Genomic DNA, 288,358 nt, shown 5'->3' with positions numbered 1-288,358 from the left:
TTTGGGCAGTTCCTGGCACATGGTTGGGGCTCACAGATGAAATGCATACATGAATGAGTGAATCTAGGAAAAGGTGATTTAATCTAGATCTGGGTGGATGATCAGGAGTCCACCATGAGGCTGGAAAGAAGGATAGTCCAGAAATCAATGAACGTCGTGAATAACCTAGAGAAAGCACATTGGTACTTCACTGAAGGTCAAGGGTGAATACCAAGTGGTGGCAGTGGTGGCTGCAGATGAGTCTAGGCATCAACTGATACCTACTGTGAATGGCTCTGTATATCTTGTTAGAATATTGGGACTTTATTACAAGGACAGGACCACTAAAAGTTCCAAAGAAGCTAACATTACGAGGTTGGAGCTCAGCTTGTGTGATGATGTGGGATGATACAGATAGCTGGAAGCCCACTAAGGAAACAATTGCTTAAGTATAGGGGAGAGAAGATGGGCTTGGCCTAAGAGGTGACTGTGAGGATGCAGAAGAAATCAGGGAAGGCTCTTGGCTTGGCATTTAGCTGGGAACCGAGAAGAGGGAGCTGTAGTTGGATGGCAACTGCACTCTGAGGATAACTTGCACAGGGGAGTGGTCCTCTGCGAGGTCCCTTTCATGGGTTAGCATCAGAATGGGGAACAGAGTTAAGGATGTGGGAGACAGGCAGGAGGAGGAAGGGAAGGCAGAAAGGGGACATTGGAGAATGCTTTGTTAGAAGGAAAAGACACAAATACTAAAGGTCACAGTGGAGGTGGGCTGAGGGCTTCCTTTGCTGCCTGAAACACATAGATGTGTTTCAGGCTCTTGCTAGCCCAGAATGTCTCAGCTCCAAGGATTTTGGATTCCTGACTGCCCGTATTTGTTTCTGTTGCAGCCCAGCTCTCTCTTTGGCAAGTAATGGAGAGCTGCTCTGACTCTGCTGTGTCAAGAAGGCAAGATTTGTTGTGCCCAATAGCACATCCTGAATATTCTGATCAGCTTGATAATTTGACATGGTTGGTGCCAGATTATAGTTGAGATTTCTTTAGGAAGCACTTTAGGTAGTTCCGTTGCTCACTGGATATCTGAATTATGGTTAAAATCTGGAGGGGAGAAGGCAAGGAGAAATAATGACAGCATAGTACTATTCCAGCAGTTAATTTCAAACTCATCCAGAGAGTTTGAACCAAGGGAAAGGCTCTGCCCATAGTACTGAAACTCGCATAAGGGGTGTACAGATGTCTATGTAATTTAGGAAATATGTGATGGAATCCCAGAGATAGATCATAGACTAACTGCAGAAGACAAAGTCTTTTAAAGTCACAGAGATCTGAGCTATGATTCCGCCTTCAATTCTTAGGCTTCAAACTTCGTTAATTTTGCTTGTTTAGAGTTGTGTCATTAGTGCAAAATGTTTACACTAGGAATATCATGTGGGACTCCAATGTAAAAGCTAATACTAAGAATATCAACAAATAAGAATTATTTTAATGTTTTGGCATGACATGAAATCATAGGATAATGAATTTACATCTATGTGTTTTAAGTTAAACAAATGTTTAAAGTTTTAGCATATATGTTTCATTTCTTTGTAGCACCTTGGTTCAATGCATTTTGATCAACCAATCAAAGTCTGGTCCCGGTTGTATTCAATATTATTTATGGAAGTACCAAATGGAAAAAAAATGCATGCAAAACTAACCATCGAAATCAAACAGTGTAGGACACCCAGTTGACTGAAGTAATAGAATATTCTGTCCTTCTCTATTATGTTCATTCTAGAATTATGCTCATTGATTGGGTGGGATGATTTAAATTATGTTTTTTCTCTCTCTTGTGCTCATGCATACTCTTGCTGAGATCATAGAATCAAATTTGCATTAATTAAGTACACGTTTACACTTTATTGTTATCTCCTTTTCACAGATGAAGAATGAAGCTTATAGCAGTTGAGAAACTTGCCAGATTTCCCAAGCTTTTAAAACTGAGCATCTTGAAAGCAAGCCCTGGGGAATGTTCAGGCTCAGGAGCTGTCTTTCTGTTTCTTATCCATTACCACCCAACTTGAACTTGAATTATAGTAGTCATTTTTTATTTCCTCCTCTTTTGCACTCTCCATATAATAAATATTTAAAAGATATTAAGTTTCCTAGTTTAGGCCATTATCATCTTACACAGACATTAATAAGAATAAGAGCATGATAGCAACAAATGTATGCATGTGTGTGCATGTGTATACATGTAAAGCATTTACTAAGTGCCAGCTACTGTACCTAGCACCTTACCTACATTAATTTACCTATATTTACTTCTCACAATTACTCCTTGAGGTAATAGTACTCCTTACTATTGTGTTTCTCATTTTAAAGCAAGGAGGTTTACTTATATTAGAGACAAAAGATAATCAATAGCACCCTTCTTGATTTCATAGCCTTGCTGTTATCTTTTTCAACTTTCATTCCACAGTACTCTAGAATTTCACACACACACACACACACACACACACACACACACATGCATGCACACACGCACACACACACACAAACACACACATCTCACTATGTTGCTTAAGGAGAGATAAACTCTTGGTAATGGATAAGAAAATCCTCCTTCCTTCCTGGCATCTCACTGCCATGTTGGAAGCATATGCCATACATTTTTACCATAAGACTTTACCTCTGTAAGAGTAGGAAGTGACGGGAACTGAATGGTGGGTGCTGGCTCATGGAAGGGAGGCCACTTTCCACGGAACTTCTTGGTGCCTTTGGCACCGATATTAGCCCTCTCACATGCTCTGTGTACAGTGTGATACCTCAAGAGGATAGGGCTCTTTTTCCTTCTTTTGCATCTGGGTGGGCTCATGACTATGGCCATTTTGATGTTATGTGATTTCTAAGGCTAGATTGTAAGAGTTGATGTAGCCTTTTCACAGATCACTGGAATACTTGCTGTGGGCCCCTAATCAATTAATGTGCTGTGAGAAAACTCAACTTAGCCCTAGACCAGAGGCCACATGGAGAAGATCTGAGACTGCATGAGAACAAAGATGTCCACCTGCCTCCAGATACTTGGCCACCTCCAGTTGTGCCAGCTCTAGCTACCATCTGACTGTAATATCATGAGAATGTGTGAACCAGAAAGAGGCAGCCAAAGGCTGTCCAAATGATAATCCAGAGAAACTGAGAGATAATAAAGTAATTATTGTCTTTTAAACCACTAATACATAATTAAAGCCATGTATAGACCCACTGGGCTAGGACTATGCTTAAAGTATCAGGGGATGGAGAGAGATCTGGGGCGAGGCAGGGAACTCAGATATGTCAACAGAAGGAAGACATCACAATTGAGACCTGAAGATTAAAACGAAGTTTTCTTTCCAAAGAGGGAAAGGTAGAGAAGTGCTGACCTCTCACAGGCACTGAGAAACCACTCTGTGCTGCTGCTGGACATTTCCAGGGCTGGTGTCCCTGGTAGAGAGGAGACTTGGGAGGAAGAGAGGACAGTTTCTGGGAGAGGAGGAAGGGAAGCTGTTAGATGGGGCTAAAACTGGAGAGGCTGGGGTCCAGAAGGGCCTTGAAGCCACGCAGGACACTCTGACCTTGCTTCAGGGGCAAGAAAGAGCTGCTCATTGTTTTTGTTCAGAAGAAGGATAAGACTGTGGTGTAGAGGCCAGTGGATTGGAGAGGACAGCTGTGATCATCCAAATGGGGACAGTGGCACTGGAGATAGAAAAAGCAGACTCATTTAACATGCTTTCCATTACGAGTCTAGAATACTTTTCTCCCCACCTCCTCTGTTATTCTCAGTTCGCCCACATCAGACATGATGCTCCCATTCTGTTTGTTTTTAGAAAGGTCAGATTTTCAGCAGTGTTGGAGGTCTCAGCTTTCTTGTTCTTCCTATGCTAGGTCTACACTTTGAAAACTCCTGTTCATCTTTCAAGATCCACCCCTTCTTTCTCCCCTAAAGTTCTCAGGGAATATACTATCTCTTCCTTAACTCTTCAGTAAGTCTCTGGCCTCTTTCCCACTGTTGCCCATGCCGTGGTGCTGCTGTTAGCACCTCCAAGTCTACTCTCTCTCATCCTCTCCATTCTACTGTGTGCCTGAATGGGTCAGGTCTGTCTGAACAATACTAACGGACCTCTTGGCATCTGGCATCTGACTGGGTTTCACCATTGTCGAGAAAAGAGAGGGATTAAGGAGAGTAAATTTGGGATATTTAGTCTGGTTATTTCCTTCCTAGATGTTTCTAGTCTGTTCTTCAACAAAGTTTATACATACTATTATTATACTGAAAATGGTTGGTTAATAACTGCTTGAAGTTTGGAGAACCCTTGGTTTTGACTGATTCTGTGTTACAAATTCTCCTACCACAGCCAATTTGAAGCCACTAATATAATCAAAATGTGGAGTAGAGAGATGTGGAGTGCACGCTGTTAAGCTGGCATGCGTCAGCGTCAGCTCGCCACTGTCTCATCCCGACCTTCCTCGTACTGTATCTGCCCATCTCCTCCCCCATCACACCCATCTGTGTCACTGCTTTTTGCTCTGGGACATTGCACTATCTCCTGTGGCTTTCCTCACTGTCCCACACCTTTGTAAATAGTCCTTTTATTAGATCCTCCTCAAAATATCCAATTTGAGGCACCATCTGTTTCCTGATGAGATTCTAATTGTTTCACCAAGTCATACTATGTGAAAATTAGTCATTTAGAAATCTTTTCTCTTGCTGAATTGTAAACAACTACAGCACAGGGATTATGATCTATTAATTTAAATACTTGTACCGCATTAGCCAGTGGACAGGGCTGGAAAGAAAAGAAGGAAATAATTTTCAGTGAATTTCTGTTATGCACAAGATATTATATTAGATACATTTGAAATGTTCTCTCTTTAATTATAAAACCATAAAATTAATTCTAGGCACTCTTCCACTTCACAGGTAAAGAAATTGAGGTTCAAAATGGGGAAGCAACTTTCCCAAAGTGACATAATTAGGAAATGTCTTATTTAAGATTTGAGCCTATGTGTCCAGTTCTAGAATCTGATTATTTTTTGCCCTGTAGCCTCGGTAAATTTTTAGTGCAGAGACACTGGGACATTGTGCCATCAAGATGCCTAATAAAGGGAAGTTGAAATCAGGTTTCTTCTGTTCCCCAGAATGAAGTTTCTGTCATCTAGTAGTTTGTGAAATATAAACTATCCATGTACAAACATTCCTATTAAGTTGAGTACTTTAGATCGCATTAGGCAATGTATATATTAGTCATAAATCTAGCTGATCATTTTATTAGTATCTGGACACATTAATACCTTACAGCAGCACTGGGGAGCTTCTAATCTTCTTAAGGATTAAAAGTAGTGTAATATGCAGAGGTGAGGAAAAATCATATTTCTAAAGTTACACTAAATGATAGGAAAAACTGTTAACATATTTCATTACAGAAGAAATTATCTTTTTTCTTGCAAAATTTGGATTTATTGGTCTGTAACATACACTATAAGCACAGCAAAGAAAAACCCACAAAGCACAGAAAAATGATGTTTCAAAATGAACAAATTTTATAAAAAATATTTTAATCATGTTAACATTTCAGATTTTATGCTCTTAATTTTTTCATCTAGAAGATGGTAGTGATTCGAGTTAAAATTTGGAAGAATGTTCTTAGGCGATGCCCTAAGAAACATCTGTAATATATTTCTGCTCCTTCAAAAGATCTGAAAACAACTGGTATTTTGCTGTGATGATGACGAATAGTTGCTAGAAAAATTGATGCTTTTGCTTTGGCAATTTTATTCTGTTGAGGCACCACAGAAATGAGTAGAATCTGAGTCTAGTTCTTGCTCTGTGGCTTGCCTGGTTTCGTACTTATCAGTAAGCCAGTTAAATTTTCTGTGGATCTATCTTCTTCTGGTGAAATGGGAAGTTGGATTAGTTGTAGACTAAATTCCCTTCCTGTTTTTTTTTTTTCTTTTTTCTTTTTTTTCTTTTTATCAGTACCAGGGATCGAACTCATGACCGCCTGCTTGCAAGGCAGGTGTTTATGCCACTGAGCTAAATCCCCAGCTCCACCCCCTTCCTGGTTTTAACAAGTTTTAGGATTGCTGAAGAATTTTTTTCTTTTTAATAATGCTACTGGAAGTCTTCTACATTTGCTGTGATTGGATCTTAAATGTCTCTGAAAGGCTCGTGTGTTAAAATCTTCGTATACAGTTTGGTTCTTTTGGACGTGGTAGAATGTTCACGGGTAGGGCCTGGTGGGAGGTCTTTAGGTAATTGGGGGAGTACTCTTATAGGGGTAGTAGGAGGTTGGTCCCCACCTCAGGTCTCTTTTCACTGTGTTGGCCAAGAGGTGAGTGATTTTGCTCTTTGACATGGTTCCTTCCATTGCATGCTGCCAGAGACCTAAACAATGGGGTCAGTTGACCTTGGACCCTGTAATACTTTCATTCTCTTGAATGGTTTTATACTATTTTCTTATGTTTGGTACTACTGTATATGAAAGTATGCTCAACTATCTCAAAGAAAGAGATATTATGGTAGCTATTGTTATATCTGGTTGTCTTGTGGTGAAATACTGTGTTGCTTAAATTGTTCTGATCGGCTTTGTTATGTCCTCTTTTGTCTTAATCTCTCTAAAATAAAAAAAAAGAAAGCTCCAAAGCAGTCAGCCAAAATAAAACTTTTGTTTTCTTTACAAGTTGATTGTCTCAGGTATTCGTTATAGTGGCAGAAAGTGAACAACATTAATTAGCTAGTATGTCTTCCCATTCCAATTTTATTATTTTTCTTATAAGAATTTTGTTTTTAGTTTTAATACTTTCTTTTTTCATTATCTACAGTATCTTTCAAATATTTTTCCTCTATCAATTTATAGCTACTAAAGAAAAAGGCTGCCTAATGTTCAATGTAAGGATATAAAAATATAATTCCTACATTATATTTTCTTAGGCCTTTATTACTTAACATACTTTACCTGTACATATATATGCATATATTTGTTTTATACATAGATATTTATATACTTACTTTAATTACATATATTATACATTATGTAACTATTTATATTACATGTTATACATGTATATGTAATACAATGTATATTTTGTATATATCTATACACAAGCATATTATAGATATATACACATATATGTTTATATACATATGCTTTTATGTATTTATATATGCACTGAAATTTTTGTAAATGTTTACAAGGAAGTTATCTTATTTAAATAGGAAAGCTCTGATTATCACTTTGCAAATTTCTGTGGTGTAACTACTCAGCACGGCCAATTTCAAGTTACTCACGATAAGTAACTGAGCACAGAACTGAGAAAAATGCACAAAATTGGCTCTTCTAAACCAAGACAAGCTGATTCCAACATGCCCATTAATATAAGCAGCCTGGTGGGTGCTCAATTTTCTCTTTCCTTCTAGAATTCAGTACACATTTTAGGAATTTAATACTGAACATTAAAGATAAGATTATAATATATTTTTTCTATTCACTATCGTCTTTAACTTGAATTATTTTTAATAACTCGCTCCTTAAATACACAATACATAATAAGCATTTATATTTACCTACTCTACTTGAGTACTCTTCCTGTTAATGTTTTTGATGATGTCTATGTAGTATTTAATCATGTGTATTATTTAATTAGTGTAGATAACGCTAAAGTGTGGGCTCAGCCTTGCAATCCTGCTGCTTCAGTCTTCTCACAAAGCAATGGAATTGCAGGTATATGCCACCGGGCCCTGCTCAAATTATCTCTTTAATAAAAAATCTACTCTTTTAAATTTAAAGTGAGGAGGATTTTTTAAACATTTGTATTTCTTTTTAAAAACTTTTTATTGGTACACTTTCGACAGGTGTGGTGATCACATTCGTCATATGGATTTGTACCTGTGCCTTGCTTTTGCTTTTCTTCCCTTTTCTTGCCCCTCCCTTAGCGCCTCTTCCCCTTCTTATTTGAAAAGCTTTGTTTCCATTTTTCCTTCTATTCTTCTTTTTCTCCCCCTCCTTCTTCCCCCTTTTCATTTGTACATTTTCTTTCTAGTCCCTAATATCTATTGTACACTTTGGTCCTTATTTATGCTTTCAATTTCTCACATCAGAGAAACCATGCAATATTTATCTGCGTGTGTCCAGTTTATTTCACTTAAGAGTATAGTCTTAAGGTGCAACCATTTGTCTAGAAATATCTCAAGCTTATCCTTCTTTATAGTTTAGAAGTACTCCATTGTATAAAAACATCCCCAAATCTTCTTTATCCATTCATCAGTTGATGGGCATTTGAACTGTTTCCAAGATTTAGCTATTGCAAACTATGCCATTATAAACATGGGTGTGCGTGTAATGCTGTGGTATGATGCTTTTAATTTTTTCAGGAAGACACCAGCAAGAAAACATATAGGTCAAATGGATCTCTTACTTTAGTTTTTTTGAGGACTTTCCACACTGATTTCTACAGTGGTTGCACCAGTCTATACTCTTAACAGTGGAGAATGGTCCCCCACTCACAGTTCCACCAGCATTTGTTATTGGTTGATTTCTTGATAATAGATATTATTCTGGGGTGAGATGGAATCTCAGAATTGTTTTCATTTTCATCTCTCAAATAAGCAATGATGAACATTTTTTCACATATTTATTTCTCATTTCTATTACTTCATTTGAGAAGTGTGTATTCATTTCAGATGCCCATTTTTGGAGTGGGTCTTTAAAGTTGGAGGGTCTGATTTTCTTGAGTTCTTTATTTACTCTAGATATTAGTCTTTTATCTGAGGAAGAGCTGGGGATTTTTTTTTTTTTACCACACTGTGGGTTGTCTCTTTTCTCTGTTGGTGTTTTTTTTTCTGTGCAAAAGCCTTTTAATAAGATGAGACCTCAATTGTTGATTCTTTGTGATAGTTCTTGTGCCATAGAAGTTTGGTTCATAAAGTCTTTACACCAATATCTTCAAGAATTCTACCTTTTCTATCTTCTAGCACATTTAGTGTTTCTGTTTTAATATTTGGATCTCTGATCCATTTCAATCTTAGTTTAGTGTATGGGAATAGACATGGATCTAGTATCAATCTTCAGCATGTGAAAAGATGGTTTTTCTAGCACCATTTATTAAAGAGGCTGTCTTTCTTCCAGTGAAGGTGTTTGCCTCCTTTTTCAAACATACTGTGACCGAGTGTGTCTGGAGTTGTTTCTGCATCTTCTAATCCATTTCATTGATCCCCAGTCTGTTTATTTATTTTACTTTTTGCCAGTACTAAATATCTGTATTTATTAAGTGAGTTTAACTTTTAAGTCCTTCCCCTTGAGTGTGTATTTATATCCAATCTTTTCATTAATTGCTTATTTATCAAAGGACTTAGGGTTAAAAAATTAACCACATTATTATATTATCAAGTTTGGAAATGATAGAAATTCAGTGAACTCAGAAATCTAAAAAGCTGTACATAGCAATTTGGTATTTAGTCAATCACAGAAAGGCTACAATGTGTTAACTGTTGCTTGAATGAGAAGCATCAAACAGAGAGTGTAATTAACACAGACAGAAGCTTACTGCCTACCACAGTTTGAAACAATTTTAGCCCTTTATTTCCTGCCAACTTTGATATGCAAAGGCCCCTTCATTGCATGATTGAGAAAATTTGTTTTTGCTTGGGGAATTCAGCTTGTCCCCTAAGAGGCTCAGGCAGTGGTTCTCACAGGGTAGAAACTTAATGGATATTTGTTGGATTGAACCAAATCTACATTTCTAAAACTTGATCTTCAGATACCTCAATCCTGGTAAGTAAATTCTCATTGAATTTCTTGAACTGGGGGCAATCTGTAGCCTTATGTAATAAATGAGCTGTTGCTAGGTTAATGAGCACTTTCCAATAGAGAAAAGAAAATGATGAACACTCATTTTATTCAACCAAAGCAAAACTTTCACAAAAATTTGATGTATGTGCTAATACAATAATTGATTTGTGTTGATCAAAGGTGCAGGAAGGAACATCAACTTGAAATTATGCATTAATAGTTTTTCTACTATGACTGTAACATGTTTGCTGTGATACCTCACTGAGTCTTGGGCAATCAGCTTGAATTTGAGCTGACTGACAAAAGAACATGTGTCTGAATAAGCTGTAAAAAGGCCACATGTCTGAGTAAGCTGTAATAAGATATGTGTGAATGTCAGACATTAATACATGTGCATCATTCATTCACACTAATATACATAATTATCAGAACTAATTGTCTTAGTTACTTTTTACTCGTCGATGAGATCTGAAGCCCAAGTTGGGAAAGGAAAGGTTTATTTCTTACAGTTTTTGGAGGTTTCAGTCTACACTCAGTTGGCTCCAAGACAGGCAGGCATGGCTGGACCGTCGTTCATGGCGGCTGCAAACAGCAAGCTCAAACTAGCAAAGAGAAAGACATACCTTCTTCCTGCCATTACATCACATCCTGGCTCCACCCCTATGTGGGTGGAGCACTGACACCATCAATCCAAGCCCTAAACAATGGACCAATCACAAATACACAATGCAAACTCATGAGGCCTGGGGGCCACAGACATAAACCATGACAGTAATTGTTATCTGTGGCCCTTGAGGTGTACAACTTGAAGTCATGAACTGCTACTGTGTGTCTTTCTGGCTTCAGCTCTCACCACTTTCTTCTTTCTTTCCATGGACCAATATGTTGAATTGCTTTCAGTTCCTTGAAACAATTAGGTTTCCTTGTCCCTTCCAGCTGAGCTTCACAAGCTCCTCCTACTGCTTGGGATCACCCTCTGCCCACTGCAGCCTCACCTTATTTTGCTCACCATAACTCTTTCTAAACTCAGTTCAAATGTCTGTTTCTCAGGGCATCACACCAGTTTATAATGAGTGCCCATCTTGGGAGTGGCACACTGAGTGCCCATCTTGGGAGTGTATACACACTGGTGTCTTTATTCCACTGTAGTGTAGGTTTTGCTTATTTGCTTTTCTGTCTGTCCTGTAGGTTATAAGTGCCTTCAGGGAAAGATGGATTCTTATAGGAGAAATAGTTTCATTCCAGGATCTGGTATTATATTTGGAAGATGTTAGATAATTCATCATTTTTGGTACTTCAATATACAAATAACTGAAATTAATGAAAAAAATGATTTATCAGTTGAGTTTATATTCAACTTGGACCTGACTTTTATTAAATAGGGTATTTTGCTGTAACAAAGACAACTCAAATTCACTCTAGGAAAGACAGGAATTTCTTTAATGAAATAATTGAGAGTCCAAGGATGGTGCAAACTATGGGCATATTGGATCTAGGTCACAGATCATGACTTAGAAATCTCTCTCCCTACATCCATTTCTTTTCTCCTTTGAGGTGTTAATTCCCGGCTCTTCACGTGACTGCAAAAGGTAGTCTTCATAGCTCTAGTCTTACACAGTCTAGTTAGCTCATGATTTCAGAAAGATAGTGAATATTTGTACCAATTCACCCAAATGATTATGCTTGGCCCTACTTGAATTCCACACTCACTCTTGGACCTATAACTATGCTGGTGATGGGGCGTCCTAATTGGTCAGTTTGGGTGATGGGGCACTTTTGTCAGTTTGGGTCACTTTGCATTAGCACTGTGCAGAATAGGAGTTGTTAATTAAAAACTTGGGGATAATTTGGGAAAGGAAGTGATACAGGAAGTAAAAAAGTAGAAAAATTCTATATACTGTTGTTGACTTTGCAATACCATCAATCAAGATGTGTTTTTAAAGGCCTGCCATGTGTCCAGGACAATTGAACACCTTCGCGTATCTATTCCAGGCCCACTGAGATGCACCAAGACTGACATAATGTAACTAGCAGGTGGTCGATTTTCAGGTAGTTAGATGCTGACTGTAGCTGTTGACTCTGTGCTGAACATTGCTCCTTACTGCTTCCTTCTTATTGCTTTTGAAAACAATAACTTTTAATTCAAGAATAATTTTTGATTTATAGGTAAGTTGCAGAGATTATAGAGTCCTTAAATGGACCCCACCAACTTTTTTCTATCTTGACATTACTATGTCACATTTGTCACAACTGATGAATAAATATTAGTATGTTACTAGTTAATCCTTATAGTTTATTTGGATTTCAATAATTTTTTCCCTAATGTATTTTTTTTCTGTTCTAGGATCCTATTCAAATTCACACACTATTTAATTATCATGTTTTCTTCTCTTCTTTCTGTGTGATAGTTTCTCAGGATTTCCTTCATTTTGATGACCTTGAGAGTTTTGAGAAATGTTGGGCGAATATTTTGTGTTATGCTCCTCAATTTGGGTTGCCTGATGTCTGTCTTATGATGAGACTGAGGTTAGTTTTGGGGAAAACTTCAGAGGTACAATGCCTGTCTTATCACCTCATTATCAAGGGTATATCAATCAACATGATTTATCCATCCTGATGTTGACCTTGATCACCTGAGTGCAGCAATATTTGTCAGATGTCTCCACTGTTAAGTTTTCATTATTCTTTTCTCTTTGTAAATGAGTTACTAAACGCAGCTTATGCAAGAGGTGAAGATTTAAGCTTTAAGCTTTCCCTCCTGCAAGGTGGGTTATGTATTTGAATTACTAGGAATTCTTCAACACAAAACATTTTTTTAAATTTATTTATTTAAAGAGAAAGAAATAAAAAAAAAAAACCATGGAGGAAAAAAGGGTAGAAATAACACAGAATTACAGAAAAATAAACGGTAAGAAATCACCAGTTGATAAGTTACGTATTGTCATCTTAGAAATAGTAGTTCAGGTTACAAAATTAAAGTATATAAAGTGACATTCAAATAGTGACACTGCCAACAGTTCTACTCAATGATCTAACAAAAACTTAGTAATATGTTTATCAGTCCTACACACTTGCTTTTTATCTTAAAGAGGGTAAGATTAAACATATCAAAACAGAACAAAACAGTTCAAAAAGAAACAATTTAAAGAAATACAGATTTGAAAGCAAGTCTACTGGAGATCTTCTCTGTTTATCTAATTATCTGTAGTTTCTTCCAAATAGTTGTCCCCATCTTCACGCACATTAAATACATACTGCATAAAATAGAACTAATCAAATCATTACAGGATGATGAAAGCTTTTTAGGTCTTCAAGATCTGACATTGGGGAAGACAATAACTACCATAGTGCCTCTCATTCTCTTCGTAATAGCTGTCCTTATCTTTACATATGCTGAAGTTGAACTTAAGAGACTAGACTAATATCACTCTGAACAGTGAATAACAGTATTGCTAGATTTTATATCATAATGCTACAGAATTAGCATTGGATTTCTTAGTGTCTCTTCTTCTTCAGAGTATCTGTTCATTACATCTTGCATTATATAATCTGTTTCTATAAATAGTTTAAAAAAAATCTTTCCATGTGTGAATTTCTACATGTGTAGCTATCCTTTCTGTATTATAGAGAAAAACAAATCATAACAAAACAGCAAAACAAATTCCTAGAAAAACATGCAATGAAAACATTTTAGGACTTGAGAGCTGTTAATAATCAAAACCGGTATGGATTTCTTTTACATCTTGTCATCTTCAGAGTAGTTGCCTCTACTTTTAGGGTTGATACTATCAAGCATACCAAATTCAGATAAAATCAGTCAAGGCAAAACTGCAGTCTAACGAATCAGATTCAAATAAGATCAGTCATAGTAAGACAATGTAAGTAATACAGGGTTTCAGTTTAAGTTAATAAGAGATTAAGGATAGCTACCATGCTATAACCTGCTATTTTTGGGTCAGATGTCTATGCCCTCAAATCTGATATGAGTGGACAGACTGGAACAAAACAAATTCAAACTAAACAGACCAATAAGACTACTGTGACTTTTAAATTCTGATACACTATTAACACAAACTCTGCTTTTTTAAAAATAGTGTATCAAAGCTATTTATACTAAAGAACATAGCTTACCGTCTCTGCCTCATGTCTGCTACTCCACTTTACTGCTATAATTTGTCCACCTTACACCCTCATTCCACTGTCTGCCCCATTCATTGAGGCCTCTCTGCCACTGTTGCTGGAATCCTGGTATCCCTTCCTCTCTGTCTCTGGAATGTCCTTCAGCACTCTCTGTAGGGTTGGATTGGTGGCCACGAACTCCCACAGTTCCTCCTTGTCTTGGAAACACCTTACTTTTCCATTAATTTTGAGAGAGAGTTTTTCTGGGTATGTCAGTTTTGGTTGCAAATTATTTTCTTTTTTTTTTTTTATTTAAGAGGAAAAAGAGAAAAACACAAAACAAACCAAAGCAGCGTAAGGGTACACGCAATACAGAACTACAAAACAAAACAAAACAAAAAAACATAACAGTAAGAAATTACCTGCTAGTAGATTACACACTATCTTCTTGAAAATAGTTCCTCAAATCACAGTATCAAAGAACACAAGGTGGACATTCAAACAGGGAGACTGCAAACAGCTGTGTTCAATGTTCCAAAAACATTGATAAAGTCAGCTATTTAACACCCCCAAACACACTTGCTGTTATATCCGTTAGAGCTCTTTTTCTTTTTTTTTTCCCTCTCTTTTTTACAACAAAATTTACACATTTTGGATTTTATTACTCCTTAGTGCTTATTACTTTCTTTGGGGGGGGGGGAAGAATACAGTCAAATATGGCAAAACAAAGCTGTCAGTCAATACCAAGGATAGACATAGCACATGGTGTAGAACAGAGTACAAGTTTATCAACAATGGTTATCAACGTTGTCCCTTGTTTCCTTAAAAAGAATTGTCTATCTTATTAGATATTATAAAGTTGGACAAAACAGTAGAGAACAAGACCAATAAAACTTAGGCATTGTAAACATTACAGGACTTCCAAAGAAGACAATAGTCAAACCAGAATGGGTATCTTAGTGAATCTTATTGTCTTCAAAGTAGTTGCCTATGTCTTCAAACTTGATACTATCATATAGAATGGAACAGAGTCTAATCAGTCAAAACAAGATCATGGGAGTACTACAGGACTTCAAAACAAGTTAATAGGAAATCGAAAAGAGTTACTATTTATATATCCTAATTTTTTTGAATTTTTTCTTTAATTAAGACAAACATAAGAAATGACTAAATAATTTTTTTTGAAACAATAAGGGGGAGATTGAGATAAAACAGGACATAACAATATAACAATAGAGGTCACAGCATGACTGTTTCAACAACCTAGTACTTCACCACCTTATAACCTGACTTAATAGTAGTTACCATAGTGTCTTTTTCCTTGAAATATTTGGATAAAACTTCATATACTCTAGCTTCAAATATTTTCATATCAAGAAGCCCAGAATAAAGCCTTTCTAATTAATGAGTGAAAACTTTATAAGGCTTCAAGGCCACCTAATGGGGAATCATGATTACCACATATTTTTATATATTTGAATCATTATTTACATTAGGGAAACTATTCAGTATTCACACATGCGAGATTGATTTATTTCACTAATGAGTATGGTCTCAAGCTGCGCCCATTTATTGATAAATATCTCAATGTGATCCTTCTTTATAGCTGAATAATACTCCATTGTATAGAAATACCACAACTTTTTTATCCATTCCTCAGTTGATGGGCACTTGGGTTGTTTCCAAGATCTGGCGATTACAAATTGTGCTGCTATAAACATAGGTGCACAAATATCACTGTGGTATGATGCTTTCAGTTCTTCTGGGAATATGCCTAGAAGTGGAATAGCTGGAATAAATGGGATTTCCAGTCCCAACTTTTTGAGAAATCTCCAGACAGATCTCCACAAAGGCTGTACCAGTCTACACTCCCACCAGCAGTGCAGGAGAGTTCCTTTTTCCCCACAGCCTCTCCAGCATTTGTTGTCGGTTTTCTTGATCCTGGCCATTCTTTCAGGAGTGAGATGGTATCTCAGTGTGGTTTTAATTTGCATTTCTCTAATGACCAATGATGATGAGCATTTTTTCATGTATTTATTTGCCATTTGCATTTCTTCATCTGAGAATTGCATATTCATCTCATTTCATTGCATTCATCTCATGCCCATTTTTGGATTGGATCTTTGAATTTCAGAGGTCTGAGTTTCTTTAATTCTTTATATGTTTTAGACAAGAGGCCCTTGTCTGAGAGAGAGTTCACTAAAATCTTTTCCCAGTTTGTGGGTTTTCTTTTCACTATGCTGGAGATTTCTTTTGACATGCAGAAACTTTTTAATAAGAAGTGGTCCCAGTTATTGATTCTGGGAAGTATTTCCCGTGCGGTTTGAGTCCTGTTCATGAATTCTTTACCTACTCCTATGTCTCCAAGGTTTCTACCTATTTTGTCTTCCAATAGATTTAGTGTTTCTGTTTTAATATTCAGATCTTTGACCCATTTAGATTTTAATTTAGTACATGGTAATAGACATGGGTCTAGCTTTAGTTTTCGGCAAATGGAGAGCCAGTTTTTCCAGCACCATTTATTAAAGAGACTGTCGTTCTTCCAGTGAACCTGCTTGGCTCCTTTATCAAAAATAAGGTGGTTGAGTGTGTTCGTAGTTGTGGTTGTATCTTCTAATCTATTCCACTGATCTTCAGCTCTGTTTTGATTCCAATACCATGTTGATTTTACTACTGTTGCTTTGTAGTATAACTTCAAGTCAGGGATTGTGATGCCTCCTGCTTTGTCTTTGCTGCTTAGAATTGCCTTTGCGATTCTAGGTCTCTTCTGGTTCCAGATGAAATTTAGGAGTGATTTCTCTAGATCTATAAGGTATGTTGATGGTATTTCTATTGGGATTGCATTGAACCTGTATAACAGTTTTGGGAGAATGGCCATTTTCACAATGTTTGTTCTTCCTATCCATGAGCAAGGGATGTCTTTCCATTTTCTGAGATCATCTTCAATTTCCTTTTTCAGTGTATTATAATTTTCACTGTATAAGTCTTTCACTTCTTTCATAAGAGTAATTCCTAAATATTTCATTTTTTTGCTTGCTAATGTGAATAGTCCAGTTTCTCTTATTTCCCTCTCTGTAAATTTGTTGTTCGTGTATAGGAATGCTATTGATTTCTGAGTATTGATTTTGTATCCAGCCACATTACTGAATTTATTTATTGTATCTAAGAGTATTTCAATGGAGTTTAGGGGGTCTTCTATGTAGAGTATCATGTCATCTGCAAACAATGATAATTTAACTTCTTCTTTTCCTATCTTTACCCCTTTTATTTCTCTTTCTTGCCTAATTGCTCTGGCTAGTACTTCCAGTACTATATTAAATAGGAGTGGTGATAAAGGACATCCTTGTCTTTTACCCGATTTTAAAGTAAAGGCTTTCAATTTTTGGCCATTTAGTATGATGCTGGCTGTTGGTTTGTCATAAATGGCCTTTATTATATTGAGGTAAAGACCATTTATTCCAATTTTCTGTAAAGTTCTTATCATGAATAAGTGTTGGACCTTATCAAAAGCTTTTTCTGCATCTATAGAGATGATCATGTGATTCTTATTTTTGGCTTTATTGATATGGTGGATTACATTTATTGATTTGCGTATGTTGAACCATCCTTGCATTCCTGGGATGAATCCCACTTGGTCATGGTGTATAATCTTCTTGATGATTTGCTGGATCCTATTTGCCAATATTTTATTGAGGATTTTTGCATCTGTGTTCATTAGGGAGATCGGTCTATAGTTCTCTTTTATAGTTGGGTCTTTCTCAGGTTTTGGTACTAGAGTAATATTTGCTTCCAGGAATGACTTAGGAAGGATTGCTTCCCTTTCAATTTCATTGAATAGTTTGAGGAGTGTCGGCATTAGGTCTTCTTTATATTTCTTGTAGAATTCTGCAGTGAATCCATCTGGGCCTGGGCTCTTCTTGGTGGGCAAGGACCCAATTACATTCTCAATTTCATTAGCAGAGATTGGGTTATTCAACAGTTTTATATCCTCTTGATCTAGCTTTGGTACTTCATATGCTTCTAAGAATCTGTCTATTTCTTCTGTGTTATCAAACTTTTGAGAGTAGAGGTTTTCGAAATAGGTGTTGATGATCCTCTGTATTTCTATTGGGTCTGTAGTGATTTCTCCTTTTTCATTTCTTATTGCATGAATTTGAGCTTTTTCTTTCCTTTTTTTAATAAGGTTGGCTAGGGGCTTATCAATTTTATTTATTCTTTCAAAGAACCAACTCTTTGATTCGTTGATTCTTGAATTGTTTTCTTAGTCTCTATTGCATTGATTTCTGCTCTGATTTTTATAATTTCCTCTCTTCTTTTGGTTTTGGGCTTGACTTGCTCTTCTTTTTCTAGCTGTTTGAGGTGTAGCATCAAGTTATTTATTTGTATTCGTTCTGTTTTCCTGATGTGGGAACTCAGTGCAATAAATTTTCCTCTCAGAACGGCTTTCATTGCATCCCACAGATTCCGGTAAGTTGTATCTGCATTTTCATTTTCTTTTAGGTATTGTTTAATTTCTTCTTTAATTTCTTCTGTGACCCACTGATTACTCAAGAGTGTGTTATTTAGTTTCCATGTGTTTGCGGAATTTTTGCAGTATCCTTTGTCATTAATTTCTAATTTCAGAGCGCTATGATCCGATAATATGCAAGGGATGATTTCAACTCTTTTGCATTTGCTTAAATATGTTCTGTGAGCTAATATATGGTCTATTTTAGAAAATGATCCATGTACTGCTGAGAAGAATGTGTATTCTGATGTTGTTGGGTGGAACATTCTGTATATGTCTATCAAACCCATTTGTTCACAGGTGTGATTCAGTTCTGTTATTTCTTTGCTCATTTTCTGTCTGGTTGATCTGTCCCTTGGTGTCAGTGGTTTATTAAGGTCTCCTGTTACAATTGTGTTACTGATAATTTGAGTTTTCATTTCTGTTAATAATTGTTTTATATAACTGGGTGTTCTGGAGTTTGGTGCGTATATATTTAAGATAGTTATCTCTTCCTCTTGGAGTTTTCCCCTTACGAGTATGTAGTGACCTTCTTTGTCCTTTATGGTCATTGTTGGCTTAAAGTTCACGTTGTCTGCAAACAGAATGGCTACTCCTGCCTTTTTTTGGATTCCTGCTGCATGAAGAATTGTTTTCCATCCTTTGACTTTCAGTCTGTGAGTATCTTTCTGGGTTAGATGGGTTTCCTGTAAACAGCATATGGTTGGATTTTGTTTCTTGATCCATTCTGCTAGTCTGTTTCTTTTGATTGGTGCATTGAGACCATTTACATTAATGGTTATTACTGTTAAATGCTGGTTAATTGTAGGAATGTTATCTCTCTGCTGTTGCATCTTTATCTTTCGGTTCTGTTTAATTATTTGCTTTGCTTAGTGGTTTTTTCCTTTGTGTATCTAAACTGTCTTTCAATATTTTTTGCAGGGTTGGTTTGGTGCTCATGAAGTTCTTCAGCTGTTCTTTGTCATGGAAGTATCGTATTGCACCATCTATTTTGAATGATAGTTTTGCAGGATATATCAGTCTTGGTTGGAAATCATTTTGCTTTAGGATCTGGAATACTTCACTCCATGCTCTTCTTGACTTTATCGTTTGTGCTGAGAAGTCTGCTGTGATTCTGATAGGTTTTCCTTTATAAGTGATTTGTCTTTTCTCTCTGACAGCTTTTAATAATCTATTCTTGTGTTGGATTTCTGGGATGGTGATTATTATATGTCTGGGTGTAGTTTTATTTTGGTTATGACTGTTTGGAGTTCTATATGCTTCACTGATCCTGATGTCAGTTTCTGATCTCATGCTTGGGAAATTTTCAGCTATTACTTCTCTAAATATCCTCCTGACATCCTTCATGTTGTCTCCCTCTCTTTCATTAATCCCTATCATTCTTATGTTATTCTTCTTTGCATCGTCTTGCAGTTGTTGAATTGTTGTTTCCTGGTTCCTTGTTATTTTCAAAAGATCTTTCCTTTCCTGTTCACTAGCTGCAATCCTGTCTTCAAGGTCTGAAATTCTATCTTCACTTTCATTAAGGCGGTTTTTACAACTTTCAGTGGAGTTTTTTATTTCCTGTATATCTCTGTGCATCTGCATTATGTATTCTGTTTGTTTCTTATATTGCTCATCTAGGGATTCTATCTTTTTGTTTAGTTCCTCCAATTTTTTATCTGTGTTTTCTTTAGATATATTTAGAATCTCTTTCATTTCTTTTATCATTTCTTCTTTTATCTGGGATATTATTTCGAGTTTGAATTTCTTTAAAGCTTCCTGGAGTTGCTTGTCAATTTCAGTGGCTATTGTGTCCGATATATGAGGTGGATGGGATATATTTTCTTCTATATACATCGCTCCTAGGGTTTCTTGAGATGGGCTGGAGGTTTGAGGTTGTAATTTGGTCTTTTGTTTTGTCATTTTCCTATATTTCTGTGTTTCAAGTGTTATTTGAAAGCTTCCTCAGGATCTGTTGAAAATCCCCTTCTATGTTTGGAGCTACTGAGACTCTGGCGCCACGCTACCCCAAGCCATTAGGCCTACAGAACCAGTGGCCCTCCTCTGCCTGCTCAGAACTCCACAGTTCCAGACAAGCTGGGCCTCAGGGACACTGTGTGCCCACCTGCCCCTTGGAAGCTCCACAGTTCTTCAATCGCAGCCGGGTTAGGTACTCACCACAGGCCGCAGTGCTTCAGGAACCTGTGGACCCTCCCTGGTTGCAGAGATATCCACAGTCCTCCAGACACATGGAGAGGCCGATGCAGGCACCCCAAATCTGCCCAGCTCCTCCTCTGCAGACCAATGGCCAGGCGCGGTAGCTAAACAGGCTGGGCTAGGCTGGTAGTGTGGGCCAGCCCACCTATCGGGAGCTCAGCAGGTCTCCAAATGAAGCCAGGAATGGGGAGGCTGATGTGGAAGCCTCAAACCCACCTCTCTCCTTCACTTCACCTGGAAGCCTGAGGGAACTCCAGCAGTCTGGGCGCAGTTATCCAGAGTCCTCCAGACACGCAGAGAGGCCAGTGAGGGCACCCCAGATCTGCCCAGCTCCTCCTCTGCAGACCTATGGCCAGGCGCGGCAGCTAAACAGGTGGGGCTAGGCTGGTAGTGTGGGCCAGCCCACCTATCGGGAGCTCAGCAGGTCTCCAAATGAAGCCGGGAATGGGGAGGCTGATGTGGAAGCCTCAAACCCACCTCTCTCCTTCACTGCACCTGGAAGCCTGAGGGAACTCCAGCAGTCTGGGCGCAGATATCCAGAGTCCTCCAGACACGCAGAGAGGCCAGTGAGGGCACCCCAGATCTGCCCAGCTCCTCCTCTGCAGACCTATGGCCAGGCGCGGCAGCTAAACAGGCTGGGCTAGGCTGGTAGTGTGGGCCAGCCCACCTATGGGGAGCTCAGCAGGTCTCCAAATGAAGCCAGGAATGGGGAGGCTGATGTGGAAGCCTCAAACCCACCTCTCTCCTTCACTGCACCTGGAAGCCTGAGGGAACTCCAGCAGTCTGGGCGCAGATATCCAGAGTCCTCCAGACACGCAGAGAGGCCAGTGAGGGCACCCCAGATCTGCCCAGCTCCTCCTCTGCAGACCTATGGCCAGGCGCGGCAGCTAAACAGGCTGGGCTAGGCTGGTAGTGTGGGCACTTCACTCACTTTTTGAAAGTCACTGAGTTTGGGTTGACATTTCTTTAGCTGTAATTCTGAAAGTTCTAAAGCTCCACCGCGCCGCCATTACACTGGATGTACCGCAAATTATTTTCTTTCAGGGCTTGGAATATTTCCCCCCAGGCCCTTCTTGATTTGAGAGTTTGTGTTGATAAGTCTGTTGTTATTTTGATAATTTTCCTGTTGTAGGTTATCTGCTTCTTTTTCCTGGTTGCTTTTAGATTCTGTTCTTTTGGTGGATTTCTGGAATCTTGATTATTGTATGTCTGGGTGTAGATCTATTTTGGTTGTAGGTAGCTGGTGTTCTGTATGCCTCTTTTATCTGGGTATCATTTCTTTTTCCTATTCTTGGGAAGCTGTCCTTTAATAAATCTGTGAGTATTCTTTGTATTTAGTTTTTGGTTGTTTCTGCTTCCTCACTCACATGTTTTATTCTTAAGTTATGTATTCTTTTGTCATCTTCTAGCCTTTGAATTGTTTCTTTCTGGTTCCTTGTTATTTTTAAGAGGTCTTTTCTTTCACGATCATATATCATAAATCTCTCTTCAAGTTTCAAAAGGCTAACTAAACTAAAGTTCAAAACTTTAGTTTCTGTCAAGGCATTTTGCCAGTGTTCAATGGAGTTTTTAGTTTCCTGGTAATCTCTTTGGATCTGTTTCATGTCTTCTAGGTTATGTTTAAATTCTTCATCAGAGGGTTTCTCTTTCTTTTCTGATTTCCTCCATTCTTCCATCTGTGTTCTCTTGAGCGGAGCTTATCATTTCTTTAATTAATCTCTTTATATCTTGCCTCACTTGGATCAGAAGTACAGTTTTAAATTTGTCTATGAGGTCATGAAGGTATTTATTTTGGCTGATGCTGTGTCTAGTATTGGATGGTTACTGTGCTGGTTCTCTTCTGTGCTTACTTCTCCTGGGCTTATTTTCTCACTTTGGCAGCTGGAGATTTTTTTTATTTCTATCTCTTGTCATGTTTCTGGTTTCTTTCACACTTGTGCGTCCTGGGGGTCTCTGACCCTCTCTGTATTGGTTAGGGCCTTTCTGAAGCATGGTGACTTCAGTTTTTGATGCCCTCCCCAATTTGCTGTTATCTGAGGTAGGCAGGGATGCCAGGATGGTGCAGGGTAGCCTCCAACCTCTGTGTCAGTGAATCTGTAAGTTAGGCTGTACCTTGTGGATGTCACAGAGTCTTGACTATTTTGTATCTGCTTATTGGGTCCCAACCAGAGGTGTGGTTCAGCCCCAGCAGACCCTGCCAGTTCTTTCTGTGCCAGAAGTGGCTGACTGATATCACCATGGCTCAGGGCTCTGCCCAAATCCCAGCTGTGCTCTACCAGACCTCTCTGAGCCAGGGGCAACTATCTGTTGTCACCATGGTGCCATGTCTGCCCAATTCCAAGATGTCCTCCACCAGTCTTCTCTGTGTCACTGATGCCGCCGTGGTGGCAGGCTCTTCCCAATTCCAAGATGTCCTCCAGCCAGTGACAGCAACCACATGACCCAGTCCCTACTACTCACCGGGACTCAATGCAGATCTTTTTCTTGGGTCCACTGCACACTGCACCGCTTGTCTTCACTGCATTCTCAGCACAGCGCGACTCGGTCAGAAAACTGCACAGTGTCCGGCTTTGGAGCTCCGGAGCTTCTCACCATCTCCTCTGGTGCAGCTAGGTGGCTTTGGCTGCTTTGCGGGGTCCCAGGTCTCCAACACAAAACATTTGTCTCTATTCCATTTATTTATTTATTCAGTCATTTGTTTATGTTACTCTAGAAACAAGGACATTTGTTTTGTACTATGGGTTAGAAGCTGGTATGAAATTACTTATTTAGCTTCTCACATTGTCCCGGCTCTAGCAATTGTGGGTTCTTTCCATTGTCTGCTTTGGCATATCTCTTTGGCATGTTCTTACCCATTTGTATTCTGAAGGCTTCTTTACTTTCCATTCTCTAAGTCATTGTTATCTTGTGTATTGTCTGATGCAGCTCTGGAATTAGTTATTTCTTCAAAGATTCTTATTTCTTTATAGGAAAATGGTTTCAGAAACTAAAATCTGGGCACTGGATGTGCTCATTGATGCTGGGGTATCCTTACTTCTAGGTCCTCTCAGAGCCAGAGTGAGAAAATGCATGCATGTGCACTAAATCATTTCATTACCTCCTTTTCATTTCTTTTGTTACTAACCTTGCCCTCTATCTTTCATTTACTCATGACTTTGCCTACAATGATGTACACAATTTATTTGCCAGCTTCCAATTTTGACTCTTGGTTATGTTTTTATTGTATTTTCTCCTTGCCTCAGTAATTGTGATATGACAACTAATGTGCTCAGTTTGGCTCAGCTCTTGGGATGTCTACTTCTGTGATCTATCCTCAATGATAACATGCTTAATCCAGTGATAGTGATAGTCCATTGCTATAGAATATATACACAAGAGTTTCTTTCTAAATGCTATTTTTAAGATGAATATTATCTAATTATGTATTTCTTTCTGAATAAGTACATATTTTGTCTGAATACCCATTTTAACTGTGTGGTAATATAAGAAAACAAGTATTTTGTTCCAGAGATCTGAGTAAGAATATCTATAATTCTGCTTATGCACAAATAAAACATTCTTTGGAAAATATTCTGCTACTGGGAAAAAGAGGATGAGTTATTAGAAGGGTGTGATGGATTAAAAACTGGTGGTCAATTTAAACACTAGCTGAATTGAATTAGCGTGGTGCTGAGTGTAGATGGCCCACCTAAGGACTGTGCCAGCATTAAAAAGGAGACCTGGAGAGGAAGAGTGTTGTTGTTGTTGTTTGGAGCTGTTGGTTCTCCTGGAGGACATTGTCATGCTGGCTTCCCTGATATGAACTCAGTTGTTATCATCATCAGAGAAGCTTGGGACCATGTCACTGAGAATGGTTCTAGTTCACTTTGGGGGAGCTCTAGTCCTTATGTTGAGCATTGCTTCCTGGCTCCAGAGGGGAAGATGTGTGCTGTTCAATCTCCAGGAGAAGCTTGTCAGGCTGGCTTCCTGATATGAATTCAGCTGTTCTCATTGTCAGAGTATCTCGGTACCTCCTTGTCTCTGAGGATGGCTGTGATACTTTTCAGGGGAGCCCTGGTTCTTTGAGCACCACTTCTTGGTTCCAGTGAGGACCTTCAACCTACTGGTGCAGACCTGCACCCTTTTGGCACAGACTTTCTAGCTTCCACTGCTCACCTTTGGGCCTTTCTAGCACAGATCCATGAAACAGACTTGCATGAGTCATTGTCATGAGATCTAGGCCTGTAGTTGGACTCTTGGTGGGGCATTGTCATGGGTTCTAGGTGAACTCATGCAGGATATTGCCATGGGATCCAGACTTTCAGATGGATTCTGAAGGTCTTTTAGTGTGTGGACAGATTTCTTGCACTTTCTTTGTATTTGACTCTTTGGGTAATCATTGTAAATAATACTGTAAATTATGTGTCCTTTATGTAATTGTTCTCCTTGAAAACCTCTGATTACAACAAAGGGATATATGTAAAAGACCATGTCAGATTCAATCCCTGGTACTGATAAAAAGGAAAAAGACAAAAAAAAAAAAAAAAAAGACCATGTCAGAAATAGAAATAGACCTAGGAAACCTGCTTGCTTGCTTGCTTTCTTTCTTTCTTTCTTTCTTTCTTTCTTTCTTTCTTTCTTTCTTCCTTCTTCTTCATTTTCTTTTTTTAAAATAAAAATTTTCATTGTAAGTTTTTTGGAATCTAAAAGAGACTGATGTGTATGTAATAAGCAGTAATAAGTTATGGCAGGGGTTATGATAAGAGTTACGACAGAGGTAACATGAGGTACAATAAAGAAAAGGAGAATGACTTAGCAGTTCTATTTTTGTAGTTGCTCCCATAGCAGGGGCAGTGCTTCAGAAGGAAATAAAAAATTACTTTAGCAAATCCTGTAAACCAAATGTGTTAGTCACTTTCCTATTGCCAAAACAAAAAACCTGACAACTAGAACTTGAGGAGCAAAGGTTTGTTTTGGCTCACAGTTTCAATGAATTCAGTCCTTGTTAGGCTGGCTCCACAGCAGACACAGTGTAGCAGAAGGATTTGACAGAAAAAAGCTGCAGGACCCAGGGCAACCACGAAGTGGAAAAAGCAGGCACAGCCAGAGAAAGAGAGATACACTCCACACAGACACACCCATTTGTATCTTTCAAACAGGTTTTATTTACTAATAGCACATTGAACAATGAAGTCATCAATGGTTTAACTCACTGATGAGGGTTGTACAGTGTTTCCGTGATCCAGTTGCTTTCAGAAAGCTATCCATTTCTGAATGTATGGGACTTTGGATCCCATTAGATCTAAAACACAACTCTCTTCTTTGTCCTCTAAATGTTAGTTTTCATCTCATTATAAAAAAAAAAAACATGTTTAGTCCATCTCTAAGAGTTGCCAAAGTCTTAACAGTTTTAGCTTTGCACAGAAATCTAAATCCAAGGTTTCTTCTTGAGACTCAAGGCTAATTCCTTGCAAAGAGCCTCTATAAAAATCAGAAAAAACAAAACAATACAAAATATATAAAAGGGGATTGGGGATTTAGCTCAGTGGCATAAATGCCTGCCTGGCAAGTGCAAGGTCATGAGTTGGATCCTTAGTACAAAAAAAAAAAAATCAGGAAGATTAAATATTTTCAGTATATGAAACCAAATGAAAAACATTCCCATTTATCTTTTTTACTTTTCTCTTATTGCTGAGATAAAATACCTGATGCCCAAAATGAAGGAAAGGGCTGAGATCCATGCCATTTTGGAACTTAGGATGCCGGCAAGCCAAGCAAGCACCTCCCCTCCCTGGTAATCGGTGGCAGTGTGGCAGACTGCAGCCCTTCCAGGGGGAGAACCAACAGCAGCTCCTGAGATCCACACCATGTTGGAACTTAGGACGCTATGAAACCAAACAATCAGCCTGCCTCCTAAGTGATAGTGAACCCACTGATGCACGGCCTAGAGTCAAGTATCCCACTTACCCTACCCTCCTTCTTCTGTCCCCCCATTATCAAATGGGAACCAGAAATCTGAGCGTCTCCTGAGAGGTTGACCATAGCAAATAAGGGGGACTTCCTTCTACCATCTCTTTGAAGGCAAATATTTTTATTACTGTTTTGCTCTTTTCTGATTAATGGTACTGCTCTATTCAATATTATGCTTTGATAAGTTCTATATTTCATCTCATTTTGACATATGTGATTGAAAGAACAACTATTATAAAGATAACAAAATATACTGTGATACCTATTATTGTCATCCTGGTAACCTGCTGTGAAGTTCTGTACCAATTTCACTTTACGATCTTAGTTGGCTTTATTCTGTCTTGTTTTGTTGTATACTTTCAAAATAAAATAAAAAAAAAATGAAGGAAAGGTTTCTTTAGTTCACAGTTTGTGGAGGTTTCGGTCCATAATCAGCTGGCTCCAAGGCAAAGTGGCACATGGCAAAGGGAAACAGTTCATGGCAGCAGAAAATAGCACAAGCAACAAGAAGAAACATATGACAAGAAGACTCTAACCCTTTTGTTGTACGTAGGCCACACCCACTTGGTGTAGCACTCTCTCCCATAATCGCTGAATCAGACCATGAATCATTTACAAACTCTAGAATTCTACCACCATGACTGCATGGGGTTTTGAGAGGGAGGGAATCCAGTCTCAAACCATAACACCATCCAAAAGGGAAGAGAAATCATTAGGATCAAAGGAAGACTGAAATCCAACAGAGCAAATATTAAGTCTTGTAGCTGCACATCCAGCATCTATAATTAGTAAATAATAGTAAAATGTGAGTTCCAGAGGGCTCAATGAGCCCATCTCTATGACTTTGCTGGGTGCAGCCCATATGGCCTCTGCTGTTCTCTGGATCTGCTTGCTCCCTGCAGCTTTTCTCAGAAGACGTCTGTGTTCATCACATCTTCAACTTCCTGAAGTCTTCCTCTCCTTCTGGCCTCTCTCTCACAGCTTCATGCATTGTTCTCTTACAGACTCTTGGCAGGAACTTTGACCCTGTCATAGCACACTGCCTAGTCTCCCAGGCCTTCCTCTGAAATCAATGTGGAAACCTTCATGGCTCCACAACCCTTGCATTCTGCATGCTTGTAACACCAGCATCACCTGGATGCTGTCAAAGTTTATCACCAGCTCAAGGAGTAACTGACCTCCTTTGGGCTATGGCAGGCGTGTCCTCTAAATATCTACATAGCTAAAGTCAAAGATATGTTTCTCTAGGTTGCTGTAAATAAAGAGGGCAATTTGGGGTTCAAATTTTTCTCAGAGCAAAATATTTCAAATGAGTTCATCCTTTTATAGTTTTAAACCTGTAATGGGTGGAATCTGGCTTGATTTTTGAGATGCTCTCAAGGCATCTTTCCTGTTGTACCTGTACAAAGTACTTGACTTCCTTTACATGGTGCTAATCTCTTTAGCAACTGTACTCTCTTTGATTCCAGTTTTACATATGCTTTGTTTCTGGCTAATCTTCAAAATCTTCAAATCCTCAACTTGGCTTTTTGCTCCTAATTCTCACTGTAGGTCTGACTAAAATCAGCCAATAGTAGACATGTGTGACTGTCAATTGTGCTGTGTCAACTTGACATGAGTAAGAACCACTTAGCAGATTAGTAAATTCTGAATGATTGACATGTAGGCCAGCAAACTGAGGAAGACCTACTCCAGATTTGGGTGGATCAACCAATTGGTTTATAAATTGGACTGAATAAAAAGGGAAAGAAGAAGAAAGTGTTTTCTGTTTTATGAAAGAATTCCAGTTTTGAATTACCGCCTTTGGACTCTGTTCTCTAGTTCCTTCAGCTGGCTAGCACAGATTCTTCAAACTTCCAGTGCAGACTCTTTCGCCTGCCTACATATACTCAGACTGGTGACTCTACAGTGAGCTTACAGAACTTCAGCCTTCAACTGCTCCTGGATTCTCTGGCTTCACAGTGCAGAGATGGCCATTTTGTATTCATCTGCCTCTGACCCTCAGACAGTCATTGGGTCTCTTCTGCCTCTGATTCTGTAAGCCTATGTAATAATCTTTTGTGTAATCATACATATATTTGACATTTATTCTGTTCCTGTAGAGAACTCTAAGTAATAAGTATGCCACCACGTGAAGTCTACATTTCGTTGAAATCTCCTTCACCAGATTACTGTATCTACTACTTTTAAATTCAATCTCATATAAAGTCTTAGGTCATAGATAAAATGCAGGTAAGTTCTTTGCTAGTACATATATGCATGGCCTTTAGTTAATTTCCTAATGGAATCTTCACTTCTACCTGAAATCTCATGGACCTGGCCTTTATTGTCCCATTTCTATCAGTATTCTGCCCTTCTGAGCTCTCGTCAGTATTATATTTCATTAAACTGTACTTGTAACATTTTAGGGTTCCTACAATCAAAATCTCCAAAACTCCTCTAAACTCCTCCCACAAATCAGTTTTAAATGTTGCTCACTTGAGAGCCACAGAATTAAGTAGCTGCTCAGTCTAAGAGCAAGAGAAATCAAAGATGCAACACTAGTCCAAAATTGAAGGCTTGCAAATTCCCTGGAAACTCATCGAAATGAGTCTGTGTTAAAAGGCTGGAAAACCTGGAGTCTTTTGTCTAAAGGCAGAGGCAGTAACAAAAGACGCGCTTGCTCAAACAAAATGAAACTTAAAATTCAGGCTGACTTCTGCCTTCTTTCCCTGTGGGTTGAAAGCCTATTGGTTGGTGCCACTCACAACCAGGCTGGGCCTTCCCCTCACAGTTGACTGGCCTACATGCCAAACACCTCTGGAAACATCCCACAGGTGTTTATTAATTCAGTCAGGTTGACAATCATGATTAACAGTCACATCAAAGCCATAAAACAAGAGGAACAGGATGCCAGCATGCTCCCTGTCCCTTATTGTTTCCCTCTCATCATCTCTTCCCCAATCCCACTCTGCCTCCCATTGGCATGACAGAGCTCAGGGGCTTCAAAGTTTGAAGTACTAACCTAATTAAGCAGTTTAAAGTTCTCTTCAGGAAGGATATGTCTAGATTTCATGATTGGGGTAAAAACTGGCCAGGATTCTAGAACTTAAAGTGGGCTGGATGTCGGTGCTGGGGATGGTGAGACCTGCAGGAAAGGAGAAAACCAAGTGAGAAAACCATCCGAGTTACCCAGCCCGGTGAGCAGGGGTAAAAAATGCCAGGCTGAAAATACAATAACTGGCAGACCTAAGAGTTTAGTAATCATTCCACATAGGAGGCACACCACAGGGCATGGACTAAATTCCTGACCAGTTCCTTTTTTTTGGTACCTGGATTGAACTCAAGATCCCACCCTTGCCAGGCAGGCACTGCGCCGCTGAATTGTAGCCCCTACCTAGTTACTTATCTCTTTGGATTTCTATTTCTCTACTGTAAAACGGGAGGCTAAATGTAGCTTCTTCATGGGTGGACTATGTGAGTTAATGTATATAAAATCCACAGAACAGTGTTGAATGCATAGTCAGTGCTAAATGATTGCTGCAGTGTTGGTAATAATTATTTTTAGATATTGAACACCTTCAACATACAATGTGTTCTAATAAATACTAGAAACTGCAAAAGGTATTTTAGATGTGGTTCTTCCCACAATCTTTATGAGCAAGTGCTTGGAACTCTTCTCTTTTGGATTACTACTCTTCAGCAATCCCATATTTTGCATCCCTTTAAGGAAATAATTTCCTATATATCTCTTCTTGTAGGCCAGTCTTTTCTGTTAAGTACCATATCCGGGTGTTCATTAAGCTAGGAAACATATATAACTGTTTCTACTTGAAATAGAAATGTTTTCTAAGGTGATGGTACTTGGAAAATGATGACACTGGTTTATTTGCCCAGAGGAAATGAAGTATTTACATGTTATTTTCCAATAGCAGCACCTTCAGGTGCTCTGAGGCTCTCTAATTATGATTGCCAATTGTCACATAAAACCAACAAAAGCTTGCTACATAAATAAAAAGTCATCTAGAAAATAATGTGAACAGATTGGCTGTGATGTAGCATTTTAAAAAATGGAGCTATTTTAACTGGATATACCATTAAAAAATAACAAAAATGCTGACAATTTAATCCAAAAGGAGTGATTATTTATTATTTGCCTGAGTTTATAAACCAGGTTTCAAAGTCTAGGATTGTTGACAATCTTAAGATTCTAGTTATGAGTATGTTGCCCATCACTAAAATTTTTCCTAGTGGTAAAAGAGAAAAAATAAAATTGTTATAATTTACTCTTCAAAAATATCAGGAAGTTCAATGAGATAATCTTTTAGAGGTTCTTTCAGACCTCAGGTATCAAAAGATTTCTAAATAACACTTCAGTGTCTGAATCAGTAAACTAAATGTACACACAATTGTTATACTAAGTAGTGCATAATTAAGACCTATGTCTGGTAATGAAAAATCTAAAAGATAGCTTTTGTTTTCAGGTGAAAATTGGATATCATTTAATAGTTTAAAAATAGAGACAGTCATAATTTCAAAACACCAGATAAAGAGACATTTGAGAATCTAAAATACGGGAATGGTTTCATTTTCAAAGATTTTCGTGATACCAAGAGATTTTAAAAATAGAAATATTAACATAAAGTCTTCCCATAGTTCTCTCTGTCTTAGAAGCAGAAATGCAAAGTACAATATTACCTTTCATCAGGTTAATTTTGTGTGTGTACAATCTTTAGGAAACTTGATATTGCACCAGGAAATTTCACTGACTCCTCCTATGTGGAACTCTCCTGGTTTTTGACAAGAACTTTCAATGGCCTTAGTTTCCAAATGAATCCAGGCTTTTGAGGGCAGTTGGACCCTCTGTGCTTGAGTAATTAAGTGAATACTATTAAAAGAGGGCTACACATTAGTAACTTGGAGGAATCAAGGTGAATGAACCACTTTTCAGAACCTGCATGACAATCTTGAAAATTAAACCCAGTTAATAGAAAAAAATGCTAAATCAATGGCCATAAAATTTAATGGGTTTATAGCAGCCTTAACACAGTAGGACTGAATTATCATGTTAATTTAATTTCCATTTCTAAATGAACCAGAAGGCACAATAAAGGTCAATTAACCAGCTACCTTCCCTGTCTTCTTTTTCTTTTATTGCTGGTTTTAAATCACATTCAGCCCCAAAGCATTCACAGGGCTTCTGGAAACTCATTAGTTTTTCTTGAAATTAAAACAAAAAAAGTGGGTGGGGGAGAAGAAGATACAGAAACCGAAACTGACAGCTAACCATGTGCTGAAGGAGAACAACCACGGATTGCATTTCACCACTGTGGGGATATGTGTATTCAACGATAAAATCTTTACCCTTGTCGCAGTGAGGCTGTAATGTCAGTTACACCAAGCCTAAGGAAACACACAAGTTAAAGGTCTCAGTTATAGTGTGTGGTAAGTGTTCATCTACTGTGAAAAGGCTGTGTGTGCTACTCTTCACATTTAGGAGGCAGAGAGGGAGGAGAACTCCATCTGTGTAATGTGGGGCTGTTGTTAGTACAGTGAGAACCTTACACTTCACACAGTCTGCATTTTTAGAATTGAAATGTGTCACTTGATATTAATAGATTATTTTATTACTCTAAAAACTTGTTTAATAGAGGAAGAAAAGAAGTCGATTCTCTCTCTCTTACTGGCAACCAAACCCAGTTCTTAAAATGAGTTGACTGTAATTTAATGTAATGGGGATCAAAATTGTCAAATCTTCCACTGTATTTTGGTGATACAAACATCAGGAAGAGAGGGTCATGACTAAAATGTTTTATTTTACAAATTCTTGCAGAACTAATGAAAATTGATTTCTAATTTAATGTGCGCCATAATTTAAAAGTTATATGGAAATATTGCACAAATGATCAAACATTTTATTTCTATCACATGAGATTCCTCTAAAACCAAATATATAAGACATGCAAAGTATCAGAAGGAACTGGCAGCTTTAGATGAATGCTAACTTTTCTTTCTCCTTTTCAATGTAAAGTAGAAAATAAACTAAAATATTCATAATTTAAAGCTTACTCATTTGGAATTCTTTCATAAGATTATAGAACTTTAAGAGAATTATGACTTCAAACATTTTATTTATCCAGTCTAATAAAGATACGGAATTTAAGTATAATGTAGAATTAGTAATGTGAAGGTTTTACTATATGACTAAAATCTTTCTGTCAAATAAAAAAGTTCTTTCATTTAGTAAAATGAAATCTAATTCTTGCCTAACTTCTTTTTTATATAGGGATGATATAGAACCTTCAAGTAATTCAAATAATATAAGAGAAATATTATAACTCCCAACCTGTTAGATGTTCTATATGCTGAGTTCATGTTCCCCAAAATCAAAGAATGAATTCTAAGAAACAACAGAGTTTAAGAGCAGGAAATACTTATTGGAGAAGAGAAAGCTTTTCTCTGAGACAGAAGGGATTCCCCATGGGTGGCCAAGGTTCCCACTAATCAAAGGAAGTTTTTCAGAGCAAAAACATGAGGTAGGTACAAAATTACAAGGCAAATATATGATGGGACTAAACTATGACCAACTAATAAGATTATAAGTATAGCCACCTAGGTAATACTGACTTAGTGGAAAAGCAAATCACGTAGCAAGGACTTTGCTCGGAAGAGATGGGTCAGGGACTCTTGCTGTTCCCTTACCCAGGTGATTGATGTCTATTTAGAATATCAATTATCAGTGTTTATCAATAGTGGACGTGTGGAGGTATAGTCATTCTGCCTGCTTTCTTGAGTCTGGCCTCTAAGGACTGTGCCTCCATCTCCAGTTGCAATTATATTCTTAACTTCTGCACTGACTCCTGAGAGCTTAGCCCTGTCTGACTACCTACAATATTTTTAACAACTTAGCTATAATATTTTTGTACCTAAGCCAAGGATATAGCTCAGCAGCGCAAGTGCCTGCCTGGCAATGTGAGGTCATGAGTTCGATTCCCAGTATAAAAAACAAAACAAAACAAAACAAAACAAACAAACAATCATACTTAAGTCTATCTATCTATCCATCCATCTATCCATCTATCTGTTTGTCTCTATCATATCAATGAAACTTAATGGTTTCATGACATTTCTGGACTGAAGTGAAAAATATTGCATACAGAAACATAAGAACAAAAGCACATATTCACAATGATTTGGCAAATAAATGTACCTCAACCTTGTCTTTTATTTTGGAGGAGTTGTAAAGATGAGGGTTGAACGCAGGGTCTTTGCATCCTCAATCCTTTTTGTTTCTTATTTTGACAGAGTCTCACTGAGTCCTTGAATGGTCCAGGCTTGGCTTGAACTTGTGATCCTCTTGCCTCAGCCTCCCTGAGTGAGGGGTTCACAGGAGCCTGCCACCACACCTGACTGCTTCAGTGATTCTATAGATTGCAACATATTTGATTCACTTTAACAGTTCCTGTAACAGAAGAAAAAAATTAAAACTCTTTAAACATTAAAAATGTAACTGGTTTTACTGTGGACAGCTAAGTTAGTTATAAACATTAGACTGGGCTGGGCCCACAGCACAGAAGACAATTGTGACTGGACGCATAGTCACTGAAGGCCAGGCTTCAAGAAAGAAAGAAACTACTATATCCATATACTTTCCCTAATGATGAACAGCAGTTACTAATATTCTAAATAGGTATCAGTCCTGGGGTGAGGAGCCAAACCTCCCTAGCCCATTCTTTCCAGAAAATTCTCGTTCATCCATGTATGCTTGCTATGTGGCTTACTTCCCCATTTGATCTCCATATAATCAATACTGCCTGTGACTACATTTGTTGTAATCTTATTGGTTGACCATAGTTTTGTCCCACCTCCCACTTTGTGACTTCCCACTGGATCAATATTCTCTAAGCAACTATACTTGTGATCTTATTACTGAGTATAGTTTTGTCCCACCTTGGAATTGCCTCACCTCATGGCTTTGCTCAGAAACACCCTTGAGAAGGAGCATCTGCAGGCAACCCACTTTCCGCACCCTCTTCTGAGATAGAAGCTATCCTTCTCTCAGTAAATTCTTCCTACTCTTAACCTCATTGTTCCTAGAATTCATTATTTGATTTTAGAGAACATGAACTCAGCATTTCAGACATCTAGCAGGTTAGGAGTGATACTATTTTTCTTACAGTGTTTTCAGGTCATATCATATATCATCCCTGTACTGCATGCCCGGTATCAGTTTTGTCAGTGGGATGGGAATAAGGAGAAGTGATTTTCTGAGAGGGAAGAGATTTGCTGCACTACTGTGCTGTGGGACTCTTCAGATTGACCCCAACGTTTCCCATTTTAAGTGCCCGCTGGCAGACAGGTCTTCTGGGAAGGCTGACCTTTTCCCTTCCTCCCTCCTTGTCGCCTCTCTACCATGTGGGGGCTCCCTGAGTGCTCCAGAGTGGGAGCCTAGGGAAAGTGTGAGCCAAGTGCCCACTGTGGCCTCTTTGCACTTGGAACGGTTTTCTGCAATGACAGGTCACCCTGTCGCAATGGGTTCTCAATAATTATTGCTGATAAACGGAATGCTATGATATGATATGATGTAATGATTGTGTCCCTACCATTCCCCTTTCAGTTTCTCAACTAAAGAGGTTGTTTTTGAGCATCAGGTCATTGTGTCATGAATTATGATATTGAACTGTTGATCGGATTTGGCCATTAAAGTCACCGAAGTCACTGGACTGTGGCTGACCATCTGCAGACAGGGAATAAAGAAATAGTTTGGGTTCATGGGGAGTACCCACGAGGGGAAAAAGAAGAAAAATGTAGCCAAAGGAAAAAGGGAAGAAGAACGGGGGGAAAGCTGCTGCAATGCCTGTCCTTTGTGACTGCCCTTGTGAGGTGGAGGTGTCCACTCCCAAGTTTACAGAGCTCTGCCTGCAACACCCACCCAATGCGCTTCACTCACTGACCTCTTATTGTTGGTGCTACTTGCTGTGTATTGAACAGGGTTTGTCAGTATTGAACGTGTTTTGAGGAACTTGCTCTCAGATAAAGCAGCTAATTGGTATTTCTCCAACACCTCCTAAGCCCTGCCTCCCAGGGCTTGTTTGTTAGAACGCCGAGCGATACATTACAGCTCTTCTCCAATGGCTGTGGGCTTCAGGACCTCTCTCTCTTTTCTGCATCCTCTTTTTTCAAAGGTGAAAAGAGGAGTTTGACTTGACATTGAAGAAACTTTTAGTTCCAACCTTCTGTGGTTCTCTGATGCCCTGTTTCCAGCAAGATGCAAGATTAAGAAGCATAATCAAAGCCTCTCCTTTCCCCTGTAGTTTTGATCAAGTTAAAAAATGAGCCGATTTTTCCCAGGTAATTGGGTGTGTGCATATATATAATTTTATAGTAGCGTGCGGTGCATACTTTAGGTAATATTATATTATTTAGTGATTTAAAGGAAGAATGTGAATATTGTCTCAACAAAAGAAGAGTAGAAAGAGGAAAAGAGTTATTGTCCTGACCTCTGAAGTATTTGGACTCTCAGTTGCAGTTTTATTCAGATGAGTTTATTGTATGTTTCAATGTTGGCTTGTTTTTAGTCTCAGCCTGTCAGAAAACTGGGTAAAAATGGTACTCATTACCAACAAGCAAATATCTGCCCATGTTCATGGCTCAGTACGTATATATTTTTAGTGATAATATCTGATATTACCCTGATACTCCCCGTGAAGACATCACACTAAGGGAGGGAATATGGTGCTTTATATTTGAGCTGAACCACTGGCTGGCAGAAGAAAACAAGTTTGGTGCATTGGGGGCTTTGCTTTACCTTATTAAAACTGTTTGCTAAGAATGTGTATTGGCAGGAGATGTTTGGATTGCTTCCTTCTTTTTAATCATTTGGAATGAATAACAAGTATGTGATGCTGAAATAGCTTGTGTGGGTGTCTTTTGTCACATTGTAGAGCCACTGTCAGAAGAAGGCAACTGTGACTAAAAATGGGGTGAGGGGGAGTGGCAGCAGAAGGGCCTGTCTGTGGGGGCATGAGGTCTATTGGCTCCTTCTGGGCTCCCTCCCACCCACGTCCATCAGTAGCCAGAGAGAGACGCAGGTAACAGTCCTGGGCCTAATGGTCCTCTATTTTTATTTCTTAGCTGGGAGTTAAATATTCTTGTCTTAGAGTCCTTTGTTCTTTTCAACTCTGAGAAGTGAGATGGTTTCTCTCTCCCCCAAATATACTTCTGATCTATGTGTCTTCTTCTGTGTTCCAGAACGAAAAGAAAAACAAAGCCTTGAAATTATTTCTCTGAGAAGTTTCTTAATACAGAAAACTGTCTTGATTGTGGCTTAGCATTGGCCATGTGTGGCAGTGCCACCTGCCTACCTCCCACTCAGCATTTGGCGAACCTGCCCGGATGCCCACGGAGGGGTGACAGCATGTATGGGTGAGGTGGCTCAGGTAGGCATGGAAAGATGAGTGTGGGAGGCTGGAGAAACAATGCATAATCTGCAGCCTTTGCACACCACCCTTTTGTTCTCAGCAAAAGAGTAGTCAGTCCTCTCATTTATCCAAGCAGTAGCTTCTTTGTTCCTGAATCCAAAAGATCAATGTGTACTTGAGGTGTTGCTTCTTGGCAGCAGGCACAGATACTTGCTTGGTAAACTTGAATAAGTTTAAAAAGGAAAGCCACTAAGCACAATAAGAATTTCAATTTGTTAAAGTTTATGATTAGCCAGGTATTGTGCTTTTCTCATGCATCAATTCATTTAATCTTCTGAACCTGTTTTTCAGATTAGGAAACTCAGACTCTGAGACTCCCAAGGGGCACACTCAAGGTCACATAACTGGTCAGCATTAGAGATTTCACGTTGGGACCTTCTTACCCTGAAATGTTCCTCAAGGAGATCATGGCAGTAGACAATGTTAAATATTGCGGAGGTGTGTGTGGAGCTGCAGAATCGGAGAACAAAGGTTGGATCCACCTTTGGGTTTGAGTAAACCATTTTAGAGAAAGTGTTTCTTTTTTTATTTTATGGAAAAAAGTAAAACAAAATTTCGTAACAAAATTAAGAAGAATAACAATAGTATGTGGTATATTATTATCTTTAAAGTAATTACTCAGAGTGCAAGATATAGGCATAAAAATTCTCCAATTGATATTAACACAAGCCTTCTTTTTCTATGAATTGGCACTAATAGTATAACTAGCTTGTGTTTTTTCTTCTTTTTCCTTTCCTTCCTTGGCCCTTTCTTCCATCCTAATTCCTTTTCCGTCTTTTCAAGAATTTCTTCCCATTTCACAATATCTATTGTACATTTTATTTTTTAATTTTTATTTTGGGTACCAGGAACTCAGGACCTCAAGTCTGCCGGGCCTGTGCTACTGACCTAAATCCCTGGCCCTCCTATTGTACATGTTAGGCCTTATTTACTCTTCCAATTTCTCACACCAGGGAGACAATATGATGTTACACATGTAAGTTTGATTTATTTCACTTATGAGTATGGTCTTAAGTTACATCCATTTACCTATAAAAATCTCATGTTTACCCTTCTTTGTGACATAGTACTCCATTGTAGAAAAATACCATATCTTTTTAATCCACTCCTCAGTTGATGGGCATTTGGGTTGATTCCAAGATTTAGCTATTATAAACTGTGGTATGACGTTTTTAGTTCTTCTGAGAAGATACCAAAAGGAGAGTAGCTGGGTGAAATGGGACCTCTAATCCAAGCTTTTTGAGAAATATCCATTCAGATTTCCACAGTGCACTAGTCTGCACTATCACCAGTGCAGAAGTGTATCACAGTGGAAAAGTGTTTCTTTGCCCTCAAATTCTTGTTCCTTTAGCACTTTTTACTGGCTGATTTTTCAATGATAGCCATTCTTTCTAGGATGAGATGAATCTGAATATTGCTTTAATCGGCATCTCTCAAGTGACCAGTGATGTTGAATATTTCATATATTTATTTTCCATTTATATTTCTTCACCAAAAGTGTGTATTTATCTCAGATGCCCATTTTTGGATTGGGTTTTTGAATTTAGGGAATTTGATTTTTTAAAATTCTTTATATGTTTTAGATAGAAGTCCTTTGCCTATTGGATAATTGACTAAAATTTTTTCCCATTCTTTGGTTTGTCTTTTCACTCTGTTAATGATTTCTTTTGATGCACAAAACTTTTTTTTTGGTGTGTGTGTGTGTGTGTGTGTGTGTGTGTGTGTGTTTTTCCTTTTTATTGGTACCAGGGATCGAATTCACTACTGCCTGCTTGCAAGGCAGGCGCTTATGTTGCTGAGCTAAATCCCCAGCCCCACAAAATCTTTTTAATAGGATGAGATTCCAGTTTTTGAATCTTTGAAGTATTTCCTGTGCAATTTGGGTTCTGTTCATGAAGTCTCTGCCTACACATATGTATTCAAGATTTCTCCCTACTTTCTCTTCCAGTAGGTTTAATGTTTCTGTTTTAATATGTAGATTTTGATCCATTTTGACTTAGTTTAGCTCATGGTGAGAGACATGGGTCTAGTTTTAGTTTTCAGCATATTGAAAACTGTTTTATCCTGCACCATTTATTAAAGAGGCTGTCTTTCTTCCAGTGAAAATGTTTGGCTCCTTTGTCAAAGATAAGTTGGCTGAATATCTTTGGGGTTGCATCTGTGTCTTCTATTCTGTTCCACAAATCTTTAGGCCTGCTTTTTGCCAGTAACATGCTGTTTTTATCAGTAATTCTGTAGTAAAATTTCAAGTCAGGGATTGTGATGCCTCCTGCCTTGCCTCTGTTGCCCAGAATTACTTTTGCTATTCTAGATCTCTGTTGAATTTTAGGATTTTTTTCTCTAGTTCCATGAAGGATGTTAATGGTATTTTGATTGGAATTGCATTAAATTTGTATAATAATTTTGGGAGTATGGCCATTTTCACAATGTTGGTTCTTCCTATCCATGAACAAGGGATATCTTTCCATTTTCTGATATTCTCTTCAATCTCTCTTTACAGACCACTGTAATTTTTGGTGTATAGATCCCTTATTTACTTAGATTGATTCCTACATATTTTCTTTGGGGGGGATGTTTTTGTGAAGGGTGTGATTTCCCTAATTTCTCTCTCAGTGAGTTTGTTGTTTGTCTACAGGAATGCTATGGACTTTTGAGTATTGACATTGTTTCCAGCTATGCTACTGAATTTGATTATTAAGTCTAGGAGTCTTTTAGTGGAGTTTTTGGGATCTTCCATGTAGAGTATCATTTCATCTGCAAACAATGATATCTTCTTCCATGCCTATTATTATTGTTTTTATTTCTCTGCCTTGTTTAATTGCTCTTGCTAACATTTCCAGAACCACATTGAATAGGAGTGGTGATAGTGGACATCCTTGTCTTGCATCTGACTTTTGAGTGAAGGCTCATGGTTTTCGTCCTTTTAGTATGATATTGGCTTTTTTTTTTGTAGGTCACTTTTATCAGACTGAAGTAAAGACCATCTATTCTGGTTTTCTGTATGGCTTTTATCATGAATGAGGGTTGGATATTATCAAAAGCTTTCTCTGCATGTATTGAGATAATCATGTGACTTTTGACTGTGGTTTTGTTGATGTGGTGTATTACATTTATTGATTCGCGTATTTTGAACCATCTCTGCATTCCTGGATGAATCCCACTTGGTCATGATGGGATTCTTCTTCTTGATGATTTGCTGCATTCTGTTTGTTAGTATCTTATTGAGGATTTTTGCATCTATATTCATTTGGGATATTGGCCTGTAATTCTCTTTTTTCAGTTGGTTCATTGTCTGATTTTGGTATTAGGGTAATGCTTGCTGCCAGGAATGAGTTAGGGAGAATTGCTTCCCTTTTGATTTCATTAAAGAGTTTAAGGAACATGTTAACTCTTCTCTAAATTTCTTGCAGAATTCAGCTGTAAATCCACCAGAATCTGAGCTTTTCTTTGTTTGCAAGTTTTTAATTGCATTTCCAATTTCATTAACTGATACTGGTTTATTCAGAATTTTTATATCTTCTTGATTCAACTTTGGTAATTCACATGTATTGTCCATTTCTTCTGTATTTTCCAACCTATGAGAGGAAGGATTTTGAAGTAGATATTGATGATCTTCTGAATTTCCACAAGCTCTTTAGTGATTTCATCTTTTTCATTCCTCAATGCATGAATTTGAATCTTTTCTTTTCTTTGATAGGGTTGGCTAAGAGTGTACGAATTTTATTTATTCTTTCAAAGAACCAATTGATTCATTAATTCTGCTATTTGGTTCTGAAATACTGTAATACTTTCATTTTCTTTAATGGTTTTATATTATTTTGTTATGTTTGATACTATTGTGTATGAAGGTATGCTCAACTATTTCAAGTAAAGAGACATTATAGTAGCTACTGTTACATCGGGTTGTCTTGTGGTGAAATACTGTGTTGCTTAAATTGTTCTGTTCTGACCTGCTTTGTTATGTTCTCTTTAATCTTAATCTCTTTAAAATAAAAAATTAAAAAATTCTTTGTATTGTTTTCTTATTCTCAATTGTGTTAATTTTTGCTCTGATCTTTATAATTTCCTTCCTTGTACGGGCTCTTCTCTTTTTAGAAGCTTGAGATGCACATCTGGTTTTTTATTTTTTTAAAAGAAATAAAACAAAACAATAAAACTGAAACAAGCAAAACAATAAATGATCTTTCTCTTCTAACCAGACTCTACCTTCTATCAGCAAGTCAGCTACACTGGCTCTATAATCCAGTCACCTTTCAAAATCCCTGCTTATGAGTGCATAAGACCTTTGGGAGCATCTTTCATCTGAATCACAATAAAGTACCTCTCATAATTCTAGTTTGGTGTTTGAATAGATGAAAATGTCTACACAGTTGATATAGACGACCCAGGAAAAAATTAGATGAAGGATGCTGAACAGTTGTACTCTCTGTCACTCTATTATTATAACAACTTGAATTTTTATTTGTAAAGTATTTTTATTTATCAAAGAATAGTTCACATAGGAGGATCACCCACAAATAATTACACTACTTAATAATGCCCTTCTTTCTGATATGCAAGAAATAGTTTACATGCTATTCATGCCTTGATACTGCATGTTCAATAATAAAACCACGTTATTAAATTTTCTATTACAAGTCAGAAATGTAAAGTATAGATCTTATGCTTACTATGATTTGTAGTTAATTATTAACTTATAACTTTATAAATAAGAAACACCTTTCTTGCCTGAGGGTAATGAAACGGATTTGCTGTAATCTCAAAAACAAAATGTAAGCCATAATTTTATGAATGCTAATCATAATCACAGCCCCATACTGAGTACATACATAGTCTGGGTATTATTCTATGTACTTTCCTTATGTTAGTTCTATGTCCCTTTTGTCTCTGGGATAGTCTCTGGGATTTTGAAAGTCTAGGTGGAAGCCACCCTGGGGTTTATTCATGTCCCATTGTGAATGCAGGCTCAGTGGTATGGGCATGGCAGGATGAGTCTGGTGCAGCAGAACTCATGGCCAGATGGGCCATAAGGCCTGGTGACTGGAACCCAGAAAGATACCTGTGAAAATAAATTAGAGAAAGCTGCTTCCCTACAAGCTGCCCAAGGATGAAACTTGTCCTTTTTTTCAGAGTGTCTAGGTTTCTGTTTCAACAACACTATCTAGAAGCTGTGTGATCTGTAGTTGTTCATACCAGCGTCATTCAGAATAGTCAGAAACTGGAAACAAATGGCCATCCACTGGTGAGCAGATAGGTACATCTGGCAGACGTTTCATCAAATACCATTCGCACTCTAGAGGAGAAAACCACTACCCCAAGCTACTTTGTGAGTGAGACTCAAAAACATTATCCTAAGCAAAAGAAGCCTGACACAAGAGAAGCCACATATTTTATACCCATTTATAAGAAAAGCTCAGAAATGGAAAATTTATAGGAAAAGAAAGTAGATTAATGGTTTCCTAGGCTAAGAGAGGGAAGATGGTTTAGCTGTAAGTGGACACGGAGAATCTTTTTGGGAAAAAAGTTCTCACCTTGATATATAGTGACAGGTACAAGAATTTACACAGACTATTAAAAATCATTTACTCATGTACATAAAATGGATGGGATATGATATGCAAAATACATCTCAATAACTTTGCTTTTTTTAAAAAAGAAACTATGTGACCTTAGCCAAGCTCTTTTTGTTTTATCTTTCAGAGTGGTCAATTTTTAGTTTTTAAATTTTATTTATTCACCACTATGTAACACCTACTTCTCCCTTCCCTCCCGTTTACTTTTTAGGGAAACTTTCTTCATTTGATTTCCTTGGCACTGAGTTCTCCTGGTTTTCTTTACTACAAAGGCCAGAGTAGGGTTCTCGTTGTAGGTGGGAACTGGCTCAGTTGTTTCACTATGCAATGAATTATCCATCTCAAAACTTATGGCATCCTCTTCTTCTGGCCTCTGACGTTTCTGATGTGGGATTACTCAAGATTCTGAATATCAGAATCTGGGACTTGCTTGGACTACGTCTCTGGCACCTGCATATTGCATCAGGTTCCTTATCTCTATCCAACATCCTTATTGACAGTTTCCCATCAGCTGATTCCAGAAACTTTATCTTGTTCAATGTTGCTAGAATGGCTTTCCTGATTTTCTGGGAAAATTTATTTTTATTATTATATTTTATTTATTAGTTCGGTAGCATTTTGTGAGGAAAAATGTAGGGGATTGTGGCTTGTTATCTGGATACATTGGTGACTGAGGGATTATTGCTGCAGTCGCCCAAGGTTGGCTTCTTTTCTAGGACAGGCTTCATCTCTGAACTTATTGATTCAGGGCTTACCCTTATCACACAGCATGATACAGCTCTGAAAGACCGATCACCCAGCCTCGAAGCTTCCCTTGGGGTTAGCAGAGACCTTCACTGAGGATTCATCTGGCCTTGCTTCTCTTCTTGTCCATTTTTGTTTGCTTTGCTTCCTTTTCACAAGAACTACCTCCCAGAGTACTACTTTATAAAGTTTCTTCTCTCTGCACAGCCCAAACTGTGACAGAGGCCATGTGTATGTGTGTGTTCCTGTACAGGGAACAGCGTTTTGCACGCTTTTCTACACGGCTCATTTTGCTATCAGGGACTTTTTAGTAAGACGACAATGTGAAGTCAACTTCCTTCTCAAAAGCAGTTCCCTCCTTTTGGGTTTTGATCAGCGATATCAGGGTCAGTCTGGTTCCCAACTTCTCAGCTTCCTTTCCCTTCACTGGTACAATGTGACTCCTCTTGCAAGCTTATGAGCTTAGTCTCCCACTTTACACAGGCAAACCTGGCTCTAAGTGGAAAACTCTTGTCTGACTGGTTAACTTTAAGTTTTCCTAGAGTGCATCGTAAGATAAAGATTTGTGTTAAGTACTTTATTAACAGAAGTGTTCCTAGAGGCAGCAGAGAGAAAGGAGCAGGGCAGGGAAAAGGAGGAAGCCAGGCAATGATAAGATCTCAGGCAAAATCCCTCACAGATCACACAGCTTCTAGCTAGTGTTGTTGAAATAGAAACCTAGACAGTCTGAAAAAAAGCACAAGTTTTATCCTTGGGCAGCTTGTAGGAAAGCAGCGTTCTTTAATTTATATTCACAACGAGTTACTAAAGGAACATTCAGAAGCAGCAGGAAGAGTCTGAATGGGTGAAACAATGCCGCTGTCTATTGCTGAGCTCCCTCCCTTCACCCTGGAGAATCTAGTCTTGGTGCTGGTGTCCAATTTTGATACCAAGTGCTGACATGAGACTTTTAAAAACTGGTCTAACAAGCAGTTTGATGCTACCATACTAGAATTTGTAGGCTATTTAATTTTGTGTTGGACTGCATTCTAATGAGACTATTTGGATGGATTAGTTGCAAAATGTCCCATTAGATAATGAAATGAATTAATCTTTTTATGTAGTTGCTGAGTATTTGCTATCTAAATGCTGAAGGGTATTTGCCAAAAGAAGCAATCCTGGCACTGGTCTAATTGATATTGAGCTGTTCCTCAGGATAGTAATTGCTCAACAAGCTTAGCTGCTCCTTAAGGCCACTCTCAGAATGATAATAGGAATATGACATCAGCATAAACAAGAAGGCTATGACAGGAGGGCACGGACCCAGGTTATCAAAAGATGTTCACATGGTCTGGGAGGAAATTATAGAGTAGGTAGGCCAGGGCATTTGTACCATTTGAGATAGCAATCTGCTGTGTCAAGAGCCCATTTCCCATCCATTTTGAGCTCTTTTTGGAATTACAGTAAGGCTCCAAAGGACCATTAAAAGCCAGGGATCAATATCAAGATCATACAACTTGGCCCATAAATGGTTTCTGTCCATAAAATCAAAGGCTGACAATAGAGTAATAAATGCCACAAGCCTCAAATTATTTTTAACCATTTTCTCTAATAGAAGAAATAGAGTGTAGTAATAGTCCACAATAGAAAAGCTCTAAAGCATTTTGTACTCCTCCTGCAGAATTTTTTTTTTTTTTTTTTTTTTTTTAATTTTTATTTAAGGAGAAAAGAAAAGAAAAAAAAACAGTGAAGGGTACAAGTTATACAGATTTACAGAAGAAAAAAATGCGCAGTAGGAAATCACTAGTTAATAGATTACATATTGCCATCTTAGAAATAATTGTTCAAGTCACAGAATTAAAGTTTGTAGAGTGGACATTCCAGCAATGATACTGCAAACAGTTCTGTTCAATGATCCATTAGAACTCTGTGATATCATTTTCTGTCTTATACATTTAAATATACATGCAGTTATATAGTTTAGAGCATTTTCTTTTCCTCTCTTTTGTACAGTGACTATTACACATTTTGGGTTTCATTGCTCCCACTGTTCTTATTGCTTTTTTGGAAGAGAGTAAAACCAAATGTGACATAACAGAACAGAATCGGTCAAGTCAAAAGGGTGGATATAATAGATAATATAAAAACATAATACAAGGTGATCAACAATGGTTACCCTAATGCCTCCCGCTATTTCTAATAGAATTGCCTATATCATTAGTTGTAATACTATTGAACAAAACCATAAAGGATAAAACCGACAAAACCAAAACATTGGAGATATTGTAGGTCTTCAAAAGTAGATAGAAGTCAACGAGAATGGGCGTTATAATGAATCTCATTATCTTCTCAGCTGATGCCTAAACTTTCGAACCTGATACTATTCAGCAAAACAGAATAGAGGAACCTCAGTCAAAAACAAGATGGTGAGAGTAATACAGGGCTTCAAATCGAGAAAATAGAAAGTCAAAGTGGGTTACTATATTATATCCTGCTATATTTTTCCCTTTAATTAAATGGATAACAATAAAAAAGTATATAATGGAGTGGAGATTGAGAAAAAGAAAAAGAGGGCATAACAGCGAAACAGGGCAGATCAAGACATAACCTTTTAAGCAGAATAGTGTTTCACCACCAGATATTTCCGACTTAAAAATAGTTACCATATTGACTCCCTCCCTGAAGTCCTTGAGTACAACTTCATATACTGTAGCATTAAGTATATCAAAACAATGTAAAACCATTTAAGAGAATGACAGCATTATAGAGTATTTGGAATTGACTAACAGAAAATGAACAATGGTCTCTGTATAATCTCCTTGTCTTTAAAAGGTTTTTGCTTATACTAACATACATAACAAAATCCAATAAGATACAACCTGGTTAGACCATTGGAGACAGAAGAACAAAAGCTAGATGAGACTTCAAAACAAGATGGTACTGAATCAGCATTACCTATTAAGATGTCATTTTCTCAAAAATAGCTGTTCCTATCATCCAATCTTCTCTGTCTCATTTCTGTTGAGCTCTTTTTCTGTCAGTAGCTGTCAGTTTGTCTTCTTCATTTTGTTCTCTGCTCCATTCGTTGTGGCCTCCCTGCCACTATTTCTGGGTTCTTTGTATTTTTCTTTTTTTAGAATATCCTGCAATATTTTCTGTAGAGTTGAATTGGTGGTTGCAAATTCCCCCAGTTCCTCTTTATCCTGGAAGCACCTCGTTTTTCCATTAATTTCCAGGGACAGTTGTGCAGGATATCTCAATCTTGGCTGGAGATTATTATCTTTCAAAGCTTGAATTATTTCCCCCCATGCTCTTCGTGATTTGATGGTTTGTGAAGAGAAATCTGCTGTAATTCTGATGGGTGTTCCTTTGTAAGTGATCTGTTTCTTGTCTCTTACAGCTTTTAATATTCTGTTCTTGTATTGAATTTCTGGGATTTTTATTATTATATGCCTGGGTGTTTCTCTGTTAGGGTTGTAGGTAGCTGGGGTCCTGTATGCCTCATACAGCTGAGTATCTTTACCTTTTGCTAAATTAGGAAAATTCTCCTGGATTATTTCTGTGAGTAGCTTTTGTAATTCACTTGTTTGTGTCCCTACTTCTTCTTCTATGTTCTTAATCCTTAAGTGGTGGCTCCTCTTATCATCTTCTTGTCTTTGTATTATTGCTGTTTGTTTCTTTGTTATTTTTAAGAAGTTTTTCATTTCATTCTCCCATATTTCAAGTCTGCCCTCCAGTTCAGATAGTCTGTCCTTAGTTTCTTTCAAGCTGTTATGCCAGTCTTGTATAGACTTATTAATTTCTTGATAGTCCCTTTGAACCTGCTTCACATACTCAATGCTTTCTCTGTTTTCTCCATCAAGCAATTCTCCCCTCTTTTTCTGTTCTTCCATTCCACCATCTGTTTTTTCCTGGGTGGTGTTTAGCATTTCTCTAACTATTCTGCATACTTCTAGCTTCAGATCATTGATAACTTCATTCCTGAATTGGTCTATGAGGCTCTCAATATGGTGCTTAATGTATACTGGTGCGGCATCCATTATTGCCTGTTTCTCAGGATTGGGGGCCGAGGAGCTTTTTTTGTTGCTTCCCTTCCCCATATTTTTTGTTCCTTATAAAATGCAATCTTACAAAGGAGGCCCGGCTTCCCTGCCTGTCAGCCACAGCCTGATCAAATTGCGCTGGCTAGTTGTTCCCGCCCACCGCTGCGCACCAGGGAGTCGGAGGAGGCAGCCTACGCGGAAGTCAGTCGCTCCTCCGGGCCATCGTCCGGCTCTGGGATCTGGGTTAGGCTAGTCTAGCCTAGAGAGTCCGCCAGCAGCGTCACTCAGGCCAGGCACTTTTCTCCAATCCCGTCCGAGAGGGGAATGGCGCCCAGAGAGATCTCCGCTAGAGTCAAACTGTGGTGGGGGGTCAGATTCTCACTCACCTCGCCACCAGTCAGTTTTCGTGTACACCTCTGTCCGTCCTTTTTTTTTCCGACTCCGTTCTCCCGTTCCCAGAGCTCGGCACTCCCAGAGCTCGGCGCGTCTCTCCTTGCTGAGCCGCTGTGGAGATAGCCGGCCGCCGCACGGCGGGAAATCCAAACCGGTTTCCGATGGCGCGGAGTCGAGCCTCCACACCGAGATTTTTCTGTTCCTATTTTAGCGCCAGGACTGTATTCCAAGTTGGATTCTCTCAGCCCAGTTCGTTCCTGAGTCAGCAGAGCATATCTCTACTGATTCGTGTCTCCCTAGTCCGCATTATTTCTGGCCTCTGAGCCGAACCTTTCAGAGAGCCTCTGGTAGTTGCTGTTGTCTGTCCGCCATGTTCTCTGGTCTCCCTCCTGCAGAATTTTATGCTGAGAGATCCAAGTAGGCAGCTGTGGAACAGTGAACCAGTACAGATTTTTGAATGAATATTCTGAAAGTTGCTAGGTGGCAAGAAAGGACTGTTCTTTGCAGACTATTCTTTGTGTTGCAGACATTGTGTTGTAGCTGATTAATTCAATAATTTTGCATAGATTGGTACCTACCATTTAGAATTGGATTTGCGCTATACACTTTGGCAAAAATCCTTTTAGGGCATCAATGCAGCTTACTAACAACCAGGAGCTTGGAACACTTTCAGCAACTGCCAGTTGGTACCACAGTGTCTATGCGCTGTATCTCATTACCATTGAAATCTAATGAGTAGAGCCACTGGATTTGAGCTAGAAAAAGTTCTAGGATGCTTAAGGAATGAAGCAAATATAACAGAATTCTACTGTTTTTTTTTTTTTTTTAAGCAACAGCTACTGAATTCCTTTCTGCAAAAGCAGATACTGAATCTGTGTGCTGTGGATTATAGAAAGGTAACATGATGGTGGAAAAGGTGAGAAGGAAAGAGTAGTGAGAGGGAAAGAAAGGAGGAGGGGAGGAGAGAAAGGAAAAGAAGAGAAAGAAGGAGGGAAGGAGAGAGAGAGAGAGAGAGAGAGGAAGAAAGGGACACAGAAAGAGAAAGATTCTTAGAGAATGATCAGAATGAAATCAGAGTCTAAACTTAATCATCAAGTCTAAGGCAAGGAAAAAAGTACAAGATCAAAAGGAGTGGAGAAAAAAAGCAAGAACCAAAAGCCAGTCAGCTATGAACTGTAGTATAATTACAATAATATATCAAAAAACTAATAATGGACGCTGAGTAGCTATTTGAGTTTTTCCTAATATTTACTCTTATTACTTAACTATTAGTCCCATGTTTTCTTGACATGATAAAGAATGTCTGAAACCAATAGCTGAGCTTGTGCTGAAAGGAAAGCACCTGATGCATTCACATCAGATTTCAAAAGCCACAGAAAGATACTTGCTATAACCAGTGTTATAGATGACAGAAGTCAAGAATGAGAAAAGGAGATATGCTCAGATGGCGTGGCAACCATGTGCTGTTGGGGTTACCCCCAAAGAATGTGTTTAGCTGCAAGGAGTGAAGTGAACGGATATTAATTCTGGTACCTTCAGTTTTACCTTGGCTTTCTAGGTGGCCCCAACCAATAACTGACCATTTTTGCCAAATGCAGGGCTCCAGTAATGGACATCTGCCTGTCCCCTTTCCACTGCTCCTAATTGGATGGGCTTCTCACTGGATGGGCTAAGACAGTTAGTCTGCATTATAGACCCTCACATGCTCAGTTTTACTTTTTTCCTTTTACAGTTTCACAAGTTTACTCTCTCTCATACACTTGCATTTTAACTCTATTTCAGTATCTGCTTCCCAGAAGACACAACCAGCAGACAGGCTTGGATACTGGCTTGTTCTCTGTCTTCCTGGTAATGAGATACAGCGCATAGACACTATGGTACTAACTGGCAGTTCAGTTGCTGAAAGTGCTCCAAGCTCCTGGTTGTTAGTAAGCTGCATTGATGCCCTACAAAGGAATAATAAAATGAGGGCAATTAATAAACAATTGAATATTGACAGATTTGCTTTGTACTTTTCTGAGTCTCTTATTTCCTGCAGTGTGTGCACAAAATAGGCTGAAGACTAAACTCAATGTTTCATAGAGTTGTCAAGTTCGTAAGATGGTTAATTGTCAATGACAGGTTCACTATGATGAAACTGGGGTCCCGTTTGGGAAAATATGGGGCCCTGACACATGAGATGAATATATTGGGATTGATTCCCCCAAAGGTTTCAACTCCTCAGACTCTCTTGACCTTGTAGAGCTGCAGAGATTGCCCCCCCCCCCTCGCATCAAGTGGAAACACACCTCTGTTCAAGTCGGTCACACTCTTAAGGTCTGCCCTTACCTCCTATCCTGAGCTGCAGGTTGATTACTAGGACTAAGTTGTGGAAAAAACCAACTGGGGGAGTACTAGGCCTGATAAGGGAACAAGGAGAGCTACCAAACCTTAGCAACTAGCAGGAGCTGAGGGAACATACAGGGGATTGAAATTGAGGTTATTTGGACAAGAGTTCTAGAAAATGATACCAGGAAACACTGAGTTTATGAACTTTGGAATTTTATTTCACGATATGAGATTTAGTGTCTTGATAAAGACCCTGAAATTCTGCCGAAAAAAGTGGCCCACAGTTGAAAAGTCTGAATTATTGTGGCAGATAATGGAAGACAGGATGAGAAGGGTCACAAAGCTGGGCATTCTGGAGTTGATCAATTACGTAAGGTCAGAAAACTCATCTGAAGAGTATGCTTCATAGGAAAGTCCATGCAACACGTCAAGCTTGGGTGAGAGAAGCAATAATGTGACTAAGAAGTTCAGTAGTCGTTGAGAGGTTGAATAGACAAATGGACAATGACCACAAGTTCTGCAGCAAACAGCCTAGGAAGCCAAACCACAACCGCTGCCATAGCTTACACACAGTGGGTTCCTTCCTTTCTATTTTTACCTCTGACTCCAACTCAGGACCAATCACCAAAGCCAAACTGGTTCCTCAACCTATCTCTTAAGATGCCCCACTTCTGATGAGCTTGCCTCCAGCTCCCTTATCGTAGCAACCTCCAACCAGAAAATACTTGAAGCTTCCCCTTTTCACTATAGAGCTTTCTGTTACCCTGCCTTCCTTTGAGTCTATGCCAAAGGCAAGTTATAGTGACTGACTCCCAGCGGGAGTCTTCTGTTTATTTTCATTTGATTAGCCTCTGTTTATTATCATTTGATTAGCCTTCATCTATTTCTACATGGCTCTCCTCCAGGGGCAGATGTTGGTGTCGGAGACACTGTCACAGTCTTCACTGGTACTGATGAGGACTGCAGAGTGCCAAAGTTAAAGAGGTTAGATGGTGGCACTTAGCTGTCAGAATCCAGGAGGTTGCAACTTTTAGGAAAACTGCCAGGGCTGAGAGGCAGCCAAAGAGGCTAAATCTATAGACAGCCGTGGAGAGATACTTAGTAGAATACAAATAACATTGCTAAGTGTAAAATAGAGGAGTCAAAGAAAGTATCACCCAATGAATTGAATATATTTACTTAAATAAAATAATTATGGAAAAGTAGGAAATGGAAGTTAGATACCTTAATAAAATGTCGTGATTCTGTTTTTCTTCTTTTTAGTTCTTAAACCTGAGCTGGCTTTTAGGCCCAGAAATTGGTACCTAAAGAGATACCTCGGTTCCAGTGGGAAGAAGTTAGTATCACCATGATCAGTTTATAAAGTAATAAATCTTTCATCCCTTTGCCAACAGGGCTTATTGTTATTTACTTGAGTAATTGTGCAGTAGACTCACTGAACTTTTTGGATTCTTCTTTGGTCCCTCTGAGTAGTCTTTTTTCCAGTTCTTAAATATAAAATTGGAATCAACAGAGATGGAAATTGAGTTCTTAATCTACGAGGCAGAGCTATGACAATAAGGAGGACCAAAAAGAAGCTTTTGAAACTGCCTGCCCATATTCCTAGCTAAGATAATAAATAAAAAGCAATATTGCATCATAAGGGGAAGGTGAAGATTTGTGCTCTACTAAAGAATTTCAAGAATATAGGGATGGTGGTTCCTAGCATGTCTCCATATCATTGATGAACCTGATACCTGCAGAAACTGTATGTTTTCTGAAAGACTGGACTACCACAGACTCAATTGAGTAGTAGTATTGACTCAGTGGCTCTGGTAGAGTGGGCCTAGTTTGCTAGTGTACATTAATTTACCTTTTTAATACAATGTAGAGGCATTGATTTGGTGATTGGGATCTTTTATTGTCTTAATAGAGAATTTAGAAACAGTTTGCACATACAAACATGAATGGAAAAAATAGACTTTTACATGTTGCCCTTCGAGTATTTTAAGCCTCATACCCTGCACTGAGAAGATATAGGTTGTTTGGGTATGTCTTGCAGCATATTTCAGCTGACTACTTAGAATGATGACAGCATGCTGATCAAGTAGGATGGGTTAGTACACCAGCAGCCTTGGTGCTTAATCCTAAAGGTGGTAGATAAATTTCACAAAGACCTGAGAATCTGCAACTTTGGAAAGATTTTCAGGGGTCCAGTGATCCCAGAGGAATGCTGAGAATCTCCTCCAAAGCAGAAGGATAATTGTTCCATTTTTCATTCATGATCACAAAGGAGGAAGCACAACATCTTTTTGGGTGTTGGGGTAATAGAGCCCATATCTAGAATTAATGCTCTAGTTCACGTATCATGTGACCAAAGGCCATCAGTTTTGAGAGTACCTTGGAATAGAAAAGAGCTCTGCAGTAGCGGACTGAGGTGTAAGAAGCTGCTTTATGTGAGTATATGATCTACAGGTCTAGGTGTCCATGCATCTGGAACTGCCTGTTGAATTGGATTCTGTTGGACCCATTATATCATACAGCTTGTGTGTAAAGCATAATCCATTGTAAGATGAGAATGTACATCCAAAACTAAAACTGAGTAGGCATGAGTATCCTGATCTTCTGCTACTTACCATGCTTGTACCAGCACCTATCTACTCATGATTTCAAATTTAAAGCTATATGTTAAGATAATGAGGTATGGAGGAATACTGTTATTGTTCAGATCTAAAATATCCCCCCATGCTCATGTGTTCAGAGGTGGGACTTTTGGAATATGATTTGATCATAAAGGCACTAAATTCACCTGTGGATTAATGCATTAATAAGTTCATAGATACTATGCTGTTAAGGTGGTGGGGCCTGGTTGAATGAGAAAGTATATCACTGGGGATATGACTAGAAGGGTGCATTCTTGTCCTTGGCCCCTTCTCCACTCCCTTCTTTTAGCTTGGACAGTTTTCCTCTGCCACGCCCCTCCACCATGTTGCTTCTGCATTGGATCCAGCTGACCATGGACTGAAGCCTCAGAAGTGATGAGTGAAAATAAATCCTTTCTCCTTTAAGTTCCAGGCATTTTGCTCTAGCAGTTAAAAGCTGACTAACACAAATGTGCCTACAATCATTTGAAGGAGAAAGAAAAACTATGAAACTTGTCTGTGAACAGACTGCTTTGTACATGGATGTAAGCTGAAAGCAGCACGTACAGTAGGAAACGAGAGAGTCATACGCATACGAGGTTTTGAAAGATAGTGCAGAGAAAATCAAGTCCGGTCATGGCAGAACTCTGAGCAGTGTATCTGATATCCTGTTTGAGAGAAGAAATAACCTGAGGTGATGTACATAGGAGCTTCCAGGCAATGATGAATGACCTGGCCAGGTGGAAAGAAAAACATTTGAAGATCAGAGATAAAGTCTGGAGTAGAAGTATGTAGATAGACATATGGACATTACCACAAAGTGTGATTTTTGTATTATTCATGTGTTAATTAATGCTTACCTGAAAGCATGCACCATTAAAATGACACTAAAATAATTAAGTAGATAGAACAACTCACATAGTTGCCATTAGCCAGACTTTGTCACTGACCACTTCAGAACTGCACTCTGGGTACATGAATAAAGATGTTACAGAAGCAGAAACGAAGGCTCTACAAAGACCAAATAGCATGAAATCTCACTTAGAAGACAAATACTGCTGCTGTCGCTCTGAGTGTCCAGCCTTTCATCAACAGATGCCAGACTGAGTCCCAGACATTCCTCACACATGGCTGAGATGAATCAACTTCTTGGTTGCAAATTGACTTCATTGGGTCTTTTCTGTCTGGAAGCACCTGTGATTTTCTCTCTCAGGAATAAAACCCCATTCTGAACATGAATTTCTCTTTTCTTCCCACTGAACCTCCAGCCTCAAGCAGGAGGCTTCCTTGATCTTTAGCATTTGTACAATGAAGGAAATAAAAGAGCAGGCCCATTATCGTCTCTGCTGGTCATGTTGCAAGCTGAACCATCCACAACCTACCTCCCTAAGGAAGAGGCTGTTGAAGATATTGCTAAAGGGTCACCTTGGGAGCAATGCTCTGTGAGTATGGGTGCCCTTGATCAGCTTATCAGGGTGTGGGGAGTGGCTGAGCTGGAGACTGACCACACATTTGGGCTTGAGCAAGGCCAGCCCTGAGAACATGGAGCACCAGTGGTGAGCCGTGTAAATAAGTTATTGGAACTACAGCAAAGCCCTCCAGCCGGTGTCTGGTCTTGGTGTTCCTCCCTGTTAACTGCAGCACAAATAGCTCTGAGAATCTTGCATTTTCAGTGTTCTCAACAAAACACTGAGGCCTTGCACTTTGACTCTGCCGTGTACTTCCCCCACTTTATGGTGTATAAATAAAGACACAGACCGTGCTGGGTTGTTGCTTCTTCTCCATTAGAGAGGTCAGGTCCCACTCGGTCCCAGCTTTCCTTTAAGCATGTGTCTAGTTTTTTCTTAATTTCCTGTCACCCCCTCTCAGGACCATGCTGGCTACGTGGGTCATGGCATCAGGGAAGATTGTGAGATTGCGAGGTTGCTGTTTCATGGCAGACTGACATTCTCAAGGGCTAGAACCTCATTACTACTCTTCTGGAATATGGTTTCCTTAAAAAATGTAACTGTATACATCAAAATTAAATTATCTCTTTATATTCAAAGATACGAGAACAACAAACCTGAGTCATGCACCAATACCTGATGCCTGTTCAGAGCAATTGTCCATGCCACCTGATTCTTCAGACTCTGGTTATTGCTGCAGATGAGTTTATACAAGCACAGTTCAAATTAGCATGTTACAAATGATGACATGTTTTGGGACTTTAGAGTCACTCAGAAATACTCAAAGCCATAAACATATATGGCAAAGTTAGTCTTCCACTGTATTGAATTGTGATTGTAAATTATTTTGATTAAAATTTAGCTTCTCCAATCACTTAGCTTGTTGGTCCTTGAGGAGGACCAACTGGGTAACTTTGAAAGAAGAGAAATTACCTTCATTTTGGCTAAACCAGACCCTATTTCCATGGCTAGGATTTTTCCTTATCCCTTCAATTGGCTTTAAGCACTATAAATCGGTCTGGCAAAGGTGCTGGTGTGAAGTCTTTGAAGCAAGACTACAGGTCAGTGTTTCCCTGCTCCCGCATCTCCCAAAGAACATGTGAGAACTGTCAGGAAGCAGAGCCAGGTTCCATGCTACTAGCTGGGATCGAGCCTTGAAATAAGAGGCAGTGATTTCCCAGGGCGTAGAAGATTACACATCAGAGCTGAAGCACCAAACAACCCCAAAACATTAGATACTACCTGAAATTGTATTATGCAGATTACTCTTGCTGCATTTCCTTCTCTGTATATTAAAGAGGTGATCTCAGATCTGTTACCTAGCCGGGCTCACAGCTCTCATGTATTTCCTGCCATTCTCACAGTTACTCATCCTCAAGTCACTGCCTTCTTCATGAACTAATAAAATTTGAGTTTGGCCCTGGGTCAAGGCCTTCCTTCTGGTTAACCATCACCCTGGGTGGGCTCCCCACAACTATAAACATGCCTTGGTGTCTTTATTTTCACTGTGGGTTGCACTGGAAGTGGTAGATTGGAATCAACTCACTAGAATTCTAGTAACTTTTTCATGGGATTACAAATAAGAAATTCCTGGATTGCGCCAAAGTCCAGGAAGGGCTCTCTATAGTAGCTTTACCTGGAGTCATAGCCATCTCACAACTCAGATCTATGTATTCCACTGTGAAGAATCATTTCCCATCCTTGCCATAAGGTTTCTTGTAGTATTATGGTTCAAGGGGATAAAATAATTATAGGTGGTACAAATAATAGCAAGTGGAGACAGTGATTTAATACATATATGTATAAACTGAGATTGTAAAATTTATGTGTCTGAAGCATTCTTGGTCTGTCTTATTGGGGATCAGAAACATTCATAGTGTGATAAGAAGTTCCATATTCAGCATTCATTTGGTTTTTAAAATTGTTTGAAATACATTCTTCCGGAATGATTACCTATTTTGAACCCAGCTGGGGTGAGTTATTATTAATCCCCAACCCAGAAAGGAGTACTTACATATAAGCATATTTGGTTGGAAATAAAAATCAATAGATTCTGATAGAATCAATATTAGATGTTTTTTAAATTGGATAATTATTCTTAAAAGAACCTGGATGAGCATGACATTGCAAAGAGATACAAAGGAAAATGTTACGTTAACTACTATATTACAATTTAAAAGTAGATTCACAAGCTTGCCTCACCTTTTTCTTTCTGAAATGTATGCTTAATTCTGTAAGTTCTATTGAATAATTGTGACATATTTTATTGTTATTATTCAATACAGAGTCCTTTCATTTAGGTTCTTAAATTTAAAATTTTCCAATTTGTGCTTTACACACACACAAAAAAACGAAGGTCAGTGTTAGTGCAACAAACGATTCTATAAACAGATTTTCACATAAAGACGCAAAGGTGCATACCAAGAGGCAGAATTTGTTTTGGGGGCATTCACTGTTGAGTTGGAATGGGATGCTTGTTCAGAATGGTTTCAAAATCACCCATGAAATATAGAAAATGCTTCACTTAAGATTTAATGTCAAGGACCATCAAGGAGCCACAGTGCCTTAGCTTAAATAAAAGTCACGAAGCCTCACTTCCCAAGGAGACAGAAGAAAGGAGAGGGAGGTAATCTTAGCTAATGTCAGAGGAAGGCAGGCTTTTTCTAAGATGACAGAGTAATCCACAGCTGTATGTCTCCAGATACAAAAGATCAATTCTGTATCCAGGATTGCTGCCTTTGAAGGGCACTTTTGTGACAGAGGGATCCAGGTGGTCTAAAGGAACTGGGCAAGGCTCTGAGGAGTACAATTCACTTTCTCTAAGCGGATTAGCTAAGAAGCTACAATGAGCTAGGTATGCTGTGTGTGTTCTAGGGGTTATGAAGATAAGTAAAGAGCAAATAGCTTTTATTTTGCATTCCTATTTTATGCAAACATTTCATGGGGATTTTGTGAGATGAATATTATATTCACCATTTTTACACATAGAGAAATGGAGCGAGGGGAAGACTCCAAGTCACACACTAAGTCCTTAGTGCAAAGTAGAATCTCAAGATATTTTGCTTCTAGGAAGATTATCAGTCTGTATGGGGAGTTATTTTTATCTCAATACTATTTTAAAACTGTATTTTTTCAATTACCACCTGTTTATAAACCTTTAGCAATATTTTAGAAACTTTTATTATGCAGTTATGACAGTCTGTAAGCTTGTTTAGGATCACAATTTACAACAGCAAGGCAAACTTCACAGCCCCACAGTTTCCTCCCTGTTTTTGTGACACTGGCTAGAGAAGAGCTTGGTGCTATTCTTTTGCCAAAGTGCTCACCTTGCATTCGTTCACTCATCAATGGAAACCACAGCTGGCAGGAAGGATGAACGTAAAAATCCATGGTAAAGGATGAGGCATGTGGTAGGCAGTTTTTCACTGTGACAAAATATCTGAGAAAAACAATGTGAAAGAGGACAGAGCTGTTTTGGCTCACAGGTTCAGAAGTTCCCATTCATGGTCATTGGCATTTTTGTTTCTGGGCTTGTGGGGTGAGGCAGAGCTTCATCATATAAGGGGAGGGGAGAGAAGGGAGAGAGAGAGAGAGAGAGAGAGAGAGAGAGAGAGAGAGAGAGAGATTGTATATTGTGTTGGTTGGCTTCTTCCTTCTGTTTTTGTGTGATCCACGCCTCTAGCCCACTGGATGGTGCCACCCATTCGGGTCAGGAATTTCCCACCAGTGTGCTGTTCCACATGCCAATCCTCTCTGAAAACACCCTACTGACACAGCCAGAGTGTGCTTTATTACTTTCCAATTAAGTTGACCATCAAGATTAACCTTCTCGAAAACTTGCAAAAAATAAGAATTTTACTTTAGCTCAGTAAATATTAGATCAGTGGTTTTCAAATTTTTGGCTGAAATGTTCAGACACAATTTTCAGTGACCACAGAATCTGTATGCATGCTTACACTCCAGTCAAAGGTTTCATGAAACAATAGTGGCCTTATCATGAGTGATGGACTCTGATGTATCCTATCTAGTCTTCCATTTTATTCCATCTCCATTTCATTTAAAAATGCTTGTCCCAATCACTAATGCCTACTGATTTAATGAACTGTTAATGTGCTATCATCCATAGTTTGAAATTACATTGACATTACAGTGAACTATATGAACTTCAAATCTCTTACAATATCTAACATGGTACTAAACTAAGACTTGGGCAATCTCATAAGGTAGACTGAAAAAATTGCTTCAAATCTTTACTTCCCTCTCCATATCCATGTTCTTTGCCTTGCAACTTTGTAGTATACATCTTTGTGGTGTATTCCTGGGTCACATGACATGGCTGGTTGATGGAAAGTTGTTATACACAGACAATCAGAAACAGAAAGTGCATGTATCTTGGGTTTGATTGTTCTTATTCCTCTGTCTTGGTTGTTAGAAAAAATCCAAAAGATTTCTAGAGTAACATGGATCAGAGTTCTACCGCTCTAGGTGTCCCAGCTGAGGCAGCCAGTTTCATTGGCATGTGTTGAGACAAGCCAAAATAAACCGATGCACGTAGCCATTTAACTGCCTCAAACATGTGAAAAATAAACATATATTGTTAAATGCCACTAAGGAGTTAGGTTTGTTTCCTGTTGTTACAGTGGCATTAGGTAACAGACAAATGGCAACATTCAGTCATATACTGTTCATGTTTGAGTACATGATGTATACTTAAAGTCCAGTGGAATAAATTAAGGACTACTCATTCCTGGCTTATTCCTACTTAAGATCAAAATGTAGCCAGCTAGTTGATTAAGGTCAGCTGGATTCATGTATTTCAATTTGAAGAAATGAACAATGGTTCTCAGGTTTTAAGTGTCAATCAGATCACCTGATCTGATAATTTAGGACCTAAGCTAAAGTTTGAGAACTGCTGGCTTGGTAGGTTTCTTTACTTTTCTGGATTTGCAAGTAAGAGAATTAACTGATAAATATCAATGGGTAAAATATGTAATATTTTAATTCAATAAATAGATTGAGTATGTTCATCTTTTTTTGGTTGTGGTATTGGGAATTGAGCCCAAGGTCTTCACACTGAGCTATATATTCAGCCCATTTTTAATTTTTTATTTTGATACAGGGTCTAAGTTTCCCAGATTTGGTTCAAAATTGCCATCCTCCTGCTTCAGCCTCTCAGAGTGCTAGCTTACAGATGTGTGCTACTACACCCAGAAAGTATTTTTATCTTACAACAGCATATTGAATGACTAGAAATAAAAACTCAGTTTTGGTCTTTTTCTCTAGTGTTGTTTTTTCCAAAATTGCTACATGTTCTGAGAAAACAGAGTTGGCTGGGTTGTTGTCATATCCTTAAACCTGTATAGAAATCAGAGACTCCTTATATTCTTTTAAGAAAATTTACTTCTAGTGTGCAAAACCTTCTACCTTTGTTGCTATTTGTTCCTATTTTGCATTTTTCTTACGATTTCCCATTGTAAAATTTCAGTACCGTTTGCTGGGTTTGTTTTCTTGATGTTGTACAAATTCGGGGGCAACTTGAAAATCCACTATTCTCTCTGATCACTTAATCATAGGAATAGTCTTCATGTTGCCTGCCTTCCTCAGGAGACTTCCATGGCTCTGCGGATGTTTACAACTTCTAAACGACCTCACGTTGGCCTCTGGGTGTGAAGCCACTGATATCATTAACATTTAAGAAGATTACTGAGGATTAATGCTGAAATAGGATAGACTGCACTGTGTTGGGGTGTAGAAGTGCTTTGGCATGACATTGTTAAGAATTTAATGATTGTTTCAAGGCAGCATAGCATGGCTGCCTACCCTTTTCCCCTATTCTTTGACCCATTTTTTTTGTTTAAGAATATCTCTGCTCGTTATCCTTGTCTTTAGTCATTTTTTAACCCCACCCCAATTTATATTTTTTCATTCATTCCATGTAAAAGTTAAATAACTTGGGATATTCAAATGAAAGACACTGATAATTGTGGAAAATTTGAAGTCGATGGAAAGATTTGGATGTATTATTTGTTATGGACGTCATGAAGAAAGTACGACTGTCCAAAAGATGATTATTACAAAAGACAGCAACCGTCACCTCTCCCTCTGATATGAGAGAGATCTCCAAGGCTGAGGCAGAGCGTATTCCTTCTAAACAGCTGCACTGTCTCCTGCCTTCCACCACTGACACCATCACACAATAGCGTTCCTTACTATCAATCAGCCTGGGCTTTGCCTAAGTCAGCCTGAAACCCCAAAGAGGTCAAACGCCGCACAGTGAAAGACCCCAATATTCTCCCAGACATCCCTCACCGTACTGTGTTTTTAATTGTACCAACCTCGCTGTCATTACCAATCAGGCTCCAGTGACAGAAACAGGCTTGCTCTCTACTGCATATTTTCCTTGTTTTCTGACTTTTGGATATTAATGAGTCCTCTGGGCTGTAAACTGTGGAGCTCAGGAATCCCTTTTGCCCAATGGTTCTCAATCTTAGTCACACTTTGATATCACCTGTGGAGCTTTGAAGCGTCCAGATGCCCAGGTAACCCCTAGATCGATTATATCGAATCTCTTGGGGTGGGTCTCTGGCAGTAAAGTTCTTTGTGAGCTCTAGCATAGTTTCAGTGTCAGCAGAGTAGACAGTCATGGCTGTAGTTCATTTCTCATTCTAAGTTCTCTACTTTCAAAGTGGGGACAGACTAAGATTTATGTCTCTGACTTGAGGGTAGAAAAGACTTGATTATACACATTGTGCACATGAGAATACAGTCATCTCAAGCCTCTTTCTCTTCTCTGCTTTTCCTGTTCATGAAAGAAAAAAAACTCATCCCCCTATTGCTGCCAGTCAAATAATAAAATTGTTCTGTTTTAAATACAATATGTAGGCCCCATTTTCAAACCACTGCTATCCCAGCATGAAGTCTTGAAACCTGTATGAAATTTTAAAGTCTTTCAGACTTAGCATATGGCAAGAAGTAAATGGATAATTGTTAAACTAAACCAAACAGATAATTGTTAAACTAAATCAATTGGATGGAACTGTTGCATGTTTCCAGACGGTCTAGCTCCAAGTACTCACTGTCACCCTGTTTAATCTTTTGCGAACTGTTGAGCGCTAGGGATGTTTGCAAGATGAACACAATGCTCTTTTGGCAGGGAGTTGTGGGCATGTTTGTGGCTGTGGGAGAGGGTGTGATACATACCCATGTATATCTCTTTAACATGAAAGAATTTTGGTTTATTTTGTTCCAATTTTTTCCCTGCTTAGGATCCAGGAAAAATACTCAAGGAGAAAAAGAGTATTATTTTACTCTGAGGGCTAATCATGATGGAAACTTGGAAATGAAACAACTGTGTGCAGCTATGTTGGTCATGAATTCTAAAAGTCTGAAGGACCTCTGCTTTATTCATCTCCAATGAAAATATTCTTCAATTGTCAAAATTTTGTTTATGGCTTTTTTGGGAAAATTTATTTTAAAACCAGATATAGATTTTGGAAGAAAACCAGACTCCTGGACAGTTGAATTCACTAGGGGTCAAAGGCAAATTTGCTAGGAGATCCTGGTTTTACTTTTAAACCTGAAATATTCAGATCATTAAGGTATATTGTATAATACCTTCCTAGGAGTAACTGTATATCATCAACTTTAGATGAAAAAGCTAGGAACAGATTAATTTTTTTAAAAAATTAATTTTATCAGTACAGTTTAGGCATACACAATGATCACTTTCAGTAGAGGAAGTTTTTGCTTACACATGATATGTCTTGATTCTTCTCCTCTCTCCTCCCTTCAATCCCTCTTTTCCTCCTCATTTATGAGAGCTTTGTTTCCATTTTCTTTCTTCTATTCTCTTTTTCCTTTTATCTTCCTTCCTTTCCCTCTCCCTCATCCCCTGTCCCCTTCCATTTGAATGTTTTCTTCCTGTTTCCTGGATCAGTTACACAGTTTGGTCTTCATTTATCCTTTCATTTTTTCTCACTAGAGAAACAATATGATACTTAAATGTATGTGCCTAGTTTATTTCATTTAACAGTATGGACTCTTCCCCACCCCCTTCCTTCATTTCCGCTCTCCTGCCTCCTTAATTCCCTTCTTTTGAACAATTTCTTCCCATTTCACAATACCTTCCATACACTTCGCTTCTTATTTACACATTCGGTATCTCATACCAGAGGAACGATGTGATATTTACACATGTGAGGACTGGCTTCATTTGAAGGACTAATTATTCAGTTTTAATTATTATTCATTATTCAGTTAATTATTTCAAGGACCACATTTAGAGCTTATCTTACATGGTATTAAGTCCTTCAGGATTTAGGCAAAAAGAAATATTTATATTTCTTATTTATTCATTTGGTATGTGCCTGAGTCCCCATTATAAGCCAAGTTCTACTAGGTCCTGGGAATACATTGCTGGACAGGATGGTTTCTGTCTTCATGGAGCTTAGTGGTTAGCAAGAAAGACAAGCATTGGGAAAATAAGTGATTTATTTGTTGATTTAATTTCAGTTTTTATAAGTCCAACAAAAGAAAGTTTACGGTATGCAAAGGAAACCATTACTATAGGAAGTGACTGTTTTGGGGGTTTCTGATGAATGCCCCGAGGAGTGACATTTTGACTGGCATTAGATAGATTAGTAGGCATTAGCTCACATGTTATTTTGAAACGGTATATTTTATTCATGTCACTGAGAGCTGATATTGTGTGCCAGGTCCCCAGGATGCTTGTGTAAAATTTAATTTAGGAAATCAGTACCTGTATATTCATAAAATCCAAAGATAAGCTTCCAAAGTGACAAGAATGACCCAGAGTGTAGTGATTAACTCAAGAAATATCTAAACTGGGGATACAGCAGCAAACAAAACAGAAACCACTGTCTGCATGGAGCTTGCATTGTAATGGAGTAGATAGTCATAAGCAAGATAAATAAGTGACCTACAAAGCATTTTAGTTGTTTATAACTAATCTGGAGAAAAAAATGAAGCAGATAGGGAGTTAGGGAGTGTTGGTGATTGTAAACTTAGTATAGCTTATTTAGCACAATGATCTTGGAAGAAAATGTACCCTGATTCTATTCACAGACGAGCTACTCATATTGGCTAAGGGCTGTTCCATATTTGACTGCTCACTGGAATTCTTTAGAGTCATCATCCTTATATTATTGTGAAGAAGCACTAATGTCATTTTGCTCATGACTTAGGATTTGTAGATGTACAAAAGGAAAGTTTTGGGTAGAGAAGTCCCCAAATGCAAAAAAGCAAGGACAGGCTGAATGAACTTTGTCTTTCTCTGGAATCTAGGGAGGGTAATATGATGGGGACAGCTGGGGTGTGGCCTGATAGATCTCAAGCCAAACTCCAGTTCTGGATTTATAAGCTGTATGGTTCCTAGAAAATTTATACACCCCTCCAGTGCTTGGTTTGCTTTTAGTAAAATACATAGTCCAGACCAGATCTGCAAAACTCCTTCAGACCTGAGAATTTCTAAGCTGCAAGACACAAGGGTACCTATGAGGGTCTTTGGAAACAGCTCTACCCTCACAGTCCTTTACCTGTAATGGTTAGTGGCCTTTTTGCCAGTGGGCCAAGAATATACTGCATTTTCATTAACATCATTTAAATAAAAACAGCAAACCTTTACGTATGTTACTCGGTACATGGCAGGTGCATTTTTAATCTCTTATCTGAAATACTCAGAGCAGTCTTAAAATGTAAAAGTTATTCTCATTTCCACTTTAGAAATCAAAAATTCAAAGAGAATAAGGAATTTTCATGAGGTCACACACAGGGAAAAATTAGAGATTGATGTAGGAATCAGATCAAGGCAGTCTATGTTGTGGTCTCCAGACATTTTTTGAAAACATGTCCCATTAATAACATAATTTTGGGTACTCATTGCATTTAATGTATGTTTACTGATTTAAAAATCATATTAATGTGATAATGGTGTATACATTATAAAATATAGATAAATAGGAACTAAAAATGATAAGTTTAGGCTAACATTTTAAAAAATACTTGATAGTACAATAATGTTTGATATTTATAAATGGAAGTGAATGTGTTGTTATTTTTTGTTTTGAATCATGGTCTTCACCGTGTGATTTAGCAATTCAAAGTCTGCTTCTCAGTTCTTAGCTGAAAAAGATAACTCACAAAGATACTTGGATCCTTTTGGATGTTTCATCAGCTACCCTTATATGTGATATGGATTCGTCAGCCATTCTTTACAGAGGCTTTCAAAAATGTCCTTTAAAAAATTCTCATCAGCACTCTGAGTAGCTGAGGATCACAAATGCACAAAAGGCCAGGAGATGTAACTTAGTGATGTGTAACTGGGTTCAGTCTCCAGCACACAAAACAAAATTGAACAAAACAAAACAAATAGAAAATCTTCTTATCATTCCTGAGTCAATCACATGGCTCTACAAACTCATCACAAGGGGATGCATTATGAAATATTTATACATGAGATTAAAATAAATTGATGTTATCCAGAGGATGATGAAACTGTTTAAAATATTCTATTTTTTAGTAGACATGGATATGAGAGATTATAGCGCTCATATTCATTGTTTATTCATTGTTAAAGCATCACCTGTACCTACCTCAGTACAATACACTGCAGTGTGCTGCAATGTATCAATGATAAAAGAACAAAGTGGGAAAGAGGGCTGCCCAGGTGGGTGAACATGATTCTTCCCTCACATCGCTCATAGGCTGTATGCAAGAGGCCACCAAAAAGCCTCCTGTGCTGCGATTAACCTGAAAATTAAATATTAGCATAACAAGTACTTATTTTTGTTTGTTTAAAAATGAACAGAAAAAATTCTCCTAATGAGAGACAGACAGACAGACAGGCAGACAGACAGGCAGAAATGGAGAGGAATGGAAAGAGACAGAGAGAGAGAGAGAGAGACGCAGAGAAACACAAAGAGGACCATAGCTCCCAGGAGAAAGAGAGGATGCCTTCTTCTGATAGTTGGGTGCTGGGGAGTGGGTGTGGGGAGTTGTTGTATAGTTTTGACAGTGAATGAAGACTGGTCCTCTATCTCTGGGAATTAGGTGGATTCTGGCTGAGTTTTTTGATTTTGTCTCTGAAAACGGTTAACAGTATTTCCTTTTGAAAGTGTAAATGCACCATCCATCCATCCATCTATCTATCCCAAAAATTCAGAAAGCAGATTTCACAAGAAGCTTACATTAAAAGTCTTTAGATTTTATCATTTTTTGAAATATCTTTTATTCTTGGATTAGGACTACTGATGCCATAGCACTATTTTTTCTATCATGGCTTTATCACTCTTTATGTGGTTATTATATTAGCTGCCTTTGCTTTCAGCCTGTAAGCTGCTTGTTCACCAGCACGTAGCCAAGGAGCCACCACTGTGTTTGACCTTCAGTTTGCGTGTAGTTCTATGGCTGTATGTGAACAGAACTTTGTAAATATTTGCTGAATATTGAGAAAAATATTTGGTTTTATTTTTCAAAACATGTCTTAAAGAATGTTACTTTTATTTAATGGATCTGTAAGGATGTGCAAAAATATGTGGTCTACTTGGTTCCATCATGAATAGTTTTTACTTCTCTGACTGCTGTTCAAAGAAACATGATAAGAAAATACATTGTTTTTTACCTCTTTTGGGCTTCACCACACACATTTCCATATACTTTCATACATTAACAACTGAGGTGGGCACTGATACGGTAGTTTTGGGTGCTATGACAACAGCTTTGGTCTTCAAAGCTCATTCGTTTTAGAGCACACTATCTCAAGATGCAAGGCTGAGGTGCTTATTCCTAGAAGCATTCAAACACACTAAACATGTGTTTGGGTTTGCAGAGTTTGTGTATTTGGCTAATATTCTAGGCTGGTGCCTCAGCAGCAAAGAGGGCTGAATACAACTCTGAGGCAGATGTGGTGGAAGCGGGACACTCTCAAGAGGAGCACTGACATTTCTTATGAAGGAAAACAAACCACTCACACTTAGCAGCTCCTACCTGGAGACATCTTAGTGAGAGGCACAGAAAGAGTTGATGCTTGAAAGCCATGCTTGCCTACGTCTAGTGAGGCAAAGCCAATTGAGGTCTGGGATTATAAGCATGCACCACCACACCCAGCTAGGTTTGTTTTGTGGAAATAATTTTGAGGTGAAAAATTTTAATGTGTGTACCACTGGCATCTCTTGTCACGGATTGTCTTAGTCGTGTTGCCATCACTGGGGCAAAACACCAGACACTCACAATTTAAAGGAAGGGATGTTTACTTTGCTCACCATTTCAGAGGTTTGGTTTGTAGTTGTCTGGCTCCCAGAAGGCACATCATGGAAGAGAAAAGCCGGTTATCTCATAGCAGCAAAGAAGCAGAGAGAGGAGTCAGGGAGAGAGAAACATCCTTTAAAGGCCTGCCTGGAGCGGCATAACATTCCAACCAGGCCTACCTCTGAAGAGCACACTTAGCTATAAACTCATCAATGAATCAATCCACTGATGCGTATAGTTCCCCAAGATTCATTCATCTTCCAAAATCCCCACTACTGAATACATGAGACATTCAGGTAACATTCTAGATCTAAACAATAACATTCAACCCTTAGCCTCCAAAGGCTCATACCTATCTCTTTGTATAAAATGTATTTAATCCATCCGCTGCCAAAGTGTTAGCAGTTTCAGCAGAACTAAAAGTCTTAAGTACAAAGTCTCTTCTGATACTCAAGGCAAATTCTTAGTTGTGAGTCATTGTAAAAATAAAAAGTTACACAATCTTAAGGCACAATGGCACAGGGTAAACATGCCCATTCTAAAATGAAGGAACAAGAGATAGAAGAAAATCAGAGCAAATTAAGAGCATCCCAGCAGGGCACAAATTAAGTCCTGTAACTCCATCTTTGCCACTTGGGCACGTGATAGTGAGGTGTGATTTACAGATGGCTGGGGTGGCCTCATTCCTATGGCCTTGCTGCTTTCCGCCCACATGGCCTTTCTTGTATGGTGATTCTGCTCACAGACTGCAGTTTTTCTAGAGATCCATTGCACATTCTGGGTATCTCCGACTAGGGTCTCCCCTGTACCTTGGGCTTTATTATCATAGCTTTATGCGCTCCCCTTTCAGGGCCTCCTACACCTTATTTTGGAATCTGATTGGAAGCTTTTAGGACACAACAACTTCTGTATTCTGCATGCAAGTAAAATCAGTATCATGTAGATGGTAACAAAGTCTGCCGCTAGGTTGGGCAACGCCCTTCCCCTCCACCTTGGATCATGGCTGCAGAGGCTTCTGAATGCCTGGATGATTGAATGTGATAGAATGAATCTTGTACAGCCAATTACTTAGGTGATCTTTCTTCAGTTGTTCAAGAGGCTGTGTTCTCAAATAAAACCTTTACACTTCTGCCCCTCTGAGCCTGCCATTAGTGGGTCTTGACATTTACCAACATGTGGAAACCTCTTGATGGAAAGTACTTGGCTCCTTTATAAGATGCTAATCTGTTCAACAGCCAACCCTTTTGCCCCCAAATCTTCTGGGCCTAAATTTAAGTTTTTCAATTGTTTCCTTCTCTGCCTTCCCCCCAGATTATCCCTATAAATGTGTCTAAGAGCATCCAGCAATGCCCATTCTACAGCCTAAGTGTTAGATTGTTTTAAAATTTCCTCCACCATATTAATAGGTTCATTGCCCTTAATCTCAGTCTCTTGAAAGTTTCAGGGCAAATGTTGAAAAATTTTATGCCAGCATATAACACACGTGGTCTCTGGTCCAGTTGCCCATAGAGTCCTTCTTACCTGAAACTTTCTGAGCTTGATATTTACTGTTTATATCCATATCAGCAGTATAAGTGTATGCGTTCCAATGAACTCTTTATACAGTGCTCTAAGATTTCTCTAGCTTCTATCTTCAAAGCATTCCACATTGCTCCATTCAACCAGTTTCAAAGGCTTCTAAACAACATGTCAGGTAGTCACAGCAATGACTCCATTTCTCTTGTACTAATTCCCTGTATTATTCACTTGTTAGTAGGAAAAATACCCAATGTCTGCTATTTAAAGGAGGGCAATTTATTTTAGCTCATGACTTCAGAGTTTCAGCTCATAGTTGTCTAGCTTCAAAATAGAAACTTCATGGTGGAAGGGCCTGTTGGAGGAAAGCTATTTACCTCATGGCAGTCAGGAAGTAGAGAAGGGTGGAGCTGTAGAGGGAGATCGCCCTTCAAAGGCATTCCCTAAATGATATGCCTCTTCCAATGAGGCACTACCTCCTAACAGAACATTTAGCTATAATGTGATGAATCAGTCCACTGATGAGTACAGCACCCCCGTGAGATAAACAACTTCCCAAAACCCCACTTTTGAGTACATGACACTGCTGGGTGGCATTCTAGATCTAAGCCATACCATTGGCTAGGAGCTGATGACATAGGTTGTTGAAGTTTCTCTGCTTGAAGTCTTGCATGAAGGAGATGGTAGTGGAGGGACAGAGATGATACAGTTCTGTTGTTGTTTAATTATGAATTATCTACCAAAGACTCTTGTATTAAAGCCTTTGTCCCCAGTGAATCAAAGTTCAAAAATGGAGTTTAGATGAGGACTCTAACTTCATTGGTGGACTAATTCATTGACAGATTCATGAATGGAATGACTCATTATTCATTATTTGACATTATTGAGAGGTGATGGGAAAAGGAGTTTTGGTTTAGTTGAAAGAAGTATATCATTTGAAAAATTTATTATTATTATTTTTACTATTATTGTTATTATTATTATGGTGGTACTAGACATTGAACCTGGGGTGCTGTGCCACTGTGGTATATCCTCAGGCTTCATCTCCTTTTTAAAATTTTGAGACAGATTCTTGCTAAGTTGTCCTGGCTGGCCTCAGATTCTCCTGCATCAGCCTACTAAAGTTGGGAATATAAATGTGGGACATCACATCCACCCTCTCCCATCACTTTTAAAAGCCCTGCTTTGGTGGTACATGGGTAGATGCACTTTTTCTGGTATCTATTATACAGCAGGCACTAAACAATGTTGACTTAATAAAATGCAATACAGGCATTAGGAAGTTAATTCCATTCTAAAATCAGAATGAAGTAATAGACATAATGAAATAAATGCAACTGAAAAGAGCTGAACTTTATATTTATGATTTTGTGACCAGGGAAATTCGAGCTTTAGACTTTACCACAAACTGTTGTGCAAGCTATTTGAACTCTGGTACTGCACTCAGTCTATGTATCCACTGTCCTCTTAGTAAAACCAAGGGTTTGGGCTAAGAGACACGGTCCTTTTTGGTTCTCAAAGTCAGAATTTGGAGGCACAATTAGAAGGTCAAGCTGAAGAGATGGTATATTATTGAATGGAAGATTCCTGTCAGTTTTCACTGATATATTACCTTATAAAACATTGGGACATTAAATATGGAACTCTGGATATTGATTTTTTCCTGCCAGTCGTAAATGGCCTTTGCTTTTGAAGAATGGAAGGCATTGCAGAGTTGTTTATCCCAGTAGATTGCATCCCTGCACAAGGAATGTCAAACAGTGCATCTGGGTATTGTCTTGATAAATTACATGACTCAGTGATCATTGACCCACATTTTGTAATATGATTTTATAAAACCCGTGTGACAATGCTAATGGAGATAGATACACTGTAGTTCTTATACAGTAGACACCAACAGTGTTCCTGGAAAAAAAAAAGAAAATAGGAAATGTAGTTACAGATTTGCTTTTATACGATTTCATACAAAAGAAGAATGCTAGGTGGGTGGATATTTTACACAGGGAAGTTAAAATTTGAAGCAAACTTACAGAATGCCAACCAATAATACTGCTTTATCAAAATGACTGTTTGTTTTGGTGCTTCCCAAATCTCTACTGGCAGAGCACCAGGTGTGAAATAACAGGCTTGTACTCTGTACATATGCTGGGGTGCAAGAGACTTTGGCTTATGCGGGCCTGTTTGGGGATTTCTGTTTTATGACTTCATTTTAGTGGTGGCAGCCTACATCTGAGGATTCCCAGCAGCGAAAATACTTTGACCTTATCAGTGAAGACTTTAGCCTCACGCATGGAAAGGAGAAGGGTACCTCCAATTCACTTGTGTTTACAGAAAAAACAACTGGACAATTACAAAGTTTTTTTTTTTTTCTGTCAAAACGTAACATGGTATTTCAACATGTAATTTGCCGAGGCAAGAGGACTTCTGTAAATTTCAGAGTGCAAGATTTGCTCACAAAATTCCAATGAGAACATGATTAGATCCACCTTTCTAATTTATTTTTAAAATCGTACTTATATTAGAGCTTACTTTTAACTGACACATAATAATTTCATATACTTATGGGGTACAATGTGATGTTTCAATACATGTATGTTCTAAAATGATAAAATTATAGTAATTGGTAATCCTTAATTTCATTTTTGAAATAATGGCAGTAACCTAAAGAAACGCTAACCTGATTTTTGATCACTGTTTGAGAATGGGGTTTTAGTCTTACCTGCCAAGTGTGAACTAGATATTCTGTTATTTTGCATCAGAGTCTCATGTTATCAGAATCAAAGGGGAGGAAGAAAGAGCAGCCAAACAGGGAAACCAGATAATTGAGGCTCATAAAAGAAATTTTCTTCTCAAGTTTTTTGAGGCATCGAGGACAAGGAAAATGACAAGGCAAGTTAGGTTACTTTGAAGTTCTAAGATGGCAATGCCTGCAAGCAGAGATGTGAGCCTAGAGGTCAGAGGTCAGCACCCAAGTTAGCAGAAGTTTGTGTGGGATTGAGATTACTCAAGGGAGCCCTTGAAGAGTGAGATAAGTAAAGCCCCGAGAGTAAAATCTTGGTCAAGATCAATTTTTTTTTAGTGGCTGGTAGAGAGAGACAAGAAAAGTCAAAAGGAAGAATCAGTCATGAGGAAAATCTTGGAGCTCAAGGCTGAAGAGAATTTCAAAAAGAAGGAAATGTTCACGATGACAACTGCTGCAGGGAGATAAAGTAATAATTGAACTGGAATGTGTCCATTGTGTTTGCCAACTAGAAGGAAGTTACTGACTGTCTGGGATGCAGGTTAGTGAACAGTTGTGGCAGAAACCCAGATTATACTGAATTGCAGGCCAAATGGGAAAAGAACAAATAGAAAGAGCATATATCGTTCTTTTTTTCAAAGAAACTAGTTTTTCTTCGATAAAGTTGTAATATTGCAGGTTTATTTAGGGAACACTTGTAACTTAAGATTTCAAGGACATGGAAAGGCTTCAGAGTGTTGTCATGATGGAGAGAAGTTTGTTTCTATATGAGATGGAGACAGTTTCGGAGTTTCTCGAGACAATTTGTCGGAAAATGGTAGTGGGTAAATTAGATGCAGGATTATGTCGTTAAACTTCTTGGAAGACTATGGAAGGCAAGCAGGGAAACGGAAGGAGAAAGGCAAGGGACCAAGGGCTGGACTGAGGTCATTCAACAAAGCTCTTTAAGAACAATGACTGAAAATGGTAACACATGGAATAGTGGAATCCCAAGGTGGCAGGTGTGTGATGGTCATTCTCAGAGCCAAAAGTGAAACTTACGAGAGCTCTTGGCATTATTATTTTCTAAAGGAAGATGACCCTGGAGGCACAGGTCGTAGAAGTGCCACAGGAGTAGCGAGGGTGGATGTGAAGAAGAGAAGTGGCCTGGGCAAATGTACGGAGGATACCAGGACAGTGCTTGAACTTGTCTTCTATGTGGGAGGTCTGAGGTGCACAGAAGTACACTTTTAGACTTGTTTTTTGAGAAGTTATGATACAGTGACGATCATGAAGAGTAGGAGGCTGTGCATGGCTCATGACTAAAGATCAACAAAAATGGAACCACTGGGTCCTATGCCTGAATTCCTTAGGAAAACTCAACTAAAGAGCTTGACATCTTTATCTATGGCTATTTACGTCATGACGTTTGTCATATTAGAAGTGAGTGAAGTCCTAATAAAGTTAGACAAATATAAACATCTTTGAAATCTTTCAGAAGAATGGCCAATGGAAGGAGAAATCCATTCCCAAAACTTTACTGAATTAAAGAGGGCAAGGATGAAGCGCTTAGAAAATCGGGCATAGGGCCAAGCCATCCCTCTCTAGTCCTTCAGTGACACAGAGGTACCCATGGTTACGATTGGTTCTTTAATAAAAAGTGAAAGTGGGAAAATCCCATCTTGTCTTCCAATGTAAAAATTCCCTTTAGGGTCATCCCCACAAGAAGCTGGGTGCAGTAACATGCACACATAATCTTAGCAAGTCAGGAAGCTGAGGCAAGAAAATTTTGAGTTCAGGCCCACTCTAGACAATTGGGCAAAAACTTGTCTCAAAATAAAAAATAAAAAGGCTGTCTTGTTAGACATTTTATTCCAAGGCCTCTTATTGTATACATAGCAGGAACTCAACATGTTGTTTTATTTTCTTCGGAATCAATACTGCCTGGTATTCAAAGTTTGCCTGCAATGTAATTTTTGTCTACCTTCCTTCAAACATAATAACTACATGAAAAGGGTTGTCAGGAATTATTTTTGGCAACCTCATGTTGGCCTCTGCTATGTGGCTCTTTTTTTTACTAAATGCATACAAATAATTAAGCTAAGGATACATTTTACCTTGTTGTTAGATATGAAAATCAAACTCATCTGGGTCTAGATTATAAACTCCTCCTTTCTAAAATCTGAGCGATTTGCTTAGCTCTGATCTCCTGGCAATTTTCCCATTTCCTCTGATTTTTTTTCCCAGGACATGAGCAGCTGCAATAACAGCTGCAAATTGTTTTAATTGTCTTAGATGTAATGCATCTGGACTTGAACACATTTTAAAGCTGCTAGACACTCTTACTATCTCCCCTACTAAGATTTGTGTTCAATTTTTTGCAGTCTCAATATTATTCTCATTCATGGATAAATGGAAGCAAACCAGAAAATGAATTATTCTGTTTTTTTTCTTGATTTATACATCTTAGTAAAGCAGCTAACTCTCTCTTATTATCAAAAATGCAGCTTTAAAACACACAAAAAATAGTGTTCTCAGAAGTCTAGAAGGTTTTATCAGCAGAGTTGTTGAGGCAGGAAGAATCTAAATGGGTAGACCTGTGTGGATCCAGACATTAGAATGGCGGTGTTGCTACAGGTATCACTTATTCCTTAATGAGCTATGGCCAAATAGAGAGTGCTAGAAGTCACAATGATATATTTAAGTTAGCTGGATCATCCATGACTAAAAACAAGTTGATAAACAATTATCTATTTCATTTGAATTTTGACTATATTTCCATCACTCTCTCCATTCATATTATCTTTTGAGTCATGGTTCTTAACGTATGTGTATAATGAATTACTCAGAGATTCTGAAGTGGTAGTAATGAATTAAACACATTTATAACCATGCAGGAACTTTTATAACACAATGTTATCAGAACTCCAACGAATTTCTTGAGAGTTGAGGCTTTGGTAGCAATGTTAACTGGAAGCTTCCACAGATTCATATTGAAAGAGTTGAGACAACTTTTACTTTTACTATACACACTGAATAGAGTTGTTCCACAGGCCAAGGCAGATATATATCATCTTTTGTAACACAAAGTCTTTGCTTTACAAGAGAATATGCTATTTGAGTAGACAAGGCATCACACAGAAAAGTAGAAAGTAAAATTCAAAGGTAGTGTATTGGTCAATTAAGAGCTAAAGTGACAAGTGGGAGACAAAAGTGTCGTAGAAGTTATGGGGAAAATGTAATCAAAGACCAGAGCAGTGATAGTGAAACTTGTAGAGCTTTCAGGGATAACAAACAGCCCTCTGTGACACATGTGCCATGGGTTTGCCACCACTAGACTACAGCCATGAGAGAGGAGCTGGGCTTTGACGAATGCATAGGATTAGGTAGGTAGATGGGAAGGCACCCACAAGTCTAACAGGGAGCACATAAAGAAGCAAAATTCTGCTATTAGGAATGATTGAAATCTTCTGGGCTACTTGATCAGATTACCTGGAATAAAGTTTTATTTAGGGAACAGTCAGGCTAAAGTGGAACTAAAGCCCAACCATGGGAACATAGTGTGTTATTTTGAGATACTTTTACTGTAAAATTCTAGACGAGCCTGGTATGCTGGCACATGCCTGTATTTGCAGCACTTGGGAAGCTGAGGAAGGGGATCACTGCAAGTTTGAGTCCAGCCTGGACTGTCTCAGAAACAAAGAAACAAACAAACAACGAACACACATAAAAAACACCCTAAGCATATAATTTGTAAGCATGCCTAAATCTTTTCAAATGGAGTATGAATTTGGAAAAGGAGAGAGGAAGCTGATCATCAGCAAGTGAAAGTGCTTTCCAATGGTCAGATTCACTAGTCTCACTAAGAATATAATAATCAGCTCTCTCTTGGTAGTCTTTGCCAATTTCCATGATGTACATACTACCAGTATGAATAATTCCAAAGCCAACATCCCTGCCCCATCTATACTGTGACTGAATCCAGGACACCCTCCATACTAGGCAAGCTTTATCACTGAGTTATACCCCTGGTCCTTTTCTTGAGACAGGACCTAAGTTGTCCTAAGTTGTCCAGGCCAGCCTCAAATTTATAATCCTTCTGCCTGAGTCTCCCAAAGAATACTTGGCAGTACAGTACAGAAATGCATGCACCACTATGCTGGGCTTTGACAGCGACTCCTGCAAACCAGTATCGGTTGTCTCCAGCACACCAAGGCCTTTGTTTCCATCACCTCCATCGTAATAATAGCTGGTTTCAGGGAAGACTGACATTAGGCATGGAAGAACTGCTTTTGGAGGTCAATATTCACTTTTATCTAATTTTACCCAACGTATTAAAAGACGGAGGTTAAAAAATTCCTAACACTTGCAATGCAGAGAAATTGAAAGGTCCTTTGGACATCCTCATCCTAGCCAATAGTGTCTCCCTGGGGGTGGGGGTGGGGTGGGGTGGGGTGACGGTGGTGTCCGCCGGTGTTCAGCCAGCAGAGCCTTCTCACTAGCGTCTGCGGTCTTCAACAGTCAAAGAAAGTGAGAAAGAAACAAGTGCCCAAAGGAGATTTCCATTTCTGGACGCCACGCACTCCTGAGCAAGCTCGCTCCAGGCTCCGCGGCCCGCTGACCGCGCGCGCCCCTATCTCAGCTTTGGCCGGGTCGCACCCCTGGGTTCCCGGATGGAGCAGCCCGCGCCCCGCGCCGCCCGCAGACCCGTCAGGGTGCGCGCCCGCCGCCCGGCCCGCGCCCGCGTCCGCTTCCCGCGCTCGACGCCACCTGGGGCCGCGCGCCTAATGCAGCCTTCCAGGTGCCGCGCCGCCACAAAGCCCTTCCGCCCCACCCGCCTTCCCTTTTTCTTCCCCCTTTCAAGAACCACGGACGAGTGGGTAAGAAAGCCATTTAGCCGACATAAAGACTAAAACGTTTTCCCTTCCGATAATGCGCCCGGTTCCGTCCGCGGCATTGTGCGCCGCAATGCGCCGCGCGCAGCCATTTTGTCATCGCTTTGGGTCATCCTTGCTCACAATTGGTTATTTACTCAGGGGCTTTTGAAATTATTGAGTTGACACATCTGTCAGACGGCAAAAGCAGAAATGCTAAAAGGTCACTTGGAGAGAAACCAGCTGCTCCCGACGAACCTTTCCGCCTCCAAATAGCACAATCATTACAGCCTGACAGATGGGGCCTCGGCTCCTCGCGGGCGCTGCCCGGCCTTCAGGTATTTAGCTGCAGCACCTCATTGCCAGGTCAGCCGGGCCTGCTCGTCATTACCCGCACAATAGGCGGCTCTCTGCTGAAGGAGGACGGCTCCATTTTCTCTAAATAGGAAACCAGTCCCCCCAGATCGGAGCTACTGTGCGCCTCCACTAACTTTCCTATTAAGAGATTCGTTTTGACACGGGTATGCTTCTATTCCCTCTGCAGCCTTCATCAGACCCCGCAAGGGGAGGCTTTGGGGGAGTTGAAGGTTTGGAAAGGTTTTGAGGGTGTCAAGGGTGTCTGCACGGCCTCTAGGGAGTGGATTGAGCTCTTCATCTCCCCCACCTAAGTCTTCATCATCCCGTCACCTCGCCTGGCCTCTGTGTGTGTGTGTGTGTGTGTGTGTGTGTGTGTGTACAGCAGTAGGAAGTACATATAAAAATTAAACTTGGAGCAAGTTGGTATTGAACTTCAGCCATATAGGAAGCAAAAGAATATTCGTCTATAAATGAGGTGTCCCAAAATATGTTTGGGGACAGTTAATATGTCGGCCGCTGTAATAACAGCTTAATAACCTAGGAGTTAGAATAGAGAAATTTATTACCGTAAAACTGTGTCGCCGTCACTTGTGTAGCAGTGGAGTTTTAAGAAAACCAGCATGAAATATGGTTATCTCTGAAAGAGTATTACTAATGATATAGGGGAATGAAACTCCCAACCAACTAGATGTCCAGTACGAGTTCATGTTCTCTAAAATCGAAGAATGAATTTTAGGAACGACGCAGGTTAAGAGCAGAATATATTTACTGAGAGAAAGAAAACTTTTGTCTAAGAGAGAGAAGGGGTCTTGAGTGGGTTGCCATAGACACTGTCTTTTCTAGGGACTTTTCTAGAGTAAAACCACAAGATGAGCTGGGTCCAAGGTGAGGAAAACATGGGAACACAAGGTAGGCATAAGGTAGGATACAATTATGTTTAGCCAATAAGATTAACTGTTCAGGTAAAATTGATTAAGTCAGGACAAATGAGGAAGCGAGTCATGTAGCAAGCAGGCGTGCTTAAGCAGTGACTTTCTGTAGAGGGTTGAGATGGTGACTCCTGGCTTTCTCAGGGTGATAAAGACCTATTTAGAATTTCAGTTCTTAGGATGTGGGTTCATTTGTTTGGTCTTTTATCTTGAACCCTGGCCGGCAACAGGAGGTGTCTGACTCCCCCCACAGTTGCAAAGTATCTGAGCTTCTGTATTGGTCCTTCTAGGACCTAGCCCTGTCTGACTGCCTATAATAATTCTAACTCAGCTACCTGTAACATTACCATCAGTAAGGCAAAAGTTTGTTGTCTGTTATTAAAGATACCACAGTGGTAAGCTTTAAGAGCACTTTATGGGGTATAGGCATGAGGCTGAGAGTGCATGGTGGTGTGGGAATGGTCTCATAATTACTACCAGAATTCTAAAATCTCAATATCTTCTTTTGAGCTATTGGGAATTAATACATAAATGAGTGGGAACTTTGAGAGTTCATTTGGAAAATGTTATCAAAGAACTTGAAACAGAAAAACAATAATGACAAAATCTTTAACAACCTAAAACCATAATGGCCATGACTAATGTCCTAAAATTGATGATTTCTCTTTGTTTCTCCTGGATCTGCTGTCTTGTCCGTTAGTTTTCACTTTTCAACCTTGTATTCCATTCTGTTTTTCATTCTGGGAGTCAGTGATTTGCAGTTAGAGTTTGTGAGGTCGAAGACTAACTACTACTAGCAGCAAAAATAAGCCTGCATTGGACCTTCATTGTCCTATAATCATTCAGTAGAGTCCTATTATACACTTAACATGAGCTTAACTGTGAATCAAAAGTAGTGAGAAGTTGAGAACTGAGACACACATTGTCAATATTATCTTGGTTTTTTTGGGGGGGCGGGGGGGGGCTCTTTTTGATAAAGGGTTTCACTATGCAGTTCTGGTTGGCCTTGAACTTACTTTGTAGCCAAAACTGGTTTCAAACTCACAGGGATCTTTCTGCCTCAGCTTCCTAGGAACTGATAAGAAATAATTAAAACTTTAGACTAGTAAGTAATTTTGTTGCTTACTTCAGAAAATTTTTACAAAGTACTTTTTTTCTGGACAGAGTGTTTGCTGGAAAAGCTTTAACAAGATGATAGATTCCTTACCTAGACAGCATTTCACTTATCACACAATAGTTTATCAGAACTTGCTTCAAGACATGAATGTTGCTGTATTCACCAGTCCTAGACTGTTATGTCATAAAATGCCTAATCTCAACTGATTTTTTTACCCTTAAACCAGACCCCATAAACCTATAGATTTCCTCTTCTGAACTGGTTCCTCCAAGATTGCTAAATCTCTGTCATAGTGGTATTTGCTGCAGTAAGTCTAACAAAATTAGCTTGTTTTTTCAATCAGTATGCTTCTCTGGTGGTATTTTGGGGGAAGTTGAATGTTAACAAAGTGGACTGGTGTCTGGTCTTGGAATAAATTAGTACAAAATGAGGATGCCCTAAGGAGATCCTAGGGAAGGTCTGATGCAGTGGATTTCAGAACAGAGTGATGAGGAGATGTTACTGGATAGAGTTTTGAGCATGTGAGTATTCCACAGGGCTTTTCAGAAATTATACATGGAAGAAACCCTGTAGAAAAAAATAGACTTCCTGTGACTCATGGGACAGGATAATTTTAATAGTGTATCAAATAATATATTTTATTATTTTGTGATCATCAACTGTTAAGATGTGGGCATTCTCGATTCTTAGGCAGAAGGACATAATCTCAAACTTTCAGGAGAAGAAGAAATTATGGGAAGAGGGAATGAATCAAGAAAGATTTTTGAGGATGAGAATGACATGATCAGCATTATGCTGGCCACAGGATAAGTAAAATGGGAAAAAAGTCCACTAGTAGACTACAGACAGATGAATGAAGAATAAATCAAGGTAGCATTTCTAATATTAGAACAAAAGAAGAAATATAAAGGAGTGCATGGAAGTATTTTTAGGTTGAAATTTTATTCTTTCCAGTCAACTCATCAAATGAGTTTTAAAACACATCAAATGAATTTTAATTAAAACTTTAAAACTAGTTCATCATACATGTTGCAATTTGTGCTCTGCTTCTGTCTGACACTTGATCTTATCACCAGATTAGGTCTTATGAGGTCCCTGAAAGAGGAGACAGGGATCTCAACTCATCCTGCAGTGTCAGTGTTGAACTCTTCACTGAAGAAAAAGAATTCCAAGACAGATAGTAAGAGGAATGGGCAGATTTATTAGGTAGAGTCATGATGTAAGAAAAAATAAGGAAGGGACTTCAGTAGGAGGAGCTGAAGAGAGGACTGATGAAGAGGATTAGACTGGTCCATTAACCAAAGTAAGGAGACCAGTGTTTGTTGATTGATGAGGTGGGGGAGAGACTGGTTGACCATTATTTCAGCTGTGGTTTTGCAAGACGGGCCTGGGAGAAGTCCTATTGTTATAGGCGGCTGAGTTAGAAATATTATAGGCAGTCAGATTAGGCTGGGCCCTTGAAGGAGCCAGTGCAGAAGACCAGATAGCTTGCACCCTTGGAAGTGACAGACACCTCTGCTGAGGGCCAAAGACAAAAGGCAAAACAAATGAAACCGCACCTTAAGTACAAACTTTGGATTGATATTCTAAATAGGTATGGATCACCTTGGAGCCTGGAGTCATCATCTCAACCCTCTATTGGAAGAGTCACTGCTCTTTAGGCATGCCCACTTGCTACATGACTCACTTCCCCATTTGTCCGTGATTTAATCAGTTTTACCTGAACAATTAATCTTAATGGCTGACCATAGTTGTGTTCCACCTTATGCCTACCTTGGAGTTCCCATGTTTTCCTTACCTTGGACCCAGCTCACCTCATGGTTTTACTCTATAAATAAAGTCCCTAGAAAAGACAGTGTCTTAGGCAACTCAGTAGGGACCCCTTCTGTCTCTCAGACAAAAGCTTTCTTTCTCTTAATAAATATATTCTGCTCCTAATCTCTGTTGCTCCTAAAATTCTGTCTTCGATTTTAGAGAACATGAACTCATATTGGACATCTAGTAGGTTGGGAGTTTCATTCCCCTATATCACTATTCCTTGAGAGGGCAATTTTGACTCTCTGAGAAAATTTTTCTCCTTTGGAGCAGGCTCTGCTTTGTGGAGGCACTGCTGTAATCTAAGGTGACTGTTAGGGTTAGGGTAACAATGGGAGATTTATGAGTGCTCTTCAGTTGTTGAGTGTCCCTACGAATCTCTGTGTTTAGCCTTAAAAGGAGGTGAGACAGGTCATGTAAATTAAAAGCTAATCAAACTTTTATTTTGGGATTTTAGAAGACACTAAATGATTGACATTCCTATATGCAGAGCTGCGCAAAGACCTGACCCAGATTTTTATGGTAAAAAGGAGTTAGGTACAAAATGAAGGTCAAGCTTTGTTTTGCTTTCAGTTACCTGTTGAATCTGTGAGTCAAAGTGCAGTGTCATTTTTTTTTCTCAGCAAAAGTAGCTTTCAAGTCCCTGACTGCCTGAGAGGAAGACACAAATAATACTCTTAATAAGTAACAGATTAAGGTTTAGGAGTTTGTCTTCTGTTTCTCTGGTGGCGTCTGTCTCTCTCAATCCGAACAATTCTGGGAGTATATAATGAATATATAGAAAAAGCAATGACTGCATACCTTCAATTCTGGCTAGCTTGTGTTTCCACTGCCTAAGTGACCATGGGCCCTTACATAACCAGGTGAGCTGCTTAGTGTTACTATGGTTCTGCACATTGAACCCAGTGTAACTTTTTTTTTGGTACTGGGAATCAAACTCATGACCTTGCTCCTGCCAGGCAGGCGCTTATGTCACTGAGCTAAATCCCTGGCCCCTCCAGTGTAACATTTTATCATAGAAATAGGTAAATGTGTTGCCCTCCCCATCCATTCAAGAGTTCAAATATCAATTTGGCAAGGAAGCATTAACAAATCCAGTGAATATAGTTCCTTTTGTATTGGTTCTTACCATGCTTTATCTTACTGGCATTCAAATTTATTTAATTAGTAGACTTTAATTTGCACTAAACAGAAAAACCAGGATACAGAGCAAGCATCAGGTGACACTAACACTAGCCTAATTGGTCAGATCTGTGTTAATTATCAGGAACTTGGCTAAATAATACAGCCATTCACAGACAAGGACAAAGTGATTGTGAAAGTCTGTCTTAACAAGGTGTCACTTCTCTAGAACAGTCTAGCAGCCTTTAGAGCCACACCATGTCATTTATAGTGGCTTTTGTTAGAGATTCGATTTTTAGGTGGAGGGTGAGAAGGATCAGGATTTAAGGTCACAAAGTACAAATCACAGTTAAGTAGGAGAAATACAAAGGAGGAAGACCAGCTTCAAGGGCTAGGGGAAAGTTTAAAAAGGAAATGAAGAGCATAATGTGTTTTATTCTTAATAGAGCCTTTTAAAAAATGGAGAACAACCTAAATAAACCCTAAATTACCTTAAAAGGTTAGTTAATAAAAGGTAATACCTCTCCTTCTACAACTGATATTATATTGTACATAGGGTGGGATTTTTCTGATCCTTCTACCTAAAATCCAATGAGTGCTTTGGTAAAAATGGTATTAATTCTTCCTTGAAACCTCTTGTCTAATTGTACAATTAAGTTGGCTAAATCATAGGTTACTTTTTGACATTCTTATATGAGGAGGGAGTTATTAGTGAATAAGTTAGTAATTTAGTGAATAAGATCAAAGTGGGGAGTCACTTGTACAAGAGTCCAAAGGGTTGAGTAGGGATGCCCCATATATGGTAGACAGGAGGAAGGGGCCTATTTCTTTTCAGTTGGGGAGGCCAATATAAATCTATAGTAGAAGGCCAACATATGAAGTTATACTAAGTTAACTGTATTATACTTGAATTTTTACTCCAGGGTAGAACTCATTTGATAACTTTTCTCTGTTTAGATTTCAGTATCACTAGTAGGAAAATGTGGCCAGCATACTTGTTTTCATATAATCTGCAATGAGAGAATGTTTTTGATATTTTTAAATGATCAAAAATAGCAAAAGTAAAATAATACTTGTGATATATTAAGATTATATGGCATTTGAATTCAGTGTCTATAAGCAAAGTTTCCTTGGCATACTGCCATACCCCTTCATTTACATATTGTCTATGGCTGTTTTTGTATTACAATGGTAGAATTGGGTAATTGGAGTGGATAATTGATAGCCTGACAAGTCTAAATATTTTCTGTTAGGCCCTTTATAGCAAAAGTTTTTTCCACTCTTAGTATGAATTTTTCTTCTCATAAAATAAAATTTTATTCTCATGAAATTCATTCAAAAGATGAATTTTTATTCTTATATTCACTTGTCTTCTTGGAGTTCTAAAAGGAGTTCTATACTTTTGATAACAGCTTCCTGACCTCACAACTTTGGCGAGCAGCTGAGCATCCACTCATCACTAACATGCTTGTTTCAAGTAATTCATCATCGCTGAGAGTGGCATGGCAACTGGATTAACTTTGCATGGCAGAATAGTCTTCTGCCCCACTTCTAACTTGTCAGAGCCGTATCTTACCTCATAATTAGAATAATTAAGGAAAAAAGCTTTCATTGTATATTTTAGTAATTTCAGAAATAACTTTAAAATATGTCAACATGAAATAACATGATTTTAATGACTTTACACACACCTTGAGAGATCTTGGATGATCATGAGCACTACAAATGTAGTAGGTAAAACCTCTTGGTTGTTGTTTATTCTCATACAAATTGGAAGATACCTATTGTCTTACAGAGGGTGCTATTCTCTGTCTCTCTGTCGCTATCTCTCTCTTTCTCTCTCTCTCTCTCTCTCTCTCACACTCACACACACACACACACACACACACACACACACAAACACATCTTCCCTTAACTGAATAGTGACTCTGTAGACAGTAATCATTGTTATTCATGCAATGTATTTTCATAATACAAATCAGCTGAATTATGACTTCTATATCAATTCTTGTTTATATGATTAATTATTCATATGTGAGAATAACAATGTCATATGTAATATATAGCAAACACTTAATAGGTTCCATTTTATTATCTTCATTATATTCATCAGCCACTTTACTAACACATGCAGATACTAGTTGGGAGGCCAACTAATAGAATGCTACTTCTCATTCAGTGGCATAAAAGAAGAATCCTCTAGATGTTAGAATTCCAGTAGTGATGATATGTTTCTCCTAAAGTCTCATCATATACAAAAGCACAAGTCAGGTGTTTCATGGTACATTTAAAATAACTGAGCTAGTAGAAAAGTATATTGTGGTTCTAAAAGAGTCTTGACAGAGGTTGGTTGCAAAGATCACAGACTGGGACCCATAACTCAATGTAGGCAACAGATAACTAGCAAAAAACAGTATTGTTAAAAAATAAATTTGGTTATATTTTAGGCAGGGCATGTATATTTCAGGTTTGCCATAGTCTTTACTATACCCCATTTAGCATTTATTTGCTTTGTCAATAGAGGTCATTTGATTTTGTAACCCTTGTTTAGAATCATTGTTGAAAAATCCATTAGGAAGATGGTTGAAGGAATTTGGCTATGTGTATGTTTATATGTGTTACATGTACATGTAAGTAATATATTTTTGCTGCTGTGTTGTATAAATAATATAGATATAGATAAATAATATAGATAAATAAGTAGGCTAAGTAAAAAGAATTTAAGGCAAATTCTGTAGCACATCACTCTATGTCTGGATGTGAAAAATACAAAACAAAGCGAAACAAAACTTCCCCTGGCCCCTGTCTCTTTTTACAATGTAGTTTTCTTACCATTTACTGTGCTCAAAAAGCAAAAGTCGGAGTATTAGCCAACAGAAAGGTGGCATTCTTTGGAATATGTGTACTTTTTTGCTGTTTTAGTTTGCTCAGGCTCTGTAACAAAATATTTATGTACTGGGGAGCTTATAAATAACAAATTTATAGCTTACAGTTTTGGAGGCTGGGAAGTCTAACATCAGGGCACTGACAGATTTGTGGTCTCGTGGGTACCTCCTGGCACATAGATTGGGTTTTCTTACCATGTGTCACATGGTAAAAGGAGTGAACTTCACTCTCAGATCTCTGCTGTCCCTTTCATGAAAACTCTGCCCTCATAACCTAGTCACCCAAAAGGCCTCATTTCAATATTATCTCCTTAGGGACAGGATTGCAACAGATGAATTTAGGGGACACATAAACATTCAGACAGTATTCAGCACTTGGGATTCAGGAATTCATTCTTCTGATCTGAGGGATCATGCTCTTTATGGAAAGAGAAGAAAAATTTCCCATCTAGAGAATTTTGAACACTAGACAGGGGAAGTAAATGTCCTCTGCAAGAATGAGGAGGCTTAGATTTATTGTGTAGCCAGCTGTCTACTAAATACTTGTTAGACACAATCATTTTGCCCCACAGAGGCTATGAGTAAGTCTGATTTCTTTTCTGGTCATGTCTTATAGTATATTCTGAGAAAGTAGACAATCTTGCGGTTTCTAATGGTAAAGGAAGAAATTATTGAATAGAGCCAGTTACAGTAATAATTTTGGTAAGAGAAGTTTTATGAGTTTGTATCGTGGTTTCTGTAGCCAGAGACCACAGAAACTACTACTCAAGAAGGGAAAGAAGCTGTAAAATGAAATACAGATCGCAACTAGCAGGGAAATTCAGGAACACCTCTGAGCTTTGTGGGGACACAGGCCTGTTTAGACAATATGTTCCTGATCAGAAAATCAAATCCAATTATGACAAAGGATACAAACCAAAGTCAGTTAGCACCACTTGCCTTTGGGTGGGGCCCTTGTACTTTTGCTTCTGAACTTGGTTCAGCACCAGGTCCTTTGCCATCTTGTCTCCCACTGGTTTGGGCTTGCTAAACATGGGTCTTGCTGCTCTTTGGATTGCTTCCATGTTGTTACCCAGTTTGACCTTCTTCTCTCTTTATCGTGTATCACAGAGAACCATCTTTATTGTACACTAGGCAAAGTTTTGAGGTAGACAGTAAGATAGAAACACTTTTTTGAAGTTTATGACAACAGTAAAATATGTAGGTACTAAGAGCTAAGTGGCAAGTTAAGTGACAGTGGCACAGATTAGGGTGAGAATGGTTAGATGTGATAAAATTTAAGAACTGTTGTAAGGCAAAGTCAGTAAGATTTTCTGGTGGATTCGATATAGAATATGAGGGAGACAATGGAGGTAATTTCAAAGATTGAGACCTGAGCAACCTTTGAAAGATACTATGTACTGAGAAGAGGAAGGCTGCAAGTGAAGAGCATGTCTGGGGGAAAATCAGTTCAGTTTTGGACATACTGAGTTTGAGTTGTCTATTAGACATCCAAATGGCAGTGTTGAATGTAAATTGTATATATAAATCTGGAGTTCTGTAGAGAGGTCTGGATTTTAGTCATAAATTTGAATGTCATTAGCATAAAGATGGTGTCTTAGCCTGTGCTTCCCTGAGAGCACGGTTTGATGGTAGGAGGAGGAACAATCACAGAGCATGGAAATGAGGGCCAAGGGGAGTAGGGTGATGAGGAGACAGCAAAATGAAACATGTTACCAATTTTCCTGCCTGTAGATGGAACTGACTGCTTGGCTGTTTATAAGAGATTATTTGAGGTACGTTGTAGGACACTTTGCTTGAGGCTATTATAGTCATCTTGAGCTGCCATAACAAAATGCCATAGACTGGGTTATTAAACAATAGATATATGTTTCCCTTAGTTGTGGCAGCTGGAGGTCTGAGATGAGGTCCAGTATGATCTCAGGGCTCTTCCTGGCCTATCGATGATCAGTTTTTGATGTGTATGCACGTGGTGAGACAACTCTGGTATCTTTCTCATTTTGAGAGCAGCAGCTCTAGTGGAACACGACCCCTTTCTTAGGACTTGCTTTAACTCTTATCATCTCCACCCAGGCTGTACCTCCAAGTACAGTCAGAGTGGGAAGTTTTCAACATATGAGTTTTGGGAGGATACAATTCGGTTTTCATGGATACCTCAATTTTATATCTTTCTCACATACAAAATATATGCATTCCTCCCCTGTAACTCCAGAGTGTTAACTCATTCCACCATCAACTCTGAAGTCCAGACTCTAACATTTCATCTAAATAGCTCGTAAATCCACTACGGGCAAGACTCAAGGTATGATTCATGCTAAGGCAAAGTGCCATAGAAAGGGAAAAGGGGGAGAGGATTTATCCATAGGCTATAATCTCCTTTTGTGGAAAAGGTAACCTCAGGGTTTGCCCTCTTCCAAACTCTTGAGTTTCTGGGTACCCAGAAGCCCCCGGGTATGAGATGAGAGGCCCACAGGAACATGAGGTAAGGCTGTGTCACTTGGTGTCTCCATGAAACTTTTGGGAGCCTCAGGTTCAGGTAGCTGCCTGGGAGAAGGGATGGTGAGGGTAAACGGATCTGAAAGAGTCCTTTGTGGAGCAGGATTATGTAGGACAGAGAATTTCCTTGTCTTTTGGCAACCTACAATGTCTGTATTTCTGGTATCACCTTGATGCTGGAATTTACTTTAGTATGGACCAAAACCTTTCACTCCACAATAAAGAAGTTTGAGTGGTCAATGATGTTTGAGAAATATAATACATGGATCAAAATTCATTATGTTGAAGAGGACTCAAGCAGTCATGGCACAGTGACTTTAGAGCAGGTTCTCTCCTGATCTGATGGAAAGAAGGGGAAGTTACCAGACATGGACCTAGAAAGACGCAGGGATCTTTATTAAAGAAGGGGATGGGAGTAGAAAAAAGTGATGGCATGCAGTCAGCAAACATGGAGTACTCTGTTTGCCAGGTGTTATCCTAGACACTGGAGTACAACAGATTACAGAGCAGACCAATGCACTTTGCACCAGGGTCAGGGCTGGAGAAGGGATAAGACCTTAAGTGAACACTCATGACAGTATGTTAATGAAGTGAGTTTTTGCAGACATAGCAAACAGGATAAGGAGTAAAGATAAGCGAACATATCATCTTCAGGAGCAAGAGGAGCTCTTGGTAGAAAACACTTGAGGGAAGATGTTGTTGCATCTGAAGGATAACGGTTTTATGTAAAAAACAGCTTTTGCAAATGCCCCGAGTTAGGAACAGGCTGATTATCATCAAGGATCCACACAAAGTACAGTGTGTTTGGAATGGAGTGAACCACTCAATGACCCTGTGATGGAAGAAAAAGGAAGAAAGATTTTTAGGTTTACTTATTTATTTTCAAGGTTAATATATTTAGTAAGCCTCTTTATTTAACTTGGGCACAAATACATAGAAGATGCAAGGAAAGAGTATTGTACAAGGTTTCACACACTCCCCGTATAAAAGAGTATTGCCCCAAAGCACTGTGTGTTTCTTTAGTTATAGCATAGTATTTTCTGAAGCAGTGGCATTGCTAGATGTAGGTGGTAGCAACTTCTGTTCTAGAGAGAGGAGTCTGTCACGCAGCTATTTGCCAACCAGGACACACTGTGTTTGCTCTAAGGAATCTTTCTTCCTTAACACCTGTGGGCAAGATTTGTCCATGTTCTTGTCAGTTGGTGTGCTAGATCCCATCCTCAGAGTGTCTGTGCTCATACAATATCCACCCCACCTTTTTATTGTAAAGGTCCCTTCTTCCATTGATTCTTTTCTTTCAGGTTTTAGAAAGGCTTGAGCCTCACCTATCCTAAAACAATGATCTACACTTGATGACAAACTCTAGCCATTACCAGTATCTTCTTTTTCCTTCATAACCAGAGCCCAAATTTGTGTATAGCCATGTTCTATGCTATGCTATTCTATCACTGTATTCCCTTCGAAGTCTTGATTCCATTCCCTCTCACCACAAAGGTTCAATACTGGACATGTTAAGTTTGAGAATCATCCAAGGAAAGGTGTTCAGGGATGATTTTCTCTTTGTTAAAACTGGTTAATACCTTTTGGATTTCATTACATTCAACATTCTCTGAAACTCCTTTTACCAATTCTTCTTCTGCTTTCTGCGATGACACTTTCCAGGTGTCCTTCCTTTATGCTTACATCTAAGTTTTGTTTAGTATTTTCCAGCTGCCTGAATGTAGACATTCTATAGGACTGAGTTTCTAACTAGGAAGAAGTGATCCCTTAAGTTCTTGCCTGGCTTGTTGCTTGAAGACTTGAACTTTTTATCTGGTTATCCCAGTGGGCTGCATAAATACTATCCATGTCTGCCGACCTTGGCACGAAGAACTCTGGGAAACTGTCTTTGGATTTCACCCTCAGCCTTTCCGATTTGATATTCTAGATGCTTGTTAGTGATATCATTGAACTTTTCCCCATAGGGTGATTAATTCTAAATCTGTTGCTCTAGCTATCATTTTTTTCTGTTGAGCTCTAGATCAATACAGCCTCACCAAACACCTCTTCTTGGATGATTCTCAGACGTAACATGTCCAGTATTAGACCTTTTGTATCTAACCCTATTCTTGTGAGTGAATCATTAACCACTACATATGTGGAAGTGATCTTTTAACTCCATTATTCTGACATCTAATCATCTGTCAAGTCTTCTTGCTTTTGTTGTGTTCCAGCATGTCTAATTTAGTCTGTCATCATTCTGATGTCACTTTAGCATGTCTTTTTTTAATTCTTTACCTGAGCTACTACAGTAGATCTTATTGTTGTTCAAAATTCTTTCAACTTTTCCTTGCAATTCCCTTCCTTGTACTCCTTAGTGAGACCATATCTCAAGATAAAAATAATTTTAAAAAGTCTGGAGATATAACTCAGTGTGAAAACCCTGGTTTTAATCCCTGGTGTCCTCTACCCCCAATGAAAAACATTCAGGTGATGAGAAGGAGCAAAGAGCAAAGGCCAGATGTGGGTTTGTTTATAGTTGTGAACTTCCTTTGTCCTCAGAGTGTGTTGCCCACAGTCTATAACAGATAATATACATGGAATATTGCCAGCTAGGGAAGATTTCCTGAGCTTTTGTGTTCAGTTTTTATTAGCTATCCATTACACAGACTTGGTTGATTGATTGCACATGTGGTTGGTCCAAGGCACCTACCTCAAGTCACAAGGTTGGTCTTTTTGGCATGGCCATCCCATACCCATCCCCTAACACTTGTAGGTGTGTCTGGCCCCACCCCTGTATAGGACATTTCATTTTCTTTGTGTTTTTAGACAGGGTTTCATTATGTAATTATAACTGGCCTTGAACTCACTATGTAGTCCAGGCTGGCCTGGGAATCCCAGCAATCCTCTTTCCTCAGCCTCATTAGTGCTGGGGTTATGGACATGTGCCACTGAGCCTGGCTTACACAGAAGACATTTCTTTGAGGTAGCACATAGGTTACTTCCCGGAAGCTAGTAGCTAAGGCCAGATCTCCATGTACGCAAAGCCAATCTCTTTATTACACAGATGTGAGGTGGGTTATTTATGAACAGAAGCCTTCAATATCATGTTGGGAGATGGAATATTTTTCCTCCTCTGACCCCTGGGCAGCAAAATTCCAGGTAAAGAAGGCTGGTCCTGCAGTAAAGAGGGCATGAATGTGAGTTTCAGTTAATCCACTGTAACAGGATCAAGAAATAAACATGGTGTTTGTGAGCCTGTGAGATTTTGAGATTGTTACCATGGCATAACTTCTAGGATAGGATCAGTTAATAGATAAAGCATTTAGCCTCTACCTCTTGCTTTTACTTGCACTTTGATCTTCTGGACCTGCCTGAACCCAGGATGATGGAAGCCTGTGTTTTCAGTCTCCAGTGGGAGAAAACCAAGTGGCACACCTTTCTAACAGCCCTAGCCAGATCTCTGCCCACTGGCTGCCTTTTTCTCTACTGGTCACAAGTTACTTAAATTGGGAGTAGATAACACCTAATTTTCAGGAAGGGAAGGACAGAAGCCTTTCTACTCTAATCTTGTCTTTTGATCCTTCCCCTCTGCTTGCTCATGACTACCAATGTCTGTTCTCAAATAGTTAAGAACCCAGGATGGGAAAGGTGAATGCTTAACAATCTCCTGCATCAACACTGGGCTTCAGTACTTGCTAGTGGAGAGGACTGGAGAGAGCAGCTATTTATCATTCAAACAGATCTCATTGTCAGTCCATTTCATGCAGACTATTATTCTAAGAACACAAAATGGACAGCTATCTACTTGCTATTAAAGCGGGCAGGAAGCACTTAGTAGGGAAAGAATAAACATTTTACTTTAGTTTGCTAGGTCATTTTCTAGGATGGGCTTAGTTTGTAGATGAGGCAGTTGGCATTCGCAGTGGGTTTGAGTGAGACTCCCATGCGGTTGCACATGTGTGGTTGGTCCAAGGCACCTACCTCCATGCACACACAGGAAAGTCTGGAAGAAGCTGAGGTGCTGAGCATAGCGGGGCTGTCAAGAGAGTTAATAGAGGCCCCGAGAGGAGATAGAGTAGGTGGATGGCTTTGAAGAGAAGGCCAAAAGTCTATATTTGATCTCGGAGGTAAAAAGGACAAAGTGGTTAAAGCAGTTCACATAAGAATTAATTTCCAGGAGAGCAGGAAACTTAGCAACTTGTCTGTTTTCCTGAATGAACAGATATGAAAAGAACTTCAGTAATATATCTTAAAGGATGAGCAGTTTATTTCCAGGGGTATTTTATTTACTGAAAAGGAAATCTCACTGAGAACCCAGTTGGAAATATCTTTTCATTTGCTATGCTCTCTGCCTGCCTTGTCTTTAATAGAAAAGGAGCCAGGAATGTCTTCAAGTAAAGCTGAAGACCGTTCAAGTACTAGTAAATTATACAAGGATATTTATAATAGTAATTGCAGACAAAGGATTATTCTCCCACATTGTGGTTCGCAGGCCTCCTTGTTGAGGTAGAACAAAATAATCTTGAGTCTCATGTTTTCTATAAAGTATACAGATAGCCAAATGGGATGCAAGGTAAAGGAAATATGGACAGAAAGAAAATATTCAAGAATTTATTTTTAAGGGTAGGAAAATCTTAAAGGAAGCATGAAGAATTCACTAACTCCTGAATACCTACAATTTACTTCTTTACCTTTTCTTCTATGTCTCCATTGGCAGCAAACCTGCCTCCAGACCCCAGGAACCTATGCCTGGCAATTCTCCAAGACCAGAACTGCCTCTAAAATCATGTAATAGGGTTTCTTAAAATCAGTTGGTAATGAAAGTGTTGAAGGTGTGGTAGCCATTGTCTTAGTTGGTTTTTAGTTGCTAGAACAAAATGCCTGACACTGAGTAATAGTAAAGCTAAGAGATTTCTTTAACTCATAGTTATGGAGGTCCAAGAGCATGGCTCTGGCATCTGCTCAGCTCTGGTGAGGGCCTTTGTCTGCATGATAATGTGACAGATGGCATCATGGCTAGAGAGTGTGTGAGGAGGAGAGAACATATGGTTGGACAGGAAGCAGGAGCTGAAGCCAAGACAGTTGATCTTGCATTACAGTGACCCACTGTCTTGAGACCTAACTCACTCCGATCAGGCTTGATTCGTCCCAGTGAGACAGCTCAATTTACTCATGACCGTGGAGCCCCCATAACCTGATTCCTTCTACTGTGACCCACCTCTCAAAGGTTATACCACCTTACAGCGTTGCTGCACTAGGATCCAAGTTTCCAGTTATGTAGCAGTCAGGATGAAATGAACCCGTTTGTAGAATGAATGTCTTCCTTTCACACAGTTATCTTCATTTCATGTGCTAAGCTTAGCAAAGACCATAGATCTTTTCTTTTTTTTAATAGAAAGCAGGGTAGCTACTCACGTGTTGTGTGAATATCCCTTGCTTCAAAAATATTTTATTTCTTTGTTTCTTTTCAGGGCCTGAAAGATACTTTTCTTGGCATTAAAATTTGTTTCTTGGATAGCTAATAAATACAGGTACCTTGACTAAACCATGGTGAGTTATCTGGTTGTAATGAATGCTAATGTTAAATCAAATGAGGCTTAAAATACTTTAGTCTGTTCTTCAGCACTGTTAAAAAGGACCTTGGATTAGAGCATTGTAAGTTTTGATGGCTAAGCCAAGGTCTGGAATATTGATATACTGTATTTGTGAGGATCCAGTGAGGTTAATAAAAGGCCGGAGTCCATCCCAAGCTACAAGAGAACATTGAGTATGTATGAATATTTGTGAAGAATGCAGAAAGGTTAGGGAGGGTGATACATGGAGGAAGTGGTGTTGTGAGATTTGAAGACACATGTTTCTGTTTTATAATTTCTAAATTTCTCACCTAGCAATAGCATTTGTTTTTTAACTACACCATCTAAATTTATGAGATTTATCTTAAGAGATTCTTTCACAATTTGTATATTTTATACATATGTAATCTTAACTGTAAACTTTAACTTTATTTTTAGGATAATTTAGATTTATAGGAGCAGCCAGTAAAGATAGCTGTACTCACATTCCTGCTACTACCCCACTTTCCTCTCATGTTTGAAGTCTTTTTGTATTAACATGGTACACTTGTTACAATTAGTGAAGTAGTTCTGATGTATTATTATAAACCAGAGTATACCGTATACATTGTTTCACATTTTGTGTTGTACAGTCCTATGAGTTTTGGCAAGTGCATGATGTCATAGGTCAACTATTAAAATATAACACAGACTAGTTTCTCTGCCTTAGCAGTTTCTGTGCCTAACTTACTCATCCCTCATCCAGGATTCATTTTTAATTGAATTTAGTAGTTAATGGAAGAGATTATATGTGCATATGTATATGCGATACACGAATATGTACATCTACAATTATAAATGTGTATGTGTGTATTTATATTATATATATACACATAATTGTAATTAAGTGACATCAGTTCCTACTGGTTGCTTTTGAACTATGCCCAATAAAATAAGAGACTTCATATATGGAAAACCTTTGTGCTTTTACCTTATCTCTGAGATGTTTTCTTCGATAAGGAAATGTAATAGTATCATTAAACCTATCAGTGTCAAACTTATCACCTTGGCACTTTTATGATCCTTAAGATGCCCTTGATGTCACAGTAACTGGTCTTACATATCAGGGTGTAGCACTGCTGAACTTGTCTCCATAAATCAGGTATAATTGGCATATATGCATTAGAATGAATTGGAAGTTATTCAACTGGAATGATTTTATATCAAGCAGCATTAAGTAATTAAATTTGATCTTTCTTCAGTGAAGGTTGTATCCTTATTTTGCTTATAAAAATACCTATTCATATCTTGTTTTAAGAAGTAGCTATTTATGGGTAACATATCTTGAAGTAGTATTGGCTTTTGCCAGTTAAATTGAAATTCTGATAGGTTTAGGTCACAGAGGAGATGAATTGCAAGACTTTCTTTCCAGCATTCAGTGGACTGGAGGTGCTTGATGCACACATCAGTGTACCCAGCCACTGTGTGGTTGGTCGTGGAGCAAGTTGGCAATGTAGAAGGTAGTTGTGAAAGGCTAGAGTGCCTGTGCCAGAAATGGCACTGTCTTCTCATACTATCTTCTAGGTTGTCTCCAAACTTGGGTTGGAGCCAAGAAGAACTAATTATTCAAAGCCCAGAGGTAAAGGAGAATTAGGAAGGGAAGTTGGCAGGGTGCCATGCTTTTCAAAGCAATCAGAAGACTAGCAGATCCATCTTTTGGGATCTTGTTAGAAATTCAGAATCTCAGGCCTCTCCCCAGATTGACTGAATCTGGATATTTAAAGCTTGTGATCTTCAGATGAATAGTGTGTTCAGTATATTTTGAGAGCACTGGCTTAGTTAGTTATTGTAAAAGCTAATTTTCATGGGAATTAATCCAGACCCATGAGACCAACATTAATCCCCTCCAAGAGTAGAGCTATCATCCCCTAATTAATTCCCACAAAATCCTTCCTCTTAAAGATTCTACCACTTCAGTACCACCACACTGATGAAAGCCTCCAGTCAATGAAATTTTTGAGAACCACATCCAAGCCACCAGAAAATGATCAACAATCTTAAAAAGGTAAGAAGTTCTCAAAAAGCAGATACAGTCTAACCAAATTTCCTGTGTGATTGATAGGGCCAGAATTCACCCTACTGATACAATTTAGCCTTGATGGATTTAGATGTGTAAAACATCTTAGAGAATCAGGAATTCAGCATCACTGTCTCACAGGTACTTACATAGTAAGACTAAAGTCAGAGATGAGAGAAAAGCCCTCCCACATTGGAATCTTAGTAGGTCCTGTGTAGAAGAAATCTTGAAGATTATTTGCTATTGATATCCGTGAATTTAATGTCTCAAATTATTGTTTAGCTTTTGGCCAGCACCCTTTGTGACTGAACTCACAACTTGTATGGAATTAACTGAGAGGTGGTTGTTGCAAGTGGGCACAGAAGTGTTTTAGAGGATGGCTGACTCCAAAATTTAGTGTTTGAAACTCAGACAAAGCAATTCAAAATTTCAAACAAATTCTTCATATTAACAGTATTTACTGAAGTATCTGACATGTTCCAGAAAACAAGTTATATGCTGGGGACAAAAATATGAATAAAACATAAAGACCACACTTCTGTTGTGTTCATGGTCTAGATAAATAATGGACATATATATAGTAGTTATAACAATGTATTAAATGCAACAATAAAAGAAAGAACACATTGCAGGGGAGCAGAGAAATGTGTTATTCATTTTAAGGGCATTTTGGGGATTTGTTAAGAAGATGCTTCATGAACTGGGTCTCTCCTGATTATAGGACATTTGTGTTTGCTGAATGAATGCTCAGGTGTACCAATTTGTGTGTGTGTGTGTGTGTGTGTGTGTGCTTGAAAGTTTCTGTATTCCTGAAGGTAAGTGTGTTGGATTTCCATGGCTGTGACAAAATACTTGGGGAAGTCAATTGAAGGAAGAAAGGTTTATTTTGACTTACAGTTTGAGAGGTTTCAGTCCACAGTCTACAGTTCCATTGTTTCTGGGTCTGTGGTGAGGTAGTATATCATGGAAGAAGGTGTGACTAGGCAAAACTGCTCACCTCATGACAGCCAGGAAGCAGAGAGAGAGAGAGATGAGAGGGAGAGAGGGAGGGGAGAGGGGAGGGGGAGAGGGAGAGAGAGGGAGAAGAAGAAGAGGAGGAGGAGGAGAGGAAGAGAGAAACAGAAACAAGAGACAAGGGGGAGAGGGAAGAGAAGGGAGGGGAGGGGAGGCAAGAGAAAAGAAGAGAGGGTAGGGGAGGAGAAAAGAGAAGAGAGGCGAGGAGAGAAAAGAGAAAGGATCAGAGCAGAAGGGAGAGGGACAAAGTCATGCTCCCAGTGACTTTGTCTAATTTGTTCCCAACTCATAATAAGCCCATTGAGATATCAATACATCAATGGGTTAAAATTTCAGTGGCGATGAACCTGTAGCACACATGCTATAATGGGCTGTTTTTATTACTGAAAGCTCTAAAAGGTTTGCTGTCACCAGTTTAAATTGTTGAAAAAGTTAGAGCCCTCATGACCTAATCACTTTTCGAATCAAAAGTCTGAACACTACTGCACTGGAGATCAAACTCCCAAAACAGGGACCTTGGGGGACATGTATCCAAACTGTAACAGTAACGTAGTAGAAGTTTATTTCAATCCTGAGTGTGGCTGATAGTTCATCCTTTTGCTAGATGATGTTGGAAATACTGTTTCTTATCTATGAACCTCAGTCTAAACAAGGGTAGTTTTCAAATAAATAAAACTGCTTTGAAAATTTTGCTTTAGAAATTCAATGTGTCATAATAAAGATTCACAAAACACAAATAAGTTTGTTATTGTACACATAAAAATCATTCTTCATAGAATTTACTTTCAGGATGTTTATAGTTTCTCTTTAGTGTATTTCAAATGTAATTTGACTTGAAATTTTTCTTTTAGTTTGCTTTTATAGCAATATGTATCTCTATTTAAATAATCTGTGTGGCAAAATAGATGTTTGAAGTAAAAGAAAAAAAAATCTCTTGTGCTAAGAATGTATGAATCATAGAAGCAATGGAAATTTATATTAAAGTGTTTGCATTCTAATGGTATTACTTCTGTTGAGCCATCCACACATGCATGCATATATTGTAAGCCAAGAATAACTTATTTTGTTCTTAGCATTGTATTCACATTGAGCATAGATAACTAAAAATCTCAAGGGCTGAAAAGTCTATGATATTTTCTAGTTGTTTAGAGACAGTTTTTTTCCTCAAGAATAAAATTTGGATCACCTACATCTTTATGCCTTTAATAAATCATCTATTAACCCAAAGTTGCATCAATTAATTTTTAGATAGGAATTTGAATTTCACTGTTTCAAATGAAAAGAATGTTACTCTTTAATACATGAAATGTCCACAAATTACCATTTAATATGCCTCCTACTCAATTTTAAATAGTTTATAATTCATTTGATGCATTTCACCATGTTTAAGAAAAACTTCCAAATACCTGAATATATATAAGAATAATTTTGTCCTTTTGGACAACAAACCAGCTCAAAACAGCATTATCAGTGAATTAGAAACACATTTTATGGGGCTGGGGATTTAGCTCAGTGGCATAAGCGCCTGCCTTGCAAGCAGGCAGTCGTGAGTTCAATCCCTGGTACCGATAAAAACTAAAAAAAAAAAAAAAAAGATTTTATTTATAATTCATTTCTTGAGTAAATACAATTAAAAAATTTAAAGCCTGGAGAAAAATTTATGTGTTATACCAAATGGTATATCACAAAAAGTCTTGAAGGTCTGGCTAACTACAAATAGGTCAGGACCCATTCCTTTCCAAGTCCTCCTCAAAGTTTTTTCTTTTTTTAGTTATTCTTATCTGTGTAACCATGGATCTGTTTAGGAGTAATGACTACTTGGAACTCTCAGCCAGAGTCCATCCAGCGTATGTGTGAAGGGAATCTTACCAGAGGTCACACCATCAAGGCTTAGACCATTAGATAGGCAGCTAGTAATTCATTGTTTGTGGCTCCTGGTTCTGTTTCATGGGTCTACTTGTTGCTCCAATAATTGCTTTCGTTGCATCAGGAGTGGACATTATTGAGTTGTGTTCAGGGCTGGCTCATTCACGTAGGACCAAGAAGGAGAATTCACAAGCAGATCTGCTGTTTGATCTCCAGAAGAGGGCAGCAGGACACAGAGATTAAAACTCACTCATCCAGACACTGATAACAAAGGTTGCCAACTATTCAGTGTTAAATCAAAGGCTTCCTTCCTGTTTAGCATACCATGGACAGCATGGTGTAGTTTACAAAAGAACCTAACACTTTCTGAGCCCCTGCTACATGTTAAGTACGGACCAGATATTTTTCACCTATGTAATTGATGCAGTTCTGACCTATAGGTGTTATATTATTTCCAGTTGTATTAATGAGAGAAGACAATGTTTAGATCTTAAGCAGTTTACCCAAAGTCACACAGCAAGTAGAACCTACATTGAAATCTGAATTTGACATTAAGAATCTAATTACCTAATAGCTGATTACTGACTTACTGCTGCTCCTGAACTTGCTGGCTGTGAGGGAATAATTTAACAGTTTAGTACTCCAGCTTTTTCATCTTACACTGTACTCTTGTAGTCTTTTGAGAGTTCTAGGACATTTTGTCATGTTCAACTCTATTCAAGTGGATAGATTTTAAATGTGGATAGTATTTTAACTTAGAATAAAAACTACAGAACATTCAGTCTAGAAAGGGATACAAGAACTAATCCAACACTTTCATCTTAGACATGATGAAATCAATGGCCGGAGTATTCAAATGACTTGAAAGTGATGGTGATGGACCCTAGAACTCAGTGTGGACAACTTTTGGTCAGCTTTTTTTTTTCTTGTCTCTTTGTGTCATGTGTTTATGATGCAGACATGTAAATGTTGATGATACTGCTGTTAAAGAGGGGCCAGATTACAATTAATATGCCTGTGGAGATTGTACAAAAGTTCATTTCAAAAACAAGTTAGTTTATTAAGAGGTCCTGATTCCTTTGCTCCATTCAAGAGAGAAGCTAAAACCTTTGTCTAAGTTTGCCTGAGACTGCTGATTAGGGCTGGGGATATAACTCAGTGGCAGAGCACTTGTCTGGCAAGCCCAAAGTTCTGAGTTTGAGTCCTAGTACCAAAATTTAAAAAAAAAAAAAAGATTGCTGGTTGAAGGAGGGTAGGGAAGGCCAGGATATAGTTGTTTAAGATGCTTTTCAGATTAGCAAGGTTAAAACGCAGCCTCCCATGAATGCTAATCTTAGATTTGTATTACTCTTCTTACAAATCAATTAACTGGCTTTCCTAAGGATCCATGATGGGAAGACTTATTTAGTGTACCAATGGCTCTTTTGAGAGATGTTCTGTAACCTGCCATATTTTATTCTATCTATTCTAACTTGTTCATTTATGAACTTGCTATAACCCTTCTAGTTCTCAAAGTCTTGTACTCATTAGGAATTGAAAGAGAGGAAGAGGAAAGGGAGAAAGCAATAAAGAAAGAGAATAAGGGAGACATGCTTCAGTATATCACCAAGCAGTTGAGATACTATAGTACCTGATTACATATTTGGAGAATCCTCAGGTTCTATTATGCGTCATTGCTAGGAAAGCTGATAACCAATTAAGTGGTTGTAAAGAACTTTCTACTTATAAATGGTAATATTTTTAAATGAACTATAATTAGAATGACTGGTTTTCTAAATTCAGTTTTTGTGTTAAAAATTGTTCAAAATAGAAATTGCCTATCATTTAAGTGGTGCATCGTTTTGCTCACCTTGAATGAGTTTCTCAGACCCCATGCTTTTCTCTTCATCATTAAATACTTTGGACTTTGCCTTTCCCTTGGGAGGCTGGGACCAGAACTTCACAGGGTCCAGAGCATTTTGTGAGGTGAGCATGAACATGTGTTCAGTGTGCTTTCTCAAGACTGTCCTGGAGGCCAAGGAAAGGACAGGTGGAGACCAGAGGTGCTTCTGGAACACCTGGAGCCCTCATTGACAGTCATGAGTCAAATCCTGTTCCAGATTGTGTCATAACTGGCCGAGCTTTGTATTTTATTTGTGTTGTATTATTTAGAACCTTGTCTCTGTTGGAAGTGTGGCCAATCTAAATTCATATCTGGCACCTAGAACAGTGTTCTAAACACCAGGTTAAGGTAACACTTATTAATCCATTCAAATTGCCTTCTGAACAGGCAGAACTTCCAATCTGTGTGGGCTGATTTAGGATATTAAATGCAAAGAGGTAGGAGAGACAGCATTAGGGTGCCAGCAGAACCTTTGAATGCAGAATTTAGCATATTAACAATCTGATAATATTGCCTGTGAAAGGCTGAAATAATTCTTGGTGTGTGCCTGCTGGATAACAGAAAATTTGGTAAAGTGTTGCTAATGCTATAGATATGAGACATGATAGATTCTGGAGAACACAGCCTGTGCATTCTACATTGTATGCAGTACCTTCACTTTGGGACAGTATTTTTCTGGCATGATAAATGTATAATACAAGTTTTAATAATTTTATCTCCCACAGCATTCCTGGAAGGAAGTTAATAGGACACACACACACACACACACACACACACACACAATATTCATGGAGAAAAAAACCCCTGTGATTTATTGAGGTTGTATAATTTTAGATGTTAGAATGACCAGAGAAATAACAGACAACATCATTTGAGAATAAAATTATCATGTTAAGAATTAAATGCTTCCATTGTCTATGGTAGCAGGTGAGAGCAGTTGCTCCTTAAACCATGGTCAGTTGGATAAAAGGTTAACATGGTCAGTAGTGTTAATATACATTAGCAGTATGTTGAGTTATGAGAAGAACAAAGATCTGACTTTGCCATTTGTACAATAGATATAATGATGGATATTCAGAATATCTTGTATCCCACTACTCTGTAATGCCATTATCACTTTTATCATAAAAGAATTATGTTACTCCATAGATAAAAATGCATTCTTGAACCTCTGTGAATTAGTTTTTAATGTACTGTGACCTTGGACTGCCCTGGGATATTAATGCTAAATGATTACTTCTGAATGCTTTTTGAATAGCTGCATAGTGCAATTAAATGTGCAATACATCATGGATGACATAGCTAAACGCCTCTTCTGGTCAAGGAACTTAGAGAGGTCTTGGGAATGATGGTAATTCTGCATTGCTGAGAATGGGAGAGAAAAGAATCTCTTATTAGTAGTGAAATAAGTACAGACTAAAGTAGGCGATAACCTTTTCCTGGGGTTAGTCAATGGAAATAAATTTTTGATTAATAACTATAAAGGATGATGATTTTTGATCACTGCCATAATAATGTCCAATTATGTCTGCTAAATGCCTGAGGTGAATAATTGTCATTGGTTTTGCTGAGTGAGAAGTTGCCAAACAGTAGGTGTGGGTATGTGCATATATTCCTGTGTAGCAGAGTAGATAAAGGAATAAAGATTTTGGTTCATCTTTTATCCTCTTTTCCAGAATGGGCTTTTATTGAATTACAATTTGTCTCAAAGTGCAACCTCATAAATCTTGCACTTAATCGAATATCTTTTATCAAATTATTGGACCCCAGGAAATTATGACAGATGAGAGCATGACGAACCATGATAAAATGGAGAACATTTTACGTACTAGCCAATGGTCTAACCCCAATCTTGTTGGTTGATGACTGAAAGTGATAATTGGCTTGCTGGTTGTAGACAGGTAACTGGAGCCTCATTGTCAGCAGACTCCACAGTCTGCAAAAAAGCAGCTATGTGGTGGGTCCTCCATCAGAACTGGACCTAGCTGTTTCACAGGGTGGTTGTAAGAGCTACTCTTCGATGAAACTACTTCAACATGGCCCAACATTAGAGCTGTTACTTGAGGGATACAGGAATTTTAATTTTGGAACTATCATTTGGGAGGAATTTTTACCAATGCATAGCCTCCTTAGTTTTTCTTTAACAGATAACATTTTTAAAAAAAGTATTAATAAAAATTTTTGACTTAATGTCATAAAAATGAACTGTGATTTTGTAAATCAGTACAACTTCATAACTCAGCCTCAAGTCGATCAGTCTAACAATCCGGCCTCAAACCAGAGTGACTCACAGGCTAACTTGGTCCTGAGTGCTCTACTTAGCCTCTCCTCAAGATTCTTGGGAACTGTCACAGAGGCCACAATGGCAAACAAATTTCTCTGTTGTCTAGAGTCTAGAGTGCTCCATTCCCAGTCTGCCACTCCCTGCCTCTGGTAGGACTTGCTTGCTGTTTGCAGATGTGAATTGGCGTTTTTATCCTGATGTTTTTAAGTACTCCAATACTGCTTAGGTACTCCAATACTTTTCCTGAAAGAAACTGATGAGGTAGGTGTTCATATACTTGTACTTTTGACTCATCTGGCTGCTTCTCCTGGGTGAACCCTCAGGACATTTCTATGTGTGCACAAGCACTACTGCTATTCTAGAGGGCAGCATTCTGGTGCTGCTTATAGAAATTTTGTAATTATTTATTTGTTCCTGTATTTATCACATCTTCCATTAGACTGCCGGCTCTTTGAGGTGTGTCTATTCTTTTATTCGTCCTATCCATGGAGCACCTAACACAGTGCTTGCTGCACAATGGTATGGGGTAAATATTTCTGGAATGGGTGAATGATTAAGACACTTACTAGGACTATATCTACATGTTTGTGAATAAGAGAGAGGGACCTAGGGGAAAAAAGGGTTAGCCTAATTTTCCAGCTGACTAAGTTGAGTTTGGAATTTAATTATAAATAATACAAAATGAAAAAAAACCATTCAGAGCTCTCGAATGAGGCAAAGCAGAAACAGGAAAGCACCGGGTACTTCCTTGCTGGCTTTGCAGCTCACTAGCTATGAACTAATTCCCTTCCTAAATGATGTTGAGAAGCTCTGTTTCCCCCAGATTACAGAGCAGGAAATAGATTCTGTGAGTTCCAAATCCACAATTTCTGGTCAGAATTAGCACAAGAGCTTTTCAACTAACTTTTCTTGTTTGAGAGTAGCTAGCACCGTTCAGATCCCTCCTTCTTGGTGCTACTGAAGAAATGTTTCCAAAATGTCATTCTGACCATGCCACTTCTCAACTGAAAAGTGTTCAATGAAACCCAATTCCTTGTAAAATAAAATTTAAACTTCTTGGCATGCAGGCATCTCTACTCTCTGTGTGTCTCTGTGTCTGTCTGTCTGTCTCTCGGTCTCAACCCTGCATTTGCTGGGGACCCATCCCATGCTGGCCCTTCACTTTTCAATGTTTTTTTTAAGGCCCCTTACTTCCTGCTTCCTTTTTCAGCATCGAGTTCAGCTCCTCCTGACCCTGCCATCTCCACCTTCTCATCATCAGGCTCCTGTAGATCATTTTCCCTTTGTCCCCTGAACTGTATGGAAGACCCTATATGGTTGTGGTGTGTGACTCTGGCCTGTGCCTTCCCTAGAAACTGAGCCCCTTGAGAGAAGAATCTTCCTTCCACACCTGAGTCTTGGGCTCTATCGGCTGCTTATGGTGGTTGCTCAGTGAGCCTGTGTAAAGTAAGGGGCTTACTTCCTGGCCAGGCAGCGGATCAGCTGGCCCTCGACAACAGACCTTTAGAGCTAGTGAGGACTGAGAGTCTCATGCAAGGGAGGAAATGAGGTTTGGCTAATTAATTATCAGGTATTATTTAGCAGTGTTTTACTCACTGCTAAATCAGAAGTAAAAAAAAGCAAAACTGGAAAGAAAGGAGAACGTTTGGTGTCTGGGCAGATATGGTGTAATCTACACATAACTATTTTCTCCTTTGAAATCCTGTATTTCAGGACCAACTTGACCTTATAATATGGGTGTATATGCTTTCATCTTAGTTGGCTTTATCAGTCAGCTTAGGTCACAACCTCAGCACTGCCTCAGTACAGCCTGGTATGTCAGTGGCTTTACAGCAGCGAGGGTTTACTACTTACTCACATTACCCATTCTTCCTAAATTGCTTGTCTCTTAGCTCTCGGTCAGGACCTAAGCGAATGGACAGCAGCCACCCTTTCTCTGCTGGGCTCCTGTCAGAGGAAAAAGAGAAACCATGACAAAATACCCTCTGCCTTTAATGCTTTGGCTTACAAACATTGCTTCAACCTACATTTCATTAACAGAATGAGTCCTAAGTGGAGCTGTTTTGTTCTCCGGGAAGCAAACACTGAATGGTCATGTAGTTTGTCCCATTCCTTGACTGCAATATAAACTCCTGGAGGATAAGAGCTTTTCTGTCCTCTGACCCAACAGCCTGGAACTTTGTCAAAGAACATTATTTTTTGAATTAAAAAGCAGAAGTGTTATATTTCGGAAACAACAAAGACTTATTTAGAATAGTGTTGTGTTTGCCCATCTCATGTTTCATTTTATATATTATTTTAAAACTTTTTATGATTAAAATATTTAAAGTTTGTTAGTAATTTAAATATGTTAATGGGCTGCACATGAGTATTCTACATGTCAATATGTGCATGTTCTGCTTCCTCAGCTAGTCTGCAATCAGAGGTAGTTCTTTGATTTCTTTTTCTTATTTTAATACTCCATGAGAAAAACTGTTCAGGAAGTTAATAGATTGACCAATTCCTTGACAGTAACTCTCATTATTTCCTCCATAGGAAATCCCAAAGCTTAAGGCCCTATACAATTTGGTACCAATGACCGTTCCATCATTACCTCTTATTACTTGTGCTGACCCTTGCTTCCAGCCATGCTGAACCTCTGCCTTCCTCTACGAATGATCTGTGCTTTTCTGTCTTTTTATATTTGATTTGCTATCACAAAAGTAGTATAGACTGAGTATCTTAAACCATAAACACATATATTTTATAGCTCTGAAGGCTGAGAAGTCTAAGATAAGATGCCAAGAGGTTCAGTGTCTGATTAGGACCTGCTTCTGGCCTCAGAGACAGCCATCTCCCTGCTGTGTCCTCACATGGTGATAAAGAGTACTCTGGAGTCCCTTTTGCAAGGGCACTAATGCCATCCATGAGAGCTCTATCCTCACCTCCCAGGCTCCTACTCCTAATATCATTTTGGGAGCTAGCATTTCATGCATGGATTCTGAGGGGACACAAACGTAATACCACATTAATGCCTTTGAGTTGTTCTCTCTGCCTGGAATCATCCATAGGTCCCTCTGTAGGTGTCTGATTCCTTTCTTGTGCTCACAGCCTTTCTCCTTCTTCCTGTGGTCACCTAGGAAGTGTAATCAATATCTACATTTTTTATAGAAAGTCATTTCTTTAATTTTGTCAAGTAGTTTGAAACAGTAGACTCTGCATAGTTAAAACTGAGTTTGAATCCTAGCACTCTGAGAGGCAAAGGCAGGAGTATCTTAAGTTCAGACCTAACCTAGGCAGTTTGTCAACCCCCGCCCCAAAGCAAGAAGCAAACAAACAAAAAGAAAAGAAAAGGAAAGGCAAGGGCTAGGGATGTAGCTCAGTACAAAAGCCTTGTATTCAATTCCTAGTACTATACATGACAGACAAACAAAGAACAAAAACAATACAAAGAAAAAGTGCAAGTCCTTTGTATTAAGGATTTTCCAATGAACTACTTCTTAATCTCTGAGTTAGCTGACTTACTTGGATAGGAGGTGATAATACTTGTTTCATAGATGTGTTTTCATTTTTGTTTTTGTGACATGGTCTCAGTATCTGGTTCAGCCTAGCCTTGAACTCACTATATAGCCCAAGCTGGCCTCAGACTCATGGAAGTCTTCCTGCTTCAGCCACCTGAGTACTGGGATGATAGTCACGTGGCACCCCTCCTGACCTCTCATACAATGTTCGATAAATTATAAATTGATTTGTCCCTTGGGTAGTCATCTAATATAGCTGTGCATTTACTGGACAGAGTTTTTTAGTATTACCTTTCTGGACCACTCCATGACATTGCACAGCTTATATACTGCAAAGATATTTGTTGAGTGAATGATTAATTCATGCTTGCGAGATAAAGCTCGTCGTGCAGAGAAATTAGTGATGCCATACTGAGTCTTGATTATTTTCCATAAGACTGATTAGCTATTTTTAATTGCTAAAATTTAGTGGTGCCTGGTCTAAATCCAGTGATGGGGTAGAGATATAGTTACAAAAACTTTTGGATGGTGCCATGGCAGAAGGTCAAGGAAAGTGAAATGAAATATTCGCTAAACAAATTTGTAGTAAGAAATTACTATTCTGTGACCCCGGATGAAAGTATTATATGCATAATTTCCATAGTTAATTGGACTATGGGAGACTAAATAAAACATTATTTCAAAAACTGGTCTAAAATTTGCATTGTAAATCCTTGACTCATTGTGAGCATTCATTGAATGCCAAGTAGCAACTCCAGAGCAATCATTTACCAGGTCAAGAGATGTTATTTGGAAAAGTTACAAATTTTGCATTTTGGAACACTTGCAGTACATTAGTGTTTTTAAATAAATACAATTTCTCTTTTATAAGCCATAAATAAAATTGCAGCTAACTTTAAAGCATTACCTTCACTTAATAATCTAAAAAGTGACTCTTTTAAATCAATTTAAGCATTTACTCCTTTCTTAAATGGGCAGTGCTGTCAAATGTTTGGATTGCAATCCCTCAGCAAGGTCAGCATAGGAAATACCTCAGTACTGGGCAAGGAGGAGTCCAGGAATTCGAAGAGGTAGAAGCCTCAACTCAAAGCCAGAAACTTGACTCCTTGATTGGTTCTGCAAAGGAAGACAACTTGATCTTATGTCAAACTTTTTAATAAATCAAGTTGTTTCCCTTTACATTTGTGTTTATTTCATGTTACCACCCTAGTAAGGTGCCAGAAATTGAGCAAAACTGCATTTTTTTATAGTTCAGGAGGTCAGAAGTCTGAAAATGTCTTATGCCAGTATAGCTGGGTTCCTACTGGAGTCTCCAGGGGAGAATCTTCCACTTCTAGAGGGTACTGGAATTCCATCACTGTTGACTCCATCGCAGTCTGGTTCTGTAATAATATGCTGCTGTGGTCACATGGCCTTCTCGCCCCCTGCAATCAAAACTCTTTGCACCCTCCTCTTAAAAGACCATTTGTGATTATATCTGTGCTTTGCCATACAGATTCTCCTTGTCATTCTTTGTGTTTGTGTTTGCCTCTTCTATGTCCAAATCCAGATGGCATACATCCATGGATGTGATGTTATGGTAGGTGAGCCATCACAGGACCCACTTGCTTTTGTATAAAATGGATCTGCAGCCCCTTAGTGATATAATCAAGTATTTATTAGATCCTCCACCAAAAGCCCTATCAGCACTATGTGATCTTAAGGTACCATGGCTCCAAGGAAAACCCAATAAAGTACTATTTAAAGTGGAATTGATTCTCAGTCTGCTTGAAATTAGAACTGGAAAAAATCATCTCCACCTTCTCCTTATAACTCTAGGTAGAGAATAGTTTAAACCTTATTTCTGATGGTTCTTAATTTTATGAGTTACACTAAAACCCCTGAGAGTCATGTAATTTTATGGAGTTTAGTGCTAATAATCCAAAATGCATTTCTCTGAAATACATTTTTATCTTCTGAGGCTTGAGTTTTCAATTTTAACACATATTTTCTTAGTGTTTATGGTAATTTCAGTGCCTATTTTAAAATTGATGTATCATTGTTATTGTTATTATTGTTGTTGTTGTTGTTATTGTGTATTGACCAAGTTGAATGCCTCATTCTCCAGGGATTGATGTCAGAGTTATATAATTCAAGAACAATAGGTGAATGTTCTTCATTTTAAATGTGAAATTATAAATCAATTACAGTGGTGGCTAAAACCCCTTCATGACATGCCACAATTTACTTCCAATGACATTTAAGCCTATCTCACATGCTGAACAATCTGTAATAAATTATGATTTTTTTTTGCTTCTGAAATGAAGCTATAATTATGACAGTTGAATTCTTGTTCTGGGAAATAAGGTGGCATTTAATTCCTTGAGAACAAATGACACTCACAAAAGAACAGTTAATTATTCTCAGCTGCAAAGGAAGGGAGGAGGGAGAGAAAAATTATGAAAAAGAACATGGTAGTACTTTCTGTGAAGTATCTATTAACTAATCCTTAACTAAGGCTGAACTACAATTGAACTTTTGTGGTTGTCCTGAGCCCACATTATACCTTTTATGATTTCAGTTTTCAATATAAAACCCAAATAGGAGGAAAATAGTAACCTGAAACATTTTCTATTCTTTGCATATGAAATACAAATGTTCTCACAATCAGCCTTTGGTTCCAAGAATGCAAACTGACACTGTAACCTAGTTAAATCAGACTCAGGCAGAAGGAGGGGGGGTATATCATGGCATTCATTTTTAATTACAACTGTACTAATTCGGTTTTTTAACTGCTATAGTCATCTAATCCATACTTCAAATAAAAGGAGAGGGAAGCACCATGCCCCCAGAATTTGTTGTGTTGTTGTTGTTTATTTGTAGTTTACACAGCAGCTATGCTTCCATGCCTCTGCTCTGATAGCCCTTTCCTGTTCATTCTGGCAAGCAGCCCTGCCACAATTGAATATGCCAGCAAACAGTAGGCCACTCCTCAGAGCTAGCCCTGACACCATCAGCTGCATGTTAGCAGCCTGCTATTAGAGACGCCTCCTTCTTTGACTTCCCTTTCTTCCTTGGGAGGAACAGATACTCTAGAGAAGGGCCCTGCTGAGTGGAATTCCCCATTTTGACTGCAATTAGGGATTGTGACTTGATTGATTTGGGGGCTCTCTGAAATGTAGCAGGATCAACACAGTTGCACACAAAACAAGGCATAATCCACTGGGTTAAATTAATGTTAAATCAGAGATGATTGGATTAATTGCTATTACATTTTATCTTCTGTGCACATGTGCTGTTGGCAGGCTTTCAGAGCCTTTTTAAAATTAGCTTAGAACTGGGTGGAAATGGTACAGGTGCAAATGATTTGTGCACTGGGTCTTTCAAGTACACAGTGGGCTCATAAGAAGGTACATTTTTTGTCCAAATCATATTTTGGATGTGATTTACAAAAAACTGTGCTGAGAATAAACTTGGCACCAACTGTATAGAAGCTTTAGATGTGTTAAATGGCAAAAGGACTCTGTTGGCTAGAAGATAATTTGGAAAATGGATCTTCAAATTGGTGGCCTTGGCATTGTCCCCCTGTTCAGTTTGCTTGCCTGACGCAATTTTATGCCCTTGTGGGAGTCTTTAGGGTCCTGGAGACTGATGTATCCAGACACTTAGAGTAGTATCTGCTCTCCAGATATATCTTTCCAAAGATGGACCCCTTGAACAAATTTTAAAGGGAAAATGTTCATATGATGGCTGTTTAAAGGAAATGTGTGAGCTATGTGATTGAAACCTCCATGGAGTGATCAGATCAGGGACACAAAGAAAAGATAATCAAAGGCTGATACTCTTTTATGTACTCATTTCCCCATCAGCCAGTGGCTCTGGCCACCGAAGGGAGGACTGTGGAAACCTATTAAGTACCCAGGGGAAAGGTTATGTTTTTATGCTTCAGGAAGCTGGGGGTTGGAGGGGAATCAGCAGCTCCTTTTAAAGACCTTATGTACATACACTATAAATAGACGTTTTGGAGGAGACAAAGACTTCATTGTGGGCTCATCATATTTTGGATAAATACAAATAGACTGATAAGAACATGATGTCTTCTTGTCTTTGGTCCTTTAAACTCTACCAGCAGTATGAGGCTCATGAGAGCAGCGCTGCTCCTCTGGGTGGGTCCTTTGCATTTACTTTTCTCTTCTCCTGACCTTTGCTTTGTGGTTTCTTCTCTAGCCTCATCATCCCTGCTGCAGGTTCTGTTCAGCCTGGCGACCTTCGGTCGTCCTGCTCTATTCGTGGGACGTGTTTCTGCTCCTCTCTCAGTTCTCACCTGCCTTGGTACCGATCACGGCCACTTGTTTCACATTTCCATCTGAGACCTTGTCAGTTTCCAGTTCCCAAATGAAAGGTCATTTTGATGCACACATGTAAATCCCCAAAAGCAGCAAACAATTGGGAATTTACCTCAAAAAGTCATTTCGTGTTTTCTCCCTTTCAGGACTGCTTCACTAATACATAACCTTTGTGTTGATTTAATATTGCACATTAAGTTCTGCCCGCTTTTCTTTTTAAAGAAAAGACAAATGGAATGACAGTAGAAAAAAAGAAAAACCACTTCAATTTTTTTTGTATATATATATATATATATATATATATACCTTTTAATTTTAATTTATAGATCTGCAGGTAGCCCTGTATAGTATTCACATGATGCCAGTAAGTACAGGAAAAGAAAGCTTCCTTCCAGAAAACAAGCTAATGTCTTATTTTTTGGCTTTCCTCTTTAGAGATAACCACTGTTTCTGAGTTTTATTTTTCACCTTTCTTTCCAGAAACATAGCAGGCATCTATAAAACACATCTACAGATACCTTTTACTTTGTTTCTAAACAGATTAAAGGATAACATAGTTTTCATACTGTTGTACATCTCCTTTGATTGTTGATTTACTTGAATATAGATTGGAGACTATCCCACGTCAGGACACATGAAATTCTCTGTTCTTCTTTAACGTTTCCAGAGTATTCTTGGATGTTGTATTATTGATTGTGCTGCCATGCACACACTACAGGGCATTCAGGTTGTCTTCAGTTTCTTGCCTTCATAAGTAATGCTTAAACCTCAGTTTTATTATGGTTTTATAGCTAAGAATGAGAGTCTTAAAGATATTATTTCTGACTTAAGGATATTATTTAAAATTTTTAGTTTCTTTTAATGTGAAATAAACACTCCAAAGAACAAAAATATATGTGCAGCTCAGTGAGTCATGGCAAATGGAACACCTGTGTAACCCCTGCTTGGGTGGAGAAGAGGCTGGTGCCAGCAGCACCCTGGGGGCCTGTTCTGTGCTTTTCTGAGGCTCACCTGTTTTTCTCCTCTACTTCCTTGACTTTAATACCACCGTTTAGTTTTTCTTGCTTTTGGACATTTATAATTGATTTGCACAGTGTATATTTTTTTGTGTTTGGATTCTTTTGTGCTTTTAAGGGCTGACCATATTTTTTCATGAAAATGTAGATAGGGTCACTTGTAATATATTATTCCATTGGATGAAAATATCACAATTCATTTATCCAGTCATCTGGTCATGAGCATGTGGGTAATTTAAGCAATCAACTATTTTGAATAATATTGCTGTAAAAACACACTACTATTAGGTATATAGCCTAGGAGTGTGGTTGTTGGATCATAGGATCTATGTGTGTTCAATGTTAGCCAAACTGTTTCACATATTTTATACATGTTTTGTACCAACATACATAAAGTTTGCCATTGCTTTATAAATAGGTGGTAGTACCACTTTTTTTTGGAGCTTTAGGCTTTCTGGTTACCACATATTGGCATACATAGTTGGGGTTTTTTGTTTTGTTGTGTTTTAGTTTTGGTTTTTTGAGACAGGGTCTTGTCATGTAATTCAGGCTAGCCTTGAATTTGCAATTTAGTCCAGCCTGGCCTTGAACTCACAGAAATCCTCCTGCCTCAGCCTCCCGACTGCTGGGATTTCAGACCTGTGCCACCACACCCATCTAGAATCGAGATTTTAATTCAAATTTTGATTATCAATTAAGTTCAAGATATTGCCTTATTTTGGCATCTTCTGGGTGAAATACCTGTTGAAATCTTGTGTTCATTTTTCTGATAGATTGTAAGAACTGGAAGAGTATTTTTTATATTGTGAATAAAGCCCTTTGTTGACTTAGATTTAACAAAAATTTGAATCCCAATGAATCATTTACCCTTTCATGTCCTTAATGTTATTTTTTGATGAGAAAAGTTTCTAGTTATAATGTAGTCCAATTTACAGACTTTCTTTTTATAGTGATTTTTTTCTTGTGGCATGTGTGTTGCTTAAGTGTAACAAACCTATTCTCTTACATCATATTCCAAAAAGTGTCAATGTTTGCTTTTATTTATCTACAATTTATTGTTGTGCATGATGTTTCTCTTTTCTCATAAAAACTATTTATTGAAAAGATTATCTTTTATCTCTGAAATGCATTGTTATGTCTTTTCGAAGTGTGTATTTACTTGTGGTTCTACTTTGAAGACTTTCCCTTTTACTCCATTGGTAATTGATATCACATTTCCTAGTGACAGTAGCGTTGTGCAAATCTTTCTGTCAAGTAGGATAAATTCCTTCATCTTGTTCTTCAAGACAGCTTGCATATTCATGACCACTTGCATTATATAATTTTTAGAATAGGCTTCTCAATTTCCTTATCAACAAATTTTGGGTCTTTATTTATGACTTCTTTACATCTATAGAAAATCTAAAGGAGAACTGGTATCTTTGTAATACTAGAATGTTGCTATTCATTTGTATTACTGGAATCCTGTGTGTATTAGTGAGATTGGCTCATAATTCTCCTTTCTTATAGTAATTTTATCAGGTTTTGGCTAGTTTCATAAAAATGAACTGTTTTTTATTCTCTCAAGTGTCTGTGTAGAATCATACCTATTTCTTTACCAATAAAACCTGGTCCTGGAGTTTTCTTGACAGAAAGTTTTTTAATTTACAGGTTTAATAATAAGACTATTTTGGTTTTTATATTTCTTCTTAGTTTTATTAAAGGATTTGTGCATTTCATTACATTTTCAATACTGTCTTAAGATCATTGTTATGGCCGGGATTCAAAAGCCTCATTGGGCTGAAGACATTTGAGGAACTGAGTAGATCATGGGGTTCTAATTCCATCAAGGGGATTAATGCATTGATGAGTTCATAGATCAGTGGGCTTATTGGAAGGCGAGTCTAATTGGATGAAGTGGGTTATACCCAGGCCATGTCTTTGAAGGTCCCTGGTCCCTTTCCCCACCCTCTCTGGCTCTTTTGTTCTCACTGCACTTCCCAGTTTCCATTGCTTGAGCACAGTGTCCCTCTTTCATGATGTTTCTGCCTTGGAACTAGCTGATCATGAACCGGAACTTCTGCACTCATGAGCTAGAATAAATCTGTTCTCCTTTAAATTGTATTTGTCTGGTATTTTGCTCACAGTGACAAAAAGCTCACTAATCCAATATTTTTGAAATGAATTCTTATGATTTTTTGATAATATTGCCTTTTTCATATGTAATATTGGTTATTTGTGTTTCTTCTCCTTCCCTCCCCTCTCATCCTTCCTCCCTCTCTGTCTCTCTGTCTGTCTCTGTCTCTGTCTCTGTCTCTGGCTCTCTCTTTCTCCATCCCATGGAATGATTATCAGTTAATTGATTTTTATGATTTTTTTTGTCTTACCAATTTTCTCTATTGTATATTTGATCTCTAATTGATTAATTTCTATTCTTATCTTTCTAGTTCTTTCATTTCATTTCATTTATCTTTATACATTTTACTTTTTATTTCTAACTTTGTGAGAAGGTTACATAGCTTACTAACTTTCAGCTTTTCTTCTTTTGTAATGATGCTGCACATTTCCCTCTGAGAACGAACCTGGCAATATCCTATAGTATTTTGACAATCATAAATTAATCAAAATTAATGTATTAATTCATATAAGTATGGAGATATTCTAGTTATCTTTCTTATTAGTGATTTTAAATGTAATGGGACTATAGTCAAGAACATTTTGATGAATTAGATCCTTTGATATTTGTTGAACTTTCCTTGATGGCTCAGCATATGGTTGATTTTTGCCAATGCTCATTGTGTCCTTGGAAGGAAATTGTATTTTGAAGTTGTTGGATGCTGTTTTCTACAAGGCAATTAGTTTAAAATCTTTTAATTGTGATGTTCAAGTCTCCTAAATATTTACTGAGCTTTTTGGTACTTTTGTCATTTACTGAATGTTGTGTTTATGTCTCTGGTGACATTATGCGTATTGGCCTTTCTATTTCTCCTTGTATTTCTTTCAGTGTTTGCTTTCTGTATTTTTAGGATATGATATTAAGTAAAATAAATTAAGAATAAATTAAAATGGACTGATCATTTTCACAAGTACTGATGTCCAGTTTTTTTTTGTCTCTACTCATTTGGTTAATGTGCTTTGCCTCCAATGGTGCATTTGGTCTCCTTTACCTGTTACTAACAGCATTCTTTTGGTTAATGCTTGAATGCTATATCTTTTTCTACCTTTTTATTTCCTTATTTTGAGATACATTACTTAGAAACAGTACATATTGTATTTTAGAAGTTGAATATGACTATCTTTATCCTTTAATGGGAGCATACAATTCCTGGGTTTCAACCTCTCACTTTATGTTTGTTTTCAATTTACCCAACTTGCTTTAAGCTTCCCTTTTCCTTTCTTGGTTGGTTGTTTTTCATGGAAAGATTTTTTTTTAGTATTCTGTCTTTTCCCACTCCCATCCCCCATCCCTTAGATGAACTTGGGAGTTATATCATTACAGAGATATTTGAAGAACGGTCAGCAAGGAGGTTCATGTGGCTGGAATTATATAGGTGCACAAGAGTCACTGTGGATGATATCAGAAGGCCAGCAGGGCAGTGAGGCTGTGATAACGAGGGAGAAAGTTACAAGTAATGTCTCCAGTTCCTTGTAGAAGGGATTTTGCTTTAGTTTTTATCACAAAACCAATTTAAAACAAGCTACGGCAGTTGAACAGAAAACACAATTTTTTCTTTTAGCTTAAATTTTAGAAGGTTTAACATAGGCTAAGCACTTCATTAAGAATCTTACACAGAAGATTTTGTTTGATAATCAAAATACAAGAAGAATGTAGGTTTCACACAGGTAATTAACTTACCCAAAATCTCAGATTGTATATAGCAAAGCTCACAGTAAGTCCATGTTGTCTCTTACTCATAATTTCCTATTTTTTTGGTTCTCTTTATTATCAGTGATAGAAAATTTACCAGTTCATTGGAGAGATTTAGCTCTGAACTGTGTATAGGCTAATCTCCCTTCTTTTAGTATACACAGAACCACCAAAGGATCCAAGACATTTGGTTGTTTTATCACATGGATCATTAACCTGTTCTATGTTTTACATGAGACATTATGTGTACCTAATTCTGAACCATTGCTTTATTTTTTCCACAGGATGAAAAGGGGCATTATGGGTGGATTAATTCAAATTAGACATCATTATTGAAAAAAAAATCATGTTCCTCTGAGGATATTGGTATGTAATTAAGTGTACTATATGTTTTGTCTAAAGTCAGAGTGACCAATTATGCATTTCCCACTTTGTAAAATACAAAAATGAGTAGACTATGCAAGAAAGACATATCTAAAATAATCTGGTTATATTTATAATGTCACAAATGAATCACATTCACATTCCTTGATTTATCTCTTTTATAGTCATGTCTGATTAACCCTTCTCAGAAGGATGTTGGCTAACCTAAACTCTGTGAAACAGTCAGGAGGTTGAGTAATTCATTTTATTTTGTACACAATTTGTCTAGAAAACTGAAGATTTATTGATGCAATGTAGAGTATTAGCTGGCAGGTAAAAATAAGTCAGTTAATGAATATGATTAGACCAGCAGCTGGAATGAATTGCAGTGTTTGCAACATCAATGGAATTAATAGCCCTTAAAATAATCAGGGAATCAATTAAAAGTCCTCATTGGGATTCAGAAAACTGTGTGTTCATGTGTTTAACTTTAAAATGAGCACCGGGAGAAGAAATGGCCAAATCTTCAGTTGGAAAGTACTTAAAGATTCTAAGGGTGTCTGACTATTTCTGGGCCCAGCCAGCTATTGCAGGAAACCCTAGTGGTTACCCCAGCAGGTGGCATGGAACACAGGCTCCAAACTGTGCTTCCCAGAATGAAGCAACAGGAGCCCATGAGTGCAATTGGAAGGGGTGTACTGACCACACTCCCTGAAGGATTGCTACCTCGTTAACCTTTTGAGAGGAGTGCTGCTTCCCACCAGGATGACAGAAAAGAAGGTGATCATTCTGGAATTATGTTCTCCTCTAATGGTCACCCCAAAGACCTTGAAACGTTTCAAGTCTGAAGTTTTGAGCTGAATAGTCTTGCACAAAAGTCCTTAGGATGAATTAATTGAGCAGCATAATGTATAAGCTACTGAACACAGATATTATCTACCAGTCTCCAAACTAGATAATTAACCTCCATTCCCCCACTAATAAACAAATTAAACAGGCTTTATAAACAAGGCCTTTATGCTTTTACCTCCAGGGAAGAGCTAAGAGCAGTATCTAGTGTCCTCATAATTGTTCTATATGCAGACTTCAAAGGTTTCTCTTCAAGTCAGTAGGAAATAGAAACAAAATAATAGAGCTGGGAAATTTAGTTAGTTCCGTCTATACTTCTCAAAAAACCACTAAGGTGGGGAATAAATTCATGTCCTATTCCGTATCTAAGTCCAAAATACATTAGCTGGTTCACATGTTAACTATATCCTGTATAATTTTTGTGCTGCTTTTTCTCATCCTATTAGGAGGATGTCGGCCTGGGTTAGATCCTGCAGTTGGAACTATTTCCATGATGAATATCTGAGAAGTTTTGAATCTGTGAGATTTCCTACTGATTTCTTATTGCCCATAGACCTCCAAGCTGCAATGTCAGCCCTAGACCCAGGCAACCAGTGTCCTGGCTTTATCCTGTACCACTGAGGGGAATCTTCTGGTTGAACTTCTCAGGACAGCCCAGAGGATATACCCTTGTGGCACCTGGACTTCTCTTTTAGACCATGCTGTAGGAATCTGGGACCTTGAAAGTACTGCTCAGGTAGTTGTTAGTTGGCTCCCAAAGCTCCAGTTTGCTTCAAGAGGATGGACTGTAGTGCTCTGGGTATATGTACCCCTAGATCTACTGGAGGGCCATGTGTGGGGAAAATGAGCACTGGGGGCAAACAGAGCCTGGACATACGGGAAGCATTTCTAAAACATACACACAGGCCCTGCAGTTGGCCTGAGGATGGGCAAATGGGCTGGCCACACATTAGCGAGCCTCTGTGTGTACTTTTTCCTCAGATCTCAGTGTGCCTTGCCAAGCTGCCAAAGTTCAGCCCCTCCATGATCACTCCAGAAGTGTGATTCTTGGATTTCCAGCAATGTGCTGAAAACACCATTTGCCTGCTTATTAATTTTCTTTTTTTCCTCAGGTACTCTAAGGTACACTTGACATTTTACTGCTAAGATTATCAGAGGTGAAAAATGTAAATTCTACTGTGTATCCTGCCTTAGTTTAGACTCAGCATCTTTCTGTTCTAGAATCTTCTTGGCTCCTTATGTTTGGATTTACCTTTTGTGGGACTGATATTTCCCTGGAATATGTTTATCATGTGTCACTTCCTTTCTGCCAATGGCTCTCACTGTTTTATTTTGGTCTAACCCTCTAGTGCCATCACGTGTATGATATATGTGTTTTGTGTGAGCTGAGTAAGTTAGGAGGGAACTGTACACTCTGCAAAGCGTGCCATGAAACCTCAGAATCTAAAGGCCTAATATCCTTCTGGGATTTATGATGTTGATCAGTTAATCAATTTCAAAACCCTTAGAAAGAAAAATGTATTCCCTGTGAGGAACATTAAGGGGAACAAATTATTTTTTTCAGACAATAGCTGAAAAGTTAATACGTATACATCCTAGGCAGGAGGCAAGATTCTCTTTTCGGAACAAGAGAGGTAGGAAGGTAAAAGCTAGATGTAATTCCTTCTATTTCAGAAAATGTATCACCTTGATACCAAGAAGGTACATGCATGGTGAAAATAATGCCAAGAACTATCATGGCTAGCAGAATTTAATTCTATCTCTCATCACTAACCACCCTTGTGACCTTGGCAGTTTACCTAAGTACTTTAGGTCCCTCATTTATTTTTTATTTTTAAAAATTTTATTTAAAGAAAGACTAAACAAAACAGAAAATAAGTAGAAATAATACATACGTTCAGAGAAAAAAAGTAAACAGTAAGAAATTACTAGTTGATGTTTACATACTGTCCTTTTACAAATAGTTGTTCAAGGTACAAAAGTGGAACATATAAAGTGGGAATTCAAACAATGAGACTGCAAACAGTTCTGTTCAACTATCCAACAAAAACTTAGTAATATGGTTGTCAATCCTATACACTTAAACATACATGCAGTTATCCATATCTTCATTTATGGCGAGATCATTGTGAACAAAGAATTATAGTATTGCTTGATTTTACATCATGACACTCCGGGATCAGCACAGGATACTGTAGTCTTTATTTTTTAATTTTAATTAAAGAAAGACTAAACAAAACAGAAAATGGGTAGAAATAATGCATACTTTCAAAGAAAAAAATAAAAATAGTAAGAAATCACTAGTTGATGATTACAGATGGCCCTCTTACAAATAGTTATTTAAGATACTAAAGTGGAGCATATAAAGTGGGGATTCAAATAGTGAGACTGCAATCAGTTTTGTTCAACTATCCAACAAAAACTTAGAAATATGGTTATCAATCCTATACACTTAAACATACATGCAGTTATCCATATTGTCAATTATGTTGACATTGAACAAACCGAAGCAGGCTAATATCACTCTGAACAAAGAATATATTGTTGGGTGTCACATTATAACACTCCAGGATCAGCACTGGGTACTTTAGTGTCTCTTTTTCTTCAAAGTATCTGTTCATTTCATCATGTGTCATAAGATCAGTTCTCATAAACTGTTTATAGGTTCTACACATGCATGAGTCTTAAACATGTATTTCTATCCTTTCTACTTTAGAGGGAGAAATGAAACAAAGCAAGGCAAAACAAAACACATTCCTATAAACACATGAAACAAAAAAGACATAAGACCATTGTATAAGGAGTTCTACCATAGTTCCTGTGTTGTCTCTTGTTATCTTCAATAGAATTGGCTATATCATCAGACATAGTATAATTGAATATAGCAGTACATAACATTAATAAAAACACAACTATGTATATAGTATAAAAACAGGCAGTTATCAAACCAGAATGTGTATTGTAGTGAGTCTTGTCATCTTCAGTATAGTTGCCTGTATCTCAGACTTGATACTATCAATCATATCAGTTTTGAATAAAATCTGTTGATACCAAACAGCAATCAAACAAACCAGATTTAACTAAGATCAGTCATGATAAAACAGTGTAAGTCATACAGGACTCCAGAGTAAGATAAGAAATTAAAGACGATTACTGTGCTATATCCTGATGTTTTTCGGGTAGCTGTCTGTGCCCCCAAATCTAATGCAAGTAGACAAACTGGGACAGAATAAAATCTAAGCAGAGTGGTGCAAGTAATGTGGGGTTTAAATCCTGATACACTATTAACAATATCTTCTGCTATTTTTTAAAGACTCTCCTTCCCCTTTCACTTCCCCAGGGTATATTGTGCATTTTTGGGTCTGACCAAGACCTTTGGTTTTAAATTGGGTGTAGGGCGCAACCTGCTATTTACCTAAGTGATTCCAAACCTTCTCTTTCCTAGACTTGATCTCTAATTGTATTGCTTTACCGATTAAAGCCTGTCTTTCCAACCTATCCACAAATACTGGTCTAGTTGCCCCTTTTACTCTCTGGTTCTCTGTCACATAGAGCATTGTTTTAATTTAGTGTATCAAGGCCGTCTATATTAGAGATTATAACCAACCTTCTCTGCCTCATTTCTGTTCTTTTTTTGCCATCAGTTGTCTGCTTATCTTCTTCATTCTGTTCCTGGAATCCTAGTACTTTTCTCTCTCTCTAAAATGCCCTGCAGTATTCTCTGTAGAGTTGGATTGGTGGTTGCGAATTTCCCAAGTTCCTCTTTGTCTTGGAAGCATCTTGTTTCTCCATTAATTTCTAGAGACAGTTTATCAGGGTATATCAATCTGGGCTGGAGGTTATTTTCTTTCAGGGCTTGGAATATTTCACTCTAGGCTCTTCTTGACTTGATGGTTTGTGTCGAGAAGTCTGCTATTATTCTGATGGACCTTCCTTAATAGGTGATCTGTTTCTTGTCTCTAACAGCTTTTAATATTCTGTTCTTATATTAAATTTCTGGGATCTTGATTATTATATGCCTAGATGTAGCTCTGTTTTGGTTGTAGGTGGCTGGAGTTCCGTATGCCTCATACATCAGAATATCATTTCCTTTTCCTATGGTTGGGAAGTTTTCCTTAATTATTTCTGTGAATAGCCTTTGTAATTCCTTTGTTTGTACCCCTGCTTCTTCGTTCACATTCTTTATTCTTAAGTTATAGATCCTGTTGTTGTCTTCTAGCCTTTGTATTGTTTCTGCTTGTTTCCTTGTTATTTTAAAAAAGTTTTTCCTTCCATAATCCCACATTGCAAAACTGTCCTCCAGTTTGGATAATCCATCCTTAGTTTCTTTCAAGCAGATTTGCCATCTTTCCATAGAATTTTTAATTTCCTGGTAATCTTTTTGAATCTGATTCATGTATTCTATATTTCTTTATATTCTTCATCAAATGGTTCTGTCCTTTGTTTGAGTTCCTCCCTTCTTCTGTCTGTGTTTGCTTGAGGGGTGCTTCGCATCTCTTTTATTAATCTTCTTATATCTTGCTTTACTTGGCTAAATATTTCACTTTTGAACTTGTCTATGAGGTCCCGAAGATACCTCTTTATGTCCACTGGTGCCATGTCTGTTTGCTGTTCTCATTCTCCTTTGTATTTATCTGTCCTGGATCAGTGTTCTCAGGGCTGGCACCTGGGGACTTTTTGTTGTTGCTCTTTCTTCCTATCTTTTTTGTTTCTTCCAGGAGACCCCAGTTTCTTTCTTTGTGGATTACAATTCTTTTGAAGCATGCTGGCTAGGTACCCTTTCCACTGCAGTGTGTTAGTGAGTTGCAAACAGGGACAGCGTATGCTGGCCCCTCCCCTCTGGATGAGTCAAGCTGCTGAGGCCTACATTGTATTATTGTATGCAGCCTCCCCTCTGGGTCAGTCAAGCTTCTGAGGCTTCACTGCATTTGTGTGTGCCACCGCTGTGGGGAATTGATTTTGGATAACCTTTTGGGTCTCAGCTAGACCTACCTCCCTCCACCAATCCCGTTCAGGAAGGGAATAGCTGACTGAAGTCACTGCTGCCCCTTGTACTTTCCAGTCCTGCCCGGTCCCAGATTGTCGTCCGCCGGAGCCCCCCTTTCTGTGGAATGGCTCCACTCCCGTCACTCACCACAGGTCAATGCAGGCTCCCTGCCAGCTCAGCTCTCCATCTGGTTGGCTGACCCCCAACCTCAGTGTGACTGCGTCTCCAGTGAGTTGAAGCAGCGGGACCTTGGATGGCTCGGCAAGTTGCCCGCTGTGGCAAGAGCACTGAACTTTTAGCTGTTCCAATAATAGCACCGGGACTGTATGTTTGATTAGTTCTTCTCACCTTAGTTTCTTCTTTGGACGAGAGAATTCATATCCCTCTGTTTGGAACTCCCCATACTGTATTATGTTGAATTCTACGTTGATTATCTCAGGGAGCCTCTGTAGCCAGCTGTTATCTATCTGCCATCTTTGCTCTGCCCCAGAAGTCCAGGTCCCTCATTTATAAAATTAGCATATCTTCCCTGATACCTTATAATTGTGAAGATGAAGTACAACAGTGAACACGAAAATGCTTTGTGTACAGGAGGATGTTCTGTGTGCATGTTTGAGTGCCACCCCCCTTCTCTCCCAGGTTTCATTTTGTGTCTTAGACCCAGGCAGGCTCAGTAACCATGTGGGTAGTTTATGTGCAGTTTGTTCTACTTTTCTCACAAAGTATTGCCCCTGGGACACAAAACTATGTCACGCATATAATGTAAGAGAATATTCACCTACTTCCATCTTGCAGTTATTTATCTCATTTTTGTTTTTGTTTATTAGTTGAGATCTATCTGTGTTCTGGGGAGGCAGTAAGATCATATCAAGAGACCTTTTGTGGGCAAGTGTACGCTACTTTGTCTCCCATGTGGATTCCTGATTCTTTTTTTTTTTTTTTTTTTTTTGTCTTTTTCATTTTTATTGGTACCAGGGATCGAACTCACGACCACCTTCTTGCCAGGCAGGTGCTTATGCCACTGAGCTAAACACCAGCCCCTGGATTCCTGATTCTAAAGTACACCAGTGGTTTAAGGTTTAGGATGGCAGCATAGCCATTGGCTAGGAAGGTGGACTTTGGGTACCATATTAGCCTAATGGAACCTCCAGTTTCCTACAACATTTCCAAATTCCCTAATTTCCCTAGTTCTGCTATAAAACTGATACTTTGAATAAAGGAATTTTTAGGGTTCCTTCTAGCTTTAAAGTCTAGAATTCTGAATCTACTCTATGTATATTGTTAGCATTTCTTTTTTAAATAATGAATAAACAAAGGCAGAGTCAATTTGAACCTGATAATCAGAATAATTAATGGACTAATGGACTAATGGACTTCAGTGTTTTACTCACTGAGCAGTGGCTTTTTTGAACATTAGTGTTATGCCCCTTTAGGAATTAGGGAGTGTGGGGAAACAAGCGGATACACTCATTGAGAGATCTTGAACACCCATTGCTCAGCAGGAAAATGAGAATAAGAAAAATCCTGAATCCAGAGATGGTCTATAAAGTGGGAAATTTTAGGTTCATAGGATCAACCATGTTTCCCACTACTCTCTCCAAATCCCAAATTTCTGGTTAAGCTCATATTTTATGTAGGTTTACAGTGTGTATTTTGCTTGGAAGGAAATGAGTTAAAGAAAACAATTGAAAGAAACATAAAATTCTGGACTTTATTTTGAAATCATTAGTTCTTTCAATATTTTGGCAGGAAAAATACTAGACACAAAAATGAACAACTCTCACTCTTCAATGTAGCATTGAATATAAGAGGTTTGTTTATGGGGAAAACTGAATGATAGAGTCATCAATTTATAGTGGGTCACAATTTAGGCATTCATTTGCCTCTTGATCAAGAATATTGATACGAAAAAGTTTCTAAATGAGGTGGAACTAATTGGAAAGCTCACAAAGCCTTATTAGTGCAGTGAAACTAGTTACTATTTTAAATTAAAGAAAAATAGAGAGAAAACAATACTTGTGCAGTGTTAGTAATTAAAACAGAAAACTGAAAAATGAGCAAGTATTTTTGCATTTGATATTGGGTCTCAGTACTAGAAACAAATTAATCAACCAGAGCAGCATCTAATGCTAGGATAGAGGAGGGTGCTGTGGAATTTTAAAGAGGTGCCATGGTTCAGGAGCTGGCTCCTTATTTATGCTCTATTTCATTTGTAAACATGTGGCTGTTGTTCTTTCCCTTGATTTCACCGTATCAGGAATGCTACTCTTAGGCCTCTTGGCCGTGATTACAGTTATTTTGACTCAAAAACAGTACAGTGAATGTAAAAAGAGAATAAAAGGGCAGATACAGGTTTTACAGTAAAGCAGAAACAGTTGAAGGACCAGGAAGACTTCGGGATGGAAAGAGATAAGAGTGTGTGAATATTCAGAGAAGACCTAGTATTTACTAGTGGTGAGGAAAGAAAAAAAGGGAAGCCCAGAGGACTTTAGGGAAATAAGGTTATTTATCTGATGAGAGAAAGAAAAACACAGAATACTGCAGGGAGATTGGTGAAAATAATGTTGGGTGGCTTAATCGTTCTTGATGCTGGTGACAGATTGCAATCTATGATTTATATTTGGGAGTGTTTGTAAATTAGTTATTGGTGTGATAAAGTGTGCCTATTAAGCATTTGACTTGGTTCTACTAGTGTTGTTAGCTACATTGTATCTTTTTCAAGACAAGCTTAATGCTGTTTTTTGTCATTCAAAAAACCTACTGTCAGATGTGGATGTTTCACTGACATTTTAGCACCAACTACAATCTATTTTCTTCCCTAAATGCTGAATTAGGGACTTTATGCACATAATACGAATTTAAGGAATTTTCCTGCAGAGGTTAATGTGCTTAAAGGTCAATGGAATGGGGTGTGTTTTGGAAGACTGTAGTATAAAACAGTTAAAAAATATAGATCTGACAGGTCTTTTGCAAGCTTTATTGTCTAAAATGCAGTGCTTAGTTTCTATGAGATTAATATGTTCACAAAAGAAATCATTACTGGTACTTGAATGGATTGAATTGTTTCTGAAGCTATTGTAACACCAAATCCATATGGAGTACAATGTTCACAGGGCAGCGGTGAAGGCATAACTCAACCCTGTGTGATTATGATGTTTAAGTAGGAAGCAAGATTCAGGAAAACTGTTTTGCAACAATGTCCTTCCAAATAACAGAGTATTTACTGATTCACCAAGAAAACACCAGCATTCAAAAAGACTGCAAGTGTCACAAGCAATTAGTGTGTCTACCAAAGATCTCTTGCAATTCCCAGAGAAGACAGGAAAATGTTATATAGAATGTGAAATGTGGGGATCATTTCAAAAGTAATGGATACTGACACAGAGCTACAAACAATTTTAAGGTTTACACATCACTCAAAGAAATTGGATTAAAGCCAGAGGAAAAGATGTCTTATAGATTTAAAAAAATCTTAAGGTTATTTGGTACAAGAAAGGATAATATCTACATTCTTTTGAAATATAATGCACATGAAGGAAAAGGATTCTGTATCATTTCTAAAATGTTACCATTTTGAGCATACTTTGTTTCAAGAGATCACCTTCACAATAACCTAGACATATTAAAATAGTTAGCAAGTGGTATGCAAATAAAGTACTAAAATAGTCTAGACATATTAAGATAGTTAGCAAGTGGTATGTAAATAAAGTACTAAATTCTAGTGTTCAATAGTCTTTCTATTGCCTGCTGAGTGACTGCATAATGTTAAACATCCTTTAACTAAATTCTCGAACAAGATCATCAGCTTTCAGACAGATTGCCATTTGTATTCCTTGGAAATATATTTAATTAGCTTAGTGTTTGAGTCGGATTTGGACTGATACTGTGGGCAGCAGTCAGCTTGGAAGAACGGCTCTCTCTATGCATGTGGGCATCATAGTGTTTCAAATGGCGCTGCCCCCAAACATAGGTTCACATCCTAATTCCTGGAAGCAGTGAATATTAATTTACATGTATTTGGAAAAATGATCTTTACAGTTGTTAAGGATCTCAAAATAAAGAGATCTTGGATTATCTGCACAGGCTTTATATAAAATGACAAATGTCTTAGGAAAGGAAGATTTGAGACAGAAGAGAAAACACAGAGAATAAGGCCTGATGGAGACACTGAGGACACTGAAGAATGCAGCCATGAGCCTGGCAAGCCAGGAAATGCCCAGAGCCTCTGGAAGCTGGAAGGGGCAAGGCAGGAGGTGCCCACAGAACTCCCTGAGGAAGAGGCTGGCTTGCTGTCGACTTTGGACTTCTAGCCTTTAGAATCACAAGAGAATAAACTTTGATTGTTTTAAGCAACACAGTGTGTGGTAAATTGCTGCAGAAGTTACAGGAAACTAGTCCAGGAGACTTTTAACTCCCACAGTTTCTACATACTAAGCACAACTCCAGGCACCTTGTAGGACATGGGTAGAGTGCCCTTCAGTCATCTTGTTCTTACTCATGAGAGGTGAGAAAGCACACTTGGAGTTGACAACAGAGATGGGGACGACCACTGTAAGTTCTCAATGCCAGATGATGAAGGTGTCCATTTTGGCAGGAGGCAAATTTGGAACATTTCTGATTGGCGTATTCATCACACTAGCTCAATTTGCCTCCTTTTCAATTGCCTCCTTTGACCAGTTTGGTCCTGGGAAGAGGATTGTAGTTGACACATGGAAGAGAAGAGGATTAAAAGATAGTGAGGACTAAGGAAGAGGTAGTAACAACTATGAGAAATATTGCAAAGTATCAAACTAAGTAAATGCTGGAGGTATTCTGTATTTGGTGTTAAGGAGCTCACTAGTGGCCTTGTAGACTTAAGGTGTTTTGAAGGACTTAGGACCCATCAAGCACTCTCCCACACCCAGACACACACACACACACACACACACACACACACATGTATATAGGTAGGTATACATATGTACTGTCATCTGTTGCTTAATAATGAGAATATTTTCTGATGAATGCATCAGCAGATGATTCCATCATTGTGTGTTGGGGTCTTAAGTGCCCCCAGCTACTTTGATGCTACCCACTGTAGCACTGGGGTGAGTTTCTCAGAATCTGTTGAGGGTACTGAGTGGCCTTGATTTATAACTTGGGGGAAAGTAACTCCTTATGTGGCAAATGCAAGAGATAGGAGATGGGAAGGAATCATGCAGAGAAATCTCCTTTCTCTCTTTAAAGAAACTTTGAGCTGTTTCTCAGAACAGCCTGTCTGGAGCTATCCCAGGTGGCTGAGTAGCCGCACCTGCTGAGCACCAGCTGTGTGTCTTTGAGGCTTGTGGTGATGCAGTGGGCAGGATAATGACTCACTGTGGCTTTCCGCCTGGTCACACTTATCTTTTCACTAAGTCTCACTGCCTTGGGACTCCACCTTTCAACTAAAGCTGTTCCTGTCCAATCTCTGCTTTCGCCAAACTAGGCTGAGGTGTTTCTTTATCTTTTGTGTCTGTTTAACATGCTGATTGTTGTGGCAATACTGAGCCAAACTCAAGACATTTCTAGCCAGGAGCACATTCATCCTCCCTTTCCCAAGTTTGTGGTAATTGCTAGAACAAGGATGTCAGAAGTCTGAATGACACTAGTAACTATGATGTATTCTGACTGACATCCTTCCTGTCATGCAGAAGTTAGAAAATGACCTTGAATAAAGTATACACATTGTTTATTTTGCAAATATTAAAAGCTCCATGGACCACCTTACTACTGTGGCCTCAGGCTCTGACTCCTTGGCTGCCTATTGCTGAGGAAAGGCGCTATCTGACCAAACATCAGGATGGAGAAGGTGACTTTGTTAAGGCTTCATCAATCTGCAGGACCCTTCAGCACCAAGGATAAAGTTGTACTCCAACTGAAACAACCAACCTTTATATCAAGAGTAATAAACCTTATCTTCCTTGAAAGGTTGCTGGGATTGTTATTTAGCCTTTTGGCAAAGCTGCAAGAGGAAAACCAATCCACGTATTCTGGAGTAGAAGGAATGAGTTCAATTCTGGGCTCACCAGCAAATCCCTTAGCAGTTGGGCAGGAGTTGGAGGAACAGTAGAAGATTTGGTGGGCCCAAGATCCAGGGTGGAAAATGAAGTCAGCAAGTGTCAACTTCTATTCCTACAAGTTTGGGTATGAAAGGAAGGAAAGATAGGATGGTGGTTAGAGGCAGAGGGAGGTCAAGACTTTTTTCTTTCCAAACTTTTACAATAGTAGGTAGATTTTTGTTTATTTCCATGCTGTATCACTTTTAGCATTTCTAAGACAGATAAGGAAGAAACCACAATGAGTGGGAGGCTCTAGGCTTTGAAAACAAAGAGAACGATGTCAAACCTGTCTTTTTCATTTACTAGCTGTGGAAACTTTGTGAATTGTTTATTGTTTCAGTGGTTAGTTTTCTAATTGGAAAAAGAAGAACAATAATAACCACTTTGTGCCATGTTGGATAAATAGAGATGTTTGTAAGGTGTTGGACACCTAGTAGGCACTCAAGAATGGTAATTATTAGGGTGATTCTGAAAACATCCCCAAGTGCCTTTGGTACAGCAATTTTTTTTTTGTCTTTTTCATTTTTATCGGTACCAGGGATCGAACTCACGACTGCCTGCTTGCAAGGCAGGCGCTTATGCCGCTGAGCTAAACCTCCAGCCCCTGGTACAGAAATTTATAGGCATAGCACCTCCTCATCCATTCTGTTCATATCAAATAGTCAACATGGTTTCCAACACATTTACTTCTTTGAAAATAAAAATAATATTCAAGCTGAGATTATTTTTCTCTCCCACATGTGGTTTCTCATAGTTCTACATGTGTGGCTTGATTTTTGGATTCCACTCAGTTGTTATGCAACATCCTGATGTTCTAAAGATGCTGTACTGGAAAGAGAGGTACATTTAAAACAGACGCAGGCAACACAGAGTTAGACCCATGGTGATGGCAGGAGATGAACTTGACCAGATGTTTCCCAGCCTCCCACAGGCTGTGACTCACAGGTGGCTCCTGGTGCAGTGTGCAGTGGCTCAGGGGATAGCTGTTCTCCCAGCCGAGTTCTCCATCATGGTTAGGTCAGAGCCCTGGTGCAGCCCCAGATTTACGAGCTCCTGGCAAGGGTGAGTGCAGATGGAGAAATTTTCAACTTTAACTTTTGTGAGAGGATCAGAATTACCTTGAGGAATTGTTGCTGCCATGACTTATTAGACAGTTCTATACTTCTGAATCCTTTCTTCTGTGAATCTCCCTGTGCAGCTGACTTTTTCCCCTTTGTCCTCTTCCTGTTCCTCGATTCAATCTCTAATTATGCCTGCAGGTGGGACCTTTTTACTTGACATGTTCTTCTCTTGATATTTGTTAAAACTTTTTTCTTCTGCCTGCTATTCTGATGGATCTGCAGTTTCACATGGTTACCCGTATTCCCTTTTGAAGGAATAACTTTGAGAGCTTGCAAACTAAATTCGTTTAGTTTTTTTTTCTCTTGGTGGTATTGACCACCAACTTGTACCACATGAACTGCATTTCTTGGGTGTGTCTTTCAAGTTTATGACATGTCATGGTATCAAATAATATGTCTTGCCATGAGTTTCTTTCTTATTGATCAGAAAAAAAAGAAAGAAGGAAATGCTTAGTGTGAGTTACTCATCTTTAATAGAAAATATTCTAAATATTTAGAATGAATGAAAAAATGCTCAGATTGATTAGAAGTAACTCATTTACTACCACATTCAGACACATCCTCTAGAGATGGTCCTGTTTCACTGCTAGCCTTTTTGGTGTGTGACTCCTCAGCTGCTGTGCTAGCCAACAGCTGCTGGCAATTTAGTAATGATTCTTCCCTTTAATTAATCAATTGGAGTCCACATGGAGGAGGTCTGTACTTACTGTGTCAAAATTTTTACAAAAGCATGCATGCAAGGGAAGCAAGCATGCACAGAAAAACCAGTATCTTTCCAACAACATTCAAATAGTCAGAAATCTGCATACTGGAAGCATGCAAGTGTGTTTGCACAGATATTGTGTATGTCATTTTAAAAAAAGGGAGGTATGCTATGCTAGTGGAACAAACACAACATGATAAATGCCTAAGAACTGAATAATATGTTTAGAGAAGAAAAAGTTCACAAACTGAAGACTTGACATAATCAACGTTTGTTAGTAAATTGAGAACCGTGGAGGGAAGGGAGGTTTCCCACCTTACCCCAACATAAGCAGAAAACACATCTTGTTCTCGAAGCACTGTTAATAGGGGATGATTTTGCTGATAGAAGGTAAAGGAGAGTGGGAGACCAAGGAGGAGTGGAGCCCCAGTTTCCAACTTGCTGTAAGGCTGTTGGAAGCCTAAGGCTGTGAGAGTGAACACACTCATGTGAAAGGCGGCAGGAGATGGGTGAATCTGTAGGATATATGTATACATACATAGCCACATACACCATGTTCTTACCACTTTATCAAATTTGTGTTTTTATAAAATTAAATTGCCATGACCTCAAAACATTAGCAAAGGCTGGAAAATCCTTTTTGTCATGATGATTTCTTTGACTGCAAAATAGCTGAAGTATAACAAAATGAAAAAGAAAAGAACTGGGTACAATACAAAACACTTTCTGTACAAGTGATATATTTGTATGTTGTACCTGTGTATTTATATATTTGAAACTCCTGGACTAAATTGAAGCAGATGATCAGGAAGTTGATGGGATTGCGTAGCAGCCCTCTGGGGTTGCCAGGGTGTGACAATGCAGTTTCTACCTTTTCTAATCTGTGGTCATTACTGTCAAACAGTGCTAATATAAGGACACTTCTGAGACATCTTCCTTTCACAGAAAGTCAGAGTAGGGAAATGGATCAGAGTTCTACCAGGGTGTCTGGGGTTTTGTCTTTCTTTTGCTTCATTCTTTGCTTCCCTGTCTTAAACACTGCTGAAAGTATTCTTCTTTGGCAGTTCCATGCTACAGAATGAAACTCCCATGATCAGAGTAACCAGCCTTGCAGATGGCATCCCTGTGCACCTTCACTAAGCCCTGGCCCAACTCTTCCAGGGATCAGCCACGCACCGGTCAAAGCTTTCTCTTGGCCAGGGGCTGCTTACCTGGCTTGCATAGAAGGTGTGGCAAGGCTTGACCAGAAGGCAGAGGGCAGGCAGAGTCTTTGCTTACACAGTAATGTGGCCTAATGTACTGGCTCCTGGTAGTATGTAAAGGATTCTCACATGAAAAATAATGGGGCTGTCTTACCCAGTGGGCTGTGAGAACACAGAGATTGGCGTGCTAGCTGCAGCCAGAACTGGAGTCAACAGTATGAGGAAAGAAGCAATTTTGCATGCAAGACTAACAATTCTTTCTTAAGGAATGTTCCCAGGAGTGTACCCAAACATTTAGTCCAAACAGGGAGTGAAGTTATTGCCTGAAGCCCCGAGGCAGGCTAGGACATCTCACAAGTGGTTATTAACTGTGCTCAGTGCTCTCTGGCTCCATACTCCAGTAGGGGCAGGAACACCCAGGGAGAACCCAAAACTATCCATGGAGAACACCCAGATCCAAGCACTTAGTTTCTGTTGTAGAGAATTTGCATCCTGTGGTAAAATGAAGAGGAGGGTTTATTAACTGAGGGCTGGGACCTGGGAAAGATTCCTGAGTGGTATGTTTTGGATGCCAGATCTGGGAGGAAACATGGGATTTACTCAGGTGTAACAATGGAAAAACATGGAACAATGCATGGCTTTTTCCTTCTTCCAGGTCGTGTCCATTTTAGCTGTAATCATGAACCAGTGTTTAGTTGTATATTCTAAGTGTGAAGGCCGAGGGTGTCTTTCATGAAAATTCAAAGGAAAGTTGAGGACTGGGAGCTGCACTAGTGTCACCAGATAATGCGTTTCCCTCCGTGTCAGAAAGCAGGAACAAATATGGGACAATGTTCGGGGCGAGGGAGGAATAAAAGAGCAGCAGGAAGAGAAAGGAAACAGGAACGGTGCAGGGAGAAGAGAGACCCCGGGAAAGAGGTAAGGTGAGCTTTGGTGGTGGTAGTGTGATTATTCCAGAAAGGGGAAAGATACCTTGAGATTAGGAGTTGAGATATTGTTCTTAGAAGACTTAGGACAGCCTTAGTGCACAGTTGTGTAATTCTACTTGGTCAATAGCTGGAAGAGCCGTGCTGAAGGGTACCAAGGCCTTGCTAGGAGAAAGAAAAAGCCAGCATGAAGACCTTCACCTTTGTGTGGTGGCATCATGAGTCCTGTTTGGTTCTAGAACTCCATTTTTAAAAAACTATCTATGTATTATTGTATTATTTAGAATTTTAAAAAGTTATGCCATTTTTGGTGTGCTGTGCTAGTAGTAGTTTCCCGTACTTCGAATGTCTGTGAACAGACTGTGGTTACAGAAGTGCTGTTGTTCTGTTTGGGCAATTTACATCTCTAGGCCTCTGCTAAAGCAGTGGCACTTGTAATCGTTTGTGGCAGATGGGAAGGCATCTCCCCAACTCCCCCGTCTCCCAGCTGCCAAGTTTTACTTTTCTCCTCTCATTGCTCTGCATCTAATGAGCTGCCCTGCTTCACCTAGTCTCTTTCTGTCGTGTCTCACACCCTTCCACTCCTCTCCAAGCCTGTGGCGACTGTCCATACCAGAGTCCAACCTTTCTTTCACCTGGACATCAGCATGTCTTCCTCCTTCATTACAGACACTACCATGTGAGCTTTTAGGTAGAAGCTAGGGTTGCAGCTGTGTATGAGATACAGTCACTGCTTGTCAGTTGTCACTGTCTAGTCAAGAAAAGGACAGACGAGTTGACAGTGTGAGTCTTGTTTTGCCCCAAAGGAGCCAGGATGTTTCTAGCACACTGGAGAGCCATGCACACCAGGCACATGAATGGACCTGATTTTTTGGAGAAGAAAAGAAGGCTAAGCTCAGAAATTAGAGAAAATAGAGTGGGAAATAGTCACCTTGCAACAGTTTGGAGGTGTACATAAGCATGACATACTTAGGGGAATGCAGGATATTTTGAATGAGACAGAGCTAAACATGGTAAGGTTCACATGATGGATCTCTATGTCATTCACTCAGCATTTAGTTATTCATTTGATTATGGTTTAGGGTGTTTACCATGCACAAGGCAAGGGCATAAACAGTCTGTTTAAGGAACAAAATTTTTCAGAAATTAATGAAAATGATCATGGGAGAGGTGCAGTCAGAAGATAGATGCAGAAAGGAAAGGGACCAAATATCTGACTATTGTCCTGAGCAGAGTTGCCCTCAAACCCTGTTGGCTCCAGATATCACTGCAGACACAGCCATGGTGACCTTGGAAAACTAAATATCTAGTAACTGGACTCTTTCTTTAACTAAAATATGAATGGAGGGAAGATGATGGGGTATTCAGCAGTGAGGAAATGAGTCAGGGAATAAGTAGAAGCAAGCTAGATGGTTGAGCAATTTTCTTAAATGATATATGAAAGGAGAGTCTTGAAAACGAATGGGTTTTGACTCAGCTTTATATTCAGAACTTATAAAAATGCGGGACAGCATGCAGCCAGCAGAGCATTAGTGTATTAGGCGCCATAATCTAGTTGAGTTTCTACAAAGTAACTTCAACCAAGAAATGAAAAACGATTTCTGCAGAATCAATTTTTGAAAAAAATGTAGTGAATAATGGATGCAATAGAATGGAATATGTGAATAATACAATGGGAAGGTATTAGGAGCAAAATAGGGAACAGAAAGTACTTGGAGATAATCTGATCTATGGTAAAAGGTCATAAACTACTACTTAGCAATAAAGATACTTTTGGGCCAGGAGAAAGAATAAAAAAAAAATTAAAAATAATTTAAAATAGAATAGGAAGTGTGAAATATTAAACACTTGGGCCATGCAATATTAAAATAGCAAAATTAAAATAATTTATAAAATTTGACAGTTTCCACTTAAACACAAAATAATGTTCGCTTAGTCTGAGTCTCAAACTAGCAGGGTAGGTCTTGTTCAGAGCCTTTGGAGGCACTGAGGACTGGAAGCTCCTGTGTTGTCTTTCTCAGGCTCAGAGCTACCTGTCTTTCTGCTCCCAGTGCTCCAGCTGCAGGATGCAATGAGCTGCTGTCCATTTCAGGTATTGCTTCAGGTTTGGGAATTCTGGGTTAAGTACCTGTTGTTAAAACAGAATAACTGAGGTTCTGGAGAAAAGCTTGATGATGTGCATGAATGGCAGGTTAGCTCTCAAAAGAGATGTGAGCGTCTTGTTGGGACCTGTGTTCCAGGGCTTCTGTGCTCCGATGTCTTCTCTTTCAGGGGTCTTTGATGTGTGGTGCCTCAAGACACCTCAGTATTACTTTCAAGCACCATCCCAGGCCTACTGAATCAGAACCCATTCCCAGGTGAGGTTTAGGTATTCATGTTTCGGTGACCCCTGCAGCTGATTCTGATGTATGTTTTAGTTTGAAAGTCATTGTCTTGTCTTTTGTCTAGGCTTATCTTCAGGATATTGTAATCCAACTTTTATTTTATTTTGTTTTAAAGAGGATTAAACAATAAAATCAATCAACAAACCAGTGTAAGAGATACAGGACTTAAAACATTATGAAATCAACAATAGGTACCATAATGCTTTTTGGTATCTTCAAAATAGCTGCAGATAACTTCAGACATTATAAAAGTTGAACAGAGTAGAACAGAATAGAAACAAAAAAATAAAACAATGAATTCAATAAGGACTTCAAAACAAGCTTATAGTAAATCCAAAATTGCTACCATAATGTATCTTGCTATCTTTGAAATAACTGCTTATGCCATTCAATTTGACATAATCAAACAAAACAAAAGAGAATAAAACTCAACCCAACTAAACAATGGAAATGATATAGGACTTCCAAAACAAGACCATAGGGAATCAACAATGGCAGCAACCCTGAGAAAGAAAGAGATACCCCTAGATGCCACACTGCTACCAGACCAATGGCTGTAGACCTGCAATGTTAGTGAAACACCAGAGCACCACAGGCATCCAATTGCATTTCATCTTGACAGCTATCATCACAGGCTGTGTTTCTCCAGATAAAACAGTCGCTTATGGCGGGGAGTGGGGGGCCGGGATTGGTACTTCTTTCTAGCCTGTGTGTTGGAAGGGGCTGGGGTTTAGCTGTTCCAGTCTGGTGGTGGCCCATGTGTGATGCTGATTCTCAGACTGGGCTTGCTTCCTGGTGTGACCTTGCCTCTACCCCTGGTCTGCAAATGGTGTGTAATACAACTTTTTATACTTCCAGTCAATGAAAAAGTGAAAGGAGAGGAGAGGAAGAGAGGAGAGGAGAAAGAAGGGGAGAGGAGTAGGGAGGGGAGAGAGAGAGAAAGGGAGAAAAAAGAGGGAGAGGGAAAGGGAGAGGGAGAGAGAGAAGAAAATATCCTTTCAAGAATGCCCTTTCTAACCTGTGCCTTAATCATGACTCTGGGACTTCACTGTCTTTGTCCCCTACCTCTGCCATTTGCTATTCATTCTCTCATTTATTTTCTGTTTGTTAGACTTTCCAACCCTGTTTATTTCTTCCAAAACTTACTTATCTCTTATTTTTTCATATTTATTCATCAGACTTCATCTCATCTATTCCTAGTATTCTTTTTTGGATATATTTTAAACCTATATCTCTAGTCCCCTTCTCCTTTCTAAGCCTCTGACCCATTCTTTTTATTATTGTTAATAATAATAGACAGCATTTCACCACGCCATTCAGGCTGGCCTTGAACCCACTTTGTAGCCAACTTGCAATGATCCTCCTGCCTCAGTCTCCCAGGTGCTGGGATTACAGGCATGTGCTACCATGCCCAGCTCCCCAGACCCATACTTTAAACTTTTTTCTGGATGTCTCATTGGCTCAGCTTAGTGTCCCCAGAATAAAGCTGATGATCACCTTCCAAACTTGCTTCGTATGTAAATGATGGTGTATGTTTCCATTCAGAATGCTGAATGAGGAAACCTGGCACCTGTTCTGCTCTGCTCTTCCCTTCCCTTCCCTTCCCTTCCCTTCCCTTCCCTTCCCTTCCCTCCCCTCCCCTCCCCTCCCCTCCCCTCCCCTCCCCTCCTCTCCCCTTCCCTCTCTTCTGTTCTCTCCTCTTTCCAAGTAGTTCCTCTGACTGGATGATTTTTCTTTAATATATCCCCAGATCTGAATTTGGTTATGTTCCCCAATTAGAATACAGGCTCCTTGAGGGACAAGCATGATATTATTCCCCTAAAATCTCTACACTCAGCTTATTGCTTTACATATTGTAGGTGCTCAAAAAATGTTGTGAATATATATACGTATATATAAATATATAAATTATGGAGAATAAAAAGGTAAAAATCATTATTCTCTCAGGAAGAGAAAAGAAATAAAAGATACTTTAAAGGTAAGTTAAAATAATTTATTGACAGCCAGAATAACTATTAAAATGCTGGCTGAATTATTAGCCCCAGAGAAGCAAGAGGCTGGGGACCTGTAAGACTTATCAAATAATGAATCAAAGGATGGTCCCTGTAGCCTGCTGTTAAGAGGTAGAGATATTTCAACATCTCAAGTATCAAGTACCACAATCTTTTATGAGACTAGAAAATCACTGTAGGTCTCATAAATTTTCCTCTTCTCATTGTTCCAGAGGCTTAATTTAGGATGAGTCACTCCATAAATCTAGGCAAAGATGACTAATGATTATAATAACAATATCATAAATTATATAGTGCTTTTCCTCCAAAGCAAAACTGTACCTAATTTATCCTCACAGTATTCCTCATTGGTTGCTAGGGCCAGGGATTATTATCTCTGCTTTTCAGATATCAGAATAGGCATGGGAATGTGCCTATTCATTTATCCGCACTGCCATTCCAAATGCTATGGCTACATCTGCCTGTCCATGAACGCTTACTTCCAAGTGAACTCCTACTTTCTTCTCACCTTAGTGAGACCTTCTCCGGGCTTTGATTCGGTTGTCTTTTATCCTGTTTGTCACACCACATTCCCAATCTTATATGAAAAAATTTTGTAATTCCTTTATTGTCTAATTCATTGTTGTAGAAATTCAGGGAATTTATAGAGGAATTAAAAAAGTAGAAAACCATGAAAAAATAATTTTTGATCTATTTCCTATTAGTAATTTTAATGATAGTTTATTTATCTGTCTCAATGGATTTTTAAAATTACTGGAACTTTGTGTATTCTTTCAGATATTCTGTTTATTTGAGATCTTTTAGCCTGTTCTCGTCCATTGACAACTGCAATAAAATAGGAAGTATGAACTTTTAAAATCTGACTTAACCATTATTTATCAAATTGGATAAGATGAATATTTAAGGACACATTTTTAAGTAATTTGGCTATTGAATTAGATAAGTATTTAAGTTACTTTATTAAGTAACTTGGCTAAGGTTTTATGGTCAGTGATACTGTGATCATAGTGTTTGGGTCATAGAACACACATCTGTCTCTTTTAATAATAATTTTATTATTTGGCATATAAATCCATTGTGTTAAATTAGAGGTTGAATCTCAGAATATTTTCTCTAGTAGATCTTATAAATGAATTAATGTATGAATAATTACGAATATGATGGCAAAAAATAATGTCTTGGATTTAAAAATTATTACTGTATGAGTTCAAATTACATTGTATGTATCATTTAAAATGACCTTATAGAAAGGCTTAAAAAATAGCACTAATTTTTTTTTCAGACAAGGTCTCACTATGTAGTTCAAGCTGGTCTTGAACTTATTATTTAGCCCTGGCTTGCCTTGAACTAGCAGTGATCTCCCTACTTCGAAGAGCACTAATATTTTTGTGTATCCATTCATAGATGGAGTTGCTAATCATCTTCATTGATGCTTTCATTTATTTCACCAATATGTGTTGATTGCTAGCAATATGCCAGGAATTGTGTTGGCTGCTGAATATGTAATAATGAACAAATCAAATGGAAGTCTTGGCCTTGTACAGCGTTTTCTCTCTCTCTCTCTCTCTCTCTCTCTATATATATATATATGTATATATATATATATATATATACATATATATATATACACACACACATATATATATAAATTTATATAGATAAAAAAATTTATATACATATATATATAGAGAGAGAGAGAGAGAGAGAGAGAGAGATGTGAAACAGAGATGTACAAAGAGATGCATGCTTGCAGATGTTGAGAAGTGTTATGAAGTAAAAAGGTGGGAATAGCTGCAGTTTACAGTGAAGAATCCAACAAAGCTTCTTCGAGAAAGAGACCTTTGCTGTTTGGTTGCAGGGGAAGGTTAGACTTGAGTGGCATGTGCAGGAATCAACACTTGTGAAGAACCAGCGTGCACCCGAGAACCTGCACAGCAGAGAGTGTGGCCCACGGATGGAGGAGACAGTTTGCAAAATGAGGTAAAGAAAGGAGAAAAGAAGGGCCCTTACAGATGGAAAGTGTGTGGGGCATAGGTTGGAGAGGTATTAGAGTGATGAGTCAGGAAGCTCTTTAGTTAGTTCAGGTGAATAAATGGTGGGCACTGTAAAGTGGACAGATTTAAAATATAGTCTAGAGTCAGATGAGTAGGACTGAGTGGTGGATGGGATGGAGCCACAGTGGGAGTGAAAAGCAATATGTCCAGAGTCACTGAATCTCTGACTGTGTGAGCCAGAAGAAATTTTTTATTTTAATGATGCAAAAAGCAAATTTGTAAGAAATGAGTCACAACTCAGTTTGTATCGATGTGGTATATTCCATAAAAGTTCAATTATTTATAAAAAAATGATAATTTTAATCATTCTCTTTGGAGAATAAGGGTTATAGCAAATGGAAATGATAATAACTGTTTTAACAGTAATAGCTAATGCATACACAGCCATTTCCTATATTCCAGTCATCATACCAGAACTGTTAACATGTTTATTTGCCAAGTCAGGCAACTACGAGTGACAGAGTTGAAATTTAAGTCCAAGTTTGTTTGATTCCTGAGCTCACATTCAAAGCCATTCTCCTCCTCTCATTCAATAGGTATCAAATTCTTGTGTGCCAGGGCCTTCAACACTTTCCAGTTACTATGACAAAATACCTGATACCTGTAATTTTAAAGAGGAGAAGTTTATTCTAGTTCATGTTTTCAGTCCATGGTCAGCTGGCTCCAAGGCGGAAACAGGATGGCTGAGGGGCATGGCAGAGAAAAAGATCAATAATCCAAGGCAGCCAGGAAGCAGACAGAGAAGGGAGGACATGGGCACAAGTGTAACCCTTCTAGGACATCTTCCTAGTGATGTATCTGTGACCAGGCTCCATGTGCTAACATCATATTCAGCGACTGGACAAGTCCACTGATGAATACAACACCACCAGGACCCAGTCGCCTTCAACACAGATGAGAATTTTGGGGGTATTTTAGATCTAAACCATAACAGCCAGGAGTGTTTCCGAACCTGGGTCTGTGGCAGTAAACAAAGCAGACATTTGTACTTTCCTAACTTGCATTCTATTTTGCAGTAGGAAAGACTAAGATAATAAAACATAATAAATAAATGAATAATGTGCTAGAAAGTGATAAAAGCTGTGAAGAAAAAGAAATCTTGGTTACAAGGGGTTTGCATTTTACATAGACAGCAAATGTCACTGGGAAAGTAACATTTGACAAAAGATTTGGAGGACAGGAAAGACTGAGGTCTGAGGCCATTGAAGGGAAGAATGTTCCAGGAATAAGAGAGTGAAAGCGTGGCTCTCCTTCTTGGCTGCCATGTGTTTGGGGACAGGGAGAGGCTGGTGTGGTGAGACTGGTGGTAGGGAGTGGGGATGTGACTGAGGAAGCAGCAGAAGCCGGATTGTCCTTTGGCCCGTCAAAGTAAGGTTTTAAAATTGTATTTATTTATAAATTAATTTGTTCACTACTCGGTTATTTACTTGTAAGGTATACTGCCATAGTTGTTGTATGGGGTTGCTGCCTGTCACACTTTCCCGAGGTGAGCCTTATTCATACCTTGGTACCCATCAATCCCTAGAGGAGGAACGAAGGGCAGGGCTGCTGCTCTCTGAGGGCTCCTGCCCCGCTGAGGAAGCAGCGCTGACTCAGGAAGTCAGCGAGGTGGTTAAAATTTTCATAACCCACAGTGGTCCAGGTTTTATTCAGCTTTGCCACTGCTTCCTAAACCCATTTTCAGCGTGCTTCAGAGCAGTGGTTGTGAAACTTGAACATGTATTAAATTAAATACCTTGGAGATGGGTTCAAATGCAGCTCTGATTCAGTCGGTCTGAGGAGGGGCCAGAGCCCTGCCTCCTGCCATGTTTCTTGTTAAGTCAGAGCTACCAGCCTGGGTGCCACATCTTGGGCAGCAGGGCTTTAGAGTTGGCTGACAACTTTCCTCTCTGTCATCTCATTTTAATTTGGATCTTGATCAAAACCCTGAGTTATTTGGTTCATATATTATCATCTTCATTTACAAATGAAGAAACCAAATCCCCAGGGTGAAATGACCTGATCATATGGCCAAATAACAGCTATGACTTGAATTTAGTTCCTTGGCTGTGAGACAACAGCTGCCCTGATGGCTTTTAAGTTCTCATACATAAAAAGCACATGCTAATTAGTGTTTTTGGCTGGTGCACGTGTATACACACACACACACACACACACACACAAACTGTGGAGGAAGGGCTGCTGTGGAGCAGGGGTTGGGGAGGATGATAAAGCCCCCCTTCCCCTAAGCTGCAGCTGCCTGGAGGCCAGCCTTGGCACTGGTCTCTGGAAGTGATCCAGACATCACAACATGCCCTGGAAATGTGCCTATCTCACGTGCAATTCTGGCTCCACCTTCGATGTCAGCGTGTGCTTCACATTTGCTTTGCATGTGAGCTAAACTGCGTTTCATCCACCTCTGAGGCATTCTGCTTCCGAGTTCTTACCCAAGTCAGGGTATTTACTGTCAGGCTGCAAAAGATTGTTCTCCTCGCCCAAGGAGAGCTATGTTCTCAGAGAGGAAGCCCATCGCTTCCTACTGAGCCCCAGCTTTCTGGGAAAAGCAGAAATCTTTGAAGCATTTTCAACCAAATCCTTGGAGAGGTAAACATATTTTTCAGCTGCAGGATTCCAGGTTAGAGAAGTGTGTCCCCCACTTGTTTACAAAGCAGCACAGCAGCTGTTAGGAGGCCTCCGCCCCCACTGGACAGACAGAGGCATGTGGAAGATGTGCCGAGCCCCACACAGTCTGCTTGGCGCCCTTCCGGAGGAGCTCATCACCATCAGTCACCAGCAGTGTAGGGAGCTCAGGGGCACAGGGATAGCAGATGAGACATGCTTGGCTTCTCTGATTCCGTTTCGTTGTGCTTTTTTTTAAATTAATTTTTAAAAAAAAAATCTAGCTTTCTATAGATGATGGGTAAAGAAAACCTCTTATGTGCAACCCTCAGATACCATGCCCTGCTTCCTGTTCCAGAGTCAGAAACCAGGTTTTAGATACAGGTATTAGTTGCATGGATATGTGGTGAAAAGCATTGGTTAATTACTTCTCTCTGTTCATGCTTCAAAGGCTAGTTACTGTCCTGTATCCTCTTTTTTGTCCTGAAGTCCCCTTTGATCATACCAGGTTGCACCGATTGGTCCTTCTTCTAATTCCAGAACAGAAAGTGTTTTCACTGCTCATTAGTCATTTATCCCACACTGCTTTGTATGGTTAAGAATAAGAATAATGATAACAATAGCCGACATTTACACATTTACTTATGGGTTAGTATTACTATCCCTATTTTAAAATGAGAAAATTGGAGCTGGGATTATAGTTCAGTGACATTAGTGCCTGCCTGGCAAGCGTGAGGTCATGAGTTCAATTCCCAGTACAAAAAAAGAAAAAAAAAAAAAGGAGTGAATTGAGGCAGACAGAAATTAGGATTAGGGTTTCCCCAACGTTATATAGCTCAAAAACCAGACTCTACACTGGATGGAGGTGGATTTGAACCCTTTTAAGTATGTAACAATAATGCCTTTTCTATTATACTGGGATAGTCATTAGTAACAGTCTTTGATAAATAACAATATTTAATAAATATCCCCCATGTGGTTTTAGGTCAGGCCAATCTGACTTTGACATGGAAAGCTGAATTCAATATTGTAGGCACTAAGAACTATATAAGCCTGGGTCTACTTGGGGCTATCTTTGCCCTCAAGTATAGTATAGAGTCAGTCTAGTAACACAACATAGAAGAGGGTAGACAGATGGAGTTACATGTTTCTAAAGGCAGATTAGAATGCCTGAACTCAATTGGGCTTTATTTCTAGAATTTTCAATTATAAAAACAAACATATTCCCTACTTTTTCTTGTGATATTTTAAAGACTTTTCTTCATGCAATCAAATGGAGTCCTTGTAATATAACCTATTAAAACATGAAATTAAAAAAATAACTCAAATTGAAGCATATGACATCTCTTCCTTGAGATAATAGACCGGTTGCCCAGAAATGCTTTGCTCTTATTTTTTGTCTAGACTGGTATTGCCCAAAAGTACTTCCTGTGATGATTAGAATGTTCTAGAAATGGTGTAGCCCTACACTGGCCAGTATAGTAGCCATTAGCTCTGTATGTACTATTGAGTACTTTAAATGTGACTAGTATAACACAGGAACTATATTTTCAATTTGATTTACATTAATTAAACAGGTAAATATGGCTATTAGCTATCATATTAGACAGCATAAAACAATCCATCTTTGTACTTCAGCAAATACAGACCAGCCTGATGACTCTGATGCAGTAGGTGGCATGAATTACAGCCCATTTGGTTTTTGTTTCTGATGGTTCTCCAGAACCCATCTATGATTCTGATGGGCCCCAGAGGTTCATTTCTATGATGCCAAAGCCCATGAGTTCTCCATGTATGAGATTTAGGAGAGTAACTTGCCTAGGTCTTCTAATAGCAAATTCTTTATTGGCTCTGTTAGTATAACATCATTTAAGGGAAAGTTTTTTTTACTTTGTAAACATGGCTCTCCCATTCTGGTCTGTCTATCCTGCATGAGACTTGGTGTGAGAAAGGCCTGGGAGCCTCAGCTCCTCATGGTCTAGGTCATGTGACGCTTGTGGTAGAAATGTATGAAAAACAGACACATAAATATTCAGGTATGCTCCTATTTATCTTAAAATTACTCATCTAAATTTATGGGAAGGAGGCAGAGACAAATCATAAGATACTAATTTACCTAAAATTTACCTACTCATAAAGACCCTTTGGAATCTGAATTTAAATTCTGATTTCATCCATTAGCAGATGTAAGATACCTATTATTCATGCTTCTTAAATAGTGAATTATTAAAATTGAAAAATAGGAGTAGTGGTGTCTATGTCCATTCACTATGGTGTTATAGTGAGTAGTGAGTGAGACAGTACATGAAGACTTGGTGGAATGCCCAGGACCTTCTACCATGGTTACCCAGGGGTCAATATTGTAAACAATCCAGAACCCAAGCTGTGTTGATGGGTTCTGTAACAGCTTTGCACATTGTGAATCCTCAGTAGCCTGCAGCAAAATTTCAGTGTGATGTCTGGCTGAAAGTTTGAATGAAGTTCCTTTCCATACATTCCCTAGGCTCAAGTGAGACAAATAGAGACCTCAAGGGTCAGAGGAGAGTCTGCTTGGCACCATTACTGCTTTCCTTCACTATTCGGGAGCTTCTTTTTTGTCTTTCAAGTATGCCAAGGTTCTATCCAATAGGGTTTGAAAAAACTCCTTGCTTTTACAGTTTTGAGGACTGAAGTCCTAAACACCTTAACAATGAAATTAAGCAATAGTTCCCCTAAAATGCTGGGGTGGAGACCACATTTCCTATCTAGTATGCCTGGGTCGTGTTCAAAGTAGGCAGGAGTTCAGGAAGCATTTATTCTACAAATATTTACCAAGCCCATCCTACTTTTCAGATATTGTGTTGGCCACCAGGGACAGAGCAATGAAAAAAATAGGCAAGGTCTGTTCCACCCTTAAGGGAGACCATAGTCTACAGATGTCACCTTATCGCTAAGCATGGGAATTTCTAGGTGCTTTGTTTTCAGAATACTCACCTTCTCATCAACACAACTCCTGTGGTGAAGCCTATGATATGTAGACATAGTTTGAGAGAATATGATTCGATTAGGTACTGAAACTGTTGTTTAATTTTTTAATCTCTTTATGCAAAGGGAGTATTCATATGTTCAAGTAAAATAATTTAATGTCTGAACTCAGGTATAATGACCTACTTTTCATGAGAGGGAGAGGAACTTTAGGTCATATTTTCACATATTTGAGACCCATACTTTGTCAGCGGATTTTATCCACACTGGTCTATAACACTTCAAATGGGAATAGAAATGACTATCATATGTAACATTGGGAATCAGGTTTGTTGATATCAAGTATGTCACCAGTGAGAGCAGCCACTTAAAGTTTTTATTCTGCAAGCATCAGTGTGGTGCTCACCTTACACCAGACACATTTTCTGGATTTTGGAACCTTTGAGGTTGCTTGCTTCTTAGAAAAGAGGCTGTTTACAGTGATGTAAAAGCAGTAGACTTTTGTGAATTTGCATGCTATCAAAAAAATTCACATCTTATGGTCTGGTCAGGCTTAACTCCATCATAGGTGATTACAGTATGTAAATGAAGTCACTCAAAAGGGATGAAAACATGAAAGTAGAGATTTGTTTTATTTACTTTTACTGTAGCAAACATTCACGAAGTCACACGCACCTAAAACCTAAAGATGACATAGATAATGTACTTTTACCTGGATTCTCTTATTCCTCACTATTTTCCTGTGGCTTGTTGCCATTTTAAAGATGAGGATTTTATAGTGACCTGTCCAAGAAGACTGGGGCTGTGTTGCAGGTGTATTTGTCCCCAAACATATTCTTTAAACAATTCCACCTGACCGTGTGATCATATGGCCAACTTTCCGTATTGTCGCTGTTAATGTTTTGTCTAAGCTCTCAGTAAGTTTAAGGATCTGCTGTGGGGCAGGATGAGAATCCTAGATGCTAGCTTTAATTCAAATTTAAGCAATTTGTTTTCAGTGTCTTAACCCAACTGTTAGTTGCTTTTTCTCTTTACCTTTGAATTTCGGATAAACTGGGTTGAAATCACTAGCTTTTACATCTGGTTAATGTTCATCTTGGTTGATGTCCCTTATGATCCCAAACTTTCTTCTCTCACCTCTAATTTCCTTCCTTTGAAAGTTAGATGAATCAAATCCTCCACATTTTTATAGTAAGTGGTGGCTTAAGGTGTGATGGGTGATCTCATGTAGCCCTTAAGAACATTCTATGAGTTAGATGTTAGTGCCCCACTTTTATTATGAACAAACATCCCCAGAGCTGTTACTTATTGTGGACTTGTTTTGTGGACATATCCTGTACCAGGACCCTAATGCTTTCTCCAGTCCACCCTGCCCCTCAGTTTGACTGAGATATGCGGCTAGGAACAAAGGGGGTTCTTCTTCAGCTGGCCAGCTCTGTGGGTTCAGTGCTTTTGGGCAGGATAAATGCTGCAGGGAGCAGTCTTGGGCCTTCAGATTGTCTGGATCATTTGCTCCCACTTACTAGATGTTGGCAACGTCTGCTACTCATGGCAGCTGGAGAAATGCTTCTATGCGTGTGTGGAGGCCACCTTCTGGGATACTGTAGTCTATCCCTGTGAAGAAGATTAGGTTATCCCTAGAAATGGGGCCTCATTTTTAATCTAAACTGGTTCATAGAAAGGTGGTATGCACATAGCAGTTTCTACTAATGTTAAAATGGAACCATGAAATAAAATGTTTAGAAAAGAAGAGTGATTGTAGGGAACGTTAGCCCCCACCAGCCCGTTTAATAATGGGTCAGTGGAAAGCCAGGGTTCCAGAGTCATTCTCACTTCTGGAATTAGGCTGTAGTAGAATCTGAGACTACAGGGAAAACACAACAGGGAGTGGTGCTTTGGGAAACAGCAAGAGGGAGGGGCCAGCATTTGGTGAGGACATCATTGGGTGAGGCTCAGGGGGCTCTGAAGAGATCCTTGTCTTGGGGGCAAGTAACTGCATACTCTTGAACAGGGTCCCCTGAACATGCAGAATGGGGTGCTGGATCAGTGGATGGCTCACTCCTCTTGGCCCTGTTCTTTGGTTTAGGGGCCTTCAAGGTTCAGAAACGCTGCTTATTTTGTTTACTGATATTTCTTAATACTTTGGTTATTGTGTATAGTTTAGCCAGCTAATGATTTCCATATTTCTCAGCTGCTTCAGCCTGAGTCATCTTTATCCCTCAGGAGGAAGGGAAGTCAGCGCCCATGATTTGATTCTGTTTAGAAACCACAACCTTTGGGCCCATGCTCAAGGCCTGTGCTGGCCTGTTTATTCCTGCTGGCAAGTTTCAAGGCCTGGATGAGGAGGATACAGTCTTAAGTGTTAGTAGAGTCAGATGTGCTCAGTGGAAACAGTCTGGCTGACTCTCAACAGAATCCCAGCCCTCTTGGCTCTCCTCCAGAAATCATGTCTGCTAGGATTTCTTCAACAAATCTGATAGTTGCTGACTTAGAGGACTTGTAGGCTGCTTCTGAATTCATGGTGATGGTCCTAATTCCAGACACAAATTCCCATTGACAGTAAGTGACTAGAAATGTATTGAAAATGCACTTAAACCTTATTTGTAAACTCTGTATGTATGTGTGTGTGTGTGATATAGAAAGAAATAGAGGATAATAGAAATAGAGAAAGCATATATTGTATGAAAGTAATTTATTTTGTATTAAGTATTTATATTGGTAAAGGCTAGGTATCCGTCCATGATTGCTTTACTTTTAGCCATGAAGGTGCATCATGGTGTGAATGAGAAGAAAAGTAGAAAAGATGAAAACGAAGAGATTGGGGTCCAACTGTCCCTTCTGCGGGCGCAGCCCAGATGACTCAAGGATGTCCCACTAGGGGTCCGTCTTCTAAAGCTTCCACCACCTTCCAATACCATCAAGCTGGGGACCAACCTTTAATACATGGCATTTTGGGAAGAACATTTCAGACTCAAACTATTGCAAACGCCCAAATTTGAAGTCTTTGCCCAAGACTGATGATCCTTTATTCTGTTGCCCCCTTCCCCCAAGCTCTGCCAAGACCATGCTTCTGGTGACTGGCCTCATTTATGCCATGTACCTATGTACTCATGCCACGTACCTGTGGACTTTGTACTCACACCTGTCCCACACACCTGGATATTTTTGCCCCATGCCAGATCCTACCTGACTTTCCACAGCAAAGAAACTTGATCATTTCTCCTCTAACTAGTAAGACCTTTTTGTTCTGATCATATTGTGGATTCTTGCAGGTGCCTATTATTTTGGGTTACATTGTGTTTCTACCTCCTAATTTATATGTTTGAATTATAATCCCTAGTGCCTCAGGATACATCCTTTGCAGAGCTAGGATATTTGCAAAGATAACGAAAAAAAATTAGGATCAGGCCATTAGGGTGGGCTCTAATCCAATACAACAGGTGTCTGGATAAAGAAGGAAGATACGAAAATGGACTTGCATAGAGGGAGATCACCAGGTGAACATGAGGATGGCCAACTATGTGGCATGAAGGCAGGCCCGGGGCAGATGCCTCCTTCTCAGCCCTCAGAAAGAACCCATTGTGCTAACATTTTATTTTAGATTTGCAGCCCCCAGAGCTGTGAGACAATAACTACCTGGTGCTTATACCACTCAGTCTGTGGTACTTCGTTATGACAGCCCAAGTAAATGAATCGATGGTCCGTCTGGTAACCTGTCAGTTCCTTTTCTTGACCTTTTATGTAGGACTCTCAAAGATTTAAAGTTTAGGGGTGTGGTAGCATGAGGGTTTCAAGTTCATGTTCAGTTTTGGCAACTTAGCGAGACCCTATTAAGATAAAAAGTGAAAGACAGGGCTGAGGGGGTAGCTCATTGTGAAGACGTGAAGGCTCTGGCTTCATTCTCCAGTAACACCAAAAAATAAAGGTTCCAAGTGCACGTGCTGACAGTTACTCTTTCTGTACCTAACAGTGTGTTGCTACTAATATGGGAAACTTTACTTCCAGGTCCACACTGCACATAATTCTGCATCTTGCAGGTCTCTCTGCTTTTTTGGGACCCATGTTTCTGAAGAGTTCTTAGGCTGACGATGTCCACATCTCTAGTTATGGGTTCAGCCTGGTCTTTCCTTAGAGCGTAAAGCATTCAGTCACTCTCTTGAGACCATCTTTTCTTCGTCTCCGAGACTTCCTCCTACCTGGAGTGAGTGAAAGTTCGCTGTCCCTCAAATTCCCTCCAGCAGCAGCAGTTCCCAGTGAGTGGCCCTACAGCTGCATCCTGGAGGGTGACAGTAGGCCAGTCATGCCATCAGGGCCACAAATCAAATGTAGCTGATTCCTTGCAGTCAAATGCAATGTTGTTTCTTTTGCCCTCCTATGAGCAAGTGGTCAGAGCCACAATTACTCCTGATGGCAGGTGGCAGGTGTACATCACATCTTGACATTAGCTTTTAGCTATATTTTTTATAGCTGCCAGTGTGCTCAGTCAAATACCTGTCCGTCATCACAATCAGACAGGTCTTAATGTCTCTGCATTACAGAGGAGGACCTCGGCTCCCTTCCAGCCCGTTTATTATGGTCCCAGCGTAGCATTTTATCACACATTCCTTACACATAGCCTCCTCTCCACCACCACGGAAATCTTCCAAGTTGGCAGCTTTAGTGTCTACTGCCATTAATCTTCACTAGGCTGGGATCACGGGGCAAAGGATGATTTATTGCAATTACCTGTTACAGTGCAGAGCTCAGGTGAGCTCGGCTCAGATGCATTTACTGGGCTCTCTTCCATTCTCCCATAGCCAACGAGTAAAAAACAGGTCTGCTTTGTTTCCAGGTATATCTGCTTTCACTTAGCCCCTCAAATGTTAGTTAATTAACGGGGAAGTGGAGAAATAGATTTAGATAACATTAAGGTTATGTATAAACATGGCAAAGCCTGGCTGTTCAGAGCCAGAACTGACACTGACTTTTGACAGTCCATTTAATTTCTTTGTTGTTTCTGCATTTTAAGAAACATCCAGAGGAAATTCAAAATTGCACTTACCTGACACTTTCTGCACCATCTGTTCCAGGTGATTAAAACCAATCTGCATATAGTGGTGTGTTTCGTTTCCAATTTCTCGCTCCCTGGGATGGCAGGGGGCAGTCCGTGAAGTGGGAATAATGTGTGCTTGGGCTCTGCAAGTGAAGGAGAAAGAAAGCGGGTGGAGAGAAGGGGGCTAAGAAAGGAGGAAAAAGCTGCATGGTAAACTCTTTGCAGCAGAAATAAACGTGTTCCTGAAAGCGGCCCATTGTTTTCCCATTACCTGCTTTAATGGCAACTTCTTGTCTGCTGGAAGTTAAAAAGCCTCAATACTCTCATGTCCCTCGCCTGGTAGAAAAGTGGCAATTTTCTGGATAGATTAATGGAATTAAAAAGCTTTTTTGCTTTTGCATCCAGGATCTGATCACTCTCAAGTTTGACATAATCGGTAGAAGACACTATTTGGTGTCAGTTATAAATGATAAATCATTTGTACTCTACTGGGCAGAGTAGAGTTGGACTAAGTGATGAAAAATCCTTTCTGAGTCCTTGGGACACAGACAAAGCTAAGTCTGGGATTGTGCTCTCTTAAAGAGATGGTATTGTGAAGGAGAGGAAGGCTTTGCCCTGGATCCCAGGTGAGGTGGATATAACATTGGCTTCTAGTTCCATGTCTGCCTACTGTGGTTTGTTCTTCTAAAGTTTTGCCATTTAGTCTGCACATAGGGTTGCTAAGAACCACACGGACAATGGAATTCTGCATTGCCTCCACTATAGTACAGCTCCCTCAAGCATTGGTGAAGATTCATTTCCTTTGTGTTCTGCTGCCAATTTGGCATCTAGGACTTCATAGAAGATGGTGAGGTTACAAAGAGCCTGCAGCTTGCCAGTAAGACCTGGAGCTAGTGGACATTCCATTCTTCTGGGTGTTTACTGGCCTCATTTTCCCATATCAGTATTCCGATACAGAGAGTTATCCTTTGTGGTATATTTGAGAAAGAAGGAAGGGATGACTGCCTGGCACACTTGCATGTCCACACTTACTTTCATATGTTCTTGGGATATATGGTTGTGGGGAACAGCAAATTTCACTAGTTAGTGATTACTACTTAGATAGGGTTTCCTAATTTCCATTTTAGGGAAAAGGTAGTTGAGATAGGGAAATGTTTTTGTCTTAAGCATTGAAAGTGGAATCTGGGCAAAGTTCAGTGATTTCTTAAGGTTGTTGAGCTAATAAGTAAGAAGATGGGCACTGGACACTGACAGGTAGATCAGGCTGCTTCTAAAACAGCTTTGGTGATCACTGTCTCCTGAAATTTCCTTGTGTAACCCATTTGATTGTTGGCTGGACCTAGAGACCATTTTTTAATGACTAGAACATAGTCCAAGTGCTACAACTTCCTTCTAAGATCAGATTACACAAAGACTGAGCTTTCTGTCCCGTCCCCCCACCTCTGGCTCAGATGGTGCCAACTACCTTGTGATAAGCTGCCCTGTGGAGAGGCCCATGTGGCAAGGATCTCTGGCCAATATTCAAAGAAGCAAAACCCCTCTGAACAAAAACCTGGGAAGAAATTATTTTTGGCAACATTGTGGCTCTAGCTCAAGGTCAGAGCATCTCAGTAAGCTGGACACAGATCCCTGCCCCACAGAAACTAGAATGTCATAATTCCTGTTGTAAGCCATTATATTTTGGGAGCATTTTGTTACACATCAATAGATAGCTAATTCAGCAAGGAAACCATAAGCACACAGGAATCTTCCTAGAGTTCCGTTTGCTATAGAGAGGAATTTAGGCAAAGGTCCATTTGTCTTGGAATCTTATGAAGAGTTGTACATGAAGTCAATAAGAGGTAATAAAATTTTTATAAATATGAAAGGCAAAGATACCATCCAATGAGAGAGTGTCATCCATACTCTGGGTAGGATTCTAGTCCTTTAGTTACTGAATTACAGAAATTTCTATGCAGCTCAAGGACAACAGGTGGAGCAACATGTAATCACTTGGAAGACTAAAGGAAGAGAGTAACTCTGAACTGAATGTGTCCACATTTTAACAGTCAGAATGGCCATAGTGACTACTTCCTGGTCACTAGGAAGGCCTTGGCCAGTCTAAAGGAGTTGGTTTGGGTAGCATTATCTGAATCAGAAGGCAGAGGTCATGGAGAAAGGGAGAGGGTGAACCCTTTGTGTTCTTCCTTCAGACTTGCTTGGGAGACAGTCTTGGGCTCCAGGACTCCAAAAGGTCATAAGCAGCTGCCTTGTCTGTTGATCATTAGGAAGTGCTCTACTTCAAGTCCAGAAGGTTGGAGAAGAGCGAGTCCCGTAGCTGGAAGCCCAGGTTGTACTGTAACACCCTTTCCTCAGTTCTCATGCATTACTGTATATAGCTTCTCAGTGTGCAGGAGCATGGGCCAGGGGAAGTTTTGGAAACATTCACCTGCGTGCTTGAACTGGGGAAATCATAGCTGCTCCTTGCTTTTGATAGAGCTAGGAAAATTGGTAAATAACCACGGCCCAAAATTCCTTTACTAAATACCTTAAAAACGACGCGTAGGCAGTACATATCAGGCACATCAAAGGCAAATAAAAACATGTTTTAGTAATAACATGGTATCCTGAAGTTTCCTGCTTAACCTAAGTGTTAAGTTAAAAGAGGCAAATAGGGGTTTTGAAACACAATTTTATACTTAGCCTTCTTTTTCTTCTCCAACAGGCTCTTGGACCATTTCTTAGGTTAGCAGGATTGGCACAGTTTCCCTTTCAGTGAAAGGCGAAACTTTAAAAATAATTGTTAACAGTTGTCCTTTATTTGCCCATCAACTAGGGGGTTTCTCCACACATAGGACGTGTGCCATGTTGAAAGTGTAAATATTTGAAGGATTTTCAACCTGCCCCCTGTGGCAAGGATTGGTGCTCAGTTTGGGTGGGTGGGGAAGAAACGAGGTGAGAAGTGGCCTGAGAACACTGATTTACAAGGGGATAAAAGACCCAGGGTCACCTTCCAACCTACCTGCATGGGGACATGCAGAGCTCTGGCTAGGTGATCATATATCCACACAGAGATGGCAGTGGGAGCCCTGTGTCAGCATTCATCGCTTGCACCCTCAGCCTCTGAGTGCTGTGGCTCCCCATCACTTGGAACCCCTCCCTGTCCTCCAGCTACTCAACCCCCACTCTAGAGCTCCTGCAGCCCCACAGCTTCCTGGATGCATTGTACTTCCACTCCATGGGCTGAGGCCTCGTCTCTGTGCATCTGCTCCATTCTGTTCTGACTTCTCATGGCCCCCCTCCTGGTGCTTTTCATTTCCAGCTTATTGTTTAAAACTGCTCCCTCTACACCTACTCCCAACTAAAATGATGTCTTCCTGTTCACTGTGGCTTCACTGAATGCACCTGCCATGCAGAGATGTTTGGCTTGGGAACTGGTCAGCTGGCACTCAAATACCACCTTTTCTTCTTATTAGCTACATAGACAGGCACATCAGTTAAACTTGCTAAGCCTTGGCTTTCCAAGGTTAAACCGGAAACTTCTCTAGGTCTGACCTGTCTTTTCCTTAAAATGGGATTTGATAATCCCTCACTCACAGGGTTGTTCAAAGGATTAAATGACTTACACATATAAATCCCATGCTCCTTTGCCTTTATAATTGATGCATACAGGTGTGATTTATTACTGTGAGTTCTTTCAAATGTTAGAGAATTTTCTCTCCTGACCTCCCTACTAAATAAGTGCCACTAGTATTCTCTTTGCTTAAGTTACACAAGAAGTTTGGCTCTTCCCGGTTCATAGGTTCATATGTTGATTGAAGGAGATGTTGGATCTAGATTGGAATTCAGAACCTGCCTCGAAAATCCCTTTAGATGATGAATGATTTGTTCCTGCTCTCTTTCACTCTTTGCTCTGGCTGAGAGCTGATAAAATGGTTGTGTTTCAAATGGTTTATCTCTACCAAGAGGCAGGTGAAGTGGAAAAATCAATGTAATTGTATTTAGCAAGATCATCTGTTGTTAGTTTTGACTCTTCCAGATGTCAACAAAGCAGGCTTTTAAATACAATGGGTCCTAATAGTAAGTCTGAAAGCAAATCGTACCTTAGAAGAGATCAAGAATCATTGCTAGCAGAAGGATCGAAAGACTAAAAAAAAAGGATCAATAGTATAACTAATTCAACACACAAATAATAATTTATATTTCTTTTTAGAATCTATTTGATTCATACATTGGTTCACGTGAAGAAGTTAAGCTCCAACCATTTGAAGAGTGCATATTATCGTACTGCATCTGCGACAGGCACAAAACCATTCCCTACACTCATATTTCCTTTTCTCCATCTTCATGCCAGAAGTGATGTTACTTTTAGGAAGCTCCCCTATAAGTCTCATGTGCTTTAAATACTTTCTTGGTGATCTGAATACAAAAAAGAACATTCAGTGTCTTTTCTTATACTATATCTAAAATAATTGCTCAAGGAGTGTAACAGCATCCTTGGCTTGCTCTGCTATGCAGTGTAGTCGAGTGAGCACTGGAGATTACTTTGGGCAAGTTACTTTAGACCTCAGTTTATCAAAAAAAAATAAGAATTCATGAATTTACAATCTATAAATAATGCTGGGCTGCAGAAGGAAGGTATGAACCAACAGAAAATTAAGGAATAATAGAAAGAAAGACAACCTACCATAGAAAGTTCCTGAATAAAGAGGTCACTATTCAGAATTAAATAAAAATTGTTGCCACATTATAAATTGCCTTGCTATGTATGGGACTGGCAACCCAGAATTATGTAGATATTGCTTGGTCTTTGCTTGGCCCACTCAAGTTCATATGTTTAAGGTTAGAGGACTAAATCCATCTGAATCCAGAACCTGACTTGAGGGTCTCTGATGATGATGGAAAATTTAGAGTTTCAAATATACTTTGAACTTCTAGTATCTATAAATTAGAGAATTTTAGATGAAAATGAGATAGATATCTGCTTGTGCTTATAAAATAAGAAAATCTGGGAACATCGTGACTGCTTTTCCACCAGTAAAGATTAGTTGTTTCTGAGTAACAAGGAATGCCTTAGTCAGAAGCAAGAGTCTACAGTTGTACCCAGCCCCAGATAGAGCAATTTGTATCATCTCCTACCTCTGAGGACAAGTGCATTTTCCATCCATTTTACGACTCATTTTATTATTATTTTCCTTTACTTATATACATACTGTATGCTTGCTAATTCTCTGCTCTAGATGAATACCACATAGACATTATTTAGAAGCTTAGAACTAGCATACCCAACAAAGAAGAAGATCTATTTTGCAAATAAACCTATGAGAGATAACTTGTGATCTGCTAATAGAATTGGGACTTTAAATGCTATTTTTGGGTCTTGATACAATTTAGTTATTGCTCCTGAACACATGAAAGAGTTCTTATAACTCAAGACTTTTTAAGAACAATTATATATGTTTGGAGAATACCTTTTATGGTACATGAAATAGAATGCCTAGATAATTCACTTGACTCTCTGTAGTACCTAACAGTGCTTTGTGCTTGGTATTGGATAAGCACATCGTATCTCATTAGTGTCTCCTAATAGTCCTGTGATACTATTGTGATAAGCATAATAATATTAATATTGGGTAAGATCCAGTATTAACCCACATTTTATAGATGAGGGAGAAAATGGAACTAACAGCATAATTAATTGCCTGTATCACTCAGCTGACAAAAAGCAGAAATAGAATTCTCAGCAAGTGGTCAAACTCAAGATCTCCTTTCTTAACTATCACTTTCCGTGAGGTCGTACCTGCAGACAGGAAGAACTAGTATTTGCTCCATGGCGTTTCACGCAGTCTCCTTAGGTGGCCAACTTGTGAAGAGTGAAATGAATATGGAGTATAACCTCTCTTAGGGGATTCAGTGTACCACGTGAAACATGTCCATACAGATTTCCCCTGATACACAAAGCAGCGCAAGAGCTCATGTCCTGCTGACTCTGGCAGGAACAGGTAGAGGCACTGCCTGAGCTTCCAGCTGCTCCTCATTCATTGACAGTCATGGTAGACTAGCTTCTGGAGAGGACAGACAGAATAGATCTCTCGGTCCTAGGTGGGACTCTAATATCATGCATAGTATCTGGCAGCTGTTGGTGTTTCGTAGAGTAACAATTTGACCTCTTCTGCCATGAAATGTGCCAATAATCCTGGTGCTACTCATTAGGGAGAAGCCACTTTATGGTGGAGCGCACATTATCTCTGTCTGTTTTATTTACCTCATTCCACAGTGCTGACTGACTAATGGATAGCTTGCTACACAGAAATTTAAGCACTGCTGTTCTTAGTCTTGCTGTAAATGTGGGAAGACTCATGAGTTTTATTGCTAGATTAGAAACCAGGGTATCGTTGTGATTATGAACACAGTTTTAGGAGATGAATGGACCTGACTTTAAGTTCTGTCTTTGGTTTTAGTAGCTGCATGCCCTTGAGCTTGTTGATCAGTCTTTCTGGGTATCACTTTTACCATTTATAAAATAAATATAAGTACCCACTCCTTTAGTATTATTGAGACGATGATGATGATTAAATAAGATCCTTTAAAATTACTCTGTGGAGTAACTGGATATATGATAAATATTTTAAAAAATTTTAACTTTGAAATGTGATTGAAAATTTGTATGTCTCTTTCACCTGTTATCACAGGCTCTGGTAACCAGATGGCTTTGATTTCAAGTCATCCATAATAGTAACACTGTCAAATTAATAGCTTTGTAAAAACAAATATTAACATACTGAGCTACTTGTAAAGCACATCTTGATTTTAGCTATAAACTATGAAAAGATTATATTTTAGAATCATAGGTACATTATTCATCAATTCTGAGATATACGTGGTTAAAAAGACTTTACTCTTCTAGATGTTATATCCAAAGAAATGAACTTCATGGAAGATTTTGTTCTTGCCATTTCTCTCACAAAGTGTTTGCTGTGCCTTTGTCCTGTCTGTTTCACACACTGAGACTGGGACAGAAAAATACATGCTTTTCCAGGTTATGAACTCTTGGGTAAGTACCTTCTCCCTCGGAACCTCAGTTTACCATCTGTAAAATGGGCTGTCATCTGCCTCAGGGACTACAGCAAGCATTAAATGTGATTACATAAACAAGTCACTGAACCTTATGCCTCACCCAGAGAGGGAGCTTGATATATTCTTGTCTGCTTCCTCTTGCTTTCACACAACAGACTGTGTGCTACATGAATTAGAGCTAAATGACTTGTACATGAAGGAAGTGGCATGGGATGACATGGAACATTTCTGAATAAAACAAGAATTAGACCACTGAGAATTCTCAGCCTGTGTATTTAGCCAGCACTCATTGTGTAATGAACAACAATGTGACAAGCTGGCTGTAAAACCTCCCAATTAATTACGCTACCCGATGGAGGGTAGCTGAGAAGGTAAGTTTCCAGAAGGGTCTACCTGGATCAGCAGAGGAGGGGAATGTTCTGATAAAACCGTGAATGTGTGGAGGGTCTGTGAGGCCAGAGCAAGCTTGAGAAATAGTACCTGCCTCTTCCAAGAGAATCGGGCTCTTCTCTCTTTTATTCGACCATTACTTTTAAAGATCTTGTGTTAGAGTCTCACTTGGTTCTCCTTTTACTGCAAATTCATTTGTTGATACTTAATTATCATTTGATGAAACTTAATTTGTTGAAACTTAGTGTTAAGAGATAGGGCTTTAGGAAGTAAGACACATAGGCAGAGCCCACTTGAATGAGATTAGTGTTCTTTTAAAACAAGTGTGTGGAAGCTGTTCTTTTCCTCTAACATGTGGAGACTGAACAATAAGGCACTGTCTTAGAGGAGGAGAGCAGGCCCTTACCAGATTCTGAATCTGCTACTATCTTGATTTGGAATTTCCAGCTGCTTGAAGTGTAGGGAATAATATTGCATATAAATACTCAGGGTAAGGTATTTTGTTATAGGAGCCCACAAAAAATAAGACGACTCATTTTATGCCAGATATTTTCTAAGGCTAGGCATTCACTAGTATTATAAGAGAAATGTGGTACTTGTATGGAGCTTCTAGGCTAAAGAAGCGGACAGATAATAAAGTGCACAGAATTATAACTAGATAAGTGTTATAAAGGGTAAGAGAGGGGCACAGGAATAATAGAATATGGGTTGATCAGGGAAAGCCTTGCAGTAGAGCTGACATCTAACCGGTATAGAAAAGCTCTAAAAGACAGGTGTGTCTTTGACTGAGGGAACAGGAAATGTGGTCACTGAGTTGGGAGAGAGCTTAGGATGTAGAGGACCTGAAAATAGGTCATTGGTAGTGACAGTTACCAGAAGGAGAGTCTCTTCTCAAACAACTGATAGACAATAATGCATGGAAATGAATCTAAAATAATTACATGATTATAAAATACTTGAACTTGCAGGAGAACATGTAGGAAGTGACATGTGCAATGAAGATGCGAGGATGGTGTCATCTTTCGCTTCTCGTGGTGGCGTGTTAATACATCCCCCCCACCTGCACTCACTCTGCTGTGAATCAAAGCAAGCTTTGCCTCTGCAAATGTGAAGGTGTGGAAAGCATGTGGGTTTGGTTTCACCCCCTGGTACTTGTTTTACTTGACTCTTTAGAGTGGTCACTGGTTCCTGGAATTAGACCAAATCATCATGCAAACTGAACCAAGAAGTGCATGCGATTTTCTTCCAATACTGGGAGATTTGAAAGCATTTTCATTTACTTTTCACTGAGTGACCAGTAATCCTAAGGCAGTGTGTTTAGTAGATATTGGATAAAAAAGAAGCCTATGGAAAAAATAAGTTGGGAAAACTTAGGGGGAAGTTTCTAAACAATGTTTAATGACTTTATTGTGAGACTTTGTGGAACCTTTCAGAAGCTTGGAATTTCTCAAATGTTATAATGAATGTTTCTGTTAAGGTAAATATCAGGCAAAAATAAAAGCTTAACAATATTATTTAAAATTCCCTTAAAATAAAATATTTAGAAAAGATCCAGTTTATATACTGGAATTAAGACCAAGAGTATTGGATAATTAGGAGGGTAAAACAAATTTAAGCTACAACATAAAGAATTAATGGAATGGAATTTGAGCTGTAGCGTAAAATGAAACCAAATTCATAAATTTCAAAATAATTCCATTCAGAAATTAACTACACAAGCCATAGTCAGTAATATGCTTTCCAGTGAGCATATGAAGGTAAATGAGGCTCTCATGTAATCTGAATACATTTGTACGAATAGGCATTTTGAGGGAAGAGTCTGTTATGGATGTCCTCTATGAAAACAGGATGCACTGAACAGTAAAGGAGACAGGATTATTTAGAGAGGGTGGAACTGAACCTAGCCATATGGTCAGTGCCACAGCAGGCAAGCCTGTCAGGCGTAGGCACTCTGGGAATGCAGGCGAAAGGGAATTGTCCTGAAAGAAGCACATGCATTCCGCCATGAGGAAATGAGGACAGAGAGCTGTGGGCAAGACTCTGCTTGGTGACTGACATTTGTGCTTATTGGAGCCAACACTGGATGTTGAATCATGTCTACACAAAGTTGATTAGGATGGATGGGAGCCTTCTAATGCCCTAAAAACATTCAATCCAGGGCAAACCATACTCATCCAAAGTGCCATATACAAGATTGGCTTCTGTTTTGCAATGTGTGTGACTAAATTTACTGAACTCATTAAAGACGTATAAATAGATCTTCCAAGAAAGTCTTCTTTCTGTAACCAATACTCATTCTAAATGTGTCTGCAGCGGCCATTTATCCATTCAAAATGTGTTGGTTGTATAAAAATTTCAAACTTTCCAGATTGGATGGGAAAAAAACTGTAATAGTATGCCTTTGTGCAGAGTCTGCACCTTGTTTCTATAAAGACTTTAAGATTTGCTAACAATAGTGATGAAAAGATATTGTTTGACATCAGCTTGCCATACCATCAGCAGGGAATGAACATGGCACCGTTACAAGAAACTTGGTAGTTGCTCATCTCTTAATTTCCTATCCTGCTGCATTCACACAACACTGATGGAAATGCAGCCAAATATCTGGAAAACTACAAATGAAAGGTTTTCCATACTAAGTCACTTTCTTGGAATATAGATGCACAATGCTATGCAGTCTAGCTGCTAACATAAAAAAGCAGGAAAAAGATTCTAGCTCATTCAGGTTTTGCTTTGCCAGTGCTCCCTGCTATGTCCCTCACTGTGCTAGACATGGATCTTTCAAAACAAACCATGAACCCCTCCAGATTCTGGAGCTACCCTAATAGGCCTGACATCGTTGGTGATTAGTCTCTCTCATTCACACAGAATCACATAACATATAATCTGTTAATGTTCTGCTAGGAGGATTACTTGAAATTTTCACACAAAAGAGTAATTATCATAGTTATGGTTATATTATAATATATACAAATGACCTTAATGTCATCTAAAAATGCTTGTGCCTGTGAAAACTCTTGTTTCAAATCCTAATAACAAAATTGATATTGTGAAACAAGGTATTTTATGACATGGTAACGGTTTAATTTTCTCACAGTATTGTATAAACAGTTGCTAATTGTTGGTGACAATGATTTAAAATATCTTGCCTAAATACATTTATGCAATGTGTGGTATTTTTCCTAGAAGCTTGGTTGTTTTCTTTCATATATAGATAGAAATGAAAATCTTTAAAAAATAGAATCTAGCTCATTTTTTCATACTTAGAATTTGTCATACATGTACTCTTGGCCGTGAAGTCCAGCTTCCTCTTATAGTGTCAGGTATGTCTCTTTAAAGGGGATTTGAGAAAGGGACTAGTTTGGTATAAGGTTAATATCCAGAATGGTCTTGGCTGATACTCTAAACTGTGGTTTCAGATATTATTTGGGGCAATAAATCATGTTCCTGTTCTCTGTTATGAGTCTGGTATTTGGGTTGGATGCAAGGGCCTTCTTGGATTGTAAAAATATATCTTCTCTTTCTTATTTGTCTGCATATTTTTTTCTGATTGAGAAGCTTTATTTTATAGATTCTTGTTCTTGTGTGAAAAGGTCTTCTGGATCTTTGTTACTTTGGCTTTGGCAGATTTTACCAAATTTACCTAGGATTGTTGCTGTGTTCAATTCTATGTATGTGTCTGAATAAAAATATCACAAACTTGGCAGTTTGAAGCAGATTCAGGGAAGTGTATCGCTTAATCAGAATGGAATGTCAGGTGAAAATCTGGGATTTCAATTTCAGTCTATACAATTCCCTGATTTGAAGGAAAAAAAATCTTATTCTGAGATTGATATTTATTTGCATGTCAGTGAACCAAGTAATTTTTCTACATTATAGTGGGTTTAAGAATTACAGAAGATAGTTATACAAGCGAGAAACATGTAAGAAACATACTCCAGAAATTTTCAGAAAAGGACATCTCCTTTCTTAGTAAGTTATTGAAGCTGTATGATTTTCATATTGCTTTTCCAATGTGGACATCTAAGATTATTGGGTGTTGAATACCCTATGGGACATAATTTTTTTCTAACTGTTTTGTATGGTTTTATAAAAGTTCCTATTGGGAACAGTAGTAACTCAGAATTAAGGCTAGCATTCTCATGTATTCATTTCTCATCTGAAATTGAGAGGTTAATTGCTGTTGTACTCTGAATTATTCAATTCAGTTTGTATTTATAAAGCACCAGCTGTACATCCAGTCCTGGGTGGTATGTGAGTTCCCCGAGGCATTCAAAACTTAATCTCCTTTTGGGAATTTGTAGTCAAGTTGAGAGGAAGGACTTTGAACAACAAAGTAATCATAATAATATGGTGTCAACACATATAGCAAAGTGACCTTAGTCCTCAAAATGTGACATGTGAGCCGGTAGCATTAGCATCACCTAGGGACTTGCTAGAAAGCAGTCTTCATATTCACAAGATCTTCTCATTAAAGTTTAAGAAACAGGTAAACAGTGAGCACCAGAGAAATCTAGCTGTGGTGAGGTCGATGTTGGCTGTAGTGTGAGGAAAGGCTGTATAGAGCATAGAAACTGTTCTTGGAAGGAAGGTAGGATCTGGGGAATGTGGGCCAGAGTGTCTGAAACTGTCACTTGTGTACAAGCCATCTTCCTTAGAGCGATTGTTTAAAATGCTGAGTTTTCTAGAGAATCTCCTTTTTTTCCTCTAAACGAATGACATGGTTTTTCCCCTCAGTAACTTCTGTTTTTCCTTGTACCACCACCTTTTGGCTGGCTCAGCCTGGTACATTTGATGCTTCCTCTGAGGCAGGATAGACCTGAGCACACTTATTTTGATTTTTAGGAAAACAATTCTCTCAGTACTTTCATTCTTCTAAGTTTGAGTTCTGGATTCTTACTAGTGATTCTGCAATTTGATCAGCAAATTATTAGAGATGAACTGTATCTAGGATCAGAAAAGTTAAAATAGTCTCTTTTAATCCTTATTTATCATAAATCCCTTACTTTTCTTGATGAAAAAGAAGAAAAGTAAGCAAACAGGAGGTGATTCTGCATTTTCTTTACCATCTGTCAGTGTTATACCACCTACCTTAAGCAACGAGTCAGTCCATCCCATTATATTTCTTGTTCTCCTCCAAAATTTAACAACATTTTGTTGTTCTTGGCTTGTTCCCCAAGCCTCAGCTTGTCCTGGGTTTAGCCAAGCAGACACTAATCCTTCTGCTTTTCGTCTCTGCCTCATATGTGATGACTGACACATTTTGATCAAGATCTTTTAAAATCCAACTTCATCAGAGAAATCCCTTTATAGCCACATCTGCTTCTTTGCATCTTCTTTACATCTTCCTTCTCTTCGTTCCTCCTATGGCCATATTTAACTTGACTGTCAGAAATTTTTTTGATTATAGCTCTCCATCTGTAGAATCTGCTGTCTGTGATAATGTACCCATCATCCCCCCCTCCACTCACAAGCATTTTGAAATCTTCTCACAAAAATCAAGGATACACTTATTGAATATGTCTTTACTTTTCATTGCAATTGAAACTTATTATTGATACAACTACTTTCTTTCTTCCATATTGTCTGCAAATTTTCCCTAAGGAAGTTCCTGCTTGATGAGAGGCAGTATGGTTGGATAGAAATAGTACAGCTTTGTTGAGGGGTGACCTTGGGCAAATTGAGAAACCTACCTAAGCCTCAGACAATGTTATGATTTATGTCTGGATATGCCCAAACCTTAATGTGATCACAGGAATTTTTTGGAAGTGGCTAAAGCTAGAGTGTGCAATGCTAGAATATAGGGTGGGTGACTGCTGAAGCAGTCCATTGATTGGATTGGCAGCACCCTAATCCAGGTAGGCTAGATGCAGTATGAGGGACAGAAAGAGGCTTGTCCTCCTACTTCCCTTGCTTGCTTTTGCTGTTTTCTGCCATCATGAACTGTTGCCCCCCTTTCCATGTGCCACGTGCCTTGAAACCAGCGGGATATGGGCTGAAACCTCTACAACCTGTGAGCAAAATAAACCTTTAACTTTGGGCATTGGATATTTCATCTCAGCAATGAAAGCAGTAAGACAGTTTAGTTTCTCAGCTGTAAAATGTAAACAAAATTCAACCTATGGGTTACTGTGGCAATTACTTAGAAAATGCTTTCATCATATTACTCATTGTGATATAGGAGTATTATAAAAGGTATTTCATGCTTCCTTTTAAGACCAAGATAGCAGAGTCCTTAAGAGTTCAGTGGATACTCCACTTTTAGCAACAGAAGCAACTTCCACTATAAGAGTGAGGAAGATGGTGATGAAGATTCTTATCTATCCATTTTTGGAATAGTCACTGTATAAATAGATAACTATATTTCCATTTTGTAGATCGAGAAACTAAAGAAGTAAAAAAAAAAAAGCTCACAAGTAATACACTAAAAGTAGTAGTAATACCCTAAAGTGGACCCAAATCCATGTGTACCCTACACTGTTTTTCAATACTCTGCCTCCCATCGATGCGGGGTTGCCTGGGTCTCAGCAGATCTGTGTGCACAGTCCACCTGGATGCTCTGTGTTACTCTCCACAGTGGCAACGTTCTATGCTTCCCTATTAGACGAGCGCAGGTTTTTCAACAGTGTCACCAGTCCACTCTTTCTATACAGACAACAAAGTGTAAAGAGGTGTCTGAGGCCTCTGAATATGACACTTTCCCATGGGAGGAAAAAATTTTTGCTGGGTGAAACTCTTATTTTCCACATGTTTTGATGACATCTTGGTCCAATGCCACAGGTTTCTAGCATGGTCAGATACAAACAACACAGTTTTATTTTAGCTATTAGGATGCTGTCATACTGGTTTCTGGGCTTTGGACTTTGATTTGATTCAAAATTTTCTCCTTGTGTAAGACAAAGAGTTCCCACCAGGACTCCAAGAACAGAAAAGAGGGATGTTTTCTTTCTTCCTTTCCCTTTCCTTTTCTGTGCTTTGAGGGCTTGTGGTGGGAGAAGAGGAAAGGAGCCAGTCATCCTGCTTATCTGGAATAAAAAGGTGGTGGTCTTTCCCTGTAGCATTAGGGATGGTTAATTTTGTGGTGTCGGTTTGACTAAACTACAGTGACCAGTTGTTGGGTCAAACAGCACTCAGATTTTGCTGCAAAGATATTTTAATGATGTGACTAACACTAACACAATCAGATTTAAATAAAATAGACTACTTTCTGTAATACACATGCCCTCATCCAGTCAGTCAAAGGCTGTAAGAGCAAAGGCTGATGTTCCTCTAAGATAGGATTCTGTTTTTAGATTGCAATGTAGAAATCCTGCCTGATTTTCAAGCCTTCAGGGTCCAACTGCATACTACCTGCACCTCCAGCCCAATGGCTTACCTTGCAGAGTCAGTATTTATCATTCCCCACAATTGCATGAGCCAGTGCCTTTCAATGTCTCTTTTTCTCTGTCTTGTTCTAGATACAGTCTCAAGTTGCTTAGTGATGGGATGTATTAGGTGATTTTGTCATGCAATAAGAAAGCATATGCTTGCATAAATTAAGATAGTTACGAAGTCACTAAACAATAAGATCTTACAGAGGCTGGGGATTTAGCTCAGTGGTATAAGCAACCTGCCTGGCAAGCACAAGATCATGAGTTCAATCCTTGAGGCCAAAAAACAAAAGCAAAAGCAAAAACAACAGCAACCTAAAAACCCCAATAAGCTTCTTGTGGATCACCATCTTATATATGATGTATCATTTGATTAAAATTTTAGACAGTACAATAGTAATCCCTCAAATAGGATGTATGTATTCAGGGAAGATACAACAGGAAGCAACAAAAAATTAGAACTTCTGTCTACTATATAGAGTTCTTATTCATTCCAAGAAATAATAAAAAATCCCCACCAATATTGAATATTAAGATACACTAGGACATTTCTTGAATCCATATATCATGTGGTTGCATTTTATGCACAAGGTTTGAAGATTTTGATTTCCACACAGCACAGGATTTCCTGGTGGTTCTTATAGTCATGACTTTCATATATTCACACAACTTGCAATTTGTCTGTGGAGCATTAAATGTATTAATAGCCAATATTGTGTAATCCTATCTATCTACAATCTCTATTTATCTATCTATCTATCTACCTACCTACGTACCTACCTATCTATCCATCTGTAATCTATTTTGTTATTGGGGATTGAGCCACATTCTAAGCCTTACACATACAAAGCATGTATTCTAATACTGAGCTACACCCCAAAATATTATGTGACTTTAAGTAAACCAGTCATGGTGCAATTTTACAAATAGTTTCCATGATTTTTTTCAGAGAATCCATGAGTTGAAGCAAAAGTTCTTGATATGATAAAAAGCAATCAGAAAAAAAGAAAGAAAAGTAAAAGGGTGCAGTAGATGTATACCCCAATTATAAGTGTTCCTTTATTTTTGTATCAGGGTAAAGACTGAAGCCTGAGATGCTTCAGTCCAATATGACAAAAAAGTGGCCAGTTTTTCTAATTATCAGGAAGACTATTAGACGTAATTACATTCATATTTTACCTTAAATTTGACTTACTGTGCAGCACATTCTATAATTTTGAGATAAATAGTTGAAACGTAAGTATTCCCTGACCCTATTGTGTTGTTTGCTTCCTTTATTCCTAGATGTTACGTAAATAGGTGTGTGTGTGGGTTTACAATAAGACTTCAGAGCAATGGTGTGTTGACTGGGTAAGGAAAGAAAGTTGAGCACTGAACTGTAGATAATGCCTCTTTTTGCTAAGAATGAAGTCAGAAGACATCTAAAAAAAGAATAAATACATATATAACGTACATATAAAGATGTAGTTTTGTACAAAAACAAAGGAAAGTATTCAAGGGATAAAAGAAGAGGGATGAGAAGGGAAGGAAAGGGAACAAAAATGGAATTTAGATGTATCTATAACAACTCCCCACGAGAAATGTAAACATTATACACTGCAAATATACTAATACAAAATAAAAAGTAAAGTCTATTTTAACGAACTTGAAGAAATGGATTTATAAACTCAGATTTCTGCAAATTGAAGTATATTGCCATAATATGCTGAAGCAATACGGCATCAAAACTATAGATAATAGCAACTGAGTGTGTTTATAGTTAATAGTGTACTGTGAAGGTGTTAGTTCCAAAGTAGCGGTACAACATCATGCTGTTTTAATTGAACATTTGCAAATAAAACATAACATTTCCCCCCAAAAATATTGTTTGTTGCTTATTTATGAATTTTATAAACCTATTTTTTTCCAGAAAACTTTCTCACCAGAGATACTTGGACTGGTGAGAGTGTAAAATGACAATGCAAGAAGAGATGCCAGAGGACTCCTGGGAGAATCACCACGTCCGTGTTAAACTGTGTGTATCTCATTACCCTGTAAAATTTGAGCACATTATAAAGCAACAGCTTGAGGCTGAGGTCAAGATCTTTCTTTTTCCTTGTCCGTCCATGCCTACTTCCTCTTACCTACCAAGACTCCTCACCCTGCAACACATATATCCAGTCACTGCTACAATACTGGATGACAAACCACTGAAAATGAGTCAAGTTAATCTGAGTTTAGGGTTTTGGATACATGAGCATTAAGTAGTCTGGGTTCATTAGTGAGCCTAGATGTCATTCAGCAGCAGTGGGAGCCGGGTGTCCTGTGGGCCTTGAAAGCATGGATTGTGCAGTCCTATTTCTTTAAAAGAAAAAAAAAGAAGAAGAAGAAGATGAAGAAAGAAAACTTCCCAAATCATCCAGTACTATGAGGCAAAATATCTGATTACAGAGTCTAAAACTGCTTTGTGTATGTAATTTTTGAAGAGAAAAAACTTACAAGCCAGCAGCAATGAAGTGCTTAGTACAAGATTTCAGTTTTCAACCTTGCAGCTATTACATTTCAATCTGAGCAGCAGGAAGATTCTGCTGATCCTAAACTAACGAATGTCAAGAAGGAAATGGCTTGCTTTCTTCTTCCAGCAGGTGGTTATTGTTTTAAAAACGAAGAGCCTTAAACCTGGCTATAATCCAAGACATGTCACATAATCCTGACCTAGAGATATGCAGTGAGAATCCCCAGCCCCCAAATATTTGATTACAGCATATGTAAATCAGCCTGTGTTCTTGGCATGGGCTGAGTCAGTAATGACAGTGTAGATTATGATGTTCTTGTACAATCAAAGGTTATTATTATTTTTCCCCCAAAGAAAATAAAGCTTGTTTTTTTTTTCAGGAGATCAGATAGTTCTTGGTATTGCAGGTAATTTCTGCTCATATTCAATAAAGAAATAAGCAATAAATAGAGCAATTCATGGAATTCCATACATGCAACACATTTCTTAATAGTCAGTAGTCTCTATCACTGAAATATATAGCTACACAAAGAACTATGAGCAATTATCTTCACTGACCCCAAATTCTAAAGGCTATAATAACTGACTCTGAGTTTCAAATCAGAAAATTAAATTTCAGAGACTCAGATATATATAAAACCTATTTAGAAATAATGGATTAGTTAAAATAGGAAAGAAATATATTTCCTTGCTAAACAGCTAGTGGACAAGGAATATCAATCAACATTTTATCTAATATGTGTATGCACCAGCATTGGAAGCAATGAAATTCACAGAAATCTTAAATGCTTGAATTCAAAAATTTCCAGAAACAACTTCATTCTCTTGCTAATATTCCTGGTTTGATTCTTTGCATCTTATGGCAAGGAGTGGGTATCCTAACTCCATTCCAAGTACAGTTAAAATAATGCTAGGTGAAACTTTTCTTATCAAAGAGATAAAGCGCTTATTTATTAAGGTGATATTTCTGTAATTTAATGCAACAAAAATGGAATATGTATACATATATATTTATGTATATATCTATACACATATATATTTAACATAGCTCGCCATCTACAGAAAATTAGTGTTACCTAGCAAACAAATTCAAGAGACATGGGTATTTCATATACATTTCATGTATGATTTGGACAAGAAACATTTCCCAAAGTTGTCAGTTTTTTTTTAAAAAAAAAGTTGGTGAAATCTTTCCTATTTGGGTCCAGAAATAATTAAATTATTGAAGTAAAAGTGTTTCCTACCTATAAGAATCAAGAAGGGTAAGGAATGGAAAACTCGATGTAGACAGGAGCCAGCCTTGCCTGGAGATAGAAGTGTATGCCATGCCTCAGAACAGACAATAGAAACCTAATGAGATAAGGAGTCCTGTGTGATTGTGATCTGATTTTCACAGATTAAACTAATGTCAATGAGGAGAAAGAGTGAATGAGCCTAAATGGCTTTGAGACACCTGCGAAGAATTGTCTTCCCAGTAATAGATTCTTCGGGCATTGTTTTATATAGCATTTTACAACAGAAAAATGGATTGAGGGTGTGTGAAGGGGTGATACTCTTTTACTCCAGCTTCTCCCTATTTCAAAGTTTCCCCTCTGCCCTAAAGCCTCCATCTCAATGGATGTGCGAGGAAGGAGCTACAGATGGATGCCCTCATTGTCTTAAAAATCTACAGTTTTATCAATAAGAAAATAAAATCACTGAAGCTGGAAGGTACATTCCAAGTTTTAGAAAGAAAGTTTTTAATGCTGGCATTTTAGAGCACGTTATCTGTGCAGTATATGGGTTACATTCTTGGCAGAATTGTAGGGGCTATTTTTGATTCATTCATTCATTCTTTGGGCACTGGATCAGATATTCCTGGGCACATATTTTACTCAGAATTCAAGTGAGGTCCTTTTGAAACTAATTGAGAATTTGGATTGACAGTCCCATCTGAAGGGACATATTCCTCTTCCTATGGGTAACAGCTATAAAACAGAATGATAAGCTTCTCTCAGTGCTAGATAAAGATGCGGGAGAGGTAAAATCTAGATAGCTATGCTTAAGCCTTGAAATTTTTTGCTACCATTGGGAAAAAGTAAAAATGAATTGCTTATTTTTCTTATGAGACAACTACACTTCTTATGCTCTCTGGAAATTAATTACTGATGTGGTATATATGTACTACAAACTTCATTTCAAAGTTTAACTATATTTAGTTAAGTGTCTAATCATCTTAATATAACTTCATTTTACCAGAGAATTACCTGGTTTGAATTACCATGGAAATATAATTTGATGTTAAAGAAAGAATCAGAATACAAGCAGGGCAACAAATTTATGTTAACTTTTCTGTGATTGTTTCTTTAAAAAAAATAGGTTTATTGAGCTGCAATTAGTGTGCAGTAAAACTCCCCCTCTTGAGTGTGAGTTCTGGCAAACTCATACAGTTATTAAATCATCACCATCAAGACAGAGCGTAGGGTTCCAAACTCACGAAAATCTCTTCTTGCTCTTTTATGTTGAATCTCCAGTCTTTGGCAATGGCTAATCTGTTTCCTGTCCTATAGTTCTGTAGTTTTGCCTTTTTCAGAATGTGATTTACATGTTGTATAATATATAGCCTTTTGAATACAGCTCCTTTCATTTATTATGTTATATTAGAGGTTCACTCACATTGTTATGTGTACCAGTAGCTCATCTTTATTGCTGAATAGTATTTCATGTGGCTCCACTCTTTCAAGAGGAATATGTCTGCTGGCTGGCTTTTCCATGTTGGTTATGATGGAGTCAAGGGCAGACAGAGCCTTTCTTGATCAGCACTGGGACTCTGTCTGCCAATTCTGCCATGAAAACGTCCTGGAGGTCGGCTTTGAGCCTAGGTGATTCCAAACCAAGGAAACATGATGGTTATAAATAGGAATCATGTTCTAATACCAATTGTGTAATTCCAATTTGTAAAGAATGCTGGAGGTAGATAACAAACTAAATTTCTCATGGTACCAGGAACTGATGTTTTAAAAAAATCTCTGCAAATAATATTACTGAACATTTATTGTTTTCCTGAAAAAAAAACAAGGACAGAACTATTGAGAGGTTTGGAGAAGTTCTTAAAAGATGATTTAAAGAGTCATTGATGACTAACACATTGCTCTTCAAGATGCTAGTGGCATGTATGTATCCAACACTTTCTAATACTTAAAGCACTCACTTGTACATGCCATCTCATTTAATGCTCACAGAGACCTCACTGGCTTGCCAGGGCAGCTGCTACTCATACTGTAAGAACAAGAAGTGGAAAGTCCAGTGGCTGGGGATTTAGCTCAGTGGCATAAGCACCTGCCTTGCAAGCAGGCAGTCATGAGTTCGATCCCCGGTACCGATAAAAAGAGAAAAAAAAAAAAAAAAAAAAAAAAAGAAGTGGAAAGTCCAAAGGCACAGTGGCTTTCTCAAGACCAACAGGCTGGTCACTGCCAGCAGCCACCTGAAGGCCTGAGACTTCTCACTGCCAACCCAGTGTGAACTGACTGGACCAAATTCCTAGTTATGAATTTGCACAGCAGTATTGTCAGAATTTAGTATTTAAGGTTCTAATAGCTAAGCTCACATGAAAATTCATCCATGAGTCTCTTGTTAATTCATAAAAAATTGGATTTTTTGAAAGGATACAATCTCACCATGTTATTAGGTTAAGTACTTCTAAAACAAACCCGCAAACAAAGTATTATAAATTAGACCATTTTGGAATTTGTACAATTTAAATGGTTGAGTTATTTTATGTGAAGAAAGTGACTTACACAATATTCATTAGCTAATTTTCATGATGTTTTGTTGGTTTTTTTTTTAACACATTGGACCAAATTACACTTTCAGAGATGCCTGCAGAATTTTAATTAACATAATAGGTCTACATTCAGCTCTTTATAGTGGCTGCCTTTTGATTCAAGAAGGTGTCGAACATTATAATTTCCTGTTTTGTAAGAGAAGAAAATCAGTCTTCACAGGCTGAATGATATACTCATATCTGATAATGAGCATGTTCCTCATAGGTGCGGCTTTTATGAAAGTGAAGTTTAAGCTAACCATTTGGCCAGTGGGAGTAAAGTTGGTGACACACACATTTGTCCTATTGAATCGCTTAGTGATGCTGTCTTCTTTAGTTTCCACCTGCTCTTTTTTGTTTCTTTGTGGAAATATCAACATTATGGGAAGGAAAAAGAATGAGCAGGTTAAATGAATTTGTTAAAAATATCCTCTGGACAACACTGTAATAAAAACAAAATTTTATTGTTTATATTTATTTGGAAGCTGAAGCTTTGCAAAGACTTCCACATTTATTTCTCCATTCTCCTGGGAGAAAAATAGCATTTATAAGCCAATGAGTATACTTAAATTTGGTTTTTATATGCGTGTGAGTTTCACTCAAAGTAGCTTGGTGATAAAAGCAACAGTACATGAAAAATCTATCCTGTCTTATTTTGATGCCGGCCTGTTTCAGGCATTGTGTGGGATTGTGTGGCATGCCACACACTACATTCTAGGGTTACCTTTGGCACCTTAAAGCTATTATTTGTCTTGTGAATCTATGGTTTAAGAAAAATACATTAGCTGGAGCTAGGGAGCACTTGGTACTTAACATAAACAGCTGTTAATTATAAAACTGCAGTAATTTGTAATTTACTAAAAATGTTGATGTGTCTCTCAAAGAATTTTTAGGAAGGCATTAAATCCTTTTCATCTCTGCCTCTGATTTCTACATTTGCTACCTCCTCCCCATAAAGAATGCCTTTTCTCCCTGCAGAGCCCTATCAAGGATTATAAAACTAATAAAATATCTTTTGGGGGGAAGCTAAAATGCATTTGAAGGAACTAGGCTTCATTTGGGAGATGTGATGCTGTTGTTACAGCAAATTAATTCTATTAAATATGATTAGGAAGGGTGTTCTGTATATTGTTCTGCCATCAAAGAGATGGTCATGTGTACACATGTATATGAATGCAGCCTGCTTTGATAGAAAGCCACTTGCACCTATCAGTAGGTGTTTAATCACAGTCGTACTGCAACAAAAATAAAAAGCCAAGGATGCTGTAGATGCTGTAGACAACAGTGTGATATAAGATACATTTCTCGTATTCAAGACTGTCTTTTGTTTACACAACAAAGTTATTGTGCTAATTATATAGTAATATGGTGCCTGTGAGGACTTTCTGTGTTGATAGCGTCTACTTTAGGAGGCAGAGCTGGAGCCAATATGTGATTATTAATATTTCAAAATGATATGATCAGAATGGCAGTTTTGTGGGTGTTCTCTGGCTTTCTGCTGCTGAATGTGAAGTTTAACAACAGATAATAGAAAAAACTCAGGGGAGTTTGGAGGATTCCTTTTTCATGCTCTTTTGAAAGAATGTGGATGGACAGAGCTCTGGCTTGATGACTCAAGTCTAAGGCCCTGTGGGTCTGGGTGCCTGCACGCCTGCTTACCGCGCAGAAGAGCTCTTACATGTGTGCAACCTCACTAGGGGGAGCTCTTGGCTGGCTGTTCAGCGGCCTAACCATTGTCTGTAGGAGACAATTTTTTCTTTGTTTGAAAATTTACAAATCATCAATGAAAATGCCACAAATATGGTAGAAGTTTTGGGGGTATGTCACTGGTTCCCAATTCTTCCTTCGGGTGAGGTGAAGATGAGATGTGTTTTTCTCCTTGATTCTTTACCCAGAAATTAGTTTCCCACATTCTCTTCATTTAACAGATTTCAGAACTACTGTAAATATTTCTTTTCACCTAGAATTGGGGCTTCTCTGCAGCTCATTCTTTCTTAAAGGCTGTCAACTGAAACTCAGTGACAACAGTGAGAAAATACACATTTTCAAAAGCCCAGGACTCAGGTCAGTTAATTAAATGACAATAGAAACATGGCATTGCAATACTGGTTTAAAATCTGGGAACTTGGTGAACACAAATGTACCTGATTAAAAGAGTTATGGTGGCAGGAGGTAGAATCAGCTGAAGAGGCAGGAAAAATATTTGAATATCTTTATAATTACTTTTAGAAGGAAAAAAGACTGTGTCAGCCCTAAGGAAATGGTGACATAGTCTCAAATGCTTCTAGGCTTTATTGTCCTTATTCTCTAAATCTTTTTCTCTAACCACTCCTTACCAGTGTGTGTGTGTGTGTGTGTGTGTGTGTGTGTGTGTGTGTGTGTGTGTTTGTGTGTGTGTGTGTCTTTTTAAATTGAAGGAAAAAAATAAAGCAGTGCTTCTTTCCCCACCATGTTCCTTTCCTTTTTTTCTCCACTCTAATGACATTTGGCAGACTCGGCTGTGTAATGCTTGACTGGTTTTATTGTTGTCTGTTCCCAGTAGGGAATAGTTGACACTGCTCTCTGTTTTCAATTGATATCCATTTTCAACAATATTGCTTTCTATTAGATTCCTGCACAGTTTGTGCCAGGCAAACTGAATATTTACTGGGCTGACCTCAAAGCCTTCAAATCAACAAACACTAGAATAAGCAAAATATGTGTTTTTAAGATCAAATGTTTTCAAATGCTGTTTTCAAAATTATTATTTTTAAATGCACTGTGAACTGCAGATTAAATGATATTATATTGCCACTTCTGGCAACCCATTTTTACTTATTTATTTTTGTACATTAAATAATGGGATTAAACATTTAAAGAATCATTGTATATACTACCTAGACAAGGTTAGGAGTAATTCAGTTTTTTCACATTCAGCAATCTTTCCTTCTGTAGCAAAAAAATCAAGCATTTTTGCCCATTATTTTAATGTAGACACAGTTCATAATATCATACAGAGCACAGGAGCTGTGTGACACAGCAGAAGATAGATAGCCACTGCCAGGCTCCCTGAGTATCAGAGGCTCTGTATTAGAATCGAGGAGGTAGAAGATTGAATTTAACCATAAAGAAACCCAAAGAGCCAGTGAGTCGCATGAATTTTTCTCACATATTTTCTTCAGTTTGCTACACCAAATTTTGAGAGTGTTCATCACACACACTACCTACATCACAGTGTATCGACTGCAGCTGGCATGTAGGAAAGAGCTGTTTTATTTTTGGAGATAATCAAGAAAAGGATTTAAAAAGGAAAACATCCAGTTTTATGATAAGCACCTCAAGAATGACTGCAATATAACCAAATCTGTTTAGTTACTTTTTCAAAAAGCATGTCATCTTGAATTGGGCTTGGTGGCACATGCCTGTAATCCCCACATGCTTGGAGGCTGAGGCAGCAGGACCCCAAGTTGGAAGCCCAACCTAGGCAATTTAGCTTAGCAAGAGCCTATCCCAAAATAAAAATAAAATTTTAAAAAGCCTAGAGATGCTAAGTGCAAAGGGTTTGGGTTCAATCTCCAGTACCACTCACATGCAAGCACACACATTCACAGACTTGTTATTCTTTGATGCTAAAGTTGAAACCAAGTGGCCAACTGTAATAAGAATATATCTGAATAAGAAATACTGGCTTCTTTGTGGTAACTATTAGTAATTCAACCAAAGATGCTTGCACAGTGAAAGGTATTTGACTTATTGCTAGGGCAGTGTTAAGAAACAGCTTCATTGTACCTTTGTAAACACTATGCAGACCACCAAACCCACCTCACTGAAGAAGACAATGCCATGATGCAAGATTCAAGTGAATCACACAAAAGGGATAATGAGTCCACACTTATACTTTCAAAGGCTCTTCCTTCCCTTTTTTGTGTTCAAACTGCCAGCCAGCTCCTTGGTGCCAAGCACGTAGCATATGTGTCATCTTTCCCTGATAACACCCCCATGCACCAAGCCCTCATCTTACTCCCTCTTTCAGACCCTGTGGGCTGTAGTCCCTCCTGTCATCAGCCCTGGAAATAGCTTTCTCAGGAAAGATGGTCATTTGGATGTGTGGGCCTGGCAAGCAGTGGCCTGGGTCTGAAGTGGCAGTGGTTCTGGGAAAATCCCTTACTCAGCTTCATTTTCCACCATCTGTGTCTCAGCTTTTCTATTTGTAAACCAGGCATAATTAAAACTGCCCACTGGGCCTTTCACAGGCATGTTGGGAGAATTAGCAAGAAGCTGCAAACTTTCCTTAGTTTTTTGAATGACAGGTGCTATGAGAAATTCAAGGCAGGAGTCTTGCATGTAAGACGTTGGATGCATTTATATTTAAACTTACATCTTTCTAAATTAAATATGGCATTCTTTGGCTTGGACACAGGGCATAATTAATCAGTAGAGCTTCAATCAAAAATACAATTTTCGTGGATTCCAGGCGTGCCTGGAAGCTCATGGCTAGTATAGAACTAATGTGATAGATAGATGTGCTGCTGGGTGTTCTGGAAAGCCGTTCCACAGACTTGGGTTCTGATCCAACACTGTCACTAACTAGCTGTGTCAAACTTGGCGAGGCACTTCTCCTCCCTGTACTTCTCATTTGCAAAACTAATGCACTTTCTGGTTGTCTCACAAGGTTGTAACTGGAAGGAGACTAAGGATTGTGAGAAAGAATTTAGAATGGCATCGATCACTGTGTATGTGTAATGTGTACTATTGGTGATTTTTTTTTTTTTTTTTTGTCTTTTTCATTTTTATCGGTACCAGGGATCGAACTCACGACCGCCTGCTTGCGAGGCAGGTGCTTATGCCGCTGAGCTAAATCCACAGCCCCTACTATTGGTGATTTTTGAAAATGGAATATGATCAGACCAAAGTTTCCTCTTTGGATAATTGCATTTATATAAAAAATGTGCTACAAATTAGTTAAAGAAGGAAAGAATTCCATTTTTCATATTGTTTCTTGTGTGATTTTCTTGTCATTAGATGACGATTGTTTTTCTGATTAAATGTTGAGGCATCTAGAAGAAAACCAGTTTTCCCAAAGCTTTATCCTAAAAAGTACCACAAATGAAAAGACATCTTAAGCATATGAAAAAATGTGCATGACATGATTTGAGAGTGTTTTTCTTTGTGAACATTGTCCAGGAATCTGCAGGTAGACTATGTAGTGCTAGTGACACAAATCATTGTTTAATGTCCCTTGCACTGTCTTAACAGTCTCACATCTATGTCTGTATTTCCTAAGAGGTATCAGAATTCAATTATGTTTTACTTGAGTCTTCCTTTTGCAAATATAAATGATTGCTTATCAAAGCAGTGAGCACACAAATGACAGAAAAGAGATGAATTTCACTAAAATCTGTCACATTGGTGAATAAATTTGATTAATAAAAGTTTTCTTTTCTTGGCAAGAGTTGTAAGCACCTTTAGAAAGTAGACTTGAAGCATGCATCCTTGGAACAGTGATGTCCCAAGGTACCTGGGATTGTCTTGGTGACAGACACTGTAGGTGCATGGGTACAGACTCTTACAAGGTGTAAGGACAAAAGCAAGGTATTAGGCAAGGATGTGAAGAATGGAAGAGATCACAACATGTTCCCTTAGCTCCATTTAGGGAAAATTCAGGTGAAAATGAATCTCTCCTTGTGAGAATAAAAGCAGTTTTTGTTTGTTTGGTTTTTTAGCAGACCTAGATGAAGGGGAAAAGCCAGAAGGAGAGAGAGACAGACAGTTATGCCCTATTTCTCTCTCCCTCCTTCACATGTGCCATGGACCTGTAAGAGTCCAGTTTACTGGGTGGTAGGAGATGCACCCAAGGACAGGCCTCCATCATGGCATGGAGACATTAGCATTCCCAGATCTCTCTTGACAATATTCAAGACCTGGGAAACATTCACAGCTAGACTATGCTGGATGTGACAGGGAGGGAGCTCTGCACCACAGAGAGGACAGAGTGGAGTGAGAAGCTGGGAGGGATGAAGGCAGTGACATAGGGACCCAGACTGGTGGTGGCAGGGGATAGGGCGGAAGGCAGGAGGCTGTGGGACTTGGCATGGAAGGAAGGAAGGAACAAAAGTGGTCCCACGTAGCCTTTTGATGGATTAAGGGGATTTTTGAGCTGTCAGAAGCTCAGGCAGTTCGTCTTTAGAAATGGACTTGAAAATGCTTGTGCTTTAAGATGGTCAAGGGAACACATGGGAGGGTACACATAAGAGTTGTATCCATGTGCCCAGTAGTGTATACTCTTTCAGAACTGAATGTGGTGTTAGCGCAATTACAGAAATGGGAAGGGCAGGCTGAAAGGGCTCTAGGTTTGCAATTGTGGGACCCTTCTCCATCCTTGACCACCAGGATCCCTTTGGCAGGTGCTGACTGCACCATGAAGTCCCCCTAGTTAGAAATAGAGAGGAACTATAAAGATGGAACTCATGCAGAAAAACACTAAGAGGCAGAGCTTTGGAGATCTAAACCCCAGAACCCCAGCCACAGGAAGCCAAACAGCAGATCATGTCACTCATGAGGTGATGAACAGAAAAAAAAATGCACTTTAAAATGTCTTCACAGAGGAAGAAAATACTATCGGCCCAGAGCCAGATTTAGAAAAGCAATAGTTTAGTGTCTGAGGTTGGCCGGATTTCATAAAATGAGGAAAATCAAACTGTAAACCTGTTTGTGGAGTCGAGGTGTGATTGCATTTTTAGTTGTCTTAACTAAATAAATCCATCAGTTGACAAAGAGAAGAGAATAGTGGATTAGACAGAGAAGGTATGATTGAAGATGCCAAGGCAAGGTCAACTCGAGACCATTGATCACAGTCTCATTAGGCCAGGAACAGAAACAAAAATGAATTTGAAATGTGGGAGGAGGAGAGGATGGAGAGGAAAGGACCAAAGGGAAATATCACTGCATTTTTCAATGCTGTGATTCCTAATACACAGATGAACTCAGTCACTGAGAGGCAAAATCCATCCGGTACATTGCTGATGAACACTGAGCTGGCGTAAAATGTTTCTATCATCCTGTCTCTCTTGTCTTTCTTAGTAAAACTCCTGGAAATAATTCTTATAGCCTAAAGAAATGATCCTGCTCCTGAGAAATATTTTTAATGATGTAAGGGGGACAAATATATTCCAAGTAAAGTCAGATAGAGACGGCTGGGAAAGAGAAAGCAATAAGAGCTCAGGCCCATTATTACTATCGATAGGTTCTTCTCTGATTTAGATAATAAGAAGCATACATTAGCAATAAAAGAGATCTATAAAAGAGCTGATTGCGTATTTCATTAAATTGGAAATAAAGATGATCATAAAATTTAATATTAGGAGGAAGCAGAATAATTGGAGCAAAATTAAAGTAACTGTTATTAAAAACTTAAATTTAGCCTTCAAAGCCCTTCATCAGCTGCCCCACTATCCTGTCCCTCGTCAATCTCCACCCCTCGTTATTTTTCATTTGGTGGAGAAGCTAAGTTCCATTCCTCAGATTAATCTTCCTTTTCTTGCCTGCAGCATCCTCTTTTTGCTTCTGCTGCTGCTGGATGCCTTCTCATTTCTTTCTCCTGTTCCCCTTACATCCTCCCAGACCTAGCAGAAGAGGCACAGAGAGACGCCTTTTCTAGGCAGCTCTCAAGTAATATTTTCAGTGGTCCAGGGAGCATTGGTCTTTTCCGTTTCAGTTTAGAATCAGCTGAGGCATATACAGAAATAGGACAGGTAATGGCCAACCTAAGATCTTTATTCTGATAAGTGATATTGGAGACAAGGGCAAGTGAAACTTACGTTCCAGAATGGGAAGAAAGTGCTGACCCACCACAGGAAGGGCAAGCCCTGCCAAGTTGGAGCTGCTCCCAGTGGCATGGGCTCAGTTTCAAGGAAAGAAAGAGGGGACAGAGCTGTGAAGACCCAGCTCCTTATCCCAAATTCATCTGCAGAGGACTGAGACTGGAATAGAGAATTACATGAGAAGAAACATCATGTATAGTGAAAAATATTGTTTCTCCAATCGATGACTCCATTGGAGTACTCTTTTTTAGGGGTGCTAGTTCTGTCCTATGTTACCATGTCTAGATTCAGTAGGGGCTCAATCAGGGAAACAGAGCCATAGAGATTGGAGATATTAGACCTTACACTATTGGGAAAACTGGGCATGTGGAGTATCAGAGAGGTGCTGAGGGGTCGTCTGTGTGTCTGGAAGCCTGGGTAGGTGGACAATCAGGAAATCTAAGGAACAAGACATAAACTTGTCAAAGGGAAACTATGAAAGGGGAGCACAGAAAGTCTGTGGGAAGCTCTTGTGTCTGCCTACTTCTAGCTCTGTTTTGGTTGCCAAGCACTTGGCAGTGAACTTGGGACTGCTGTGGATAGCAGCACCATGTGTCATGCAGAAGACCTGGACGTAAGGCAGAGAGCAGCTGGGAGATGCTGAAACTCCCTGATGCCTCTGGCAGCTGTTCATCTCATTAAAAAGCCCTGTGGCTGCTTCTATTCCATCTCCTCATTGAGTAACTCTAGAAAAGGGGAATCTAGGGAACATCATTCCCAGCTTAAATGAATTGATGGTAAAAACAATTCAGTACAGGCAATGCATTTATATCTTGACATCCATATTCACCTCTTTTAACCAGATTAATTTCAAAATAATGGAGAAAAATCTTCCTTCTACTTCACACAGTATAGTTAAAGGCACTCAAACCCATTTCCTGGAAGAGGAGTGAAGATGTCTAAGGTGTTAATTTGCTCATTTGAAGATATTCATCCTTCTTCTAGTTTAATCATATCCATCCTTTGATATATGATTTACCTATCGGCATATAATTTTAACCACTGTCACACTACTTATGGTAGATAGTAAAGGAACCAGAGAGAAGAAAACTGAAAAATACTTCAAAGAATAAATACTAGTAAGTACAGCAGTCCTTTTTTTGTGCAACTGACCACGTGGTCATAGTTGGTGTTTATTACTTCATTCTCCCAATAACAATTCTGTATTCCCTTTGCCCAAAAAAACCCACCTCAACTTGTCCTAGTTCTTTGCTTGGTGGTGGGAGGGGGATAGAGTCCTTCTAAGGCTCTGTGCTGTTAACAGTTTCTCTCACACTATTTACTTCTATCACACAAAATGAGAGGATTAAAAGGCCTCCACCCCATTGTGAATACAAATATGGCATAATAAGGAAAGTATTTAGATTTGTCTCTGGTTCCTGGCCCAGAGTGACAAAGGTGACAAAAGCATCTATTGCTCTTATGAGGTGTTGCTGGACAGGCTCCTAGATACCTTAATGATGTGGCCTTCTCAGATAAATCAGCCACGTGGAACTTTTTTGGTCCCCTTTCCAACTTCTAGAGGGAGAAGACTGAGATCACGCACAGCCACTGATGTAATCAATCATGTCAGCATAAGGAAGCCCTTAAGAACCCCTGCATGGCTGGGTCTGGACGCTGCTGGCGACACATTCATGTTGCAGGAGGGTGGTGTGCCAGAACTCTCCTGCAAAAGGTCACTTGAATCTGGTAGCATTCGCACTTTGCCCTTGTCCTTTACCTGGCTGCATATTTACATTTTTCATAGTAACTTGCAATTGTAAGTAGGAAACTTTCCTGAGTTCCATGAGTTCTAGCAGATTATTGAACCTGAATAGTGGGGTCAAGGGAACTTCTGACTTTATAGCCAAGTTGGATAGAAGTGTAGGGTGACCTGGAGATTTGATGATTGTGACTAAATTCTTACTTGAAGGTTATAGACTTTCTGAAACCTGCAGAGTTTGATGGCTAGCTCCAGGTAGCTAATGACAGAATTGAGAACTGAATTGAATTTTACAACACACAGCTGGTGTCAGGATTGGTTTATGGAAGAGAAAAAAATCTCTCAAAAAAAGCTCCCAATTTCCCTTGATAAAATCAATCAACCCAACCAATATGGTTACCTGTATCTCTTCTTTGATTATTGGTAGACGGGCATGAAGAGCCAATGCTTGCAGGTGTCCCTCTGACTTTCTAGTTTAATAAAGCCATACAGTGGCACTCCTGAAAGTATTACTCCTTAGCACAAAGTTTCTAAATCTTCAAAGCCCGAAGTTATGAGGGATGCAAAATTCAAATAATTAGGAGTAGTATACAAGAGCCACTCTTTTTCCAACCCTTGATTTCTCAGGCTGTTCATTCCTTTCTATAGGAGAAATGATTCCATGTATTGCCACTAATTTGGAGCATTTACTGCATCCTAATGGCTATTGCATCAGCCCTGCAAAAGCATAGGCAACCAACTGGCACCAGAACTGAATTTTCAAAGGCTATTGTGTCAAGGATGCTGTTTTGGGGAGATCAGGATGATGATTTAACCCAGTGAATCCCATGACCATAAACTCATGGCCCACCTTGTTTATTGAAAAATGAGTTCCTTGGCCAAGAGTTACATTGTGCACATGATAATGAATAAAGCACTTCATAAGTCCGTGGTGGAGGTTTTGGATAAGTATTATGGGAGGAAAGGCAAATCCATATCCAGGGCAACTATTCCAGTGACAACAAAGCATTTGTTTTTCTATTACAGGAAGGTTGTCCAGTGTAATCAGCCTGTCATTAAGTGGTTGGCAGGTTCTCCAGGAAATGGTGCCATATCAGAGGCTCAGTGTGGTTCTTTGCTGTTGACAGGTTATTCAGCAAGGACTATAACCAGATCAGTCAAATCAGCATGTGGTCGGGCCCAACACAAATTGTTGACCCACAAAACTATGAACAAATAAAATTTAAACCACTAATTTTTGAGGTAGTATTTTGGGCAGCAAAAATCCAACTAAAGCAGAAATTGGTATTTCAACATGGAGTGCTATTATAAGAAAGGATAAAACATGTAGCACTGGCATTGGATCAAACCAACAGGAAAGCCAGTGCATGAGGTAAATTGGAAGATAAAAAAATACCTAATATATTTGTGACTCTGGTTAAGGAAATTTCCAGGCAGAATGTTAATACAATCTGGGAAAAAGGGATTAACTAAAAAATCTATTTGGTTGTGAGCAAACATAAGATTAGAAAATAAACTCATTTTTCATTTCTACTCTCTTCAGTTTGCAAAAGATTATTACAAAATCTAAGAAAGAGTGCAAGTTTAAGGGCTTCATGAAGACCTTAAAAAAATTTTATGGTTGTTTATAGTAGACTTTCAACTAGACAAATAACTTGTAAAAATTTTAAGGATGTTAACCCAAAAGATCATGATGGGATGATGAGGAAAAAGGAGACAACATAAAAAACTGTGTATGTATTCTTGTCTGGACTATAGCCTGATACATTGAAAATCCACATAGTTTTGAGGGGAATGGCTTGTATAAGCTCCCAATAAAAGGGATCAAGATGGTTCAAAATTAAAACATGATTTTGGGTCCTCCACTTTGTGGAAAGCAGGATATGCAAAGTTATTCATCTGTAAAAAGACTTATTTGGTAAGATGATATGTATATGACTACATTCCTGAATTACTAGGACCAATGATTTTTATGAGCTTCCCATTTCTCCCTTTTTGAATGGGTTTTCTATTATGATTGATGTCCTCTCACTATTGTATATTGGGTACAGAGAAAGAGAGAGACAAAGTTCTTTTTTTGCTTGGTTGACAGATTTTTGGATTAAGAGATCCTATTCACATTTGGGCCAAATAGTCTTAGAAGGTGGCAGATTTACCTGGTATATGGAAAATGATTAGACTAATGGGGGACTATGGCACATTAAACATAGTTAACCATTCTTTACAACTTACTGAATAAAAATAGGGTGTTGCCTTTTCTATCTTTGAATTATAATTGACTCATGACTTGATTCCACAAACATAGTGCAGCAAAATGGAAGTCAAGCTGCAAACCTGTGCCACCAGAAGCTTGCAGCTTCTCCTTTCCTATTAGGGAACTTGTCTACTCTGTAAACGGGCCTATCTTCTTCTCCTTCTTTTCAAATGAAGAGAAAGATACAGCCACCCTGACTTGCTAGCTGTGTAATCTGAGGCTCTTATATGAAGGTGAACTCAGCAGATAGGAAGTAGGGCAGAGATAAGGTGACTCAGCTGAGCCCAGTCCATGTTGCCAATCCATGAAATCATGAGCAAATAAGCGATTATTTTATTTTATTTTTTGCATGTAGCAGAAATCGAACTCAGTTCTTGTGCTTGCTAGGAGGCGCTGTGCGGCTGAGCTATATTCCTGGCCTGTGATTATTTTAAACTGTGCAGTTTGAAGATAGTTTCTTATATAGAAAAATCCACTTGAAACACACAGTCACAAGTACTCCATATATAAGTGTATCTTTCTACTGAGACTGTAAAAACCTTGAGAGCAGCGACAGTATTTTACATCTTCTGAGACCTCCACAAATGTTAGCAAAGGGCTAAGGATAAGTGTTTTCTTATGAATGCTGTTCAAATATTTGAATCTCTTATTCTTTCATTTAAAAATACAGAGTTTTCAAAGTAAAAGAATTTCAGAGGAAAATGTTTGGGTTGCCTTAGGCATGTCAGGATTTTGTTCACCATGCCCCTTTTCCACAATTTTCAAGAAGGGGATAGATTTAGTCTTTAACCACTGGTCTTCAGGATCCAAGTCAATTGATTTATTTATTTCTCTGTTCGACTCTCAATGGGTAGTAAAGAAGTACATTTTAAAAATAGGTAAAGTGAGGATCAAAATGTTTTGGAAGAAGAGTGTGAGCTCCATCTCAGAGTCAACATCTCTGCCCATTACTGGGCCTAATAATCAAATCATCAAAATGCCCAGATAAGTTAAAATCAGACCAGTGAGAGCCAGAACAATTGCTTGGAATCATTTCTCTTCCTTCCTAACTGGATTCTGTTCCTGTTTCCTCCTGGATTCTGACCTCTGGCTTCATTTCCCATTTTCAACCTACTCCTTTCCTTTGAAGCTGGCATTGCTAAATTTTCCTAGCTTGACCATAAGTGATGTTGACTTAGACCTATTTTATGTTCTCTTTCCCTCAGAGGTTCATTATATAAGATACCCTCATTTTACAACTAAGATACCTCATTTTACAACTCCTGGACTGACCACCTATCTTGTGTTTCATACTGTGAAGTAGAGGACTTGAAATGGTCAACAGGCTTTACAGATAGGATGACAGGGTGGTGGTGAGCGGAAAATAGTTTGGTGCTGGAGACAGTATGAAGGCCCTGATCACATCTATGGACTCTGCTAGGGTTCCATCTAATTCACCTAGGATCCCAGCGAAATCTTATTAGAAGAGTTTTGATACTGGGATGGGACTCTCCTGTAAGTCTGCTTTCTAATTCCCCTTCCTGATGATCCTTCAGGCTCTGAAGGGTTATTGGTAACTCTCTAGATTTCATTTGTTGATTATGGGAGGGGACTCTGAGATGAATTTCCTGTATTTCCTGTGCTGTAAGGCTCACGTCAGCCTGGCTGACAACACAGTGTGAGTAAAATGCGCTGCTAACATTTAAAAGCTAGGAACATAATTTCCCCCAAGAAATTATACGATATAGACGAAGTATGATAGAATTATATGGTGCATGTTTAAATTTTTAAAAAAAGTAATGTAAAAGCCACGTGGCAATTAGTCCCCTTCAAAATACTTTCCTTTAAACATACTTATCCCATTATTCTTGCCACTTTCTGAAGCAATTCTGGAAGTCCTCTTTCCTGAGTATCCTTAGTTGCACTGTCATGGATGCCTCAATGTCCTGAATCGATTTAAAACATTTACTTTTTATGGCTATTCTGATTTTGGGGAAAAGCCACATGTTGCATGGTCCCACATCTGGTGAATAAGGTGGGTGAGGGCAGATTCTGATTTTATAAATCTGCTGTTCTGTTGTTTGGCACTTGGCAGTAGTTTTAGTAACTATCACCATAGTTTTGCTCACATCTTGTGAAGATACTCATTAAGAAGACTTCAAGAACTGTTCTAGAAACAGAAAGAAACTGTTCTAAGAAGAAGGATGTTTGAAGTGTATGTGTGTGTGTGATTTAGAAGGGAATCAATGGTGATATGTCTTTCACTATAATAAATTTTTTAAAAATTCAACATTCACCATGTTTTTAATCAGTCCTCGTGCATGTATGTTGTATATATGGGGTATTGTTGGAGCTTAGAGGTTTGATTTCCAAACTGCGCTCTTCCTAGAGCAGCTGTGTCTACAGAGTAGTGCAAAGGCTCCTGCCTCCCTGCCCACAGATGGCTGTGCTTCATTATCCTTTAAATATGATTGATGCATGAAAAGCCCCTGTAAAAGGGTTCTGCTGGCCTGGAGAATCACGTGGAGACTCTAGATATAAATTCATATCCTCTTCACTTTCAAGCCTAGTGCAAGAGCTCATTGTAAGGCTCTGCATGGTAAATATTTGCTCACTAACTGTATCTCCTCACTATAATGGCAATAGAATTACTTTAAAGACTGTGGTATAATTTTTAATTTTGTAATAATTTAGAATGTGATTTGTTTCCTTCATTTGAGGCATCATACATGAATCTCTAAAGTGATAGTTACTAAAAAGCAAGGGGTAGGGGGCAAAGTTAGCAGTTGACAATACTGCCTCTCTGCATATGAGGCCTCATTAATACTGCAGAATTCACCTAAAGAGAGAAAGGTGTGTGTCCCGTCAATCCCCTACCTCCCATTAGGATTGGGCTTGATTACTGCAGGTGTGCAGAAGCCTTTTCTGTGTGAAGCCACATGCTTCTGCATAGGAGCTTGGGGTTTGGGAGTGCATTTATCAAATGCATGCCAGCTCCTGCAAACTCCCTGAGAAAATTGTAGAACACCTGCATACTAATGGGTTTTATTGTTGGAATTATTTTATTGCACAATCAAAAACCTACAGTTGTATGGTAGGAACATGCTACATGGCTGCAAGTAGAGAAACTAGCTGCGAACTTCACTGCTGATACTTTATTTCTTGTAATTAAACTTTTACTTTTATTTCACCTATTTTATCCCATAAACAGGGAAAGAAAATAAAACATATGGAAGGAACTGCAGGATGTTGTGGTTTCTTCCATGTTTTGGTATTTTTAGCAGTTCCCCATTGAACCTAAAGGCCTGAAACTTGTACCCAAAACATACTTCAAAATAAATTCATTAGTTAAGGAAAATTGAAGACCTGGTTATACATTTAGTTTGGAATCTTCTTTATTTCCTGTCTTGTAAAAAGCAACAGCTCACAATTACCTGCATTTTCTCTCCTCTTCAAAACTACTTCTGCTCCAAAGACCATGAACCTGAACTGAAGAAATGACTCTTTCCTGCTGGCGTGAGATAATTCAGTCTCCATGATGTCTTAATCCTGGGCCTCCCTTAATTGACTTCTAACTGTGCTGAACTGTGGCTGCTAGGAGTTGTAATGTGGATCACAATTTACAAGGCACTGGAATCGTTTCTCGTCTTCAAATTAGTCCTGAGCTATACTCCAGGAAGAAAGGGAGGGGAAAGAAGAGAAGGGCTTCACCCTTCTGGCTGTCTTGCCACCTCAAATGAGACTTTTCGTACCATCTCAGAATGAATGGTTGCCTTTTAACAACTTCGGGACAGAGGAAAAGGCATTAGAGCTGCTGATTGTCAATCTTGCCTTAATATAGTTGCCTCACATAGCCTACTTTGTCATGGGGAATTGGAGAACTCCTAATGGTTTTAGACTTTCCTGAAGGGGCGGTCATTATTATGAAATCTGCTCTATAGGAAATCCATGGTAGAACAAAGATCACCACTGTTTCTTTCTCCATGGATGTCTATAGGTTAGATTCAGTATTTATGAATTGTTCTAGTTTTGAGTAGTAGGGGAAAAATGAAAGAAAGTTATTTTTTCTATAGCTTCATAAATATTTAATATTAATTACTACCCCTGCTCCTTAATTTCATCTGTTCCATCTTGAGACTTCAATTTAGAGGTATAGACACATTTTCATGCCACTGGATATAAGCACTCAGACCTTTGAGATAAATGAGATATAGATTACACTCCTCAAACTGTAGACTAAAGGAGTGGCAAGCACATGATAATGATGCAATTGGGGAGATTGATGTGAAGAGCACTTGGGGGAGCACAGAGGAAGCATGCGTATCAGAGGATGGGGGAGCAGAGGATATTTTCTGGAGAAATGATGATCAAGCCAACTTTTTAAGGTTGAGTTAGAATTAGCTAGAAAAGAATGAGAAAAGATTTCTAGGCATAAGGAACACATAAAACAATTCATGTAGTAGTACAAGCAGAAGTCGCAGAAATGCAGAGGGAGGATGGCCGTAGAGGAGAATGTCAGGCCAGTGACAGGCAGGCTAGGACAAGCTATGAGTGGCCTTATTCACTCTATCCATAAGCCTGGACTTAATCAAGTAGAAAATAGGGAATTCTTTAAACAGATATGAGAACTGTGCTTTATGATATTAGACTTGTGCTTTATGTATGTTGCTCAGGGAGCTGAGTGTAGGATGACTTTGAGCAAAGGAAAAACAAGGCTGGAGATCAGCCTGAATGCTGGTGCAGTTGTCCAGGACTAAGAATTAGGGTAGTGACAGCAAATTAGAGAGGATTTGGAGTTGAGAAATGGCTTAACCGACAGGGCTTAGACTGATGGACTGCAGGGAGAGTGACTTAGAGATTCAGTAAGCCATGGAAAGTACTCTGGCTCCAAAGGGACTGGATCCTCCATTCAAGACTTAAAGATCTGATCAATTGTGCAAGGCAGATTGAATTCCTGTGACTGTATAGGAAGGCTGTTGATGGTGGCACTAGGGAGCCAGGAATTAAAGATACTATTCAGCTATGAAACTGATTTTTATAAAAATTCCATGAAGCCTGTCCCTTTTTATTCTCCAAAAGCATGGGATGTCTCGTGTAATTATGGTAGAGAACAGAGAGTGAATGGCATTGGGATGGTTGGGGCCATTTATAATCTATGAAGCCCAGCTTCTAAGTATTTCCTGACTGAGATCCGGGTCTTTTGTCATGGGAATGCCAAAAGGTTCTCTGAAATATTCCTCCAAGCTTTGAGGAGGAAGCCAGGACTTTATACCTAGGTTGTTGGATGGTCTGCTTCTATCATCCTTGTTTCCTACCATGCCAACACATGCATCATTCCTCTTTGCTCTGCCACTTAATGATTTATAGACATCTGCAAATGTTTTTCTTGCGTATGAATTTTTTTTCTCAGTTTTTCACCAAAATACCTTTTAGTCTCCTTCAAAAAGTGCTATATTCTTCAGAAACGTTCCCCAAGACCCCAGTGTATTTCTCCTTTTCCATGCTGAGTCTTGTCTGCACTCTGTTCTTATGTTCCCAATACTGATGTGGTTTCTCCAGTTCAGTTCTAGTAAGTGGAAAGGACTTTAAGGGAAAGAACTGTACTTGTGCACTTGTGTATATTCATGGACCTCCAGTGCCCATTACAGTGCTGAGCAAATGGTTTTTGAATGAATGCTGGCATCTTGTCCTGCCTCAGATTTCAGTTGCTCAGGATTTGTAAATCATGCATATAATTTAAAAGAACCTTACCTGGCATAGAGGCACATGTCTATAATTTCAGCACTTGGGAGGCTGAGGCAGGAGGATCTTGGTAATTTTGAGACCAGTCTGGGCTACATAGTGAGTTCAAGACCAGATGAACTACATAATAAGAGCCTATCTCAAAAAACCAAACCAAAACACCCTATAGAAATCATTTAGAAAAATTCTTCATAGTACTCCTAAGGGAGCCCTAAATTCTAACCCTGACACTTGAAGGAAAGCGAAGGAGCCTAACAAGTATACGCTTGTTTTCATGTCTCCATTTTGCTTTTCGTAGCAGGTGAGTTGTGACTCCCTCCGTTCCCACACCTGCTCCCTGCACGGCATATACATTTTCAATTCTGCCATCCACTTCTCATTTATTTAAAAATTTTATACCAAGATCATTCTTTTATCTTAACGACTATTTTTATCTCTCACCTGCCCTCTCTTTGTAGCAAAATAAACACGTTGGGCACCAGCTCTATATAAAATCAAAATGTAATTTCCTTTTCAATTCTTCTAATGTTTGACTTGCAATCTTTAAAATGGTTTTAAAATACTTTCAAATACATAGTGTTTTTTTTTAAATAGAAGTCACTAAGAGAATTTGAATTTGGCTTCTACTATATAAATTTAAGATTTTAATATCTTTGTTGGTCATAAGTTGACTATGTGTTTTGCTCAAGTGAAAATTACTTGTGCCAGAAATCTACACTGAGTTGGAAGATTTTGCCCCAGTCATCCCTAGGGATTAGAGGATATGAAGCACAACTGTGGGAAATACAATGCTTCTGTTAAACCAGTGAGCCAACAAATGAGGTCATTTGGTGCTAAGAGACTGAGCATCTGCTGAGGGCCTGGGTCACCAGTGACACTGCATTGCTTGGGCTGACCCATCCCTTGGTTGGTGGTAAGAATGTCAGGGTTTATCTTTCTATCAATACTGTTTTGTGTTTTTGTCCTTCCAAATTGCACTTTATCAGACAGCAAGCTTACAAATCAACAAAATAGGTGTCTGAGCCCACTACGTGACTAAAGCTAAGTCAACTATTTGTGCAGATTCTGTTTACTTTTATTTAAGTTTTCTGACTTGAAAAGGGCAATATGTGAGGCCTTTGTGGGGAGAAGATTTCAGGTGTAATTTCTAAATGACAATTTGGAAATATTTACTTTGCATTCCCCCAAATGCTCCGAGATGGAAAATTGAATGAAAAGAAAAACAGGAAGACAAAACAAATTGGAATCATGCCTGGCTTGTTTACTTTAGGAAATCTCTTAACACTCATTTTAATCAATTGAAAAGAGATGGTTCATCAGATCATAGAATTTTAGAGCTGAAAGGAGCCTCAGAGATTATCTCGTCCAATGCTCTCATTTTACGGATGAGGAAACTGGGTCCATTGAGAGGTGAAAGCCTTCCTCGCCTTCCATGGCTAATTAGCAGCTGGGCAGAGAACCCAGGTCTCCAAATGCCCAGCCTAGGGGGCTGCCTCGTTTTATGCTGATTTAAGGACTATATATTTCAAAATAAAAAAAGACATCAAAATAGCAGTATAGAAAGAGTATATTTTTCAGCCAAACCAATGCTTTCAAGTATGTTTCAGAGCCCCCTTCAGCAGCATGTATACTAAAATAAAAAGTATGTTTCATATGCTGGAGAAGCTGGGTTGTGCATATACTCAACAAGTATATGTCAATCGTAAATCTATGTGAAGAAGTTTATTTTTAAAAGGAAGGAAAGAAATTCCCTACACAAATAAGTCTAACGGCATGCAAGGAAAAAAATGTTTGTGTTTAATATCCAATAAAATAAGTCTCAAAAGAAATTAAAATTCTGAAGATAATTTCATATGTCATTTCCAATGTTAAAAAGAAATCTAAGAAGGTAGGGAACTTGTAGAGTTTCCCAAGGTTTTATACACATAGGATGGACACCATATAATTTATTGTTCAAAATGGGACACTTTTGAGGGTGAAATCAGGCATTATAAATATTTTGTTGGGACAACAAGTATATATGGAGATTTTCAAGAACAACTAAGATACGTGGATCACTTTACGTATGGAAAAATGAATGTAGCTGCTGTGTGCGAGCAATGGTCTTGGGGAGTTCAATGCTGAGTCTCTCTTAGCTGTTGTGCAAGGTGTCACTGGTCTTTGGTGATTTTGTATAACAAGCAGCTCTGCTCTCCTATTATGATATTAAAGTGTGGGACCTTATACTTTGGTTTCCTACAATGAAAGGTTCACTGTTTTCCACTTACCTAGGTAGAAAACCCGAAGGCTTTCTGTGTGCCTCTCATGATCCATCCACTGCCCTATTGCCATTTCTTGCACAATTTCTATGAGTGACAAAATTCAAATAGGATTACTCGGTGTATATTTCTGTGAACACTGATTCCTGGTGAGGAGGGTTTCTTCATCCTGGCAAGATGGGTTGCTGCTGAACTCGCTTTTCTCACTTTTCGATGGTTTTATAATAGGGTTGTTGAAAGCAATGAACGGTTTAGAAAAATACCCTTGATGCTGTGAAATAGGGACTGTTTCCAAAGCTTGTTCAAAATCTGATTACATTAGCAATTTCTCAAATCCATTGTATTAGCTTTGTAATTTGCTTCCATGACTCATGGAGTCTATTGACTCAGTCAGTGATTTTCTTCTTTCTTTCTCTCTCTCTCTCTCTTTTTTTTTTTTTTTAAGGAAGAGAAAGAGACCTGTCTGCTTGTAAAATACAAATGTGAAAGAACTTGGAAACAATAGATTTCTAGATTGGCTGGAAGATAAAACTCAAACCTTCTCAATTTGTTTGTCTTTGTTTGCGGGGCCTCTGAGGGAGCTGCCAGGCTGCCTCCATAGCTCTCAGACATGCTTTAAGTAACACCTATAGACTGTGCTCTGAGAAACTCCTTTTTTATTGGGCAGGAGAAATCCAGACATCTGAAAACAGTTCATGTGCTATTGAACCTAGAGCATGTGTCTAGACCTTAATGCCCAGTGTTTTACTTACATGTTTTCACTTCATCCGCAGAACCATACTGTGGCTATGTAAAATGCTCTTTACCTTGTGAGCAGGCGGTAAGCAGGTAGAGGTGAGCCTGGCAGGGCTGTGACCTAGAGACAGTTTTGTCTGGCTGCAGGGCTGAATGTGTGGCTCTTAATTCTTCACCCCACTGGCCTCTCTTTGAAGAGTCTCTTGGATTTATCTCAGTTTTGAAAGAGTTTTCTCAACCATCCAGTGATCAGAACCAGAACCAGAACAATTTATGCTTCTATGAATTTGGTTGGGTAGTGACATGTTAAGAGAGATATAGGATAGTCCTAATCTCAGGTCCAGGGTACAAGTGGCTGCGATGGAGTACCAGTCCCATGAGCGCAACTCTAAGCTTCAGGAGTGAAGTGGATCCTTTGAAGATCTTCCACAGATAATGGAAAGGAGAAGAGGTGGCCTGTGTGGTGACTCTGTTCAGACACCTTGTCAGTCATTAGAGAAGAAAGATTCTTTCTCCTCTTTCTTCTACCCCAGCTGCTTCCAGTACTCTCTCTAGTGACATTAACTGAAAGAGAGAATGATCTGGCATTGCTGTTGAATAATGCACATGCTGATGGTTTCTTAATAACTTAAAAGCCCTTCTGTTGGTGTGAAGAGGAGGAGGAAAGCCATGTCCCACCTCCTGCAAAGGGGAACAAAAGCCTTCATTCAGGTCGTTCACAGGAGGAGCCCAAAACCTCCAGGTGCCACCTGGTCATCTACCTGCGGGAATAACCTCCTTTTATCCTACGAACCCCGTCACTAAGCACAACCAGAAAACACAACTCTACTATTAGTTAGAAATAATAAAATGCTCAATAAATCAAAAATTATGAAGGCTCAGCCAGGAAACTCCCAAACATTGCTGTTTACAGCACACCTGGCAAGTACTTTTATGGTGAAGTATAAAAATCTACCCTTGTAAATAGCACAGAATTGGTGGCATAGCACACTTGACACTCTCTGAGCTGCAAGCCAGGGTTTGCAGCATTTATAAGCTCTTTATGACCCTTGCTGTAATCTAAAAGTTTGGAATAAGAATAGTTTGACATGCTGTAGAGGTCAAAACAAACAGCTTCTATTTCCTGTCTGAAGAAGAAAAAGCTGAAGGGAATCTATGTATTGTTTTAGAATTGCTTTGGCCCAGGGGGGAAAAAGTCTGTAAAGACAATTTCTGTCAGATAAATTCCATCTTCTCTTTGATTTCTACCTTCCAATCCAGGACAAACTTCTTGTTTTTTTTTTTTTTTTTTTTTTTTTTTTTTTTTTTTTTTTTCTTTAGAGAAAAAAAGCAAAACAGGAAAAAAAGGTTAGAAATAATATAGAACTTAAAAAAAAAAAACCTGTAAGCACACCAGTGGATAAGTCACATACTGTTATCTTAGGAGTAGTTTCTCAAGTCACAAAATCAGAGCATAAAAAGTGGACAATTGAACAATGACAGTACAGACCATTCTGTTTGATGAACTAACAAAAACTTAGTAGTATGGTTATCTATCTTGCACCCTTAAACATACATACAATTATGTTCTTTAGAGTACTTTCTTTCCCTTTCATTATCACAATATCTATTATACATTTGAGATTTTATTATTCTTTCAGTTTATTATTTTTTATAGTAGAGAACAATATGATATTTACAAATATGAGTCTGATTTATTTCATTTATGAGGATAGTCTTATTTACCTATAAAAGCCTCAAGATCATGCTTTTTTATAGCTGAGTAATATTCCATTGTATAAAAATACCACATTTTTTCATCCATTCTGCAGTTGATGGGTATTTTGGCTGTTTCCAAGATTTAGGTATCACAAATTGTGCTGTATAAACATGGGTGCACATGTATTGCTGAGATATGACCTTTTCAATTTTTCTGGGACAATACTCAGGACAAACATCTAAAAAACACACACACACACACACACACACACACACACACAGACAGACAAAAGAAGAAGCCTTCTGTTTTTTGAGATGTTGGAACAGTGGTGACCCACAGGAGGTCAACATTCATCCCACTAACATGGCCAGGCCAGGTCAGGTGGGGTTGACCCTGAGACTTCTGCTTTTGGTTTGTGTTTTCTCCATAGAATCGTCATATTCTGTGGGTTTTTCCTGACTGTGACTTGTGCTCATCCACGCTGTGCCACACTTCATTCTACCCTCTGCCAGTCACCTCTGGAACCACCTTGATTCCGTCACCCTTTTCATCATCATCATTTACCCAGGAAGCATGCAGGCTACCTACCACTCCCCCAGATTCTTTCCCTTTTCACCCCAGAATCATAGTGGTATCTCTTCTTCAATAGTAATACAGATTTTCCTCAACCCCTGCTGTGAACTGGATCCTGGGAATAGATGGGGGATGGAGACTGGGAAGTGCTCTTGGGACCATACTCCACGGGGAGCAAAGGAAGCACAAAGGGACAGGGGGACTGATTGGAGTACAGTCACAGTAAGAGCTCAGCTGGCCCCATGAGATCTTCAGAGTATCCCCAACAGGAGGCAGTGGATTTGTTATAGGCGGCTAAATTGGTGAGAAATATTATAGGCAGTCAGACAGGGCTGGTTTCTCAAAGGAGCTGGAGCAGAGAAGCAGATGTCTTGTGACTTTGGAGGGAACAGACACTTCCTGCTATGGGCCAGATCTCAAGACAGAAAGGAAAACAAATGCAACCACATCCCAAGCATTGATATTTTAAATAGGTATGTTTCACCTTGATGAAGCCAGGAGCCATCATCCCAACCCTCTACCTGACAAGTTACTGTCACTGCTCAGTAAGGATGTTGGGTGCTATATGAGTTGCTTTCCCATTTGTCCTGATTTGCTTAATTTTAACTGAACAACTAATTTTATTGGTTGACTATAATTTTGTCCCACCTCAAGCCCGTTTACCTTGTGCATTTCCATTTTTCCCCATATTGAACCTGTCTCACTTTGTGGTTTTACTCTATAGAAGTCCTTAAAAAAGATAACCCACGTGGGACCCCCTTCTGTCTCTCAGACATTAGCTTGTTTTCTCTCAATAAATATATTCTACTCTTAACCTCCATTGTTCCTAAAGTTCATTCTTTGATTTTAGAGCATGAACTTGTATTGGACATCTAGTAGGTTGGGAGTTTCATTCCCATACACAGCTGGGTGAACACCCTGGGCTGCTTATGTGCCTTGCAGCAGTGCAGGTTGGTTGAATTCTTGGGAACCATTATTCACATTTTCATTCTGGAAGTCACTGGAGGAAAACAAGACTTTCTAGAGACATGAAAGTTCCAAGTAAGATTAAAAGCAATCTCTTACTAATTCTTACATTTACTGAAATATCACAATGAAATACATATAAAATATTAATGTTGTTTTATATGTCAGTAATAAAAATCTGCAATTTGCCCACTTATTATTTATAAGGATTGCAGGAGTTACCTCTCCCTAAGTTCTAATGAGATATTTTCCTTTGCTACATATAATATAGTAATAACTGCCCTTAATGGAGCACATGTTATATTCCAGGACATTTATCATTTTATTTGGTCTTCATAAGACCTTAGAAATATACCATTACCCCTGTTTTATAGATGAGGAAGTTAAAGTTGAAAGAGACTTCTCCAATTTACACCTACATAGCAGAACTGGGGTCTGAACCCCACTGACTCTGGAAACTTGACTCTCTGAACTCTACTAGATTGCATTTTATCCTAATAAATATTTTGTTTTTATTTTTTGTTCTCTTTCTAAATATCCAATGCCCCCTTGTTGTCTATTTTTTCTATAAGTTAGGGAAGTCCCTGATTATTTTTTTGGCATTCAATTTGAGGCAGCACGGAGAAAATGAGAGAGAAGACAAAGATTAGAGAGGCCTTTAATGCAGGCATAGGAGAGCTATAAAGAAATATAAGTGTTAACAGTGAAAACAAAGAAGTAAAGCTACTTTTATCAGTTTTGGCTGGGGAGGAGTTTGGGAGATGGGCAAAAAGACATTAACAGCTGATTTGAAGAGCACCTGCCTGTGTAAGACAGGAAACAGAAAGATTTACTGGGGGATGGGGATGAAGGCCTGGGTGACTGTGGAGTTTTGGGATTGGAGAGGGCTCATTGCATACACAAAAAGAGAGTGGGAAGTTTATCTCTGGAATGAGAAGGAGAGCATAGAAGTTCTTCTTGGAGAGATAAATTGCTTCTCTGGGTTTGATGCCAAATTGGGCAGCTGTCATGTTACAGGTAGTTAAGCCCCAGGCTAGTGAAACCTTGCAGTCCCGTCCTGAAATATGACTAATCCCAGCTGATATTTCTGACCCCTCTCTGCCTGTACACTCAGCCACCCAAGTTCCTGTTCCCAGGCTCAATGCTAGGAACGGTGCCTCCCCACTCTGCTAGGACACACAGGCCCACCCTGCTCTGAGTCACGGTGGCCCCACAGCTGACACGGTAGCTGTTACCATGGCCACGTACTCAGCTCTTCTCACCCCTCCAATCTCACACCTCTCTTCACCTCACCCCACCAATGTCATCCCACTAAAAGATTCAGCTGGATGAACTTGACTGGGCTTCTCCTTCAGAGTTACTCCAAGAGGTCCCTTGTGGAACCCCCAGCTTCAGGCTGGCCATGTTCTTTACCATTTACCTAACACCAGGGTAGGTAAATTAAGGTGTGGAAGAGACATTGGGAACATGTGTTGTCGTGTCCCCCGCCCCCCTCATCCATCCATGCAGGACAGACCCGGTCAGTTTTTCTCAGGTCTCTAAATCATCCCAGGTTTCACATTAACCTCAATCTGACCTGCTGTGTTTCCCAGCCCCTAGGACTTGTCTTTCAATTGTTAATTGGAGTGATTACCGATACTCATAAATTCAAATCTAAAATTCTCATAACAGAAAGGTGAAAAGCATATAAATCCACCTCCCCATCCTAGAACTCCAGGCATGGGGAAGAATGATTTGAAAGTGATGTGTGTGTATGTGTATATCCTTTAAAACAACTTACTGTGTTCTTTTACCAGAACCTTTACACATCTAAAATCTGACTTTGTCAAGACTAAAAATTCCTAGAATTTCATACTTTGAATAAAAAATTTCCTATTTAATTATCTCTAAAATTCAAATTAAAACAATCAATCCTGTCTCTCACTATATATCAAATATACATCTGTATTATACTATATTTGTTACATTTGTATTATATGTAAATCTATAACTATGATGTGTAAAATTATAACAAAGGAAATCTTATCCAGTTGGCTCTATCTAACAATATAAACCATGTGAGCTTTAGGGAAGTCAGGATGAATTGCTGAGGCCTTTTTAATACTAGAATGGTAGAGTTAAAATCTCATTTTTTGAAATAAAAAAAGAATAGATTTTCATCTGTCTGAGATAATTTAATATAATCTACCTGGAGGCAGAGGAGATTGAAGAAAATGATTCTTCTAGTCATTTCTAGCTCTATAATTATATTTTCAGAGAGAGAGAATAAAGATTCCTGCTGTTCTACACATTATTATACATTTTGAAGAGGATTCAGACTTTAATATTTGTCATTCAGCCACTTTCCTAATTTTATGTCTAATTAGCCAAGAAATTGAAGTTTCAAAAACATTCTTGATTTGCTAAATTCCCATATGTATTTCATCTTGGCAAACATTTATTATATTTCTTCTAGGTTTGAGGGCCCAGGGAAGGAAGCGGGATGGGAGGCTCAGGCCGGTCTCTCTCTGCAGGGCTGGGAACTTAGTGAGGCACATTCGAGGTTACTAGAGTGGCTCAGCCAGCTGTGTGCAGGGCACTTGACAGAAATAGAAGCAGGCTCCTGAATGAAGTGTGAGAGGAAGATCTGAGAGATCTTCACAAGGAGGTGACAAGAAATTGAGTCAAGTGAGAGCAGAATCTACTCAGTGCCCATTTGGGAAGAAAGAAAGGAAAGCAGTGTTCTTTGGACCACTGAGCCTGTGATCTCCCAACCCAGTAACCCCAATGCTACAGGATTCTGACTGAGAATGTTTTCTGTCTTCTAAGACTGCCTTGGCTTCCTCATCTGTAAAAACAATAGCACTGATTCTTTCAAAATTGCCATGCTGGAAAGGATGAATCTCCTCCCATTCCCACACTTGTTTTATTTTTCAGGATATCATTTAAAAAATCTTTTCAGCCAGGCATGGTGGCACATGCCTATAATTCCAGACCTTGGAAAGTTGAGGCAGGAGGAGCATCACAAGTCCTAGGCCTGCCTGAGTTCAAGGCCAGCCTGAACTACACAGTAAGACTTTATCTCAAGAAACAAGCAGCAACACCAAAAAATCTTTTCATAAAGAAAAAAACCGTAAAGCTCAGGCATATTTATTTTCCCCTTTCATGCATTTGACCTTCATGGACATTATATGGCCATAGAGGAGGAAAGCTTTTATGTGGTTTGTTGCAGCCACGTGACCACACTCTCATCTCCAAACCAGCACAGATCTCTGTGTGGAGGGAAGTGAAGGTGGACCTGAGTACAGCTGCTTTCTTCTGGCTTTCTAACTATCCAGAACCTCTTCTGGTGTTTTGCATTCAGCAATCCTGAATGCCTCTCTGAATCCTCATTCAGCAAATACTGCAACTTGGCCAAAACAGTTTAATGGAGGAAACTCAGGCATGATAACTGGCGAGTGCAGAAATGCTATCATGGAAGACTTGCTGCCCATGCATTGAAGAGGACAAATGGCTCTTGGGACTACTGTGAAAGAACTTTAGCTGGACTTTTAGAAAGGCTCTGTGTAACATCTGCCTTTTCTATATCCACAAGTCCTTGTCAAATATATTTGGACTTAGTAACATCTAGGAACCTATGGTTGGGTGGAGCCTGCCCACCACCTCTCTTGGAGCTTTGGATGAAAAGTCGTGGCTAAGACATTCCTCATTCACAGGGGCACAGAGGCTCTTCTGCCGTGCACATTCTCATCATTCTTCTCTTTGTTTCAGATGACCTGTCTCCTTGCCTGGCTCAGCCTTTCTCCTGTTCTGATCTGCTTCCCACTCAAAGAGAGCCCACTTGCCTGTGATCTGGATTCCACTCCCTCGTACCTCTAGGCATCTTTTCCATTGATTATGGGAAGCTCTCCTGTGCCTTTAAACCATCCTGCCCTGTTCTGCGTGTAATTTGTCATATAAAAGTGTGTAAATCGCCCAAGTGCCTGCCTATTCCTTCTTTAGTATTTAAAGAGGATATTGCTTATCTCTTTTTACTGCCTCCTCTTTTCTCTGCTCTTCTTGTAAACTGGCATTCTTCTCCAGTTTCATATAACTCTCCTTTCTGATGTGACCAATGACCCTCTGAAAGGTCAGCTTCAGTGATTCTTCTCAGTCATCTTATTAGATTCCCTGCAGTTTTTCACACTGTGATCTTTCCATGACTTTTACATTTCTTTCCTCATGGAGTTTCTCCCTGAGCTCTTTGTGTCTCTTTGTGGCCTTCTTGCCTGGAGTCTGTTCTTTCATAATGGCTGTGGCCATTACCATTTCAGTCAATATTGCAAGATTATCATGGATTTCTCATCAATCTATTTGGCTCTTTAGTTGTTCTTGAGTTGTCTCATTTATTGCAACAGCTGAAAGCCCACCTTTATGTGATTGGTACCAAGCCCTCATCTTCCACTTAGACTTCTCCACTTCCTACTCAGTATATCCAAGTGTCTACTAGGAGTCTATACCAGCCTAATCCATTTCAGACTTACTCCAACCCTCCCTTTCCCCCTTGCCTCTTGCATCTTGCTCTCTCTTGTGTCCCCTGGTGGTTGCAGGGATTGTCTTGCACACGTTCCTATTCTTTATCCTGCACGGTCAGTTGAATGACTAACTCATCAATCATGCCTGCCCATAGGCTCTCTGCCCAGACCACTTTCTGCTTCCTTACTACCGTTGCCTCTATCCACACACCAATATTTCTGGTATGAACTCTTTTTGCTGTTTCTTGTTTTTAAATTGGTCCCCCACTATCCATATCTGCGAGCACCATTTATACACCTCAGATTCCATCAGAGTAGGGGGAACGGTGACCACCTGAGCAACTCCGGCCCATCATCTTATTTTATAAATAGAGTACAGTTGCTCTCATTATTTTAGGGTTGTGTATGGCTACTCTTGGGCAATGGTAAAGTTGAAGAGTTGTGAGATTAGAGAGACTGTGAAATCTGCAGTATGTTGGCTCCTAGCCTCGAGTGCAAACCCAGTCTTCTTAGAATAGCAGAAGAGGTCTTCAACATCTGTTCTCTGTGGCCTTTTTAGATTGTAAAAAACTTCCTTTTTTACAGAAAGAAATATTGGATTTGTTGGTTTTTTTTTTTTTTTTTTTTTTTTTTTTTACGTGAAGCTATGTAACATAGTAGGATGTACATCCAGGTTATCTTGTTGAGTTCTGTATCTTTTATTAATTAACTCTGTGACTCTTGGCAAATTACTTAAACTTTATGTTTGTTTTCTCCATATATAAAAACGAAAAGAAATAATATTCTGTTTAATAACAGCTATGAGTGAAGGAGAAGTGCTAACTCAGATTTTAGAAAGTTTCAGTTTCAATTTTTCATTATTTGGGCAACTTTGGAAATATATTTATTATTTTTAGTCTTACTTTATTTGTGATATAGATACTGATAGAACTGTGGGGGACCGGTGGACCGGCAGTGTGGCTGAAAAGATAAGAAGTATGAAATATAAATGACCTTTATTTTGAGAATGCGGGAAGATACACTCCCGATCCCCTGGGGCGTGGCATCTCCCCCTGGGGTCAGCGATCTCTCTGTGGAACAGGTGGAGTGGGGGCATACATGTAGTTTAGGTTTGGGGTGGAGTCTGAGGGGGCATTAGGGATGCACAGGTAGCCCATTGGTATTCTTTTGGCGCCATAGGTAAATTCCTAGGGGTGGGAAAGATACAGTCACAGGTAAATTCCTAGGGATGGGGGAGATGGAGCTCCTCGGTTTTGCCTCTAAGGCTTTACCGGCTACAGTGTCCTGTCTGGGCCAAAACTCTTTCAGATACCATATAATATAGCATTCATAAATTTGTGTTTTGGGTAATAGTTGATGGTAGTAGAGAGTATTACAATGTATTTTTCTCCTTGCAATAAATCAACTTTCTTACCTCAACTGACTTATCTGTTATGTTTTAGTAACAAAAATTTATGTGACAATGCAAATGCCAAAGAGCTATGAAGAATTTTTAAATTTATTTTAAAAAGAAAGGATATCTTTAAAAGTCTCTACATATCTCAAATGTATATAAATGCTCTATCAGATGAAAAGGATCAGGTACACACAGGAGGCTATGTATAGACTTGTAGTATATACCTCATGTGTGATTTTCTTCATCTAAAGTTCATGGGAAGGGCTGACTTTTGTGTTGGTCTGTTTTTGTTCTCTTACATTATGGTAAGATCTGATGACTATTTTAGCAAATGCACTGTTATTTACTACTTCCTGAATGAAGTATTGAATTACCCGTGGAAGACTAGACTTTTTTTTCCTTATGGCTAGCATTTTAAATCCTGCTAGCTACTCTAGGTGAGATATCCATATGACAGTGACACCTTGTTGGCCTGGATTATTAGTCACTCTACAGGAGCCAGTTGGTCTGGAGTATTGCCTAGACCCACACTAGATTTTGTGGCTGCACAAAAGCAACATTGCTGAATGACATGTTGATTTGGGTTTGTTCTTGTTATTGAGAAGAACCTAGTCTACTCCAGAATATTATCAGATAAGAAAAGAGTACCTTCCCTTCCTTGCTGTTATTGGGATAGGAGGACAGAGTGGACCTCACTTTGGTGGTGGAGTGGCCATCCCAGGCCCAAGCCTTGGGCAGGGCAGCTAAGAAAGCTGCTGCATTGTTCTCTGCTGATGAGGAAGGGCTGCCCCTTTCTGTTCCAGTCCTGCTTGTTTCCCCTCTTTTAATTAGCAGTTTTTGTTATTGTACTTGGAGCTGAAGCTTTAGGAGCAAAGGCCAAGGCTTTAATGAAAAATGCCTCCTCAAACATTTCCAACCTGAAAATAAAATAGCATAAAACCTTGCAAATGAATGTAGTAGCAAGCTGCAAATGTCAATTCTGCCATTGTATGGATTTAAAATCAAATGTAAATAATGCCTGAGAAAACACTGACCTGAATTGGTCTTTTTTTCACACTAGTAATTAGTTCTCCAGCAGCAGGCTCTGGCTGAAAGCTGGGTCAGTGCTCCTTTCCCCCAGGAAGCTTAGAAAATTCTCACTGTGGCCAAATCATGAGACTGGGCCCCTGGGGACATTATCTACTGTGGTTGCCACTTTGCCCACTGCTGGTGGAGGGCAAGTTTCTTGGCAAATTCTCCCCTGCCTTTGCTTATAGGGAGTGAAAAGTTGGGACAGTAATTACAGAGGCTGGGGGAGGCACAGCCACAATCATCAGCTAAGTTCTGAGAATCAGATGCAGATTTAGGTATTGGGAATATGAGAACTAAAAATATATTTTAATTTGAAAAGATGTTTAATGGCCGCTTTGTTCTATATCTTTTTTCCCCCTCATATTGTGGGGCATAGTGCTATGAAGTCAAATTACCTGAGGGTTTCGAGGGTTTCTTTGTTTTGACTTTCATACTCTAGTTTCTTCTTCAATCACCAAGGCTTTGGATAACACATTTTCCTGACCCATAAATGATGGGTAAAGATGGATGTCTTTAAACATTTTATACTAAATTTCTGGTTTGAATTTTCTGCGGAGAACACTGTCACCTCAGGCCTGAGACACAGATGTCAAATTGTGTAAAAACAAAAAATAAAACAAAACAAAAACCCAGTTAATAAATGAAGACTCAACTTCCTGGAACTATAACTCAGAAGTGTTTATAGCTTCTTGAGATGATCCATACCATTTTGGGGCCTGAGAGCTTTTGGTTAGGAAAAATATTCCCAGAATATCGAGATTTGTTTTTTCTGTTTTGAACTCAAAGAACCAGAGGAAAATAAGACTCTATTTAATGAGGTGGAAAATCATTTTAAAAATCAGATAAATACCAAAGACTTCAGTATTAACTATTTATTATTATAATGTTCACTAACTTTAGGCAGGCTGGCTAGAAATGTTCTCTAAAGTGCTAAGCAGAAGGAATTTAATGATTTCAGTTTAATTCCCTGTTGTACTGAAGTCCATTCTGAAAAAAAAAAAAAAAGAAAACCATCAATGTACATTACACTAAAGGTCTGTGTCTCAAAAGCATCTCTAATCTTTAGCAGAAAAACAAAGTATCTGAAAACGGGCCCAAGTCTACTGAAACTTCACTGGGGTTAAATAAGGCTAATGTTATCAATAGGTTTCTCTGTTATGACGGTAAATTAAAATTCCTCCCTTTGCCTTAATAAGAAAAAATGAATGAGAAGAATAAGAAATTTAAATGACTTGCTAAGTCAGTTCCTTGCTAAGTCAGTTTCATATTTTCTTTCTTTTCTGATGCCTTAAATCTGATACCCTTCAGTGAGGCAAGACAGAATAAAATGGCTCTTACCTTTCTGCTGTTTTTGTCTCTCTTTTAATCCTCCTGGACTTTGCTCATCATTTTTTTTAGGTCATTACATCGCTTCTGGATTAATTTCTTTCATATCCCATTGGTTGGGCTGCCAAAACTCATTTCTTCATTTCTCTGCTTTGCTTAAGGGTGGCAGTTGCTGAATCCTCCGCCACATCCCCTTTGATCTGCCATGAATTTTATTTTTTTATAACATCTATTTCTTTTTTCCTTCTTTGTTTATCCCAGTGGCAGAAAAAGAGGATTAATTATTTCTATGAAGCTAGCACTTTTCTTTGTGTCACAGTACTGGGAAAGAGCACATTTACCTTAAAAAAGCACATGTCTCTGTAAGTTCTGCTTTTCAGTTCTATAAATTAGACAATGGATTCACTGAGCAGAGGGTCTGTTTGCAAATTCTCTTGGAAGAGACAATCTAATAGTAACAAGCATTTGGAGTTCTAAGTTCTATTACTGAATAAACCTCTTTATTCCTACTGCATGCCTCCAAATTCATCCCAGCAGAATCTTTCAGAAACACAAATTGTACCACATCATGTTCTCTCCACTGCCCTTAGAAGAAACTGATAATCTTCAGAATGGCATACAGTGTACTTTGTATTTCTCTTGCATATTTCATCTCTTTTCATTCTTCCTGATTCAACATCACACATCACACATTTTAAAATACTGTATATGGGGCTCCCAAACTGGGAGAAATCTCTTCCTTCTCTGAGCTTTTGCACCTGATACTCTCTCTTTAGAATGTACTTCTCAGTCTTCTTTGCAAATTGCTCACAAACCTTTAAGACTCAAAGTGCCCCTCTATGAACTTTATATCTCAATTCCCAAGATCTACCACCTGATTGTTTTCTGGCCCTTTGCACAGATCTACATGTATTCATCACATCAGTGTGAGTATCTAGTTGCTGTTAATCTACTAGGTTTTGAATGGCATAAAGATTAGGCCTCTGTCTAAGGCCTTGGTATCTCCATCCCCTATTAAAGGGCTTGGCTAACAACCTTAGTTATATTCCTATCATCTTATTTGAAAGCCTGCATTGTTATTGTCTTGGGATTTTCATTATTATTATTTATTTATTTCTTTTGTTTCTTGTATTTTGTTTTGTTTCCCCCTCTAATACAGAAAGGATAGATGTACATGTATAGCTTATTCGGGCCTAGAACTTCTAAAGAGTTCATAAGAATTCATTTTATTACATATAATGTTATCAACAGATACTTAGAAGAAAACAAGACATTATTGTAGCCATTGATGATTTTCTACCATCTTGTTGTGAAGTCCAATAATGCTTTTATTTTTTGTTTTGATTGATTTTAATCTGGTTTCTCTTATTTGATTTCAATATGTGTGAAGGTATGGGCAGCCATTTTGAAGACAAGAGACATTACATTAGCCATTGTTGAATTTCCTATTGTCTGGTTTTGAGAATGTACTTGGTTTTTCTTTCTTTCTTTTTTTTTTTTTTTTTTTTTTGGTACCAAGGATCAAACTCACAATCTCACGCTTGCCAGCCAGGTACTTGTGTCGCCGAGCTAAATCTCTAGCATATTGTCTAATTTTGAAGGCTTGTAATGCTTTCATTCTTTTGCTTTGATCAGCTTTATAATATTTTGTTTTGTTTGAATTCATTGTGTGTGAAGATATGGACAACTATTTTGAAGAAAAAAAGAGACTTTATGGTAGCCACTGTTGATTTCCTGTTTTGTTTTGAAATCAGTGTTGCTTGCATTGTTTTGTTTTGATCTGCTTTGTTCTGTTTTGTTTTATTCTCTTTAAAACAAAAAATGAAAAAAGGAGCTTGGCCTATTATTGTATTAAAAAATAGTGTGTGCTTAGCTAAATGAATGAATAAGTGAATGGGTTATAAAGTAACTCAAGATTTCTCATTAGTTGTAATGCATAAATTATGAATCACTTCAGTTTTATTTTTTGGTGGGCAGTAAAAGTATTCTTGAATGCAGACACTTTAATAGTTTTACTGCTGTCATTCTAATTAATTAAGATTCTTGCTTTGAACAATATGAATTGATTATTCACATAGTCCAAATTTTTCAGAAATTTGTGGTTTCTTTTTTATAATTTTATAAAAATTCTATTATTTCTTCTGGGTAAACTTCACTTTTGTTAGTTTTCTGGAAAGTACATAGGATTTGGATTCTGTTCACTTTAAGACTCTTTTTTTTTGTCCTAAAGAAACAGGCATTAACATGTTCTAATTTAGCAAAGTTAGTGTTGGGTTAAAATATATATATATTCAAAATACATATCAGAATGTATTTATAGTATATATTTTTCTACATTTCTCTGTATTTTAGCATGTTGTTTTATTGTGAATTCATACCATATTACTCAGCATTCTAGGTAAATAGAATTGTCAACTACATAATGTATCCTTGTGTGTTTCTGCTCTACCCTTCATTTCTAAGTACTATTTCACTAAACTGGTGCAGGTGTATGTGTATATATTTGTTTGTATACTGAAATGTTTGTACTCTGTCATGTGTAAGATTCATTTCTTATGGATCATGCTCAAAAATGTTAAAAACCATTTACTGATTAGGGAGTTCTGAAATGGCCCTATTATATAGTACTTTTCTCACAAAGGCAGACAAGTGTTTGAAGGACTGAACAAGGTTAAAGCATGTATGTAGATGTTAGGATACTCCTACCTCAGGATAAGAAGATATGTGATAAACATAACATACTTGATTTTCTTGTGTGACTTATGTATATTGTACTTCCTATTTTTAAACCCACTGTCCTTGATTATTTAGCCTCGTGACATGCAATTTACCACAACAGATGAGTATTTCCCATATGACGGGTCCCGTGTGATGGACTTGGTCCAACACTGTTAAGTGTTGCTTCTGTCTTTGGCACCCTAGCCACGCTCTCTGCTGCTGTTCCTACTGGCTGTGTTGTCAGAACTGAGCCAGGCTCAGAGATGAGAGGCTGTAGTTGATAAATTAAAATGGTGGAGTCCTTGCTTTAAAAACTTTACTCACATTTCTGCATAGCAATGTGATTATTGATATATAAATTGGGTCTCTTCAGAACTCTCACCTTTTATTTTTCTGAAATAACACCTAGCACACTTCACCAGCACATGGCCTGGTAACTCCTATTGTGTTTTCCACAATTTGTCTTGGTGATTCACCATTTCCAGTGTTAGTAATTTACAGTAAGGAATGAGGAGCCAATATGCAGCCTGGATGGGACAGAGCCAGCGAGTGGCAAAAAGTACTGGAGGGATACATTCTCTGCATTCTGAAAGCATTTTAATGATCCTAAGTGGTTTGGATATTTAGTGGAAGTTCAAAGGCACTAATCAATTGTGCATTATTTAAGAAACACAATACTAAGACTTGGGTGCTGAAGGAATGGTATTTGTTTTTCTGTTTCATAGACTAAGAGGATGGAAGGACAGGAGTGTGGAAGTACTGTTTTTGCTGTCTGGAAGCACCAGGGAAACATGTTTCATTGTGTGTTAATGGCTGAACAAGGATGAGTGAATCCAGGCATGTTTGTGAATGATGGTACATCCCAATCTATTATTTTTTCTTCAAATGTCTGATATTTAACAAAGAATTGAGCATCTTTAGCTAACTACTGCTTTGTATTTTTAAATTTTTGAAACTGGTGTGTATGTATCAGAAGATGGAATCTAAATGTTTCCAAAGCTTCTTATTTATTTGTTACCATAAGAGTAGTTGAACACCTTTGGAGCTGTCTTTTATGAAAAGTGATATCCTTTATAATATGAGAATGATATTCTATAGCTGTTAAAGCATACATTATCATCATGTAGATTGAAATACCCAATTGGAAGGACCGATTTCTTAATATCAGAACACAAGCCATCAATTTAATTGACTGCATTTTCCTTCTCCTCAGAGCGGGCTCTTTAATGCGGCAGTTATTAAATGGAGTAGGGAATTCTAGTGCTGGGAAACTCCTGGCAGCTATTTTTAGATCTACATCTATGTTTTCCTCTAGTACCCACAGAAGACATCTGAATTTCTACTCAGTGACAGAAACGTGGCCATTGGCTTCAGACAGAATGAGTTTGAATCTAAATTTGCCTCTGAGTAGCTCCAGGCAAGTCACTTTAGCTCTTTAAAGTTTACTTTCTTCACTTGTGGAAGCAGCCTGATACTATTCCTGGCTACGATCTTGTGCAAGTGACAGGCTTAACACAGGCCCCACCAGAGGAAGAGACTCAGGGAATCATAACAGTGCACTCAGAGATTGGCCCAGCCGTTCTCTATAGGAAAGGCCGTGAGATTTGTCTCTTCTTAGTTTGAAATCTTTTGCAGAAGGGGTCTTGCTTTCTTCACATTAGACATTGATGTCTGCTTCCTCACTTGTTACCATTGCTTTGTTTGCTAGTCCAAGACTGCTGTACCTGTGCTTTTTATGTGTTACATAGTCCTACAGCCAGCTCAAATTCACTTGTATTCCCCTCAGTGACCATACAACTAGACTCTTGTCTGACTATCAAGGTCTTTCAACTCTGCTTACTTTGTCTTGTACAAGTTTACTCTGTGCAAGGTAGTATCGGAGTTAGCTGCCATGGTTTACTCACTGCACCATACACTCCTGCTGACTGTTCTTTCCTTCTCTGTACTGTAGGCATGAGGTAGACCAATAGGGAAATGGATCCTTTTGTAAAATGCGTTTCCTGCCCATTTTTACCCAAAAGGACTACAAGGACAATGAAAGCTGGAAGCTGGAAGTTACCATGTCTGTGTGGCCAACAGACTGGAGGAGAACTGAATGTAGACAACTGGAGTAAGGAAGTGTTGCGGTCTGCGACTCAGTCCTGTCTTTGCGAATCCAAAAGAGCAGAACTAGGTGCAAGGTCACTGTATGATATGATTGTTTATGTTATATCACATTATATTATGTTGTATTATTTTGTCAGTCCTCATCATTCATAAAATCCATATTCATGGATTCACCTACTCATTAAAATTTTATTTGTAACCCAAATCAATAATCCTAATGCTTCTATGTCACTGACCTGTGTCCAATATGAGAAAATTTGAGGCCCCGGTAAGTACAAGTTCTCAGTCAAGGTTAAGCAAGTCATCCCTCTGCTCCTGTTTCCTCCTATACAGAGGTGCCCAGAGGATGAGGACAGTAGGGGGCACTGTGGGGTGACACAAGAGGCTCTGGCTCTGGAGTGTGTATGGTTCCAGGTCCATCCCCTGTGAGTGGACAAGCTTCTCACCACTTGCTAAATATTTCTGAGCTACATTTTCTCTTTTGTAAAACAAAGAGAACTCAAGTTAATTTCAGGAGATAATTTATGTATAAAAATCTATGAATATGATTGTGCATGAGTACCTACACACCCATATAATGCCATCTTTGGAATCGTGGTTTCCAGAGACGTTACAGACCACCATGAATCAATGATGAGAGTTAATTGTTGTAGGTGTTTTTTGGGTCATTAAGTGGAAAGAGGGAATAGATAAGGAATAATATAACTAAGTGTACTTTGGTTTTAATTCTATCAATAAGGTTCATTGATGTGTGAACTGAGAAAGTTGCTTTATCCTATGCCCCCTGGTTCCCTAACATAGAGAGTTGAGGTCAAATTGTCTGTCTGCCACATAGCAAACACTTCTTTGGGTGGTAAAATAAACTTAACAGACATGAACATTCTAAGTAAGCTTTAAAGTGCTTTAATAATGGAAGACATTATTATCTGGCTTATATCTGGGCAGCATGAGCAAATGGAAGGTTGAATTTCTCATTCAATGTGTGTTCTAGTGTACAGTAGATTCTGAATCTACTGTTTATCCATTCATTTCTTCATTCATTCACTCATTCACTGTTTTAATATTTCAAAAACTTGTATTGAGATTGAATGTGCCTGGCCTTATGCAAGATGTTCAGGATACAAATGAAGAAACAAGACCCATCTCACAAGAAGCTGGCCAGTGAAGGATACAAATAGTGTATCTCAGTTCTGGGATAGGAGTACTGTAGGCAACAAGAAAAGAGAAAAACTAAGTTTTAAGTAGTCATTAAATCTATCTTCAAAACACTACAAGAAAACTTAGCAATCATGTGGGCCAAATATTTGCCTTCATGAATGAGTTCTAGAGCAAAGACATGGATTCTTAATTTTTGATTATTTCTATAAATGTGGAGTGTGATCTGCCAAAATATAACACATATCGGATCTCTCCAGCCATCCTCCTTCTCTTTGATTTCTCCCTCATACATTTAAGGCTTTTTCCATATATTCATTCTTTCATGCATTTGTTTATTACTGAGAATGAATTTGAAGCTTATTATATGCAAAGTAGTATCATAACTAAAATCCCTTCCCCAGAACGTGTCCAGTTGGAATAAATGAAGTAGATATTCTGATGTACAGTATTTTCTAGTAGTAGTATATGTCGCTAATTCTAGAAAACACTTCCATTCTTATTAAAGGCATCAGGTATTTTTCTCCCAATTTATAGAAGGAAAAAGCATTTGAGTCAAATAGAGTCAGACTTTCTGTTCTAACATGTTAGGTTTAAGATGCCAGAGGTATATTATGTCCACCCTTTTGATTTGATTGACTCTGTTCTGTTATGTCACATTTGGTTCTACTCCCTTCCAAAAAAGTAATAAGAACTGTGGGAGCAACAAAACCCAAAATGTGTAATTGTCATTGTACAAAAGAGAGGAAAAGAAAGTGCTCTAAATGATATAACTGCATGTATGTTTAAGTGTATAAGGTAGAAAATGATATCACTGAGTTTTATTGGATCCTTGAACAGAACTGTTTGCAGTCTCACTGTTGGAATGTCCACTTCACAAGCTTTAACTTTGTAACTTGAACAATTATTTCTAAGATGACAATATGTAATCCATTAACTAGTGATTTCCCACTCTTTATTTTTTTCTGTAAATCTGTATAACTTGTACTCTTTCTTTGCTTTTTTTTTTCTCCTTAAATAAAATTTAAAAAAAAAAGATGCCAGAGGTTAAAAGCTTAGACTCTGAAGATAGACTGCCTGAGGCTAAACTCTGGCTTTTCCACTATTTGTATAACTTTAGACAAATCACCTAACTTCTTTACACCTCAGTATTATGGTCTGCAAAGTGGGAATGATATCTGTTTGATAGGGCTCCTGGGGGTATGGGATGAAAAGTCCTGTAAGGTCGTGCACAGAACAGCATCTGGACCACTTCATCTATTTAATAGATGTCAGTTGTTACTGTTACTGTTGTGTAGTGGAAGCAATTTCTTTGATTCCTGTTTTGATCTATTAGCATGTCAGATACTGACAGAAATTTAAGATTTGTATTAATGCATTAATATTTGTTTGGAGGATACAGAGCCCTGTAAGTTACTTTCCTTAAGGCTTTAGTGCCAGAATGGGGCCATAGAATTGATGGGCTCTCTGTCCAACACAAGGGCCAGGCAGGTTACCCCTCACAGCTGTATCTCTAAGAACAGATATAGTAAGAAACTTGGAGTGCTGAAATGGAAACAAAAAATAAATCTGTGGAAATTTTACTCACATGTTTGCATAGTGAATGCATTGATGATTTTCACAAACACAGTGTTCTGTCAAAATCACTTAGAAGATTTTTAAGAATATAGATTTTATAAGCTTTAATTAGGAACTAATAAGAATTTCTATTAAATCCCCTAGTAATTTGTGTGCAACTATCCTGATACTGGTATTTGCATATTGACATAGACTACAGATGATGCTTTATGCCAAAATGTTATTATTAAGTAGATAATCTGGATCCAGTAAAAGACATAATTTAGGTCCACATATCTTCATTTGGAGATTGATAACATCAGGGAGCTAAGAGTAAAGGGACAAACAGGGCTATTGTAATTTATGTAGTCATCCCTGGCTTTCTGTGGATCTCTTATAACTTTATATTAGAACTTAGAAGATGTCTCACCTCTCACCCTAACAACAGTTTCTGGCTTTATATGTAAAAGTTCCAGCAAATATTAGCTAATGGTTTTAGTACCTAGCTGAAAAACAGAAACAAAAGTTGAAACGCCAAAGCAAGCTATCATTGTCTCAAGAAAACAGCTTGCTGTGGATATGTTATTTTTTAGCTGAAAAAGCAGTCCTTTCTGCTTTGACAACTAGAAAGCTCAGAGTCCACTTAATACCTTACTTTTCAGTTATAGCACAGGATATTCCATCGGCTATTTTACGTGTTTGTTTTACTCTTGGACTTTGTGATTTTTTTCTTATCCTTATTTACTCTTTGCCACAATTTCTTCATATTTTTTAAATTCTAATTTACTATATATAGTGCAGTTCACCATAAAGTAGTCAGAGAGCCACAGAAATACATAAGTGCAACGGTGTTTCGTAAGGGCTATAGAGGTCCTGAGAGGGTCCAGCACTACAAGGAGGAAGCTTCATCAATTTGTTTGGTAGCACTTATTTTGTGCCTGGTGTGAGCCATCCATTCGTCTGGGGCCAGTGTCGATCCAGCTTGACCTGACTGCAGCCATCTTTAGTCTACCATGATTGCTCCTAAGTAACTCTGATTCATTTTCCTCACATCATTTCCCATCATACTAGCAAAACCTTCAGAATGTTATACAGAGCTTGACACCCAGACCCTGGTGGTATTAGGACCAGGAGTATGCTTGACATCCTTGATGTTAGCTTGGGGTAAATCAAGTACATTTTGGTTTGGAAGAAGCCATTTTTACTTTGACCATTACATATACCTCTATTCTTACTCAAAGCATGCAGATCTACCTGATATTGCTATGACCAGAACTAGGATTGCATGGAGTGTATTTTATTGTGGACTTTTAATAGCATGGCCCTAAAAGTCCACAGTAAAATATACTCCATGCAATCCTAGTTCTGTCTTCCTCTTTCTGCAGCACCCTGGGACTAGTTCTCACACACTAGGACTGGGTCATTTGGGAACAGCTCTGCAGATACATCCTCCCTTTGCATAAAAGAATTCAAGCCTATGGGGAAGACAAATACGCAAGCAAATAACTATACCAAAATGTGATTTGCTCTAAAACTGAGTGTATATAAAATTCTGTGAAAACACATGTGAGGGGCAATTAATTATGTCTAGGATAGGAAGTTTCAAGGAGAGAGAGAGTTGCAGAGAGGTGGTGACATTTCAGCTGGGTCTTGTGCATAACAAATGACTTCCTATAAGATATTTTTCACCTAAAGTGATTAGATCTTATATTTTTATAAAGGTCAACGCTACTAGAATGGAGAAAGTAGATAACTCTTATAAAATAATCATTTAAAATATGTCATCTTGTTTTTGAGTGGCTACTGGAATGAATTAGTGCTAAAATACATAAGAAGAAAGATTTACAAAACTGAGATGGAGACAAGATTATTAGAGATTTGACAAAAATAGCACAAACATACATATAATTAATTATATCAAATTTAATGAAAATGAAGCAATGATGCTAGCTTCTTACTATATATACTACATTGCTTTTTAGTTTGTGATTGTCTGATTTATGCTTAACTATAAAGGAAGAGGACTTTGCTAATACTCAGGGGGAGATGTAATGCTGTATGTTCTCCAAACTTGCTTCATTTTCCTTCTGCACTTACTGTTAGACTGTCATAATCATCACCCTTGCTGATATTTGCTATGTCCAGACTGGCCTATAAAAACCTTCCACATTTGACATTTTACTCTTTTGCTTCCCCTTCAGTTGGGACTTGGAGGTCCCATGTTGAAGACAGCAGTCTCAGGAGATGAAGGAGCTTGAGTCCCTGGTGCATACTATGCAGGAAAGCTGCTTATCTCGGAAAATCCACACTGTGTTTTGCATGAATGAGGGCTCATCTTATATTCTGTAAGGCCACTGGGATGTGGAATTGTTTGTTATAGCAGTTATTCTCCATTAGTGTACCCTCTGTGAAATGTTGTAAACACGTCTGCTCTCATATTCGTCTCATTTAGCTCCCTTCTCTCTATCCTTGCAATCATATAATATATGGTGGGTAACTCAATAAATGTTTACAGAATCCATAAATTAAGATATTAACTTCAGACATTCAGAAAGGTTGGTATTGTACCTTCAGTCTGTTAACTATGCATAAAATAGATCATTAAAGCAAACAGATGACTGACTTTTCAGAGGAGCTACATTTCATAGGCTGTGTGTGGCACTTATTTCATTTAACACGTGTGGAACCCCTCAGAGTGTGGTCCCTGTGCCAGGCCAGAACACATCCACCTGGTGCCAGGGGACTGTCTTTCACTGTCCTGGTGTGAAGATTTGGCAGAAAGCCTTCCTACATGTAAGGAATTGAATCAGGGCACTTGACTTTAGTCCTCAGAGGCCCAGTTTTGTTTGCCAAGTCAGTAGGGCTTTTAAATAGCTGTTTCCATTACTCAGTTATGAAATTATTTCTATGAAGTTCCAATGAGCCTGAACACTTTATTCGGTGAAGAATATTTCATATACACCCCCCCCACCCACACACACCACATATCAGCCAGGCACTGCTATAGGTTTTAGAACTCACACAGAAGGATGGATTTGGACCCTGCCCTCAAGAATCTTATAATTTCAACATAGACATAGATATTTAAGACTCAATGGTGATCAGTATCAACAGGCCAGAGGACGTTGCATTTCTTTTGAGTATTTCCTCCTGTTTCTGGAGACAAAGGCTCTACTTGTTGTGTTGTTTGAAATCAAAGTAACACCCAAAAGAATTTGTCAATATGCAAAATTAATTCAATTAATAAATTCTCTAAATTTGTTTTATCTCCTCAGTCATAATGGATGAAAGAGTTGAGAATAAGGTATGGAAGTGGAAAACATATTTTTTGTCTTAAATACATTGATTGATTAAGGCTCTGATGGGAATTTAAAAAAATATATATATAGATATATATATTCTGTGACTAGGTAGCTGTATATCTTTAGATAGGCAGCAATATATATGAGACTTTCCATTTTATATCTGTTACTAGGTTATTTGGTGGCTAAGGTCTTTAAAATTTCCCAGTTATTTTTAAAATTAGTGCATTATTGAGCCCATAGTTATTGAATGTGGTTTTCTTGCATTCAAATTCTCTGCCTCCAATACATTGCTCATGTGTCTGTGAGATGAATTTCCTGAAGTTCAACTTATTCTCCCTGTTTACCCTGTTAGAAACACCTTTGGGGATTGCTATTGCTTACTGAATTATATCCAAGTCCATAATAGCGTTTCCATAACCTTCACTGTCTGCTCCATGTAGATTTTGGATGCCACCAATAACATCCCAATGCTCCCCGCTACCACACCACCAAAGTCTACAGCCCTCGGGCCCACACAGCCCCCATATCTTTCCTTACTTGTACTTTTCACAGCACCCTGTGGTGGCTGTTCTTTGTGTCCCCGTGCAAGGCACTTCCTGAATGCCACACAATCTTGCTGAAATATCCTGTTATTGGGGACTGGTGCTGAAGTGTGGGTGACGACCTCTGCACCCACGAGCTGGTTACTAAAGAGAATCCTGCAGTGCGGTTGCTAAAGGGTGTGTGTATGCAGATTCTAATGTAGCCAGTGTCAGGCAGGCCTAATTGTCCTCATCTCTCTGGACTCCTTTCAGCCAGCACCCTCTGTTCTGATTTTTTTTTTTCAGAAGAAAGGTGTGGGAGGACAGAGAGACCTGGTCAAGGATGCCTAAGAAATCAGGACCTGGAAATCTTGTCTCTTCCTATGGCTGTTGTCAGCCACTACCTCAGAATCATCTGGATGTTTATAAAATGCAGAATTCCAGCCCTCAGAAAGCCAACTAAAGTAAAATTTCCAGGGATGGGAGTAGAGCTCCATATTTGCATTTTAAACAGTTATTTATTTTTACAAGTGATTCAAGTCTAAGAACCACTGCTCCGTAGGTAGGCAGACAATCTGGGAAGGAATCCTGGTGTCAGTCTTCTTCCTGCCACCATGACAGTAAAGATTCATTCGCTTTCATTTCTTTGTCAAGTCCATATTAGTGTCTGGCTCTCCTGCTACCTTAGGAAGAGCGGAAGAGTGGAGGCCAAGAAGTGGTGAAGTGAGGGAAGGTAAGGGAGGTACTTCCCGTGAGCACAGTTTATGACAACCACAAGAAAAGGGGTAAAAGTAACTGGGGATGGGGTGTGGGCCATTATTTTTATATCTTTAACACCCACTCACTGCTTTCTGGACATTCGGCACTGAGCAGGAAACCCTAAACAGTCTAGAGCCCCTGAAGTCTCTCACTTCTCTCTCCACTCCTGTACCCCAGTCCTATCCGTAACCCTCATCCTCATCTCTAATTCTTGATGGCATGTTGTAGCCAGAGACGAGATACCAGAAGGAAGATTGAGGAGGAACTGATTGCAATTAGATATTGTTACTTCCTAAGATTTTATTTTTTGTGTGTGTTCTATAATATACACACAATACTTGTGGAGTCTATATTATTTATGAATAATAATACATGTTTTCAGGCTCAATACTCAACTTTTCTTTAACTCCTCTCCTGTAACATCGAAATCTTTCTTGTCAGCTATCTGGATTATGCAGCAACCTGATCCTCTAAATTGTATCTAATGACTGGCTCCTTTTCCTGACAACTAAGGCCTGGGAATTCTGTGCTTTGGTCTCTCCCAGGGCTTTAATGAATTTCCTTTTGATGCTCATCCAATGGAACCAGCATCGCTTTTTGACATTTTGAATTTCTCATTTCAGTATGTGACCTTGTAGGGTGTTGTTTTGAAGTAACCAAATCTTGATCTTAATCTTGTGAGCTTAACCCTTGCATGTCATGGCCAATTAAATACATTGGTTATTCATACAATGCACCAGAAAATTAAAGCTGCTCCTCAGTTAAAAGTTCATTCTCTTTGCCTATGGTTTAACCCAAATTATCTGGTAAGACTTTATGAATTTGAGATACAAAATATTTATATTCTTAGCTTCTTGGAAGTTTCTCAGTTAAATACATCAGGAGAGCTAGTAATCATTAAATAATAAATACTTAGTTTCACATATAAAAGTTTTACATATAAAGTATAGTTTGTATGTGAACCAGCCCAGAGTCACATAATTTCTTTTTAAGTCAGACTCTTTCAGGTCTAAGGATTTTTTTTAATAATAGATCTAAATTTATACAAGTTGGCTACTATTTCCAGGACAGCCTTGTCACTGCCATAAATCATCTCATTTCAGCAGCTACAGTAAATAATTGGGCCGCTGAGACATTGTTTTCCATCTTCTCTGCAGAGAACGCCCTACAACCTTTGGGTGCTCCCCTGGGTCTGCAGGGTGATGGTGCTGTTGCCTGTGGCCTTTTCATTTATTATTTATTTCATTTATTGCAGGACTCAGAACAAATTGGAATTGGCAAAAAATGGAGAGAGAGGCTGTGGAATGATAATAGCTAAGATTCATATGATTGCTAGACACTGTGGGAGGGCAGAAAGGAAAGAGATAACAAAACAAAGTGCTTCAAATCAGGGCACTTTTCTGTCCTCTGTCTCTCTCCTTCCCATCCCTTCCTCCCCACCCCTTTCTGTCCCTTCCCCTTTCATGCTCTCCCTCTTTTCTTCCCTCCTTTTCTTTCTTTAAGGACTATTTGTGATTTGGTGAATTTCCAGATCTTTGTAACAAAAAGCTGGATGAATAAATCTATATTTCTTGTTTTGTTTTGTGTTCTTAAGTTAAAACATGGCTTCCGTTGCTGGAAGACCAGGGAAGGCTGGGGTGAGGCCAGGAGCTGCATGCAGAGGTAGACACATGCTTGCAGTGTTGCTTCCCAGGGGGCAAAGCTCCCTTTCTAGGCTTTGGTTTCTCAGGTAGTAAACGTCCATGGATCGATCACTTTTTCCAATTCCTAGTTCAGAAAATGGTCAGCCCACTACTGGGTTACAGTTGAACCTTTCTCTCTGATTTCTGGTTGGTGAAATACCTTCCAGCTTTTATATGGAGTCTAATCTGCTGCAACAGAACTTTATTACACTCCAGGTTTATCAGACATTAATTTTAGAGCAATTCTTCTAAAAACAAGGGGCTTTTAAGTCATTGGCTCCCAACTAATATCATGTAGGACATTTTACTGAAAGGCAGTCTAAAATACATACAGTGCTCGCTTATTTAGTAGCTAATTTAGAGTCAGTATTTAATATACAGTGTCTCTTTTGTCTTCTGGATATAAATAAAATAAATATGCTAACACACACACATGAGCAGGCCTGTATACATTCTGTCTTTCATAATTGGAGTTCACATATAGCTTCTAGAGGATAGTGTAATTAGTAATGTGAGACCTTGGGCATACTATCAGACAAGCACCATTATTATCCATATTCTTCCGGTAAGGAAATTGAAATCTAGGAAGGAGAAATAACTTGGGGAACCACCTAGCTAGCATTCAAACCCAGTTCTACCTAACTCCAACAACTCTGTCCCCTACCACTACGAGAGACTGCCCTGTAGGTCACACTTAAAACCACACCTTCCATTTGAAAGTATTAGTTCTCTATGCCTGTGTAACAAATCATCCCTAATCCTAACTACTCAATAGAACAACATTGACTTATTTTCTTGCACTGTGTCAGGGTGTTAGGAATTCAGGAGGACCTTGCGAGGCAATCCTAACTTAGGCTTTTCTGTGAAGTTGTAGCTGTGGGCTGAGCCTGCAGTCATCTGAAGACGACTGATTCTGGAGGGTTCACCCCAATGATGGCTCAGTTGTATGACAGGTGAATCAAACACAGCTCCTGGCTGGGGAATTCTGCTGCTCCCCATGTGAATCACTCCATAGGATTGTTGAATGTCCTTTTAGCATTGTGACTGCTTACTCCATATTGAGTGATCCAAAAGATCAAGATGGAAGCAGAAATGCCATTCGGGAAGTGGACTTGGAAGTCACATACTCTTACTGCTACTGCACTGGATTTGACACACAGCCCACTCTAATTCCGTATATGACAACCAGGACACATGGAACATTGGAGGTTTTCTTGCAGGCTGGCTACACCACCAAGCTACTTCTTGCTTTTTATAACCCCTAGACTCTAGCCTATCATTTTTACTCTTTTCCATTGTTTTTTTTTTTTTTTTTTTTTTTTTTTTTTTTTGCTTTTTCAAAAACTCCTGGTCTACCTTCCTTAAGCCTACAATACAATGGCTGTGTAGGAAACTTCAGACTGAGCTGACTTTGTCTGTCTCCATTGAGATAACATGAGAATAGGTTTGGGAGAGGAGTGCTTCTCAACTGATCAGAGGCTTTTTCCTGATGACCTTCTTAGGAGAAAATCTACAGTAGTTTATAGTCTTTAGGAAAGCTATAAAATAGATTCCTAATACACCAATTCAAAGCCAACCATGAATCAATTCTGTAATTTATAAAAAGCTATAAATATATTTATGCATTAATAGTGATGGTTAGGTGATATATAGAAATAACAGCATATTGACAAATGTCAATTTTATTTTGTTACCTCTGCTTTACTAGTATCCTTCCTTCTATGTAACTTTTCATACTATGTATCACTTGATAAGGGTAAGCACCGGTTAGGTAAAGAAAGGAAATGTGCCTGCTAGAAACAACGCCTGGTGTGATTTTTAAAAATGCAATGTGTTTCTAGTTGTGATCTCTGCATCTTTCTTGTTCCAAGTCATTATCAATACTAATATAAATTTTTCATTGTTTGAGCTATTACAATATATGGGGAATAGATTTTTCAATTTTTCAAGTTCCACTGAGTATATTAGCAAAATGATCTGTCTGTCAGCAGGCATGTGTGATGCCAGTAGCATCTCTAATTTTGATTGTTCTAAATCTTTTTATTTTTATTTTAACAGGTCTCTAGTGGAGACAAGGCTGAGGATTAATTTGCAGGCCCTTTTCTCCACTCCTTCCTCCCATCACTTTCTCTTACAGCTCTTAGTCTTGCCTAAGTGTTTAAAATACTAAACATAAAAGCAATTTAAGACATCGGGAAACTATTGATAAAATTGGTGGGGTTTTAATATCATGCTTTAAGATTTTCATTTTATTAGTTAGTTTTGATTCCTTTGGAAGTTAGAGCAAGGATTTATTAATGAGGAGCAAACTTTACCAAATTTGAGGGCAAACTCAGAGCGAATGTATGTTCTGACACCGTACTTCCTGATAGTTCTGGATTCATGCATGATGACTTATGGAAGCTTGAGGACTCAACTCTTCTGGAATCTTCATTAATTATAAAAGTGTTGTGCACACCTCTAGTGTGAGTTTGAGATTTCTTTGTGGAGCAGAATACAGCGAGACTCTTGGAGCAGGTGTGTTTGAGGAACAGATTAAAATACAACAAGCATTCTAAAAGATGGAGTCTCTCAGGCCAAGTCATAGTATTATAAAATTAAGGCATAGCTTGTACATTTGAGAGAGGGCTATGTGATGTGCTTTTCAATTATTTTTATATTAGAACGTGAAACAGAGGACAAGTACTCGGCTTGATGTTGCACAGTTAAAAGACAGTGAATGGGCATCAAACCAACATCTGTGGACACACTGAGATTTTCCCCAACACATTATTTCAGAAAAAAGAAAATTAATTGATTAATTTTTTAATTTAAAATTTTTAGCATACTAACATAAAGAATAAATTCTTTGGATTGTTTTTTGGTTGAAATGTCTGGTCTAAGTGACTAACCTCATAGATTTAGTTCAACAAATGGTTTTTATTATTGCTGGTTATTTGTATCCATCCATTGAGCTTGTACCCAGCATAATGTTCCTGGTGTTTATCCCATCATCATGCAGACATCCATTGGTAAGGATCTGATCTCATTAACACCTGTGTTAATTTTATATTGCTGCTGTTAACAACTGATTACAAATTTAGTGCAATGCAAATTTATTATCTTACAGTTCCAGGGGGTCTGAAGTTTGAGGGTAGATCTCACATGGCAAGGTGTCAGCAGGACTATATTCCTTCCAGAGATTCTAAGAAAAATCTATTTCCCAACTTCTCCATCTTCTAGAGGTTCCCTACATTGCTTAGCTCCTGGTCCTTTCCACCAGTGGCATCATTCTGACCTCTGCTATTACTCTGATGCTGGTGCTGCTACCTGTTTCTTATGAGGACCGTTGTGGTTACATGGGATCCATTACATGGATTCTCTCTTGACAATTCAATATCTTCAACTTGATCACTCTGCAAAGCCTGTAAGGTATTACTTTCACAAGTTCTGGAGATCAGACAGTGGTGGGAAAATTTGCACTTGATATTCAATAAAAATATTTTAAAATGATGATAAGAGCCTGAAGAGTTCAAAGACTTCAACTGAATCTAACTTAGAATATACCAGCTGGTATTTTGGGCTGCTTACTTAACCTCATTGAGCCTTAATTTCTTCATATGCAACTGAAGTATATAGAAATAAGTACCAGAATATATTATGCTTCTAGCATATTCACTCTTTCACAATTTTTAAAAAATACTATTGTTCCTACCTCCATGCCAGGAAGAGTACTAGAGCTGAGGGCACAAAGAGACAGTGGCACAGGGTCTGTGTCAGGCATGTGAAGGTTGTGGGAAGAGACAGTCCACTGTCACGTTTACAATTCAACAAGACGCACACCTGGAATCCCGCCACTCTGGCAGGCTGTGGCAAGAGCATCTGAACTTTGAGCGCAGTACTGAAACTAAGTGATTTAACAAGATCCTGTCTCAAAATAAAAATGGGCTGGGGAATTAGCTTTCTGTGAAAACCCTGTATATAATCCCTAGCAGTGCAAAAAGGAAAAGTCATAAATCTTCACATAGGATTTGCTGCCTACTGTGGAAGGACTTATGTTATGGGAGATTATAATGAAGAATTTGTCTTACAAAGAAGTTTGGGGAAGTCTGTCTTCCAGGAAGATTCCTGAATTGAATTCTGGGGAATACGTAGAATGAAGCAGAGAAAGAAGGGAAATGTGTCCTGATAAGGACAGATAGAAAGGCTCATGGGAAAAAGGAAGAGATTGGATGATAAAGGCCCAAACAAAGTTGGCACTGGAAAAGGAAGAGTAACTATATCAGCGCTAGGCCAACAGTTTGATGTAATGATCCAAACTCCTACTGATGTAAGCAAGAGATCACAGCTGATTTACTTGAAATTTCTATGCCTCAGCTCTCTCAGTTATGAAAGAGATATGAACATGTGAGTAGCTTTTCGAGTGTATATCTTAGATGAGAAAATGTTTCCAGTCATGGTGCACACAATGGTTCTAATCATGATCTCATTTCTCTTTGCATCAGCCTTATGATTTAAGTAAAGGCAGAAGCAAATAAAATGAAGTAACTTGTCTAGGTCATAAACAAGTAGGTGAGAGAACAGAGGTGGGACACAGGGTGTGTCAGCCAACGTTAAACTGAAGCTCTGTGCCACAGATGTCACACCCCAGAGGTGGTTTTGCAAGACAAATGAAATAACACCCAGACAGTGTTTTGCAATGTAACTCTAAGTTCATAAATCAAATGTTTGTGTGATTATACATGTTGTCCTCCTAACCACTATTTTTCTTTCATTATTACTCATACAATATGATAACAAGGGTAGTATAAACTGGCCAAAGCTGACCTATTTTATTTGTTCTCTTAATTCACTTTTCTTCATATAAATCCCAATAAAAATGAAAGAGAACAAGAAGCAATAGATGGTAGTGTGTTCACGTCTTCGTTGACTCTGTGGCCTCCTTCCTTTTATCTTGGGTGCCAGCACTTACGAAGTGACAGGAAGACTGAAATGGCTTACTCCCTCTTATGACCTTATATCCTGAAAGTCAAGTATTTGGAGTAATTAAATAATTTGGTAATTTGTGTTAACCACTACTAGAGTTTTACCTACTTTTAAAGTATTAGAGTACAAAAATGTATTTAACACTGAAACTATAGAAGTCTATTTAATCTTCCTTTAAAAATTTAAAGATACTTCAGAAACTGTGCTACTACTCAGGATTCCTAGTACCATGACAGTTACCACTGACCTGATGCCGCGAAGACCTAACAGAGACTGTTAGCCAGTAAAGTGCCAGGTCATCCTCTCTTACTGGAAGCTGTCATAGGTTAATATTTGAATTTGTTTATTAATTCTGTAAATTTGGAATAATGCAGTGAGGGTTTTGAAATAGCCCCCCTTTAATTTTATCATTAATGGAAAGAGTAAAAGGAGTGTGTCTTAAGTGAAAACTGCGTAATCCAGCAATATTTTCCCAAGCAAATCAAATAGATCACGAAAAGGAAGAAGGAACTTCCATTTGTCAAGTGGTAGATTGCTTTTATCATTCAGGTGGATGCCAGTGTCAGAATACCCAACTGTGATGCCAGAAGGGCACTAAAAAATGGATTTATATTTATAGATATATACAAAAAGCATATATATATGTGTTTCATATATATATATATATATATATATATATATATACACACACACACACACACAGTATAGTTGTTTCTTGGCATTGAAAAAGAGATTAATATTACATGCTTCTTAATTTTGTGTGATCCTAGATCTCTAATTTCCCCTATAAATTCAGGGCAGGGCAAGAATCTAAATAATAAAAATATATAGCATAAATCACTATGATAGGATGTATCCTTCTATAAACTTACAGGTTTCACAATCTGGCCATTGATTATCTGACTCAAGAGCTAAAGAAGGCCCTTCCTGCCTGACAGCTTGAAGCCAGGCTTTCAAAGTTGGAGCCAACAGCCTAGCTTATGCATTGACCGAAATAATGCACTGAAATTCCTGTCTCTTAACAAGCTTCCTCCAGTCATGAAATCTCCTTTGCTATGCTGCAACCTCCATGTGAAAAGGAAAACATGTTTCGGTATTGAAAAACCGTAGGCCATTACCTACTTTATCACTCATATCAAAGACACTGAAAAGATAGCCCACATGCATTGATGGATTATTCTCATCATGAAAGTCTGATGACCCCACTTGGGTTTTCAGACAAGGCATTTAATAACCACTGCCTTGTTAAAAGGTGGAAAATGATCTGGCTGGTGGCCTGATAGGACGGGGTTTTATTGATTTCACTGAGGCCCTTGACTTGGGAGATCACAGGCTTCTTAAGGGCAAAGTTAAAAGGAAGCATTAAGATGGATGAGTAATTACCTGTGTGATGGATGTCATTCTGTAAACATCAGGATTGGGGAGCTTCTCCTCTGGGTATCAGTTGGTGGGGGAGGGAGTGAACATAGGCAAAGTCGCTCTGTAACCACTCTTAGTCCTTTTGTCTAGTTATGAGTTAGCTTTGGCTCTGATGGAGCAGGAGTGTAGATGATTTTAAAAGACAAACTTTATCCATTTAAATGTGGTTTACAAGGAGAAAAAAATAGATTGTTAAGGGTGCTAGTTCAACAAAATGATGTTTCAAATGTGGAAGAAATAGAAGAGGAAAGAAAAAGAAAGAAAGAAAGAAAGAAAGAAAGAAAGAAAGAAAGAAAGAAAGAAAGAAAGAAAGGGAGCTTACTGAATTCCTTTCTCTTCTGTGGTTCTGAATGTATCTAGGAGTTAGGATTTCTGACAGATCCCCCTGAGCTCCAGGCATCGTCAGAAAAGGTACATTGATTGCAGCCTGGGAGGAGAAGCTGAGTGGAACTCAGTACTACTGAGAACATTTGCAGACTTCATAAGGCATTGGAGAATGACAGAGGCATTGTAGCATTTCGAGTGGTTGGATATTTTTGTTGTTGCATTCTGGCTGCATAATGTTCTGTGGATGTGGAGATAGCTGCCTGAGACATGTGGTGTAGGTTCTTAGGCCCATCTCTGATCTCTTTCAATTTATGTAACCACTGTGACATAACAAGGCCATCATGAAGGCAGAGAAAGAGTTGGAGAAAGAATTGGATTTTCTGGAAATCTCTGGGCTTTTGAACCTGGATGATGGCTGAAATTCCTTTATCATCATAAAATTAAAGAAAATGTCTTAATGTAAAGGAAAAGACAATTTTTGTTTCATCTGATATATAATGGAAGGAATGTAAGTTTTAGAATCAATCAAATAGGGGTACCCGAATCCTAATTCTGGCTTCATGCCCTGGGGCAAGTTTTTAAATTTATCTAATCTTTCCTCTCCCTCATTTATCTGTTATTCATTTGTAAAGAATTTATTCAGAAAATGATATGTACTCAGTGCCAGAATCACCATCTATGTAAGAGAAATAAACAATAATATAAACATGACTCTTTTCAAAGAGATCTTATTTAATAGGACTGGTAACTGATTAACAAATACAGTATTATTCTAAATGTCGTGTAGTGGATAGAAGGTATAGTTGATAGGGTAGAGACATTTAAAAAAAAGGAAATGAGTGAGTTTTCTGAACAGAGAATGGAGCTGGAAGGAATTCAGAGAGGAGCTGATATTTAAGTCAGTCGTCAAAGTGACTCCCAGGGAAGGTGACTGTGCAGGTGCTGAGCCACGGGGAGGATTGAAGTTGGTAGGGTACCAAGAGGTGCTCCTTTCTGGAGATGTCTTTGTGTGGGAAATGGGGTCTGTGCACAGTCTGGAGAAGGAGAGAGCAGGTAAAGAAAATTTCCCCTGGATGGAAGGTTATATGAACTTGTTGCAGAAATTCCTTCTAAGAGTCTAAATTTTCCTGGAACAAAAAGTGTGGCATTTTTGGACATCTTTATTTACTTTAATGATGTGTTGCAAGTAAATCTTTTTCTTCTTGTGGGAACCCCAACCAAACCAGTTTTGTCCTGGAGTATTCAAATAGTGTCAGGATTATGCTGATTAAAGAACAAAGTTCTTGTGTATGATGTAGTGGGATAAATCAGCAGTGAAAGAGCTCAATGTGGTATGAGAACCCCTGTGAAATATCATGTAGGTTTAACTTGATTTACAGTGAATGGAAGTGTCAGCACAACATGAATAAGCACTGAAGAGAACAGAAAATCCTTCTCTTTATTTCTTATTTGGAAATAAAATTTTTAATAGATCAGACAGGGAGTAACTCATGGAGGTGAAGTGTTACAATTGCATGTTAATTTAATCATTCTAATAATTTTCACACAAAAAGAAAAATTAATTGGACTATACCGGGAGAATAATCAGGTAAGGGTTGTTATGAATATATTATAGCCTAGTGATACGGTATGATATGAATGATATACAAGAGGTTATATTTCTATGTGAGAAAAGTTCTCAATGATTAGAATGTATTGTTTTTTATATAAATTTTTATATATATGGGTAAACTGGATTTTTCTCAGAGAAAGAAATTAATGCATAGGCATTTCACCTTGTCAGAACCAATCTATAGTGAAATATTGTGATAGATAATGAACATGTCTGAAGGGTATTTGAATTGTCTTCCTCCCTTTCTCTCTTGTGAGTGTTTTAACTGTAACTCTGCCACAGGATAATCTATCTTGTAATGATAGCAAGTTGCTAGAAATGTTTTGGTGTCACACAGAAAAGGGATGTATTTTCTTATTCTTCTGTATTTTAAGTCCACTACTCACTAACCAGCGTAGGCCTTTGATACACAGGCTTATTCACAGTCTTTGTTCTAATCCTTCATATCTAGTCATCAGAGATGACTAGAATTCTACTTACAGGGTTGTGACTTAGTCCAGGAATATAGTTCTTTCTAGTGGGCTGTTTCATGTTTTGCTCACGTGGAAATAAATAGTGTATCCCATTGAAAGACAATTTCCTATATATTACAATATGTTTCTGAGTATTAGCCCTTTTGGAAGGACATGTGTTTGGGGCGAACTTTTTATGAGCAATATTTAAGTTTGAGCATGTGTAATATTTTTACTAAAAATAGTAAGATTTTATTAAGTATATCTCTATTTTTTAAAAGTATCTATGAAGTGTTGGTGTTTTGTCAAGAAAATGGTATTTCCTGAGATGAATGAGAATATAAAATTAAGGTGATCCAAGCATGCTTATGTATACAGCTTACGAGAGACACCAGCCTTGCAGTAAGCAGACCTCAGCTAAATCCTATTTGTTCCATCTGTGTGATCCACGTCACATTTCTTAACCTATGTAGCCCCTGATCATTCATCAATAAAACAGTTAATAATATCTAATTGAAGGATATTAATAAAAGTCTTTTCTCAATGCCACATGATGAGATTTAGCAAATGATGGTTATTATCACTAAATGTATATTCATGAGTAGCTTTGAAGAAATCTCATCTTTTCCATAGAATGAACTGCTTAGATTCTGTACAGATAACTGGGTTTATTTTCAGAAGGAGTCTAACTTGAGGCTCTCAAAGAGTCTTGTTTTCACATCACCTGCTTAGATTGGTGTAGTAATTTACCCAGCAGCCCAGCAGGACAGTTTTGCACATGGTGAGCTGACCTGAGCTATATTACATTGACCTTTAACAACTCAGGCATCAATGGTTAATAAGTACCAGACCAAAAAGAAACCTATATATAAATTTAAGGATAAGACCTCCAAATATCACTACAATGATAATAAAATAACTCCTGTTTTTCTCATAATATGTGTTCATTTAGAAAATATTATTATCAAATAAGAAGAAAGGAATTCTTTTTCCCCACTGCGTAAATGTAATTTATAATGGTTAGCACTTCAGTATATATTGTCTAGTTTTTTCTAAAGAAGCAATATTTTTTTCTTAAGAAACAATGGAACCATATTGATCATATTTATTTGAAGTATTTTCTTTATTTAATGATATATTATGATTATATTTTCAGTTTTTTTAAAGTACTCTAATATATGTTTATGGTGACATGATATTCATCGTTGTTTAATCCCCTAACTGTGAACATTTATGTTGTGGTAATGTTTTATTATTGAAATCATACCATAGTAAACATAATTATTAGATATTAGATATTTAATATCAGTAGGTATTAAAATTCCTCAGGATATAAAAGAAGTTGGAGGTGGAGTTTCTAGGTGAAATGCTATGAAGCTGACACTGTCGTCATTATCCTTTAACCTCTTGCTCTTTCCTACCAAGTGTTTTGTGCTTTCTGATGTTCCATTTTTCATCCATGCAGTCTCAGTGCCTGGGGAGCACTGACTCAGTCTAACTCCAGGAGTCACTGAATTGGTCAGTTCTACTCCTCTTGTCAAAGATTGATGCAATATTGGCCTTGGAATCCAGACAAAGCAAGAAAACTTTTCTGAGAGCTTCTTGTAAATTTATTTAGCATCGATTCAGAGAACATTTACAAGTGACTCTTTCATTTTTTTCTGTTTGCACATGAGACCTCAGAAACTGCATAACTGTGCTCAGCTCGTTTGATGACCCAGTCCAACCCAGGGAAAATGGAGACAAAATCAGGGCTAATGGGCTAAGCCTACAGTGCAACCTGTTCACCCTTCTCATGTCTGCTCATGTGAACCAATGCGTTTCCTCATTTCTAAAGCAATACCAGTTGGGTTTTCCATTACTTATAGTCCAAAAGCACACTGACACAGAAATCTATACGTTTACTTACAGAACTTAAGGATTTAGTACTTAAAATTCTGATTTTTAAGATTGTAAAATCAGAAAATTCTACTCAAAAAGTTCATATTGATTCATCCTCTTATAAGCAAGTGGTATGGTTTCTTAAAAAATATTCTGAATTTTATTTTTTGCTGCAGGAAATTTATCACCAGAGTCTACGTCAATCTGTGACTCTTGTCTGTCATTGTGTTGGAATCTTCCACAACAGTCCTGTTCCCAAACAAGTTTTGTCCTCTGCTCTTCCTTCTTTTATCTTTCTTCTTTTTTTCATATTTATTTACATCAAGGCTTGATCTAAAAGAACATGAACTGCTTACCAAAATTCATGTGTTCTAATTCCTATAAATTCTGTGATGTTGTTGAACTCTGTCTGTGACCTGCTTTCTTTCTCTCATTTTCTCTAATTTATGGTGTACTTGTGTGGACAAAGGAAACAGTAGATTCAAACAAAGTTCTTGGACAAAATATTCAAGAACTCTTTTGTATCTGTCTCATCTATAGTCCAGGCTTATACTTTGCTGCTAATACTTTCTCTGGCTTTTGTACTGTCTGCTGTTACAAAATTCCAGTTTCAGACTCCTAAGTTCCACCATAACAATTCTAGAGTCTTCTGGGAAGTCAGTACTACTTACCACGTGGGTTCTGCCCCTGTCTTCCTCTTCTGCTCTGCTGTACATAGCCACACCTTCCATCCTGGATGATCCCTAGGTCCCAGTTATGCCAGGTGTACTACAATCTTGCTATCCTTCAAAAGCCACCACCATTCACAGACTGGTGTCACAAAGCTCACCATGGAAAGGAAACAATGTCTGAGATTGAGAATGCAATATTCATCAGTGATTCCTATCACCAAGCAACAGTCCTGCACTTAGTCTTCTCACATAATTCTTTCTGCCTCTAAATATTCTTTCTGTTCCATTTCCCCAGAACTCACTTGGTTGTAGTTCACTTCTGTTCCTCCATAAAGTCTCTTCTATATTTTTTGCAGCGTCAGTTTTCTTGGCTTACTTCCTGGGTCCTGAGAAAAGAAATATAAAATGTGAAAGACACAAATAAATAAATGAATAAATAGGTACATAAATAAGTAAGTATAGGGTTTTCACAGTCAACAAGCATTTGTTAACCAGCTGTAGTAGCACGTCTTTAACACCAGCAGAGACTGAGGTGAGAGTATTGCTTCTAGTTCAAGGCCAGTCTAGACTACATAGGGAGCCGTGGTCTCGAAAAATCGAACCAAACACAAACACAAAAACACTCAAGCATTTATTAAGTCGTCACTAACTGTGAAGACCTCAAGTCTAGGTTGGATATTTCTCTAAAGAACTTCCTCTCTAGCATCCTCAGATTATCATTGCACAGCAAGTATCTGATTGTAATATATTTGTCCATATTCATTCTGGATCGTGAGCTCTGTGAGGACCCAATCATTGCCATTCTTGCTTACCATTACAGATCCCTAGCTCAGAATTCATGTGTCTTCACATAGATGTTTAATTTACATTTCACATACTACTTATCACAAACTAAACTTTTGGTGTTCTTCTTCCAAACCTATTCCTTTTACAGATTATTCTCATAAGAAGGATCTCCTTCTATTTGTTTCTCAGGTCCATTATGACTCCTCTTTCTCATTTACATGCCATTCCATCAGTAAATCCTGTTACTTGTACATCCTATATCTTACTGTCCCTACTCTGTCCAATGAGTCTGAGACTAGGATAAGGCAGGAGAGGAGCTTGGTCACACAGTTTACACTCTCAAGGCCTTGCAAATGAAGATCCTCCTGATACCTTATTTGAATATCCTGAATGCTAAGTGCCCCCTTAAATTAGATTTGTGCTCTCAGTAGTTCTCTTGATTACATCCACTCCCAGGCTGCTATCAACTCATCATGATTTCATACCTAGATGCAGCAGGAACCTCTGACTAAGTGTCTACTTCTCTTCCAGTCCTTCAGTGGCTACTCCCAGCACAATGGCCACCTAAGATTATTAAATCATAAGTGAAATCCTGTTCTTTGGTGCTTCTTATAAAGTAGGTAGAGGTGGTCTATTGGCTGTTATCTTACTGGCATGCCCTGACCACTTGGATGAGCTAACTGATGAAGCACTAGTATATGAAGGCCTAGATTGGATCCCCATTACTACCATCCTTTTACAATATTTCAATACTCCACACTCATCTATTTCACTCCACCTGCTTATGCTACTGTTTCTTGACTATGCTAGATAGAGTCCTGTTACAGGATATGTGTACTTACTGCTGCTTTTGCCTGGATGGCTCTGCCCTTAGATGTCCTTTCTAGTGTTTTACGTAAGTGTGACCTTCTCAGGGAGATCATCCCAGCCAGTTTACCTACAGTATTAACAAACGTCCTTAGTCTCATATTCCCTTCCCTGATTTGTTTACCTTTAGCACCTACCACTTGACACACACACATCCCAAACGTATACTTGTGCACATACGCATGTACACATACAGTATTATTATATGAATTCTGTTTTCCCTGGCCCATTAAATTGTATCCTTGAAGTGGGCAGAAATTTCTGTCCTTTACTGATATAACTAGTGAATATCTTCTCAGTGCCAGGAACTCTGTAAGTACTTGCACATTGGATTTTGCATCTATGACTATATTTCTCTATCTACTGACTTATTAATTTTGCTATATCTTATTGGATGTTTTCTCATGAAATAGGCAGGAAGCCTAGAAGGGTGAGGCAGCCTGACTGCACTCAGAATGGTTACCCAGCCATTTCTCTTTCCCTGTGTGGAAAGCTCTTGAATCTGGATACTCTGTCCTAGTCATCCTTTGTATTTTTCAGGAACATCCAAACTGTGGGGCACCCAGCAGCTGACATCTTTCATGTATTTAAATTAATAAAAAAGAGCAAACCTATGTGTGTGTGATAGTATAAATTTCTTTTGTGACAAGATTCAAAAAGAGGATAGCAATTAATTTTGACATTGTTATCAAACTTGTCAAAAGAACATACACCTGGATATATATGAAAAAAATATTCTTTTCTTATTTAAATTTTTATTGTGGGAATTCAGCACATTACATATTTCATTCCATTAAAGAAAATAGCTTATGTATAGGAATGAAAAAATCTACTATGTTAAAATTCATAATATTTTTAAAGGACTTGAACCACAGGATTTTGATGGGTATGCTCAGGTTGTGTCTTTCAAACAGAATTAGTTTTCAAAATTCCTGTGATGTTTGTGGAAAATTGCTCAGTACTTTGCTCTTCAAATGGCATCCTTGGTGCTTGAGAAAGATTTTTGAAAGCCTTTATTTGATTCTTGACAGTTGTGCATTCTTCTAGGTTGCCAGAGGAGACTCTATCTTGTCTAAATGTAAATACCTGGTTACTTCACTCTCTGTCATGGAGGGCAGTTTATTCTTTTTGTAGGAAGCCTTGATTTTCAAGGCAGAAGAGACGAAGGGCCTTCATTAGTAGGCAGGCTTCAAACTGTTTCCAGACCCTTTGTTTACTTCTATAGAGCAGACTTTGTTTTCTTGCCAGTAAGTTTGACAGAGCAGTAAAAACGAGCCGGTAAGTGGGTCACACACACAGGTTGGGAGCCCTTCTGGTCTCACAAAATACAAAGATGCTGCCATCCCGTGACTGTGGCCCACAGTGGGCCAGCTAGGAGTGCTGGGACTTCCTCTTTGCCATGGATAAGGTCCTGTAGCACTCATTTCAGGAGGTGGGAGTGCCAGGGTTGGAAGCAGAAGCAGCTTTGTCTTGGTCCCTTACAATCTTAACAGCTGGGATGAGAGAACCTTAGGAGTATCTCTAATAAAGTACATTGCATTCATCCTCACGAAGCCGTTAAATATGAATGTGTGTGTGTTTGGAGGGGGTGTGAAATCCCACAATTTATGCTGTCATTTCTGCAGCACATCTCGTGAACTATCTAGATGTTTCTCCTAATATCTCAACTTCTAAATCATAGTCTTGTGTTAGTTGAAAGCATTAAAACCAGAAATTACCGTAATAGTGCTATTTACCCCTCATTTATGGCGCTACTAGTGTTATTTTTTTCCACCGACTTTACAGAATGCTTTTCACTCAGCGGTGTTTCTGGTCCAATTGGTGAAACTCAGTTGTACTTAAAAAACAAGGTTGAGCATTGTATCAGAAGACTAAGCAGTGGGCTTGTCATCTCACACAAGGGACTTCCGGAGGTTGCAGGCCCTGTAATCGGAGAGTATTTCATTTGGTATTTGAGCCTGTGGACTAATGCCTTGTTTTACAGCTAATCATCCCCATGTGCTTATGTAACTGGACCAGAGTTTGAATGATGACTGCACATTTCAGTGGCACTGTAGGCTGTATGTAAGAAATGCAATTTCACTTTATGAAAAAAAAAAAGACTTGAAAGTATAGCATGGGTGAGGTATAAACCCTGAAATAGCTGCTGAGCCTACACCAAAAGACTGAAATAATAAAATGGTGTGTGTGTGTGTGTGTGTGTGTGTGTGTGTGTGTGAGATAGCTCTGAGGTTGTTAGAGCAGTTTTGCTCCATTGATGTTTTTATTCTCAGCCCAGGCACTAGGAGACTCTCTGAACTCACAAGCAGCCTTCATTATCGTGTTTGTGACACTGCCACAGGGTCTCTGCATTATTTATTCCAGCCTGCTATACACATCCAGCTTTTTGGGAATATTTTCAGATGGAATCACTAATTAGCACATATGTGGAAACTTCTCAAAGCAATCGAGCCCCCTCCTCATTACTTTTTAATTTTTTCTATTTGCCTAACGTATGTCAAAGACAAAATTTAAAATGATGGGTTAGGGGAATTTTCAGACTGAAATGCACACGCTCCATGGGTGAGTAATCAGTCAAGCAAGGGACCTTTTACATGATCAGAAAGAAAGCTATTCAGCTGTGTAGTAATGGAAAATGAAGTTGGTTTGGTCCATACTACATTCTATGGAGTATTTTATTATTTAACCCCTAGAAGATCTTTCTAAAACTGCCTTGCAGGCCTTTTAACCATCTGCAAACTGCATCTTGATTTATCAGTGTGCATCTTGATGTTACTAGGCTAAATCACAGCTTCCCTCCCCTACTTTCCTCTGTTTTGAACTCTTGTTGCAATTCCTGCTAGATCATTGTTCACAAATATAAGAACTTAATTTTCTTAGTTGTTTCAAAACATTAGGAATAAAGTGGAAACAAGAGCTCTATTTATCTTCATATCTTCTTTCTTAGATGTTTTTCCTGTCACTCTATGTCAAAAATGAAATTATTTCTATGCCACATAGCAAGTACATGGTATGAAGTGTGAATTCTTTGACAATGGTGTTTTTAAGATAACAGAATTATCTGGGTTAAGCCATAAGAGAAAAATACTTGTCCTGAGAGGTGGAGAGCTCATAAGAATATTTAAAGATAGATTGTCATAAAAAAAAAAAACAGATGAAAAAAAAACAGGATAGCATTTTGCTCCAAATTTTAGCCAATTCAAGGTGCTCTTAATCTACGCTGTCCAATATGGTAGCCGTCAGCTAAATGTGGGTATTGAGCATTTGAAATGTGTGGCCGGTCCAAATTGACGTATGCCGTAATTACAAAAAGTACATATTGGATTTCAAAGACTCAGTATGTAACAAAGAATGTAAATATCTTGCTAATTTTTGTTATTTCATGTTAAAATGGTTAAGATTTTTGATATATTGGCTCAAATGATGTATGTCATTAAAAATTAATTTTACCTATTTTCCTTTTTATGTGGTTAGAAAGCTTGAAATTGCATAAGCGTCTCATGTTTCTGGCTCATATTATATTTCTATTGGACAGTCCTGCTTTAAGTTAACATCTTTCATTAGTTTTAATATTTAAATAATTTAAACTTTAAGGGCAGATTGTGGTTTCTTTTCCATAAATCTGTGGAAAGAAATTCTCATTCCTTTTTTCAAAATATTTAGCTAATTTTCTGGGCTGCCTTTTGCCTTTGGACCTTTGCTCTCATTCTGTTTGGCCTGCCAGTGTACTCTTACCCAGACATACGGGAAAGCTCCCACACTCATTTTTCAGTGTTTGCCTTATGGACATTATGTTATTACTTTGACATCTGGTGAGGTTGGGAGGGCCTAACCCTCAGTCTCTGCCTCCTTTTCCCCCGTGGATAAGGTCCCCTGCCAAGGACAGTCCTGCTGCTTATCCCTAGGAGTAGAGCCAGTTCCCTGCCAGCTTAGAATTATTCAAACAAGTCAATCACATCCTCCTGTGGGGCCCCCTTATGCTTTTGGTATTACAAGGCCTTTTATAGCTCCTGGTTGTTCCTTCCTTTCCAGTGTGCAAGCCGCATGTGACCTTGCACATCAGGGGCTGTGGTGTGTTCAACCACTCTCATAAACTCAGGGCATAATCTCTACCGCACTGACCTTTTTTCACAAGACTTTCTTCATTCCCCCCTTCCAAGGTAGAGTTGACCATCCCTCCTGTTACAGTCCTTGTGACCGTACATCCTGTTTTAGTAACCAGACAAAGTTGGGGCAATAATTTGCATATGCATCACTGCCCTATTAAAAAGTAAAGACTAAGGGGCTGGGGATATAGCTCAGCGGCATAAGCGCCTGCATAAGCGCCTGCAGTCGTGAGTTCGATCCCTGGTACCGATAAAAATGAAAAAGACAAAAAAAAAAAAAAAAAAAAAGTAAAGACTGCTTGAAGGTAGCAACAATTTCTCTCTCTCTTTTTTTTTAAAATATATTTCTGGTTCTGAGAACAGTACTGGGGACACAGGAGGTACTCAGTAAATGTTCCATGAATGAATGAATTTAGGAACCAGAGTTTCCCCATGACCAAGATTCAGTAGAAAATCAGCTCTTTCACTGATGTTCATGGATTCTGGCCCTGACAGCCTCCGAAATTCAGGAAAGACAACTCATGGTTTGTGTTTCTTTGCTTTAGTTGCTATCTCATCTGCAGACTGTCCTCCATTGAGAATTAAATTAACTTAAAAAGAGAGTGCAAGTACCTTGTTTGAAAATCTCTTCCGCTGGCTGGCAATTTAATTTTCAGCCCAGATATGATGTGGCCTCCCTGGTGGCTGGTGTCTGCTTTTCATTTGCTGGGTGTTGCTCATGGGGTCCCAGGACATCACAAGAAGACCAAGCCAGCACACATATGTTAACTTCAGAGTTGCAGGACTCGCCCTTCAGCCTGCTGCCATCACTGTGCTTCACGAAGGAAGGCCTGCTGTCTTTCCTGCAAACCGTCTTGCATTATTTTTTGAACATTTCGCCTTTGATATGGACCCAAGCTCCACATATTTTTTCCCCTTAATTTTTAAACCCACGTACTCTTCAAGGGAAATTGAATCCATATGTTTCTGATTCATTTACACACAACTCATCAAAATGTTGTTTTAAAAGAGCTAAACTCAAATCCCACAGGGGCTGAGTGGGTTTCAGACTTGGCTGGAGGCTCTTGCTTTCCTGATCGTGGCTGGCTGGATCCGAGCACAGCAGCTGCAGTGAAACAGGAGCCTTCGCACCTTTCAGAACCTGATCTGAACAGAACCTTTCTTGGAGGCACAGATAGAGCCATGTGACTCCTTACCTTAGTCTTCATTTGCACAGCTGCCAAGGCTTGTGCTTGTTTTCACCCAGAAAATAAACAGGAAAAGGAGCTCTTTACATTGTTCTAGCCAACTTGGAACAATCAGATGTCTTCTAGGGTGACCAGTTAGGTATGTTATTCTACCTGATTGTAGATGTATAAAATCATACAGTTGGCAGCGACCCAGAAAAATCATGCTCCTTCCTTCAAACAGGCCTCAGAACACCCCTATGCAAACAGTAAAATTATGCTAATTTTTACCACAAGAAATGTTATATATTAGAGGCCAGGTTTTATTTCCTTTTAGGCATTTCTGACCAAAATTCAGCAACTCTCAATGACAATAACTGTCAAATTTAGGTACATTTACAAGGTTGGTATTCTGCCTCCAAATTCTCAAGGATCTGCTATTCTTAGGTAGTGAGGCATGCAACTCTCCATTTTACCATTTGTTTCCCAGTAACCACCGGAACCAGGTGAAGACTGTGGGGCAGTCAACAATGAGATGCTTGCTTTGTTCAGGGTTGAGAATATGTCTTTGGCTAGAGCTCATTGGGTAGCTTTATTCTGAAGTTTGCAAGAGCAGTTATATTTCTACCATGAAAATTTCAAAGCAATCACAGCATTAAAAACTGTGTGAGTTTTCATGCTTTTGATTGCCTATACAGAAAATAGAAATACAACATGTCTGAAGTACCATGGATGGGTCTGCCAGGTGGCTGAGATCCACCACAGATTAGCAGGAATAAGAAACCCGAGAGGACTCAAAGCTCTGAAGCAGTGTGCTTGCTCAGAGGCAGAGCTGCTCCAGAACGCAGCAGTCACTGGTGATACCCTTGAATAGGGAACATGCTGATAGACGTTTTGATTAAATCCAATGAATGTAACTGCTCTGAAATGGTGGGGTCTCATTAGTATCCAGAAGTTCGTTAGTTGGCATCAAAATAGCATCAGGCACTCAGCTAAATTCTGGCTTCTCCCAGGAGCAGACAATCCAGCTTAATTAGCCTGGGGGCTTTGACTCCACAACCTCTTCCAACATGAAACAGGGGTACCCTTGAGTGTTCGCAAACCCTGACAGATGTTTCTTTACAAAAACATGCAGGCCCAACATCTTTGGAAACCTTAAGCACATGATGTTCTTTGTCTGTCTTCAAATTTTTTCTACATTCTTTACTCTTTTTACTAAAATCCATACTAAGTATTCTGCTGAGCCTGGCCCTGCAATAGCATAGTATGGAGATGTTTTGGGTTTTTAAAATATGTTCATTATTGGTTTCAGTTTTCTCTCATTCTTCTCTTGAAGTTTAGAACTGTTTTTGGTCATGGAATATTCCTCTGGATGATTGTTTAGTGGCATCATAGTCTGATCTAAATTTGTTATGATGAGTTGGTTGATGTGACTATAAACAAAAGTACCATGGGACATGTCATGGGAGCACACTTTGCATTGGCTGGAGAGACAGCTCTTATTCTTTTTTCTTTATAAGAAAGGTGTATTAAACTGAAGATATACTGCTGACCCAAGCTGTCAGAATCTTTCCAGTTTGCTCTGGCAGTCAGTAGGAGGTCCCTTGGCCACAATCTGATACAAAACTTAAAATCATGCTGAAAGGCAGATTCTGAAATCATGTAAAACACCTAGTGATTGTATTATAAGTGGGCACATTCATTTCTAAGTATCCACAGTTTGGATAATGTAACTTATTTTTATAAGAGCTTACTGCAATCAAGATTCAGTTAGGCATAGGATTTGTATTGCAGCTTTTCTTCTGAAAAGTAATAATTGCATAAATATTTGCTGGTACTGCCTGTGAAGTCCTGATGTCAGCCTCATGCTCAGAATATTCTTTACATATGGTACTAAGTAGGGACATCCAAGTGAGGTAGCATTACCACATCTGTTCCAGAGTGAAAGGCACTGAGGGGTTTGGGTCATTTCTTCTAGACAACAGGGCAATAAATGGAAGAAGAGAAATTCAGATTCAAGCTTTAATGATTCTAAAACCTGTAGAGAAATAAAAAAAAAAACCTAAAAACAGTCTTAGCAAGAATAAAGTTTGGGAGTTCTAGTTACCATATTTTGAATATTTGAAAACACTTCATAAGACATGAGGGATTTTGATTTTTCAGTGACTTTTACAAGGTGGAGAAGCAGGACAAAGCCAGGAAAACATCTGCTCTGGGATGATCTCCCAGATTTCCAGGTATCAGGGCTGCTCTCTGTGGCATCGTATCCTCCTTTGTCTTTCTATAGTACCATTCTGTGCTGTGTTTTTGTTTCTGGATCTTGTTCCTCTGCCAGATTCTGTTGCCCTTCAAGGAGCAAATCATGTCCTACAATATTCCTAGTGCTTGGTACAGATGTCAGTATGGAATGAATGCCATTCAGCAAATATGCAGTGAATGGAGTATTGGAGAAGCTGATCAGAATCCATGAGGCGTGAAGGCAATGCAAAATAGAAAACGTGTTCAAGAACTTGATGGTAAATCAATCAAACTTGAGAGCAGATTAGCCTAGGAGCTTCCATGAAATAGGGAACCAGTGAAAAACTTATGAGTAGTTTGACATAATAGTTTTTCCACTTTGAAAATTCACTTTGTAAATAATGTATAGAATGGGCTGGGGAAGGAAGTAATAAAACAAAATCCAATGTGTTCACAATATTTGGTTTATGTGGTCCTGATGGCCACAATGCAAGTTCTTAAAAATTCACCCTGTGAAGACACAGTTTTCTTCAAATTACAGGCTGGAGACTGGATGTAACATAGACAAGGAACTGGAAAGAACATTGCTGCAGGAGTGACTGCTCTGTAGGTGGATGTCTGTCCTCTAGCTCAAACCGTCATGCAAGACACAGCTGCCCACTTCATATGCCCTGATGCCACTCACCACCAGCCACCTGAGGTTCCGGCATAACTCTGAATATCTCCCCAAGAGACATTCAGAAGATTCTCGGTGAGATTTTTAGGATTTCTTCTGCAGCAGTATCCAAAGCCTTATGATTTACGGAGGCTTATGAATGCAGTGTTTTGAGTACTGATACCGAAAGCATCTCTGGTGTAGCATCTTGGCTTTTGTCCTAGCTGAAGGGCACTGGGGTAAGTTACTGGGGCCGTATTCATCACCTGTGTACCCCCTGGAAGCAATGATTTTAATATTAAATGAGAGATCAAGTGTGAAGTGGCTAGAATAGTGCCAGGTACATAGTAAATGCTCAGCAAATGATGCATTCTTTCAATTTAATCATTTTGGGGCTTCTCTGAAGGAAGGAGAGGCATGGTTCTAACCAAGGGGGCAGGAGTAGAGGCTATATGGACCTGACAGTTGAGGATGGGATCCGCTAAAGGGCAAGACATAGAATTTGGGATACTTTCCAGCTCTGAAAGGAATGACAGAGGCAGGATATGTTCTACAAGCAGTGTTCTGCTAGGGTCTCCAGGAATCCCTTTGTGATAAAATGGGATATTCACACAGAAGCCATCCACCTGCAAGTACTGATGGGTATGCTGTTGGAAATCAAGTTTAGGACCTAGCTGCACATGTGAAACAGTTCAGTGGAAATTTTTCCACCCCAGAAGTGGGCAGAGAGAGGTGTGGAGCAGCGAGGCACCAATTTGTTCCCAGGGAAGGGGGCATGCTGCCAAGACGGGCTTGTGGACCTCACCAAATCCTCTGCTTCTTCCCAGTATATCCTATGGTTATGAGGATAAGGAGTTTATACTTTGCTTTCTCGTGGTGGTAAAATAAACACAACAAGAAGCTCACTATTTTAGCCATTTGAAGGTGTGCAATTCAGTGTCACTTTGTACATACACGAAATCATAACCCTCAGTACCTAGTTATAGAACTTTTTTGTCACCTGAGAGGGAAATCCATACCCATCAAGCAATCATTGCCCATTTCCCCTTAGCTTCCGGTCCTTAGCACCCACAAATCTGCTTTCCATCACTATGGATTTTCCTTTTCTGGACATTTCATAAAAATGGAATCATACAATATGTGGTTTCTTGTGTTTGCCATCTTTCACATAGTAAAGTACATTCAAGGTTCATTCAAGTTGAAAGATACACCAGTACTTTATTTTTTATGACCAAATAAAATTCCATTATATGAATGTACCACACTTTGTTTTTTCACTCATCATGGCTAGGTTTGTGAGGAGATGGTCAAGTTCTCTCCTTAGCAAAAAAGACCCATGGATGCCAAGCAACACTCATGTTGTCACGCCTTTCAGTATTCTAAGAATCACCAGAAATCCCTGTGTTTTCTAATTTTTTAAATCCTGTCCATGATTTTAAACTAAAAAAAAAATACAACATGGACCATCTTATATGTGTTAAGGGAAAAGTGTCTTTAGGAAAGATCTGGTTATTGGACATTTAAGAGTTCTAGTCTTCCGTCTATATAAGCAGCCTCTCTTGGTGATATATTCAAGGTTATGTGTCTGAATTTAATTGCTAGACAAAAATTGTCCAGCATTTTTCTACAGATGGCTCAGTACATTGTCTGTAATATAAAACAGCTATGATACTTGTGGAGAAAGTTCTAACTAGCCTTTGGGTTATGTGAACTATTAAGAAAGTCATCAATGCCTATTAAGGATTTATTTATTTAGACAAAAAAAAGAAAAAGAAAAAGAAAAAGAAAACCATCAAAACCCTGCTATGCCATGGTTTGTGAAAAATGAATGCTGTTGGCTGGTCCCAGCACAGTCTTTTGGTGCAATCCAGTTGACACCCTCTACTTTCAGAACATAGTACATGACACAGGCGGACAAGCAAACATAATTAAACACTGGCCCAGATAGGGTTTTTCTTAATTAGTTGTGAGTTTCTATAATGAAAATACCTGGAGATTTAGCTGACTTCAAAGTCCCATTAAAGCTGTGCTGCTTTTGTTGCTTTGAAAATTTGGGAGTTTAGGAGTCCTCGCCTCATGCTTCTTAATGATCATAATTATATGATATGCTTAAAAGTGCTTTTGATCTTGGCCTCTCAAAGCACTCAAGTGAGGCTTCAATTCCCTCAGTCCCACTCTGAGGCAGGCCTTCCTTGTTTACGGGCAATGCGTGATGACATGTATGTCACAGCCACTGCTGCTTCACAGAGGACCTGCCAGCAGCATCAGTGAAGGTGCTCTGTCGCACATCTGTAAGCTTCTGTCAGTTTGTTGGAGTTAACTGTAGTACTTCATGCTTGTATGATGTTATACATAGGCCTTTATCTCACTTAAATAATAGCAAAAAGTTCATGAAAGACCCGAGTTACACAGCATGCGCTGCACTTGTGAAATGGTTCAAGGAATTTCTCTTCCTTTCTCTTTCCCTTGGCAATCTGCCCACCAGGTGACAGGTAAACTGGGTAAATTGCCTCTCAAGCTACAAGCAGCAATTTCCTAACTTTTCCACAGTTTCCAAACTTGTTAATGAAACAATTCACAGACTACAGTGGATTTCTTCATGCATCTGTAACTGATTTTGTTGACTTTGTACTTTGCCTAAATGTTAGCTTCTCTGGTTTCTTCATCCCCAAGGCAGGCTACAAACAGAAATTAATACCTGTTACAGAAAAACGAATTAGGAGTTACACATTTAGGGCTTAGTCCTGACACCAACTTTTCAAGAAAATAAACTCTCTTATGAAAAGGTTGAGGTTGAATGAGGTTCTCTTCTACCTGCTACTTGAATTTATACAAATGATTCAAAAAGTAGTAGATCTGAGCAGCCTGCCAAGGATTTAATTGGGAGAGATCTGCCCAAATCTACACACACAACCTGATATACTGGCTTTAAGAATAAAACACAAAGAGTATAAGCAGGTCTTTAAGCCCAAGCCATTCTCCCAGTTTGAAGTAAAGAGAATCAGGGTTGACATCAGGGTTATGTGTTACAAACACATGGAACCATGTAGTACTGTTACATTTGCAGGAAATACTCTTGTAAACAGTGCATTCTCATTTCACAGATGCAGATGTGAAGTGGAAAAGTTACAGAACTGAACAAAAGTAAGAACAAAAAGCACTATAAGACAGATCTCACTTAAAATTTAATTTATACTAAGAGTAACAATGTGATTATTTTACCTGTCTGCATGAAATCTGTTTTAAATCTCAGAGATGTCGACTGCTTTTTTCTGTGTTGAGAGGTTTATGAAGTTAAGAAAAAGAACCAATAGCTGATATTTACTATATTCCTTTACCATGTATAGAATTGTTCTAACAACCCTCACATAATCTTCATAGTGGAGCTACCATGCAGATGTTGTTTCTCTGAAGATGCAGAAACTGAATTCTAACTAAGTTGCTAGATGACAGTATTAATAAAGGAGCCAGGATTATTACTTAGAGCTGTCTAAAAAATAAGAAGCTGCCTTCTTATTTAGTAGATTATTCTGCCTGGAGGATGCAATTTTAGCTAGAAGACAGGGGACAATAATGTTAGCAGAAGAAAAATCCATCTTATATGCTGTTACTTCTTTGGAAAAGTAAATACATACACACACAGGAAGAGAGAGAAAGAGCAAGAGAGAGAGAGAGACAGAGACAGAGACAGAGGGAGAGCAATAGCAGAACTAGCATTCTATTTGGTAAGAAAGAAAGACTTATTTACTAGCTTAATATTTTAAAGCTATCACAATGGATGTAAAATAAATAAAATACTCAACAAGAAGCTAATAAACAAGTATTGGACACAATAACTTAGATACTTTTCCTAAGTTTGGTCATTCTGATCTTTTGAGAAAACGAAATCCTGGGTTAGCAAAGATATTTCAATATTTGGAAGTAAAATAGTGTAAGGGTTGATGGTGTCAACTTGAGTAAACTAAATTGGCTCAGCATAGTTCTGGGTATAGAAGACTCACCTTAGAGAAGATTATCGCTCGAATACAGTAAAAGCAAAACAAAGAAGAAAGGTCGCTTCTATTTCTTTTGGAGGAGCCAGTCTTCGCTTCCACCTCGTATGTTATCTCCTGGCTTTCAGCACTGACCTTTCAGCATCCAGTGATGACCCTTCAGCGTTGAGGTGCGGACCCTTCAGGCTCCTGATATGGATTCGCACAGGACATGACACAAAGCTTCAGGCCTAGACTGGAGCCTTCAGATCCTTGATGTACAGCCTGACCTTTTACATTCCTTCACACCTGCCTGGGTGGCCATGTGAGCCCATCTAAATTCTTACACATTCGTGTGTGATACCTGTTCTCTAGTAAACACTGACAGATAGAGACAGCTAAGAATCCTTCAGTCCATTCCACACTGGAATGTGGTTCAGGAGGCTCTCTTCAGGATTAAGTATTTAGTTTAACATCTAGTTTTGACTGTTTAAGACTTGGACTCTAAACACTTGAAGATTCTCTTCCAGAAGAGTTGAAAACGTTCTTCCCACACAGAAGATAATCTTAGAGGTTACAATTTTATGGCCCTGAAAAGACATCAACCATATTCCTCTTTAGCAAATTTATTGCAAAATGACTTTCTGGAGTGACTAGATAAACTTTTGGTGCTCAAATTCACTTTTAACCAGCATCATCACTTTGCTGATTTCCTCATTAATGAGATAAAATTTTTTGACAGGTGAGACCTCTTTATTTGTAAAAGAATCATGTTCTTAACTCTTTTGAAAATTGAAATTTGACATCTGAGAAGGCTGAATAAGTGAAGTGGATAATTATGAGATAGGACTTTAAAGACACATCCAACAGAGAATTCCTTAAATGTGTAAAAAGTAAATGACCAGGTACCTTCAACATCCCTTAATAAACGTGCATCTTATACCCCAGTGCTAAGTTAACTTCCATCCTCGTTGGGGCCAGACCTGGCCTCTTTGCTGAAAACAGTGGAAGGAACCAATACGTCCAGCAGATCCCAACTGTAAAAGAGCTGCCTCTTCCTTCTAATGTTTACCCTAGATATCTGAAGAGGCCTCATCCCCACTGCGTTTTACTCTCTAAGATAAAGGGGATGAGGATGAGGCTGAGATACTTTCTTGAATTCTAACAGGGATAGATAAGATACTGTTGTTTCTGGAAGTCAAAAGTCAAATGATTGCAGCAGTCACCCATAGTCTAATAACATCGTCAGGGTGGTGCTTCTCAGGCGCAATACGTGGCCGATGGAAGAGCGGCAATGATACAGTGATGGGCCACTGACTCAAAATACAATGCGATTTTTTAAGTCATGTGAGTAATGTACGAGTCTTTAGATTTTCTCTGTTTTATGTGGTCAAGACTTTTGATAGTAGCCTCTCATGTTTTAATGTTAAATATTAAATTAGACTTGCCAGAGTTTACTGATGACTCAAGCTTCTACTACACATGTGTATGTTTGTCACACATAAACTCAGAGAAAGAAAGGACTTTGTACTTTTCCCTAATGTATGCCTAGAACCTGGGAATATGTTTGATGCACCTGTTAGACATTTAATATTTCCATATATACTACAATGTTTGAGTAAATGAAGACTTCTCCTTCACATAGGCATAGGCACACATCAGAGTTCCTACGAGTTTCAGGAATAATGTACTGTTGTTAGCATATCAATAGTTTGTTGCAATTTTTGATTTCTGTGCTGCTCATCTTGTTTTAGAATTGTATATTACTGTTAGTTTAGCTTCATCATTACTAATTTTAGTATGATGTGGGTGGTTTGGTGAACCCTACAATATGTAGCTTTGCACATTTGCATAAACATTATTTCGGTCTGTAATCTTCCAATAACTAGATTTTAAAGCACACTTCAAGTGAGATCAAGGATGTGTCACTCATGCATCCAAAGGCAAAGCAGACGCATCCATGAGTCACCTGCCAAATTTTGCTGCCTTCACTAGTCATGCATTATTTCTGCATTTGCTCTACTCAAATAAAAATGCACCATTGAAATAGGTATAACAAAAGTATTAAGCTATTTATAACTTTTGTTGTCATTTTTATAACATTAAACAGTGTGCAAGCTTATAATTAGCCTGCTAGTTTTTCCATCATCTTTTATCAATTGTAGGGTTCTTTATCCATGAAAAGGTAGAAGCAGATAGGAAAGGAAGGCCTGTGTGATCAGACTGCTCCAATTGACTATGATGTCTTCTATGTTCACAAAGAGTTAGGATATTTAAACTCTGGCCAAAAGCAGTACCTAGAAGCTTCAGGTCTTCAGAGAATAACTCTGTGTTCACCTTCCTTTTTTCTAATGTGATCCTTTGTCAAACTGGCTTTCCATGGCTGCAGTCATAAACCACTGTGAAATGGTAGCTTAAAATATCAGAAGGTAGGGGCTGGGGATTTAGCTCAGCATCATAAGCGCCTGCCTTGCAAGCAGGCAGTCATGAGTTTGAGCCCCGGTACCGATAAAAAAAAAAGGAAAAAGACAAAAAAAAAAAATATCAGGAGGTAATTTTTCACAGTTCAGGAGGCCAGAAGTCGAAATCAAACTGTAAGCAAAGTGGTTCCTCCTGGAGGCTCTGAAGAAGAATCTAATATGTACCTGCCTCCTGGTTTCTGATAGTAATCCGAGGCAGACTTGGCTTGTAGAAGTATCATTGTACTCCCTTTCATTTGTGTATGTTATTTTCTTCTGTAGGTTTGTACTGTGTCTACGTCCAAATTCTCCCTTCTCTGCGAACGATACCAGTGCCTCGAGTATGGCCATTGGAAGTTGGGAGCAAGACATAAAATGGATTCTTCCTCAGAGCCTCTAGGAGGATACACTTTAATCCACTATGACCTCACCTTAACTTGATTACATCTACAAAGACCTTATTTTTAAGTAAGGTCTGAGGCACTGGTACTGCAGATGAAGATTAGATTATATATTTGGAGGGACGTAATTTGACTCAGCATTCATACTGATTTTTTTTTTTCCTGGCTTTAATCCTCTTGGCTCAGTGTCCCTTTTCTACACTCAGTTAACTCATTTGGACTGGTGAGCTGGAGTTTGAAGGCCTCTGGAACATTTCACCTTGCCTCTCACCAAACATCATTCAACTTACAACACATCCAAAAGTAGAACTACATTTGCATACCCTAGAGCTTCGTAAATATCTGCTGGCATGATTTTTAGTGGTTCCTAAGGTCTCCAAGTAATTTTTTTTTCTTATTAAAAAAAAAAACTAATGCAGTAGAATAAGTTTTCAAAGGAAATCACTAATCATAAAAATTATTAGGATTTCAATATTTTGTTTTATTTTCCTCCAGAAAATAGCTATATTTCAAAGGTGTTTAATCAAGAAAAAGCTTATGTTACTAGTTCATTAATGTGCTATTCTTCTGTGGTTTGTTGCCTACAAAATCATGTATAATGGCTTATTTATATGTTACACCCTATTCTATCTTTAAATTGGGCTCCAGAAAATTTGAGTTAAACAACAAATGTGGCTACACTACATTTTGATAGTGACTATAAGAAAGTTATTCTCATGATCACTGGTGTCATTTAAAAGGATGTTCTGTTTTGTCAAAAGGAATCTCTTGACATCCAGGATGGTGGTCACAGAGTCAGCGCTGGAACTTACCTATTTATTTTCTATATGTGAATCAGTATACATAGTGCCTGGATGCTTTGTTTGAAGAAAGCACTGGGATTCTTTACTAGTCACAGTAGGGGTATACTTGAAGCTTAGCCTCATCATCAGGAGATATTTATCAAATGTGTATTGTTATCTTAGCATTTATCACTTTATACTGAGATTATTTGCTTATATCAGTCTATACTTTAAATTTGAAGGTATTCAGGGAAAGAAACTTGATTCGGCATTATTAGCAGAGTGTCTGGTACATGAGTTATTTAGTAAATGTTTGTTGAAGTGAGTTGAAGAATTTTCAAATGCAGTACCCCAGAAGAAACAGAGTGTAGGATCATCCAGAGGGACAAAATGGCCTCCCATATGTTATTCTTCTAAATGTTATCTAAACAAGACAAGATCAAAGAATAATTACAATGAAAGGTTGAGGGTAAAGCCATGGGAAAAGTATACTAGGCAAATATGAGCTAAAAGAAAGTTGAGTAGAATATAATAGCAGACACATAGACTTAAAGCGAAAAGCAGTATTCACATTGAACTGATTTCAGATAAAATATTGAAACAACACAAATAATAAAGTTCATGTCACAGATAGGAATGGAATGCCATAACCAACAATTCAGAAATTCATACTTTTCAAAGGTGGAAAATTTCTCAGTAATTACTTTAAGTAGGGCAAGATGCAAATCATAACAAATACCAAAGAATCAGAGGAATTGAAACCGTATTTCTTACTGTATTGATTTATTTTATCATAATAGAATTCTGAAATAAGAAAAAATAAACCCAAAAGTTGTCACATATTTGGAAGCCAAAACACATATTTCTAAATAATTCATGGATTAAAGAAGAAGCAATCATGGTGAAAATAACAAAATGTTTGGGAAGAAAAGAATAAAACTATCAAATACCCAGACTTGTGGGGTAAAGCTAAATTAGTGTTTGAGGGCTATTTATAGTTTTAAATGTTTATGTAATAAAGTAGAAAAGTTAAGAATTACAAGCTAAGTTTTCAAGTCAAGAAACTGAAAGAAGGATATGACAGTCAATCCAAAGTAAATAGAAAGAGGAAATATAAATCTATTAAAAATAACAAATTTACAAAGCAATGGAAAAGATTGATAAAAACAGTCCTGATATTTTGAAAAGACATAAGAGTAAGAAATGTTTGGCAAAATCAATGCAGGAAAAAGGCAAGGGAGTAGAAAGCAGTAATACTATTATTTTAAAAGGCAACATAGTGACAGGGAGGAAAAGACACAAACATGAAAGCTATGTGATATATGCCAGGAAATGCTAAATTGATTAACTATTTTATTTATTTATTTGGTACTGGGATGAAATTCACAACCTTGCACTTACCAGGCAGGTGCTTATGCCTCTGAGTTAAATTCCAGGCCCCAATTAAGTGTTTTATTAACAGAATCAACTGAGAAAATTAACTCAGTAAGCATTGGGAAATCTAAATATATTAAGAAATGTATATCAGTAATCAGTAATCAAAAACTTATCATGAAAAATACCACATGCACGCGATTTTATAGGAGAGTTTTTTTTCAAAGATATTTACCCATGTCTCCTATAAATTGTTACTGCAAACATAAAAACTGGAAAATCATTTTATGATACTTGTATAATAAGCTTTATGCAAAATCTGAGTATTATAAAGGAGGACTATTATAAACTGACCCCCTCTATCATGATGGAAGCTACAACTGACCTTTAAATCTAAAATTTACATGTATTTTACATGTCACATATCAATATTAATACCAAAAGCCTAATGAAGTGGGCACTGTACTTGACTTCGTTTCCCAGCTAAGGAAACAATAACAATAAGTGATAGAACTTGAATTTTAATACAGAATTCTTAATTTAAGTGAAAAAAATAACATTAACTTACTCAAGGAAACAGAATGAGATTCATAACAAAACAAAAACATGACAATTGCTCGTATGATAATAGGTCAGCACTGTACTATAAGTTCTCTTCAGCATAATACAATGTGTGAACTGGAAGATAGACAAAAATTATAATTAGTCACACATAATATGATTACCTGCGCAGAAAGTTAAGGGTGAATCTACAAATTATTAGAAATAATCAGAATTTAACAATAATACCAGATTCATAAGTCACCTAAAATGTATATATATGCATTATGTAAATAGACACAAAATTATATATATACACATTATATAAAAATTATTGATGTCGCTATAACTAGAAATGGTTGATTAGAAAATGTTATTTTACAAAAGAAGAACATAGCTATTAAAAATTGTGATTTTCAAGGAATATTTAATGGCATGGGAAAGTAAATGATGATGCAGCAAGTAAAATAAGCAAACCAAAATTGTCTTATTATCTGTATCATCATTTGATTTAAGATACATATGAGTTCTTGGTACATATATGTGAAGTTCCATAAAATATCAATGAGTCATGGGAATTTGAGTCATCTTTTAATTCATGATTTCCTGCATTTTCAAATGTTTATATTAAGCCATATTTTGAAAACTTATAAAAGCCTTATGAAAAAGTTTTAGCTGGTTGTGTTGAATATAATGTGCAGAAAATTCATGGACAAAATTCTTTGGCAAAGGTAGTTAAGGCTGGAGTGTGGTTGTTTTAGTACTTTCCTTGTCCCTGAGATATAATACATAACATCTATAGATTAAAGCAGGGGAGATTTATTTTGGCTTCTGGCTTTTAGAGGATTCTGTCTGTGTCAGTTGCCTTTAAGTCAGGAAGCACATGGTGGAATGGTGTGGCAGAGGAAAAACTACCCACATCATGTTGAGCAGGAACCACAGAACAAAGGAAATCTAGCACCCAACAGTACTTAAGCTCTGATTTCTCCAGGATGTGAATTCTCTGATGACTATAATAGCCCATGATCTAGTCATCTAAATACATGAGGTATTGGAGATACCCCAAATCTAAACTGTAACAGTGACAGGTTCCTTCTCAAGGAACAAGGAACAGAATGTGGTAGTTAAAAGGGTGAGTTGGCATGAGATCAACTTGGTTTGAGACTTAGTTTGATCCTTTTTTAGCTATGTTATCCCAGGCATGTCATTCAAGGTTTCTGGGTCTTATGTGATTTATTTGAAGGGAGATTATGCCAATAAAAAGTAAACAAAAGAAAGGCTAAAGGGAGAGAGACTTACCCCTGGGACATTAAATATCTCTCTGTAGTCATTTGGGGTATGTATATAAAAGTGCAGTTAATTTTTTGGTTTTCTTTAGAAATAAATCTAGAATTTTCACTTATATAAAAATTATAAATTTCAAGTACTTTAATGATGTATCTTTATAAAAGACTGAATTTATCAGCATTGATCAAAATATAGAAACTAATACCTAAGTGCAGTGATGATGACCTAAAAAGACAAAAGAGCCAAACTGAGTAGTGGTGTGTGGGTTAATCTTGATTGTTAACTTGACCGGATGAAGAGATTCCTGGAGAGGGGAGTGGGTCATGGCGGTGTTGTATTGGTGAATTAATGCAGTGACGTTCATAGCTGAATGGGATGTGAGGAAAGAGGGCCCATCTGGAAGAGTTCTGTTTCTTGGCTGCCATGAAGTAAAGAGTTTTGCTCTGCCACTCCCTTCTACCATGATGCTGCTACCTTGGAACCACTTGATGATGAACTGAAACCCCTGAAAGCGTGAGAGAAATGAATCCTCTCCTCCTTTAAACTGTAGACAGCAGAGACTTTGTCCCAGCAATGCAGAAGCTGAACAATACTGTGGCAACACAATGTCACTAACAAAGGAAAATACTGAGTGCAAATTTAAAAAAAATTGTTTTTTAACCATCATCTAGTATGTCAATTACATTCGTACTCATAGAAACCAATTTCCCACTTATTAAAATGAAATAATTGTATCATCGTTGTATCTTCCCAATGTCAGTGTGTCTTAGTCCCTCTCTCCTCCTCCGGGACTTTGCTCCTCTAGTTCTTCACCTTGCATTTCTTCATTTTCTATTTTTCCTCTCAAATATGAAAACATGCTGAGATAGATACCATAAAAAATACAGACACAAAATAACTGCTTGAGTATGTTCATACTTTGTGTTATCCTATTTTTACTCTCTTTATAGCAGATCTTCACTAAATTTGTACGCACTGCTTTCCCTTCCTGATTTACCTATCAGGTTTTATTCCCACTGATATATTTTACATTTCTCACTTTATCAAATCCAGCAGTCAATTCTCTGTCTAGTATTGCTTGGCTACTCAGTACTTACTCTTGCCTTCAGACTGATTACTCTTTAGTGGAAGCATCCTCTTCTCCTGACTTCTGAGACATCACACTCCTCAGTTTCTTATTCCTCCTCTTTTGTGTACTCATTGGTGAATTTCTCCAGGACTCAAGTCACAGCATATCCACTCTCTATTTCAGGATTGTATTTCATTGAGTACCATGGTATAAACATCACAGAACATAAGAATCCCCAAATTTATGCCTCCACCCTGATCTTTCCTCAGGATACCAGACACAGGGAACCAGTGACCTGCTCGCTGTCTTCATGCCATGCCTCTCACAAGCATCTCAAACTACACAAGTCCATGCTGGAACTTTTGATTCTTTCACTGAGTCTTCCCTAATTTCTTAAGACAAATTATTATGATCATCATTAAACCATTCATTTAGGCCAAGAATCTAAGAATCATTATTGCTTTCTCTTTTTCTTTTACTACTCGCCTAAACCCCAATCTAACTCAGCAGAAAGATTGTTATTGGATCCAATTTAAAAATATCAAAATTATTTCTTCATTGCTTCTAGTATCATCTCAGAGCAAGCCTAGAGCATATTTCCTAGCCTCCTGAGACGATTTCTGAGTTCTCTCCTCCTTGCTCTTCATGCTCACATGGGACTCTTCTACATACAAAAATGAGATTTTTATAGGGTAAGTCAGATTGTGTGGCTTTCCTTCTCTGAACTCTGCCTTCATCTTCAAATTCTGAATCCTTCCTTCAGCATATAAGAGCCTCTGTGAATTTGTTCCTGTCTGTTTTGCTGCCTCTTACCTCCTACTGCTTTCCCAAATTCTTAGCACTCTTTAGCTATGGCTAGCCTTCTTGTGGCTAGAACATAACATATATTCCTGAGACTTTTATCCCTACTGTTCCTGCTTCATGGAGCATGTTCTTTAGGTCTTTGCACAGTCACCATCATTCATGCCTTTGTTCTGGTACTTCCTTAGAAGGGACATCCCAGGCTACACTATCTAAAAAGGCATTTCCTCTCTTCCATCATTCTATGCGTATGCATGTGTGACCAAGTGAATTTGTATTATTTATTTGACTACCTGTCTGTTTTTCCCAGTAGAATATAAGCTTCACAAAGAAGGGTACATTGTCTCACTCCCTGCAGTGTCCCTATATCTAGCACATAGAGACAGCACTACTAATTCTTAAGATACACAAACAAGAAGAGTGCACACAAATATACATACTGTTGGCTCATTCTTTTGTAGGGAAGAATTTTGCATGTTCAGGGTGAGTGTTTCAGTCCCAGAAAAACTGATATAGCATCCTACTGAAAGAAGGGCCACCTTGGTTTCCCTTTTCTTTCTCATTGCAGGCTTTAAAGCTAATAGGGAGAAAGCCAACATCAATTGCAGAGGAAAAACAAAACAAAAAACCAAAACAGTGACTCTTTTACAAGCTATCAGCCAAATATATTTGTCTTTTCTTGTCTGGCAGCATTTACATGGCCATTCCTTTTCCCCTCTCATCTTGTTCTCTCTCCCCTACAGCAGTTCATTTAGAAGTTGTAAGCCCACAGACCTGGGTGGCAGGTGGCAATGGCTCACAAAGAGCGGGTATATTGCCCCAGGGCACTCTGTAATTTAATATACCAGTAACTCACGTCTGCTGATTTATGGATTGATGGATCACAGGTACTGCCTGGATGTATATTGGAAATGTAGCTTCAAAACACACAAGGAAGCTTGTCTGAAGCACGAGCCATTATGCATTTGTTAGAGAAACTGAAAGTCTTGGTGTTTCTTTCCACTCAAAATTCAAACAAAAGTAAATCTACAGGTTTTAATAAACAAAGATGTTTGCATGTATACAAAACTGCAGGTATCTTCTTGCCTAAATTTCCTCTTGTGTATGTGAAGAATCTCACATAGAAAAGCTAGGAAATTTGCTCTCTCTCCAACACAGCTGAGAATGTACCTCTACATATTGGTCCTGTACCAAGCCTTGGACACTATGGCATCTGTCCAATGACTGGCTGCCTACAGAATATTTCTCATTGGAATTACATGTCCCTGACCTATTAATCCCTGTCCCTCCATCTCATGTTATCTGTATCAAATTACTCTGGCTTTGAATTCACTAACATGGACAACATGTTTATTATGAATCTAGTAACTAAAATCCTTGACATGGTGACTTGGTATGGTGATTGCTCCTTGCCTATAAGCAAAACAACAGCACCAACAACTACTATAAAAGCAGAAACCTATGTTGGATTAATCTTTATAAAGAGGTCAAGCTATCCCTTCATTTCCATGTAAATAGCTAAGAGGCAGTGTAACATCTTTGGATACAGGCCTTGCATTCACACCCCAAGGCCATCTTCATTTGTCTATCATTAGCAATTACTAGTTTTGTGATTTTAGGAAATGTATTTAATCTTTCTATGTCTCAATTTTCTTTTTTGCTTCTGTAATTTCATGGAAATTATACTAATAGAATTTTGGAATGAGTTTGCATTAAATCTAAGTCCCATAATAGAAATCAGTTTCTAGCACATGTAGATACTTGCTTGTTTTCCTTTACATCTTTCAGTTTTCTTGGTAATAAAACAGTGGAAATAAATTCTTACCTTATGTACCTTACAAGAATTCATTGACAATGAAGTTAACACATTTGAATAATATCTGGCACATCTTAAATGCCACATGCATGTTACCATTAAGTGAATATCTTTAGTGATCAAATACTCTCTAAAGATTCTTAAATATTTACTTCAGGGAATATGGTAGATTTTGTTTAGATTGTATTTCCCAGAATATAGATAAACAGTATATATATCATAACTACTGAAATTTCCACAAGTTTATAAGAAAACAATTGTTATAAAATGATCCTACTGAATATACCCATTATCATAACCAGAAGCACAGACATAAGGCAAAAGCAGAAATTGATGCAATATACTCAGTATTTTGACATTGTAGGAAATATCTTTGAACAATTTGGAAATAGAATCTCATTTAACATTTTGACAACAATTAAAAAGAAGTACAGAACAATTAAAAAGAATACAGAGAACTTTACAAATCATCACAAGATTTGTTTTAGTAAAAGCATCATCTATCATTCAACAAAAGTTGTGGATACATTTCAATTTTCTCCAAGTAAGAGTTTAGTAAAGTAATAAATATAGAATTTATCTGCAAAATTCATTTGATCCAAAGTTCAGATTTGAAAGTAAGCTGCAAGGGGTGCCCCATTTTACAGAGAAAGGGAAACAGAAGGAATGTAAGTCACAGAAAGTTCACAAACTTGTTTAAATTCTTATAGTTTGTGAGTGACTCCAATCTGAGATTCAGAAAGTCAAGCTCCTTTCCAAAGTATATTGTATGAGTCATTTCCCCACCACTTGGACAAAATACCTGACACTAGTCACTTAACAGCAGAGAGGTTTATTTGGGTCATGGGTATCAGAGTTCCTAGACCATGGGTGCTGGCCTCAAGGCAGAAATATCATAGCAGAAAGGCAAGATGGAGAAATGCTTTTCACCTGTGACAGCCAGAGAGCAGAGAAAGAAGGGAGGCCCCTGGGATCACACCTTTTCCATATCCTGCCCCGCCTCAGTCACCCATCTCTTCTGACCAATCTCCGTCTCCAAACAGCAGTCAACTATGAACTCATCTGTGGATGAATACATTGATGAGCATTTAGCACCACAGTGGTCTAGTGACCTTCCAAACACATGAGCCTGGGGCAGAGGACATTTTATATGCTGAAGATATAAAAGCATGGACTGTGAAACCAGAAACATTGGCTTCAAAACCTAGCTGTATTCCTCTATTTCCTTTTCAGTAAAAAATAGTAATGTGTATGTGTCGAGGATTGTTCTGAGAATTATATGAGTTAACAGATGTAAAACTTGTCACAGGGTCAGCGCTTTATAAGTCTTAGTTCTTATTAATGTAATAATTTTTTGCCAGAAATATATTTTTCAAAGGAATCAGGATGGAGATTGGAAAGTGAAGAGGAAGATGAAGAAGAAACTGGAGGAAGATGAAAAAAGTGTTGGAAAGGAAGAGGAGAAAGAGAAGAGAAAAAAGAGGAAGAAGGAGGAAGGAAGAAAGGAAGGAAGGAAGGAAGGAAGTGAGGGAAGAAAGAAAAAGAAGGAATGAAAGAAAGAAAGAAAGAAAGAAAGAAAGAAAGAAAGAAAGAAAGAAAGAAAAAAAGAAAGAGAAGGAACGAATGAACCAGGTAAGACTGATACACTCCATTGTGTCATAAATGCATGGCTTCTTCAGCAGCAGATCCCATGAAGAAGCCCAAGGTCACTCAGATAAACCAGAGGCTGAAGAAGGACCAGGAAGGATATGAAACCAAGCAAGACTGAAACTCCAGTCCCCCCTGACCCTACAGGGAGCTGTGGCGTATAAACTGTAGTGCAGGAATAACTCCAGGTCAGGCACATGGCTGGAACAAACCTGTCAGTTGTCACCTGGCACACCCCGGTGGACATGTAGCTTCCAGGAATGTAAAACCCTCAGTGCAAGCAAGCAAAACTGTGTAGTATCTCAGTGGTGATTCTTCAAACTCTCCAGGTAGGGTGATTAGAAGAAATCTCAAAGAGAAAGCAGAAATGTTTAACAGGCTATAAGGGACCTGGGATGGGGGACACCATGGGGTTCTACTACACAGACTTTGCCTCAGTCTGTTATCTCACAGAAAGCTAGTGAAAGGCTTATAGCTCCAGTGCAAGGAGAGGCAAAGCTGGCCAGGAGGGCTACTGCCAGGGTATTTGCTGTCTTGAAGCGTAGACTCTCAAACCAAGCATTCCTATTCCTATAGCTTCCAGTCATTGGAGTGTTTTGAATGGTTCCCATGGTCTGTCAGAGCAGTTAGAAACTTTCAAAAGAAAGCAAACCAATATGTTGGTTGATTTTCAATTGAAAGTTTTCGTTGATTCCATTCTCCCATTTTTTTAATGAGCTAAGCCAGGGAGTGATGTTAATTTTGTCTTGTGTACGACATGTATAACATTTCACTAGACGATCTGAGTCACACTCTCACACTCTACATAGTAACATAACTCATTCAGATTGCATGTTTTGGTATTTAGGAAGTGGCATCTATATTTATATATTACTATGTATATATAAATACATATGTGTATAGATATAAATATATGTGCATCTACATTTTTCATTTGCATACACATACACAGATATATAGAGCAATGTATCATAGGCCAGAGTGCAATTCAAGATGAGCTTTTTGGATTCAGTTTCTGGGTACCAAGCTGTTTATCAGATTACAGATTCATAATCCTCTGCACTCTAACATTCCTTATCGAACCTAGACAGTCGCTAGGCAGATTCAAAGTGCAATTAGTCTTTTCCTCGATGCCTGAAATTTTCTGGCAAACTTTACAATATCAAGTCATAAAGTAGCTGAGTTTCAACCTAGACTATTTGCCATTGCAACTTAAGATGATATTAAGTTTAATTTCAGAGAAATATGAATACATTTACATAAATAGTTTTTTCATCAGGAAATAAATATATTTTGAGCTGTCTTGAATAAGATTATAAACATAATATAGCAGAAGTGGAAGATTTAGATTGGAATCAGCTCTGACCTCTTTTACAGTGACTTGGGGGAAGGCAACTTTTTGGAATCTCATCTGTAAAGGGATGACAATGATAAATACCTCTTCAAGTAGTTATTAGAATTAAATGAAATGTTATATGAGAGAGCATTTTAAAAACTGTGAAGTGCCACATGACTGTACAATTTTAGATCACCTGGTCAAAGTGATAACGGCAGGAGTGACATCTCGCTTCTGAAACTAGCTTACATTCTTTAGGTGGCAGCTCTGAAATTGGCAGATATATCCATTTTCCAGAAACAGCCTGAATATGTCCATAAAATTCACAGTGAAAAGAAGTATTTCTAAATATTTGTGGTATTTGTAGTATTTCCCACTGTTTTCTGCTTTGTTATTTTCAGAGTATGATAATATTTGTCTTAGAAATGACATTATATACATTTATTTTTTAAGTAGGAAAACATTCTGGAGGAGTTGTGATTTTTGGTATATCTTCATCTTGATCTATGTAAATATCCTTCTACTTACCACTGACACAGACAGCAGTAAATTTTGGTGATATTTTCTCGATGTCATGGTGCTGTAAGGGTTTTAGGAATCAATTTAATGGCACAAATTTCAGCCAGCAAGGACACAAAGTCACTCAGTACTTCTCGAAACTTTTACAAAATTATCCACAGTCATTCTCACCCTACCAATGTTTACTTGGCAAGGGTGAGTGTCACTATGTGTGCTACTCAGTGATCTGTGCATACCTGGGCAGCTTGGGCAGCCTCTGTATGACCCAGGTCTTTGTCTGAAGCCCTGAGGCAATAAGGTGCCCCTCACGGGCTCAGGTGCTATGAAGAGACAGGTCATCTTGGTGCTCGGCACACAGTAGCCATTCATGGAAATTCAGGTGTCTTCTTTCTTCTTCTTCCTGATCCTCATACTCATTCTTTTTTGCTTTGTCATGATTATGAGTGGTCTTCAGTAACTCTTGCTCCTCACCCACTATTCTATTCTACAGTTGAAAATCCAATAGCATAATGAGGCCCGTGGCTTAGCTCCAATCTAGTGCATGAATCAAAGAGTATCTGCACTCAATCATAGCAGCAAACAGTGATGGACATTGGCCTGGAAGGCGGAGAACCTTGTTTCAAAAGGCAGCTAGAAATTTGACCATGAGCACTTCTCTAACTGCTCAGGTTCTTGAAAAGTTTGATGATGTTGGTAACATACTGTGGAAAGACTGACAACAGTGTGGTTATGCCAATGTGTCAGCCATCACTGGTCATAGGTGTGATGTTGAAGCATAACCTACACAGGTGAAAGACCAGAAGGCACCAGGTAAATAAGTGGAGATGCTGGCCTGTGGTCAGGTAGAAAGGAAATGGAATTGGCCTGCATAACAAAAGAAGAGTTGGAGTTTCTGGGAGAGGCCTGCCTGGAGAGACCCAAGACAGGTTAAGAAATTTATCAAAGAGGAGGTAAGAGACAGGTTGCGAGGGAGAAGAGCCCCTCGCAGCAAGCTTGTTCTTCAAGGGCACAGAGAACAAAGAACACTCAATGAATGGATTTCAGATGAGTGGTATTTACTACTGAACCTTGAGAATGACCCTTATTGTTCTATGTTTTGAAGCCCCTTAGTCACTCAAACTACGAGTTCATGCTTGTGTCATAGAAAAAAGGAAAAATAACCTCATGAGTGAGGGAGAATAATGTCTTGCAATAGAAAGTGTCAGTGTGGACTTCTGGAAAAACATGCGGATAGATAGCAGCAGCTACGGAGGCTCTCTGAGATACCCTGCTTAAAATCTAGGAATGGTGTGGTACGAGGAGTCCTAAGCGAGGAGAGATACACCCTGCTGACCCAGGAATGAACTAAGCTGAGAGAAACCAACTGGAAATCCAATCCTGGTACTATAACAGGAACAGATAAAATCTCAGCGCAGAAGCTAGAGAGTTGAGCCACTGGAAGCTGGGATTAGAATTTCCTGCTGCCGCTGCTGTGTCCAAATCTGCAGGGCAGGGAGACAGATGCGCAAAAGCTCTAAGAGCAGAAATCTGCAAACGGAGTTGAGAGTGGGACTAGCAGGGAGCCCTACATCGCCTTGCGGTGAGTGAGTGGAACGGGGACCCTTTCATAGAGTAGGAGGCTCCAGCAAAGGACATACTGGGACCGAGCAGACTTGCCGGAACAGAGTGCTGCAGTGACATTAGTTGTATATTCCCCTCTCAAGTGGGATTGGTGGGGAGTGCCTGGCCTGCATGACACCATTGATTAAGACCCAGTAGGCTAGCCCAAACCAGGTCCCAGCACCTGGAGGTGCACCCTAGTGGTGAAGCCTTTGGTAGGCTGACCTGGAGGGGCGGGCCCAGCAGAGGCTGCCCAGGTCTGTGTCTCCCTAGTACACTGCAGTGGGCGGAAACACCTAGCTAGCACAATTCAAACAAACTGTAACTGACAAAGAGAAAAAAATTGGGCCTCCTACATTCGCTTGTATGGAAGGAACAAAAAGTATGGGAAGAGGAAGCAACAAGAAAGCATCCTCAGTCCCCAATCCTGAGAACACTGATTCAGGAAAGGGAAATGCAAAGGAAGACAGAAAACATGCAATATCAGACACGGCACCAATAGACATAAAGCGATATCTCCAGAGCCTCATAGACAAGTTTAAAAGTGAAGTATTTAATGAAATAAAGCAAGATATAAGTAGAATAGTTAGAGAAATGCTAAGCACCGCCCAAGAAAAAACAGATGGTGGAATGGAAGAACAGAAAAAAAGGAGAGGATTGTTTGATGGAGAAAATAGAGAAAACATAGAATACGTGAAGCAGGTTCAAAGAGATTACCAGGAAACTAAAAACTCTATCGAAAGCTGGCATAACAGCTTGAAAGAAACTAAGGGTAGATTATCTGAATTGGAGGGCAGATTTGTAATATGGGAGCATGAAATGAAAAACTTATTAAAAATAACAAGAAAACAAACAGCAATAATACAAAGGCTAGAAGATGATAAGAGGATCTATAACTTAAGAATTAAGAACATAAAAGAAGAAGTAGGGACAAAAACAAATGGACTACAACAGCTATTTACAAAAATAATCCAAAAGAATTTCCCTAATTTAGCAAAAGGTAAAGATACTCAGATGTATGAGGCATACAGAACCCCAGCCACCTACAACCCAAACAGAGCTACACCCAGGCATATAATAATCAAAATTCCAGAAATCCAATATAAGAACAGAATACTAAAAGCCGTCAGAGACAAGAAACAGCTCACTTACAAGGGAACACCCATCAGAATTACAGCAGACTTCTTGGCACAAACCATCAAATCACCAAGAGCGTGGGGTGAAATAATTCAAGCTTTGAAAGACAATAACCTCCAGCCAAGAGTGATATATCCTGCACAACTGTCCCTAGAAATTGATGGAAAAATAAGGTGCTTCCAGGATAAAGAGGAAGTAGGGAATTTTGCAACCACCAATTCAACTCTACAGAGAATACTGCAGGATACTCTAAAAAAGGAGCAGAAAGTGAAATGAAGAAGAAAGTTTCAGTGTAGGCAGATTCAAGTTCTCATCTTGACAGAATGCTTTAGTGTTCATCATAAACAAATCCCAGTGTTCTAGTTTTGTTCTATAAATGTCAAAGAAAGGTGCTGGTGGACACATAAGTGTGAGGAAATCAGAACTGGTGTGTGTGTTGGTTGAATTGAGTCAGGCTGCATTGCCTAAGGTTCCAGTTATCTAAGTAAAGCCTCTTGTGATTTCCAGAGGGTGGGGGGGGGATTGAGAAAGAAGGGTAAAAAGTATTTTAATAGCTGCTTATGTGTACGTTAGTATTATTCAGTGTTCAGAAAAATAGAAGAGAGAGCGAGATAGGAAAGGAGAAAGAGATAAAAAGAAGGAGAGATTTTACACAATTGATTCACAACATTGTGGAGGCTGGCAAGTCTAAAATGCATAGGGTATGTCTGACTGCATAGGACAACAGGAAGATTCCCTTCCTTTTGGGTGGACTTTAGTTTTTTTTCCTTTAAGATTTTCAGCTGTTTGGATATCCCATGCTTTACTCCAACTACCAATTGAAATGTTAGCCACATCTGAAAAATATCTTTACCAACTAAGGTAGATACCATAGCACAGCCAATTTGACACATAGAATTAGCCATCACAAAAAATACTGATAGGTTGGACCAATGAACAAGGATGAATAAAGGCATGTCAGGCATCATTAAGAACCTAGAAGAGGCTGGAGAACACTGTTTCATTTGTCACTGCTCCGCATGGCTGTTGAGATTTGCTCAGGCAATTTGCTCAGCTGTGTGGAGTAGAGAAGAGAAAGGATACTCCTCCCAGGCAGGAGGTTACAATCTAACAAGGTAAAGAATGCCTTTTGATAGGAAATTTACACACATCAATAAATCCATAAATACAAACCATATGTCAAAACTGGTCAGAAAAAGAAAGGAATCTGGGAGGCTTGATGCCAAAATGTCCTTAGGAAATCTGTGAGACAGGAAACCTGTTGCCCACGTTGATTGGAGTGTTCTAAGGGAAATAACATAATGGTTTTGGCAAAGGGAAAATGGGAAAGAAGTATTTTCTGATGAGTGTGAGGATGTAAATGGGAATTAGGAAAGTACAATTAGAATCCTTTGGAACAGTGGCCGTTCTAAAATTGCTAAACAGGAGAGTAGACTGTTGGTTGCCGATGAAGGTGTGTCAACCTGTAACCTTGTCTTCAATCTGTATCTGAAGAGCAGTGGCTTTCTGGAATTTCTGAAGGCGGAAACCTTTACAATCCTCTCCTTGGCTTCTCTGCTGGTCTGGATGGGAGTGGGGCAAAGGTAAGAACACTTCAGATAACAGACCAAAGACTTGTGGGGTTGATAGTTTAGATAGCAGTGTTAATCTGTTGAAATGAGCTGGTATCTTGGTTCTAAGAGTTTTTGATAGCAGTGTCAAAATAGCAGATGTAGCAAAATAATGTCATAGCAGATGAGCATGAGTTGTGAATGTTGTCTTAATGTTGAGTTAAGTTTAGGGTCAACAAGTCCACGACCTGGATACTTGGACCATTTGAACTTGTTTTCCAGAACTCAGTTCTAAAGCCATTTTATACAGAAGGATTTTTGCCTTGAGCATATTTTTATCACAGCTGTTACAAAACTTTTGGGTTCCAAGTCTATCTGTCTCTTATACTTGACTCTTAAATTCCACAAAAGCAAAATGTTTTTGTTTACTTGTTTGGTGTTTTTTAAAATTTTATTTTATTTTATTTTTAGTACTGAATTGAACCCAGGAGCACTGAGCCCTTTTTTGGCCAGTGGTAGAGATGGGGATTTAACAAGCTACTCTTGTCTCACTAATGAGCCTTTTTTCTATACTTTTAAATTTTAAAATAGGGTTTTACTATATTTCCAGATTGAGCTCAACTAGTGATCTTCCTGCCTAATCTTTCTGAGTAGTTGGGATTATAGACATGTGCCACAGGATCTGGATCAAAGGCAGTATTTTACATAACATTGTTACTATAGTTCTGAGCAGTGGGAAGATTAGAAACTTCACATGATGGTTGGCAACACTGAGTTAGCGCATTCATTTGTTCATCAACAATTTATTGAGCATCTATTATGGGCCAGCAACATGCTGGCTTGGAAATCCTGAAGTGATCATGGGAAAGATGAGCTTACTATCATGGAAGTATTTTTATACAAGGTATAAAAAGTTCACAATGTACTAAGTACCAACACAAAAGGCTTGAAAATGTATCAAAGGCAAGACCAAGCAACAGTCAGACTTCATTACTGGTATCTTAGGATGCTATGGAAAGAGATTCTGATTTCATAGTTCTGATGGTTTCTTTCAAGCCATGCTATTTCTTGCCTAAGCCTCCACCTCAAGTTGTACACCTGCCCTCTGCCCCCTTGTGCCCCAGCAGCAACTGACCCTGAGCACATCCCTCTCTCAGCCCAAGCAAATGCAACTGTGAGGACAGTGGTCTCATGGGGCTGGAATCAGGGCTTTGGAACTACAAGGAGCTCAACAGAGAGCAGATCAGGCATGGATTTTCTCAGCCAATGTGATTCTAGGTGACTTGGCAGAGGAGAAGGGCATTGCCCATGCGCAAAGTGAAGGAAAGCAACATGGTCCTTGTTGAAGGCATCCTTAAATAAAGCAAAGTGTTTAAACAGGATCCCTCAGAGACTTCCTTCGGTGAAAGAAAAGGAGACCCTGTCCCAGGAGAACCCAAAGAGCAGTTTATTAGCGCTGCTTCACTGAAGCTTCTTCCCTGTCCATCCTCCCTCCTCTCTGTGTATCCACTCCACATTCAAAGGTCTGAACCCTCCTGCAGAGAAATTCTTTTCAGTCTTCCAAATTCACTTTTCAAGTGAGGGTGGTCTGTTGAGTCTCCTTCCCCAGGTTTGGCCAAGAAGAAATGTGAGACCCAAAACAGGCAGCCCCTTTCCTGTTGCTTCAAGAAGCAGTTCATTCCACGAGACTCTTCAGGGATAATCTTACACTTTTTTTCTATTCACCCTTCATCATGATTCTATTGTCAGCCATGTGAGTTCAGCTGTTAACTGCTTACTTAAAAAATGATCCCTCCCCACCCTCATTTTCTCCAGTAACAGCCTGACAAACAAATAGCATCTGCCGATGCTCAGAGAAAAAAAGAAGAGAAAATAGAAAACTAAAGGCGGGAAGCATGAGACTCCCAATGATGCCTGATGACTGATCTTGTTAGTACGCATAGTGCATCCTTATATTTTTCCAGAATCTCAGATCTTTCTACTGCACCACCACAAACACACACACACACACACACACACACACACACACACACACACATACACACACAAAAGCGTTTTGGAGCAGGCTGCACATGCCCCTCTACCCTCTGCCTGGAGCTTGATTGTCAGTCTCATACACAAATGCAGACAATGCTCTCAATAGGCGTCTTTTAGGGAGACAATTACAGAAAGCATGATAACGGGATTTGTCACCCTGATGTGGCTGCTGTTTCAGCAAGCATTTCAATAATGAAAGAAAGTTTTACTAATTGTAAATGTGAATGAATTTCAGCTGTCTCTTCTTAAAAAAAATTCTTTTGGAAGAAAGCCAATTAAGATCATCTGTCTAATGCATCTCTTCACCCCCACTGCAACAATATGTCAGTTATAATAGATGTCTAATAAACTCAGACTTTTCAGGACAGGGTGCTGAGCATGCTGAAATAAGGCACAGATCTGAGCCTCTACCTGCAAATATCTGGAGACGGCTGATGAAAACTTCTCCCTGTGAAATTTTATTTTCAGTCTGTAGGGACATGGAGCTAGAGGCATTCACAGCAGCTAACATACCAAGATGGAGTGAGTTTCAAAACAATGATCTGCTGCATCAGAACAAGTCTTTTTTGTGTGTTTCTGGCCTGGTACTGTAATTATCATCTTTCCGGAAAATTGCAAAAGGTAATTGTTAAAATTCATGGCCTGGCTACTAGATGTCTGCTACCTTAACTCCAGAGGGGAAGCATTTACCTTCAGAGGGAAGGTAACACAACTGGAGCATAGTGATCATGCTGGGGAATTCTCCTTCCAGAAGAATCTTCATGCATCTTGAGGGATCAGGTTACTGGGAGAATGATGTGCCCTAGAAAGAGACTGCCTGTAGTCACCAGAACTTGCTAAATAGGGAACACATCATTTACCTTGCTAAAGATGGATGCACACAGTGGTTCCCAAGTCACACACATGCCTTGGAGGTGACAGTCCTCCCTGATGCGAACTGGAAAAGTTAGTTGTAGAGAAAATCCTGGGGAGATCACAGAGAAAGACCACATACATACCTTGGAGGTGACAGTCCTCCCTGATGCGAACTGGAAAAGTTAGTTGTAGAGAAAATCCTGGGGAGATCACAGAGAAAGACTCCTTTCTTCCATTAGCTTAACTTTCATGACATCAGAAACTCATGATCTACAATCCAGACTAATCCATTGTGTGACCATTCTTTCCCAGGTCACATCTGTCCACCGTTTATACACTTTAGAAAGGTTTGTTGTGTAACTGCAGTTTCTGTATCTTAATCTTCTTCCTTGCAAGTGTGGCATTTTTGTCTCTCACTAATTTGGCTGTTCCTTTAGGCTGTAGGAATAGCTGGTATTGTTGAAGGCCAGGCTGGAGTTAATCCCATTTGGGCACCTTGCCTGTCCTTTAGAGCCATAGTCAAAGGTCTTGTCTGCCTTGCAGTGACTAAACCCCCTTTGCCGATGTCCCTAGTCCTGCCATTCATCACTATTATCTTTTCCAGTCTCCACTACCATCATGGTTCATGCTTCACCATGGGTCTTATCAATATTTCTGTCACCATCTGCAGTACCATTACTCCTGCTGTCTACGGAAACACTTGGGTCAGAACCATCACTATCAATGTGGTAAGCTGAGTAATAGTCCCCAAAGATATCCATTTCCTGGTTCATGGAACCTGTAATTGTTCCCTTATATGGCAGAAGGCACCTTAGACTTGTGATTAAATTAAGCATCTGGAGATTATAGTAGATTATCCAAAGTGTCCAGTGTAACCACAAGGCATCTTTTAACAGAGAGTTGGAGGAAGACTGGACTACAGGGGGTGAAGAGGCAGTATACAGATGGCAGCCGAGACTGGCATATTATGGCCACAACCCAAGGAAAGCCTGCAGCCTTAGCAGCTGAAAAAGAAGAGGAACACATTATCCCCTAGAAGCTCCAGAGAGAACCAGCCATTCCCATAATTTGATTTGAATTTTGTAAGACTCATTTTGGTCTTGTGATTGCTAAACTTGTAAATGAATAAATTTGAGGGTTTTTTTAATGAAAAATAATAAAAACAGTGATACAGAATTTCAAAACAAAGTAATAGATTAACAATGGTTAATATATTGAATATTGTTATCTTCAAAGTAGTTGCTCAGATTACAAGATATAGGCATGAAAAAATGACCAAATAATGGAAACATAAATTGTCCTTTTTGATATACTAATAGAGATTAGTACTATGATTATCTATCATATCTATCTATCCTTTTCCCATCTTTTTTTTTCCACCCAGCCCACTTATTCTTTCCTTTTTTGCAGTGAAAGGGGGGAAGAAATTGCTTTTTTTTTTTTTTTAAAAAAAAGAAATTTGTGGTGTTTTGTTACAGTGGCAACAGGAAATTGCTGGTTAGTGATTTTATCATCGTTGGTGTTACATTTTCTGCCTTTTTTTTTTCTGCCTTCTGAAGGTGAGTAGACTACCCAAATAGAGCCTAAAGCACCCAGAGGGATGTCCTTGTTCCACTCATAGGAAAGGAAGACAAGGACCCAGAGCTTCTATTTCCCAAAGTATAAACCTTGGCATTGTACTCCCCCGTGAACAGGAATTCAAAGTAGCAGCACAGAGTATGGTTATTAGTCTTTTGTACAAAAATTCTAGCTCGTGGGTTCTATTTTCATCCTTAGTTATTTCCAGGGATGCAGCACTGACTTGGTTTCAAATCGATATAAGGCAGATTGCTTTATAGACAGACTATAACAGGTGCCAGCCTATATATTTCCCACCTCTGCAGTCCATACCTCCCCGAGAAAGAAAGTATTTTAAGTTCTCCACTTGTCCTTGACCTGTGGCTCCAGCTACCCATAACATTCAGAGAGATAGTGTTAAAAATAAGCAGTTGTGGCTCGGTTATACAGGTTAAACATCATTAAATGGAGAAACAGCTTCCTTAAAAGTAAACCTATTGAGGAAATCATCTGATGCTTCATACTCTCACACATAAAAAGCAAGCAGCCAGCATAGGAGGAAAATAATCAATTTTGTTTATTACTACGGGCAAGATTTACTAAGTGTTTATTTGCACATGACTGAGTCCCAGGCATGGTGGCCTTGCTTTCTTGGAACTACAATGAGCCTGAATAATTTAGATTAGGTGACTACACTAATTGAATTTACCACATAATTAGCTCACAATTTTCACTTCATTTTACCATGCAAATCCTTTCTAAAAAGGAAAACCCATTCTAATTTATCTGTTTTATACATACCTTAAGTCAATGCTTGGAATACCAAATTATATATTTAGGTGAAGAATATGCCCCTTTGAGTTATACTTTTGAAGGTTTCATGTAGTATTAATATAATTGTTTTTGTTTCTTAAAAGTAACATAATCACTTTGCAAACAATTTGGAGAATTAAGAAAAATATACACTATTTCTTGGACAAATGTTCATAGCAATGATTATTTTTCAGTTGTTTGTTTTTATGCCTTTAACATTTATGTAATTAAAATTAGAGTGTAAATGGTATTTAACATGCTTAATAAAATATTAAAAACACTTGCTCAATTTTTTCACTGAAAAATGGGTAGTCATTAAAGTCTACAAAGTATTTCCCTAATACATCAATCATAAATATAAAACTTCATAATATTTAGAACTACAAAAAATGATTTTGCAGATAATTTTCTGAAAAATAAGCTCAGAAAATTTGAAAGAACATCAAACATGACTGCTTTGTCTTTTTCTGTGTTTTAAGGAATATATTTATTACTTTTAAGACATGTACCATGCAGCTGTTACATGTAATGGAGTCTTGTCTGGATGGACTGGAGCTCTCAAACTGCCAGTAAATAAAACAACCTGTCAAGACGGGCCAGTACATATCACTGAAATCCGAAAAGTAAAGCGCTTAAAGCTAAACTCATATTTCCAACAGTTTTCATCTGATGTTTTGTTTGTTTGTTTGTTTTTGGTACTATAGATTGAACTCAGGACCTTCCACTGAGCTATTAAACCATTGTGCAAATCAAATCCTAACTTTCAGAATATGACTTTGACAATTTGTACATTGCATTGAATTAAAAATGCTAAGGATTAGAAATGTTATTTGTCTGAGTAAGTGAATATGCTTTTCCTCTAAGAGAACTCATTTGATATAAGTGATCAAAATTATTTTAACCCATTTTTGCTTATAAATCTTTAAAACGTCTTCAATATAAAGCAGATAGAGAATTCACCATATTTTCTCTTTGTTTTGATTTCTCCATCAAAAAGTGGAGGCATTTACTTACAACTTGTTTTAAAATTACACTCAAAAACAATTATCCATAAAGCATTTGGAACTATATAATTTCCTTTAGAAACAAACAAATGCAATAAAATTCAAATTTATACAGATGCTGACAGCAAATAGTTACAATAAAAATAAACATATTACCCAATGCATATCTCTGTAGCATCTTTAAGGCAGGTTAGAAGAATACAGGGGACGCGGAGTTAGAAGTGAATGAATTTGGCTTTAAATACTGACTGTTCTTTGGATTTTTTTTTTTTTTGGCCAAGTCATTCAATCATTTTACATCATCTGCTGCACACAGAATGATTATTATGTGATAGTTTTTCCAAATACGTAGTCTCGGAATGGACATTGTTCTAGAGCTCTGCTCTTCAATATGGCAGCCACTTGAAACACCTGACTATTTAAATTTTAATTACTGGAAATTACATGAAATTAAAAATTCATTTTCTCAGTTGCACTAGCCCCATTTCAAGGATTCACAATGTGACTAGCAGCTGCCTGATGGGACAGTAGATTTATCGAAACCATTTTTAGAGTCTCATGCAAAGTCCTATTGGATATCACAGGTAAATTATAACTTATGGAGAAAAAAAATTGTGTTCAAATATTTGGAGAACACTGGATTGACCAAAATGAAACATATTTCTCTAAGGCAGCACATCTTGAAGACTTCAATATGTCAAATGTGGACATTCAAGATTAAAGTTTTTCAAACTGTTTGTCATCTAATAACAATGTTTCTCCACTTTTTTTTTGTAAACACAACTCAAGTTTTGTAATTAAGTGGGATCATGTTTTCTCTTATAATCTGAATTGTTTGTAATGTAAATGCAATAAAATAATATGTAATATACATGTAATATAATGTAAATGTAGATAAAAATAGTCTTTATTTGGAAAAATCCTTTAATCTCAGCCTGGAGCCCCAGTTTTGAAATACTAATGTGTATCTGGGCCATTATTAGAAGAATTTTGCTCCTGTTAAGAGGAGAATACCACGGCACCTTCTCATTCCCTTTGCTCTGGTCTCACATGTGGTGTCTGAGGTTTCATACTTGAACCCCAGCCTTCTGATGCTGCCTACCACAGAGGAAAGGAAGGTAACAAGCTCTGTATGGAGCCCTGATTTTGTCGTGTTTCTTAATCAGTGACAGAGCCATACCTGCACCCCATTTGTGGGACGAATATTAAATAATATCTGTGTAGTATTCAGATTGTTGCCTGGCACACAGTATACTTATGAAAGCATTTTTATTGCTATTTATGCCACCCTTGCATAATATTGCTGTGGATGAATATTTTATCATCTCAACTCAAAAGTGTTTTCACATAAGGTAAATTCTGCCACATTACTACCAAGTACATTAAAATGCTTGTCATAACTCTCAACGTTTTCAAATAAAATCTAATTTTTTAAAGTTTGTCATTTTCTTTAACTTATTTGATGAAAGCAGGCGTTTGGGGATTTTATTGGTTTGCTTGTTTGCTTGCTTTTAGTACTATATCCCTAGCACTTTTTAAATTTAAGACAGACTTTCACCAAGTTGCTAAGTTTCTCAGGTTGGGCTTGAACTTCTAACCCTTCTGCCTCATTTCTGCAGGACTGCTGCAATTACAGGTGTGTATCCCCACACTAGGATCTAATGCATACATTTCTGTAGTTTGAGTACTCTTAGGAACATGACAGAGACCTTTGGAAAGATAATCTAAAATACACATGTAGCTCTGAGAATATCTCCCCGTTAGCATTGTCTTGATCGAATGCTCTGTTTTTTAATATTCAAACTTGAGAATGTGTGCACGTGTGTGAGTGTGTTAAAAGGATATTCTTAGCTGATATAAATAAAAGCTACAAACATTCATCTAAAGTCATTTTCTGAACATATATTTCTATTTCTCTTGGGTAAAATCTAAGAGTGGGACCAGTCAGTCTTGAGGTAACTATGGTATATTGTTGCCTTTCAAAGCAATTGACAAACCATTTTCCAAAGTTGTCCAACCATTTCAAGCCTCCATCATCAAGGTGGGGGAGTTTTCCACTTCTTAGCCAGCACTGAGCATTGAGTCTTTCACTGTCACCCCTGTAATGAGTGCACACCAGTGTATCATTGTGGTTTTATTTTTATTTCCTTCGTGACTGATAATATTGTGCTTTTTATGTACTTATTGGGGTATGTGTACTGATTTGTGAAGTCCTTGTTCAAATATTTTGTCCATTTAAAAAAATAAGTTGTTTGTCTTTTTATTCTTACATTTCTGAATAAAATCCTTGTAAGACAGGTAATTAAAATATTTTCTCTTAGATTATGACTTTTCTTAATCTTTCAAAGAGCAATATTTTATAATTTTAATGAAACCCAGTTTATCTTTTTTTTCTTTTGCAGTTAGTGTTTCTCAGGCCTCAGATAAGTAGTATTTGCTTACACCAAGATCACAAAGACATTCCTCCCATGTTTTTCTCTAGAGACATTACAATTTTATTTTGCGTGTCTGTCTATGATTATCTTCAGGTCGACTGCATCTGATTCTATGAAAGGGGTGATTCTTTTGCACAGATATAAATAGATGAATATCCAGTTTTCCAGCAGCATTTATTGGAACATATATTTTCTCATTGAACTATGTCAGCACATTTGTTAAAAATCTATTCTAGAGTCTCTGATGTGTTCCATTTTTTTAGGTCTACATGCTTGCTAAAATCATTTTAATTTATTTATATAGCTTATATTAAGTATAGGAATCAGATATTATAAATCTTTCATTTTATCTTTTTCAAAATGAGTTCTATGTGCCAGCCAGGGTGAAGCACACTTATAATAAGGCAAGTAACTCTGCAAATTTGAACCCAGGCTTGGAACTACACAGTGAGTTAAAGACCAACCTGAACTACATATAGAAACCCTGTCTCAAAAGAAATCATTTCCACCATTTTAGATTATTTCCATATAATGTGCATTTCAGAATCATCATAAATTTCTATACAAAAGGGTAGAGAGATTTCAATTTGAATAAATAGAACCTCTAAATTGCTTTTAGAAAGAATAGATTTCTGCATAATACTGAGTTTTCTAGTGCATGAGCATATTCTCAATCCCTATTAATTGGGTTTTTAAAAATTTCAGTCAGTTTTTGATTTGCATATATTTTGAGTTAAATTTATGTTAAAATATTTTATACCTTCAGATCCAACTGAGAGTGGTTATGGTTTTAAATTGTATCTTCCAGTTGAGTTTTGCTAATATTAGAAATACAATTAATTCTTATATACTGAGCTAGCATCTTGTTACTGTTATTATTTCTTACTGGACCTTCACTTTTGTTTTTCTTTCTTGTCTTTTTTTTTTTTAAGCTGGTGTCTTTAAAAACATGTTGAAGAACAGAACTCCTCCCCCTTTTTAAACTTTATTTTTATTAGTAAATGTTTATAGTACATAGTGACCACATTCATCATAGGGAATTGGTAGCTGTACATGACATGTCTTAATCCTCTCCAGTCCCCTACCCAACCTTGAGCCTCCTCCCCTTCCCATTTATAAAGGCTTTGTTTACATTCTCTTCCTTCCATTCTCTTTTTCTCCTGTCCCTCCCTTTGCTTCCCTCTCCTCCCGCCTTTGTTCTCCCTTCCATTTGAACATTTTCTTCCTGTTTTCCAATATCTATCATCCATTTTGGTCTTCTACTTTTGGTTTCTCATACAAGAGAAACAGTGCAGTATTTAAACATGCATGTTTGATTATTTTACTTAAGGATATGGTCTCAAGGTGCATCCATTTACCGAGAAATGTCTTGAGTTTATCTTTTCTCATGGCAAAATAGTACTACACTGTATAAAAACCCTATGTCTTTATCCATTCATTCTTTAGTGGGCATCTATGATGTTTTCAATATTAGCTATTACAAATTGTGCAGCTATAAACGTGAGTGTTTATGTATTGCTGGGGTATGAAGCCTTTAACTCTTTTGGGATGATACCAAAAGGAAGAATACCCGGGTCAAATAAAACCCCTAGTCCTAGTTTTTTGAGGAACCTTCACACTGATTTGCGTGGTGGTTGTATCAGTCTACACTCCCACCAACATGAAGTGTTCCACTACAGCCTTAACAGCGTTTGTTATTGGTTGATTTCCTGATGATAGTTATTCTTTCAAGAGGAAGAACAGTACTCTTAATTTGTATGAAGTACAAATAATTAGTATCTGTGTTCTATCAAATTCTTAAGCAAAAATAACACCCTGTTTTGTTTTGTTTTCTTCTTTAAAAGAAGTTTCATAGTTTTGACTTTTACATTCAAGTATGTAATCCATTTTGAATAAGTTGTGTATGGTATGAGGTAAAGGTTTACATTCATTTTTGTTGCATGTAGCTATAATTATTAGAACATTATTTGCTAAAAATAATATTCTTTCTGAATTGTTTGAATCTGACACCATCGTGACACCATCCGGAGATGTGTGAGCTCATTCGCTGACACCCCACTCTGGTTTCATTCATTTGTATTTTTACCTTTATTTCAGTACTGCATTGTCATGATGCCCAAAGTGAAAAACAGACCCTACATTTCAGTAGTGTGTGGTCCTCAAATTTCATGTATTTTTACAATGCATTTGACTATTTTAAACTCTTGCATCTATATAAAATTTACAAGCTTATAAATTTCTACAGATATGACAATTGAGATTTTGATTAGTATTACATTGATCTAAGAGATAAGGTAGAAAGAATTGAACTTTTAATGAATTAAAATTTTAATGACATTGAGTTTTCTAATCTAATACATGGTATAGGATATATATGGTAAATATATATATGGTAAATATAAATAAATATATATATATATATATATATATATATATATATATATATCTTTATTTGTAGGAATTCCTTACTAGTGTGTAGTTTCCAGAATAATAAATCTAATGTATTTCTCTATGTGCTTGCAAATTTTTTGTTAAATTTATCAAAAGTATGTTACATATTTGGTATTACTGAAGTAGTTTTTCTATTTTGGTTTTGATTGTTCACTGATATTAGATGGAAATAGTACTAAACACCTGGTGTGCACCTACTCTGGTTGTCCAGATCTTAGACATTTCTTGTTCTGAGAGAACACTGAGCATCAGTCTGTTCACAAGGCTCCAGGCAGTCGCTGTTTCTCCAGCAGTTGCTCATGGTCTGGTCCCTGGGGTCTCACTCCGTGTAGACTGGTGTTCAGCCAGGGATTTTAAGCAATTCTGACACAGATTTCTGGAACTCTGTGAATTTCCCTTTCCTTTGCTTGTCTGCCCTGCAACTAACTGTTAGCTGTCCTGGCCTTCCCTCCCAGGTGGCCATTCCCGCTCTCTCACCTCCGCTAGACTTCTGCCTGGAACCAAAGCACCACCTCTTTTCTGTTCAGAAAGCACCACCAAACAACTGTGGCCGCTGTAGTTTTGCTTCCTTTGTTCCCTTTCTCTCTGGAGTCACAGTCCTGAGTAGCCTGTGGATATGAAAGTGTCCCACACACATTTGTCTTTTTTTTCTCGTTGTTTTAGTGAGAACAGTGGTATTAGCTGGCAACTTTTGAACTATGCACGACATCAACCAAGATGTTATATGCCGTGTTTCCCAAATTATACAAAGAAAGCTGCGGTTATTGCTTATACTAAGGAAACTGTTCATTAGCAACCATGTCAAGTGCTTGATGATAAGGTGATTATGCATCATAATGTGATGGAAGCATAAGTATTCTACTATTTTCCAGTGAATGCAGGAAATTTGTTTGTGGGTTTTGGGCCCAAGCTAAAAAAGCTATTATTTTTCAGATTGCAAATAATGAGAAATAGGCTCCTCATTAGGATCAGTTAGGATGAAGATTAGAACTTTTTGAATAATCATTGCTAACTAGGAAATGCCTGGTTCACTCCTTTTTATGTTGCTATTACAGGATTCTTGGGGTGAATCATTTATAACAACCATAAATTTCTAATCTCATGGTCTTGGATGTTGTGAACTTTCAGGATGGTGGTCAAGCGTGTAGGGAGAGAGTTTTTGCTGTGTCATCACATGAAAGAGGGAAAAAGAAGAGGGGTGACCTCATCCTTTTATAAATGCATCGGTCCATATGGTCCAGTCACTGCTCGAAGGTCTCACTGCTTTAACCTGTTCTGACGACCACGCAATTTTACATGACCTTCTCAAGGGGCAGACCCTCCAAGCGTAGCATTGCCTTTATGTGTGAAGGCATCACCTGTTCATGTCCACACCCTTCCTCTGGCTCACAAATGTATCCTGTGAGCCTAGAATAGCTCCTGGAACATAGTGTAGAGCTGTAGAATACTTGTTCGATAAGCAAATAGTGAGGGCTCAAGGTAGAATCACCTACAATAATGATAATTTTTATAATTTTTTGGATGTTAGTTATTATGTTGAATGAATCAATGACTTTGTAGCACTCCATTTGCTAGGCTGAACGAACTTACTTACAAGGGGCAGGCTCCTTTTCCGTGAGATAGTAGGAACTGAAAAAGAATAATATTCAGTCAGTGAGCACATTTAGCAGGATTTATTAAAATATTAGTCAAGTAAGATAAGGCTATTCGATTTATTATTTAACAAATACTTAGGAGCTTATCTAAACTATAGTCAGCTCTATCAATGTCTAATTTCTCCAAGTGGGCACTAAATAATGCCAAAGTCGAGATAAGAACTCATTCTCAGAGTCCATGCATTTTTATCCTTGTCCCATTTGTATGGCTGGATAAGAATGCAAATGGAGACCTACAGATCACATATTTAAATGTGAGTTGAAAATGAGTTACTGAAATGTTCTGTGTGATATGTCCTTTCTGCCACTTGATACGCATGTTTTCATGATGACAGGAAAAACAGGCTTGAATTCAGAACTCTTCTGTTCCTCGTTGTTCACCCCTAAAGGTAGGAGGCTTCTCCCCAAGTTCTCCTTTCACAACGTGTCGCTCCTTTCTCTCCCATTTGCTCTGTTCTGTTTTATGAGGATCACACACAACTGTGAGCACCCTGCTTGCCTAACTTCTTCCTACACTTTGTGAACAGCCATCCTTTGGTTGCTTCAAAAGTGGCCAGGGGTGAATTCAGACTTTAGAAGGACTGTGTCAAGTATAGGGTCTACTTTGGCCATGGAAGCAGCTCCTCAGCCATTTGGAAGGTCATTTTTTGGCTTCACTGGGGCATAATATAACAGTGACAAGAATATGACCTCTGTGTTGATGTCCCCTTTGCTGTGAGAGTAGCATGGTTGTGAGGCTTAGTGGGGGTTCTCTAAATCCGAGGTCCTGAGAAGTCCTCCCCCTCTCTCGGTAACACTATGAGATTCTAAACATATGAGAGAGTGTAAGAGTTGAGATTTCAAAGTCCCAGTGTGGATTTCAGTGACAGGATTTTCTAGTCATTTGATTAATATTCATAGCCCCTTTTTATCTGGTTTTGTTAAGGGCAATAGTGGTTCCGCTTAGAAACTAAACATTCAAGGTATTCTTGCATTTAGAGGTGGCTACCTACTATGGTTTGGGACAATGAAACATAAACCAAATCTTGTTGAGGATTTCTGTGAGAACTTTGTTCTCTTGATATAATCTCTACTTGCTCCTTCTTGATGCTTTCTTGTTGTCTGGAACATAAAATTGAGCTTGGGGGTAGAGCGGTGTCTTCATAACTAAAGTTGATATAGAAGAACACCATGAATTAAAGATGAAAGTACGTGATACAGGTGGCATAGTACAAACATGAAGGAATGATGGCGCACTGATGATATAAGGACTTGAGTCACCAGCCTTGTCATGTGAAAAGAAACCCTTGATTTGGTAAGTCACTATAGCCAGGTCTCATACAAGCGTACAAAATCAATTCCTGATAAGGCAATCCGTTGAATCATATAATCTCTACTCTCCCACTTTCATGTGTTAGATTACACTAACAATAGAGGAAAAAGATTAAATTTGTGAACTTTTTGTCTTCTATAAGACTTTAAATTCCATAGATTTAGGGGCTGAATGTTAACCATAATTTTTCCTAGTGCTTTTCCCATAATCTGAAACATAATCACATCAATAGCACAAAGAGAGAGGTGTGTTTGAAGTTTAGATAAACCAGGTGAGGTCATGAATGCCTATAATGACAAGACACAGGAAGATGAGACAGGAGAATCTCTGTGAGTTCAAAGCCATCCTGGGCTACAAAGTGAATTCAAGGCTACCCTAAATTGCATAGTGAAACCCAAAAAGTGAAAAAAAAAAAAAAGAAAGAAAAAAGTTTAGGTTAACTTCCAAATATCAAGCTTTATTGTGCCCATTCATAGTTACAGTCATGGTAGTTAGTAAAGCAACAGCATTTTGAATTAAAATATAAATATAACAATACTTTATGTTTGGATTGTTTGGTACTGGCTCTTCAATATTTGTTTTCAAGAAACAAAACCAAACCCCAAACTGACCTATTCTGAGTTGATGAATATTTTTGCTTGCTCTGTATTCCCTAAGAATCTCTAAGAAAATATTTGTTAAATTTTTAAGTATTTTAGTCACTTACTTCCAGAAATGAGAGAGAACATTTATATCCATGACTTTGTTAAATATCTTAATGATTGCATGCAGAAACAATCAACATCAAGAAATAAAAATCACATTTGGATGAAATGAATATCTTGGAAACGATTATTTTTCAAATATGTTGGACTTTACTGAAAGGGTAGAGTATACAACAGCAGAATTTGGAATAAGGTATATGAAAGATTTACTGAGAAACATAACTTTCTCCATCTAACTCATTAAGCGCTCTTTATGAGATGACACGAAAATATTAGATTCAAAATGAGCATTTGAAAGTTGGGTAGACTCAACATTTAGATTTTCATAACAAGGGCACTTGAAATATAAGATCATCAATTGTTAGTGATAGAAATGTTTTCTTTTACTGTCTTACAAATCTTTGAATGAAACATGGTCCATTAAATTCCAGCTCCTTTTGGAAATGTTCCCGGTGAGCACACCACATAATTTCCAACCTATTCAGCACTGCGCAATCCAGATGACATCAACTTGTCACTCTTGCCTCTCTATTGACATCTGTGGGTTTCTTCTCTATCTTTCCTCTTCTAAATTAAAGGTACAAAAATGGTGCTGAATATTAGGTATAACTTACTTCTGCAGAGGAGCTGAATACAGATTATTACCTCCTACAAATCTTTTGTGCTATCTTTATTGAAAATTTTCAAGAAGACCTGAAATATTATGTTTACTCTTGACCTTAGAGTTACAGTAGTACAATTGCTGTTTTGGGAAAAAAAAAGAGAGAGAGAGAGAGCAGAAAAGGACACACAGACACACAGACACACAAACGCACACACAGAACTGCGCATTATGTTGTCATTTCCAAGATCTGAACATATTGCATCATCTGAGACAATCCTAGTTTGAAAAAAAAATTGAATAAATGATACAAATGTCAATTTTATAAATTCTAGTCTGATAATGTTTGTAAAAAAAATGTTAGAATTAAAAAAATCTATTTTCTTATAGGTATAAAGATATAAGCATTCGTGATAAATTGCATTAATGTTGAAAATGGGTTCAGTCTTGTAGGAAACATCAACTTTCACTTTGAAACTTACATTGGTTAACTATTCTACATCATTCTACATAAGAGGAATCTTGATTCTGTTTTTGTCTTGCCAGGATGGATTATTGGTTTGCTTATTTATTCATTCAATAAACATTTTTGTCAGTGACTCTATATGAGGTAATTTCTACAAATAAACACAAAATTCTGACCTGTGAAATAACACAAGGAGTAGAGTCTCAGAGCAGAGTTATCAGTTCTCTCTGAGGAAGTAATGTTGATTCTTAACCTGGTTCATGTGTTTCAGAATTGAAAAGAAGGGAATGCTAACCCAGAATGAAGGTGGAGAGGATGAGAAGAGTGAAGATGAGGGGAAATAATTGATCAGTGGCTGGGATGAGGGAAAGGAAGCTTCTGGCATGGGCAGCTTGGTGAATAGTGTTGCTAATGACTGAGAAGCAACCCCCTGAGATGGTGAGGTACCAGTGAGCTTGATGGAGTTCTAATTGCTTGGGGTCCATCCAAGAGGAGATCCAGTAGGCGCTGAATCAGCAGATCTAGAGTTGGTGAGTGAAGATGAGGCTGGAGCTCAAAATCTTCAGCATGTAGGTGATCTGTGACGCCTTTGGAAGAGCAGGGTGGCCCTTGGGTTTGTAATTTTGGGACATGGAGCAGACACAAACAAAATAATTGGACTCTGGATGCTGGGTTCAAAGGACTAGAGTTAGTTTCCTCGGTCCTGCGAAACATTTGAAAGTGTTTACAGTGCAATGACTTGACTAAAACTTCATTTCAGAGCATTAATTTGAGGTGAAAATGGGCCAAAGGCAGATGACCCAATTTACAAACAACTACTGGTGAAAAGTTCTGAATATTTGGGATGAAATGATCCCAATCTTAAGGTTCTAGAGTTGGGTCTAAGAGACAAGGCAGTGGTAGATTGTGCGGATCCAGGCAACTGATAAGGTATAGGGGAAAAAATCAAGTGACTGGAAGACACTAAGCATCAATAATGAAAGAGAATACTAAGCTTGAAAAGAAGGCTGTTGGGGGAATATTAATTAAGGTTTGTTTTCAACAGACTGCAGCTGAGGGGAGAGGAGACGAGACCCAGGCCTGGGAGTCTGGGCAGAGCTGGGGAGAATGGACAGGAGAAACGGAGTTACCTGGATGGAGGGCAGCGCTAACTCTAAGAGAAATACGGTTCTCAGAATAATAAAAAAGACTTTCAGGAGAAGAGGCAATCTTTTCTGCTTTACTTATCATCAATCCCGTCTATCCTTAAAGGACCAGAAGAAGAAGTGATGCTTTTGGACTTGATAATAGCGTTAGCCTGTGCACCAGAGGTATTATTTCCTTTGCCCATGATTCAAAATAGTTATTTAAAACACATTTTCTTAAGTTTTTATTCTTTCAAAGTACAGTATAATGTTTTAACTCAGATTTGACATGTCAAACTAATTTCTTGATTTACACTGTGGCTGAGGACAGACTGATCCAAACACCCAGGCTGGCCTCCCCACCAAGCCTGGGAAAGGCCGGCAGCTTCTGATGTCACTTTGGGAATATGTGCACAATGCCTCATGTATTATTAAGTCCTGGAGGTGTACTCCCGGGTCTGGCACTGCCAGAGAACTAGTGTAGCAGCCTGCATTATTTTGCAAAACACCTTTCAAAACTGACTCCCAGTTCTGTGTTACCTGCTGACATTTAAAAATAACTGAGTTGTTTACTTTGTTTTCATTTCTTGGAGCAAATAAAAGTAAAAATGATACTGTTAGCATTTAGGTCTTGGAGCCACAGCTGGAGATACATTTTTTTTCTTTTTCCATCTTGCTGTATATTTTTTTTTTCTTTTTAAATGAAAGGTTGGTATTTTTGTTGATTGGCCAATTAGAGGAGCCAGTGGCTGCTACCTATTTCTAAGACTTGATTCTCTTACAAAACCTCAGAAGCTAATGCTGCTTCGGTCCTGCCCTAAAGAGACATAAAAGGATATAGTTGCAGTTAAGTCTCCCAGCGCATGAAGGAGCATAAGCCATTGATCACAATGCGAAATGCTGAAAACTGAAAAGGAATCCAATTTATTTTAAATAAAACTACTCTGTTCTCTGGTGACAGATTCCAGAGTCAGACAACAGAAAGGAACTGACAGCAGATGTTTTAGAGCCAAGACACAGAGAGACTGAGTAATAGTATAGAAAAGAAATTGCTTTGAACTTCACCCCTGCTTTAAATACTTCAAATCAATAGGGTCACAGAGCTCTTTAATAGAGTGATGAGGTCTTGCCCTAGCAGATCTGCACAGTGACAAGTTGATGTGCGTCCTAGCAGCAGGGTCATAAAGATGGCAGGCTTCTGCCTGAAAAGGGGGCTTTGTGTGGACGGGATCCATTCGGAGTGACTCCCCTCTGTGGTCACTCTCTAGAGCCAGACCCTAATAGTCTCCATCTAAATGGGACTGACCTCATGAATTACCTCAGGAAACTTAATCTATAAACTGGCTTCTTCTTATGCAGACTGATGAATTCTTGTTTATTCCTAAATGGCTGTCACAAGACCTATTCATCAAACCCTTAAAGGGGGAAAGGAGGCTTACAGAAGCCAGCCTCAAGTGCGACAACGTTAAATAATCATTAGGTTTCGTGGCTGGTCTTGAGACCCACTCCAAATCCACAAAGCAGGCTTCTTTTTTATTTTTTAAACTATTCAACAGAACTGCATTTAGATGAGATTCTGACCTGATAAGGAAAAAAAAGAGTGCTTTTTGTCATTATCAGTTTCATGGCTGTGTTCTTTCTCTTTTGAGAGTTATTTTTTTTAACAAAAGTAAAAGAAAATAAAGGCAGATGGCCAACTCTTTTCAATATCCGCTTGCTTTATTTGAGCAGTTTAATGTAGTGAAACAGAGTGAAATGTTGCTACTTGCTAAATGGTAAACAACACCATTACCCAGAATTCTGCTGTAGATTGGTACAAAACAGGGTGCTGGTGATTAATTAAACTGTTGTTGTAATTGTAATGCATGATACATAATAGATAGTGTGCTGTGTATTTTAAAAGCAGCAAATTAGCAAATAATAACTTTCTACATGGTGCATCTCCATTGCTTGCTGCTAATGCATAAATAATCAAAAATAAAAGGCTATTATGTAACTACCTAGAAAACTAATGTTTCTGAAGTTCACCAGTCTGTAAACATGCGTTTGTCAAGCTACACTTGGTAGTTGCTGTGGGTCAGATGCTGTTGGAGGCAACATCCCAATGGGCTTTATGATGTTAATCGAATTACAGTCTTCTCAATCTATTAAGTCATGCATATGGTGATCTTGTATGCATATATATTATATGCTTTTTTGTGGGTACCAGTTTAGGTTACAGAAATGCTAATACAATTGGCTTTTATAAAGAAAAACATAGAAAAGCATGATTTTATGATACCATCTTCATTTTTTCTATACCTTTTTATTGTGACTTTTTCACAAAATTGGCATGTTGGAGTGCTTGTTTCTCTTCCCAAGTCAATCTACCTGAAATTCTCTAATATTTTGAAACAAAAGAGGACCCCGGAGAGCTCAAGGACATCACACCTACTTCTTGTAATTTCTACTTCACAAAACCCTGGCAGTGGACTTTAACTTCACAAACACAGGTTCAATAGGACACAGAAATTGAAGGCACTGACCACACCTTTGTCTAGTTGGAACCAGAATAAAGAGCAACCAAAAGCAGCATCCTAAACAAGGATGTCAGATGTCCAGCCCACTCTAATCATAATGCTGAAATCTCCACCTCAGCAAAAGATGGGAATTATGTTTCAGAAAATATGTTAAGTTCCCCTCATTGGTATGCTCCTTAAGTATCCTTCCCCTGGGTAACCCAAGACTCCATATAAGCCCAGGAGTCAATGACCCTTTGACTTAAGTGAAGTTGAGAATTTTCAGTTATAAGACTACCCGGTTTTCTGATTTGTGTAATTCAATGAAGTCTCTTTCTCATTGATTCCAACCTTATGTCTGGGAGTGTGTACTGGCTTACATCAGAGACAAGGACTTAGAAACTAGTGGGCCAGCACATTGGCAGGCAAAGAAATAGACCTAAGAGAAGATGGCGGAAGACAAACAGTGCATACTGAGTATCCATCTCAGATGCCCAGGATTATAATGCCCAAGATGAAAAAGGGGCTCATGTGACTTCTATAAACATGATTAACATTTGGTACAATGTCCTTTTACTCCTCTTCCTGCACTGTGTAAGAAGAATGATCAATCTTGGATTTTCTTTTCCTGTTTAGCAGCTTTAATAAAGTGTTGTGTACATGCCATAAAATTCACTTATGTTAGATGCACAAATCAGTGATCTTTAATAAATTGACAGAACTGTGTAAGCATTGCTGCAATTCAATTTTAGAACACTTTCACAGTCTTCAAAAAAGGTCACATTCTTATTTGCAACCCATCACCATTCCCACTCTGCCATAGGCAAAAACTAATCTACTTTGTTTCTCTATTGATTTGCCTTTTCTGGATCTTTCCAGAAGATATAATTGGAATCATGCAATGTACAGTCTATTATGCTTGGCTTCTTTTACTTGGCGTGTATCAGGATAGCATATATTTTATTGCTGAATACTATTTCATTGTATAGATATACCACAGTTTATTCATCAAGTGATTGTTTCCTCTTTTGGTTTCTATGAATGAAGCTACTATGAATATTCACATACATGGTTTATATTGACATAGATTATGTTTTCATTTTGCTTAGATAGATCCTTAGGAGTAAAATTGTTAGGTCACTTGGTAAATTTATTCAAACTGAAATTTTGAAATGATCCTTTTCAACATTAATGTTTATGGAATTACAATGAAACCCACATGGAAAATGACATTGGATTCTAGTACTAAAGGGCTGTTTTGTCAATTGTGCCCAGGTTGGGCTGAGAGATACTGGTTCTTTTTGCATGTCTACCATTCCCACCATTTGGCTACAGTTATAGTCCAGAAGAAAATATTGATAGAGAAAGACCACTGACTGTCCCGATAGCTTCCCTCAAATTCATAAAGGCAAGAGGTAACTGGAAACAACCAGCTCAAATTTGTTTAGCATTATTGTTTGCATGAGTAGATTTGCATAAGATAAATATATTGGAAGACAGAGGATGTATGTAGACCAGAGGCAACACCCTAGTGTCCGGAAATGGGTAGCAGCAGAAACTGATGAGTGTTCCTTTGGCCTCGCATCAATCCATGAGTGATCTGCAAGACAAGTTTGTCACCAGAGAAGTTTCCTTTATGTGATGTTATTTATCTGGGCTTTTCCCATTACATTATATTAGAAATACTCCCAGGATAAAGGAGGTCTTGGGCTGCATGCTTCCAACTTAGCTTCACCATTTATTCCTAATGATAAAATGGATTTCTGTTTGTTCCAGAGGCAAAGGATTCTTGTGAGACACATGGCTACCTTGTCTTTTCTCTCACAAGTCTTTAGGTCTGACTGCTGACAAATCACATTCTAATCTACCTAAGCTCTTTGTAAAAAAAATATAAATAATAATTCCTCTAAATGTAGTCTTGTAAAACTATGATCAGTACGATGAAGCACACAGTTGATTGCTGACTGGCTTGTAAGTAATGCATTTCAACATTTCCTGTCCTCCTTTAATAGTCTAGGTAGCATTTAGTCACAATTAAGACTCAGGCTCAGGGTGTGTGTGTGTGTGCGAGTGTGTGTGTGTGTGTGTGTGTGTGTATGGCATATGTATGGGTGATTATGTGCATGTACATGTATTATCCTTCCTTTTTTTTTTTTTGTTTTGTTTTGCAAGACATGAAATTCTGTTCTCTGCCCTACAGGATGTTGCCGTAAACTTCAGGAAACTAGACAAGTAAAACAAGGACATCCCAGGAGGTGAAAACTATATAAAACTCTACAGAGTATATTTCCCAAATTTTTGTAGGATTCACGATTTTCATGGGTCATAGATACTTCCCTGTGGGAGATGAGAACATTTTGTACAAATAACTCTGTTTGCACAGGATAGGTGCCATGCATGGGTTCTACCTGCTTATATTCATTTCTTCTATGACAGCACAGATTTTTAAACAGCAGAAGGGCAGGCTGATGCTTTTACTTACATAAGATTGTCCACACAGAAGAAGAGGGCTGTAAAACAAAGTGTCCTGTTGGGTGCAAATGCACATAAATCAGTGCAGCTGGGCACAGAGCAGAGCTGTCTCAGTCATTTAGTGATGCAAATTTGTACCAGATTTATTACAGGTGTCTCTCTATTGTAACCTTAGTAATGCAGCTATATTGGTCAGCTTTCCCATCACTAGGCACAACACCTGACACCTACAGTGTAAAAGGAGAGAGGTTTAATTCAGCTCATAATTTTGGGTGACTCAGTCTGTGGTTGGCTCCATGGCAGAAGCATCACAGCAAAAGGGCCTGATGAAGAGCAGCCACTCGATCCATGGCAGTCGGGAAGCAGAGAAAGAATCAAGGAGCCAAGGATAAGAATGCATCCTTCCAGGTCACAAACCCCAGTAACTTACCTCTCTGAACAACACCCCTTCCTGCATCCATAAAGGCATCAGTGGATAAATCCATTTACATGTAGGTTCCCATGATCTAGTCACCTTTAAAAGCTCTACCTCTGAACACAGATGTTTGGGACAGTTTAGAGCTAAGCAGTAATACTAGCTAATGGCTAAGGATGTGTTTAGGGTGAAAGTTATGCCTAAAATTTTAATTAGTCCATTAATCTTGGTTGCCAGGATTGACAGTTGCATCAGCTACTGCAAGGAAAAAGAGGCTTATTTTAAAAGTAATTATAATGAGAATTGAAACTGAAATACTTACTCAGAGCCTAGGAAACTTTAAAGGCCTGTTAATTATGATCAATGTGATATTTGCCTATCAAAGTTGATCATCAATCATTCTATATGCTTCTTCTATTCTCCACCTGCTGATTGGTCAGTTTCTCTGTCTTCTGTAGGACTAAGTAGAACCAAACTCATCTGATTGACCACAAGAAGGACAACACCTTTGCTTCTGTAGACTGCTGTGTCCCTGTCATCTGGTGGATTACTCACCAAACTGGGGATGATTCTTAAGCTATTTTTCTTCAAAATGAATGTTATTCATTAAACTTTTCTGCACAAGTCTGGACAAGCTATATCTTCTTATATTTAGAAATAGAAAAAGAATATGAACACAGTTGAAAGTGGATTAATCAGTTCAGTGCCAAAAAATAAAAAAAAAATCAAACAAAATAAGGTTCTCATTATGTAGTTCAGGCTGACTTTGAATCCACTGTGTATCCTGGGCTGGCCTCAAATTTGCAGTGATTCTCTTGCCTTGATCTCCTAAATGCTGGGATTATAGGTGTGTACCACCATGCCCCCCCCAATTGCATGGTGGTACCCCCCTGTAGACCTTTTCTTAATATTATTCTCTAAATAGTGCAACATAATAGTTATTTACATAGCATTTACATTTTATTAGTAACTGGAAGTAAACAAGATTATTTGAAATATAGGGGAAGATACATGTGGGTTATATGTATTATATATTTAGGGGCAATCTGGAATCAGTGTCTGTGCAAATGAATTATTCAGTTATTTATAAATAAAAAGTTCAAGGATTAGAGAATTTGAGACAGCCCAAAGCCAAAAACCTACTAGCAGTAGAGTTAAGATTTGAACCCATGACTCTATAGCTCGGAAACCCATGCTGTCTACCACACAACCTTTCATGGATGAATGTGACTTCCACTCCTTCAAGGAGCTTGAATAAGAGTAACAAGACGAAAGGAATGTTTAAAGAAGAGTCAGTCTCTCCTGAGAATGTTTGTAACAATATTTTCTACATGTGAGTGATTATAGCATACATATACTTTTCAATTCATAGGTACATGAAACATGAATTTTCAGTATGAAATATAGACATCAATTGTTTAGTATTTACTGTCTGTGGTCCATGAAATTGCTTTCTTGGTATACCTGAGGACCATGCAGTGCCTCTGACACAGATGTTATCAACCTTAGCATGACTTCTGAGCTCTGCACTGCATCCAGAGATCCTAAAGCTCTGAAGATTTTCTGTCACATGTTGGTCTAGTAGTCCTTTCATTTAACAATGGCTGCCAGTAGTTTTTACTTTATCTTAATAAGAGCAAAATTCTAATGCTCCTGTTTATTAACTCAATTAATGAGATAATTTCTAAATAGAAAAATAATTCAAAATCATGTTCAACTTAAGTGACTTTTTAGATTTTTCTCTTTGTTTCAAAAATAGGAGCTGCTTTCTTTTAGAAAATATGTAGAACTATTTTTTTTGAGATAGTTCAAAATCTTGTACTTCAGTATAAGGTCATTTGTAATAAAAATTCTTAATGTTTAAAAAGTACAAAACAAAAACAACCCCACAACAGTGGATTCAAACCCCCAGCAGTGTGCAGAGTCCTTTTTGTACCCTGCTGAGTCTTGCAGTGGGTGACAACAGCAGCTCCTGGTGGCCATCTCCGTGAAATCTGCTTTCTCTTCTCCTGATGGCAGCAAGGTTGCCATGGCTGCTCATTTTGGTCTCGCTCCATTTGAAGTCCCCCTTTCAAGGTATTCTTTGACCCAGGTTCCCTCTTTAACAAGTAAATCTTTCCCTACAGAGATAGAGCTATTCTTTCAGTGTCATTGATCTATTTTAGGGCTCTCCTCTCCCACAGCGGAAGGAATGATTTGCTTGTGTTGTTTCCCTTCTGTGTAGATTGAGATGTCTTTCTTCCAGAACATTCCATCCCAAATAATGTTAACTTATTTTATACTTTATTGAATTTCATTGGAATACATTTAATGTTGTTTTGATCTCTTTTAAAGAATTTCATAACATCATAGGGTATTGTAAAAGTTTAAAAACCATCTTATTTAGTTTCCTAAACGATGTAAAGTAAAATGAAAGCCAAAATGGAAAAAAAAATAGGATCTTTTCCTTGCAATTTAGGTTTTCCTCTTAACTAACAGCTGATAATTTCCTGTATTCATAGACTTCTTAATATATTGTTGCCATCCCCAAACATCATATTAAGAGAAATTCAATTTAAATTCTATCCCTTTTGATCTGTGGAGAATCATATAAACATATATGACATTTGCTGAACATTACCATTAAATGTTCATTATTTTAAGCACATTTATTAGGCATTATATGAAATTTCCTCCTTATGAAACTACACTAAATTCATTTAGATAAATGAATGCGAAAGTTAACATTTCTATCCATTCTATTATGGTTTACAGAGATGTTTCAACTACAATATGATATTGAATCCTTGAAATGATCATTTGAAAGAGGTAGTTTGAGAATTTAAATTCATTGGAGAGCAAGTGTTGAAACTGAGATGAAAACTCAAGTCTCCATTCTCTGAGTTTAATATGTGCTCTCTTTTTTTCTCTAAAAGTCAATATTATTGAAAAATAGCAACGTAGAGGCAAGAAGTATCTTAACAGTTTGCAGTTCTTCCTCGGACAGAAACATACCATATATGGAAAGTTATATATCCAGACCTCAGAAGGAGCTACCAAGGGAATTGCAGCTTGTGTTCCCATTACATGTGTGCCAACTCATCATTCTTGGTCAAAGTTGTAATTCCAACATGATTTCCCATGGATACTCTGGTTCATCTCTCTTAGCTCCCAGTGGTCAAATGTTCAGATACCAAATAATGAGGACAAGCCAAATACAGTTAGGGAAAGAAATATACTGTAAAGAAGTATTAAAATGTTAAATGTAGAAAAACCTTGTGCCACAAGAACCCTGGGCAGAGGTTTGGATTATATTGACAGGACTGATCATACTTTTATTTGCTTATAGATCCCTAAAATATTTCAATAAAATATATCTAACAGGATTCCAGTTTTCCCTACTCACAATAGTTCAGGCATAAGTTTTCAGAAAGAGTATGATAAGAAGACAAAGTTTTGCATTTCTTCCCTGATGGAGTATCTTTCATCTAGGAGACATCAGGTCTAGGCTGAATAGACAAAGCCTAAGACAGAAATCTCATTTTCCAAAAGTGCAGCTCAATAAAAGCTTTAACTCCTCATGTTTGATTAGGAACAAGGTTAATCAGAGGGACCCAAAATGAATTTACATATAATGAATTTTGATGTTTTGATAACAAAAGTTAATTGTAGAATAGCAAGGAAACATTTTTAAATGTTAATTAATGTGTATTTTTAGTGCTTATCATGGGTTTGAGGTTCAGAATCTCAAATCTCAATTACATAGGAGATTCTGTATACTTCAGGATAATTTTGGGTGCATATATGGCATGAAAAAGGAAGACATTATGTACTCTTTCTTTTTACTCTCCAAGATTTAGACTGCAAAAGGAGGAGAACATAAAAATGAAACAAAATAAGTAGATAATGGAGATCTGTAAGAAAGAGATTCCCTCAGCTCAATATTTTTTACCTCCTTGAAATAGCACTTTCTGATGATTAAGTAGGGTAGCTGTGAGAAGAAAGATTTAGGTAAAAGTAATCTGAAAACTTGGTTTGTAAGGTACATCAAACCTTAAGAAGTTTATGAAATATTATAAAATATAGATGACAATCAATACCACAAAAATATCCAATGGTTTGTAGAAAATAATTCTGGAATCTTTTTAATTGACTAGCTGGAGCAATGCTTGAAAATGAGATTAGGATAAAGGGTACAATATTTGAAAAGGATGGTGTCCCTTATTTTATTAGTTTGGGTATGACTGTCTATTTAGTTCCTGGACCAGCGGTTAATCATGCCACCACAGATTCATTGCTGAAGGTTAGTATCTCCCCAATATTGTTCAATGGCAAACTAACTTCACAGGAAGAAAATTTTATCAGTTGGCATTTTGAAGGTTTAGGATGTAATCAGCCGGAAGAAGAATTTGGCTAACTTAAAGATGATTTATTACAAGATTATGGAAAAATTCAAGATCAAGCAGAGGTTGAAAATCAAGCCGAAAAGGGCAGGAACTGGGCAGCTTCACTGTACCTCAGGACTGAGTCACATGCAAACATTTTTTCTCTTGTATTCAGCACATGATTTGTATTCCAGGGAGAAAAGTTTGTTCATGTGCCTGCCACATGGATAGAGAAAAAACAGGGTTCCTTGACTGACAGTACCACCAAGCTTTATTTAATGGTACAAAAGGAATGCCCCCCAAAGGAAACCAGGGATCTATTACCCAAAGAAGGAGGAATTGGTGCTACAAAGGTAACTAATAACACATGTCCCCTGCAAATTGTATGGCATTTTGACATCTGTGAATAAACAGCGGTGGTTTTCTGATGACTAAGCAGTAGTTCCTTGTGTTTTCTGGTTTGCAGTCTCCATTTCCACAAAAGATGTCAGAACTGCACTCAAGTGCCAACTGTGTTTTAGAAGAAGGAACAATTTAACAGATCCTGAGATGGTAAGACTAGGTTTGAGCCAAAGACACTAAATGCTGAACAGTAGTATTTGGCAAGCACTGTGAGGTCTCCTGTATGCAATCACACCATATATTTCTTTCTAAAACAGAGTGAGTCCCAATCAATTTGAAAAATACACCCCAATACACCCATCATTTGATATGCTTTTACAAATGTCTTCTTCTCACAGAATGTTCTATTTTAAGAGAAATTGCTACTTCATTCCTCACTAGGAGCATATGGATTTAGAATTTCTAGATATTCTGTATGCACAATTAAGTTAACCTTATTTCTAAAGTAAATGAAATATCTTACTTAAACTAAGTGATTGCTTACATTAATGACCAAAGACTGAGAGATAGGTGGTCACTCTAGTCTAAAATTTCTGTTCTGTAATAATATTTTGACCAGAGTAGTGCATAGCATTCTAATGGACTTTCTGAACCAATATGTTGGTTTTTCAGTGGGCCTAAAGACCTATCAACTGCTTTCTATGTAAATGTATTAATCACTCACTTATTTATATCACATATTAGAAAGCAATTGTTATAGGATTCAAAACTCACCTAGGGATGAATTCATTTTTAAAAAATAATTACACAGATTTTATAATATACCAATTAGTCTAAATGATTTTAGGCTTTAGAAACTCTTTGTGATTTATAAAATATATCTGACTAAGTTAATAGAAATGATACATAAATAATTCAGAAGCTTGTATCTTTATTCACATAACATTGCAATAGCACCTAAGTGTAAATATTAGCTATGGTAGCATAGATAATGTTACAATACATTATTTCCTATTTACCTCATTTTAAAGTGAATTTGGGAATAGATGATAGAAACAGCAGCTAACACGGGCTCCAGTCCTTTCTTGTAATCTAATCTGGAGGTATAAAAACAAAGCAATTGATTTCAGTTTTAGCTTGAACACAAACACAACACACAGACATCTATACACACTGAAATGCACACACAACCTATACACATATACAGACACAGAGATGGCAGGATAAAGATCAGTGGATGAGGTCAAAAGAGTACATTCCCAACTGTGTGTGAGTGTGGGCAAGGTAAAACCAGAGTATAAAGTAGTTTTCTGTGTTATTTTCTTCTTGGTATTTGCTTCACCATTGTGTTTCTTCATTGTACTGAACAGTTCATTCATAGTAGTTGCTTAGTTGAGATTTTTAAAATAAATATATTACTAAAATTCTGCACAGTTTACCAATATTATTTTAGAATAATTTCTGTAGTACTCCATTTAAAAAAAAGAAATGTAAAAATATTAACCATTTTATTCAGTTTGATGCTTTTCCTGACTCTTCCTAATGGAAATATTAATGAGAAATTTATAACCTCAAAGCAGGTTCAGTTACAGAAAAGCAAGAGTCCAAGCATCATCTATACCCTGAGTAATCAGCTGCTGGACACTTGCAAATAATAGTCTCTTCAATGATTACTCAAGAGTCCCATAAAATCCCGCATCTTTGTATTTGTATGCATGCATGTGTATCTTAAAACAATGTGTAGTAACATGTAAGCTACAGCAAGCAATTTGTAGGAGAAAATAATACCAGATTTATTCAGTGTAAGATAAAAAACACATGTATGCCGAAGACAAATTTCATGCTGAAAATCCATGACATTCCTGATATTTCTCAGATATTCCTGTGAACTTCCTGGAATCTTGAATATTTTAACGACTTTAGAGCAGAAGCTACTGTTAGGCACCAAAGCCTGGCATTAATTGCTGTACTTTTGCTTCTAAATTGCCAGTGTTGCAAAGAATTCCAAAGGATCATTTAGATGGAATGTTAAAAATAAAATAAAATAAATCGGAGACACTTGCAAAGTAATTTCTGCCCAATATTAGTTTTCCAAAGCAAAAATTTGGACTGCTTCAAAATGCATCATTTTGTCAACCTTATAACTTTGTAGCAAAATTTCATTCCAAAACCATAAAAATTATGAGAGCAAAACAAATCTTGGAAGTAATGATTTATATTTACATCTATGTATTTTCAGAATCAGTGTCTTTCATCCCAAGTAATTAGAAGACCTTTTCCCAAGTTCAGTAAACATTATCTTTTTAGTTAGGTGGTGCTCGTTTTCAGAATTTTAAATGTTTTTGTTGTTGTTACGTTTTGTTTCTTTTTGCCAATTTTCTGAGACTAGCTGTTTCTTACTTTTTGCTGCTACATTAAATAATCAATAGAAATGACAATAAATTTTGTATTTATATTACCAGTGATATGGTAGCGCCAGCCAGTCCCAAGAACATGTGACTCATGTCTTAATGTTTCTTCTAGAACTTGTTGTCATTTTATTTTTTCAGACAAGATTCACTTTATTCTGGAAGGAATGAATTTAGACAGATAACATAAGTTCTATGGCCTGGCCTTATGATTAGAAAAATAAACTGTCATGAATAACTTAGATTGACAAAATGAAAAACTTCAGAATGAAATTATGCCCACATTACTGCTAGTCTGAAATAGATGCTAACCTGTCAGGGGATTAAGTAAATTATTTACTTTTTAATAATAATAATGAGTAGAATAAAAGGAAGGCATTTTCTGGCAAATTAAAGAAATATGGATTATCAGTAGAAGTTCTCTTGTCCTCAAACTTTCTATGATCTAAATATTTGGTATAGAATTTCCTATTGACACAAATTTGTCACTATAACTCAAATAACAGGATTACAATAACCCTGTTCAACATATTTGTTATGGTTTGACTCTGATATGTCCCCCAGCAGCTCACATATGGAAGGCTTGGCCTCCCATTCAGCATTGTTCAGAGGCGGGGTCTATGGAAAGTGACTGGATTATGAACACTAACTTCATTGATGGGCTCAGAATTCAATGGGCCATGGGAAGTAGTGGACCGTTAGGAGATGGGAGCTGAGGAGGAAGCAGGTCTTTGGAGATGTGCCTTTGAAGTCTATATCAAGTCCCTGGTCTCTCTGTCTGTCTGTCTGTCTCTCTCTCTCTCTCTCCTGACCACTATGAGGTGATCATGTTCTTTTACCCCACCACACACCCAAAACCAACATAGCCAAGTGATCATGGACTGAAACTGCAGGAACTATGAGCCAAAATAGATCATTTTATTTCATTTTGTTAGTGATGCAAAGCTGAGGAACTCACATGAAAAATTGATTATCACCATATTGAAAGCCGAGTGAAGGAAGATTATGGGGAGGAATAGGACATGGTGGGCAAAAAGAAGGAGGAGAGAAAAGCCAGTTAAAGTTCTAGACCTTTGGGAACTGTAGCCCCTGAATATGTAATAGCTCCTACAATTCCTCTTGTGTGAAGTGTCTGAGCTCCCCAAACTCTGCTTAGGTGTCACAGCCATTCACTGCAACCAGCTGACCCAGGACTTAGTGAGAAAGTAACATTTGTCCCCTTAAAGCTTTGTGTTCAGCACAAATTTAGTCAGATGCATCATAATCATGATGGCCTGAGTCTATCAGGTACAAGCAAAGATTTGACTGAGCCACAAATGTGCACACAAATCTGTTATAGAGAACAATAGTTATTCCTACACCTAGGAAATTTGGCTGTCTTCCAAAGTTCTTTTTCAGTTCAAAATACTGTGACTAGACAGATGAAAATACAAAAATAGATAAAGAAGGATTCTTAGGATTTTGAATGGATACAAGAAACCAGTTTCTTGTATTTGCCTTGCAGAAACTATGGACTTAATCAAAATTTATTATTGTATGTACACACGAATTCAAGTCATTATTTTCTAAATTTCCCCTTCCCTCTGCTCTCTCTCCTTTTCCCACTCCCT

General features: G+C 38.4%; 1 long non-coding RNA gene and 1 other non-coding gene across 4 annotated transcripts; one reads left to right on the top strand and one right to left on the bottom strand.

Moving 5' to 3' along the window:
• Nucleotides 1-75,224: 75,224 nt before the first annotated feature.
• Nucleotides 75,225-264,940, top strand: LOC134477915 (uncharacterized). Of its 3 annotated transcripts, XR_010050220.1 has the most exons (7): nt 75,225-75,523; nt 93,735-93,837; nt 113,868-113,949; nt 132,083-132,168; nt 136,066-136,187; nt 234,834-235,043; nt 261,024-264,940. It is a non-coding gene; the product is annotated as an uncharacterized LOC134477915 (long non-coding RNA). The 3 variants fall into 3 exon arrangements; XR_010050221.1 differs by lacking the exon at nt 132,083-132,168; XR_010050219.1 differs by lacking the exons at nt 93,735-93,837; nt 132,083-132,168.
• LOC111754642 (small nucleolar RNA SNORA44) lies at nt 233,566-233,695 on the bottom strand. Its single transcript, XR_002789324.1, has one exon. It is a non-coding gene; the product is annotated as a small nucleolar RNA SNORA44 (small nucleolar RNA).
• Nucleotides 264,941-288,358: the final 23,418 nt, after the last annotated feature.

The sequence above is a fragment of the Cavia porcellus genome, unplaced genomic scaffold (assembly GCF_034190915.1).
Source record: "Cavia porcellus strain 051 isolate PalLab524CR breed Dunkin Hartley unplaced genomic scaffold, mCavPor4.1 scaffold_10, whole genome shotgun sequence".
In the NCBI taxonomy this organism is placed as follows: Eukaryota; Metazoa; Chordata; class Mammalia; order Rodentia; family Caviidae; genus Cavia; species Cavia porcellus.
The sequence above is the reverse complement of the archived record's forward strand: the minus strand, read 5'-3'. Positions and strand labels throughout refer to the sequence as shown.